We start from the raw sequence: 221,365 nt of genomic DNA on the forward strand, positions 1-221,365 counted from the left end.
GGATGTAGCATAGTTGAGTGAATGTTTGTTTAATATACACAAAACCCTGGATTAAATCCCATTTGGCATGAACTGGAAGTGGAGGGGCACGCCTGGAACCCCGGCACTCAGGAGGATCAGAAGTTAAGTTATTCTAGGGTGCACTGTGTGAGGTCAAACAAACAGACAGAGAAAACAGAAAAAATTCTTTCTCTCTCACCTTCTCTCCTCATTGTATTTATTATATATATGTACATGTGTGTATATATACACACGTATATATTTATTATATATATGTATACATGTGTATATATGTATATATTTGCATATACATACTGATATATATGTATGTATGTGTGGATATGTATGTGTGTGTATATATGTATATATGTATACATGTGTATATATGTATATATTTGCATATACATACTATATATGTATGTATGTGTGGATATATATATGTGTGTGTGTGTGTGTATATGTCATACATATGTTTATCTCTCCACTTCTACCACTATGTCTCCTTTATTAGAGCCCCAGGTTTGTCCTATCTCCTTAAGCCACATGTGCCTTCAGTGACAATTTCAGTCTGCAGTGGGGAGGGCTTTCAAAATGTCCCCCAAGAATCTGTGCTTCCTGCCACTGAACTCTACAAGTTGTGTCCTGTCTCGGTAGAACACGAACCCTATCTGTGATGTGGTCGTGGTGGTGTTCTGGGATTCCCAAGCCAAGGATTAAGAAGGTTAGCCTGTGGCCTTCTGAAAACCCAGAGAAACCCACCTACATCCCAGCCTACCCGGTGTGCAGAACAGGTGACAGGGCTACAGGAAGAGGCACAGGGAGAAGCGTATGACTATACCAAGAGGGTGAGCGACCCATGTGTCTCCCTGTCATCCTTGACCATCTGCCTGCCAGGACTCATCCTCATCGTCAACCTGACTGCACACTTTCCGTGTGTGTGTATGTGTGTGTGTGTGTGTGTGTGTGTGTGTGTGTGTGTGTTCTCAGAGAGGTTTACCGGAGGAGGGAAGGCCCACCCTAGGTGTGGGCAGCTCCATTGTAGAGGCCGGAGTCTCACACTGATAAGAAGGAGAAAGGAACCTCAAGTTCATCTCCCTCTGCTTCCTGACTGCAGCGAGTGCGTGGTGACGCCGTGCCTTGTGCTCAGAGCTGTGGCACCGTCCCACCACGCTGGCCTATATCCCCTCAAATTGTAAGCCAGAACCAAACCCTTAAGTTGCTTTTGTTGAGTATCTCGTCACGTCAAGGAGAAAAACTAATAACCCATGTGTATAACTCTAGCCTAGGCCCCGGCTGAAAAGCCCTCAGGGAGACCAGCTGAGTCCAGTCATGATACCCATAAATACCATGAGACCCAGACAGCTATGAAGAAAAAGGACAGTGGTAATTATTTTAAGCTACTGGTTTTGGCGGTGACTCCTTAACCAGTAGTAGATAACAAAAACAGAAGCCCGGGTTAGTTGCAGACATGAGACAGTTACCTACTTAAAGCCTCTAAGCCGATGGTTCTCAACCAGTGGGTCTCGACCCCCCGGGGGGAGGCGACAATTCTTTCACAGAGGTCGCAAGTCCGCTACCTTGCTTGTCAGATAGTTACATTATGACTCACAACAGTAGCAACATTACGGTTTTGAAGTAGCAGTGAAAATAAACGCATGGTTGGGTGGCCACCACAACATGAGGAACTGAATTAAAGGGTCACAGCACGAGGAACGTTGAGAAGCCGCTGCTCTAGGCCCTGTTTTTTCCAGTCGCCAGGCAAAGATAACAACACCTCTCTCCCAGGACTTGTGTGAAGAAAAAATGGGACTACACATGGAAATCTCTCAGGGTGTCGGGCACGCTAGGCGAGAGCTCTACCACTGGTCTACAGCCCTGGCCCCATTATACTTATTTGCTTAATTATTTGTTTTGTTTTATCTGTTTGTTTTTTGAGACAAGTTGTCTACATGTAGCTGTGGCTGACCCAGAAACTTGGCATGTAGCCCAGGCTGGCCTCAAATTTGAAGAGATGTCTCTCCAATGCTAGTATTAAAAGCAACTGCTCCCATCCCTTGGCTTTATTTACTCATTTTTCTTTTTTTTTTTTTTTTTCCGGAGCTGGGGATCGAACCCAGGGCCTTGCGCTTGCTAGGCAAGTGCTCTACCACTGAGCCAAATCCCCAACCCCTATTTACTCATTTTTAATCGGTTAATTTTTTTTTTTTATTTGTACATATGTCTGCATGAGAGTCTCAGATGACCTGGAGCTGGAGTTGCAGACAGTTGTGAGCTGCCATGTGGATGCTGGGAATTGAACCGGGGTCCTCTGGGAGAGCAGTCAGTGCTCTTAACTGCTGCTGAGCCATCTTTCCTGCCCCCTTGTTTTTTGAGTCAAGGTCTACGTATCCTTTCTGGCTAGCCTAGAATTCATCATGAAGACTAGGCTAGCTGTGAACTTGCAGTGATCCTCCTGCTTCTGCTTGCTTCCTGAGTTCCAGGCTCACAGGCCTATACCACCATGCCCTAGCAAAGCTTTAAAATTGTTTGCTGGGAGCAGTGGCAAACATCTGGAGTACCAGTTACCCAGAGGTCTGAGGAAGAGGAATCCTTTGACCCAGGAACTCAAGGTTAGCCTGGGCAACATATCGAGACCCTCCTCATCTGAAAAATTAATTAATAATAACTTCTTTGAGAACCATGGCACATCTTCAAGCTGTCCCATCCCGTGTAGGGGCTCTCAGTGGTTGAGAGTCATGCCCATGAGTATAATTTCCTTTCCACTAAGCTGTGGAATCACTGTAAGTGATTCGTTGTAACAAGTTCCCTGTACAGCTCATGCACCAGTAAGGAAAAACAAAAAAGAAAAGAAAGACCAGCACAAGACAGGGCGTGCCCTCCAGAGGTGGGAAGACTGGAAATTCCATAGCCCTGGCACCCAGAGGCCTCAATTTACATTCCCTCTGAGTAGCTCCAAACTTCCTGTTTAGAAGCTTTGAATGTGAGCATTGTAGGGAGGCTGTCGGGAGCAGAGAGGGAGGGGTGTCACCTAGGTCCCCAGTTTCCACAAGAGGAATCTGAGGGGACAAGTGAAGGGCATCACAGCCCCCTAAGGATGGATCCAGAATTAGCTGTTCTACTTTGCCATATTTAACTATTTGTTGTTACTCTAATTTTATCCGTGATAGGCTGGGTGGGGGTGGCACAAACCTTTAATCCCAGAAGTCGGGAAGCAGAGGCAAGTGGATCTCAGAGTTGGAGGCTAGCCCGATCTACAGAGTGAGTTCAGGGCTACACAGAGAAACCCTGTCTCAAAAAAAAAAAAAAAAAAAAAAAGAAAAGAAAAGAAAAAAAAAAAGATCTCCATGACTGTCTGGTTTCATTTCTGTTTGCTGTGAAAAAATGCCCTGACAAAAAGCAGCGTGGGGGTGGGGGGTTTACTTCAGTTGGCCACTTCAGTCCTCTATTGTGGGGAAGTCAAGGTAGGAAGTTGAGGCAGCTGGTTACATTATAGCCACACTTAGAGCAGAGAGAGATGAAGGTATGTAACCTTGCTTACTTGCTTGTATTAAGCTCAGCTCAGTTTCTCCACTCTTATACAGTTCAGGACCCCCTTGCCCAGGGAATGGTGCTACCCATGGTGGACTAAGTCTTCCTATATCAATTAACTTAATTAGGACAATCTCCTACAGATATACCCATAGGCAAACCCAACGTAGACAATCCCTCATTGAAACTCTACCCAATTGTTTCTAGGTTGTGTTAGATTGGCAATTAAAGCTAACCTTTATAACGGCTACTTTTTTTCCTTCTTCCAGTTGTTAGTTCCTTCGCTTTGGTTTGAGACAGTGTCTCAAGTAGATCAGGCTAACCTTGAACTCATTCTACAGCTGAGAAGGGCCTTGAATTCCTGATCTTTCTGCTTCTGTCTCTTAAGAACTGGGATTACAGGATCCTAGGTTGAATTCAATGTCTAGCACCAGATCAGGTGACTCGGATTCATCTGCAACTCCTGCCTCAGGGAACCTAACACCTTCTGCTGGTCTCTGAGAGCACCTGCATTCACATGCACCTATATACACAAAGACACACAGACACACAGACTCTCTCTCTCTCTCTCTCTCTCTCTCTCTCAAAATTAAAAAATATACATGTTTCAAAAAGTCTTTTAAAAAAATACAATATTGGGCTGGAGAGATGGCTCAGTGGTTAAGAGCACTGACTGCTCTTCCAGAGGTCCTGAGTTCAATTCCCAGCAACCACATGGTGGCTCACAACCATATAATGGGATCTGATGCCCCCTTCTGGTGTGACTGAAGACAGCTATAGTGTACTCATGTACATAAAACAAATAAATCTTTTCAAATAAATCTTTTCAAAAAAAAAAAAATACAACATTGTTTGGCCAGATGGTGTACTGAGTAAAGGTGCTTGATGCCAAGCCTGACTGACTGAGTTCAACACCCAGATAACGGAGAACCAATTATTTTAAGTTGTCTCTGACCTCTACACCTGTGCTGTGGCATTTATCCCCTCCCTTCCCAAATGAAGGAATGTAATTAAAAATTTCCAGTCAATAAAGACACTGAAAGGTAGTAAACCTCAGTGAGGAGGGGCAGGGGGTTGGCAGTCTGTTAGATTCGATCCAAGTTCCGCTGGGCTATCTTAGGTAAGTTAGCAACCTCTCTGAGTGTCACTTGCCTTATTTGGAAATCATAATCACCAGGACTTTTGCAACCTCGAATACAGAGGATAAGAGAAGATGACATATATTTAAATCGTGGGGAGCTGGCTCAGTTATTAAGATCTGCTCTCGCAGAGGACTCAGGTTCTGTCCCCAGCACCCACATGATGGCTCACAACCATCTGTAACTCAACTTCTAGGAATTGCCATCCTCTTCTGACCTCTTTGGATACTGCAGCGTGTGGTGTACATAACTTTCTAACACAGGCAAGCTCTCATACACACTTAAAACCAAATCAGCTGGGTGTGGTGGCACATGCCATTAGTCCCAACACCGGAAGAGCAGAGGCAGGCAAGTCTCCAAGTTCAAGGTCAGCCTGGTCTACATAGTGTATTCTGTGACTGCCAGGGCTACAAGGAGAAACCACATCTCAAAAACCAATAAACCAACAAACAACAGAGAAATAAATCTTTAAGGCAGGGAGCCTGGCACACTGGAGACTGCAATGTGGGCACCTCCAGTCTCAAAATTATCATTTTCATTGTCAGCGTCTCTGAGATGCATCTCTGATCCTATAGGATCCAAGATTAGGTCACCCTAAGTCTAGTCTACAAAGGTCTATCAAATGCCATCAGAGGATTTTGTATGCAACTAAAGGGATACATTTTCTTCTTTTTTTTCTTTTGTTTATGTTTTTTGAGACAGAGTTTCTCTGTGTAGCCCTGGCTGTCCTGGAATTCCGAATTCCCTCTGTAGAGCCCGTGAACTCAGAGATTCACCAGTATGCACCACAACCACCACCACTCCCAGCAAATTTCCAATTTCTAACTCAAAGTAGAACAGCAAAATTTATGAACCTTATGCGTGTGTGTGTGTGTGTGTGTGTGTGTGTGTGTGTGTGTGTGTATGCTAAAATACTCAACAGGTAGATATACTCTATAGGATGACACTTAATCACACTAGAAAAAAAAAAGGAAAGGAAATGTCTTTCTGCAAGGCAGAGCTCAACACCCTTTCGGACCTGAAAGCCAGAGCTATTTCTACAAATATCACACACCCAGGCGCTGTGCTACATATCTGCAATTGTCTGCCATCCCAGTACTCGGGAGGCAGAAGCAGGAAGATGGAGAAGCCAGCTTGGAAGACATAGCAAGATTCTGTCTGAGAGAAAGAAAGGAAAGGAAAAGAACCCGGTGCTAGAGACCTGAGCTGGAGGTTAAGAGCACACGCTGCTCCTGCAGAGGACCTGCGTTCTGCTCCCTACCCCCACACTGGGTACCTCATAACTGTCTGTAACTCCAGCTCCAGGGCCTCCAACAGCCTCTGGGGCTGCTGTCACATGTACATAGCCACACAGACATACATGCATACATATCAGTAAAAATAAAAGAAAATTCTAGAAAGAAAAAAGGGGGGAAGGGGAGAGAAGAGAGAGAGAGAAAGAAGGAGAGAGAAGAGAGAAGAGAGAGAAGAGAGAGAGGGGAGGGAGGGAGGGAGGGAGAGAGAGAGAGAGAAGAGAGAGAGAAGGAGGAGAGAGAGAGGAGAGGGAGAGAGGAGAGAGAGAGAAAGAGGAGAGAGAGAAGAGAGAAAGAGAGGAGAGAGGGAGAGAGAGAGAAAGAGAGAGAGAGAGAGAGAGAGAGAAAGAGAGAGAGAGAGGAGAGAGAGAGAAGAGAGAAAGAGAGAGAGGGAGGAGAGAGAGAAAGAGAGAGAGAGAGAGAGAGAGAGAGAGAGAGAGAGGAACTGTATACACTTTTCCAATGCGCAGTACAATTTCACGCGAACTCTTGCTGCCTCTGGAAAGCCTTGCTGTTCGTTCAGCACAGGGCACGATATTACTGCCATTGTTAATTTATTAATTGTGCGAGCCAAGCAAATGCCAGTGGATGAATTCTCCCGGGCCAGCCCGCTAGCCAGTGTGCACGCATCGCATGCAGCAGCCTTCAGAAGGAATGGCCTCAGATTTTACTCACCCACCATTGACAACCGGCTTGCCTAAACTTATCCCTTACACTTAGAAAATTCGTGGGTTCCTGTCTGCCCAGGGGACTTTTTTTTTTTTTTACGACTTGTTTATGCAAACAGCAGGTTGCACAAGAGCCTCCCTAGCTTTTTTTTTTTTAAATGATTTCGTAGTTTCCTGGTAACCATTCAGTCATCTCTTTCAACACCCTGACATGACATAAAGCTCAAGGCTGAACCACACGTTCACCACACAGACACTCACTCACTCACTTGCCTTGAGCCTTCGCTAGGTGAGGCGCTCCGGGGCGGGACCGGCCAGATCTCCTCATGAGCAAGCAGAACCACTTTCTGGTGATAAACGGCAAGAACTGCTGTGTGTTCCGAGATGAAAACATCGCCAAGGTCCTGCCGCCGGTGTTGGGGCTGGAGTTCGTGTTCGGACTCCTGGGTAATGGCCTTGCCTTGTGGATCTTCTGTTTCCACCTCAAATCTTGGAAATCCAGCCGGATTTTCTTGTTCAACCTGGCTGTGGCTGACTTTCTCCTGATCATTTGCTTGCCGTTCTTGACGGACAACTATGTCCAGAACTGGGACTGGAGGTTCGGGAGCATCCCCTGCCGCGTGATGCTCTTCATGTTGGCCATGAACCGGCAGGGCAGCATCATCTTCCTCACGGTGGTGGCTGTGGACAGGTACTTCAGGGTGGTCCACCCGCACCACTTCCTGAACAAGATCTCCAACCGGACGGCGGCCATCATCTCCTGCTTCCTGTGGGGCATCACCATCGGCCTGACAGTCCACCTCCTCTACACGGACATGATGACCCGAAACGGCGACGCGAACCTGTGCAGCAGTTTTAGCATCTGCTACACTTTCAGGTGGCACGATGCAATGTTCCTCTTGGAATTCTTCCTGCCCCTGGGCATCATCCTGTTCTGCTCTGGCAGGATCATCTGGAGCCTACGGCAGAGACAGATGGACAGACACGTCAAGATCAAGAGGGCCATCAACTTCATCATGGTGGTTGCAATCGTGTTTGTCATCTGCTTCCTGCCCAGTGTGGCCGTGCGGATCCGCATCTTCTGGCTCCTCTACAGACACAACGTGCGCAACTGTGACATCTACTCCTCCGTGGACCTGGCCTTCTTCACCACCCTTAGCTTTACCTACATGAACAGCATGCTCGACCCGGTGGTCTACTATTTCTCCAGCCCATCTTTCCCCAACTTCTTCTCCACGTGCATCAACCGTTGCCTTCGAAGGAAGACCTTGGGCGAACCAGATAATAACCGGAGCACGAGTGTGGAGCTCACGGGGGACCCCAGCACAATCAGAAGTATTCCAGGGGCATTAATGACTGACCCCAGTGAGCCAGGCAGCCCCCCTTATCTGGCTTCCACATCTCGTTAAGTCCGCTATGCCAGGAAGGGAGATTCGCCACTCAGGTCTATGGCTCTCTGGAGAGACAGTTTGGCTGTCACACAGGGGTAACATCCTCAAACACGGCTTGTGCTTTCTTGGGGCTTCTAGATTCCGGAGAATCGGATTGAGAGAAAACGGCGTGGTGCAGTGAGCGGTTTGGTTGCAAAGTGCGGCCATAGAAATCTCAGAGGACAGAAAGCAAAGTCTCCAGGCAGTGGGAACTCCTCAGCCTCCCAAGGGCTGAAGAAGACAGAGTCCTGCCGAGTTTGCGCCCTCGGCGCGCCCAGACACACCACCCGTACCTATGGCGTTTTAGCTTCCTCCCTCAGTTCTGCTCAAAGACATGGATGGTCCTTCACCGCTAGGGCCCTACCTAGCCTGTCCGTGCGCCCCAGTGGGGACAAGGAGAGCCAAGAAACTGGACAGGATCTCTCCCCGGGTGTCACTGATAAGCCAGTGGGTCACTTGTGTTCTGTGGGACCACTTTACCTTTCAGCCGGACTTTAGCAGAAATGGAAGAGGGGAGAAGATTGGAAAGATTTGATTATTCTCCGAGTCTCTCCCTCCAGTGGTGGTAAGAGGGGGGATAGCCCAGGAGGGACTGCAGTCAGAGCTGGAGGGAATCGATCTGTGAGAAATTCAACTGAGCAGTTAAAAGGCTTTGGGGAAAACTGCGGTTTCCCTCCTCTGCCTGCTTTTCTTATTCAAAGGGATTCAACTGCGCCCGCGGTTAAGGTGGGGGGCGGGCTCGTCACTTGGGTTTCTGTACTTGACAGCTACCATTTCAATAAATTTCGACAGGAGACACGGGCTGCTGTGGCGTTTTGTCTGGGTTAGGGTTCACAGAAACCGTCTTCTTACTTAAGACCAGGGTTATGAACTGTATCCTAGCAGGAAAATCCGGGGTACTGAAGAAACACCGAAGGGTGCAGAGCACTGTCGTGAAACAACCAAGGGGAGATGGGTACCGGTGGGGAATACATAACGTATTATGTTTGGAAGGGCCATACAGAAGAGTTTGCAATGGAGCTTTTCCTTTACAGTTTGGTGAGCGTTGCTATAAATAGCTGTATATTTTAAAAAAAAAAAAAAAAAAAAAAAGGAATCAGACCAGAGTGGGCTTTTTTTTTTTTTTCTCCCCTCCCCTAGGAGAAGGAAGACCGGCTTCCTATGGAATGGTTTCAGTTCCCAGTCCAGAGCCAGAAAGGAGATGTACGGGGGTGCGCCTGCCAGTTGAGAAACAAGAAGTGTCTGTTATACTTTTTTTTTTTTTTTTTTTTGGTTCTTTTTTTTCGGAGCTGGGGACCGAACCCAGGGCCTTGCACTTCCTAGGCAAGCGCTCTACCACTGAGCTAAATCCCCAACCCCTGTTATACTTTCGTTTCCAGTTTCTGTCCCTCCTAGATCCTTTGGCACGATGAGGCTTTTTTTTTTTTTTTTTTTTTTTTCTCTTCCTCCCGAGCTGGATGCAGATTAAGAATCCTGATCCTCGGATTTCTCAGCCTTCGCTGGATGACAAGAAACGAACCAGGGACAAATGGACGGTCTCTAGTTCAAGGGTTCCCGGTTTTCTGTCTCTATTACCCTCAGCTCCTCCAAGAGAGAATTTAAGAGCAGGGCTTGCCTTCTTATGGAAGGCGGCAGGCAAGAAGCTTGGAGCTGAGGAGGGATTTCCCCAGCTCAGATGAGTCACAGGGAACGGGGCGGTGAAACTCCTGGTCCTTGATCATCGGTTGAAGTCAACGATTTACATTCGCTTGTTTGGTGTTTGGAATGTTGAACAGCAACTGTGTGTTAGACACAGTTCTGGGTAGTGGCAATACAGCCAGGAGTAAAGCGGGTAGATGGTCTTCTTCGGGTTGAACTCAAATTCAAGACGGGGAGGCAAGCAGGATTGAAGGAAAAGACATGAATGGAAAGGGACTGGCGTTGTGAAAGCAGTTGTTCACAACTGTGGGAACAGAGAGGATAGCTAGGGTGGGGATGGCTGGGAGGGCCTCCAGGAGGAAGTGACATTGAGTTGAGCCAGGATTAACTAGACAGAGTCAGCCATGAAAAACTCTGGGCTGGGGGCTGTGTGGGAGGGAGATGAGTGCAAAGGTCCTGAGGTGACCAGGAATTTGATGTGTATGAGTTAGTCTCCTAAGGGCTGCCTTAACAAAGAACCACAAACGGAGTGGCTTAAAAGAATAGAAATTTATTGTTAATTTTTGGAGGACAGCTATCCAAAATCAAGGTGTTGGCCCGGATTTGGCTCCTAGCACCAGTTCTGCCAGATCTCGCTCTAACCCCTGTGATTGACAGCAATTCTTCTGCTGCTTGGCTTGGAGAAACGATTCTCCACTCCCTGCCTGCTGAGATTACAAGCATGTTTGTACCATCATGCCCGGTACTGGGGATCAAACTCGGCTCCGTTTGCAGACAAGTGCTTTTGCCCTCCAAGGCACCTGGCTGGCCCCAGTTACCGTGTTATGGTAATATGCCTGTATTTTCTTTCACGCCCGCTAAATCTGTCTTGCAGCTGCTGTCTTTACTTTGGGAACATGACAGTTCTAGGGGCTGCACGTTCCACTTCCTCTGAACTCTGTCTGCAGAGAAGAGACTTTCTCTTTGTTATTCCCAGCAGCCTCTTCCAAATGTGGACAGATCATCTTCCTAGTCTAGAACCAGAAACCAGGGGTTCAAGACCACGTCCATCCCTGATGTCAGGAACTCTCTTCCCTTTCAGATTTATTAGATTATCCCCAACCCAGCTCTGGATTCTTTCTTAGAGTCAGGGATTCTAAACAGCGTCTAGGATTCTAAGGAAAACACACCCTGGCCCTTCAACTGTGGCTCAGTTTAACATTCAAAACACTTCCTGAAATGTGACCTGTGCTGTGTGGGATTCATTGTTGACAAGCATCAGCTGCCCACACAGATGACCTGTCCAGGGCCCTCTGACCCCTCATCCTCCTGTCCCCAACTTTGCATCTGTAATCAATGGCTTAAGAAACCAGTTCTTCAAGGTGCCTCAGACAGAGGCAGTGTTGGCAAAGCCACAGAGTTACCATTTACCAACATCAAGGGATTTGGGTCAGCCCTGGCTGGCCCAGCTTTGCTTCAGATTGGTGATGTCTTCACACTGGAACAAGGCCGTCCCTGCAGAACAGGTCTGTAGTTTACTTGGGAGGCTGAGATAGGAGGGTGGCTTATGCCTGGGAATTTGGGGTCAATCTGATCAATACAGGAAGACCCTGCCTCAAAGCAAACGCAAACACAAAAATCATGGCTGGGAAAATGGCGGAGCTGCGCAAGTGCCGGCCACACAGAGCTTAGGTGTGGTGGCGAGAATCTCGCATCTCCCGCCTTTGGGAAGCTGGATCTCAGGAGTTTGAGGCCAGCCTGGTCAACATAGAGAGTTCCAGGTCAGACAACACTACACATAGTGTGACTCAGCCACAGAACCAAACCAAACAAAACCAAAACAACCCCCCCCCAACCAAATCAAATCGAACCAAACTAAATCAAACAAGCGAGCAAACAAAAGGCTAGACACAGCAGCACACATCTGTACTCCTAGGGCTGAGAAGGCAAAGACTGCGGGGATCCAGGAAGGGAATCGCTGGAGCCTACAGGTCACGTGGCTTAGCAGAACTGGTAGCCCCAGGTTCAATGAAAGATTTTGTGTCAGAAAGAAAGGAAGGGGTTGGGGATTTAGCTCAGTGGTGGCGCTTGCCTAGCAAAAGCGCAAGGCCCTGGGTTCGGTCCCCAGCTCGGGAAAAAAAAAAAAAAAAAAAAAAAAAAAAAAAAAAAAAAAGAAAGAAAGAAAGGAAAGGAAGGCTATTCTTCTATTTATTTATTTATTTATTTATTTATTTATTTTTTTTTTTTGGTTCTTTTTTTCGGAGCTGGGGACCGAACCCAGGGCCTTGCGCTTCCTAGGCAAGCGCTCTACCACTGAGCTAAATCCCCAACCCCCTATTTATTTTTTTGTTGTCGTGATAGGAGAGTAATATCCGTTATAATGAGTTCATGCAAGGGTCCCCGTGAAACAAAGAACTACAATATATTCCTGCTACACATCATGTCCTCCCTCTGGAAACATTACCTTGGGAGGGAAGGGAGGATGCTCAAGGAACTCACAAGAAAATGAGAAGCTCCAGCGGGCGACCCCTGAGGAGATGTCAGTAGCTAAGAGGGGAAGTTCTTCAGTAGGACTGCCTTCAAGATGTCAGTCATGCCGGGGTGGGTTTTCCAGGGATGCTGCTGCCTTTTACTTAGTCATGGTCCTGAGAACAACCTCAAGAAACTCACTGGTTCTCTGGACTTGACATAAGCGGAATCGTTTGGCCCCCTGTTCAAGATAATCTGATCTGGGGCGAACAGACGTCTCTTTACGCGGTCTGTGGAAATTCACGCAACTTCAGATTAGCTTGTGCAAGAAATTAAAAGTGGACTTTAAAAGGGGAACAAGAATACCCTTGGTAGGGAATAGGGAGGCAAAGATTAAAACAGACACAGAAGGAACACCCATTCAGAGCCTGCCCCACATGTGGCCCATGCATATACAGCCATCCAATTAGACAAGATGGATGAAGCAAAGAAGTGCAGGCCGACAGGAGCCAGATGTAGATCTCTCCTGAGAGACACAGCCAGAATACGGCAAATACAGAGGCGAATGCCAGCAGCAAACCACTGAACTGAGAACAGGACCCCCGTTGAAGGAATCAGAGAAAGAACTGGAAGAGCTTGAAGGAGCTCGAGACCCCTTATGAACAACAATGCCAAGCAACCAGAGCTTCCAGGGACTAAGCCACTACCCAAAGACTATACATGGACTGACCCTGGGCTCAAACCTCATAGGTAGCAATGAATAACCTAGTAAGAGCACCAGTGTAGGGGAAGCCCTGGGTCCTGCTAAGACTGAACCCCCAGTGAACTAGATTGTTGGGGGGAGAGCGGCAATGGGGGGGAGGATGGGAGGGGAACACCCATAAAGAAGGGAGGGGAGGATTAGGGGGATGTTTGCCGGGAAACCGGAAAGGGAATAACATTCAAATGTAAATAAGAAATACTCAAGTTAATTAAAAAAAAATAAGAAATTAAAAGTGGAGAGAGGAAGGATATGTCAAAGAAGACGCAGAAAGGTACACCAGGCCAGATGCGAGAGCAGTACATCCGTAGTAGCAGCCCTTAGAAGGTCAGGCCGAAGGATCGTGAGTTCAAGACACGCCTAGACTACACAGTGTATTTAGAGTCCCAAGGTGAATCTCTATTTAAAGGGACATAAACTTAACTTGGGCAACTCCAAGCCAGTACAGGGTCCTTCGCCTCTCGCTTAGCCATGAACGTGACTCAGCCTGTGTACACACCAGCCAAGTCACATTTTTACACGGGAGAACCCACTGATCCCCAAATCACTGCTTAGCAAATGCCTCGAAGGGGCCAGCGAGATGGCTCAGCACAGAAAAGGGCCTGCCGCTACAGCCCGATGACCTGAGTTCAAGCCCGAGAGCCCATATAAAAGAGCTGGAGGTGGTGGTGTGCATGGGTCCTCACAACTCTCCTGCAAAGAGACGAAAGGCAGAGAGGCTCACCGGCCAGTGAGTCTGGAGCAAGAAGCCCGTCAGAAACAAGAAAGTCTTCTTCAACACAGAGGAAGGAGAGAACAGACTCCCTGAGGTTGCCCCTGAGCACGAAAGTGCTCCCTCACATGCACACACACCCACTCTTACGTTATGCACAGCAATAATTAATTCAAAATTAAAAAAAAAAAAAAACCGGGGCTGGAGAGATGGCTCAGCGGTTAAGAGCACCGACAGCTCTTCCAGAGGTCCTGAGTTCAAATCCCAGCAACCACATGGTGCCTCACGACCATCTGTGATGGGATCTGATGCCCTCTTCTGATGTGTCTGAAGACAGCTACAGTGTGCTCACATACATACAATAAATAAATAAATCTTTAAAATAATATCCAAAGAAATAGAACTGGCCATTCAGGAGTACAAGGTAAATGCTCTACCACTGAGCTACAGTGAGGAGATGTTTCCTCCCTGCCAACAGAAGTGATCACAGCTTCAGCTACTCCAAGCTGGGCTCCTGGGTGGTCATGACAGGTTCAAGGTATGTTGGGGAAGGCCCTATAGTCTAGGATGGGCAGTGGCAGTGGCGGATGGGCCTTGTGGCCCCTGAGTGGAGCGGCCAAGTGGTGAGAGAACACAGAGGGCCCCAGACACTGAAGAACACTGTTTTTTTTTTTTTTTTTTTTTTACCCACTGGCCTAGCATTCTTTTTTTTTTTTTTTTAAGATTTATTCATTTATTATATATAAGTACACTGTAGCTGTCTTCAGACACACCAGAAGAGGGTATCGGATCTCTTTACAGATGGTTGTGAGCTACCATGTGGTTGCTGGGATTTCAACTCAGGACCACTGGAAGAGTAGTCGGGCGCTCTTAACCACTGAGCCATCTCTCCAGCCCCTGGCCTAGCATTCTTAGAAGAGTGAAGTGTCTCTAGACCATCTTGGTCTCTCTGCTGCCGCACAAACGGTGTTTTTAAACTAGTGTGCCCAAACACACGCTCTCTGCCAAGTGTTCCTCGGGTAAGGATTCAGGGAAGCCTGCACTTCCCCAGCAAGCCTGGGCTTCTAGCCAAGCCCACCTCAACTCTAGAGAAACTGCGCCATGTTGGCTGTGTTATAAAACCATTTCTAGGGCTGGAGAGATAGCTCGGCGGTTAAGAGCACTGACTGCTTTTTCCAGAGGTCCTGAGTTCAAATCCCAGCAACCACATGGTGGCTCACAACCATCTGTAATGGGATCTGATGCCCTGCTGTACTCATATATAATAAATAAATAAATACATTTTTTTAAAAAAAGCCATTTCTAGGGGTTGGGGATTTGGCTCAGCGGTAGAGCGCTTGCCTAGCACGCGCAAGGCCCTGGGTTCGGTCCCCAGCTCCGGAAAAAAAAAAAAAAGCCATTTCTACCAATTAGGTCTACCAACCTTTGGGAGCAATTTACATCTTGCCAGCCCAAATCCTTTCACCTGTGACCTTTCAAGACACAAGGTCAAGAGCCCAGAGAAGGCCTCTCTGAGGAAAGAAGACGGTCTTGGAAGTGTTATACAAGTTTTACATGGTTGGGACTGAGAAGGGAGAGGAAGCAGCTCAGTTGGTAAAATACTTGCTCCGCAGACATGAGGACACAAGTCTGGTTACCGGAACTCAGCTAAAATGCTCGGCATGGTGGCACTCGCTTGTAGTCACAGTGCTGGGGAGGTGAGGACAGACAGACTCATGGGGCTGGCTGGCTAGCTAGACTTGCCTACTTGTCCAGCTCCAGGCCAAGGGAGAGACCGCGTCTCAGAAAACAAGGTGAGGACTGGTGAGGTGGAACCTTGAGGGTTCTTTGGAAAGTCGGTTGGATGGTGTTTTGCTGGGGCAAACACGGGAAAGATTCTTTGCTAGCAACGCGAATGTATTGGTCCGTCTCACAGTACAGAGTTGAGCTCCATTTGCTGGGACTCCATAGAGAGAAACGCTGTCAAAATCTTCTGGGGTATACTGCAGATTCTTTTCACCTCTGTGGACTGGAGCTGACTGGACGCACATGCTGAGGCGAGAATGGTGCCGAGACAAGGCATATAGAGGACACGTGATGTTCGGAGGGTATAAATAGGACTCCACAGAGTGAGGAGACACGGCGTGGCTTGCAGGTACAGCTGGCTGTGCAATGCTTGTGGGTCTCCAGTCTTTGCTGATCTTCGCTTCCCTGAGAGAAGCACAGCCGAGAACTTGTGTCCCTCCGAGTCCCTCCTGCTGACTCGAGTCATGGCTGAGGCCTGGCTGTCTCTGCTCAGTCGTGTCACTGCTGTGGCTAATCCAACACTATCTAACCGGACTGCCGGGGTATCCGTGAGGTGTTTGCAAGTGGATCGAGCTGCCGCTGCCTGCTAACCTGTGAACCGGACTGCCGATTTCCAGACAACACAGACCAGAGTTCTCCAAAGAACCTTTCTAAACAGGGCCTTCCCCCCTCCCCGCCCCACCTCCCGGATCCTTTCTTTTCCACTACCTCTTGAGGGTGATGGATTCCAAGGAAGGTTAAAGTGTTTAAGAACCATCATTTAAAAATAGGATTGGAGAATAAATAAAGTTACAGACTGGCGAGATGGCTCAGTAGGTTCGGGTGCTTGCCAACCTGGAAGACCTGAGTTCTATCTCTAGACCGTACGTAGAGGAAGGAGAAAGCCAGCCGCTACCAGTTGCCCTCTGACCTGTGCCTGTGCTCAGTGGTATTCCTGTCCACTTCACACAGAGAGAGAGAGAGAGAGAGAGAGAGAGAGAGAGAGAGAGAGAGAGAGAGAGAAAGAGAGAGAGGGAAAGAGAGAGAGAGAGAGAGAGAGAGAGGGAAAGAGAGAGAGAGAGAGAGAGGGGAAAAGAGAGAGAGGGAAAGAGAGAGAGAGAGAGAGAGAGAGAGAGAGAGAGAGAGAGAGAGAGAGAGAGAATAAAACAAGATGGACGGCCTCTGGCTTCCACATGTACATGCACACACATACACCAGCACCCACACATGCATCCACCCGCCTACACACAAAAGACAGACAGACAGACAGACAGAAGTTCTATAGTTCTGTCCTTTGTCTTCGATGACCAAAGGAACACGGCTATTTCATAACCAGTGCTGGTTTCTCCTCAGGCTCCACTGTAACATTTGGCTGCACTCTCTCTCTTCAGGGAAAAGGGGCTGGCGTCCGGCAGGGCAATCATCCAGGCCTGACCTAAGGTCCACAATCCCACGGCCCTGTGTGAGGGGAAAAAAAAAAAAGGCCCTTCAGGCTCTCAACAAATATTGATTTATCCGGAGCCCCGGCCACACCCAGATGAGAATTTACACTGGAAACAGCACCTGACCTCCTCAGCACGGAAGAGAAATCGAACTCTTCTGTAGGAAGCAGCTGGTTTCTTCTCAGCATTTGCAAGACATGTAACACTCGGTCGGTGGCAAAACGGCTCCATGGACAGGCTCCATCGGAGAGGGGAGGGTCTTAGTGTCGGTGGTGGCAGTGTTTGAAACCCCGGGGTTATCTATCGTACCCGAGATCTGCTCTCTGGCATCTGGTGGGTCCCATGCTCAGCTCACAAAGTCACTTCCGTTTCATCCTAGGCCGATGATTCCCTATAACCATGACATCATAGGGAAGATGCTCTTTCATGGAGAAGTCAATGGAGGCACAGAGGGTTTGAGTAGCCTGTTAAGGCCACTCGGTCAATGATACACCAGGAGAGCAAAGGCAAGCATCTTCGCGGTCTGAGCATGTATGAGAGGTAGACAGTGTGACCTGGAACACAGGCTGAAAGCCTTGACCCACATGAGGGGGGTCCAGGATTTTTTAGAACTTCCCAGGCTCCCAACCATTAGAGCCTCAGGCCTTTCCAGTCTGCGTGGCACAGTGCCTAGAACTCAGAGGATGTTCTAGAACAGCTGGCTCCCATCTCCGAAGCTGACTCTTGGATGACCTTGCTCCTCCTTGTGAAAGGTTCTTAGTGCATTCGTTTCTTTTTCCCTTCTTAAATGTGCCTTTGCCCCTCTGGTCTGGAGAACTGGCTCAGAGGTTAGGCGTGCAGACTGCCCTTGTAGAGGGCCTGAGTTGGGGTCCCTAATAGCTTCTGCTGGGTTCCAAGTATGCTGGGATTAGAGGTGTGCTTTACTTCAGCCCTCTCCTGGCCTCCAAGAACACCTACAGTCGTGTGTACATCCACACACAGACTCGCACACTGCTAAAAGTAAGATAAAGCCTTTAAGAAAACTGGAGGTGGAGTCACTCCGTGGTGGAGAGCAGTTCCTGCCCTTCTAGAAGATTCCAGCTTGATTTCCAGCGCCCACACAGTGCTTTCCAACAACTTGCAACTCCAGGTTCAGGGTATCTGACACCCTCTTACGACCGGGCATGCACATGGTACACACACACACACACACACACACACACACACACACACACACACACACACACACACACACACACACACACACACACACACACACACACACACACACACACACACACACACACACACACATATATATATATATATATATATATATATATATATATATATATCCAAAACACTCACACATATAAAGTAAATAAATCTAAAAATTGGTTTGCAGGGCCTGGTGGCACATGCCTTTAATCCCTGCACTAGGAAGCAGAATCACAGGAATCTCTGTGAGTTCAAGGTCAGCCTGGTCTAGAGAGTTCCAGATCAGGCCAGGACGGCCTAGTTAGACTCTATTAAAAAAAACTGTTGGGGTTGGGGATTTAGCTCAGTGGTAGAGCGCTTGCCTAGCGAGCGCAAGGCCCTGGGTTCAGTCCCCAGCTCCAAAAAAAAAAAAAAAAAGAAAAAAAAAAACTGTTCTCTCTCTCTCTCTCTCTCTCTCTCTCTCTCTCTCTCTCTCTCTCTCTCTGTGTGTGTGTGTGTGTGTGTGTGTGTACATGCCACCGCATGTATGTGGAGGTCAGAGGATAATAACTCAATAACTCGAGGGAAGTCAGTTCTCTTCTTCCTCCATGTGAGTTCTAGGAATTGAACTCGGATCCTCAGTCTTGAAAGTGCCTTTACCTGATGAGCCATTCCCTGGGAAAATCCTGTGGAGACCCCAGGAGAGCATGGCCAACCAGAGATCAGGGGACAGGGCTCACCAGCACAACCCTTGTGAGACGAGGTGGGAAAGCCTGAAGTCTCAGCATCGAGGAGATAGAGGAGGGAGGACTGTGATTGAACGTTACCCTTGGTGATGTGGAGAGTATGAGGCTAGCCTGGGCTACATAGAAAGTACGAGGCCAGCCTGGGCTACATGAGACCTATGCAGACACTAGAGTTAACAGTGGTTAACAGCATTTACCACACCCCTGCAGAGGACCTAAGTGTGCACCGGCATCCACATCCAACAGTTTACAGTGCTTCTAATTCTAGGTCCAGAGGATTTAATGCCTCTGACTTCTGCAGGTACTTATACGCATGTGCACACACATACCTAAACATAATTAAAAAGAAGTCTTTGGGCTGGGTATGGGGACACACGTCCTTAATCCTAGCACTCAAGAGACAGAGGTGGGAGGATCTGTGAGTTCAAGGCTAGCCTGGTTGACATATGAAGCTATGGGACAGCCAAGACTGCATAGAGAGACCTTGTCTCGAACACAACAAAAACAAATCAAAAAGTAAATAAGCCTTAAAAAAACAAAACAGGAGACAAGGCTGGGGGTGCAGCTTAGTAGAGCGCATGCTGGGCACACATGCATAATCTGAGGACTCTGGGAGTGAAAGCAGGAGGATCGGGAGTACAAAGGCCATCCTCAGCTACATAGCCGGTTTGAGGATAGCCTGGGCTACGTAAAACTGTTTTTGTTTTTTAAGTTTAAGACAAACAAAAAGACACAATCTCGCATTTACATGGTGGATAGCTAGCTAGAGGTGGACAGGTGGAGCAGCTCTTAAGAGTACTCGCTGCCGGGGTTGGAGATTTAGCTCAGTGATAGAGCGCTTGCCTAGGAAGCACAAGGCCCTGGGTTCGGTCCCCAGCTCCCAAAAAAAAAAAAGAGTACTCGCTGCCCTTGCAGAGGACCTGGGTTCGTTTCCCAGAACCCAGATGACTCACAACCACCCATATCTTCAGCTCCTGTGTGTGTGTGTGTGTGTGTGTGTGTGTGTATGTGTGTGTGTTTGTGTGTGTTTAATCTATCTACCTGCCCATCAACCAATCCATCCATTTGTCTGTCTACTTACTATCTATCTACTCACCTATCTATCTATCTATCTATCTATCTACTCACCCATCTATCTATCTATCTATCTATCTATCTATCTATCATCTGTTCATTCTATCTATCTATCTATCTATCTATCTATCTATCTATCTATCTATCTATCATCTGTTCATTCTATCTATCTATCATCTGTTCATTCTATCTATCTATCTATCTATCTATCTATCTGTAAATCATCTGATCTATCTATCTATCTATCTATCTATCTATCTACTCACCCACCTATCTATCTATCTCTATCTATCTATCTATCTATCTATCTACTCACCCACCCACCTATCTATCTATCTATCTCTATCTATCTATCTATCTACTCACCCATCTAGCTAGCTAGCTAGCTATCTAGCTATCTAGCTAGCTATCTGTCTATCTATCTGCTACAGTCTTGCTATGGAACACAGACCAGCATCAAACTTTCAGCCATCCTCCTGCCTCTGCTCCTGCTTCTGCCTCTAAAATGCTTTCTGGGACTCTAAGTGTGGACCACCATTTAGGTCCCTGCCTTGCTTTCATGTAACCCATATTGACAGAAACAACTCTGGAGAGGAGAACTCGGTCTTGGCTACCGATTTGAAAGCAACAGAACACTTCCATTCACTGAAGTAACTATGGTGGCAGTAGTGGTGAGTGTTTATATTGTGGTGTCAGGAAGCAGAGAGCCAGGCCGGAAGTGGGCAGGCCTAGCATTCCCCCACGCAACTGCCCAACTTCTGACAGATAGGACCCACCTCCTAAATCTGTCACAGCCTCCCAAAATAGTGTCACCAGCCGGGGAACAAGCAGGGAATGCTTGAGCCGTCGGGATCCAGTTCCGATCCAAGCCATCGCACATTAGCAAGAAACTAAATGTCTGTCGCTGATGCTGCCTGGGCTGGAGGACTCTATACAAAAGCCCTGGGTGACAGAGAGGAAATCTGATTACCAGCCTTCCGTGGGGACTGGCCAGTGGCTACAAGACAGAACACCATAGAACACCATATGTGTTTGTTTAAAAAAAACCAAACAATTTATCAGCTATAAATCTGAATAGAATTTGGCTAGGCTGGACAACGGAGAAATTCAACATCAGGAAAAGCAGAATTACATTAGGAACATACTGACTTTTCATAGGCAAGCACACCCCAAGTGCTTCCTCTATCTGCCTGTCTCCCTTGTTTGAGGATAGAAATCTATCACAAAAGTCGACTCAAATGTGACTTAAAAAAAAAAAAAACAAAACAAAAAAACAAAAAAACAAAAAAGCCCTCCACCCAAGAGGGCTCAGTGGACAAAGGTACTTGCCACCAAGCCTGACAACTTGTGTGGAATCCCCAGACACACATGGTGGAAGGAGAAAATGGTTCCCTGCAAGTTGTCACCTGACCTCCACAGACAAACACACGCAAATAATTGTTTAAATTAAATGTAAAAAATGATAGCTAGGGGGTGCTGGTGGCCCACACCTTTCAGCCCAGCACCTGGGAGGCAGATGCAGGCAGATCTGATATTTCAGTCAGGATTTAAAGATTAAAATTAAATAGAATAAAACTGGATGTTGAGGGTTGGAGGGATGGCTCAGTGGTTAAGACCACTGACTGCCCTTCCAGAGGTCCTGAGTTCAAATCCCAGCAACCACGTGGTGGCTCACAACCATCCGTAACGGGATCCAATGCCCTCTTCTGGTGTGTCTGAAGACAGCTACAGTGTACTCATATATAATAAATAAATAAATCTTTAAAAAAAAAAAAAAACTGGATGTTGAAGATGGCCTGGCAGTTAAGAGTGCTTACTTAAGAGTTGGGGATTTAGCTCTGCGGTAGAGCGCTTGCCTAGCACGCGCAAGGCCCTGGGTTCGGTCCCCAGCTCCGGAAAAACTTGCAAAAGACATGAGTTCAGTTCCTATCAACCACATGATGGGTAGGTCACAACTGCACTTTACTTCAGCTCCAGGGATTCAAGACATCTATAATCGTATGTGTGTGTGTATGTGTATATGTGTGTGTATGTGTATATGTGTGTGTATGTGTATGTGTGTGTGTATGTGTGTGTGTATGTGTGTGTGTATGTGTGTGTATGTGTATGTGTGTATGTATATGTGTGTGTGTGTGTGTACGTGTATGTATGTATGTGTGTGTACGTGTGTGTGTGTGTGTGTGTGTGTGTGTGTATAGTATAGAAAGAGAGAGAGAGAGAGATGAAGAAATGACAAAACATGCTAATAATAAAAATTAGGGACAGGTAGCCAAACCTGATGGTCCATTCCTGTGATCACAGCCTGTGGGTGGAGACAGAGACAGGAGGATTACGAGTTGACAAGCCAGGGCCTGGAGAGATGACTCACTGCTTCAGAGTGCTGGTTGTTCAACCGGAGGATCCTGGCTTGAACCCTAGCACCCATATTTCAACTCAGAACCATCTGAAATTTCAGCTCCAGGGGATCTGATGTGCTCTCTGGCCTTCCAGGGCACCAGGCATGCACATGTGCACAGGCACACACATGTGCACAGACACACACATAGGCACAACGTACCCATACGCAAAACTAAACTTAAAAAGGTTTGTTTGGTTTGGGCTTTTTTTTTTTTTTTTTTTTTTTTTTTTTTTTTTGTTTTGTTTTTTTTTGGGACAGGGTTTCTCTGTGTAGCCTTGGCTGCCCTGAAACTCACTCTGTAGACCAGGCTGGCCTCTGCCTCTCAAGTGCTGGGATTAAAGGTGTGAGCCACCACCACCCGATTTTTTTTTTTTCTTTTTCTTTTTAAGTTAGCAAGACCAACCTCATGATGGGCTATCTAAAAAACCGAAAGTAGCCAGTGTGGTGGTGTATACCGCTAGTCCCAACACTCACGAAGCAGATGGAATTAGAGGATAGCCTATGCTACCTATCAAGTTCAGGGAGGTCAGGGCTACATAGATCATGTCTCAAAAAAAAGAAAAAGTCCTTTAGGCTTTTAGGCTTTTTTTTTTTTTTTTTTTTAAGATTTATTTTATTTTTATGTATACGAGTGCTCTATCTGCATGTACACCTGCATTCTAGAAGACAGCATCATATCACAATATTGATGGTTATGAGCTATCATGTGGTTGTTGGGAATCAAACTTGAGACCTCTGGAAGAGCAGCCGGTGCTCTTAACCACTGAGCCATCTCTCCAGATGGCCAGGTTTTTGTTTTGTTTTGCTTTGTTTTGTTTAAAGAAAGAAAATTATGAGGGGAAAATTGAGAGGCGCACTCACACTGAAACCAACCACCTTCTGGGAAGTTTTAATACCCCTGTCACCTAGAGAATCAAGAGGAAGCCAGAAAAGGGTAGCCAAGAATTTAGCTGTATTCCCCAGGGCACCATTTGATGAAAGTACTTGTGAAAAGACTTACCAACCACCCTGAACCAAAAAAGAAAATCCAAGAGGGCCGGGTGTGCTGGAGTCAGGTATCTGTGATCCTAGGCAGCCTGGGCTACACAGGAAGACCTTGTCTCGGGAAACCAAAACAAACATACAAGTGAGGGAGAGAAACAGTGTTTAGGACACATGTGCCCCCAACATTGTAAATCTAAACAGGGCCAGGTGTCACACCTTTAACCCCAGCACTCGGGAGGCAGAGGCAGGTGGATCTCTATGAGTTTGAGGCCAGCCTGGTCTACAGAGCCAGTTCCAGGATAGCCAGGGCTACACAGAGAAACTCCCGCCTTGAGAAAAGAAAAATCTAAGCAGGTTTATACCAGAGGCTTGCAAAAGAGGATTTCAAATCCTTCTGTCAGGGAAACTGTGCGAGAGGCCATTCTCTCAGCCAAGCCCCGGAGAGGAGGGTGGGAAACGGATGTCTCTCACAGCCCATGAGGGAATGTGAGGGAAAAGAAAGAAGAAAAAGAGAGAAGAGAAAGTGCTGAGAAGTTCCCATTTTTATTGGGGTGAAGGAGAAAGGAAGAGAAGACACCATGGGGCATGTACGTTCGCTGGCCACTGGTTCCTGCAGAGCTTATGGCCTTGAGCGTCCTGGGAGACAGGTGGAAGGAGCTGTCTCCTCCTCCTTTGGACCTCAGGTTGTCCCTGCGCCATCTCCCAGCCTCAGCTTCTGCGCGCCACTGTGTGCGCGGAGGACAGTGAACGGCTTGCAGAAGCATCTTCTTTGGTTTTACTATGAGGCCGTCAGTGGAAAAAACCATGCCTGTGAGATGGCATCCCCGTAAAACCCCCAACTGACAGTGCTTGCAGTAATTTCCCGGTCAATGAACACGCTGTAGGGCTGGATGGGGGAAGCCACCCCGGAGCATGCGCACAGAGGTCATGTAAGGTCCGAGCAATTCTCCCCTCCTCAGACGCTGCGCCACAGATCTCTTCCGATTCACAACGCTTGAGTTTTCCTTAATTTTTAATTTAAAAAAATTCTTTTTTGCATCAAAACATGCAATGCCTTTGTGTAAAGATTCTGGAGAAGCAGGCAGGTATAACTGGCATACGGACTACACCATGTTGACCTCTGAGTAACGGTTGCTAAGAACAAACCCATCCAAGAACGCTGGGGGCTCTGAGCACACACACACACACACACACACACCCAGTCTGCATGATTCTTTCTCACCTGGAAACTCTCCTGACCATCTCCAACACCCACGTATCCTAATGTGGATACCTATCCATCTTAAATGTCCTTTAAAAAACCACTTGGGCAACAGGCACACTCGGGAGGAAAAGGCAAGTGGATCTCTGAGTCCCAGGCCAGCCTGGTCTACAGGGTGAGTTCCAGGACAGCTGGGGCGACACAGAGAAACCCTGTCTCAAAAAGGCAAAACAACAACAATATCAAAAAACTCAAACAAACTTTGGATGCCTTTAAAAAAAAAGAAGAAGAAAGAAAACAACAGGAGCCGGAGAGAGTGCTCAGTGGTACTGAGCTGGGGACCTGCTGGGGACCGAACCCAGGGCCTTGCGCTTGCTAGGCAAGTGCTCTACCGCTGAGCTAAATCCCCAACCCCTGGCTGCAAGGTGTTTAAGCACATAGTACACATTTATAAATGCCAGACAAATGCTTACTCATCCATGTAAAATGAGAGAGAGAGACAGAGACAGAGAGACAGAGAGAGACAGAGACAGACAGGTCCAGAGACAGATCCAGACAGAGACCAGAGAGACAAAAAGACAGAGACAGAAAAAAAAAAAAGACAGACAAAGAGACAGACTCATCCAGACAAAATGAGAGAGAGACAGAGAGACAGAGACAGAGAGACAGAGACAGAGAGAAACAAGCAGAAAGGAAGAGAGGGAGGAAAGGAGGAGAGAGGTAGGGAGAGAGGGAAGGAGCAAAGGAGGAAGGCAGGCGGGGAGGGAGGGAGGGAGATTCTGACAGACACTGGAAGATGATCTTCAGGAAAATTAAGGTTCCCAAAGAGCACTTAGTCATGGCTCAGTTGTGTCTGGGTCACCTCCTCAGGGAGCCCCTCTAGCTTTGATTATTAATCCAAGGCACAAATCTAAGAGGTTCACGCCATTTGCACACAGAGCCTCCTTGTCTAGAGTTACCCTCTAGTGATAGGAAAACAGGTTCCCATGCCGACATCTCCGACATGGAGAATGTTTTGCCCTATCTTGGCCTGTTACCCACTGGCACCTGTGGTGTAAGAACTGGTATCAGGTTGGGGATTTAGCTCAGTGGTAGAGCACTTGCCTAGCAAGCGCAAGGCCCTGGGTTCGGTCCTTAGCTCTGGGGGGGGGGGACAGACAAAAAGCAAGTTGTCTCTTGAGTAAAACAAACACAAGCTGGGTTTGCAGCTCAGTTGGCACAGTGCTTGTCTAACGTGCACAAAGCTCTGGGCACTGTCCCCAGCGCTGCATAAAACCAGGTGTGGTTACGTTTGTAATGCTAGCATTTGTGAGGGACTTGGTGTAGGATATCCTTGAGCTGGCAGTGGTGGTGGCTCGAGCCTTTAATCTCAGCACTCGGGAGGCAGAGGCAGGCAGATCGCTGAGTTCCAGGCCAGCTTAGGGTGCAGAGCAAGTTCCAGGAAACCCAGGGCTACACAAAGAAACCGTATCTGGAAAAAAAGCAAAAACAAACAAACAAAAAAAGTTATCCTCGGCTACATAGTGAGTTGGAGGACAGCCTGGGCTACTTGAGAACCTGTCTCAAAACAAGGAACCATGAACAGTAATTGTCCCTGACTCCTGTGGGTTCGTTCTAGTACAGTGGTTCTCAACCATTCATAATGCTCCGACCCTTTGGTGCAGTTTCTCATACGGTTGGGGACCCCCAGCCATACAGTTATTTTCATTGGTACTTCATGACTGTAATTTTGCCACTGTTATGAGTGGTAATGTGAATATTTGTGTCTTCTGATGGTCAGAGGTGACCTCTGTGACAGGGCTGTTTGACCTCCAAAGGGATCAAGACCCATAGGCTGAGAACCACTGTTCTATTAAGTCATGGAACAAGTAAAAAGTGGGGACCGAACCCAGGGATTGTGGAATTTCACTGAGCTCCAACCCTTTTTTTTTTTTTTTAAGATAGGGGCTCTCACTACGTGACCCTTGCCTGGAACTTGCTCTATAAACCAGATTGCCTCACGCTTGCTATGGCGACCTCGAACTCAATGAAAGGGAATTTTCAACTTAAAAAATACGAACGCCAGAAGTACAGGTGGGTTCTAGGATGTTTCGATGAACCCTGAGGGGCAGCATCGTGGGGGCACCGAACCATGCGGACTCATGGGCTTGACACTAACTGTAGGATTTGAACTGGATCCAGGAGGTGCTGATAATATTTCTGTGTGACTGTGACACAATATTTAACAAACTTTAAAAAAAAAAAAAAGATTTATTTACTTTTATTTATGTGATTACACTGTCACTGTCTTCAGCCACACCAGAAGAGGGCGTCAGATCCCATTACAGATGGTTGTGAGCCACCATGCGCTTGCTGGGAATTGAACTCAGGACCTCTGGAAGAGCAGTCAAACCACTGAGCCATCTCTCCAGCCAAAACAATCTTTTAAAAATAAAAAACTTTCTGTTCTTGCGCTGAGGACTACCTGGGAAGGTTAGGGAACCTTTAGGAGGTGGAACCTTGAGGGGTGGGGTCGGAGGAGGGTTTAATGGCCTCACACTGCTTCCTGTTCTTTCTCTCTGCTTCCTGTGTTGGGGTGAAAATGGGCTCAGTTGTTTTTTCTGCTTCAGCCATCGTGCCTTACCTGCTATGATGGTTTCTATCCCGCCCCTTAATCTCCCCCTCCATGACCCCCAACCCTTCCTTCTTTAAGGTTTTGGTCATGGTGTCAGCAACCGAGCAGAAAAGGAGCTGACGCACAAATTAAGGGAGCGCAGATTGATTTGAGTTCAGGGTTTAGCGTGGAGCTGCTGGGTTCACAGCAGCTGGGGGCAGGGAGGTAGGGAGTGGGGTGTGGGGGATGGGAGGGTACACGATGGAGTCTGTTTATGCCACGGTGAACCAGCAGCGTGGCAGGGACCACAAGCTAGGGTCTCACGGCTCTTCCTAAATAGTTCCACCAGCTGGGGATGAAACGTTCAAAACTGGAACCTGTTGGGGACAATTCCCCAACCCCAAGTTTCAAATCATAACAATGTCCAAAGAGAATTGGAGACTCCCTTGGTTTCAAAGCCGGTGCGGGAACCGCCGTGACCATACAGGAAACAGACCGAGGAGGTCAGAGAGAGAGAGAGGTGCGTGCCAGCGTAGGAAATAATCTCATATGCTTATGATTTTCCAAGAGGGAGATTTGTCATGAAGGACATGGGGGGGTGCGGACTTTACTCAAGCCTAGGAACTCTGAGGCTATGAGAGAGAAAATGGATCTATTTGGCTGTGTAAACATTCAACTGTTTTGTGTGACCAAGGACACCATAAATAAAACCAATTCGAATGGTGGAGCTGAAAAAATATTTGCAGTATAAATAACAGCCGCCAACATCTGCTGATTGTTACCGTGTTCCGGGCAACCGCCTGTTTGCTCTACGCCATACTCTCCAGTTACCTCCAGCAATGCTGCCCTGAAGTAGGATCATGGTAATGACCGCAGTGGCTAATCCGCAGATGAAGAAACTGAGGTATGACAGGGATTAAATAAATTGCTGAGGTCACATGGGGAGGCGGGGCAGAATCAAGATGTGACCCTTGGCAGCCCTAGCTGTCACCCCCCCCAAGAAGCAGAAAGCCAAATGCACGCTATTTAAAGAGCTTTTACAGATTGACCTGACCAAGCCAAATGGACTGTTTACAGAAGAGCGAACCCAAATGGCTAACGGACTTAAGAAAAGAAACTCAGATTCAACGGTACTCAGAAAAACACCAAAGGAGAGGCTGGAGAGATGGCTCGGGGGTTAAGAGGACCTAGGTTTGGTTCCCAGCACCCATGTGGGTCACCTTACAACCACCTAACTCCTGAAACGGGATCTGACACCCCATCAGGCACACAAAGGAAAGTAAATTTCACCAGAGGACAAAGGAAAAAGGCAACAACGTATCACCGTGCATCCATCCCACTGACGTGAACTGGAAGGAGATGTGGTGTCAATTGCTGGCAGAAATGTGGAGAAAAGGGCATTCTCATATACTCCGTGGTCACTGGGGAAAGTAATCTGGCAAAGCGTATTAAATTGAAGCCAGACGTCCCCTTTGACATGCTAATCCCATTTCTAGGAAGCTGTCCCAGAGAAACAAAAGGATAGCAATATTCAAGTATTTTTTAAAAGACGTTTATGGGAGATTTCTTTCTTTCTTTACTTTTCTTTGTTTTTTTGTTTTTTTGGGTTTTTTTTGTTTGTTTGTTTTTGTTTTGTTTTGTTTTGTTTGGTGGTGGTGGTGGTAGTGGGAGGGGTCAGAAAACTGGCCACAGAGGGAATGCACCTCCAAAGAATCTGGGAAGTAATGGGATGAGTTACGCTATGTCCTTCCTGTGGTTAACAATGAAGAATAATGAGAGTCTCTGGTTTCTGCCATTTCCAGAAGTTATTGGGAAGTGTGAAAAACACGATGCTTTTTCTTTTTTTTTTTTTCTCTTTTTTGGAGCTGAGGACCGAACCCAGGGCCTTGCGCTCGCTAGGCAAGCGCTCTACCGCTGAGCTAAATCCCCAACCCCTATGCTTTAAAAAACGCATGCTACAGCCGAGTGGTGCACACCTTACATAACCCCAGCACTCGGGAGGCAGAGGCAGGCAGACCTCTGTGAATGTGAGGCCAGCCTGGTCTACAGAGTGGGTTCCAGGGCAGACAGGGCTACCCAGAAAAACCTTGTCTCAAAAAAGGAGGAGGAGGAGGAGGAAGGAAGAAGAAGAAGGAGGAGAAGAATGTCTTCTGTTTTTCTAAAGCAAGGGAAAGAATATCAGTGGAAGACTTCACGTCAACCCAGGGAAGCATAAGGAATACACACCAGTTACTGGGGAGGCTGGGTAACTCCTACGAGTTGAGAAACAAGGGGGCTGAAGAGAGTCAAGTGGTAAACTAGAGCCCACAGGCCAAACCCCCTTGCTGCTGCTTGCTTTTCAATCCATACCATTTTCCTGGCATGTTGCTGTTCACGTGGCCCGGGATGAGGTGAATCTGCCTTATAGTCCGCAGTATAAAAACGCCAACGTGGGCTGGGGATTTAGCTCAGTGGTAGAGCGCTTGCCTAGCAAGCGCAAGGCCCTAGGTTCGGTCCCCAGCTCCGAAAAAAAGAAAAAAGAAAAAGAGAAAAAAAACAAACAAAAAAAACCACCAACGTCCTTACTATTTTCCAGGACTGTTCCTGCCCCAGCGTGACTGGAGAGGGTGTACCTTCCCACAATTTGCAATCATGGGTGTCTCCCCTCCCACCTGTACGTGGGCCATCTTTAGTGCTCTGACTCTATAAGGCCGGGCTGAGTATGAGACGGAGATGGTGTGACCCATACACTTAGTACAGAAAAGGTCCGTACAGCTAGCGGGCAGAGTTGCACACGCTTTTAATCCCAGCATTTGGGAAGCAGAGACAGGCAGATCTCTGAGTTCGAGACCACAGTGGTCTACAGAGCTCCCAGCCAGTCTGGGATACATAGAGAGACCCTGGCTGGAAAAAAACAAAGTTATCTATTACTGGATTGCTGTGGGCCTGCACACATACAGGCCAGGGACAAAAGGGAAATAAGTAACTGTGGTCTTCGAAACCACAGGGGAGGTAGGAACCACAGCCACTGGCCGGAGCCAGGCTCTAAGCAAGCACGAAGGTACGAAGCTTGGAGCCTCGGGCTCGCTGTTTGCCGTGACTCTTGTTCCCACACTCTCTTCAGCCCTACCAATGTTTGTAGAATAAACACACAAATGAACAAAGAGAGCTACATAATCCCCAAAGAGAGGCTGACACACTGATAACCGGGGCTGGAATGCAGATGGCTAAGGATAGTGACAGGAATTGTTGGCACCGAACCCCGGCTGTCGTAGTCATCGCTGCCGCTGTCCCAGCCTTCAAAAATGACCGTCCTCCCAACCACTGTGCTGTTTTGGATTTGGAGGTGACTGGATCCCAACCAAGCTACAGAGTGGGGTGTGATTAGCTTTGGCCGGTTGCCTTGGTAACGCAGTGGACATGGAGATGGGACAGTCAAGGCTGCTTTGCACAGATTTTTTTTTTCCTGATTTTTCTAAAGGGCTTTTGGGAGCCTTTTACATGTAGCTCAGTTCACGAGTGTCTGCCTAGCATGGATGAAGCCATGGTTTCAGTTCCCAGCACTATGACGCAGGCCTATAATCCCAGCATTTGGAAGGTAGAGGTAGGGCAGTTACAAGTTCAAGGCTATCCTCAGCTACATTTGGAGTCAGAGGCCAGCCTGGGCTACATGAGACCCTGTCTCAGGGCTTTGGATATAGCAACTCCTTAGAGAGTGAATGATGGTATTCTCATATGATCCAGCGACTAAGTAAATGACCAAAGCGTTAAAAACAGGTTACCCAAAGCAATACAGGTATGTATATAAGAGCTTTGCATGGTTATTTAGCAATGTTCAAAAGGTGGAAGACGAATGAACAAAGCGTGGTCTCTTGACACAGTGGAATACGATTCAGCCATACAAAGGGAGCGCTGACACACACCGCCATGCAGATGAACTTCAGAAGGATCAAAGGCACGTGCCACCACCGCCAGGCACTCAAGCCCTTCTTGTATCTTGAGGTGACAAGCACAGGGCAAACTAAGGTGCTCAATGATGTAAGAGAAAAACACCAACAAATCTTAAGTTCTAGCCAGGCAGTGGTGACGCACTCCTTTAATCTCAGCACTCGGGAGGCAGAGTCAGGCAGATCTCTGTGAACTCCAGGCCAGCCAAGTCTGCAGAGTGAGTTCCAGGACAGCCAGGGCCACACAGAGAAATCTTGTCTGAAAAACCCAAAACCAACCAACCAAATCTAAGTTCTTACTGCTTGGGGATGGAGTTCAGTGTTGGCATCCTTGAGCAGCATGCATGATGTCCTAGGTTCAAGTCCCAATACTGGGGTGGGGGGAGACAATGGGGGGAGGTGGAGAGATGGCTCAGCAGTCAAGAGCACTGACTGCTCTTCCAAAGGTCCTGAGTTCAATTCCCAGCAACCACATGGTGGCTCAAAACCATCTGTAATGGGATCTGATGCCCTCTTCTGGTGTGTCTGAAGACAGCTACCGTGTACTCATATACATGAAATAAAATAAAATAAAAAAGACAATAGAATGGATTCTTGACTCTTATCACTGGCCTGTCCCAGAACTCTTGATTCTGCACAATCACAGGTGCCCTCTTTCCTTGAAGCCATTTCTAGTTGAATATCTATCTTGTGCAATCAATGTATTAGAGGAAACAAAGTCACCTCCGGGTCAAGAGAATAGGATCCCTGGCCTGGGTGGAGACGTAACATTCCCCTTGGGCCCTGTCATTCACTTAGCCAGAAATCATGCTGGGAAGGAAGGTAGGTTTATCTTATGCCATGCGTAAGACACGCATGCCACGCATAAGACACGGACACTAACTTGTCATTAATGAGATAATACAGTTTTCCCAGGGGAGTAGATCGATTAGGAGCTGCAGTCACCCAGGGTGTGCCCACTTCTCTAAATTATTCAGAATAAAACATGTAACCTCTAAGCATCCTTTCTGAACCCTTTGGGCTTTTTCCACAGACTTTTGGGTTTCCTCACTCTTTCTCTGAAGCTCCCCCCTGCGCCCTGGTCTGCCTTGTGTCTGCCTTGTGTCTGGGTTTCTGAGTTTGAGCCCACTCTTAAAATTCTTTTATATAGAACACCAAGAAGGCGCCCTGATTCCCCCGGTATATTCATTAAACACCTCCCCCAAATTCCACCAATAAAAGACACCCTTTGCAGTACAGGGTACCCTAAAGGGGAGCAAGACCCCGAGGTGAAAGAACTGTGCTCTCGGTTGGGGATTTAGCTCAGTGGTAGAGCACTTGCCTAGCAAGCACAAGGCCCTGGGTTCGGTCCCCAGCTCTGAAAAAAAGAAAAGAAAAAAAAAAAAGAAAGAAAGAAAGAGAAGAGAAAATGAACAGTTCCTCCGACTTAGAAGTGTGAAATGTTCTGGAACATTCTGGGAGAGCTCCCTGGAAGACTCCCGCTTCTCCACATGGAAAGACACTTTAAGAGAAGGGAAACTGGCCCGGCTTCTGAGTAGGGTGTGGAAAGAAGGCTGATCTGGGGGTTAATGCCTGTAAGTGCTGTCGAACCGGATCTCCCTATATTTATCAGCACCAACACCCAAGCCGCCGTGGGACATGCCAACTAGGAAAATCAACGTCCTGAGTCACCCACGGGAAAACCTGCTTGCACGGCCGATGGATTAAGAGAAACAGGTCCTGAGCCGACCCTCACCAAAGTATTCCACTGCGGGTCTCATAACTCAAAACCCCCAGGAAGATTGAGAATCTCCACCCAGGAAAAGAGAAACTGTGGTAACAGCTTCTGGATGGTAGGATCCAGGAAGCTCCTGACCAACGTAGCATCCTTCCACAGACATTTACAGTCTTAACGCTGCAGGGGGACACATCTGCATATGGAACTTCCCACCCTAAAATTCCCTTCTCTGGCCCTAGAGAGCCCCAACCCTCCTCCACCTGGGTGAGAGTCTCCGCTCCCGAGAGAGAACGTGGCCCTTTGCTGTTTCGATTAAAGGGAGATCTGTAGAGGTCTGTCTCCTCTAGGGTTTTCATATCCCCTCAAGCCAATCCCAGTGATTTAGCAATTCCTTTATAAAGGTTTTGAAGTTGTGGGAAATTAACCATGAAGGAGATGCATCAAGATTTCTCCCTCTGATGGGACTGGAGAGATGGCTCAGCGGTTAAGAGCACCGACTGCTCTTCCAGAGGTCCTGAGTTCAATTCCCAGCAACCACATGGTGGCTCACAACCATCTGTAATGGGATCTGATGCCCTCTTCTGGTGTATCTATGTACTTAAATATAATAAATGAATAAATCTTTAAAAAAAAAAAGACTTCTCCCTCTGAGAAGTGTGTGTGTGTGTGTGTGTGTGTGTGTGTGTGTGTGTGTGTGCCACATGTGTGTATGCCTGTGGAGGTCAGAAGAGGGCACTGGATCCCCTGTAACTGGACTTACAGGCAGCTGTGAACTGCTTCCCACCTGAGCTATTGGACCCCTGGTTCTCCAGAACCGGGGTTCTCAACCTTCCTAATGCTGCGACCCTTTAATACAGTTCCTCATGCCGTGGTGACCTCCAACAACAACATTATTTTTGCTGCTGCCTCATAACTGTAATTTTGCTACCGTTACCCACAGACAGAGAATCCCTGCTCTGGAAGGAAACAAGCACGCAGCCCCTCCCCCCTCCATCTCTGCTTAAAGAACTTAGGGAAAGGAATGTTTGTGTCTGCATTTGGGGGTTCTCTCTCTCTTTTTCTTCTTTTTCAGCAGGATTTGTGAGAATTTCTGTGTTCAATGGATCTTGCCTGTGAGGAGGTGAACTGTTTTTATTCAGAGTCTTGAATCGCCTGGAATGCAAGCTATTTCCAAAACAATGAGGGAGAACAAAAAATAAGAGGAAACAAAACCACAGAACCTGCTGCTGTGGGACACCGGGGAACTGCTGGGAGCTGGGCAGATGGATGTGTGTTGGGGATTGGGAGCCAGGAGACTGCTTCCTGGGAGTGACGTAGAGGGAGAAAAATATAGGACTCTTCCCTGGTGTTCAGTTGTAGTCTCAGTGTTTGTGAGGTTGAGGGCAGCCTGGGCTATACAGTAAGTAACAAAATCCTCTCAGCAATCCTCCACAGACTTGGAGCTGGGACACAGTTGGTGTATGAATATGCGGGCCTTGACTAGGTGAAATGTCATTGGATCCCCATCATCCTGTAAACTGGGTGTGGTGACATAGGCCAGCAGGAGGATCAGAAATTCAAGGCCTTTCTCATCCACATAGTGAGTTAAGGTCAGGCAGGGCTACACGAGACCCTACGTCAAAAATGAAAAAAAAAAATAAAAAAATTACAACTGTTTCCGCCTGGTTTCAAACCGGGGACCTTGCGCATGTGAGGGGAACGTGATAACCACTACACTATGGAAACTGGAATGTGTTGAGCCCAACTGCAGATCTAAGAGGGTGCTGGCTATTGAGAGATGTGAGCATTTTGAACTGGGGAGGGGGGGAGTGACAAGAAGAGAAAGGGCCAAGTGATCCAGTTCTAAGCCGATTTTGTTACGTAGACAATAAAATCTTGACCTTTCAGAAAAAAAAAAATGAAAAAACAAAACAAAAACAAAAACCCAAAAAAACCCCAATAGGACTGGACAGTTGTTCAGCAGTTAAGAGCGCGTTGTCTGCCCTTCCGGAGCAACCGGGGTTGATCCCCACCATTCACATGATGGTTTATAACCATCAGGAACCCTAGCTCCAATGCCCTTTCCTGACTTCCTTGGGACTAGAACCCCAGAGCCTTGTGCATGGCCCACTGAGCAGTACTACAAACCCTTACTGACTCCTGTACCTGTGGACTCTGTAGGGTTTCTACAGATTCAACAGGACCATGAAAATCAGGTCCAAGGGCGTCGCCCTGTAAATTCAACTAACCAATGACTGGCTACTCAGGAGGCTAAGGAGGGAAGACTGGAAGATCAAGGTCTGCTTGGGCCGCAGAGTGAATTCAAAACCAGTATGAGCTACTTAAGGAGACCCTGTTTTGACACAATATTTACTTATCTAGCATGAGCCCCCAAATCCAACACCCCACAACCCAAAAATATTCAGAGATGACTCAGTGGTTAAGAGCACTGGCTGTTCTTCCAGACGGCATAGATTCGGTTCCCAGCACCCACAACCATCAGTAATTCCAGCTCCAGGGGCATCAGCGCCCCCTTATGGCCTCCATGGGTACTCCACACGTGTATGTAGAGTCCAGAAACTCAGGCAAAGCCCCCACCCGTACACATAGTAAAAATCTTTCAAATAAATTAAGGATCGGAGAGACAGCTCAGTAGTTAAGAGCACTGGCTGCTCTTGTATGGTCTACTGGGACCCTAAGAACCATCCTGATGTGGGATTGGATCTTCGCACATAATTAAGCATTAAGATGAGCTCACAGGCGGGTGGACCCTCATCCAATGGCACTGTTCTTATGAGAGACAGAAGAAGGGGCTGGAGAGATGGCTCAGCGGTTAAGAGCACTGGCTGCTCTTCCAGAGGTCCTGAGTTCAATTCCCAGCACCCACATGGTGGCTCACAAATATCTGTAATAAGATCTGGTTCGCTTTTTTGGTGTGCAGGCATATATGCAAGGGGAACATTGTGTACCTAATGAATAAGTAATTCTGAGAGAGAGAGGAAGAAGGAAGAAGAAGAAGAGGAAGAAGAAGAAGAAGAAGAAGAAGAAGAAGAAGAAGAAGAAGAAGAAGAAGAAGAAGAAGAAGAAGATGATAATGATGATGATGATGATGGCCAAGGCAGCACAAGAAGAAGAAGAAGAAGAAGAAGAAGAAGAAGAAGAAGAAGAAGAAGAAGAAGAAGAAGAAGAAGAAGAAGAAGAAGAAGAAGAAGAAGAAGAAGAAGAAGAAGAAGATGATGATGATGATGATGGCAAAGGCAGCACAGGGAGACCATGATGACAGAGGCAGAAATGGGGTGACACAGCCCTAAGCCAAGGAGGGCACTAATGAGAAGAGGAAGAGACATTCCCAGACCTCAGACTTCCTGTACGTGTGTGAGTACAAGACACAGCACAAGTGCAAAGTGTGTGCCGGACAGCACTTGACACTGAGTGTCCTCCATTTCCTGTTACCTATTTATTTAATTTTTCAATTTGTGTGGTCTGTGTGTGTGTGTGTGTGCTTGTGCCCATGTGCACACACGTGTGCACTCGCACACACGCTCCCTCACTAGGGATTGAAACTCAGGCCCTCCCGCTTAGTGGCAAACGCTTTATCAACTAAACCGTGCCTCCAGCTCCAGACGCGTTCTTTTAGGACTTAACTGGCGGGTGCAGCATCCTGCAGAAATCAGGGCCTGGATTTGGGAAACGGGATGTATTAGTCACTTTGCGATGCCCAGATCAAATGACTAATTAAAACAACCTGAGGGAGCAAAAATTTAGTCTAAGGTAGGGTTAGTATTGTGATGAAACATGGCTAAAAGCAAGTAGGGAGGAAAAGGCTTTTTAATTTTTATTTTATATTTATGTATCTATCTATCTATTTGTTTATTGCTTATACTTCCACATCACTGCTCATCATCAAAGGAAGTCAGGGCAGGAACCTGGAGCAGCCACTGATGCAGAGGCCACGGAGGGGGGCTGCTTACTGACTTGCTCCTCATGGCTTGCTCAGCCTGCTTTCTTACAGAACCCAGGACCAGCAACCCAGAAGTGGCACCACCCAGAATGGGCTGGTTCCCTCCTCCCTCGATCCCTAATTATGAAAATGTCCTACAGGCTTGCCTGCAGCCTGAACTCGTGGAGAGATTTCCCTCCTATCAGGTGACTCTGGCCTGTGTCAGATTAGCAGAAGAGATTTACCTTGCTCATAGTCTCAGAGGGATCTGAGTCCATTGTACAGGGAAGCCGTGAAGGGAGCCTAGTGAGGCATACAGCAGCATATCGTGACTGACCAGGAAGTCGAGAAAGCACGCTAAGAAAGCTTTCAAACGTCGTTCCCTACTGGCCACGCCCCATTTCCAAAATTCCCTAACCTTCAAAATATCTCCACTAGGCAGGGAGCCCGAAGGTTCAAATGCTATCTTCTGGTCTCCAGAACTGAGAGAGAATGAACTGTCGTTTTTTTATTTGTTCTGTTGAGTTTTTTCGGAGCCAGCGTTTCTCTGTGTAGCCCTGGCTGTCTGAAAATTCGTTCTGTCGACCAGGCTGGCTTCGACCTCACAGATCTGTCTGCCTCTGCCTCCCAAGTGCTGGGACTAAAGGTGTGTGTTACCACAACCAGCTTCTGGGTTCTATCTTTAGAGTGGAAACAAGACGGACGACCCCTCTGTACAGGTCAACAACAAAGCCCCCCAAAACACACAACCACAGCACTCTTCTTTTTCACTTTCTCTCTTTTCTTTTCGTGAGGCAGGTGTATTAGTTACTTTTTGCTGCTGTGATAAAACACCAGGAATACAGGGGGACTGATGTTGGGATGTAAAGTGAATGAATAAATTAATCAATTAAAAAACCACCACGAATAAAAGGAACTTACAAAAGAAAGTTCATTGGCACTTACAGTTCCAGAAGAATAAGAATCCATCATATTAGGGAGGCATAGTGTAGGCACTAGGCATGGTGGCACATGTCAGGCATGTGGCACATGACATGCATGGTGACCCATGTCAGGCATGGTGGCACGTGACATGCATGATGGCACATGTCAGGCATGGTGGCACGTGACATGCATGGTGACACATGTCAGGCCTGGTGGCACATTTCAGGCATGGTGTCATGTGACATGCATGGTGACACGTGTCAGGCATGGTGGCATGTGACATGCATGGTGACACATGTCAGGCATGGTGGCATGTGACATGCATGGTGACACATGTCAGGCATGGTGGCATGTGACATGCATGGTGACACATGTCAGGCATGCATGGTGACACATGTCAGGCATGGTGGCATATGACATGCATGGTGACACATGTCAGGCATGGTGGCATGTGACATGCATGGTGACACATGTCAGGCCTGGTGGCACATTTCAGGCATGGTGTCATGTGGCATGGTGACACGTGTCAGGCATGGTGGCATGTGACATGCATGGTGACACATGTCAGGCATGGTGGCATGTGACATGCATGGTGACACATGTCAGGCATGGTGGCACGTGGCAGCATGGTGGCACATGATAGCCACGTTGGTAGCCATGTTGGCATGCGTGGCTGAGAAAGCGAACCTTCAGTTGCAAACGTAAAGCAGAAAACAGCTCACTGAAGTAGCGCAAGCCTCTAACTATTCAAAGCCCACCTCAGTGAAGTAAGCGGTGAACTCACAGAGATCCTCCTGCCTCTGCCTCCCAGGTGCCGGGACTGAAGGCCTGTGCCACCATGTGCCTGGCCTCTTTCTCATTATCTTACAACCATTGTCATACATGTTTTTATTTACCAGGTACACTCCCTGTTCCCGGCAAGCCCGTGGGTGACACTTAAATCAGAAAGATATCACCACACGAACCTCAATTGAGATACAAGAAAAAGCAGAATTCTTTTGTTATTGGCAGGGCTGGGGACCGAACCCCTGGCCTCACTCCTGCTATGCAAACGGTTACCCCTGAGACACGCCAGCCCAGTGTGTAGCTTGTATTTTTCACAAAGTAAGTTTATAACCACAGAACGGTTATAACTGATGGCCCAGGAGCCACTGCAACAGAGAAAGACAGCACCAGTGCATGGGTTCCCGGGGTTTGATGATGAAAGTTTTCCTAGACACATGGCTCCCACGTGACCGCGGCATCACCAAGAGTAGGCACATGACCTCATGGGACCGAAAGTAGCCAGGAAAATTTTGTAAATGACCACTTCTCTTTTTTTTTTGAGGTATAAAATATAGTATGTGTTATGTGTTATGTAACCATTTTTAGACTTAAAATGCTAATGAAGCCTAGAGCAAGGACGCTGGCGAAAATTAGTCAACAAGCCGTGTTTTTGAAATAATATCACTTCCTTCTCTTTCCTCCCCGCATCATCTCTTCCAATACGAGCGATGTCCGATTGCTTCATACAGAGTGAGTAGTCTCATTATCGCTACATTTTTTAGATCACGTTTATTTACTTAGTGTGTGAGTGTGTGTGTCACACTCACATCTTATGACACACACATGGGGGGTCAGAGGACAGTGTGTGGGAATCGGTTTTCTCTTACCATGTGGGTCTCGGCGTTTGAACTTAGGTTGTCAGTCTTAGCTCTGTTGTCTGCCGAGCACCTCACCAGCCCGAGAGATTTTAATTTAAACTTAAGCACAAGGGTTTGGACTAAGAGAGGCATCAAGAAGAAAGAAGCTTGGGCGTGGCTTCCGGAAGGGAGAGTCATAGAAAATAAGACATACCAAAGTGTGTGTAGCTCCTCATGTGAGAGGGGCCTGATCTCAAATCTTGACAGGCTACAAAACTCTTGTAAACTCCTGGGTGATCATTGTTGTTGTAAAAATATAAAACATAAAAACGCTGTCTTTTATCCCCCACTAGGTCTGCCGCCCCACACTCCCTTACACTTAAATCCCTACATGAAAGAACACACAACACAGTAACCTTTGGCCCAATTGATAAGATACAATTGCCCTCCTAAACATACAAAGCCCAATACACATCCATCCCTTAAAAATATTCATAACGAGCTGGAGAGATGGCTCAGCGGTTAAGAGCACTGACTGCTCTTCCAGAGGTCCTGAGTTCAATTCCCAGCAACCACATGGTGGCTCACGACCATCTGTCATGGGATCTGATGCCCTCTTCTGGTGTGTCTGAAGACAGCTGCAGTGTACTCATATATATGATAAATAAATAAATCTTAAAAAAAAATTCATAACAACCTGTAAAGGTACAGTGAGGAATCTTAACGTCACCCGCCATATTGTCCTGCCACGGCACGGCTTCTCTCTCTCTCTCTCTCTCTCTCCTGTCTCTTCTTCCTTTCCATTCCAGTCTCCTCCTCTTCCTTCAAACTTTTCTCCCGAAGGAGCACACGCAATTTGCACTTTTTTTTTTTTTAAGATTTATTTATTATGTATACAGCGTTGCACCTGCAGGTCAGAAGAGGGTGGTTGCTGGGAATTGAACTCATGACCTCTGGATGAGCAGACAGTGCTCTTAACCTCTGAGCCATCTCTCCAGAGCTGGGGACCTAACCCAGGGCCTTGCGCTTCCTAGGCAAGCGCTCTACCACTGAGCTAAATCCCCAACCCCCATATTATTTCTTATTGCTTGCTAATGCTATTCAACTGACTTATTTGTTTTGTTTTTCTGAGACAGGGTTTCTCTATAGAGCCCTGGCTGTCCTACAACTCACTCTGTAGACCAGGCTGGCCTCAGATTCACAGAGACCTGCCTGCCTCTGCCTCCTGAGTCCTTGGGTTAAAGGCGGGGGCTGCCACCACCAAGTTCAGTTCCATGTTTGAACTATCCTTTACGTGCCTCGATGGAAAAATGCGTGTGCCATTTTTGGTTTGTCCTTGTGATTGTATACAGCTTGAACTCATGAGAACTTAACTCGTGTGATTTCTCTTAAACCTCAGAGTATAAACTGTCAAAGACTTGAATAAACGTACCTGTAGCAGAAGACGTTAAGCCCGCTCATATCTCGGCTCCATCCTCCCAGGTCCCACCTCCGGAACTTTAGTCAGGGGCGTAAGCCGATGTGGTGCTTGGAATAGAACCCAGGTCCTCTGCAAAAGCAACATGTGTTCCTAACCACTGAGCCACCATCTCTCCAGCCCCATGGTAAATTGTTTGAGTAAGAGATGCAGCCTATTTGAGAGTTCACAGAGGGTTGCCTCACTGACCCAAGACACTGATAATCTGTGGGATGATATCACAGGTAAGGCAGGTACAAGATAGAAGGAGGCCTGGAGGCCTGTCATTGGACAAGAAGGAAGGATGCAGTGCCAGTGCGGACCTGGAGCCTCTTTTGTGAAGCGGCAGCCAAGGAGACTCCGGCGCTCACCATGGCCGACGAGAATTCGAGACTGAGAACAACGATCTCAGTCTCGTCGGGACAGGATGGTTCTGTGGCGCGGTGTAAGATTAAGAGGCGCACACCGCTTGGTAAACTCATGAAAGCCTGTCGTGAACGGCAGGGCTTGTCAATGAGGCAGAGCCAATTCCGGTTTGACGGGCAACCAATCCAGGAATCAGACACACGCACGGGCGGAAATGGAGGGTGAAGCTAGGACTGATGTGTTCTGGCAGCAGACAGGAGGTGCCTACTGCAAAGGGAACCTGCTACTTTACTCCAGGATTTCGTTACAGACCAGGAATACATTCTCAATTAGAAAGCCACAAATTGGGGGCTGGAGAGATGGCTCAGCGGTTAAGAGCACTGACTGCTCTTCCAGAGGTCCTGAGTTCAAATCCCAGCAACCACAGGGTGGCTCACAACCATCTGTCATGGGATCTGATGCCCTCTTCTGGTGTGTCTGAAGACAGCTACAGTGTACTTATATATAATAAATAAATCTTAAAAAAGGAAAGCCACAAATTGGGTGGGAAACAACTGAGTTAAGACGCTGCGGAATCTGCCGGCCCTTCGTCAGATTGCCCAGAGAACCCTCAGCACCACTTCATAAAGGCATTTTGAAAACAAAGTTCCAGAGAAACAAAAGCCGTTTCAGGAGGATAACCGGATGCCAGTTCATCTGAAAGGCGGGGCATCTGATGCCCTCCTCTCCAGAGCCACAATGGCTCGAACAGTTATGCCATCTGTATGCCAGCCATGGCTGCATTTCCCAAGAAGCAGAACTGACGTCGTTATCCCAGTCTTCACATGATTCGGTTTCATTCAACGCTCGATGGGCCAGGAACCTGATGAGTAACTGAACTCTTCTTTGGGGATCAATATTTATTGATGTGTATTAACTGCCACCAACAAAGCAGTCCTTAACCATTAAAAAAAAAAGCCACAAATTGGTCCTGCATCCTGACGGCTACAGTATAGTTTCCTTTCTTCTTTCCTCTCCCTGTCCCCATTTCTTTATTGCACATAAGCCATATTGTTCTTTTCTTCTTTTCCTTTTTCTAAACAAAATGGCCGACGTTCTGTTTGGTTGACCTCAGATGGGGACGGTCTGGGGGACAGTACTGGTTCTGTGAAAATATCCCCCTTCTCCGCTAGCGGCACGGCCATTCAGCTCTTACCTTCCTATTCCAGTAAGTTACTTTGCTCTCATTGTTTCAACACAAAATCCTTGCGTACCTTGTTCGACTGGAGAATTTTGATGTTTTTCATTTTTCATTGTAAAACCAAGGACAATTATATATATATATATATATATATATATATATATAATTGATATTTATATCTTAGATAGTTTTCCCTTCAAGTCAAGCATCTTGCTGTTTAAATAAACTTGTTTAAAAAAAAAAAAAAGAGTGCAAATTGCTCTTAACAGATGACGCAAGTTCAGTTCCTAGCAAGTTCAATTGCCGCCTTACAACGTAGGGATCTGACGCCCTCTCCTGGCCTCTATGGACACCTGTATTCACTCACACAAATGCTCATACATAGTCATAAATTAAAAGTAATGGACTGGAGAGATGCCTCGTGGGTTAAGAGCACTTGTGGTTCTTCTTCTTCTTCTTCTTTTTTTTTTTTTGGAGCTGGGGACCGAACCCAGGGCCTTGTGCTTGCTAGGCAAGTGCTCTACCACTGAGCTAAATCCCCAACCCCATGGTTCTTCTTTTTAAAAAAGATTTACTTTATGCATGTGAGGACACTGTAGCTGTCCTCAGACACATCAGAAGAGGGCATCAGATCTCATTACAGACTCTCGTGAGCCACCATCTGGTTGCTGGGATTTGAACCCAGGACCTCTGGGAGAGCAGCCAGTGCCCTTAACCACTGAGCCCTCTCTCCAGCCCGCGTATGCGGTTTTTATAGGAGACCTGGATTCAGTTCCCTCACGAGACCTCACAACTGTGTCTAACTGCGGTTCCAGAGGCTCTGCATCTGATGTCCTCTTCTTGTGTCACTGGACACCACGAGCAGGTGAAATGTAAAATGTACATCAAATGCATTCAAATGCATAAAATAAAAATAAGTAAGTGTTGAAAAATTAAATTAAGGAAAGAAATCAAACAAATGGGGCTGTGGGTCTTACTTGGTATTGTAGAGTATGTTCAATATTTGGGGATTCCATCCCTAGCATCACACACACACATGCACACACACACACACACACACACACACACACACGCACACACACACCACATGCACACACACACATGCACACACACACATGCACACACACACACACACACACACCACATGTGCACACACACATACCACATGTGCACACACATACCACATGTGCACACACACATGCACACACACATACACACACACATACCACATGTGCACACACACACACACACACACACACACACACGCACTGCAGAAGCAGGCCATATCACACGAATACAATTTATGAAGCACAGACAATGGATTCCATTGAAGAAAAACAGTAGTAAGACCTTATTTCTTTATAGGGTCGTGCTTTCTGTCGCTAGGGGAGAAAGAATGCTCCATCAGCCAATGCTCCACTCCAGGTGGTCAAGGGATTAAAACCTGAGGGGCGTCATTCCAATTGACATGTAGAAGGACAAGTCTCAAAAACTCAGCATGTTACCTGAAAGTCAGCCAGTGCTAACTTCCCACTTTCTGTCCCTTGTCATTTGTCCTTGTGACTGTGAACCATCTAAGGACTCATTTTATCCTGAGATTGAGTAGCTGAAAATTCAGTAATTTTGTAAGTGTTTAAACAGACGCTAACTGGTTTGATCTTGTTCAGGCAATCACAGCTTCTGTGAGCTCATGACTGCAGCAGTCCCGGAAGTCCTCTCTGGAAGACACTGCTCTGCTCTGGTCCTCCCCGCCCTCTGCCTCTTACAGTCTTTCCATCCCCTCATCTATAATGGTTTCTGAGCCTTGGCAGAGAGGGTGATATGAATGTCCCATCTGAGGCTGAGCACCCTGCTGACACTTATTTTCTGCATATAGATACAAATTTAGAGGGCAGACTGATACAGTGTCCATTTAGTAGAATAGGTTCTGTGGTGGTTTGAATATGCTTGGCCCGGAGGAGAGTGGCACTATTAGCAGGTGTGGCCTGCTGGAGTGGGTGTGGCCTTGTTGGAGTGGGTGTGGCCTTGTTGGAGGAAGTGTGTCACTGTGGGTGTAGGATTTGTGAGTCTCCTCCTAGCAGCCTGAGAACAGTTTGCTCCTGGCTTCCTTTGGATAAAGATGTGGATCTCTCAACTCCTCCAGCACCAGACCTCCCTGCACAGTGCCATGCTTCCTTCCATGATGATAATGAACTGAACCTCTGAACCTGTAAGCCAGCCCCAGTTAAATGTTGTCCTTAAAAGTGTTGCCTTGGTCATGGCGTCTCTTCACAGCAATGAAACCTTTTTTCTTTTTTCTTTTTTTCGGAGCTGGGGACCGAACCCAGGGCCTTGTGCTTGCTAGGCAAGCGCTCTACCACTGAGCTAAATCCCCAAGCCCTGCAATGAAACCTTAAGACAGGTTCACTCCTGGTGTATTCACCAGCCATGGGTTCCCGGTCAGATGTACAGAACTAGGCCTGCGCTTTCTCTTGTGGATCAGGCCTTCAATCTAAGAATAAGGTGGTGGTTCCCCCCATGACAATCCTGCCACTATGACACACATGGGACTCTCTGGACATACAGGTCATCAGAGTGGCCCATGGTGTTCATTGGGTAAAATTACTGATGACATCTACATACTTAGCAACCTTTCTCGAACCTTCTAGTTCTACGAAGGGTCACCAGCAAGAAAACTTCCTATTTAGCACTAGTTTGATTTCTCCATGTCCCATGGCCTGAGTGTCTGGTGTCTTTAGCAATAGTGTTTTGTCACCAAGCTCTGGTGGACAACCAACAGTGGTGGGAATGTCCTGTGGTATTTGGGTGTGTGTGTGTGTGTGTGTGTGTGTGTGTGTGTGTGTGTGTGTGTGTGTGTTTGTCTCTGAACTATTTGGGTTTTTAAAAGAATAAGTAAATTCTTTTTTATTCTTGACAACAAAAGTGGAAAAACTGACCTTTCATAAGGTCTTTATGTGTTTATATATTGTTATTTAAGGCATATATATATATACACATATATACACATATACATATATATACATATATATATATATAGTGTGTGTGTGCACATGTGCACACACGCACGCGTACACACACATACACACCACATCATAATGTGGAGATCACAACAGTTTACGGAGACTGGTTCTCTCCTCCCACTGAGGATTAAACTCAGGTTGACAGGCTCAGAGGCAAGAACATTCAGTCACAGAGCCACCTTGCCCACTCTTAGTTTTCTGAAATAGAATCTCACTATGCATGCTTGGCTTGTCTGAAACTGGCTACGTAGCTCAGGTTGGCCCTCGACTCAAGTCCTTCTACGCCTGCCGTCTGAGTGTTAGGATGACGGGACGCATCTTTTGTAGTAGCTCTGTGAAACAAAAGGCTTTCTGTAGTTCACCGTCCTGGAAAGAACCCATTTCAGGTTTGAACGGATGCTGCATTCCTCGGCTAGCATCAGTGTTTTATGGTAAGCGAACTGCCCCGAGGCAGGCAGTGACAGCGTCCGGCTTATGTTACAGTAGCCACAGGAAATAGCAGAGCCGTGACTGTATAGGCTACACATGGGTTAACAAAAACAGCCACATACAGTCAGGTCATAATCGATGCAACAATGGAGATTATGGAACTGTGCGTCCGAGTTCTGAAACAGAACTTCTCTGGCAAACCTTCCATTCTATCAGAATTCTACTCTGCCCAAGGGAACCAGAGCGAAGCCTAGAAACCAGATCCCATTGGCTGAGCTTCAAGTTCCACAAAGCCAGCAAATGATTTCCATCTGTGAGGTTCTAGTGCCACCGTGTGATGCCTTGGGGTGTGTGTGCATTTGTAACCAAGTACACAACAGCATGCCTGTGGTTTCAGCCTTGTAGTTGGTTAAAATGCAATTACTAATACATATATAATTTTAATAAAATATTATTTAATGTATATGAATACACAGTAGCTGTCTTCAGACACACCAGAAGAGGGCATCGGATCCCCATTACAGATGGTTGTGAGCCACCATGTGGTTGCTGGGATTTGAACTCAGGACCTCTGGAAGAGCAGTCAGTCAGTGCTCTTAACCACTGAGCCATCTCTCAGGCCCATAAATATATATATTTTAAAATTAAATTCATTCATTTATTTAGGAGAAGGATCACATGTGGAGGTCAGAGGTCAGTTTATAGGGGTTGGTTCTCTCTTTCCACCATGTGTAGGACCTGGGGCTCCAACTCAGGTCATTAGGTTTATGGGTAAGTGCTTTTATCTGCTGAGCCTTCTCTCTCTCTCTCTCTCTCTCTCTCTCTCTGTGTATACACATATTTGAGAAAGGGTCTCATGTAGTCTACACAAACCTCAAACTCTTGAATTCCTGATTCTCCTGCCTCCACTGCCCATGACCTCACTGCATGACCTACCATGCCAGGCTAGCATTTAAAAAACAAACCAGGACAGAACACTATTAGTGCAATCTAAATAGTTGGATGCAGTGGGACAAGTTGGTAAACCCAGGTCTTGGGAGTGCAGGACTGTACTCGGGAATCTTGAACAAACCAGTCTAGTTAATATGCCTACAGTTGGAAGCCACTGTGTAACCTGAGAGTGCCTGGCTCTCAAGCCTGTGGCCTTTTTACAGTCCCAGTGACAGAACAGCCAGCTGCTGAAAACAATACTTGGAACTGGGCACAGTGGCCCCTGCCTGTCATCCCAGCCCTTGAGAATCTAAGGATCATGCCTGGAAACCATAGGGAGTTCAAGACCCTTCCTGCAAATAAGAAAGACTAAGTAGGTCAGGTTCGTTAGTGCGTGCCTCTAATCCCAGCACTCCCGCTGTCTCCTGAGTGCGAGGCTATCCTAGAGAAACTGTCTCAAAACAAAATAATGGTGTATAGTAGGGGTTGGAGAGACGGCTCAGCAGTGAGGAGCACTAGCAGATTCCATTCTCAGCAGCCCATATGGCTCGCAACCACTTTTTTTTTTTTTTTTTCCTTTTCTTTTTTTCGGAGCTGGGGATCGAACCCAGGGCCTTGAGCTTGCTGCGGTTTGTGAAGTGTTAGTGAGCAAAGAGATGAAAAGAAGTGGGAGAAACCCTGGCAACAAAGACTGGACTCTCCCCAACGAACTCGTTGCCTCTCATCAGCAGGAAGCTCTACAGAGGTCTTTGCCCGGTTCCCCCTCTCACCTCCTTCCTTCCTACCTAGTGTTGGGGTTGGAAGTGAGAGTATAGGAATGTAGTAGAACTGCTTTCCATCTAAGTTTTTGGCACAGCCCCTCACTGAGCCTGAAGGACGCCATTTCCTAGAATGGCTGACTAGGGATCCTTCTGTAACAAGCACAAGCCACAGAGCTGGGTGTCTAATGTAGGTGCTGGGGTCTGAATTCAGTCCCTCATGCTTGCATGGTAAGGACTTTACCAAGGGAGCCATCACCCCAAACCAAGGCAGGATTTTGACATATGGAGGAAATAGGCACTGAAATACAGGGTTGTTTTTCAAGAGGGACAGGGAGGTTCTTCATCTTTAACTGCACTAGTGTTTTGCCTGCATATACATATGTACATGAACATGTACATGCCTGGTACCCATGCAGCCAGAAGAGAACACAACCTCGGAACTGGATTTTAAGTTGTGAGCTCCCAGATGGGTGCTGGGGCCTGAGCTAGGTCTCCTGGAAGCCTTCAGTGCTCCCAACTGCTGGAGAGTCCTCTCCGGCCCCTGAAAGTGAACTATTTTTGCATTTTGTTTTCTTCATTTATATTGAAAAAAAAAAACCAAAAAACAAACAAAAAACAAAAAACCTACAAAATACACCAGGGGCCAGGCAGTAGTGGTGCAACCTCCAAAAAACCACATAACCCCGCACCCCACCACCACCCAAAATTCCACAACAAAAGCCGTACAAATCACACAAGAAACCAACACCAAAATATTTATTAACTCACCCTGTGAGATATTCAGGTCAGCCATGTCAATATTGAAGTTTTATTTATTCCTTGCAGGAAAACAAAATACAGATTGCACAATTTGTACACTACAATAAATATGATTAATTAGCAGCAGACTCCGACCTTCCTCTTGGTTTCGAAAACTTGTTTATTTGACTACGATCCAAGGAATGTCTAAGGGGGAAACAGAAGCGTAACTCATGAGCGAGCGTCAGTGCCACTGTCATCATCATCACAGCTACGTTGTGTGTGTGGGTGTGTGGTTCGAGTGCACGTGGGTATGTGTGTGATGTGAGTGTGCGTGCGTGTGTGTGAGTGCATGTGTGTTGTGAGTGTGCGTGTGTGGTGTGTGTGTGGTGTGAGTGTGCATATGTGGTGTATGTGATGTGCATGTGCATATATGTACATGTGTGATGTGATTGTGTGAGTGCATGTGTACGCATGTGTGATGTGAGTGTGCATGTGTGGTGTGAGTGTGCATGTATGGTGTGTGTGTGGTGTGTGAATGTGTGGTATGTGTGCGTGTGTATGAGTGTGGTGAGAGCCTGTGGACAGCTCTCCCCCTCCCCCACCATGGGTTTTGGGGATCAGGCTCCCATAATCCGGCCTGGCAGCAGCTGCTCTTCCCTGCTAAGCCATCTTCCCAGCCCCGCTTCAGTTTTGAAAACAGAGCATGAGGCTCAGCCACAGGGTTAAAATACACCTATAAAAGCACCTAGCATGTGACAGGTACAACTAGAGAGAAACAAACTTTAAGGGTTGCAAAGTTGTCTGGATAGTCTCTTTGTTTTTGTTTTTTGTTTTTTTTTTTTTTTTTTTTTTCTTCGGGGCTGGGGACCGAACCCAGGACCTTGCGCTTCCTAGGTAAGCGCTCTACCACTGAGCCAAATCCCCAACCCCAGTCTCTTTGTTTTAAAGTTAAATCTGTTGTCACGATGTCAGCATGGGTGTCATCGATGTCCACCTGGTGGCACTGCTCAACACTGACTGAAGTCAGTTTGCTGGCACCTCTGGGAGGGGGTGACAGTCAGAGCTGGCCTGGGTTAGAGGGCCTGGCTCGTGGAGGCTGTGCCTTGACAGGTGTTCCCGCCCCTGATGCTCCGGGACTAGAGACCAGCAGCTTGGTGACGTCATGCTCTGTCTTGCCACAGGCTGAGGAGTCAGTAGCCATGGACTGCAATCGGAAGAGGAGCCAAAGCAAACCTTTGCTCCTTTGTGTCTGTCCCACAATGGCTAACCAACACAGTCACAGAGCACGGCTGACCAACACGAACACAGCGAGGTCTTTATGGACGGTAACTAAATACAGTGCACTGTGGCGTGCCAAGAGGCCCTGGGGATCCAGTCACAGTGGGGCCATTAGGCAGCAAATGACTCAGGCAGGTCACTTAGCCTGTGGGCTTCAGTGACATCACGGTGGCTCTAATATCCCGGTACAACCCATGGCTCATGCTTTGGGGGTGCTGGTGTCAGCAGATCAAAAGGAGCACAGAAAACTATGTGCACACAGGAGTTGACAACGACACTGGCTATGGTGGCGCATGCCTTTAATCCCAGTACTCAGGAGGCAGAGGCAGGGGGATCTCTTAGTAAGACCCTGTCTCGGACAAAAACACAAAACCAAAAAACAAAAGGTGATCGTGATCATAAATGATGTTTTTAACCGTGCACGTCACTGACAGCATGGTCACGCTTCTTGTGTCTTTTACCACACTGGGTGACGTATGGGTGACGTATGAAGGCCATGCAGGTGTGTGCAGATGCACTGTGAGGCCGGCAGAGCCCAGTGCCCAGTGAATGTGCATACCTCACACTTACTGCTGCCAAATGAAAGACCAGAAGAGAAATGGCAGGGCTGGCAAGGTGCTCAGCACGGAAAGGTGCTGCCTGACAATCTAACCTGATCCCCAGAACCCACGGTGGGAGGACTGTCCTCTAAATGTGTGCTCTTGTGCGTGTGCCACACACAGAGACATACACACAGACACACACACACAGACACACACACACACAGAGACATACACACATAGACACACACACACACACACACACAAACACATAGAGAAATAAACACACAGACACACATAGAGACACAGGCACACAGACATACACACAGACACAGGCACACACACACAGACACAGACACACACACACACACACACACAGACACCGGCACACAGACACAGACACACAGAGACACAGGCACACAGACATACACAGACACACACACACACACACACGCAGACACACACAGACACACACACACATACACACACACAGAGAGACACAGGCACACAGACATGCACACTCAGACACACACACACAGTGACATACACATACAGACACACACACACAGACATACACACAGACACACACACACACACACACACACACAGACATACACACACACACACACACACACACACAGACACACAGACACACACACACACACACACACACACACACAGACACACATACACACACACACACACAGACACATACACATACAGACACACACACAGAGACATACACACACACACAGAGACACACACACAGACACACACACACAGACACACACACACAGAGACACACACAGAGAGACATACACATACAGACACACAGACACACATTGAGACACAGGCATACACACACAAACACACACACACACACACACACAGACACAGGCACACAGGCACACAGACAGACACACACACACACTTAACTTAAGAGTATGTAAATGGTCTCAGACCCGACCTGAAGCGGTCATCAGCCGGCTTACCTTCAGGATCTCAGAGGGAGCTGTGTCTGCTGGCACAGGCTTCCCACAATGCTTTGAATACTCAGTTATCAGAGACGATGCTTCATCCAAACTGTGGAACCAGAAAGAACGAGGCAGGCATGAGGTGACCCTGCCAGAGATTCCTGGGGCGATGACCTCAGCAGTGCAGACCGATGTCAAAACATACAAGCCGTATTCTTCACATAGATAAAGTCTACTATACGGATCAACTGCAACTAAAATTATCACTCACTCAGAAAGACAATGCACTCATGACTGGGTCTGAGGATGAACAGCTAGAGTCACGGTGTGTGGAGGGGACAGAGCACCCTGGCGTGACCAGCTGGAGGACAGAGCCACGGCACTGCCTCTGACTACACTTCCCTTCCTTGGCTCCGCTGAAGCAGCTTACTGCTTCTTCCCTTGTGGGTGTAGAAAGTCAGCTAACCGGGCTTAGCAAGAACCACGGCTTATGTAACACCAGCAACGTCCCAGGCAAGCACCTAAGGAGTCAGGTTGTAATTAGGGTTCAGAGTGGGACTATGAGACAGCTTCTTCAATGACCGGATGACAGACCCATGCCCCAAGGTTGCAAGCTGAGGAACCTGAACTCCAGGGAATGTAGGAACGCCACGGCTCAATAGACAGCTGCGACCACACAGCTTAATAATGGCCGTCTCTCTCCAGAATGGAGACACATCCTAAGGAAACTCTACAGTAGACCGAGGCTCCTCCCATAGGAACTCACCTCAAGTCATTTGCTAAATAGTTTACCAACTCAGTGACGTTGTCGGTGTTGATCACGTGCTGTTTCAACAACTGAAAATACTTTGTCTTTGCCAAAATCCCAAATTCCTTCTTATTTACAACATGATTCAGAACCAGACTTCTAATCTAAGGAATGACAGTAATCATTATATTAAAAATGTGTTTAATTCTAAATCTTTCACTGAAACACACATTTCTGACTGTCAGAAATTGAACTATTGGAGCTCTGGGATTAAGCCTCTGGGTGGGAGGGTGTGGCCTAGCACAGCACACAGAGAGAAACCTACTGTGTTATGTGCCCGGGTTTTATTTTTAATGAGGAAGAGGATCTAATTACCAGTACTTATGGGTACAATTCTCCAGTGGGCACGACAGCGAACAAGAGAGCGAAGCACCTGGCTCCTACACTCTCCTGTGATGCTGGGACGGAACCCGGGTTCTTGAGTACGTCGGGGGAGTGCTCTACCACTAAGTCCCAAGCCCGGCCAGCCACCTGACTTAAAAAACTAAGCCCTTAACTCAGTTTGGGGGATAAGAATGACCGTCCGTGATCAGACGGGGCAGAGCTGAAGCGGGACTGTCCTGACCTGCTGTGAAAGCCCTGCTAACTGGCCAGCGTTCATGTGCTCCTCCAACTGCTGTAAAATGATCTGAGCATCACATGAATTCAGGAAATTCTAGAAAAAAAAATAACACATAAATCAAAAAGCGTTGAAGTGATTGCTGTGCTGTTAAGTCTGGGAGGCTTATAAAACTTCTGTAAGGTAATCTGGGAGCTGGGCATGAACCCACTTGGTAGAGTGTCTGCCCAACCCAACCCAACCCAACCCAACCCAACCCAAAAACCCTAAACACCCTCCTCCTCTTGCTCAATCTGATTACCAACCCCCTACCTAGGGACCTTCCCCGCAGGCTTTAGCTAGAGGCCTACAACAGCCTCTGTCTTACCACTGTCTGGTCCTATCCAGCCTACAACAATAGGGCTGCTCTGGTTCTTACACCCTGATCACCCCCCTACACACACACACACACACACACACACACACTTCTTTTCTTTTCGGTGAGAAAAGAAAGGCCTAACTATGCAGCCCTGGCATAGTTAGCCTCTGCCTCCTGAGTGCTGTGATGAAAGAGGGCAAAGACGCGGCCGCAGCTGTGGAGGACAGCCCGCTAAAACACCGTTTTTCTCCGTTCGCTTTACTCTGTCAAGAAAGTCCGTTTCTCACAGAAAACAGAATAATGGCCAAACGCACTTTAAGACATCCCGCATGGGGCTGGAGAGATGGCTCAGTGGTTAAGAGCACCCGACTGCTCTTCCAGAGGTCATGAGTTCAATTCCCAGCAACCACATGGTGGCTCACAACCATCTGTAAAGAGATCCGATGCCCTCTTCTGGTGTATCTGAAGACAGCTACAGTGTACTTATATATAATAAATAAATAAATCTTTAAAAAAAAAAAAAAAAAAAGACATCCCGCAGCTGCACTTCGGTCAACATTGTTTCTTCCCCCTCACCTGCCTCACCACTGAGTATCCCTGCATTATGGGTTTGGTGAAACGAAATGCCCTCTTCTGAGGGACAAGCAGTACGTACTGGCAGCCCGAGAGGAACAACCAACAAGGTACCTTGATCTGCTGGTGTCTTTTTTCAGAGTGGGGCATGAGCGTTAGACAGGTCAGTGCAAAAGCGGGAAGCTCTAACTGGACATACTGCTTGGCGACGTCCATCATGTCGAGGTCATCTGAAACTGGACATCTTTGAGAGGGTGGAAGGATTAGTTAATGGCTTGGCAGGTTTACGAGACTACATTAGCCTTTCTCCATTCCCACAGATGTTTCCCGTCCACTGCCAATTACTTTAAGTGCCTATGCGCTGGCACACAGCACATTCTTACTAATCAGGAAGGAGCCTTTGAGAGCATTCCACACAGGAAAAAAAAGACTCTTCCTCTAGGACAGACTGCTGTCTGCCGTGAGCGCTCTGTCTAGACATCTGCGGATGCATTAAGATAAATTTTTAGATGCTCAAGCGGGCATGGTGGCACACTCTTCTAATCCCACACACAGAGGCAAAGGCAGGGAGATTTCTGCGTTTCAGGACAGCCTGGTTTACAGATCAAGTTCTAGGTCAGCCAGGGCTACACAGCGAAACCCTGTCTGGGGGCGGTGCTGGGACAACAAAAACGAGCAAAATTCCTAGACGCCCAGGAGCCACTGACCACACTGTAGGACGTAGCAAGGAGAGGCGCCTTAAACTTACACTCACCTCAGGCGCCCCTGAGGAGATTTAGGAGAGAATGTTCCAGTACATGTGGAAAGTGGGCATTGCAAAAACAATAGGTGCATTTAGTGAAAGTAAATGTTAGCTTAGGTCCCTTAAGAAAAGGCACCACAGTCGCCGCTCTCTTATTTGTGGGGATTCTATGCCGAGACATCCTTCTGCACACCTGTAACTGTGGCTTCTCCTCAAACCCATTTCCTTATGCACACGTTTGCTATAACAAACGGTTTATCCATGTGTGATATCAAAGGTTCACTCTATAAACGAGGCACAGTAAAATATTAGTGACAGTAACTAGAAGGCTTAGTTGGGACACAGGGGCTGTGAGAGCCACCAAGTCACCAATGGGCGGCAGGCAGCACACACAATGTGCTGTGATGGGCAAAGATGGGAGGGCATGCGATTAACTCATGCTACTCAAGAATGGTTTGTAGGACTGGAGGGACGGCTCAGCGGTTAGAGCACTGGCTGCTCACAGCCATCTGTAATGGGATCCGATGCCTCTTCTGGTGTGTCTGAGGACACTGACAGTGTACCCACATAAAATAAATGCAATCTAAAAGAGAAAATGTTACACAGTCTGAGACTTCACAACTGTTTCTGGGACTAGGAATGAGGCTGGGTTGGTCCAGCGCTTGCCTAGAATGCACAAAGCACTACATAGAACTGGGCGTGACAGCACAAACCTGTGATACCAGCATCCGAGAGCTGGAGGCAGGAAGAATTAAAGGTAAAGAATTAAAAGAATTAAAGCGCATAGATTCTGGGGCCTGCCTGTGCTACGTGAGACCTTTTCTTAAAATAAAACCAAGAGTTTCTGAAGCTGTGTGTGAACATCTATAATCCCAGCTCTCCAGAGGTAGAGGCAGGAGGATCAAGAGTCTCAGCACATGGCAGGTTCAAGGCCAGCCAGGGCTAAATGAGACCCTGTGTCAAAACAAAACAGAGAACAACATGAAAAATGGTGGTGGACAGGACGTGACTGGAGCCTAGGAAGTAACCATGGATACACGGCCATCGTGTTCTAAGATGCCCACAGGAAGGGAACGTCAAAGCGACAAGTCTCACTTTCTTGGTAAGAGAGCACAAGTCTACTCACTCAAGGATGGCGACGAGACTCTCACAACAGTCTGCTAACTGACTGGGCCTTAAAGGACAGGAAGCTGAAGAGAAAAGGTAACAAACCCATGAGCACGCAAACATCAGAATGCTATCGTCAGCCAGGCATGGCGGCTCAGCCTATAATCCCAGCCCTTGGGAGGCTGAAGCTGTTTAAAGCTAGCCTGGGCTACCGTGCAAAACCCCGCCTCAACCCCAAAGTGCTATTGTGGGTGTTCAGAGGCTCCAGGCTTACCTGAGAGCAGAGGGATCTGGATCACACGCTGCCAAGCTTTGCTGAAGTAGGGAACCTGTGGGAATATGGCCCCTGAGGAGTCCACGTCTAGGATACTAGAAACTCTACATCCCAGTCACAGAACTGGATGCTAGGACTAAAATCACACGCCTGTATTGAGCATGATTCCTACATGAAGCTGTATGACAACTACTGATACAGCAATACAGGGTTAGGTGTTAAGAGTAACCTAGGGTTGACTTAAAATGCACTGGCGAGCTGGCTCGGTGGGTAACGGTGCCTGCGGCCAAGCGAGCTGAGCCGAGCTGAGTTTGAACCCAGGGACCTGTATGGTAGAAGGTGAGAGCTGACTCCCATAAGTTGTCCGAATGCTATTTTCCCAATGTGGCGCGCGCACACACACACACACACACACACACACACACACACACACACACACACACACACACACTATAATATAAACATGTAATAAAAACGAAATCAATTGATATGTGGCACTCGAGCAGAATGCCTTTTCATATATGGGACTGGAGCAAAAATTATGGGACCTGCAGGGTGCTGGGATCCTAGTGTAGCCCTCATGGAAACCAAGGGTCTATTATTATTACAGGTGACAGAAGGTGACAGAAGAACAAAAACGCCACAGGTAGTGTTAGGTTACAGGAGAGGAGGCAGACGTGGGAGCTCACTATGCGAGCCATTTGATGTGCAATGTCTAAAACAAATAAAGTCATGCAAAGATGAGGAGTCGCTGGGGCTAGAAGGGAAGATGGCTGCCAGACATGGGGACCTTTTTCTTCTTCTGGCAGTTCTGGGGACTGGCCTCACATATGCTACCCCAGGCCCCGGCCCAGCTCCGAGGTTTCTTTCTCAAGTGAGGAACAGTCCAATATTAGCTAATGGTGATGGCATTCAAGTTCCTAAACACAGTAAAGGCCACGTAATGATACACCTTTGACGAGGATGACTGTTTCCTTAGTGAACAATGTAGACCTATGTGTCCTGAGACTGGACAATCACCCAGGCCGTCCTGTCACCTTTAGAGCTAGAGCAGTAACTCAGTGGTTAAGAGTTCTGGTGGCTTAAACACAAACAAGAGCTCAGTGCCCCGCACCCACGTCAGGCGGCTCACACAGCCTTTATCTAGTTCCAGGGGAGCTAATGCCCTTTTCTGGCCTCCTTGGGCACAGCACGCATGTGTACACACCCAGACCCATATACACATAATTGAAGAAAAATGGCACTTTAAAACATTTTGTTTTAAAAACGTAAAATGCACTTTTTTTTTTGTTTTTTTTTTTTTTCGGAGCTGGGGACCGAACCCAGGGCCTTGTGCTTCCCTAGGCAAGCGCTCTACCACTGAGCTAAATCCCCAACCCCAAAATGCACTTTTTGAAAAGATTTATTTATTGATTATATATAAGTACATTGTAGCTGTCTTCAGACACACCAGAAGAGGGCATCAGACCCCATTACAGATGGTTGTGAGCCACCATGTGGTTGCTGGGAATTGAACTCAGGACCTCTGGGAGAGCAGTCAGTGCTCTTAACCACTGAGCCATCTCTCCAGCCCCCCATAAAATGCATTATGTGTACACACGTACGTACGTACGTACACACACACACACACACACACACACACACACACACCAATGTTTGTATAATAGGAAAGCATCTCTAGGAGAAGTAAAGGAGAATCTTTGTTTTAGTTAAAATATTCTTATCCTGTTCTAGTAAACTAAGAATAAATCGCCCACTTCTTTTTAAAAACATGCGTGTGTATGTGTGTGTGCAAGGGAGTGTGTATACACCAGTCCCAGGACAACCTGTGGGAGTTCTTTCTCTCCTTCTACCAAGTGGACCCAGGCTTTGAACTTAAACTGTGAGGCCTGGTGGCAAGTGCCTTTCCCACGGAGTCACCTCAGTGTCCCCTAAATAATCTACTTCTGTACGCTGATTATGAGGTGTGCGGCTCTTGAGACTGAACAAGATGAGAGACAGACCCCAACTTTCAAGATCTGTAAGGTCTGTGGTGGGGCAGTCCAACCAACATGCAAACAGAATAAACGACACCGTGACAAAGGCTGGAGTAGTGCCAAGTGACTCATACAGTCGGGGACCTCAGAAAGCAGAGCCTAGAGAACAGCAGCTGAGGACGCCGGAACGCCATCCTACGCCGGTTCACTCTTTACTAGGAAGAAGCTGATGGCTCAGCGCAGGACGCCAGGAACTACCTAGCACAGAGATTACACTTAAAGGGTAAGCACAAACCTGCCATAAGGAATGGACGCTAGAAATGCAGGACAGGACTTTCCTTAGGTAAGGGATCTGTAAAAGAAAGAAAATCCCAAAATTAAAGACCACCAAAGTACTACATTTCAATCTGCCAACAGAAAATAATAGTTTTTTAAAAACCATTTTAAGATATGGCCTCACCCACGGCCCAGGCACCTTAACTTCTTGGGCCATCCCAGCGGTGGTGGGACGGCAGGGACAGCCACTTCTAACAATTGTGATTTTTTTCTCTCTTTTTTTTTTTTTTTTTCTTTTTTTTTTTTTGTGCTGGGGACCGAACCCAGGGCCTTGCGTTTGCTAGGCAGCGTCCTATCACTGAGCCAAATCCCAACCCCTTCTCCTCTCTTTTGAGACAGGGTCTCATGTAGCACAGGATGGCTTCGAGCTAGATATGCAAATGAACATCACCTCAAATCTCGGATTCTCTTGCCTCTACCACTTGACTGCTGGGATTTCAGACTCAGGACCCCGTGTTCGGTTTTTGTGATGGTGGGTACGGAAGCCAGGGCCTCACGCTGCTGGTCAAGCAGCCACCTCAAGGTCATTCTGAGTTTGACTCTCTAACAGTCCTCAAGTATGGCAATCCCAAGGACAGATGTTTGCACCAATACACGTACACCAATAGCTGGTGTTAGCTTAGTAACGTTAGGATGTTGTGTGTCAGGAAGACCCAAGTCTTACCATGTTGAAGCCCAGAAGCTTCTGCAGGAGCCCATTCCAAAGCTGCAGGTCATAGATTTTGTATTCTAAGCAAAGCTCTGCCACCAACCGCACTGCCTAAAAGCCAAAACACCAAACAGAAAACAGTAAAACCACATCGCTTCGAGACGTCAATCAGTCCAGTCAGCCTTTTGAAAAGGCAGGGTTACCTTCATAAAACACAATAACCTATAAATGTCTAATGCCCTGTCTCCACTCCTAATTAATGATAATAATAATAATAATAATAATAATAATAATAATAATAATAATAAAAGCCTAGCCTGCATGCTGGCCTCAAACCTGCCCCAGCGCTGACGCATCCGTGACTAGTCAGTCTCCCAAAGGCGAAGGCACGAGAGAACGGCCCCTCCCTCTAGGGCGGGCCCTGGAAGGAGGTATGAAAGTGCTTTCCTGCTTACCAGCATGAGTAGCCTATGTACTCTAAGAAGAATGGAAGGACCTTCCATATTGCCTTACTATTCCATTTTGTGGGCTGTGAACCTACGGAAAGGTCTAAGGCACTGGACCTACTGGGGGTAAAGGGTGTCTGGGCACCTGCGGGGTGGTGGATGACTGAGTGACTCACACTGCCTACGTAAAGACAGGAGCACCACGGTCGGTGACTCTACATACCATAGGTTCGTGGCTGTGGTTCTTCCACAAGCCCTTAATCATGCCTTCTTTGGGACTGTTGCAGAATAATTCATATGTGATGGGAATATTCAATGTCTCGAATGATGCCAGGAAAGTTATACATTTCAGATAGGATCTGGAAAGCAGAGGGATCTGTAAGGATCATTCTTGTGGCTCACATTTAAATCTAAAACAAAAACTACTTCGAGGTCCAGAGAGCTGTCTTGCTGCTTCATGTCCATTTAAGTGCAGTTATCCTCACGGCATGCAGCTTAGATACAGATCAATTTGAACAAGAAAACAGCCAGCTTCTAAATGTCGCCAAGATGCTCTCACAGGCCTGATTCACCTTTGCTTAAATATCAACCAACAATCAAGATGCCGGGCCTGAGTTTATATAGCAACCAAGAGGTATTCACGTAATTCACTCAGGCCTCAAAGCTACGGTTCAGATATAAGCAGATAAAATCTGTCTGCTTCCTTCTAAAGCCACAGACCAAGTCCTACTTACTTCATTTCTTCGGTGGGCTTTTTGAAGAGAGATTCTATGGTTTCCTTGTCAGCCAAGTAGAGGAGGCACTGAAGGGCTCGTGCTCTGTGGGCAAACGTTAGCTGCCGTATGCCCAGTGTCTGTAAAAACAAGAGGTTCGGAGGGCCAAGCTGCACACCTGTCGCCTCGGTCAGGCATCGACTTCGACGTAGGTAATAAAACATCCCTCCCCTTGGTTATTTTTCCACTTGAGCTCAGTCATCTCTGTCTGCCCTTAACCAGCACGGAGCAGAGCAGCTCAATGCCACCCCTGGGAGGAACTCCTGAGACCCCTTTGCTCTTTGCCTTTTACACGATGCTGATTTCTGCACTGCTGGTGCTAATGCGGTGGTGGGTGAGGCTGCGCAGAATCAAGGCAGTGACCCCCAGCTGCTCCCAGCCACAGCCAGCACTGGAAACCAAAGAGGGCTTCCCCTTGAAATGTTTTTGATCACACACTAATGTTTAATTTTTTTCTAATTCCTCAACTCCTGTATATATCACGTGAAGGAACTCACCTCTGAACATATCATCGTTAATTGATGATGCATTCATTGGTGTTCTTGACAAAATGGACCGTTCACTTACAGAGTAAGTCAGGAAGAGAGCAGCTCCCTGTGGAGCCTGTGCTAATCGGCCATTGACGTGACATCGGCTGTACTTAATGACTAAAGGACAGACTGCAATCAAGAACCGTGCTGACCTTACATCCAGTGTCTCAGATTTCCCTCTCGTCCTTCTCAGGACCCCGTGGTTCCTCACCCTGTATTGCAACTGCTCTACAGGATAGTTAGTTGGGTGCAATAGCTCACAGTTGCTATCTTAGTACTAAGGAGGCTGAGGCAGGAGGATTGCTAATCTAGGTTACACAGTCTAAGCCAGACTGGGCCTCAAAAACAAACAAACAAACAAACACCCCACCCTTCTCAATACCAAACGACCAACAGATTGCTATAGGAAAATTCCCGAAGACTCAAAAAGAGTTTGTGTGTCCCCTCCTGGAGACGGCAGTTTCCCACGGGTAGAGAAGCTAGTGGGTGATTAGGGCCAGTGCGGGGTCATACAGGGCCATCGAGGCAGGTAGAGCTTCTTCCCAGGGCCGGTTTGTTTAGTCGCTTGGTATCAGGAATGCTGACCGATCAGGGAGTTAATCAGGGACAAGTGCGCCTTTGAGAGCGACCACAGGTGCATCAGGTAGCCTGCCGGGCAGATGCTGAGACTGAGGGCTAACTGGAGCACAGTGCGTGGAGAGGTCCCTGCTTATCGGATAACATAACCCACAAGTGTGTTAGCGAGCGTTATCTGAATTGTGTTCATGAAGCCAAGTGTGAGAAACACGCGGGGGGAAAATGTCAGAGATGGCGGTAGGTTCTGACTGCGTCTCTAGAGCTTACACTTGTAGCTGAAGTGGCGAATACGAACAGCATCCTGGAGCTATAATCGATCGGGCGAGCCTGGAGGAGATACACAACTCTGAGGGAAAAAAAGAAAGACATTTTTAAAACTTAGAGATGGATCCCCAATACAATGGAGCTGTGACTCCGCCCAGAGTAAACAACAACATCCTAGGTGTCAGCCAGGAACACGTGGGCCAATGGCGTTTATGCTTTGCCTGCCGGTGTGTCTATGAACCATGTGTGTGCCTGCCTGTGTGTCTGTGTAGCATGTGTGTGCCTGTCTGTGTAGCATGTGTGTGCCTGCCTGTGTGTCTGTGTAGCATGTGTGTGCCTGTCTGTGTGTCTGTGTAGCATGTGTGTGCCTGCCTGTGTGTCTGTGTAGCATGTGTGTGCCTGCCTGTGTGTCTGTGTAGCATGTGTGTGCCTGCCCTGTGTGTCTGTATAGCATGTGTGTGCCTGCCTGTGTGTCTGTGTAGCATGTGTGTGCCTGCCTGTGTGTCTGTACAGCATGTGTGTGCCTGCCTGTGTGTCTGTGTAGCATGTATGTGTGCCTGCCTGTGTGTCTGTGTAGCATGTGTGTGCCTGCCTGTGTGTCTGTGTAGCATGTGTGCCTGCCTGTGTGTCTGTGTAGCATGTGTGCCTGCCCCCGTGTGTCTGTGTGGCATGTGTGTGCGTGCATGTGTGTATCTGTGGCATGTGTGTGCGTGCCTGTGTGTCTGTGCGTCGTGTGTCTGTGTTTCTGCATGTGTGTCTGTGTTGCATGTGTGTGCCTGCCTGTGTGTCTGTGTAGCATGTGTGCCTGCCTGTGTGTCTGTGTAGCATGTGTGTGCCTGCCCGTGTGTCTGTGTACCATGTGTGTGCCTGCCTGTGTGTCTGTGTAGCATGTGTGCCTGCCCGTGTGTCTGTGTAGCATGTGTGTGCCTGCCCGTGTGTCTGTGTAGCATGTGTGTGCCTGCCTGTGTGTCTGTGAACCATGTGTGTGCCTGCCTGTGTGTCTGTGTACCATGTGTGTGCCTACCCGTGTGTCTGTGTAGCATGTGTGTGCCTGCCCGTGTCTGTGTACCATGTGTGTGCCTGTCTGTGTGTCTGTGTAGCATGTGTGTGTGTGCCAGTGTGTATGTGTGGAATGTGTGCCTGCCTGTGTGTCTGTGTGGCATGTGTGTGCCTACCCGTGTGTCTGTGTGTGGCATGTGTGTGCCTGCCCGTGTGTCTGTGTAGCATGTGTGTGCCTGCCTGTGTGTGTCTGTGTGCATGTGTGTGCCTGCCTGTGTGTCTGTGTGTCATGTGTGTGCCTGCCTGTGTGTCTGTGAACCATGTGTGTGCCTGCCCGTGTGTCTGTGTAGCATGTGTGTGCCTGCCCGTGTGTCTGTGTAGCATGTGTGTGCCTGCCCGTGTGTCTTTGTAGCATGTGTGTGCCTGCCCGTGTGTCTGTGTAGCATGTGTGTGCCTGCCCGTGTGTCTGTGTAGCATGTGTGTGCCTGCCCGTGTGTCTGTGTAGCATGTGTGTGCCTGCCCGTGTGTCTGTGTAGCATGTGTGTGCCTGCCCGTGTGTCTGTGTAGCATGTGTGTGCCTGCCCGTGTGTCTGTGTAGCATGTGTGTGCCTGCCCGTGTGTCTGTGTAGCATGTGTGTGCCTGCCCGTGTGTCTGTGTAGCATGTGTGTGCCTGCCTGTGTGTCTGTGAACCATGTGTGTGCCTGCCCGTGTGTCTGTGTACCATGTGTGTGCCTGCCCGTGTGTCTGTGTACCATGTGTGTGCCTGCTGTCTGCAGAGACCAGAAGAGGACCAGAGATGCCCTGGAACTGGAGTCACACATGGCTGTGAGCTGCTGTCACAGCTAACGAGGAGAATGGTCGGAACACAGGCTGCCTTTCACAGCTCTGCTCTGTACCACAGCCACTCAGCCTTCCGGTATTATCGATGAAACTGACACAAGCCACAATTTACAGCAGTGAGTGTCACACATGGGAAAACCTGTTTTCACAGGACCCAGGAGGACCTAGTTCAGTGACACCTCTTAGATTCTAGCCCTGGGGCTGACAGGCCACTCCTAGGAAGGCCCAGAGGGATTAGATAAACAAGCTGGGGGAGGGAACGTTTCTCAGCCTTTGGAGATTTCTTCTGTCACTGTTTGAACTGCCTGGAAGGCTTTCCCCATCACTGGTTCAGCTCAGTCGGCCCAGCGCCCAGGAGGCACGGGCAGGCGGATCTCTGTCCCAGGACAGCCAGGCCTACAAAGAGAAACCCTGTCTGGGGGTGGTTGGGAGGGAAGACTGGCTTGGTGCTGCATGGCTGTCACCTAAGCCCTGGGGAGGCTGAGGCTGAGATTCCCAAGTTTAAGATCAGTCTAACTTCCTATGTTGAAACAGGGTTTTACAAACAATCATAAGCGGTCTGAAAGTACATCAGAAACAACCAGGCTGATCTTTGATTGACAGTTGCTAGGAAGTAGCTAGGGAGTATCTAGGGCATGGGCCAAAGACAAGCCGTGGGGCCCTTCCTGGTATTTGGGTGCAGCTTGGGTACTGCTGCAGGTCAAGTTTCAGGCTTTTCTTTTAAGATGGAGGCCAGTCCCAAGATAGAGTAGGTTTGGCCTCTCACGTACACAGTTAGATCCTGACTAAAAAAGCAAGTAACAACTTCCCCTCTCAGACATCCACCGTTTCCAAACAACGGCACGAGGTGGGGTCCAGAACGAAGGCAGGCAGAGAGCACGAAGGTGGCCAGCTCTGCTCAAAACTGGAAACAATCAGTTTCTTGTTCTGGGTTTCGCAAGTCTGTCTTCACTATTTGATTTTCAGGGGAGAGGAAGCCATAGGGCCTCCCTCCCAGGCCTCTTGGCTCCTTTGGTCTAGGCCAGGGGTGGTAAGGAGCCGGTTTGCCAGCACGCCCGCTGCCCATGCTGGAGTCAAGTATTGGTAACAGGTTACCACATTCCTTCTGATTCAGACTAGATACAGACTTCCCAAGAGAACGAGCAAGAGCACTGAGACTCCGCACATTTAAAGGCAAGCACACTGCTCTGTAGGCCCGGGTCTCAGACAAAGGATACAGTGTCTTCTTCTACCTGAGCCCTGCCGGTTTCTAGAATCGCAGAGTACACAGTGCCCAGGGGCAATGGTTCTGGCTGACAGAAGAGCTTCCCTTAGCCTGGCACACTCTGCTGTGGAAGTCTGAGAACACTCACAGGGGTTCAAATCCACAGTGTTGGCGATGGACTCCCTCCCCAACCCCGGAGCCCAGCACTGACTCTTCTGAGACACTGAGATCCCTACTGGGTGTCAAGGCCAGCACAAAAGGAAAGCGTACCTATGTAGCACTTCATCCTCTTCAAGCTCAAAGAACTCCGATGCTTTCTTTGAAAACAGAGAAGAATAAAAGTTAAAAGTTGAAGGTTGTGACCACGCAAACTGTCACGTTAGTGTAGTATATCAGACAAAAAAAAAAACCCAAATTAGAAAACTATTTTATGTGGACGCCATACTGTGATTAATTACTTGATGATACTTTCTCTTAGAGGAAGGGTCCGCTCTCACTCACTCACACATAATTAAGTTCTGAGTACCTCTTAGGTTACAAGCACACGCATGGCCTAAGTAAATAAAACAAACATTTGGATGCTCGAGGAGCTTATGCTTGTTGGATAAATTTTAAAAGGAACGGAGCCTGGCACGTGGCGCAGACCTTTAATCCCCGTGCTCAGGAGTGAGGCAGGTGAATCTCTGAGAGTAAAGAAACCCTGGTCTACAGACCAGACTCCCCCCGCCCCCCAAAATCCAGAGATTTATGTGGTTTTGGGTTTTGTTTTTGAGACAGAGTCTTACTACGTAGCCTAGGCTAGCTCAGGCCATGCCTTAGCCTCCCAGGAGCCCAGAGTCTCGGCATGCCAGCCACATGTTCTGTCACTGAGCTACCGCAGTTTAAGTGAGTCGTTGTAAAGTTCATATGTACTCATCGGGACTCGGGGAGCACTGTGCCAGGTTTGATGCGAGGCATAGTTCTTAGGAGCCAGATCCTTTCAGCTGACACTCTGAGCTTAGGTGAAGCTTGGGACACAGAAATGCCGGTGTTAGGTACATGCTCACATTCTGCTCCCACTGAAGCAGTCCCTGCTCCTGGTAGAATGGGAGTAGTGCTGGATCTCAGGCAGGGAGAGTTTGCACAGTAGAATGGACCCCTGGGGTCAGGCCCCAGCACAGCACAGAGCAGGTGAGGTGGCACACCTCTAACCCTGCCTTGGGAGGATTAAGTTCTAGGTCATCCTCAGCTACATGGTGAGCAAGAGTCTGGCCTGGGGCACTCAAAATCTAATGTCAAAACAGTAGCAGCACACTGTGGCGTGAAATGAAAAATTAACATAAAATAAAAGCTCCTAACTAAAATCCAACAGAGCTGCGGAGTGACTCACAGGTGAAGGCACTTGTTGCCAAGCCTGAAGACCCGAGGCCATTGCCCAGGACCTACCCTGTAGGAGAGAGCCGATTCCCTCAGGCAATGTGGATGTAATTGAAAAACAAGTTAGAATAAAAGCCAAGGGCTGGGGATATAATTTAGTGCACAGGCTCAGCATTCAATGAATAGTTTATTCAGCACAAAAATCTATCAATCAGAACAATAAAACGAAACAAATTAAAACTGGCTGCCAACTGCAGCCAACCTCAGCTACTTGGGAGGCTGCAGCAGAATTCCTTTCGACTGAAATTGAAACCAGTTTGGTTAACATTAGCACCCTAAATCGAACAAACTCACTAAATATAAATACTTAATTTCATAGTGGTTATACCACTTTTTTACAGATACATCTCAAGAATGTTATCTTCCTATGTAAGAACAGACTTATAGCCTTTCTTATTAAGTCCTACCTGAAAATTCAGAGAAACTGAAAAATCTGGATTGAGATTGCTAACTCCTTCCACAACTGTGAGATTCGCTATTTCTAAAAACATCGAATTATGTGCTACCTGCTGTGTTCAGCAGAGAAGAGCACATCACCTATACAGCACCTATATATCACCTATATATCACCCACACAGCACCTATACATCACCCAAACATCACCTACACAGCACCTATACATCACCCATATATCACCCACACAGCACCTATATATCACCTATATATCACCCACACAGCACCTATACATCACCTAAATATCACCTACACGGCACCTATATATCACCCAAACATCACCTACACGGCACCTATACATCACCCAAACATCACCTACATAGCACCTATATATCACATATATATCATCTACACAGCACCTATTACTGTGCCACCCGGACTAAAACGTTAAAAAATCATCAGTGGTTGTTAAGTTAACATGTACGGGTGGTAGATAAGATAAAGGATGAATTTGTAGAGAACTTTATGCTGTATTCTCAAAGTATTTCCCCTAGTTAACTACAAAAGAACTGTATATATTAGAAAAAGGGACAACTTAGCCAAGATGTGTATCTAAATTAATATAATCTGAAAAGATAGGAGAACTGATTCTACAGAGTTGTCCCTTGACCTCTGTGCGAGCACACGGGCACGCGCGCACACACACACACACACCCCAAGTAAATTAATATCAATTATAAAGGCCAAACAGAGATCTTATTCTTCCAAATCTCGGTGAGTGCGAGGCCAGCCTGGTCTAGAGTGAGTTCTAGGACAGCCAATGATACACAGAGAAACCCTTTCCAAACAAACAAACAAAACAAGCCCATTGTATGGGCTATAGACTGGAGCATTGTACAACATTTAATTCTCTAATGTTTGTACTTTTAAGACAGGGTCTTCAGTAGGTAGACAAGGCTGCCCTTAAACTTGCAATGACCTAGGGCTGGAGAGATGTCTCAGTGGTTATGAGCACTGACTGCTCTTCCAGAGGTCCTGAGTTCATTTCCCAGCAACCACATGGTGGCTCACAACCATCTGTAATGGGATTTGATGCCCTCTTCTGGTGTGTCTGAGGACAGCTACAGTGTACTCATAAGATAAATAATCTTAAAAGAACAAGCCAAACTTGCAATGATCTTCCCGCCTCTACCTCACAATTGTTGAGATTTTTCTGATTTTTAAAATTAAAATGGTAGCAGTTAAACAAATTCCCACTCTTAGGAAATATGTACTTAAATGTTAATGGGTCAAGAATATGGCATGTGTAATGTATTCTCCAATGGAGGGAAATGAGTAGAAAGTTAGAGATGAAGTAAATATGGAGAGATATTATTAAAAACTAATGAGTCTGGGTAAAAGGTGTACAGGAATTCTGCATTGTTCTTAAACTTTACTGTCTCATTTTAAATGATCTCAAAACAAAAAGGTAATCACATGAATCCACATAAAAAGTCTTCTTATATGAGGATGTGACTGAGGTCAAGGGCTGAAGGGTAGAACAGCTACAGAGTAACAGAGAGGAGACAAACTGCCTCATTAAAAGTCACAGGCAACAGGGTGATCTTAGAGTCTGAGTCAGGCGTGGCGGTGCAGGCCCATGATCTCAGCACCGACAGGATGAGGTACCAGAATAACTGTGCAAGGGCAGGCTGGGGACACTGAGAGATGCTGTCCCGGAGGGAGGGAGGAAGGAGGAAGGGAGAGAGGGAGGGAGAGAGGGAGAGAGGGAGGGGGGGGGAGGGAGGTCTGTTTCCCATTTTGAAGGTTGTATGGTGTAGAACACAGACTCAGCCCCTATCTAAACACAAACCTGAGCTGTGAGCACACACTCACTCACTCACTCACTCACTCATTCACTCACGCACTCCTCCACTCACTCACTCATTCACTGCGCACTCCTCGCTCACTCACTCATTCCTCCTCACTCACTTTCGCTCACTCACTCATTCACTCATTCACTCACTCCCTCCCTCACCACTCACTCACTCACTCACTCATTCCCTCACTCACTCACTCACTCACTCCTCCTTTCGCTCGCTCACTTGCTAACCTTTGCAGGGATGTATCGTGCACTCACTCACTCACTCACACACTCACTCACTCACTCACTCTCACTCACTCGCTCGCTCACCTTTGCAGGGATGTATCGTGCACTCGCTCGCTCGCTCACCTTTGCAGGGATGTATCGTGCACTCACTCACTCACCTCACCGGGCGCCGTTGAGGGACACAACCATTTCTCCAACAGCATGTCCCATATTTTTTCCAAGTTAACCTCATTGACTTCGGCTATCTCTTTAGCTGCTGCGTGAATATCTAAGATAAAGAAGACACAGTGATACGAAAGTGGAACTCAAGCTTTTGGCTGAAGGCAACTGGGAATCAAGACAGCAACTTTGCTGGACCAAAAACTGCCATCTCCTCCTCACCGGGATAATCTTTGCCAGATGTGGTACAAAGTCTTTCGCTTATGCTGGGATGCTCGTAGAGGCTCACAATGAGGTGCGCTGGCTTCCCTACCACTCTTAGATATTCCTGATCATTCAGCTTGTGGGCTATGAGCACAGCCTCCGTTCCCGAGAGCCGGAACTGGAGGTACAGCTTCTTCTGCAAGGCCTTGACCTTTTCACATGTCTCGTCCTTTAAAAGCATTCGAAACAGAAAGGAAGCAGATTGTAAACTTCTCCAGGGAGATAGACTCCACCTTTAGCGACCACAGGCCCTCCCTGATTTATTTACACCTTTAAACACCCATCATATGCAGCCGTGGGCTCTCTTCTCCTTTCTGGGTGCTGGGCTGAGGGGCCAGGCAATCATAGTTTCAGTGAAGCAGCAAGGGGTACCTCAAGTCAGGCTCACCTGAGGTGGGATGTTTTGTAGCCATCTCTCAGCTAAATACAGGCAGAATTTCAAACTAGTCATCTTGAAGGGGCCTGAAAGGACAAAAGTTTGTGAGGAGATATGAATCCTCTGAGACGATACACGTTACCAAAGCAGCAAGAACTTTAAAACTATAAGACACTCAGTAGAAATAAAAGTTGAGGTCAATGGGACAGAAGGATACAACGTGAAATTTTAAGGCCGCAGAGATCCTTCCTCAGCTTCCAGTCCAGACTAGATTCTTATTTCTAGGTATATGGGGACAGAGCATAACACCATCCATATTGCCCTTTTAGGTATCTTTTCAATGAGTTACGGGTGGGCCTGAGCAACCTTGTTGCTCCCAGGGTAAGCTTGGGCAGCTCCTGACAAGCTCTTCAAACCCTGACTTAGACTGGTAGCTCCTGGATGGCACCTAGCAGATGGGCACTGGAAGTGAAAACCAGCACACAGGGCACAACAGTGGCCTAGCAAGTACAAGACCCTGGAGAGATCCCAAGATTGATCTGCAGAAAGGGGATAAAACCCACACCAAAGCTATCCGCGAGTACCCCCCGTCCCGAGAGAGAGCAGAAGTCTGCCCACCTTCTGGGATCTCCTGGGTGAGACTGATGGCAATGGCGACAGCCCACTCGGGGTTGACGATGGACAGGAGGTATGACTCCAGGGTCTGCACGAGCTTATCCACTTCCTTGCTCATCAGGGAGGACCTGGCTTGTGCTGACTTCAGGAGCTTTGGCTTCAGGTTTTTCTCAAAAACGTGTTTGGCGGTAGACACATAGAGAGTATCTAGGGAGAACTTCCGAGAAGGGGAGAGAGAGGTGAGGCAGGAAGTGGCGTAAGACCCCACCCAGGCAGAGGCCCACTGGAGACAGAGCCCTCTCGGGATGCTTCACCCGTTACCTTCATTAGCTTAGAGATTAAGAGCAGGGTTGGAAGCGACTCTTCGCTGAGCTCCGAGGCTGGAAGGGGAAGGACACGGTGAGTGAGAAAAAAAATTAGCTGGCCACCTAGCAAAATTCATAAGAAGTTAATGAACATACAGAGAATTTTCCAGAAGTTCTGTGCTGTGCCAAATAATATTAGGTGAAAGGGCAGTCTAGTCTGGGCGGCTGGTGGCAGCGTTATCAAGTGCTCCAGCATGTACTGGTACTCGAGGTCCACTGGTGGGGACATTCTTCTGTATGACTTCAAGTGTCTCAGAAGATTCAGAGCCTGCGTGGAAATGAGCAAGAGACCTGTAAGGGCCACTGTGTCTGTAACATCGGCGCCGTGCATTTCCCATTCCTCACGGTCTTTGCCAGGGTCAGTGACACTTGCCACCAGGCCTGGTGCCAACCTGAGTTCGATCACAGGGAACCACGTGGTGGATGGAGAAAATTAATCCTGGCCTCCACGTGTTCATGGTAGCATATGTGTGCGCCTGAACACACACACACACACACACACACACACACACACACACACACACACACACACACACAGAGTCAAAACAATGTCCACTTCTAGCTTTCCTTGTATTGCCGTCTCCTAAAGCACGAACACTGGACACATCACATCAGGAGAAATCAAGGGCACCGTCTTGTTCATAGGACAGGACTCGGGCAGTTCCACACAAATTCTTCAGATAGTTTAGGACAGAACTCAAAACCACTTAAATCAGAACATTCCATTGTTAATTATTCATCTTAGTCTGAGTTGGGATTTTACCATTTCTCAGACTGACCCTAAAGCCCTCTACTGCACAATAGACAGAAAGCGGCCAGCCAGGTGTGGGGGCAAATGCTGTGGTCCCAGTACTGGGAAGGTAGAAAGGGAAGATCAAGAAGTTAAGGTTGGAGCTGGAGAGATGGCTCAGCGGTTAAGAGCACTGGCTGCTCTTCCAGAGGTCCTGAGTTCAATTCCCAGCAACCCCATGTGGCTTACACATCTGTAATGGGATCTGATGCCCTCTTCTGGTGTGAGCTACCGTGTACTCATACACATAAAATAAAGAATAAATTCTTAAAAGAAGAAGAAGGTCTTGGCTATACGATGAGTGTGAAAATAGACAGGGTTGTATAAGATTCTGTCTCCAAAAAGCAAAGCCTGTGGCCTTTAACCCCGGCACTTGAGGCAGGCGGGTCTCTGAGTTTGAGGACAGCCAGAGCTACACAGAGAAACCCCATCTCAGAAAAGAAAATAACAACAATGAAGACCGGAAGAAAGAACGATGGCTCAGCAGGTAAAGGTGCTTGCTATAGAACTCTGACAATCTGGGTTTAACCCAGGTAAAGGTGGAAGGAAAGAGGTGACTCCACAAAGTGTCTTTATCTTCCACATGGTGTGCTATTTACTTGTACATCCAGCTCCCCCCAACCCCACCGTGGGACGATGTCACAGGGGAGGCAGGTAACAAGACAGAAGGAGGCCTGTCATTGGATGAGAAGGAAGAAAAGGAGACTGGAACGGAAAGGAGGAAGAGACAGGAGGGACAGGGAGAGAAGCCGTGGCAGGACAATATGACGTTAAGATTCCACGCTGTACCTTTACAGGTTGTTACAAATGTTCTTAAGGAATGGATGGTACTGGGCTTTGTATATTTAGGCGGGCAAGTATATCTTATCAATTGGGCCAAAGGTTACTGTGCTGTGTGTTCTTTCATTTGTAGATTTAAGTGTAATGGAGTGTGGGGCGGCTGGTCTGGGCCACCATGGAGTTGGGATGTGTGTTTCTGGCATGGAGACCTGCTTTGGGAACTAGGTAGACAGAGAGATTGCTTCCGGCTCAGAGAGAGGCCTTTGGCAGTGTGATATGGGATGGAGCAAAGCGGGTGAGAGGCTTTGCTGACTGAGAATTAAGACATCCAGCAGGTATCTTGGGGCACTGAGGTGCCGGACCTAGTGAGGATAAAAGACAACCCCCCCACACACACTTACACAAATTTAATAAGTTTTTAAAAAATGAAAAAAAAAATAAAAAATCATTAAATAAATAAAAATGATAAATAAATTAAAGAAAACTAGGGGTGTATATGAGGGATGAGTTGGGGAAGGAGTAAGGGGGTGAGTATGATGAAAATACATTGTATTCATGTATGAGATTCTTAATGAATCAAAATATTAACATGTTGCCGGGCATGGTGGAACTCGCCTTTAATCCCAGTACTTGGGAGGCAGAGGCAGGCAGATCTCTGTGAGTTTAAGGGCAGCCTGGTCTACATAGTGAGTTCGAGGATGGCTAGGAATTCTTCAGAATCTGAAGGGAGGTCAAAGAACAACCCAGAAAGAACATGCATAATATTGTTAATCCTATATAATTATGACAAACATTATAAATTGTAATATATCATCAAAACGAGCCAAGGTGGAGAGATGAGTTTTCGACCTTTCGCATCCTTCCATACCTGGTTAATGTTCACTGTGGTTATCTTTTCGTTAGCTTGCTCTATAACTTTCAGGACAACTTCAATCATTTCATAATCATATGGGTCCAGCTGTAGAAAAAATAGAAGTGGGTTAAGACACTAGAAGGCGCCGCTATGCTCGCAGACGCTTCCTCTGCCAGGCTAAGCAGCCGCGTCTTGAAATGCACCGTGAAGAGCTGTGCACCGCGATCCTTGAAGACAGATGTCTCTCTGGTGCTAATTACACAGAAAGGAGAAACAGATGGTCAATGTTTCCGTTTTTCAAGAGTTTGAAATTGAAATTCCACTTGTTCTACTTATGAAGGAAATTAAAATAGGAAAATTACCTCAGAAATACATGAACTACAACTTGGCCCTTCATGCCCGAGGCTCTTGGGGGACCCTGTTTTAGCTTCATTATCCTCCTAACACAAGACTTAACTGGATGGTGTCTGTATAGACTTACAAAAAGAGAAGACGTGTTCTCTCTGCATCTTGTTTCTGCCTACGCACCATTACTTTCTTTTTTTTTTAAATGCCAACTAAAAGCACATAATTATCAACTTGGAAGACAGTCCATCATTCCAAGGAAATTAAGCAAGCCTATAATTTCTGGCTGACTTACAGGCAAAATATAAAACTAAAATTTGCCTTGACAGTCTGATGATAACCTTACTTCTGCTATCTACCTCCCAATCCCCGAATCAAACTATCTATTAACTTAAAAATACCAATTTGGGGCTTGAGAGATGGCTCAGCGGTTAAGAGCACTAACTATTCTTCCAGAGGTCCTGAGTTCAAATTCTAGCAACCACATGGTGGCTCACAACCATCTGTAATGGGATCCGATGCCCTCTTCTGGTGTGTCTGAAGACAGATACAGTGTACTCAAATGAATAAAAATAAATAAATAAATCTTTAAAAAAAATACCAATTCGTAAAAAATTTCATACACACACACACACACACACACACACACACACACATGGTGGCTTAAACATCTCTTCATGAAAGTATGGTTAGATGCAGTGTTTGCCTCCAGGAGCAGGGTACTAAATAGGACAGGAACGGCCACGTACTGACTGTGGATTGGCGGTTCACTATGTGTCTGAGTTAGGCCTTCCATTGCTGTGAAGAGACAGCATCACCAAGGCAACTCATAAAAACGAGCATTTGATTGGGGCTACCTTATAGGTGTAGAGGTTCAGTCCGTTCAAGACAGGAAGCGTGGCAGCATTCAGGAAGGCATGGCGCTAGAGAAGGAGCTGAGAGTTCTGTATCTTGTTCCGAAGGGAATCAGAAGACTGGCTAGGAGGGTCGCAGAGCCCATGCCCACAGTGACACACTTCCTCCAACAAGGCCACACCTAATAGTGCCACTTTCCCTGGCCAGGCATATTCAAACCACCACAACGTGCTACTAACATTTATCCCACTCCAAAGAGTAAGACCCACAGGTTAAGTTTCTCTTTGGGATTCATACTTTCTTTCTCATTCGTTTCTTTGACGGAGAATGTTTGCGATTTAAAAACTCCGAGGGCTGCTGAGGCACTCTGGTGGGAGAGCCTCTTGTGCGCACTGTAAAGACTGTCTTTGTATTATCAGATGCTGATTTCTGTAGCAGCAGGATTCTGAGTACTGTCTGAACTTTGGTATTTTAATTTCTATGAAGTGTTACCGTCTTATTCTTCTCCGTCACCTTCTGATTGGTTTAATAAAGAGCCCAGCAGCCTAGAGCAGAGCAGGAGAGGAAAGGGGGACGTGGGAGTGAGTGAGATGGGAGCTCTGGGAAAGAGTCAGAGGTGAGAGATTCCCTAGCCAGACAAGCCGGAAGGAGCGGGTGCAGGGACCGCAGAAGAGGTGACTAAAAAGCCATGCGGTGGTACAGAGCTAGACGGTCAGGCCTACTTAGAGGAGCTGGTGGAGAGTCTGCAGAGCTCTCATGATTATTAACGTCTCATTATTCGGGTGCTGGAGGGCTTGAGACAATTCAGCGTTAGCACTTGCTGCCAAGTCCGACAGCCTGAATTTGCTCCCTAGACCCACACGGTAGGACGGAGCCCTGGGTAACTTGTCCTCCTCATACAGCAGTGAGCAGCCCCACTGATAGAATGTAAAGTGAAAACCAAACCAAACCTGAGAAGCCAAGCACAGCGGCACACACCTCAAATCCCAGCACTTGCAGAGAGGCATTCAGGGGTACCCTTGGCTACACAAGTTCCAGGATAGCCTGGACTACGTGAGACCATTCTCAAAAAGTCATATATTGAGGGAAAGCAAAACCACTCTGGTGGAAAATGCTGCTTTATTTTGAGGGGAGAATAAAAGGTAAGACAAGAGGAAAGAGCTAACTTAAAGGTCGATTGCTGTGTCAAAATAAAGGACTTAAGGCTGGAGCGACTGCTCAGTGGTTAGTGCTGTTGCAAAGGATCCAAGGTTTCCCAGTAACCATGCCAAGCAGCTTGAACCAGTTACTGGTCTCTCTCTCTCTCTCTCTCTCTCTCTCTCTCTCTCTCTCTCTCTCTCTCACACACACACACACACACACACACAGAGGATTTAGCGGTATGGTGGCACGCACCCATAATCCAAGCACTTGAGAGGTAGAACCAGAGGGTTCAGGGGTTTATGACCATCCTTAGCTACAACTGAGCTTGAGTCTAGCCTGGGCTATGTGGGACCCTATCTTAAAATAAAGCTGAAGCTACCAGGCCTTACATCTGCAGTTTCTTAGAATACGTGTCCAGTCAATTAAGGAGGAGGAGAGTGGGGGCCGCAGGGAGGTAGCCACGTTTTCGCTCGCCTACCTTATAAAGGATTTCGGTAAGACTGATCACCAGGTCCTTTGTGCTCTTCAGCAAGGGGACCATCTCTGTGGCCTTCTGCAGGAATTTGGAATGCTGATGCTGTGTGGGTTCCGGGGCGTCTCCTCCCTGGCTCTGGCTGGTAGTGTTACGGAGCAGGGTCTCAATGAACAGCCGAAGGGCGACGTCTGAGTCCAGCTGAAAAGTGCTGAGAGGAACAGTCAGTCAGTCACGGGCTGGTCTCAAATGCGTGCATGTCCTGACAAGGTTCTGACACACGGGTGCATGCGTCTGTCACTCAACTCTATTAACCTTGCTATTGTCCAGCCTCACAAGCAGAAAAAGCAGCAGCATCAAAGCTGATAATGCCTTAGTAAGGGGGAGGGGGCCTTGATAGGAGCTGGCGTTAGAATCAAGCTTGGGGTAATCCTCAGGCCTCAGACAATAGTGGGGCTGTGGAGTGGTATACACAACGTCCAGTTAAATTACTGTCTTTTCAAACCTGGTATCATAGCCTTTGGGAGTTAGAAGGATCGAGAGTTCAAGGGTTATCCTCAGCCACATAGGAGTTCATGGCTAATCTGAACCACGTGAGACTCTATTTCATGTAAAAGTAACTAATAAGTTACATAACTGACAGGAAAAAGGACTCTGGTTGGTATAGACCAAGTGACAACTGAAACACTCCTCAGGCCCTCTGACTGAGAGAGAGCAATCCTTTAGTTTGTCACTCAGGGTCACTGAGATCAAGCATCGCTTTTGGTACCGCCACGGTCAAGTCCTCTGACATTCTAGAAGCCGCCTAGCTGAGCACGATGCCGGGCGGCTCACACCCGTAATCCCCTCGCTTAGGAGGCTGCACAAGGAAGATCACAGGTTCCGAGCCAGCCCGGACCACGAGAAGAGCCAACTGAAAACCTGTTCACACAGACTGCCTCAGGCGAAGCATCTCTACGGATACAACGATGCAGGCCTCCGCTCAACGACTGAAACAAACTCCTGGAGCTGCAGGAAACGGAGCAGTGACGTGAAGCAGCACGCAGACATCCGCTCAGAGTACAACTTCATAATGCTGGACCCCACCAGCGTTTGAAGTTCTCAAACTCGAAGACTGGCAGAGCTGCCCTTCCATGTTCAGCTGGGTCAATGCCACTCAGCGCTCTAGGCAGCTTCGAGTCCTTGACTGCAGTGGCCTCCGGGTGGCGAGAGGCGGGGCCATTACTCTCAGCCCCAAAGGGAGGAGGAGCTGACTAGAAGCTCAGCCGAGGAGAGAACACTCTAAGCAGCTCTCATCAGTGACTTAGGCCCTGGGGACGGGGTGTAGTGCAGCCACTCAGCTTGAGGACATGGATTAAATCCCCAGCACCAACGCAAAAGCAAAACGACTCAGATCTGAACCAGCATAGTGATGGGCATCTGTTATCCCAGCACCTGGAGGTGAGGGCAAGATGATCAAAAGTTCAAGACCAGCCTCAGTTCATAGCAAATTTGAAGTTACTGTGGGATACATGAGATCCTATCTCAAAACAAAAACAAAAACCCAACAACAATAAAGACTCCAGAATCCGGGTTGGGGATTTAGCTCAGTGGTAGAGCACTTGCCTAGCAAGCGCAAGGCCCTAGGTTCGGTCCCCAGCTCTGAAAAAAACAAAAAAAAACAAAACTCCAGAATCCACGCATCCATTACAACTCAGGAGGGAGAGTGCCTTTAATCCCTTAGAAGTGGTCACTTAAGTATCTGACACTGACTGCGATCATATCACACAGCACTCCCCCAACCCCCACATGCCCATCTTCCCCTCCTTGTCTCCTCCCTTTGTCCAGCGTATCCATGCTGTCTATGTGGCTTGCCTGTTGGGTTACTTAGCAATGGTTCCCACAGGTAAGAGGGAATACCCCCCCAACACACACTTTTCTGATCACAGGAATCATCCACATAGAGCCCAAGATACTCAAGATTTCGAGCCTCTCGGTCCAGACCTGCGGAGTCAAGAATGCCAGGGAGAAAGAGCCTAGAAACCTGTATTTTTAATTTTTGATACAGTATTGCACGATGTGACTCAGGCTGGTCTTGAACTTGTGATTCTCCTGCTTGAGTCCTGGGAATATAGGTGTGAGATACAACACGAGAGCTCAGATCAGAGTATCGGTTCTGATTTTTGTTCCAGAGCTTGGATACTTGACAGGGTATAAGTAAACCAAAATCTCTCTCCAGAGAATCTAACACGGTTTTGTCTGCTCAGGCTGACCACAGGAAGAGAAAACAGGCCTCTGGGCAGCGTGACAACCACCGTGACTATGGTCTTCTCGAAGCAAAGGCTATGAGCTAGCTAAACCAACAGCAGAGACGCCATTAAAGATTACCTGCAATACTCCAGAATGAGGCTTGTGTCCATATCTATGTTATTCACGAGAGCTTTAATAAGGTCTTTCTTGGTAGGAAAATTTTGTCTGAAAGCCGGCTGAAAGGAAATCTAGAAAGAAAGAACGCAAATGGAAAAAAAGAAAGAAAAAAGAAAGAAAAACAACTTCTGAACCAAAAAAATGTTACAAAAAGAACATGTCTCTTTACTTATTATTTTTATAAAGAAACATTTTTTACAGCTCCTCCAAATTTTACATTTAGATTTATTTACCTATTGTGCATACGTGTATAGCTGTACACCCATGAGAGAGCTAAGCAGGTAAAGGTATTGGGCTCCTTCTAACATCATGGAAAAGGAAGTAACACAAAAGACTCATTTCTTTATACACCCCGAAGGAGGACAAGGTCTTTGTCTTCTAACTGAAGACTAGATAATCCTCAAGACAGTGTAAATATCAAAGCATTATGACTACTCACACCAAGTTTACCAAGGCGAATTCCCCACTTGGCATCGATACTGAGTTCATGGAACCGAAGTCCTGTTTCAACATCCTGGTAGAGATTTGCCAGCCGAGAGCCTACCAGAGATAATGCCTGAAAAATTTGAACAGATCAAATTGCATTGTAAATAGTATTTTTAATACGGTTTAGATGAAACCCAGAAAGGGAGAAGAAAAAAAAAAATCGAAGTCGGGGCAGCCTGGGCTAGAGAGTCAGGGCAGTCAGAGCTATGCACAAGACCATTTCGGGCCAGAAAATTCATAACCATGGGTTGAGAACATGGTAAAGTACGGCGTGGCACGTTGCAGCCTGAGGTCAGTCCCGAGCTCCCACACTCCCTCAACCCTATAAACCTTTCTGTGAGAGTAGACTCTTACACGTGTTTGTGTGGTCACTGCTTCTTTACATTTGCTTTATGTATTTTAAACTGTGTCTGTGTGTACGTGCACCCATGTGCAGGTGTCCCAGGATGCCACAGGCTTCAGTCTCCCCTGCTGCAGGGGGTACAGGACATTGCTCAGCGTGGGTGCTGGGAACCAAACTCCAGTCCTCTGCCCGAGCAGTATATGCTCTTGACCACCGAACCTCTTCAGTGTCTGCTTTAATTTATGTGTCTGTGTGAGTGTATGCCACATGTGTGCAGGTGCCCTGCACAGGCTACAAGATGGTGTCAGATCTTCTGGAGCTAGAGATAAGGGAGCCATGAGCTGCCTGGTATGGGTGCTAGGAACTGAACTCGAGTCCTCAGGTAAAGCAGCGGCGGCTTTGAACTGCTGAGTCATCTTTCCAACATGACTCCCCTCCCCCCAACACACACACACACACACACACACACACACACACACACACACACACACACACACACACACCACAGACTTCTTTTGAGATAGGGTCTCAGGTAGCCCAGGCTAGCCTCAACTTTACTATGTAGCTGAGGATGACCTTGAACTTCTGATCCTCTGATCTCTGCCTCCCAGGCGCTGGGATTATAGGCACTCACTCATACTTTGTTATGCAATGCCAGGGGTTCAAAACCAAGTCTTCCACATGCTAGGCCAGCACTCTACCAGCTGAGCTACATGCCTCGTGCCCAGTCCTTACTCTACTCATCTGTGTAATTCAGCTTCTTGTACGATACTGTTAAATTTAGGTACTTTTGTTTTTCGAGCCAGGATTTCTCTGTATAGTCCTGGCTGTCCTGGAACTCGCTCTGTAGACCAGGCTGGCCTCTAACTTAGGCTGTGCCTCCTGGGTGCTGGAATTAAAAGCATATGCCACCACACCTGAATACAGTTCTGTCTAGTTCTTTTAAGAGATAAGAGCTATCGTAATTCTTTAAGCAATGCTCATCACCAGTCAAGCACAAGTAGGTAGAGATCATATGACACCATTTCTGCCAGACAGGTGAGACCTGCTAACAAAGTCCTTCACTTTGTCCCTCAAACCTTAACCTGGCAACAGGAACAGGTTTCCAGGCTCAGGGCATACCAGGATTTTGTCGTAATTCTGCCACGCTTTATCTATGAACTTCCAGAGGTTTTCAAACACATCCTTTTGCGGTAAGAGAGTGCAGTAAGCCAAGGCGAGGTCCAGATCCACCAGACGACAGTTAAACACCTACGGGAAGAAAGCATCAGAAACAAAGCCTCTGTGAGCAATCAGAAGAAGATGGGTCCTAGGCTCACTTCAAGACCCCGGGCAGGATGAGCTATTAGGAGGTTATGCAGAGAAAGCGCTCTGAGGAATTTGCTTAGGGAACCTTTAACCAGGAACCTTTAATCAGCAAGCCCTGTGGGGCCCAGACCTCTTCCTTCTCCTTACAGTTTAGCTCAATCTGAAGTCTCCCATCACCCTCCTCTGCCTCCTTGGTCACTGACCCCACATTTTACCAAGCCGAGAAATCAGAAGGAGCCCGGAAGATCTACCAGCAAAGCCATCAGAACCCAAATACAGCTGTGAGTTTGCACTGAAGCCGCAGTCCCAAAAGACTGCAAGGTACCGGGGTCCCATAGAGCGCTGCTGCTGCAGCCATCTCAGTTCATGTAGGAAAGCTCCGTGAGCTCTGCATGGCTCCGCGTCCGCTCACCAGTCACCTACCACCTAAGTGGGTGTCCCTCCCTTCTACACAACCCTGGATCCCAGCTCCAGCTTCCTCGTCTGCCTAAGGCCTTACTCTTTCTCTTGGTGACTCGACAGTCTCTCCTATCTAAAATCAAAACCAAACGAACGGCAGGCTCTGCAGAACTCTAGAGAGAGAGAATGCAGTGCTAGGGTTGCACACCGTTCTGCACCTTAAAGTGGAGACTCACAGATTTAAGCCGGATACACGACGATTACTAAAGCAACACCAGGACTCAGCCCGTAAAAATCTTATATTGTTTTATGTGTTGGATGTTTTGCCTGCACCAATGCTTGTGCACCGTATGTGTGCAGCCCTTGCAGCGGCCAGAAGAGGGTGTTGAGTCGCTGGGACTGGAGTTACAGAGCTGTGTGAGCTGCCATGTAGGTGCTGGGAATCAAACCCAGGTCCTCTAGAAGGGCAGCCGGTGCTCTTAACCACTGGGCTATCTCTCCAGCTCCAAGACTTTTAAAAAATGTCCGAGGAGTAAATACATACTTCGCCCTTGCAGGCGCACCTCTGCAGCAAGAGCTCACTGCTCGTCTAGAGACAGAAAAGCAGCCCCAGCAGCCAGAGACGGCACACGAGTCTGTAAGGGGCACGGCCAACCGCTAGAAAAGTATAAGAGCGAAAAGCTGGTCCCGCAGGCTGTAGTTTGCTGGCTCATTAAGTATAAAAATTAGTCTAGATCTTGTACCAAAAGTACATGATTGATGAAAGAGACAAAATTAAACTAGGATGTGGGCATCAACACAAGTGTTTATAACACTGTTAAATTTAGCAATGAGGGGGGTTGGGGATTTAGCTCAGTGGTAGAGCGTTTGCCTAGCAAGCACAAGGCCCTGGGTTGGGTCCCCAGCTCCAAAAAAATAAAAAAGAAAAGAAGAAAAAAAAAATTTAGCTTAGTAGAAAAGCTTTATGGACATTAGACCAGAGAACTTTTACACAAAGGAGACAAACACTGGATATTCAAGGATAAAGAGCCTTATGTGCTAGGCAGAGTGGTGCCCGCCTTTAATCCCAGGACTTGGGAGGCAGAGGCAGGTCTCTGTAAGTTCAAGACCAGCCTGGTCTGCCTAGTGAGGCTCTAGGACAGTCAATGCTGTGGAGAGAAATTCTACCTTTAAAAATAAAAAGCCTTATGTATGATCAGGAAAAAAAAATTCTAATATAGATAATAGGAAAAAAAAAGAAAGAAAGCTTGATATTAAGTAATGTGCCAATGAAGGGTATACTGCAGTTTGTATTATCAAAATTTTTCTAAAACTCTGAAAGTGTCACCAAATTTGGAATGTGTGCTCATGTACGTGTGTGTGTGTGTGTGTGTGTGTGTGTGTGTGTGTGAAATCACCTTTATCTACCATGCCACCTGCCATCCCTAAGTCTCCTTCTCAAGTAGTGGCTCCCAATGCTGCAGCCCTTGAATACAGTTCCTCCATAAAATACTTTGTTGCTATTTCATAGCTCTCTGATACACAACCCCCACCACCACTACCCAAAGGGGGTCGCGACCCACAGGCTGAGAACCACTGCAAAGCACTCAGTCTGCAGGGTGGAGTGTGTGGCCAGGGATACCGAGGATTTTATCTGGAAAGCAAGGTGGAGTTTTGGCAGTTCGAGTACAGCTTGGGCTAGGCTGACTTTCAACCCTGCCTAGGGGGATTTTACTACTTAATCCGACCAATGTATAAAAACCTAGTGCCCAACACAAGAAATCACAATTGTTCCCCTTTAAAGGTCTCTTAGAAGTTATTAAAAATTAAAGGGTTACCTATGCCTAGGATGCCAGCTCCTAGAGGCAGGAGAATCAGGAGTTTCAAGGTCATTTTTGTCTATACACTAAATTCAAATTTGAGACCAGCTTGTACTACACAGGACCCTGTTTCAAAGGGGGATTTTTTTTTTTTTTAAACAACAACTAATAACTTAGGATTCCTGTAAAGAAATCCTGGAATAGAAATGTAAACTGTAGACATGTATCATTAATAACAGAATCAAGGGGAAGAAATGAAGATTATTACAGTTTCCTCCATGTTCACTAGAACAGCACTTACATACACTAGGAACCAATGCAGAAGCAGCAATGGTGGTCACCCTGGCTCTCGAAGCTTCTCAGTGGTAGAACACTGACCAGCACTGCCTGACTGGCTGGACACGACCAGCCAGGCTTTACTCACTTTATGCAGGAGTGTCGTGGCGCTTCCTCTGATGAATGCGATGGACTTCTCTTTCAGTTCCATAATGATCTGCCTTGAGCTCGCCAGTGTGCTCTTGCCAAGTAACTTTCAGAAAAGAACAGAAAACTCTTTAGGTCTCCTTTGATGTGCCATCTCGGGAGACAGAGGCAGGTGGATCTCTGGGAGTTCAAGGCAAGCCAGGGGCTGCAAGATCCTCTGTCAAAAAGATCCCAAAACAAACAAACAAACAAAAAAACAGCAGCAGTAAAAGCCCTACAACAACCCCGACCAAACAAAACACAAAAATACTGTGCTGTGATTAAAGAATTACCGACCCAGGGGTTGGGGATTTAGCTCAGTGGTAGAGCCCTGGGTTGGGTCCCCAGCTCCGAAAAAAAAAAGAAAAAAAAAAAAAAAAAAAAAGAATTACCGACCCAACCTAAAACCGGGTAACTAACTTCTGCACGCCCCATTCTGACTGTCTACTATTTACGGAGCGGAGATTCTCAGGACATTAACAGTCACGTGTGCAGGGGTCCTGGGATCCTATAGGTGCCCGACAAAGGAACCTGGCACGTGACAACTACTCGCTGACGCCTTTGTCAGCAGGAGATGGACTTGGCAGTCACCCGAGAGTTGAATAATGTATTGTAACAGTCGTACCTTCTCACTTAAACTCATGCTCATGACGTTAGACACAGAGTGCTGCAGGCAGGTACCAAAGGAGGCCACCACGAACCTGAGCGCCAGTTCCCACTGACTGGATTCCTGAAGGTTCCGGAGCAGAGCAGAGATGGAACTGACAAGGGGGAGAATAAGGCTTTCTCCTGAAACGGAAGATGGTTTTCAGTAATTAATTATTTTACCAGTAAAAGTTTTCTCTATGTGCATGTACAGGTGCCTGAGTGTGTGCGGACAATAGTGTGTAGAGGCCTTTGCGGGTCAGAAGAGGATGTCAGAGGAAACTGAAGGTACAGGGAGTTGTAAGTGTTGGTGTGGGTACTGGAAACTGAACCTGGTCCTCTGAAAGGGCAGCCATGTGTTAACCACTGACCTCTGCATGGGCAGCCATGCTGTCAACCACTGAGACACCACCCTGTTTGGTTGGTTTTGGTTTTTTTTTGTTGTTGTTGTTCTTGTTTTTTAAAAAGTGAAAATTGCTTTCAGAAATGGCCTATTTCCTCAAAAGAGGTAACAGTTATGAAATTGATTCCCAAAGTCAGTCAATGAAGAGTTAACATGAGACCAAAGGCCACAAGATAATGAGACAGGTTAGCTATATATCTGTATGTTTGTTTTTAAAATTTAGATGCGTAAGTTATTTGGCAGTTGAAGACAATATATATATTTATACCTGAAATTTATGAATTAAAGTTAATACAACTAGACAAACCAAATAGTTGACTTCTGAAAATATAACAATTAAATTATGAAACAATTACATCAAGGATGTTATGACAAATTCACATTCAAATTTCAATATGCGAGAATTCATGCTTTGAGTTATCCTGGCATTTGTGCATTTGTAAAATTATAATATAATACTATACATTTCTAATTGTAAATACCTTCACTGGTGGAACAGTATGGCAAGCTTATAGAATCCAAAGGGCGTCTTTTGCCTTCTACAAAAGAGAAAAACAAATTAACGAGGACTGAACAAGGTAATTCCAACAAAGCCCAAGCTCAGATGCCATCGAAACTGCTGTTATCAATGTTCCAAGGCTACCACTGCTCTGAGCAAAATGAGTAACAAACGGCAAATCCCAGAATGGTGATGCGTGCCTGACAGCCCAGCACTTTGGTGGCAGATTGCAAGTCCAAGGCAAGTCCTATCTCAAAACAAACCCCTCAAACAAATCCAGCCAACCAAACTAACAGAACGCCTTCGACTACACATGCAAACGCCCAGATGAACGGACAGTCTGTAAGCAGACAAACTGAATACGGCAGCAGCAAGACCAAGAACCGGAACTTTACAGGCAGGCACAGCCCCCCACGCCTTCTACACTCGTGACCCAGGTATGGTGCTTTGAATAAGCAATGTCCCCACAGGCTTGGGTATGTGAATGCTTGGTCCTCAGTTGATGGCACTGTTTGGGGAGTGTCAGCGGGTACAGCCTTGCTAAAGTTAGAGCTAGAACTGCGGGGGCAGCCCTTGGATGGTAAAGCCTCGCACCATTCCTAGTTTGCTCTCTGTGCTTCACTGATGCTTTGGAAGTGAGCTCTTAGCTTCCTTTTCATGGTAGACTCTGGAACTGTAAGCCACAGTAAACTCCTCCTTCTGTAAGTTTGTTTTCGGTCATGATATCTTATTACGGCAACAGAAAAGTGACTTCTCCACCATCCTAAGGGCAACCTCTACCCTGACACCAAATACCATGACTTTTTTTTTTTTTTTCTTTTTTTTTTTTTTTGGAGCTGGGGACCGAACCCAGGGCCTTGCACTTGCTAGGCAAGCGCTCTACCACTGAGCTAAATCCCCAACCCCAATACCATGACTTATTAAGAGCTCATTTTTCTCTTGCATACATGAAATATTATGCAGCATGCATTCCTTTGCGCTTGGGTCCTTAAGGCTCCAAATTGACCTTATGGGATGTAGTCCTGGTTCTAAGCTTCTAGAGCACAAAGCAAAACCATGTAAATAATGATGCAAGTGTCATTTACCTGCCAGGGGCACCACTGATGAGATCAGTTCATAGATGACAGGCAGCACCACCTGTGACTCAAGAACAATTCCGTCTTCACTGAAGAAGTCACTGTAGGACCACTCTTCATAGGGATCCTTGTGCGTCCCGACGGCGGCCTAAACAGCAAAGGCACAGAAAAGACAGCGCTAGGCTCACTGTAACACACACCACCTCACCAAGCTGAATAAGGGCTCAGGCTGAGAGCCCAACAGCTTGCAAAAGCAAAGAAGGTTTTTATTAATTTTAATTATGTGTGGGTCTGAATGTGTACATGTGAGAGAGGTGCTGGATCCCCTGGTGCTGGCGTTTTAGACCACTGGAGCTGCCTGATGTGTGTGCCTGGGACTGAATTCGGATTCTCTGGGAAAAGTGTCAAATGCTCTTAACCCTGAGCAAACACAAGAGCCCAACATCTTTGATGTTCAGATACAACTCTGGAATCAGGGTTGGTTCCCTGAATACACAGATTCTGCAGCTACAGACCTGATCAATTTTGGATCAAACTTATTCAGTAAAAGCTGGAGATGTTGAAAGTGTGACATATGTGTGTAGGTTATAATGTTATCGTTTTGGATAAGGGGTTTTAGCACGCAGAGATCCTGGTATGTCTGAGGGAAGGGGCAGTCTGGAACCAGTTCTTCTGAGCATACCATGGGAAAACTGTATTCTAACGTTCTTCTCTGCGTGGCGACTTGTGAAAATATTACTTTGATTAAACTCTTAACAGAAAGTCAATATCCCAAGAGGCCTTGGTTAAGGCCCTATGCTTCAAAAACACCTCAAATCAAAATGAAAACATTTGCCTGGAAATAGAATTGGCTTCACAGCTTCTTAAAGGATAATTTTACAGAGGAGAACAAGAACAGGTAGGTATGTAGTGACAATTTTGGAACTTTGGTTTCTTTAAAAAAAAAGAAAAAACTACAGAACTATTATAAGAGAGGTTTAGTGTTAAGCCCAGGTGTGGTATATGGGGCTGATTCAGACTGTCGACAGTAGCTGTCTGTGATTTGCCTCGTGCTCTAGGAGGGGTGTGGTTTTGCCAATGGCAGAGACTTTCGATTGTATGGCATTTGGAATTCCAGTAACTTCCCAGAGGCTATAATGAATGCTAGGCCCTGAGAGACCGGCCAGTTGTTGGTTAGCTGCTGTTGGTCTCAGTTTGTCAGGTATTCATTTGCAAAGAAGAAACAACAAACAAAAATTAGATACCCTGTCAGAGCTCAGTGCTCCTAACCAGCAGGAAGTCGGCTAATGATAATGTCACCCCTCCCCCCCCCATCCTTTTTAATCTCCTAGGGCGTTGAAAGGATGGAAAAACAATGCTAGCCACAAAGCAGCAAATGGCTGCTACGGGGTAAGCAGTGAATCCTGTGAACTGCGAGTGACGTGAAGGGCCACACCTTGGGCCAGCAGAGTTGTGTAAGGAAATGAAGCGGAGACGCCTTACCTTCATCAGAATCCCACAGTCATCCATCTGGCACTGTCTGCAAAGCTCCACAGCGGTCAAAGTGTATTTACTCAGTTCTAGAACATCCAGCAGGAAATCTGAGAGCAGAAAGAACCATCAAACTCCTATAAGGACCACTTAAGTTCACCACATAGATGACCACTTAAACACAGTTCATGTCTGTGCTTAAGCAGGCCTCGAAAAAGATCCATGTGGGAAGGCCAGGGACACCGAGATCACACAAAAGCAAATGTCATTGATTTAAGAAATGACAGTTTTTGGTTTTTTTTTTTTTCTTTTTTTCGGAGCTGGGGACCGAACCCAGGGCCTTGCGCTTCCTAGGCAAGCGCTCTACCACTGAGCTAAATCCCCAACCCCAAGAAATGACAGTGTTAATGGATTTATTGACCGACCGGGTGACTGACAAGGTCTAGCTAAGCAGTCCAGGCTAGCCTTGGACTGGTGATTCTCCTGGATCTCAGCCACCGAACCGCAAGCCTTTGAGGGGGCAACCACACTTGGTTGTTGTTTTAAAACCAGAGTGCCCTAGTGTAAGAAGCTGTCTCTTGTGTGGTTTTCGGAACGCAGTCACAGAGATAGCATGTGGAAACATCGATACAATGGACCCGAGAACACGAAAGGTTGCTATATCTTGTCACCTGGACTGCAGATGGTGACAGCGTGGCATGTGAGATCATGGATCTCAGAAGGAAGGTTGAGTCCTACTGGGGCTACCATTGGGACGTCGTCAGCCAGCATGTGACAGAGCTTCTGACACACCACAAACAGCAATCGCCCTGTGTCGGCATTGCAGTAATGCTTAAGTAAATCCCTGTAGAGGAAGAGGTGTGGGAGTCAGGGGTCTCGCCAAAAGCACACGTTTGTCTTTCTTATGTTCATATCTAAGCACTAACAGCAACATATGGAAAGTCTCCAGAATATTTTCATGGTACGAAGTGTAATCCATGTTTGAAGTATGCCCTTAAGGATGAACGTGAACAGGAGCTGGAACTCAGTCATGCCATCCACTGAGTGGGTCTATTTTTCTTCCATGCCCCTATTTTTGGACAGAGGCCACAAAATAGGCTCTTGAGAAACCAACCAATAATCGCTGTCATAGAAACGCAAAGAAATGAACAGAGCAAAAGTCACTTTCACACAAGCTGAACAAGGTAGGAATCCAGGTGTCACCTGCATTTGCTCAGGGCTACTGCCACCTTTCCGTCCTGTAGGGCTCTCAGAGCCATCTCTGCCTCCAGTTCCTGTGCAGACACCTGCAGGACCAGGGCCTGTCTGTGCAGCTTTGGCTTGATGCTCGAGTTTGTCCCCATGGCGGGGGTGGGCTCTGGGGGTACCCTGAGTTTGTGCTCAGCCTGTGCATTCTCCTGTGCCTTAATGTACTGTTCTCGAAGGTCAGCTACCAAGCCAGTGTCGCTGTAATCCTCAAATGGAAGGAAGACCTCGAAGTTCTCCTGCAGTGAAGCAAGACAAGGCCATGTTTACTCAGTGCTAAAACTCTGAAATTAGGATTTCAACACTTTCATGGCTCAAAAGTTATGTTACCAACATTTAAAGTTAGGAAAATAAGAAAGCGTCCTTATGAAAAAGGTCTTCTCAATTTTAACACTTTTTTTTTAAATACACCTTTTTTTTAATTTATTTATTATATATTATGATTACACTGTCACTATCTTCAGACACACCAGAAGAGGGCATCAGATCTCATTTCAGATGGTTGTGAGCCACCATGTGGTTGCTGGGATTTGAACTCAGGACCTCGGGAAGAGCAGTCGGCGCTCTTAACCACCCAGCCATCTCTCCAGCCCAATTTTAACACTCTTGACATCTGGGTCCAGATAATTCTGTGCGGTGTGGACCTTTCAGGAGAGGGAGGCTCACTCCTGGAGGGAGTTCTGCTGCCACAGAGGTCTGGATCTGGGTGAAAATAGCAGAGGAGACAGCTCCATGGCATTGCGAATGTAACTGTTACCACTGCAATGTGGGCAGAGAGCCGGCCAGAATGAATCGTTTTGTTACGTGTATTTCACTCTAATGTTAAGAAACTGGAAATCCAATCTACCAAAAATTATCAATACTGTATGTGATCTATGAATTACACCGGAATAAAGTTGCTGAGAAAAAAGAACCGGTGTGTCACCATCTCTGAAGGCTGAAACCATTTAAGGTCAGGCGCACTGATTATGAGCACAACATCTTTACCTGTAAACTAGCAACCATTTTAAACCGCTTCAGGAATTCTTCAGCTTCATCCTTCTTCTGTAGATTGTCTGTAATCACAATTTAAAAAGTTACAGCAGATGTACTGACTCCCACATGGCCTAACTTGAATTTCCCCCAGACTGTCACAGTAACAGGAAGAGGAGCTCTGAAAGGTGACTTGAGAACTCATCGTGAGCTGGTTGATTCAGTGAGGGGTCACTAGGCTGTTTCAAGAGTGCTTGGTGGCTCTAGCTTAGTACTTCTAAATTCATGGTGCCCTCTGTCACATCATGATGCAGCAAGGCCCCTGGCAGACCCTGAGTAAATGCTGCCACCATGTCTTGGACTTCTCAGTCTCTAGGATTATGACCTCGACAAACCAGTACTCTTATAGATTACTCAGTTAACTTTGGTTTTCTTGTAAGTCTTCTGTGGTGACTTTCAGTTGCTGCTCTAACAGTTTCACTGCCCCGATATGACATAATTGAAGTGCAAAGAAAGATCAAATTTGAAAAAAAAAAAAAAAAAAAAACAAAAAAAACAACAAAAAACCTTCTTCCTGGAGGTAGAAAAGGGAAGGTTAAGGCTTATAATAAAATAGCAGGGAATGGAAAGATGAATGTATAGTTAAGAGCATGCCCTGCTCTTCCACAGGATCAGAGTTCAATTCCCAGCACACACATCAGGCATCTCTCAACCTGTAACACCAGCTCGGGGTCTCCAACCTCTCTGGCCTGTGCAGACACGCGCATATACCCAAAAAACAGACATGCATACACATAACTAAAGATAATAAAATATAAAAGAATGGCAGTCCTTCTGAATTATAATCCCACCCCCAAGAAACTGATTTTCCTAACTGTTTTAAGTTCAAGTTTACATGGGCTTTCTCCCATCATCATAGACGCAGCTACATCGGTATCTAGTCCAACCATGACCAGCTTAATAAAACGTGTAAACAGAAAGTAACTCGGCTTACATGTTCTGGTCTAAGATGACTACCTTAAAAAAAGATCAGATGTTTCTCATGGAACCTTCGTGAATTTTGAGAGGAAAACCAAGTTGAGAAACAGAAACTAGGAAAACTACCTTTCTGAATATCACACAGGATTTTGAGAATATCCACCGATGTCTTCGCCACAGATATTCTCCAGGCCTTGTCCTAAAATATGCACAGTGAAATCTACGTAAGTGATCACCTCAGCTGGACACACGCAAAAACACACATAAGAACCACGGACGTGGGCTGGGGAATAGAGAAGCATTTGCCTAGCACATCTCAGGCACGAGTTCCGTCCTCAGTACCAACCGAAAACCCAAACAAAAGAAGATAAAGGAAGCAAACAAAGAAAAAAACAACCAAAGAATCAGAAAAATAATGTATCGAGTGGTTGAGGCTTATGTGAGGCTGCAGTCCGGCAGCTGTGAGGCTGTAAGAGCGTCACAAAGGCCAGGTATGGAGAACCACCAACACCAACACCAACACCAACACCAACACCAACACCAACAGTGGAGCTGCTGGGAGAGACGCTAACCTACAGCCTTTCAACTACACTGGGGTCCACAGACCTTTCCTTTTCTTGTGGGGTCACAGTAACCAATGCGGACCTCCTCAGGTAAAAAAAAGCTTAGAGAACAGAGCGGAAGGCTCATAAACGGCTTAGATACGCTAGTGAAGACTTAACTATGCTCTCAGCAATTATTTTAAAATATTTAACAAAAGACAAAAGAAAAAATGAAAGAGAAGCATGAATTAAAGGACGTGATGTGGGGTGGGGTGTGATTCACCAGAGACCACACGAGACACTTTATTCAGTCAGCAGTTAAACGTGCACACAGCAGCAGTGGCAACAGCCACGGCGTCTGAGTCGAGGCTCTGCTACTTTCTAACAAACCAAACTGTCACTTAAGAGCTCGTGTTCTGCAGTCATTCTATAATGGGGCTACTTCCCAACTTGATGTCAAAATGAAATAGATTATTTAAAGCTGGGAGGCATTTCTTCAGGCTTAAAAAATCTAACTATTCTGCTAAATTAGATACTTGGTTTATATTTTGTTTCTTCTTTTTAAGTGTGTGTACGCGCGCACGTGAATGTGTGGGTATGTGAGAGAGAGAGGGAGGGAGAGAGAGAGAGAGAAAAAGAGAGAGAGAGAGAGAGAGAGAGAGAGAGAGAGAGAGAGAAGCGGAGACAGAGACAGACAGAAAGAGACAGACAGGAGACAGGGTCTTACTATGTAGCCCTGGCTCGTTTAGAATTCATTAAATTGACTGGTAGGCTGGCCGCTTCTACCTGGTATTAAAGTCAATGCCACCACACCCTGTGACACTAAGTTTCTTATGCCAGAGGAAAGAACTGACTCCACTGAGGGCATCTTTAAGCTCTGATGTTTTGTTTTGTTTTTTGTTTTTCCTGATTTATAAGGGAGCCAGGCTGGCTGGAATGCAAGGTCCTTCCTCCTGCTCCCGCCCCCGCCCCCGCGCCTCACCTCTTCAGAACGGTCAGGCTCTTCTTGCAGTGCCAGTCGAGCCCAGATGATGACTCTTTCTGCGGTTTTCTTGGCTTTGTCGGGAGGCAGAGACCTCAGGAGCAGGAGACAATCTTCCCCCTGTGACCAGTGTTGGAAAGAAAGAAAGGAACAAAATAGCTGGTCCTTACAAGGAATAGTTTGAAAATAGCTCTTTCTTTTCTATTTGGAAGTGAGAAGAAAAAAAACCAACAGTCTCTGACCTACGCTACTTCGTGTGAAGACCATTGGATCAATTAGCAGAATGGGAAAAAAAAAAGATTACAGCTTAGTGTCTTTAAAAATCTCAGGGCAAGAAAGATAGCTCAGCGGTTAAGAGCACTAGATAAGGGGTTGGGGTTTAGCTCAGTGGTAGAGCGCTTGCCTAGCAAGCACAAGGCCCTGGGTTCCATCCTCAGCTCCGGATTAAAAAAAAAAAAAAAAAAAAAATAGAGCACCGGATAAGAATTCTTCCAAGAATTCTGAATTCACTTTCTGGCACCCACGTCGTAGTTTACAATCTCCTATAACTGTAGTCCCATGGAATCTGATATCCCCTTCTTGTGTGCACATGGGTAGGCAGACAAAAAATGCCCATATACACAAATAAAGAAACGTCTAAAAATAAAATATAAATCTGATCACTTGAAGATTAGGTCTGGTGGCACAGCACGCATACAATCTTAGCACTTGGCAGGGCACTGGAAAGCCAGCCTGGGCTACACAGTGCTCCAGGACAGGCTGGGCCATAGAATGAGAGCATCTCATGAGGCCTTCTCAAAACCTCAAACACTGACAATCCTATTTTGAGTGACAGGGGCACATAAGCTAAATTTCCAATCAACCCAGGGCAATGGAGATCACCTTAGCACTTGAGCATACCCATGACTGCTGAATATGAAGCAATAAAGACATTTGAAGTTACAAAACAGGTGACAGTTCAGTGCTGGAACGTATAATTAGCATGCACGAGGCCTTAGTTTCAATTTGTAACACCTAAAATAATCAGGCAGAAAGCCCACAACATCACACACCTCACTTTAGAATTGAGTCCTATGCCATATATAAAAACCTGGGTCTGAGCTGTATAACCATTAGCAAATCACAAGACACTTTCAAAAGTACACAAAAGTAGTTCCTTTATGTTCCCTGCTGAGCTAGCAAGGGCAGTGGTTGTTCGAATGTGTTCACGCTGACACGGCTTGTTTACTTTGTTTTGTGAAGGTAGCTTGGACAGTTTAGTGTCACGAGGTGGAGTCAGCGTAGCAGCCTATGACACGACCTAAAGCCCCACACCTGATCTCGGTCAATCAGATCAATGACCCTTAGACTGTAGATTTCGTCATCGGACAGCCTGTACCCTTGGGCCACCTTCAGAGCGTCTTCTAAAGACGACGGGATGTCTTGCTTGAGAATGTAGCGGACCACTCTCTGGAAGAGATAATACATATATATTAACAGGGCCTCAAGAAGCCTTAAAATGTAGCAAAAAAACCTATGCTGGACCTAAGAGTAAAACATGACTTGTGGGGCCAGTGGATAAAGGTACTTGCTGCCAAGTCAGAGGATGTGCGTTCCCGCCATAAACCTACATGGTAGAAATCGAGACCTGACTCCTGTGTCTTCCTCCTACCTCCCTCTCCCACATAATAAGCCTAGCTCTGATAACTTTTTGAATACGAAGTTTTCCGTGCTGCCTTAAAACATAAGCAAGAGGAAGGAAGCAGTCCGACTCGCGCTTACCATTATTTCCTTGTTCAAGAGATTCACCTCTCTTATCCCATAGCCTCGCAAGAGTTTCTTCATCTCCATGAGTCTGTAGCTTTCCTGTAATAACTTGACTCTAAACAAAAGGTACTGGCATTAGCAAGACCTTAAGGACAGGCAACGGAAAACACAACTGGAGGTTGACTCCAGCATCAAGCCCGTCCATGCAGGGCACCAGCAGCATTCAGTCTCCGGCAGACTCACTTGGGGTGGTCCATTTCCAGATGCTGTCTCACCAGCTGCTCCACAGCGGCACTCCAGGGAACCACGGCCTTGTACATTATCTTCAGCACAGCGTCAAAGATGAGCTACAAAGAGACCACACGGGAACAATGCCCTGCCCTCAGATGCCGCTCACATAAGTGACTGGCACTGCGATCATCAAGGACAGGGAGAGTGAGAGCGTTTCCTCGGTCTGCAGAAGCATGCACTTCTCCTACTGTCAACATAAAGAATGATTTCAAACCAGCTGCCGTGAGAAAAGCCTGTAATTCCAGCCCTTGAGGGAAGAGGGGCAGGAACTCAAGTTCAAGGTCAGCCTAGAGAAATGGTTCAGCAGTTAAGGAACTTGATGCTCCTGCAGAGGACCAGAGTTCGATTCCCAGAACTCAAACCAGGTGGATCACAACCATCTGTTAATTCCAGTTCCAGGAGCTGGGACACCACCTTTGATGGGCACCAGGAATACACACAGTGCACATACATACATGCAAGTAAAACATTAATGCACAAAACAAAAACTAAATCTAAAAAACTTCAAGAGCACCATCTCCTGCTGAGTGAATTTGGGGCTAGCCTGGGATATGTGAGACGCTATCTCTGATATGACACAACAAAACGAAGTTGAGTAATTCCATTATTAAATTCCTAGGATATTGTCAATCAGCAGCTGAAGAGTTCTTCCTACATGCTCAGCTGTCTTCCAACTTAATAGCAGTTTCCCCAGTTTAAAGATACTTTCATAGATTAAATATAATCTTTCAATGTACTTTGTGAGAATTTCATACGTGTATCAATGTTTTTGATCATGTGTACCTGGATTTACCTCCTCCAACTGCCTCCAGACTCACACGGCTCCTCCTCACCTCATGTTCTCTGACTGAGAGAATCCATGAGGCCCTTATATTTTAAATATTTAATTATTTACCTATACTTAATTGGTTTTCCAAGACAAGGCTTCATATACCACTTAAGATTTGTAAATGCGGGCTGGAGAGATGGCTCAGCGGTTAAGAGCACCCAACTGCTCTTCCAGAGGTCATGAGTTCAATTCCCAGCAACCACATGGTGGCTCACAACCATCCGTAAAGAGATCTGATGCCCTCTTCTGGTGTACCTGAAGACACATACAGTGTTCTTATATATAATAAAAAAAAAAATCTTTAAAAAAAAAAAAAAAAAAAAAAGATTTGTAAATGCTGGGACTGTGGACACAGGAGTCCCTGCCTTTATGAGGAAGTGGGAAATCATTTAAAAGCCCCATGCCAACAAAAGCTACGAGTTTCCATTTCCTAGTAACTGCGGATCCGGAGCAGAGAGATCCGTCGGTGGAGCACGTCCATGGCAATTCTTTTGGCAATGGAATGAGAGCATTTTCATCTTATTTCCCATTACCAAAGGAAATAGATTTATGCATGTTTTTATCTTTTTATTCTTTTTACATTCTATGAAAAATTTCCCAAACCAATATATATATCATTTTTACGACCAGAAAATAGCTTTAAGAACCAAGGTCAAAAGGGAACTCCCTACCCAAAATAGAAGAACCCAGCAGTTGGCGTTTGCTTACATCTGTGTCAGACAAGCATCTTATCACGGCCATGGCCTTCGCTTCCCACGCTGTGTCGAACAGTGTCATTGACTTTGAGCTGCACCTCTTTAGTAAGTCCTAAGGAAGAGAACCAGAGATGCTTTTAAACATTAGAAACGCTCAGTCCAGACATGGTGGCGCAGACCTTTAACAGCCAGCACTCAGGAGGCAGAGGCCAGCCTGGTCTACACAGTGAACTCAAGGCCACCAGGATAGCTACAGAGAAACTGTCTTGAAAAACAAACAAACAAAATTAGAAACTCTTACTAAAAAGTGGCAAACAGGCCAGCAAGGTAATCAGCAGGTACAGTCGCCTGCTGGCCCGAGTTTGCTCCCAGGCATTCGCATGTTGGAAGGAAAGAACTGAACCCAGGAAAGGAGTTCTCCAACCTCTACCTGGGTGCTATTGTGGGATGTGCATGTCCAAACTCACACATACAATTAATGCATAACAGACACACACACAGACATGCACAGAGGTGCGCACACACTCTCACATATGGTAAATTTAAAAAAAAAATTAAAGTTGCCAAAAATTTAGCTTACACTTTTATATAGTACAAAACACTTAAAAAGGACGTATTTCTGAAGGGTCTACAAACTATTGGGCCACTTGTAGGACATATGCCTTTAAACCCAGCACTAAGAGGTAAGCTGACCTCTGTGAGTTTGAGGTCAGTCTGGTCTATAGTAAGTTCCAGGACAGCCAGGGTTAGATAGAGATCTTGTCTCAAGAAAAAAACAAAAACAAAAACATCAAAAGTAACAAAGCCAATATTGTACTGTCCATAAAACCTGCCAGGTTGGGATGGAGATTAGATTCTGGAGGCCTGATCTTCATCACCTTCTGTCAAAACCTTTTAAGTATTGAGCACTCCTAATACCTCGCTGGAGGCCCTTGGGAAACACCTCTGTCTGTCTTTATCTTTATCTTGGGATCTCGTTGTGTTGTTAGCTGGTTTAGAACTTATGTGCCTGAGTAACCCTCCCCTCAGCCTCTCTAACAGCTGCGAGGTCCTCTGACGATAACAGATTAGCTCATATTCTGGATCAATTCAAAATGCGTCATAGTTGCTAGTGGTAAAGCCTTACACTCCTTCCAGAGTCAAGCATTTAGCATGAAGAGGCACTGCACAGGCTTCACAGACAGAAGCAGGGGCAGGGGACGGCTCAGTGGGTAAAGCCCCTTGCCCCCAAGCCTGATGACCTGAGTTAGACACCCAGACCCGTGTGGGGGAGGAAAGAACCGAGTCTCCCAACTTTTAGACCTCTACATGTACACCGTGTCTGTGTGCACATATAGTCACATAATAGGAGATGAATACTTTACAATACAGAAAATGTTACCTCTATATAGAGCAAAAGAAGTTCCTCCTCTTGCAAATTCTGTTCCCGAATGTAAACTCTCACGAACTTCTCTAAGACGGAAGGGATCAGCTCTGGGGCCGAGACCCTGTCGAACATGCGGAACACCACAGTGGTGGCATTCTCCTAGATGAGGCACAGGGAGGAGGGCATAAATGATGCAGTGTCTTGCCACAACTGGATACAAAAGCCACACAGTGCTGGGGGCTGCCACTCTCACCTTCTCAAACTCAGAGAGGGCCAGCCTGCAGTTGTATTTCCTATGCAGGATGATCAGCTCCTGCAACTTGCTCACCAGTGTCCGCAACTGTTGGACTTCTTCTGTGTTTTGATAATCCTTCTACAACAAAGACATTAAAATGGTCAAGGAGACAAAAAGTGTGATAGGGAAACACACTCGGACTTATCTCAAAGCCATCAGTAATTTACAAAAAAGGTGAGAACTGTACACGTGAGTGTGTGTGTGTGTGTGTGTGTGTGTGTGTGTGTGTGTGTGTATTATTTGTTTGTTAGTTTGTTTGTTTTGGGCAGGATCTCCAGTAGCCCAGGTCAGCCTTGTACTGGATACAAAGCCAAGGCTGCCCTTGTCCTTGAATTTCTGATCCTTCTGCCTCTACCGCCCACACCCTCAGAGTACAGGTATGCACCAACACACCCAGTTTACGTGGTCCTGAGGACACGTGCAGGGCTTCATGCATGCTCAGCAAGCACTGTGGCAATCATGCTACATGCTAGCCGCCTTAATACACAGCCTGCAAGATCACATTTGTCTGGTACTAAAGTACTGAGTACTTCAAGATAGATTTCATTACATCTTATATATTAATTTATAAACTCAATTTTAGTACTCCCAATAAAATTTTGAAAAATATAAAAGCGCACACTTTTCCTAGTATGACTCATGCCTTTATTGTTTGAGAAAATTCAAAAGAAAGAGAAATTAACTTTAAGAAATTTAGAAGTGCCAGGCGGTGGTAATGCACGTGTTTAATCCAGGCACTCGGAAGGCAGATGCAGTCAGATCTCTTGAGGCTAGCCTGGTCTACAGAGTAAGATCCAGGACAACAGTGGAAGAAAGAAAGGAAGGAAGGGGGGTTGGGGATTTGCTCAGTGGTAGAGCGCTGCTGGTCCCCAAAAAAAAAAAAAAAAAGAAAAAAAGGAAAAAGGGAGGGGAGGGGGGAAAAAGGGGAGAAAAGGGAGGGAGGGAGGAGGGGGGGGGGGGGGGGAGGAAGGGAGGGAGGGAGGGAAGGGGGAAGGGAGGGAGGGAGGGGGGGAGGAAGGGAGGGAGGGAGGGAGGAAGGGAGGGAGGGAGGGAGGGAGGAGGGAGGGAGGGAGGGGAGGAGGGAGGGAGGGAGGAAGGGAGGGGCGGAGGGAGACAGAAAGAAATTTATAGCAAGGAGGCAAATAGAGCTCCCCACAGAACTACACCCTGATCATGACCCCCTGTAGCAGGGTTTCTTTCGGTTTGTGATGCCACACACAGAGCCTGACTCACGCTAGGCAAATGCCGTAGTGTTGAGTCTTGCCCACATCCCACTGCCGCTTCTGCAGACTAACCATTGTAGCAGAGCACGGCTCCCTTCCTGGGTTAAGTAAGTGAAGCAGCTCTGACTCCTGCTGACTGATTCTCATCCATCATTTTTCATCCTTTGAAAGGACTCTGAAATCCCACTAGTGCAGAAAATCCCAATTCTACATTTAAAATGTCTACTGCTTTCATTTTGGCTGGTTCAGTGTAGACAGACTATACTGAAACAGTCGAGGTTATAATAGATACAGCAGAAAAGAAAGGTTTTCCCTTTCAGTGCACTGAGACAAAAGACGCTTTTCTGTATATACACAAACTCTTTGCTGTGATGCTACAATTTCATCATAAAATTCATCTTGACATCATACCAAGGAGATCCAGTGCCAAGAGGACGAGAATCCAAATTTGTCTGTTTTTTCTGCAGTGAAGAAGACCTCTGCCAGTTGAAGTCCATTTTCTGGCCAGTTTGCCTTTTAAAAACACAAAGATTGTTAAAAATCAAGTCTGAGGCTGCTGTAGGAGTGCAAACGTCATTGTCACCTTTGTAGAGGGACCTCACCTTATCCGTTAGCTCTAGGTTCCTTGAGGCTTGTTCCAGCCACTTTGCAAGAATGTTCTGAAACAGAAACACCACTTAAGAATAAAATTCTCATAAAACAGTTTTTCTTTTAAGAATTTTTAAAAAATATGCGTGGGGTTGAGGGGTACAGCAGATCTCCTGGAGCTGGAACTGTAGGTTGTAAGGTGCTGGGAACTGAACCCAGGTCTTTTGGAAGAGGAGAACGTGCCATTAACCACTGAGCTGCCTCTCTAGCCCTCTAACGCTCTCTCAGAAGTTGTTTCTCAATTACATGGCTGGACGCTGAACTCAAGACCTTGAACATGCTAACATTCTGGCGCCATCTCTGCTGGGTGTTTCTCCTGGAGCAGGGACGCACTCAGGAGCTCAGGCTGGCCGGTAAGTTCCTGTGTAGTTCAGACTGGACTCAAATTCCCAGCAATCCTGCGTGCGGAGACTGAAGCGTGCCCCTCTGCATGCAGCTTATCGTCTTAGATAGACGATCTAAGGGCTTCTCCAGGGATCTCATGGGGAGCATTAAACTAAGTCAAATCTGTAAGAGTGGAGAAGGTCGAGGCCACTCACTTGTCCTTCAGGCACAATCCTCCTCACGAAGGGAATCACGTCGTTTTTAAACCAGGAACAGAGTTTTTCCACGGGGATTTGTGTAGATATTGAGTCCAGCAAATTCTCCAGCATTTTCACGTCGAACTTGCTTTCAAAGTCAGCCTGAATCACAGAATCGGAAGACTCGTCTGACAAAATTAAACCCCCAAAACACAAAGACCTACAGGACGCTTGGGAAAAGCAGTGGGGTAAACCAAGTATAACGACAGACTCGGCAAAGTGCCTCGGCAAAACCCCACTACTTTGCACACTAACTGAAGCAAATGATTTTCTTAAAGAAAAATTTTCAAAGAATATATTATTGATTTTTTTTTTTTTTTGAGACAGGTTTCTCTGTGTAGCCCTGGCTGACCTGGAATTCAAGAGATCCACGTGCCTCAGCCGCCCACGTGCTACAAGTGCTGGAATTAAAGGCAGACACCACCACTGCCCAGCAATGTCACTTAACAGTGAATAAGGAAGGTAATTTATTCTATGCAAATAAGTCAAGTGGGGGGAGGTGTGGCACCGCATTAGTTAGTAGTAGGCATCAGTTGAGTAGCAGACAATGAACACACAGACACCAGAAAGTACTGTATCTTAAGGGAAAGGCCACTGGAGGCCATAGCACAGACACTAATGTGTCCATCAGGGCCAATACTTTCTGAACCTAAATGTTCTATGTCAATGACAGCCAACAGAAGGGATCTGGGTAAACACTGTCTCTCTGTCGATGAGTAGGTCTACATTGCCCAATCTGGCCTGAAATTCCAAGACTAAGCAATCCTCCTGCCTCAGCCTCCTGAGGAGCTGACTGAAGGTTATGTGCCACTGCACACAGTAATCAGATAAACACCTTTAATGAGTATCCTTCGCCAAAATCTAAACAGTAGGAACTTTCTCTCCACCACATCAGCAGGAGCATGATATTAATAAATCACTTAATAAAAATGATGCCTACCAGTCAATGGTGGTGCACACTTTTTTTTTTTTGTTTTTTTTTTTTTTTTTTTTTTTTTTTTTTTTTCGGAGCTGGGGACCGAACCCAGGACCTTGCGCTTCCCTAGGCAATGGTGGCTAAATCCCCAACCCAACACTTTTAATCCCAGCACTTGAAAGGCAGAGACAGGAGGCAGATATCTGAGTTCAAGGCCAGCCTGGTCTACAGAGTAAGTTCCAGGACAGAGCTACACACACAGAGAAACCCTGTCTCAAAAAAAAACAAAAAACCAAAACCAAACAAAACCAATGTCTACTGAGGAAAGCCTCCAAAGCTGATCAGCCTCTGAAGATGATGAACTGAGGCACGATCAGTGTGCCACAGCACTTCTTGTGACCTGCTGTCATCTGGGACCATCTCCCCTGGGACAGGTCACATCCTAGCACTCTAGACACACTGCCATCCAGTCACACTTGACAGCCGGGTGGTTTCCAATACTCGGACACCCACTTCAGAAGTTAGAAAGCAACCAGGAAATTAAAACAGAGCTGCAGAGATGGCTCGATGGTTGTGAGCACTGGCTGCTCTTCCAGAGGTCCTGAGTTCAATTCCCAGCAACCACATAGTGGCTCACAACCATCTGTAATGGGACCTGACGCCCTCTACTAGCATTTAAGTGTACACGAAGACACAGCATTCATATAAATATATCTTTAAAGAAGAAAGAAAGGAAGGAAGGAAGGAAGAAAGGAAGGAAGAAAGAAAGAAAAATTAAAATGTACAATATATTACCCGATGTCTAAGCCAAAGATACTGAACACAATCGAAGTTTCCCTCACTTAGCTGAACAAAAATATCCTTGAGGTAATCTTCATTATTCAGGAATTCAACCCAAGCGCTACCACTGAGAAACCAGAGGGAAGAAGAAACGAGTTAAGAGGATAAGAAATACATGGCAAACACGTTCAAAGGGCAACTTGCAGGAACCAGTTCTCTTCCCACCATGTGGTCTAAGGGATCGAACACAGGAGGTTGCACTTGGTGGTTGCACTTGGTGGCCACACTTGGTGGCCACACTTGGTGGCAAGCACCTTGAGCATCTTGTGGAACCTAACTTTTTTCCCTTTATAAATTTTAATTTTATTTCATGTGAATGGGTGCTTTGCCTGCATATATTTACATATACCACTCATGTGCAGGCTGGGCACCCCCTCAGAGGTCAGAGGAAGGAGTATGGTTTCCTCGAACTGAGGTTATGAATTATTAAAAGCCACTACATGGGTGCTGGAAACTGAATGCTAGTCCTCTACAAGAACGAGTATCTTTTTTTTAAAGATAAAGTAAAACACAAAACAGACTGAGAAATCCCATACTGTGAGTAAGTCTCCTTTCTGAAACTGAGAGAACGCCTGTTTAGTGACAGCAGTAACTCTCCATGTGGGAACCAGATCAGAAAGTCACAGCATAAAGAACAATCTGCCGGGATGGCTCAGCGGTAACGAGTGCTGCTTGTTCTTCCAAAAGACCCGGGTTCAATTCCTAGCATCCACATAACAGCTCAGAACTGTCAGTAACTCCAATTCTAGGGGATCTGACACCCTCACACAGATATACATGCTACAGGGCAAGTTTCATGCCAGCCTAGACTATATGAAACCCTGTCTTAAAAATAAAAAAAAAAGGAAAAAGAAAAATTGAGGGGCTGGAGAGATGGCCTAGAGGTTAAGAGCACTGGCTGTTCTTCCAGAGGTCCTGAGTTCAATTCCCAGCATCCACATGGTGGCTCACAACCATCTGTAATAACATTTATAATAATCTTCTGGCCTGCAGGCATACATGTAGACAGAATGTTGTACACAAAATAAATAAATCTTTAAAAATGAAAAGAAAAATGAAAAACCCTACATTACATTTCTTATGTAAAACAAACAAAAATTCCAATATAACGAAACCTGAATAACAAAAGTAATTATTAAAATATACTTAGCAGGGCTGGAGACATGGCTCAGTGGTTAAGAGCACTGACTGCTCTTCCAGAGGTCCTGAGTTCAATTCCCAGCAACCACATGGTGGCTCACAACCATCTGTAATGGGATCCGATGCCCTCTTCTGGTGTGTCTGAAGACAGCCACATTGTACTCATACATATAAAATTAAAAACAAAACAACAACTTAGATAAAATTAGATAAAGGGGTTGGGGATTTAGCTCAGTGGTAGAGCGCTTGCCTAGCAAGCGCAAGGCCCTGGGTTCGGTCCCAAGCTCCGAAAAAAAGAAAAAAAAAAAAAGAAAACACAGGCACTGTCCGAGAGCAAAATGAGAAATGGCAAGGTTCGTAAGCCAGCTCTTGCTGGAAAGATCGAGCTCATCTATCATTTGAACGCAGGCTCCCTCTGCCTCCCTTTGCATACAGATTCACTCAAAGGACTACTATCTTCCTCATGACATCCCAAAATCATATTTCATTCTTAACCTAAAATTAAAAATAGGATGCACACACCTGAATTTCTCTGGTCCAAATGCTCCATAAAATGTAGTTAACTTCGCATGAGCTTTTAGCACCTGAAGAAAAAAATAATTTGATAATTTTGATAATGGATGTGGGCTGGTTAAGAAAACTCATCAGGGAAAAGCACTTGCCATTCAGGCCTGATGTTCAATCCCTGGAATCCACTTAAAGATAAGAAAGAACTGCTTCTAAATCATTGTCCTCTGACCTCTCCACATGCACACCACGGTGCTTGTATCCATACATACACACACACACACACACACACACACACACACACACACACACTGATTTAAAAAGTTTAAAATGATAAAACCAAGGGCCAGAAGCCTTACATACATTCTCATTTTAACTCATAATTTGGCTCAATTCCCATCCATACAAGTTCATTGCTTAACAAACATATCCCACGCAAAATAGTGAAGACATTTCTAGCCATATTTTATTACAAAGACAGATGCATGTGAGGAGTGGTTTTCTTACGTAATCATTTACATTTAAGGCAAAACTTAGCTGGATTATGTCATGTGTAGAGGGGGAGGTGCTTATGCGGACCACAACAAACACACAGAGAGCACAGGACAATCTGCAGGAGTTAGTTGGTTCTGTCCTAGCATGAGGATCTCAAGGTCTGAACTTGGGTCTTCAAGCTTGGCACAAGCCCCCGGCTCCCCCTGAGCCACCTTGCCTGCCCTATTTTGGGAACTTAAATGCACACATTCCTGTAAGCATGTCCGTATCCATCACTGGCGGCCATTTATTGTTTACCAGCTACCCCACACTAGACAGAAATGTTTTGCAGGGATTGGTTGCTTTGACTCCAGAACAACCACAAGGATCCCATGTTGGTGATAAGGAAGCTGACGTATGAAGCAGTCACTTAATATCAATCTGCCTTGAAAAGAAAATCATCAACACCTCCATGCTCAGTCAGCTACGGATAAAATGTCAGTACCTCCAAGAAGTCATCAGAGCAGACAGGTAGAGTTCTGTCTTCTTTCTTCATGAGCTGAGCATGCATGGACAGTGAGAACAAAAAAGGACATGTTAGGACAGGGGCATGCTGGGAACAGATAGAGTCAAAGTACACTGTATATAGGTGCAAAAGAGAGAAAGGAAAGGGACCACAAGGAGACCCCACTGTCAGACTTCATAAGGAGCGTGGACTTTGACTTGACAGAAAACGTTACCTTTGAAAGGAAGCTGTATTTAAGCCCAAATAAGAGGAAGTTGTTATATGCAATGCTATTAAACAATAAAGAGATGATGGGGGGTTCAGAAGTTAAGATCATTATGGCTCTTTCTGAGTACCCCACAACTCAGTTCAGCACCAGGGGACTCTTATACCCTTTTCTTCCTTCAGAGGGAACCTGCATTCGCTTGCACACAGACATACACATAACTAAAAATAATATAATAGCCATTATCCTGACTTCCCGATACTGAGATGCCGAAGCAGTCAGATCTTTGTGAGTTCAAGGTCAGCCCGATCTACATAAGGAGTTCCAGGCTAGCCAGAACTAGAAAATGAGATCCAGTCTCAAAACTAAACAAAATGAGATCCAGGCCCTGGGTCTCAAAAAAAAGAAAAAAAAAAAAAAAAAAAAAAAAAAAAAAAATAAACAAAATAAAAATGTACCTTAAATAGACATTGTATAAAAACGGTACATATAAAAACTGCCCAAGTCACATGGTGGTGGTGGTGGCGGCGCACGCACACCTTTAGTTATGTGCTTGAGGCCAGCCTGGTCTGCAGAGTGAGTTCCAGGACAGCCAGGGCTACACAGAGAAACCTTTCTCAGAAAACCTAAATAAGATAGATAGATAGATAGATAGATAGATAGATAGATAGATAGATAGATAGATAGATAGATAGACAGACAGACATTCAGTCAGACAGACAGACAGATAGATAGATAGAAACATCCTGATTTGAGAGCCTTGAGCTTGAGATGGCTACAGTGTGTCTTATGTCTTCCAGCTCAAAGCTGGAAGGAAAAAGGCTGCTTAAAAATTTTTTTAAAGAAGAAACACAAAAACTAAAGGACAAGAAAAATACGTTTTAGGGGTTAGGATTTAGCTCAGTGGTAGAGCATTTGCCTAGCAAGGACAAGGCCCTGGGTTCAGTCCTCAGCTCCGGAAAAAAAAGAAAAGAAAAGAAAATACATTTTAGCTGATAGAATCATCATGAGTGACTAAAGCAAATTTTTCCTCAAGGAAAATAACTTACCCTGGTTTTGGCATAACTGAGCATTTCCTGGGTGGTTTCATAGGTGACCCATTGGGTCTTGAGGCAGAAATTCACCACGAAGTCATCGTCCTGTTTAAAATACGTCAGATGAAGGTAAGTTAATAATATTGACAGCAACCCCCCAAACTGCAGACTTTCACTGGGAGGACACACCTGGATTTTGCATAGGTTTTCTTTGGCTTCATCTACAAGTTGCTGCCATTCGGACTGCTCGCTCTTGTCTGAGATCAAAGCCAGCTTCTCCAATATATCATTTGATTTGACCTTATAAACAAGCTGCAACACAAACTTGCCACAGTCAGTGCCTTGGAGCATACGTAGTGTCTCAGCACGACACTGTTCCCAGCCAGCTAGGGAGAACAAAGGACTGAGGAATGGTGTTTCTCCCCTGTAATCAGGAATGAAGCTCAAGCAAGGCAGTTCTCACTGGTCACAGTGGCGCACGCCTTTAGTCTCAGCGCTTGGGAGCCAGAGGCAAGGGATCTCTGCAAATTCACCACCAGACTGGTCAATAGAGGGAACGCTAGGCCAGCCATAGTCTGGATAGTAAGACCTTGGCTTAAAAAGAAAGGAAGGAGGGAAGGAAGGGAACAAAAAAACCCATCTAGACAATAAACCCAGATTATTAGGAATTATGAAAAACATTTTTGCTCCTCTCTTGCTCTTGCCTTCCTACCTCCATTCTCTCCCCATCCATCTCCTCCTCTCTCCACGTGCTCATGGCTGGCCTCTACTCTTCTTTTTCCCTACTCTTCTCTCTCTCTTTGCCTTTTTCTGCCTTTTTCTCTTAACTCCTCTCCCCATGCCCTGAATAAACTCTATTCTAAAAAAAAAAAAACAAACCATTTTTATTGAAACCTTAACATGTCAGGAAATGTTCAAAGAATTTAAGCTAAGACATGAATCTAATCAATTGCCCACTGATGGATAAGCAAATCAGTAAAATATGGCCTATATACAGCCGAAGACTAGAGCCTCAGAAAAGAAGCCACTTTGTCACTAACAACATGGGCCAACCTGTAGGATGCCATGCTGAGTGACACAAGCCAGGCCCAGAAAGAAGATGCATGATCTCATAGATGCACAGCCCAAACCAACGGAACGCACAGAAACAAAGCAGAGACCCAGCTTAGAGTGGAGGGCTTGGAGGCAGCACAGGAGGGAGTTTATCAGAGGGAGGAGGCTCTGGTAAACACAGGAGGAAGGAGTTTAGAGACCTATTAAGTCACGTGATGTTTGTGTATATTGCAAATCGCTACAAGCATAGCTATATTATTTTCACTATTTTTTGTTTTGATACAATCTCTCTTCAGTGATCTCTCTCCCTCTGTCTTGCTACACAGACCAGGCTGGACTGAAACTCACAAAGACCCGCCTATGCCTCTCCCAGTGCTGACATTAAAGGCTTGTGCACCAGCACCCCGCAAACTGGGCCTACTCAGATTCCCTAGAATTGAAGTTACATATGATTGTTAGCCACCATGTGGGTATTGGGACTTGAACCCTGGCCCTCTGCAAGAACAAGTTCTCTAAAGTGCTGAGCCATCTCCCTGGCCCCTCGAGCTCTTGTTCTAACTAATTCAGGTAAGAATGTGGTGGCCGCGTCCTGGCGGCACACTAGATCACTTGGTGACCACGTGTCACCCTTCTGCATCTCCAGCCTCCAGTGCACCAAGAGTGACTGCCTGAGAACAAAGGAACAGATGAATGCTTACCTCAACGTCCAGTCCGAACTGAATGGCAAAGCTCTCGGCTTCGGCAAATCTGTGCTTGTGAAGTAGCCGGCTCAGTCTGAAGAGTTGGAGAAGACGCTCATCAGGGACTTTACCTTTCTCATTAAAGGGCAAATGATGCTTTTTTAAAATAAGAGAAGTTACCTGTTTTCTGGTAACACCTCTGTGAGGTACCTAAGTTCTAAGTTAGACACAGAGTCTTCACGTAGGCTGAAAACAAAAATTACACCGTGAGTAGCTCGGCCACGCGGTACTCATGAGCAAACTCTAGTTGAGCCGCTATGTATGAATTATTTGAGAAAACAAAGCATGACCTACTCAGGATCATTTTTGTGAACTCCTTCCAGAAGGTATATGGTGTCCTACAATCAGAACGAGACCATGATTAAAACGCAAATGTAAACGCCACCAAGTACTTTATGATTATTAGAAAACACAAACAGTTCTGGCAAAAATTATCCATCCATTGATTCTTAAAATCACTAGGAGAAAATGCAAACATTAAGGGAAAAGATTTCCCCCTGGTTTAGAAGTCACGCCATATAAAGAACTTGCTAATGATCAGAGGAGGATCTGACCACGGGGGAGACCTGGAGGGGCCCCAAACTTGGGTTATCGGATGTGGCGATGAACAACACCACCCGCTTAGTCATCTTGGTAGGAAGGCTAAAAATGGCCTTCTTCTTTTTCTTCTTAAAAAAATTCCTTATTTACACTTTATTTTATTGTATGTGTCTGTTTGAATGTATGTCTGTGCACCATGTAAATGCACGGGTCTGGACAGAAGATGGCGTCAGATTCTCTGGCCCTGGAGACACAGGGGTTAGGAGGCACCCTTTGAGGGCTGGAAACCAAATTCAAGTCCTCTGCAAGAGCAGCAGGCACGCTTAGCAATGTCTCCAGGCCTCAACAGTGTTTTACATGAATATATAAGAACATGTGTTCTTTATATGAACATATAAATAAAGGCATATATATTCTTTTAAAATTATGTTTTTATGTGCATGGGTATACAGCCTGCACGAATGTCTGTGCACAGCATGTCACTGTCAACGATAGTCCCATAGGGACAAAAAGAGAGCCAAGAAGCTGAGGCAGGGCTGGACAGCTCAGAGGTGGAGAGCGCGTGCTGCTCCTGCAGAGGACCTGAGCTGGAATCCCCCAGCCTCCGCAAGGGCTCACAACTGTCTGTAACTCCAGCTTCAGAGGATCTGACACTTCTCACTCACATGCTCACCCACAGACACACGCAAAATTCAAAACAAGACAGTTTGTAAAAATAAAACAACTGAATAGCAGATGAAGGATTATCTTACTTTGTGTGAAGACTAGGCTGGGTCTCTCCAGTCTGTGTTGGCAATGAACACAGGTATAAGCCAGAGATCAAGCCAAGTATTGCACTAAGTTCCACATATGCTTTTCTTACTCGTAAAAATTAATAAAAAATAATATAGCAAAGTAGTTAAAAATGTGCAAAGACATACCGTGCTAATTCCTGTTTGAACTAAAGAAGAAACACTAGACACTTCTAAAGAATACAGTATTTCCATCGTGGGTAACGAATAAATGATGAGGTTTCTCATCTACGGGAAATGAAAAATATAAGCCTATTAGCACAAGTCAGCACTTTCACGTCAAGACGTCTATTAAAAATCTTGTACAAAGCCAGACGTGACAAACCACAACATTCTCTTACTACGTAAGGAGGCCTGCCACTGTCATTATATAAAGCTACATGGAAAATCGTGTCCTTTAAAGACAGAAAACAAAGAAAACTCTTGCCCACCTACCCTGTTGAATGAAAACGCGCACAGACCCGCCTCCCCCACTCCTGGAGTGCGGCACCTTCACCACAACCAACCCAGTGAACGCTGCGGTTTCTGTCCCCACACTTTCTTTCTATTTGCTTTCCTTTTTCCCTTTCTCTGCCCTTTCCCTTCCTTCTTTTCTCAGCACTGGAGGCTACGTTCAGTGCCTTGCACACACTAAGTAGCTACTCTTTCATCCCCAGCCCTTGCCTTTCTGACATAGGGACTTGCTATACAACCCGGGAGAGCCTTGAACTCATGACCTTGCTGTCTCAGCCTCCTGAATGTTAGAACTACTCATGAGATACCACACCTAGCTCAAATAAGTTCTTAAAATTTTTTTTTCCAGAGACAGGGTTTCTCTGTGTAGCTCTGTAACCCAGGATGATGACTTAAAACTCCCAGAGATCCACCTGCCTCTGCCTCCCGGGTGCCACCACCGCCTGGCTCATTTTTGGTTCCTAAAAACCTTCTGTTTGAAATGAAGAGCCACGATTTCCATCTGTTCTGTGAAAACTGGGCTCTCGTATTAACCCTCGTTTGTCGGGGTCTGTGGGAACTACACTGTAGCAGGCCGGGAGCAATAACCGACCAGTGAACGGGACTGAAATCCCCGGTACCTTCTCCTTCGTGGTAGCTGTCAGCGTGACTAATTTGAGGTTTGTAATCCCTTGCCTAAAAATGAAGAGAAACTCAAGTTAAAAGGCTACGTATGTCCCTAAGGATAAACTTACATAAAGTGATATTCTCACAGAAAGGTCAAAGTGCATTCAGAGAAGACCGTGGACTCTGTTTCACAGCTACACATGCCAGAGTCTGTCTCTACCATAAACACGCGGATGCTCACATTATGTTCTCTATTTGTACCAAATAGAAACTGGCAAAGAATGGATCAGTCCTTCCTCTGCCAGACCGACTCAGATGGGATTTCAAACAGAAGATGTAGTGAATGTCTGAAGGAAGCCAGACAGACCTTGGTGTTACGGAAATCCCTACTAACCAGACCCCCAACCTACCAGGTAACTGAAGAGGGGGAGTCCGCTTCTGTGGTGACGAGAAACTGCTCTATGGGAAGAGAAGGCCAGTTCCACACCGGAGTGAGAGTATAAGCATCCCACAAGCTCAGCACATTCTACGGGAAAGACACTCACTTAGACAGCTATGACTTCAAAGTTAAACGTCAGGCTACATGTCCTGGTGCACACTGAGATGAAGCCCGGCACTCAGATCGTCATCCGCCCCAGCTGACGTCCCTGTCTACTGCTTTTATTAATGAATGTGTTATCGGTGGAAGACTGGCTCAGTGGTAGGCTGGGAGCTGATTCCGTAGCACCAAGGCTCAAAAGAACAAAACAATGGTCGTAGTAAATGAAGCCACTAAAGTATCAGAAACGTACATCAGTATCAAGCACAAAAAGCAGGTTGTCGATCAGCTGAAATGACTTTGCACCTGAAAGAGAAAGGGAGATGTCTAAGGGTTTTATTTCACTCTCACGTAGGACCCTGGTTCAACTATAAATCATGTCAGAACTACATTTAATGATGTCCCCATTTTCAGCTACTCCTGCCTCACTTGTGACTTTTGTCACCGCTGCTCTTGTTTCAAGGTGACCAATAAAACACAAAGTCTCTGCAAAGGTAATGACTGGACACTCACGAGTACGGACAGAAGTCCCCGAATGAATCTGGCTTGCTTCAGTGAGATAACAAAATGACCTGTGCTTGGAAAAGCGGCTTGTACCTGCACTCCCAGCATTATGCAAAGTCAAACAGGAGAAACGCTCAGATTTCAGGCAAGTTGGGCTCCTATAATCAATCAGTCTAGACTATAGTAAGACCTATTTCAAAAACCAACAAAAACAACAAAAACAAAAACAAAAACAGGGCAGGAATAAAAGCGAATAAAAGCGCTCGCCATGTCTGAGAACCTGAGCCCAGTCCTCAGGAGCAACATGAGGGAAGGAGAATACTTCCCAGGGGGCCTCTGATTGCCACATGCACATACATTAAGGTAGCCAAATTTATGCAGGTAATGTACAAACTAAACAAATGTAACTTAAAAAAGAAAGAGAGGGGTTGGGGATTTAGCTCAGTGGTAGAGCGCTTGCCTAGGAAGCGCAAGGCCCTGGGTTCAGTCCCCAGCTCCGAAAAAAAGAACCAAAAAAAAAAAGAACAAGAAATGGGCCAGAGCACCTGCAAGACGGTTCGGTGGAAATGGCTACTGCCACCAAGTCTGACTAGCTGAGATCAATCCTCTGACCTCCACTCACACTCAGACAACATACCCTCCAATCCTACACAGCACGCACTTTATCTACGGTGGCGCCAGCCTATACTACCACTCCACAGGTGCTGGAGGATCAGAAGTTCAAGGTCAGCCTCACTACACAGCAAATCTGAGCCCAGCCCAGGACACTGCAGAGCAGCAACAGAAAGGAGTGTCTGTGGTTTATCGTTACCTCTAATAATGTCCGTGTCCACAAAGTTCTTAAGAGACATGTCTTTCTTGGTAGAATCTGGTTCCCATTTTGAGAACGCACAGCTACCAGTTCCCTGGAAACACGAAACAGTGCATCAGTCGGTAACTTAAACTCAAACCTTCCAGGAATCGCGCGAAGCAGATGCACCTAAACTGTATACACTGAGTTCAGGCACATGTGTGTACGTGTTCACACGAAAGGATACTGGAGAATGAGCCCCCAGGGCTTTGTGAAGCTCAGTGAGCATTCTACCCCTAAGCTACATCCCCGGCCACTTCTATTCCGTTCTCAGGCGCTGTGCTGCTGTTTTCCAGGCTGGCCTCACTAAGATCGTCTTGTGTGAGCCTCCTATCGGGACAAGTCTGAGGCTAGGTTTGCAGGCACGGGCCTTACACCTGGAGCCATCCGTTTCTCTCAGCCTCAGAACTGACTGGAGGACTAACGAGATGGTTCGGCGGTTACGAGAGCTTGCTGTTGTGCCAGAGGACCATCCACTACCAGTGTGTTCCATAACTGCCTGTATCTCAACTCCAAGGGATCTGACAGCCTGTCAGGGCTTCTGCAGCCGCACATACACAAACAAACAAACAAACAAAGACGAGTCTGGGAAGGACGATGAGGTACTCATACTTTGTTGCTATCTCTTGAACGTTTGAGTACACACCCTAAACATCTTACCCTAAAGAGAAAGAAACTCTCCCGACATTATAAGCATAGCCTTTTGCTTACTAAAAAAGGAAAAGAAACAAAGAGACAAAAGCTATGCCTGGTGGTGTGGGTCACTCATCCCAGTGCAGAGAGGGCAGAGGCAGGAGGATGTCCCAGTAGGCCTTTGATGACCACTCTCACTGCATAACGGCAATGATTGAACAGGGGCATAAGAGAGCTAATGATTCTCGATTAGCGTTTAGAGGCATGGCCACGGGTGCCGCTCTCAACATGGAGCCTCTTTTGGTTTCTTTTTCTATAGCTTCTAAGTTGAAAGAGATGCTGAAACGTGGCTGGGCGAAGGAACAAAACTCTGCCTGATCAAATGAAACTGCTGGTACCGTGGCACACACCATTGATCCTAGCATGAGAGAGGCAGAGGCAGGGGGATCTCTGAGTTCAAGGACAGCCAGGGCTACACAGTCAGACCCTGACTCAAGACACAAAAGAAAAGAAGAAAATTTTGGAGACAGACTGATGAAAATCAACACTGATGATCTAACACAGAGAGGGTTACTTAGTTAATTTTATAATCCTGATTTTGTAATCCCCCCATCCATTTTTTTTTTTTTTTGAGACAGGGTATGAGATTAGAGCAGTGTGCCACCATGCCTGGCTTGTTTCTTTTTAAATGTTTTATTTTCCATTTTTATGATTTATGTGAGTGTGTATGTTGCATGTGTGTGCGGGCACCCAGGGGCCACAAGGGGGCAGCAGATCTTCTGGAGCTGAGCAACAGGCATTTGTGACCAGCACAACTTAGATGCTGGGGACCAATCTCTGGTCTTCCTCAAGGGAAGCAAGGACTCTTAACCATCGAGCCTCTAGCCCCTATTTCTATTCCTGTCACGTTACAAACTAATTGTACTTTAACTAAGAAGAAATGTTTCAGACAAGAACAAAAGTTATAGAAAGAATTACCCCAATTATCACAGAAGTTTCATTTGCAAATTTTCCAGATTGAGATGCCAGGAGATTGAGGCAACCAGAACTGTGGTAACTTTCAGTAGAAATAAAACTACATTTGAATTGTCCTTGCAACTGCAAAATAAAAAAAAAATTAGAGTAACACACACGCACACACACACACACACACACACACACACACACACACACGGAAAACCATATGAAGCCATTTAAATCACTCATCTATGTTTTGAACAGAAGAGTTCCTTAGGTGTTACATTATAGCAGATCCTATCCTATCACCCAGCACAACATTCATCACAGAAACAGCCTCTACACTCACAGTAAGTAAGCGTTTTAAAAGGCAATATGATTTTCTTTGCTTACCTTCTTGGCTGAATCCAAGTCTGTGTTCTCAATTGCTTCATTAAAGGAAAAAAAAAAGCCATCTAAACATAGTATCAATCTACAGTTTATAGAGACTAAAAACAAGACTTGTCTCCCTTTGAGTTAGAGTGAAATTAATACACCCTAGCCAAAGGACACAAGCCAGGATCCGCAAGTTACTCTTTCTAATGGAGAATATTCCCCAGGAGTTTATGGTACATCAGGCGTCAGCTAACTGCACAGAGCCCGGTCAAGGGCCTCTACACCACCCCACCACCACATCTACTCAAGCCTGAGGCTCAAATGTAAAGTATTTACCAGTTCCCATCTGAGCCAGATATATCTCTCCTATCTGTCTAGATCCTGTCTTAGCCATAAAATATAGTGTATCTTAAATGTTTTTGTTTGTTTGAGATGAGATCTCTATGTAGCCCTGGCTGTCCTGGAACTATGTAGAGCAGACTGGCTTTGAACTCACCGAGGTACTCTTGCCTCTCAGAATTGGGATTAAAAACATGAGCCATACCCACTCAAAAATAATGTAACTTAAAACACAATCATGAACACAGGCCCTAACATGCACCTAGCAAGCAATAGACGTCAGTAAGGCTTGTGGAGACGCACGCCTCAGTTTTACCTGACTCAGGCAGACTTACGGTCCACACCACGGGTGACTACCGATGGCTACTCCACACTGTGTTTGCTGTGTGTGATGGGTGCATAGTAGTGTAGGGCACGTGCACTGTTGATTGCACGTACGGAGGACGGAACAGGATTATCCACCTCTACTGGTCTCTGCTTTGCCTTTAGACAGAATGGCTCCCTGCACCAGGAGCGCACCGGTGCAGCTGTGCTGGCTGGCGAGCACACACTGAGGGTTCACCTGCATCTACTCTGCACCCCCAGTTAGAGTTACAGGCAGATGCATAGCTCGGACAGCTTTTTATACAGGTACTGGGGATTTGAACTCATGTCCTCATGCTTTCAAACAAAGTGCTCTTACCTACTGAGCCATCTCACCAGGTCACGTTGTGATATTAGGTTAGTCATTTCCATGACTGTTCAGTCACTCCTTCAAAAAGTCACTTAGCGGGCTGGAGAGATGGCTCGGCGGTTAAGAGCACCCGACTACTCTTCCAGAGGTCCTGAGTTCAATTCCCAGAAATCATATGGTGGCTCAGCCATCTGTAAAGAGATCCAATGCCCTCTTCTGGTGTGTCTGAAGACAGCTACAGTGTACTCATATATAATAAATGAATAAATCTTTAAAAAAAAAAAGCCACTTAGCAGCTGACATGGCGTTCAGTGGTGGAGCACTTACCCAGTATGCACAAGACCCTGAGCCTGCCCTTCGGTATCACAAAAAGCTAGTTATTGATGTTGTCTTTTCTTTCCAGTTAAGCTATAAACTGTTAGAAGGCTGGAACCAAATGATATTTTTCATATCCTACCAGATCCAATTACGTGAACTCTGGATATGTCTAAGTATATATACCCCGGATCATAGGATACAACTAAATTAAAATTTTCTCAAAAGGAATATTTGAAGACTTACTCGAAAACTAATAAACCCTGTCACTAATCGATAAGGAAACACTACTTTACCTTGTTCAATTTGTGAAAGCTGGAGGTTTGTAATATAAAAAAATCCGTTGTTCGTTAGAAGCAACATATAATAGGTACCTGGTAAAGTAAAGTAAAAGCAAAACCAGTTTCTATAAAAGGCAGGTGGACAGGAGATCCAAAGCAATACTGGGAACCAGCTCTGAACTCTCTCAACCAGGGCTGGGGCGATGGGTCAGGAGGTAAAGGTACCGGTTACCACGTTGACAACCCGAGACCCTCAGAGTACAAAGAGAGAAGAGAATCAAGTCCCACAAGCTGTCCTTTGACATCTACTACTTTGACCCCCACTAGTGGGTAGGAGGAATGTGGTCCTGGGAACACACACACACACACACACACACACACACACACACAGGCACATGCACAGGCACACACACACACTCACAGGCATGCACGCACACACTGACTAAACCTAACACATATTTTAAAGGACTGGAATGCCATAATGAAGGAGAAAAGCTAAGATTCAGCTCTTCAAGGTGTTATTTCCTCCTAGAAGAGGGATACCTCCTATTCCCCGCAGTGCTCTCTGTTCCCTAACAAACCAGCACTCACTCTGCTCAAAAAAGAAAAAACCCTGTGCCGGGTGTGGAATCCTTAGTCTTTAGCCCCAGCGGGAGGCAGAGGCTGGTAGATCTCTCTGAGGGCAGCCTGGTTGGTGTATTGAGTGAATTTCAGGCCAGCCAGGGCTACATAGTGAGACTCTGTCTCAGAAAGAAAACAAACAAAACAAAAAAAGCAAAGATTTCTTTCTTATATTAATTGTATTTACAGAAATCTACCATGATTTAGGTAACACAGCAATTACTTACAATGCTTATTAAACATAAGTGTGAATGTTTGGTTATCCATCAAAAACCATGCCAAAAAAAAAAAAAAAAAAAAAAAAAATTCAAAGAAACTTACCTTCATTTGAACCATCTTTCTCAATAATGAGACTCCGGTAAGTACGCTCATCCTCGGCTTTCTCCACAAAGGCCTAATTGCAAACGGATTCCAAATAGCAGGAGTAAATCGAGATAGGCAGCTGCTAATGGGAGAGTTTGCTGTCCACACCCTACTCATTGGCTAATGTCAGCCATAACAGACCACATCCTAAATCAGCGGTTCTCTTTCAAAAAGTCTCTCATGCTGTGGTGACATAAAATTATTTCATTGCTACTTCATTCTGTTAGGAATTGTAATGTAAATGTCTGAAACGCAACCCCTGAGGCATCTGAGATCCACGGATTTGAGAACTCTGGTACCTAAACCCCAGCGAGCATGTGCAGTGTCTCCAGCGCGCCGCTTTTCACTTCTGAGTTGACTCCGTATAATTTTACAGTCTGCTTCTTAGATTTAACATAACAGAATTTTTTTTTTTAACTTTTAAATGCAGGCTAAGTGAATGCTTGCTGGACTTGCTGTCTAAGAGGTTAGGCGAGGAGGGAAGCACGGCCCTTACCTTGGTGAACAGAGTTTGCTTCGATGTTACATAGATAAGATGGAAGTTGCCGCTTCTCTCCCCCACAAAGAGAAACTTTCCTTCTTGACACAGGCCAACCACATCCACGTCAGTGTCTGAAAATTTCAAATCCAAGTTACGGGCGATTTTCAACAATCCTTAATTTCGCTTTAAAAAGTGGAAATCTGCATACCAAAAAAGTCAATAATTTATACCAATCTCTGCCGGACATGGCGGTGTATGCCCATAACCCCAACATATGAACAGCAGACAGGATTGAAAGGGCTTCTCTGTGTAGCTCTGGCTATCCTGGAACTCGCTCTGTAGATCAGGCTGGCCTCAAACTCAGAGATCCGCCTGCCTCTGCCTCCCCACTGCTGGGATTAATAGCTTAAGGAAGACCACAAGCTTAAAGGCAGACTGGGTTAAATAAAATGATCGTGTCTAAAACAAAAAAATCACCACCACCGACAAGACAGTAAGACATGAAAATCTTTCAAAATATTTCCACTGAATTTCAGGATAATCACTGACCCGTCACTTAAAACTCATTTAAATTTTTATTTTTAAATTGTGACTCTAGAGCCAGACCTGGGAGCACATGACTTGAATCCCAACACTCTGGGGGCAGAGGCAGGAGGATCTCTGTAAATTTGAGGCCAGCCTGGTCTACAGAGTGAGTTCCTGGACAGCTGGGGCTACACAGAGAAACCCTGTCTCAAGGAGAAAAACTGACTCTTTTTTTTAAAGATGTATTTATTTCTATTTTATGTGTGTTTTGCCTAAACATTGTGTCTGTGTCTGTGGAAGGCATCAGATCCCTGGAACTGAAATTACGAGCCCCCATATTAAGTGATGCAAACCAAACTCAGATCTGCTGCAAGAGTAGTCAGTGGTCTTAACAGACAAGCCTTCTCTCTACCTCTGTAAAGAATGTTTTTAACATACAGTATTACTACATAACCGAGGCTGACCTGGGAACTTGGTATCTAGTCTAGGCTACCCTATAACTCCCATTTCTCCAGATTCAACTTCCAAAGTGCTGGGATTTCACACCATAATCAAATTCATTATTAAATCCATGCTAACTCAAACAATTATTTCACGCGTGAATTCTAAAAGATTATTATACTGTGATCTATCCTAGAACTAATAGGAACTTGGCAACCTACCCTCCTCCCTTGCACAAACCAAAAGCACATACGAGATTAGGAACTTGAGTACACGTGAGTTCAAACATCAGGATTCAGAAATGTAACTAGGAGGACAAGTTGTTTGAATAAATACCACAAAAAAACAACCAAAAAAATTAAGTACTTGCTTACATGTATGCAGCCTCTTAGAAATTCTGAGGCAAGGATTTATGTCGGCATCCTTTGAACATCTTGACAGGGTTTCTCTGTGTAGCCCTGGCTATCCTGGAATTCACTCTGTGGACCATGTTGGTGTCAAACTTAAGAGATCTGCCTGCCTCTGCCTCCTGAGTTCGGGCTTCAATGCGTGCAGGACACGGCCCAATTCTTATAAACAGTGGATGGAAGGAAACGGGGCAACGGAAATCGGCATGGACCCTCGTTGACCCTCGGGCACTACACTGCCAGACTTACCGAATATAAGAAACAGCTGAAGGGATCTGCATGTACTATCCAGCAGTATCACTGACTGGTCTGCCACGATTATGAACCCCTCGCTTAAGCTGCATGCTTGGATCTTCGGACTCAGTGAGGTCTGTGGGAGGGGAGGGCAGGACCACAAGTAAAATGATTTCAGATAAGCGTCACGATACTTAACAGCATCGTCAAAAGCCCACGTGTGGTGGTGGCTTGAGTTTGGTTTCAGATCTCGGGACAAGGGACAGAGACGTGTATTTTACAAACTAAATATGTGACAAAATATTCTGCGACACACGTGATTAAAATCAGATGAATTGGGCTGGAGAGATGGCTCAGCAGTTAAGAGCACGAACTTTTCTTCCAGAGGTCCTGAGTTCAAATCCCAGCAACCACATGGTGGCTCACAACCACCTGTAATGGGATCCGATGCCCTCTTCTGGTGTGTCTGAAGACAGCTACAGTGTACTTATGTATAATAAATAAATAAATAAATAAATCTTTAAAAAAAATCAGATGAGTTATTGAAATGGATAAAAATGATTACACAATCTACTTTGTCACTCGAAATAGAGAACCGCCTATACACCTCTTAGCAACCAAATTCTTCCTCTTGGACCCCATAAAAGGAATTCCCAAACAAGAGGTCTTGAGTTCCCTCCGTCCAGGGGCCCGCTTCTTTCTCGCAGAACATTCTAGTCTTTTTCGCTTTGCTTTGAATAAACTCTCCTTGCTACTTCTGTAAACCTGGGTAAAGTCACTATTTTCAAGTTTGGGAAATAGGCGGAGAACGCAGAAACACAGGTCTCTAACTACCAGTCACAAGAGTACTTAACTCAGTAAAGAAGGGACAGACTGGGTCAGGGACGGTGTTGAAATAATATTTAACTACTAAATCCTGGCAGTATGTCTGCCACCCACCTCAAGGGTTTATACTCCCGAGGGAAAGACCCACACGGCCTTTATATTTTGAAATGCCTTAAACAGCGCAATAGCTGGGCCAACCTCCATGTGGTTTGTCCACCTCTCCTCTGGGCCACACTCTCCCAGCTCCTCCAAATGGAATCTACTCTCCTCCATGGAGGGGATTTCTCTCCTCTCCTCCTCTCAGTCCCAAGCCTGGGAAATTCCAAAGAGTGCTCTGTCTGTCCTTCTAAGCTATTGGCTGTTGGGATTTTTTTTTTTTTTTTTTGGTTTTTTTTTTTCGGAGCTGGGGACTGAACCCAGGGCCTTGCACTTCCTAGGCAAGTGCTCTACCGCTGAGCTAAATCCCCAACCCCAGCTGTTGGGATTTTTATTTACCAATCAGAACCACCTGGGGGGCAGGGTCCCTCCTATGTGCAGGTTCTCTCGGGTAAGCAATTTTTGGGACCCAAATTAACATTTGCATGCCAGCAGTTTTAAGCAGCCTAGTATAGGAGGGAGCCCTAGTGTCCAATTCTACTGGGAATGTCAAGTCCCAAGCAGACAGCAGGTAATTCTTTTTTTTTCTTTGTTTTTTGGGTTTTTTTTTTCTTTTTTTGAGACAAAGCTTAAAGGAGATAATTCTTTATATCAACTTATATACTATTCCTAGATGGTGGTATTTTTGTTTTAGTTTTGAGACAGTGTGGCTGGTCAATGTTGCCTTAATTGGCCTGGACACATTACATGACTCAAGCAGTCACCCTCCAGATACTGGATTACAGACACAAGCCGCCCAGTCCAATTCCGCTCACATCCACCCTTCCCGTGCTAAACATCAAGAGGAGTCAAGAAGGGCTCATCCTTGGACAAACTGCTCCTGAGATGACCCAGGCGAAAAGTGGATGCCAATTCCCTCCAGTCTGACTGAGGCTTGATTCAAAGTCAGCACAGAACCGTTACCTTCTCAGAGGAGATCTTCCCAAGCAAGTCCACCTGGTACAGTGCAGTCACGTTTTCTTTTCGTGAGCCAACACTGAGGAATCCACTTCCCGTGTCATCGCTGGTTAGCAGCTCGAAATTGTTCCACATGTCCCCGAGACTGTCCTTTAGAGGAAGGAAGGCGCCACGATCTCCCTGGAATGACAGACCGCATTATTTCTGTGTGTAGGATTTAGCTCTTTGGGAAATGAAGTCTTACTCAAAGAACAAAACCCAAAGCTTAGGGCTAATAAATTAAAAAAAAAAAAAACAAACTAACTTTGGATTCAATGTTGTATCTGGGGTTGTCACACATTTTGGCTCAGTGAAACGAATGGGCAAGCATTATGATTAGCACCAGAGCATGCTGAACTGCCTTACCCACAGGTCGGGTCTGACCTCACCAACACAGCCTGCAGCTTGTACCCTTTTGTGGCCTAAACATCTAAATTATCCAAAGTTTTCATTTGAAATAGACCGTGAATCAGCATAAATCAGGTTCTAAAGTCAGACCGGGTTATCTCAGGATGAACGCTTAGTCGCTCACTAGAACAAATTATTACCTGGGTGTTACTGGCACATGCCTTTCTTTAATCCCAATACTCAGGAGACAAGGGTGGAGACAAGTGGATCTCTGAGTTTGAGGCCAGCCTGGTCTACAGAGTGAGTTCCAGGACAGTCAGGGCTACACAGAGAAACCTACCAAAACTACAAAAAAAAATATATATATATATATATGTATATATATATATAAATTTATATATAACATATAAGTTTAAAGAAGAATGAAGAGATTAAGAAAAGCTAAGCAAGGGTTGGGGATTTAGCTCAGTGGTAGAGCGCTTGCCTAGGAAGCGCAAGGCCCTGGGTTCGGTCCCCAGCTCCGAAAAAAAGAACCAAAAAAAAAGAAAGAAAGAAAGAAAAGAAAAGCTAAGCAAGAACTGAGAAGAGGAGGCGCTCTAAGAGAGGAACTGCAGTGGTCTTTCAGAAGTCATCACTCTATTTCAAAGCCCATTCATACTGCAATGCTATTCTCTAAGTAAGTAAGTAAATAGTAAGTAAGTTTTTGTCTTTTGGGGAGTATGCAGCTCCGTTGGTAGAGCGAGCGGTTGCCCAGCATGCAGGAACCCTTACCCCCAGCACTGCATAAACCAGTTGTGATGGTACACCGAAGGATCACAAGTTCAAAGGTCATTTTGGGATTGGAATTCAGCCTGGACCCTGGCTTAATGGAGCACACATTTAATCCCTGTGCATAGGAGGCAGAAGAAGTTGTACCTCCGTAAATTTGAGGCCAACTTGGTCTATTTAGTAAGTTCTAAGGCAGAAAGAGTTATAGAGTGAAACTTCATTGCCAAACAAAGGAGGAATTAGGTTTCTGTTCGTATGTGCTGCTGGCTTGGGACACAGGGTTTTGTGCATGGCAGAGGTGCTCTATCCCGGCTCTGGCCTGTCCTGAGTTGGTTTCTGCTGTCATCAAAAGCTACACCTGGAGGTTGGGGATTTAGCTCAGCTGTAGAGCGCTTGCCTAACAAGCGCAAGGCCCTGGGTTCGGTCCCCAGCTTCGGAAAAAAAAAAAAAAAAGCTACACCTGAAACCCAGAAGAGATTGTTGACTACTGTGCACCAGGCACAATCCTAAGAGCTGTTCTAAAAGGATACAATTATCATTGAGACAGAAAAATGTCATTGCAGTTTACCCTTTTTATTTGGGGGGAGACAAGGGCTGGGGGGAGACAGGACAATATCACATAAATATCAAGTAGACCAGACTGGTCTCAAAACGTGGTATGTAGACCAGGATGATCTGGTTTATGTGCTGCTGAAGTTCGAACCCAGGCCCCAAGCTAGACAAGCACTCTACCAGCTGACTTAACATTCCCTGTGCGAAAGCTCAGAGGCTGGAGAGTTTAGGCAGCTATGGAGCCACACCAAAAGTGGAAGATGGTGGGATTAAAGTAAACCCGTTAAGACTAAATCTTCTATCTAGTGCAAGAGAGAAAGCAAACGGGTGATAAGCACAGAGATTCTGGCATCCCTGACTGCGGGAAGAAAGCAGATGAGCCGATATAAGATCATGAATCAGATGAAACACTGTCGATGAAGCTATCCACGAAAGCTCAGAAGGCCTGCCGTCTAGAATCCGCTCCAATTTTCCTCCCGCCGACATGTAGAGAACACTGAACACTGAAAGGGACTGAAACCCCTGCTCTTTCCACCTCATACGCCTCCCGCTCCCCTTGAGCAGCGCGGTTGACTTCTCACCTGCAGCTGAAGAAATTAAAAGAGAATTCTCAAGTGTTTCGCACTTCTTCCTTACTGACACAACCGCCCCTACTCATTTTATGTTCCCTGCCACTGATTTGATTTGGCGGGAGAATACCGCGCCCAACCCCTTTTACGGAGGCCGGAGCAGGCCAAAATTCGCTCAAATTTGAACTAGGAAACCGCCCCGCCCTACACTTAAATTGAATCCTAGCTACCGAGAACCCATTCTGGGACCTATTCTTGGCCCCACCCACTTCATGGCTTAACGCCACGCCCTTTGAAAGACTAACCAATCACCTCCTCGATCTCCGTTGTTATAGAAACTCTTATCACCACCCACTTTTTTCCCAGCAAGCTGCGCGCCCGGTCGGGCCTCATCCCTTTTGTGCCATCCGGGTCTCTCGCGCAAGAGATTTAGTCTGTGGCGAAGCTTCGAGGCGGCCAGTACTGTTGAGTGCGACAAGCAGAGGCGCCGCCTTAGCGGCCTGGACTCAAAAACAATGGCGGTAGGTACTAACTGGAGCTTGAAGTCCAGGCTGTTTTTTTGTTTCTTTACACAGAGTCGGGGAACAGCTATAGGGGCTGTTGTCCGTGCTTGTGTGTGGACAAAATGGCGCCGCGGCCGCTTTCTGCGCTCGCCATCATGGCTTCCTGCAGCAGGGAGGGGGAGGTAAGGCGGTCTGGATGGGGGTGGGGAGTCGCAGGGAATGGCTTTTTTCCCCCAGAACTTTCCTCATCACTTCCCTTACTCAATATTTCTTCAGAAACCCTCCGAACTGTGGGGTTTATCTCATTGACCCAGACTAGTGTTATGCGTTGAGTTTCATAAGGCTTCTGAGTTCATCCTTTACGCTTTATCGCGTTTGGCCGGAAAGGAAAAGAGACCAGACGTATCCTCTGGGACGTACCGGGTCAAAACGGCAATCTCTTTAAAACGCACTGTATGAGGAGACGGTATTTTTTTGATTTTTTTTTGAGCGAACCCTTAGTAATAGGATACTTATAATTTTGTGAACCTTCTTGGTTAGAACTGGGATTCTTTTAAACAGCAAAAATTTGTCTAATTATCCAGTTCCATTCCCTGTTACTTATGCTTTAGAGCGACTTGTGCTAGGTGGGGTTTTTTTTTTTTTTTTTTTGAGACAGTTCTGTCCTGAAACTCGCTCTGTAGACCAGGATGCCGCTCCCCACCATCCCACCCCAATTCCCCCACCCCCCACCCTCCGAACTCTGAAGTCTGAGAACCGCAGCATTGTTTTAAGACCCCTTCCTGACCCATATGGAAGCCGTACCTAAGAAACCTGAACAGGAAGCCTGCCCTGGTTACTACTATGCCCATTTCTTGCTGATTATCAAGTTTTAACTTCATATTGTAAATAAGGCTTACTTTTCCTGATAGATGGAATATTTGAAATTAGAATGGTACCGGTAGTTTTTCTGCATCTCACTGACTACCTTCTGTCTAGTTGAATTTAGAATGATTTTTTTTTTTATGAGTTTTCAAAGAGTAGGAAAGCTTTTTAAAATTGTGGGATTCATTCTTCTCTAAGTAGTGTCTTGGACTTCTTAGTATACTTCAAGAGTATTGTTTTTCTTGTGTTCCATTATTTTAAGTGAAATTCAGTTGATTTCTTCAGTGTCGTCCACTGTAAAGCTAGGTAGTCCTCCAGAGAACTGGCCTAGTTTTAAATTTGCTGCTTACCTTTCTTTCTGAAAAGGGATTTGTATACTGTGCTTCAGCTGTCATCTAGGGTTCTCACGATTTAAATATGGAAAACGGGTGGCTTATAGGCAGTGATTAAGAACAGTGCAGGGGTTGGGGATTTAGCTCAGTGGTAGAGCGCTTGCCTAGGAAGCGCAAGGCCCTGGGTTCGGTTCCCAGCTCCGAAAAAAAAAAGAATCAAAAAAAAAAAAAAAAAAAGAACAGTGCAGTTTGCAGACAGTGTTTATATGGATTTCTCCTAACCTGAAATAAAGCTCAGTAATTGATACTTGGGCTTTCAATTTCCGGGGGAAGGGGGGACACCTATTATTTCATGTGTTTAATGATGAGGTGGGTTTTATTCTGTAGTGTGCTTTGTATGTGAAATGACTGCTAATATCCTGTGTCACACAGTGGTTCCTCTGTTACCAGGCTTCTGAGCTTGCTACAGAAAAAACATCACTGGTCTTTTTCCATAGTTTTCAGTTCTGGTGTTGGTTTTCGGGAAAAGTGAGTGTCTTCAGTGGGATCCTAGCAAGTGAGAGGCGGTAGCTGGAGGTTGAAAAGTTTGAGGGCAGCTTTGGACCGCAGACATCTCAGCTTGGGAGGAGGGGTGTCTGGTTTGTTTGAAGTGCCTTTTTTTTTTTTTTTTTGTTTGTTTGTTTGTTTGAAGTGCTTTTTAAGCTGAGAAATACTCATAGGCCCATCTGAGGTCCTTAAGGATAGAGGGAACAAGAATGGAAATGTTCTTTGCAACATTGTCATCCTTAGTGTAATAGAGCAGCATGTATTACTAGGAAACAGTAAAGACAGGGAGGTTATAGTATTTTAGGAGATTCCAGCTATTGTCTGGAATGCTTTCTTTCTGTATCTTACTGTTCTCTATTGAGCTACAAAGCTACAATTGGTAGCTTATCACATAATTTATACATTTCACCTCCAATCATAAGTTTGTCCTTTTAATTGTGTGTCCTTAGCTGCTGAACCACCTTTCCAGTCCTCAAATCTCCTTATTTTGTATGTTTTATTGTTGTGGATTCTGGTATCTGTTTTGACCCTTTTTGTGCCCCAGTAAAATAATACACTTCCTCTATTTTGGTACTTATCTTCTGAACAAATCTTCCCAAGGGAAAAGTTGGTCGTGTTTCTCCCTGATGAAGACTGTAGTTATTCGCTCTGAAGTCCTAAATGAGAAGTTGGTAACACTTGGTGGAAGGAGCACCTGGGAAATATTCTTGGTTTCATAGGTATTACTGTTTGCTTGCCTTTACCAAGCTTTTTAAATATGAAAAATTATTCTTTAGCTGAGCTCAGCAACACACGTTGAGGCAGGCAGATACCTGGGTTTGAGTGCGGCCTGGTTTGCATAGTGAATTCCAGGCCAGTCAGGGCTACATAAAGAGACCTTGTCTCAAGGGGATTGGGAGGCTGGGGGGATGACTCAAGAATTGTACAGAACAGTAATGTAGTTTGCTAGCTCCTGTCCTGAGTCATCTGCTCTCTGGGTGAACAGATTTATTTTCCTATTATCGTCTCTAGTCAGATACCTTACCACCTCACTACAGACAAGTTCAAAGCTGTTTCCAGTGCCTCTTATCAAAGTTCAACTAAATGCTGGGCTTGGTGACAGGCAATATCTGTGATTTCAGAACTCTGGAAGTAGGAGGGTCAACTTGTCTTGCCTGTATGAGATGCCATCTCAGAATCAAACTCAACTCAAAGGAACTTTTAGATTTTAGTGTATCCTTGAAGATGCTTTCTAATTTTCCAATTTAAATGAGTTTCTTTAGTACTGCTTTTCTTTTTAATTATTTTAACATTTCATACATTGATCGATACTGTTATATATCTTTTCTACCCCTCTTTAGTAATACTATGGTAAAACATTTGGATCACAGAGTTGTCAGAAATAGGGTTGGATAGTGGGGTCCCCACCTCCACCACCGACCCTGGTGATTTAATACTGAGCTTCACGTATAGGTAGCTAGTGCTTCTACCACTGACCTACATCCTCAACCAGAAACAGCTTTAGTGGTGGAGTTACAATTGAAATTCATTTCTTACTCATTTATTCATGAGTTTCTGTGCAGGTTGCTGTTGAGAGTACAGATAGGTGGACTTCCTGTAAGCTAGAAAATGACAACAAATTGAACCTTAGGTAAATTGGGTCTCTGAAAATATGTGTGCTGTTGTGTCTTTTGTCTCAGTCTTGTAAGTGCTGGGGTTTAGCTCAGTGATGGAGAACTTGCCTGACAGGCATGAGACCCTGGGTTTAATCTTTAGCATTGAAAAGAAGTTTATATTGTAATATTGCCTATAAAATGCTTTAACGTGGAAACGGCTTGATGTTTCCATAGCCCAGAGCATAAATACGGAGAGGCAGAACATGTTTTGCTGTACCTCTGTGCCAAGGGGATATTTTCATTAAAGAAGGTTAATTAGGTTCTCAGGTAAGGTAATTTTCTGCTTATTCTTTTATAATCTAGAAATACTCCCTCTGCTGCTTTAATATCCTATAGTTTTAAGTACCTTTCTACTTTTAACAGCTCATTTTAAATAGCTTTTTAATAATAATGAACAACAATTTGATTACTGGCAAGCATCTAAAGTTTTATAGTTTCTTTAAATATTTACTGGAATTACCCACAGTCCAGTCCTTTACATCTGTTACTTTACTACACATACATCCACTTGGAAACCAGCCGTTTGGGTTGTTGTTTTTTTCTGGTAAAATTCAAATGTCTTCATTCCTTGCCCTTTTAAAAACTAGGAGATGACTGGAAATGCAATTATAAACTTTGATGATTTTTGTTTTTTAACTTTTAGGCTATTGATACAGAACGAGATGGATTAGCCCCAGAAAAGACATCGCCAGATAGAGAAAAGAAGAAAGAACAGTCAGATATATCTGTTTCTCCTAGAGCCTCAAAACATCATTATTCAAGGTCGAGGTCAAGGTCAAGAGAAAGAAAACGAAAGTCAGGTAAGGATTTTAATGGGATAAAATGTTGTCTGGATAGTGGTATGTTCTACATTTGTTTAACACTCTAACTCTTTAACTATGAGTTGTAGCACCTGCATGGGGAGTTTTGTTTGTTTTTTCTAACATCACTAAGGCTAGAACCCAGTGCTCTACAGTTAGTCCCTTAACATTTACTTGCCCTGTAATACAGTATGTCTGAAGCAAGTTAGATATTTCCAAATGCTTGGTATTGGTTCGTCCTTTCAAAAAAAAAAAAAGAAACCTGAAACCAGCCGAGCATGGCATACACCTGTGATTCCAGCCCCTAAATACTGAGGCAGAGCCATTATGTAAGGACAAGGACAGCATGAATTATATTGAAGTTCCCAGCCAACCCAGGTGAAACAGTGAACACTGTCTTTATACACCAAAGGAGGGTAACTAGTGTGGAAGGCTATTTAAAGAAAGCAATGACTTCAATTGGTAGACTGCCTAGCTTACGCAAGGATCTAATGTTGTAAAGTTAACAAACAAAAGTGAGAAACAAAAGAATAATTTGTTGGGGTTGGGGATTTAGCTCAGTGGTAAAGCGCTTGCAAGGCCCTGGGTTCGGTCCCCAGCTCCGAAAAAAAGAAAAAAGAAAAAAAAAAAAGAGTAATTTGTTTAAAAGCTATAACTGGAGCTTAGTCATATGTTGGTGTATGTTTAAATTTATTGGACATTGTGATCACTTTTAAATTAAACATTTGCTAGCTTGTTGTGATATTACAGGGGAATCAAAAATTAAGAGTCAAGTCTGGGCTACATATATATAAAACCTTGCCTCAAAACAACAAAAATAAGAAAATGTCTAGCTAACATCCATTTGACTATAGAACAGCCTGGCTGTTAATTTCAAAATGAGTCTCTAATCTAGACTAACCTCCTGTGTGCTCAGCCCAAACTTGGTTTATTTGAGTTTCGTTTATGTGCACATATGTGTGTGGATAGAGCATATTTATTTAGTATGAGAGTGAGAGCAAGTCTGTGAGGGCCAGGACTTGACATCTGGTGAGCTCTTCGTGTGGGTAAGGCACATAAGTGCAATCCTGACAACTACACTAAACCTTCAAAGCCCCATAGAAGTGAAAGAAGGGAACTGATCTGCAGGTGTGGACACACGTTGTAAGAGACTGGCTAGGCTGGGTGCACAGGGAGAAACAGGCCCCAGCCAGCCTTGGTAATTTAGGAAGTAGTTGTTTTGTTTTGCTTTGCCTCCCCCCTACCCCTTTCAATTCAAACCTGGACCTTGTTATGAAAGTCCTGTACTACAGATCTTTTTATTGTTGTATCGTCATGTGTTACATTGTTATTTGTGTATCCTCATGCGATTGGGTTTTGTGTGTGTTCACAGATAATGATGGGAGAAAGCACAGGAGCCGGAGCAGAAGCAAAGAGGTAATTAATACTTTGTAGTGAATAGGTGCTTTACAATTCTTATAAAGTGTCTGGTAGAAATGTTTTTGTGCCTATTTGCCATTGTCAAGGTAAGTACCAAAACTTGAAATTTAAAAGGTTATTTGGGTTTTTAAATAAGCATGATTTGGATTCATCATTTTTTCAAGAAGATAGTTATTTATATGGAAAGTACCTTCAAAAGCTATTAACTTTTACTATATTGTGAAAATATTCACAATAAAAATATATGAAGAATAAACTGGATTTTTAGGCCTGTGATACAGAGCTTCCATTAATCCGAGGTCCCAGGTCTCCTTATCCTTGACAACTGCTCAAGCTTTTTAACTAGTGGTCATCATTAACCGGACCCTATTTGTCAGCTACTTTTTCTTTATTTGAAAGTACTGAGTTTTCTTTCTTTCCTTTAGTGAATAGTTCAGTGAACCTAATACTATTACAGTAAAAATGTAAGGGACAGTTGGAGAGGTGACATTCACAGTAAAGTCTTAGGAAAAACAAAGGCAGCGGCTGCACTGCAGAAGAGCTAACTTGCCTCACTGACCTGAGAAGATGAGCACTGAGCTACCCAGGAAGATAATTAGCAGTGAGAAAGGGAGAAAAGCCTCAGGGGGCTGGGCAAGGGACTCCTAAAACAAATGTGGGCAGGGACTTCACCTCTTCCCCTAATGGAAGCTCTGTTAAGTTTTTAATTTAGGAGAGTTTTTGTGAAAATGACTATTTTGTTTAGCTCACATGATAACATTTCTATAATAAATCATACTCAGCGTGCTAATGCGCGAAGAGACTGAACTGAAGACGCTGCAGACTCAGATAGCAAAATAATAACCTACTCCATGATAAGGTAACTATTAGTCATTCAAACTCCTATTTCCCTTAAATAAATATATCTTAAATCAGTTAAGGGTTATAATGTTTTATAAAATTAATAGTAATGTTATGCTTGTGAACTGATTTAAAATAAACTCTTAAAGTTTCTGGAAATTTTACCATTTAAAGCTTTTCTAGTTTACCACTATATAGCAAACTTGAGAATGTGAATAGAGAGCTGGCCATGAAACTAAGGTTTGGCTTGTGCCTCCAGGTCTCTTATTTTTCTGCAAAATAAGAAGTCACTGTGATCATTTTCAGATGTGTCATGCATGTTCCAAAATGATTGACTCTGCTTTTTTGGTTTGTTTATTTTTTTACTTTGTTTTTAAAGTTAATTAACCTCAAGTCAAAAGGAATATGCTGTGGCCTGTTGTAGACACACCCATGTGGTGTTACGTGAGGTGGTGGCCTCGGTAGCACTCAGGCAAAGAATGGGATCCAGGCCCAATGCAATACTGTGAAGCTTCGTGTTTCAGCTCTTGTTTCTATGAAATAGGAGAAAACCATTTAGAGGATCCGAGTTTCTATTAGATTATTTAAATTTTAAATACCCTGAATTGTATGAGATTTTAAGCTTTAAATAAAAGGTGGGTTTTCCAAGTTTGGGTCGGGAAATTCGACATTTGGGTGGCAGATTTGAGATTCGATCATTCAGTTAACTTCAAAGTATGTGTTTTATGTCATAGGAATTGTTACCCCCGATTTACTTTTGGTTTTTAATTTAAAATGATAAGTTATTTTCCACCCTGGGTTCATAAAATATAGTAGACCTCTAAGCCTGTTGGAACTGGTGCCAGCTAAGTGGTTGCTCCACTTTTTATAGAGATCGAAAGATGAGGTCTTTGGAGAGAATGTGGCTAGTTAAGGGGGGATGTTGCTACTCGGCCTAATTTGAAATAGCAGGAAGTATTAAGCTTTGGTTAAAGTGTACTTTTCTGCTTTGTTTGAAGTGCATTTTTAATACACTTCTTTGTTTTTACCTGTTATGTCCTCTCTTTTTGCTGTTACTGGGAATTGTGCCTAGGACTTTGTACATGCTAGTGAAATGCTCTGCTACTGAGCATTCCATAGTCCTGTTTTTACTTCACTGCTGTTTTGTGGGTTTATGTTATTTTATTTTTTTATTCTTTTAAGATCGGGTTTTTCTGTGTAATGGCCCTGGCTGTCCAGGAACTTGATTTGTAAACCAAGCTGGTCTCACAGATATCCACCTGCCTCTGCATCCTGAGTGCTGGGATTAAAGGTGTGAGTCACCACTCCCAGTTGGTTTTTAACTGTTAAAATTGTTTGAATAGTTTAAATTGGATTTAGAAGTGGGTTTTGGGGTTTTTTGTTTGTTTGTTTGTTTGTTTGTTTACTTAATGGGGAGTCTATTTAAGATTGGCTTTTCATTATCTGTCATCTATTTTTGAAAGCATTGTTTTTAAAATACTAAAAGAACAAACTGCAGTTTTGTGTCTTAAGGAAGTTGTAATTGCTATGCAGCCTTTAGGGATATGAACCTAGATTTTACTTGCCACACGTCCCTAAGGTTACTAATGTTGCATCACAACATTTTTGTTTACTGATGCCCATACTAACTCTTTTTGTTGCACTATTTTCCTGAAAGAACCAACTTCTTGTTAAAACAGGCAAGAAGACATGAATCCAAAGATAAGTCCTCTAAGAGACACAAGTCTGAGGAGCACAATGACAAAGAACATTCTTCTGACAAAGGAAGAGAGCGATTAAATTCATCTGAGAATGGTGAGGACAGACATAAACGCAAAGAAAGGAAGTCGTCACGGGGCAGAAGTCACTCGAGGTCTAGATCTCGTGAAAGGTAACTAGTTTTGCTGTTGTAGTGTTGTGCCTTCCAGTAGCTTTAACTTACAGTTTATACCTAGCCTAGCATTCTATGTGTGTAGTCTTAAACGGAATGTCATTTCTTATCATGATGTGATTCTATTTCACTGATAACTAAAGGCTTTAGTAGACAGCGCTCGTGTCCAAAGCTCTGGGATCAGCATTGAAACAATAATGCTTTGGGGATTTTTCATGAACCTAAAAGTAGCTTCCAAGGGGCTGAGAGATGGTTAACACATTTAATTAGTGGCTAAATGACCTTTAACTGCTTCAGTTATCTTGAAACGGTTATATTATTAAGCTTTATTAAGCCAAGAACTACTATTCTTTAATAGAATTAATACAGAAATTGTTCCCTCTAACATCCGGTTTATATTTTCTTTTGCTGTTGTTGGGGGTTGAGGATAGGGATGAGTTTCTCTGTGTAACTTCCATTCCTGGGTGAATAGACCAATCAGGCTAGCCTCAAACTCAGATCCACGTGCCTTTCACCTTTTAAAGAAACTTACTAATTTTTGAGTCAAGGGTCACTCTAGCACAAGCTGTCGATTGACCTCAAACTTCTGAGCTACTATTACTAGTATATATTACTGTACCCCATCATTAGACAGGCTTCAGAATTCAGTTGTCCCAGTGTTCCTCTAGAGTGCTGGGTTATAGTATTTAGTTAGAGTAAAACAGCTTTGTGAAAATGGAGTCATGATTCAAATATGTAGGCTATTGCTTTAGTGCATATAGGCATTTTGCATTCATGTATGTGTCACATGTGTGACTGGTGTCTATGGAGACCAGAAGAGCATTGGATTCCCTGGAACTGGAGTTAGGTGCAGTGGGCATTCAAAACCCTCTGGAAAAACACTGAGCCATCTCTCCCGCCTGCTCTGTTGTGTTTCTAATGATGTCAGAATCAGCTAGATCAGTGACGACCAATGTGTATTCTCTGGAGTGTTTTTCATGTGCCTGGTTCAGTATTATTACCATTGCAGTGAGAGACACCAATTTTAGCCAGCAGAGCATATTTCAAATTAGATCAGAGCTGATAAGTTTACAAGAATGACGATTCGTGGGCTGGAACGATGGCTCAGCAGTACTGACTGCTCTCCCAGAGGTCCAGAACTCAATTTCGAGCAACGGCGTGGTGGCTCACAACATCTGTAATGGGATCTGATGCCCTCTTCTGGTGTGTCTGAAGATGGTGACAGTGTGCTCAGATACAATAAATAAAATCTTTTTTTTTTTTTTTAATGACCATTAGCACTCCAGAATCTGAGTCTACTTGTTTTTATCTTTTTTTTTTTTTTTTTTTTTTTTTTTTTCTGGAGCTGGGGACTGAACCCAGGGCCTTGAGCTTACTAGGCAAGTGCTCTACCACTGAGCTAAATCCCCAACCCCCTGAGTCTACTTGTTAACCTAGCATGTAATTCACACTTTTAATAACAAGTCAGGATTTAAAGTGAATCCTACTGCAGAGTTCGTTTTGTTTTGAGTAGGGATTGTTTGTTTTTTCCCCCAATTTATTTTTTGGTCCTCTTTGACGCCATCTTCCTGCCTTAGGTGCAAGGAAGAGCCCAACCAACAATATCTATTGAGGTGGCTGGAGGTGAAGAAAACTCCCTTTCCTATCCTGTTATATAAAGAATCTCCTGTCTTGATAGCATATTTTGGGGTTTTGGTTACCATCCTTATATGGTATAGAATGGATTTTTCAGGAATTATGTATGTCTCTGCCTGGGATATGTAGTAAGAACCTGCACTTAAAAGGGGAGCGATCCGTGAGTGATCACAAGTTTGTGCACTTGAATTTCAGGCGCCATCGCAGTAGAAGCAGGGAAAGGAAGAAGTCTCGGTCAAGGAGTAGGGATCGGAAAAAATCTCGATCCAGAAGCAGAGACAGGAAGAAGTCAAGATCCAGAAGCAGGGATAGAAAACGGAGGATCAGAACACGTTCCCGGTCAAGATCCAGACACAGGCATAGGACTAGAAGCAGGAGCAGATCAAGGAGTCGAAGTCGGTAAGTGTTCGTTATCCTGAGGAAAGTATGGCAGACTCCTTGCTGCTCAGCTTTTCTCAGAATTCGTGTGCAACACAATTGTATTTGCTAATTGATCTAAAATACTTTAATAATTCATTACATATCTGTACACATTCATATGAAGGTTCAAGTAATCTAAATTCATTATCATTCGTCCTTAATCACAAGAGCTAATTTTGATGACTGCTGCTTGCTATATATATGTACTGTAAGCACTATACATCAGACCTTTTGAATTTTTCTAATTTGCTTATTTGTTTTTTTAATATTTTTGAGTGGTTTTGCTTGAATGTATGTGTGTTGCATGCACATACATAGTATCTGAGGTCAGAAGAGGACTGTCAAATCCCTTGGAACTAAATTTATAGGTGGTTATGAGCCTCTGTGTGGATAGAGAATTGAATCCAGGTTCTCTTATCCACTGAGTCATCTCTAGCCACTGTGGAGGGTGTCTGCGCATAGACATGCATGCACAAGCTCTTCTATTGGTAAAAGCCTGAAGCTTGCCATGTCGGCTAGGCTGGCTGGCGGTCCCAATCTTGGATACCCAACTGCTAGGGTTACAGCCATTTCCAGCATTTTACATAGGTTATGGGAATTTAAAATCAGCTCCTCTGCTTTTACATACAGCAAGTATTGTTTCACCCAGACCTGGCCTTTCCCTCCCCCCCCCTTTTTAAAGTCTCACTGTGGCCTTTGGCTGGCCAAAAATACCAAGCTATTCCCTACTTCCCCATGATTGCTAGGATTAAAATTTGGGGGGGGTTTTGGATAAAGGCTCTCTATGTAGTTCTTAGTCCAGCAACCATCTGTAATGGAATCCAACACCCTCTTCTGGTGTGTCTGAAGAGAGCAACAGTGTACTCACAGACATAAATGAATAAATCTTTTTTTTAAAAAGAACAGCAAGTACTCTTTTTAATTCCAGAGCTGGGACCGAACCCAGGGCCTTGCGCTTGCTAGGCAAGTGCTCTACCACTGAGCTAAATCCCCAACCTGCAAATACTCTTAACATCGAAGCCCAACTCTGAACCCATTGGATGAGGGTTTTTTTTTTCTGTTGCACTTTTCTAATATGGTGATTAATAGTTATGAGATAATAACTCCACTTAAGAATAGGAATATTTGAATTCTCATTGTGTACATACAAACATTCAGGATGAACAACGTTTGAAACTAATCTTTGCCTGATTGAGTATACAGGCAGAAAGTTGGAAGTAGCCAATATGATTCCAGCTATAACATGGTGTTAACTGGCCATATATATGAAAAGTATAATATTACTTTAAAGGATGTATTGATTGTTGAGTTTGGAGAGGTGACTCAGAGGTTATGAGCACTGGCTGCTTTTAAAAAGGTCACAGCACTCGTGGCTTCTTACAACAACTGTACTTGAGTCCATGAAGCCTGATGCCGCCTTTTGGCCTTAATCCAGACATGTAAATAGTGTCCCGACATAAGTTGATTTTAACTGTAAACCATGTACTGTTTTGATATTTGTTGAACTGTGTAAAGAAAATTGGCTTTTATTGAAGATACATATTGGGTGGCCCTAATGAACACAAAATACTGTTTATTATAGAGATAGAAAGAAGAGAATCGAAAAACCAAGAAGATTTAGCAGAAGCCTAAGCCGGACACCTAGTCCGCCTCCCTTCAGAGGCAGAAACACAGCAATGGATGCCCAAGAAGCATTAGCTAGGAGGTATGTATATTTTCCCATATAATTTATATTTTTTCCTTTTCAACTTTTAAGTAGCTGGTCAACTGTATAGACAAGCTTTTAACTCAGAATAATCTTCCCTCCCTCAATCCTAACCGTTATGCTTGTGTGCATTTGTGTACAGACCTGTCTGAGGAGATATTTAGTTGGCGATTTCATTGGTTTTTAATTTGCACGTTCAGGAAGACTGAGAAGCTTTTGCCTTTGGAATTAACTGATTTTTTTTCTCACACATTTAGACTTTTAATGTCTTTGGTTTGCATTTGAGGACTTTGAGTTATAAATATGCCTCAAGGACCTCTTAGTTGTCTTTTCCCTTTTTTTCTTAAGACAAAACACCTGAACACTGAGATTTTTGTCACCAGTTTTTATATTTAGTAGGTACACATCATAAGCCAGTTTATCTTGTACTGTAGAAAGAATGTCGCATTTCCAAAGTCTGAGTGCTGGGCGGTTGTTTGGCCACATTAGAGGAGGTCTGTAACTGAAATACGCAGGAGCCAAGGAGCTGCCTCAAGAAGAACATGTGTGCAATCTTTTTGCATATTCTGAAAATTATACTTTTTGGATTTGGGGTTTTTCTTTTTCTTTTTTTCTTTTTTCTTACAAAATTGAGTTTGTATTTTTTTTTCATTATGAAAATACAGTTATCACAGTGTAACCTGATGTGCTGCTGCCCTGTGAAGCCAGCCTGGCAGAAACTCCACTGAACAGCAGCAAAGGTGTGAGCTCACCCCTCCTTCACCCGTTCACCTTAGTGAATGGAGTTGGTTCCGACCTGCAATGGCCCTACACATGCAACCAGTAGTTGTCTCGTTTAGAGCAACGGAGTTACAGAAGTCTGATTTATAATGATTTGTTTATTAACTAACAGTATTTTCGAGCTTTGAAGTTTGCTGTTTCTTAATCTGTTGTATTTTCTCTTTTTAACTGTTACTAAGGTAAAATTACAGGCTGTATATCTTTAATTCTTGCATCGAGAGGCAGGAGGATCAATTCAGAGGCATTCTTGACTATGTAATACTTTGAGGACAGTGTCGGGCCTATGTAAGACCAAAAAGAAAAACTACAGAGTTGTTACTACTGTCAAGATTTCTATTATATAGATCTATTGTATAGATTATCAGTGATGTTAATATTACAAGTAGACAGAAAACCACTCTAAAAGAAATGTGCGAAGTGTGTTGGTCCATGTCTTCAATCCTAGTACTTAAGAGGTAGAGGTACACAGAGCTCTTGAGTTTGAATCCAGCCTGTGCCACATAGAGTCTAGAACATCAGGGGCTATCTGCTGACAGACTCTTGACTCCAAAACAAAACAAACATGAAAGCATATTTTTGGTTGGTTGGTTGGTTGGTTTGAAGTGTCAGAATTTAAAACAGTTTTGGAAATAAAGATCTGTGGCCTAATTTACTGATTAACATAATTATAAACTTATTCTCAAGGATTATCTTATGTGCTTAAAAAAAGAAAAGGGGGATTATAGGTTATGGCGTCTTTTCTGTAATTTAAATTAAGTTCTTGTTAAAGCAAGTATCTGCTGAGAATGTAGCTCAGTTTGCTGCGTCACAGATCTCTAATCATAGCATTTGGGTGATAGAGGGCAGGAACTGACATAAATTTAAGGTCATTCTCACTACCTTGAGTTTGAGGCCATGCAAAACTACATGAGATACCCTTTGGAAAAGAGAAAAATTGGAAATACTTGTTAACTGTCACCATAATGCACTTGTATCTCAAAACAAACAAAAAATAACCTTTTCCTCATTCCTACCTGGTTTGGACCACATCAATGAAACAACATTTGAAAGGGGTTTCTTATTTAAGAACTTGAGGGACTAATCTGATGTATGTATAAGAAATGACTCTGAACATACATGATAATTTAGTGTAAAGTATAATTCCTTTTGTTTTATATTGAAATGTATATTCTGTGTTACTAGTTATTTCCTAGTCATAGTGTTCCTAATTTAGTTTGTTCACTTTATTAGATTGTGATGAAGGGGTTTTGCATATCATCTTCTAAATTAAAGTTTATCGTGATCCCTTCTTTAAATATAAAAGTTTTTTTAGCCAGGGTCATTCTTTCCCAAGCGGTATTTTTTTTATAAACATTGTTTTGCCGCTTCGATATACACGATAATTTACATAACACCAGTATGAGGTTTTATCTTTGCTTTCATAGCCAGTACTGACAGAAATTGGAGACTATTTGGATTATTAATTTTATTTGCTGGTTTTTAAAGCAGGGTGGCCTTGGCTGTTCTGTAGCCCAGAGTGGCCTTGAACTCATTAAGATCATCCTGTGTCTCCCAACTTCTGAGGTAAAAGCATATTCCTCCTGTCTGTTTTGATTTTTCTAGACAGGGTTTTACCAAGTAATTCTGCTTTAATCTTCTCAGTGATGGAATTTCATGTATGTGTTGACTTGGCTGTCTAGAGATTTTTACATTTTATACTGTTTAAGTGGGCGTGGGAGGTGTCCACTTATAACCCTTTGTTTTTGAGTCAGGAGGTGGTGTGCAAACCTTTAGTTCCAGCATTTTAAGGTAAGGGAGGCAAAGGTAGGAAGGTCTCAATTGAGGTAACCTAGGCTACAAAGCTAATTCGAGGACAACCAAAGCTACACAGAGAGTGGCTTTGGGCAGGTGAGGGAGTAGCCAACACCTGTAATCCCGCTGTGTCAGGAGTCTGACAAAGCTGTTGAGACTCTGTCACAAGAATTCTTTGAGTCAATAAAGCAAGGTCTGCCTCCCTGGTGGTAGCCTACCATAGCCCTGCACAGACAACACGAGCCAACCCCCAACTTTTTAAAAAGAGTCTGAGAATGTATTGAAATATTCATTAACTGACTGGTACCTGATCTATATAGGAAGAACATGGTATTCACTAAAGCTGTATGTATAGAATGTTGTGTGTGTGTATACCATGATGGTTCATACTTGGTTTTACATCAAATTGTTTTGCATTGTCTTTGATAGATTAGAAAGGGCAAAGAAATTACAAGAACAACGAGAAAAGGAAATGGTTGAAAAACAAAAACAACAAGAAATGGCTGCAGGTAATTTACTATGAACTGTGTGGTTATAAAAATATAAATGTAGGGGTTGGGGATTTAGCTCAGTGGTAGAGCGCTTGCCTAGGAAGCGCAAGGCCCTGGGTTCGGTCCCCAGCTCCGAAAAAAAGAACCAAAAAAAATATATATATATGTATATATATATATATATGTATATGTATAAGCTTGAAAGATACAAAAGTTTAATAGGAAAGAAATCACCTTTATCAAGGTGCTGCATAAACATTTTGCATGCTTTCATCTTCTCAAGAACCTCTTTGTGTCCCTGAATCACCAGTGACACTTGCCTTTAATCCCAGCACTTAGGAGGCAGAACAGGCGGCTCTCAACAGGTGAGGCCCTGTTTCAAACAAAAAGAAAGCCCAAAAAGTTTGGTATAGATGTATATGACTAGAGAGAGAGCCTGGGGTGTTCCTCCTACCAAACAGGCCTCTGCTACTGAACTGTCTTCCAAACCCCTGTGGACGTTTGTTTTTATTGTGCTAAGATTTTATCTTGGGGCCAGTTGGTGGGAGTGCATGCCTTAAGCCACGCACTCAGGAAGCAAGGGTCTACACAGTAAGTTCCAAGACAGCCAGGGCTGCACAGAGAAACTCCTCTTGAAAAAAAACCAATGTGTATATATTGGATTAGGGAGAGTATGTTTTCTTTGTTTTTAATCATATTGGGAAGGTGCGTGCCTGCACATGCATGCTTATTTACCTACCTGCCTGTGCCACAGTGTACATACATGTGGAAGTCAGAGGACAAATTTGGGGGAGCATTCCCCCATTCTTGGAAACTTTTTGTGTACATGAATACACTGCAGCTGTCTTCAGACACACCAGAAGAGGGCATCAGATCCCATTACAGATGGTTGTGAGCCACCATGTGGTTGCTGGGAATTGAACTCAGGACCTCAAGTGCTCTTAACACATTGAGCTATCTCTCAAGTCCAGTCTTTGGATTTTTGAGACAGTCTCCTGTACCTCAGCAGGCCTTAAATATGTGATCTTCGTATGACAACCTCCTGGGTGCTCCTTATTAGCAGGTGTGTGCCACTACACCCAGCTGTATTAGTTGGAAGTTTTGTGTCTATGTATAGGCACTCACATGACCTTGTAAATATACATGTATGAGTCAGGACAACTTGTAGAATCATGCCCCTTCCTTCAGATTCTGGGGCCTATGCTTGCTTTTTGCCCAAGCTGGATTGTATCCTGGCAGGGGATGGTGCCTCAGGGCAGTTTCTGAGGGGGAGGGGGAGAGGAGGGAGGAGGTGGTGGTTGTTTAACAGCACAGACTACATAGCCAGTACCAAGCCAGACTCCTTGTCTTAACAGCATTGCTGATTGCAGTGGTCCGGGGTTTGAGTCCTAGCACCCACATTGCAGTTCATGACCACCTGTAACTAATTCCAGGAGCTCCACTGCTCTCTTGTTCTCTTTGGCACCAGACATGCGCTGCTGCTTTAGTTCATTTCTACTGGAATCATATTTTCTTATTGGGTACATTTCTTTGGGGATAATAAGCAAATATCTATTGGTGAACACACAAACATGTTAGTTCATTGTGAGCTAACATTATATTTAGTGAAAAATATCCTGCCATTGGACAAGTTGTAAGGCTTTGTGTACGAACACTTTTGTGGGAACTAGATTGCTTATGTCTTAAAAATCCATTGTGCTTTTTCAGCAGCTGCAGCCACTGGAGGTTCTGTTCTTAATGTTGCTGCACTGTTGGCATCGGGAACGCAAGTTACTCCTCAGATAGCTATGGCAGCTCAAATGGCAGCCCTGCAAGCTAAGGCCTTGGCAGAGACCGGCATAGCTGTGCCCAGCTACTATAACCCAGCAGCTGTGAATCCCATGAAATTTGCTGAGCAAGAGAAAAAGAGGAAAATGCTCTGGCAAGGCAAGAAAGAAGGCGTAAGTTCTTGTCTCCTTGTCATGTCAACACTACTGTTAATTTCTTAAAAACAAGCTGAAATGAAAGCTATGGTTTCCAAGAACAACTTTTATAATAGTCAAGTTTGCAGTGGTTACTTAAAATTGAAAATGTGGGGGTTGGGGATTTAGCTCAGTGGTAGAGCACTTGTCTAGCAAGCGCAAGGCCCTGGGTTCGGTGCCCAGCTCCAGAAAAAAAGAAAAAAAAAAATTGAAAATGTGTCTATTTGTCCAACTTAGGAAAAAGTACTTTAAATGCTATCACTTTATTTTGACTGTATTGTGGACTTTATAACAAAAAACTATTACATTTTATAAATTCTAAAATTCAGTGCTTCTTAACAGGACAAATCTCAGTCTGCTGAAATATGGGAAAAATTGAATTTTGGAAACAAGGACCAAAATGTCAAATTTAGGAAGTTAATGGGCATTAAGGTGAGTTATGCTTTAGGGTTGATCCTACCTTCTATTTTCATAGCAACATTGATTTCCAACCTCAGGTATTTCAGTAGTGTGTCAGTACTTAAGAACATCTCTGTTCTCCAGGTTAATCTCATAGACGTGGCTGTGCCGTGTCCTAACTATTAATTAGATAACGATTGTGTCTGCTAAGGCTGCTGTATTAAAACTCTAAATCAGGCCTGGCAGGGTGGCTCAAGACTTTTTAATCCCAGCACTCTAGGAGGCAGAGGCAGGTGGATCTCTGAAGCTAGCCTAATGTACAAATGCACAGAGAGTCTAGGAAACCCAGGTCTCTGTTACACAGAGAAACCCTGCCTCATGGGGAAAGAATATCCAAAAGAGGCTTGGGAATGTAGCTAGTTGGTAGAGTCTTATTTTTTACTTTTGAGACAAGCTACTGGGATTAAAGGCTTGTTCCTCCTAGCTGGATTCTAAGCAGTCTTGAGTCTTGTGGCTGGAGCCTCTGATCCTAATACTTGAGCAGTAAGAAGGAGCAGGAAGGGCTCATCCTAAACCACATAAAAGAGTTGACAACCTGGGCTAGTTGGAAACCTGAGATTTTGTTTCTGTTTCTTTTTATCTTTTGGGGAAAGTTAAACAGGATAAATGAATTTGCTGGGGAAATACTGATTGTTTTACAGATTATTTGGTGGGGCCTTTAACAAAGAGTAATCTCCATGTGCCTGTAGCTGGCCCCACCACCATTGTTCTTCCCAGGGTGCCTACAATCTTTTCTTGTTAAACCCAATTTTAAAACAGAAAGCTCTCCTTTTGTCCCTGAAACAGGCCTATTCCTACTTCTCTTTATTTATGGCGGTTACATGCCAGTGCACTCCTCTTTACCACGATACTTAAAATAAGTTCTTGTGTTATGTTCCCATAACGTTTTTTACTTACAAGTATTTTAATAACTATGATCTTTAATCGTTTATATCTGGTACTGGAGAGGTGGCTCAGTGTTAGAAGCAGTTTTCTCCTGGAGGCCCCAGGTTCGATTCTCAGCATCCACATGGAAGTTCAGAACTGTCCCATGTCCAGGCCCAAGGGCACCACAGCTCAGACATCACACCTGTGCTTCTGGTAATAACGATTTAAGAGTTAAAGTGTTTTATATCTGATAATTTAGAGTGAAGATGAAGCCGGCTGTAGCTCTGTTGATGAAGAAAGTTACAAGACTTTGAAACAACAAGAAGAAGTTTTTCGAAATCTTGATGCTCAGTATGAAATGGCAAGATCACAGACCCACACACAGCGAGGGATGGGTTTGGGTTTCACATCTTCAATGCGTGGAATGGATACAGTTTGAAAAATATCAATTTGGGACTTTATAGACTTGTTCTGATGTCGGGTCCTTGTTCACCAAACAGCTAGTGTTCTAGCTTGCATGGGTGTTGCATTGACTTTAATTTATTGAAAAATACGATTTTTTTTGTAAATATCAGATCAGTGATACTGGTGTTAGTGTTGTAATCAGGTTAAACCCACTTCCATTAAACTTGACAGGACTATAGAAGGACAATATTTTTTAGTTCATGAATTCTACTTTTCAAATATATTAAAGCTTCGGGTGGGATAAAATCTCATACATAGATTTTCTCGTGTCCGCTGTCTTGTGTACTTTTGTACTTAACCTTGTACAGTTATTTTCATCTCTTGAAACATGAAAGAAATGTTATGTAGATGTTCTTTAGAAGATCTGGCCATTTGGTACATAATCCTGCACACAAGCTGGGCAGTGATAATAAAAATGGTTTTCTCAAAACTGGTGTTAATCTAAGTTATCTGGTGTTCTTTTTTTGAGTTTGTTTTCTGTAGACTTGATTTTATAATTAAAAAACTGGATATTAATGGTTTTTTTTCCCCCCTTCAGACCTGAGGTCCTAACCCAGGATACACGCCTTTTTCCAGCAACTATAATAGGGTGTGGTCAATACCACAGCGAGCAAAAATGTAAAGGGAGTGGGGTGAGTGGAGCTCATTAAGGTAGCACTGTCTGTTTTGTTTTGTTTTTTTTTTTTCTTTTCTATTTTTCAGAGCTGGGGACCGAACCCACGGCCTTGCGCTTGCTAGGCAGACGCTCTACCACTGAGCTAAATCCCCAACCCCAGTACTGTCTTTTTTTTTTTTTTTTTTTTTTTTTTTTCGGAGCTGGGGACCGAACCAGGGCCTTGCGCTTCCTAGGTAAGCGCCTACCACTGAGCTAAATCCCCAGCCCCAGTACTGTCTTTTTAATACAACACAGAATTGGTGTGCAGTATTTGTTAATCCATGTTAGTCAAGAAATTAAAGTTTTAAAGATAAGAACACTTTTATTTTAATAAAGTGCCTTATAACAAGTCCATTGTATGCTATTTGCTCATTATCCCTTTGAGGTCTTGTTCAGCAGGGGCTAAGACAGCTCAGGCCTTTAATCCCAGCACTTAGGAGACAGGCAGGTTTATGTCAGTTATAGGCCAGTCTCAAAAAAAAAAAAAGACCCTGAAAACACCTTGGTGAAGCTGAGACTTGAGCGATCTCTCTAGCCTGTTAGCTAGAGCTCTGCTTTGTGGTGGGTGTTTATGTAAGGGACACCCAGCTACAGTGATGGTGAATCACACAGATCTACATAACTACCAGATGCTGAAAGACACTTGGTGTAATACTTAGAAATGAAATAGAAGTCTGCGATGATGTGGCTGTTAAAATTCCCTCTTGAAAGGTGCACTCTGACAGAGGCAGGCAGATCTCTGAGTTTGCCGCCAACCTGGCCTAGAGTGACTGCCAGGATATACACAGAAACCCTGTCTGCAAGAACCAGTCAATACCCTTGGAGAAAGGGCGAAAGGGCTCAGATGCTGGCATCCCATCTATCCCTAAAGAGGCAAAGACAAAAAGATTGCCTCAGGCCAGCTTAGGCTACAGGTAAGCCTTGGAAGAGGCCTTTGGGATGTGGTTAAATGTCCACTCTTGCCTACCGGTGGATTTGATCTCCAGCACCACATAAACAGGAATGCATGAGATCTCAAATGTCTTGGAAGACCATTTTAGACAACCATTCCCACAGATACTTAATGCTTGAGGCACCAAAGAAGGCAATCACTTAACTACCCCCCCCGCCCTCCCCCCACACACAGTCCATTGATGGCATGATGTCACACATGGCCAAGTCTTCGACTACTATGGTCTGATCTGGAAGTACAGACAGCCACTGAAAGAACATAGGCTTTCCTTCATTTAATTGGATTAGGTGACAACACACACACACACCCAATGACATTTTTTTTTTTTTTTTTAAAGATTTATTTGTTTATTATATATAAGTACACCATAGCTGTCTTCAGACACACCAGAAGAGGGCATCGGATCTCTTTACAGATGGTTGTGAGCCACCATGTGGTTGCTGGGATTTGAACTCGGGACCTCTAGAAGAGCAGTCAGTGCTCTTAACCACTGAGCCATCTCTCCAGCCCGACATTTCTTTTTTAAAGATTTATTATTAGCTTTTTGTTGTTGCTTTTGGTTTTTTCAATGATTTTTAAAATTTTTTAGAATTATATTTATGAGTACACTGTAACTGACTTCAGACACACCAGAAGAGGGCATCAGATCTCATTACAAATGGTTGTGAGCCGGGCTTGGGGATTTAACTCAGTGGTAGAGCACTTGCCTAGCAAGCGCAAGGCCCTGGGTTCGGTCCCCAGCTCCGGAAAAAAAGAAACAAATGGTCGTGAGCCACCTTAAGGGTTAATAACTAAAAAGGAGCCACAGGTGGCCTGAGGAACTTGCTGGGGTTAACTGGATAATATCAAGAGTAGGGACAGTCCTGGGGTCAACATGTCAGTAGTCCCTCCTTTGAGAGCTGATAATGATAAGGACCCCCATCAAAAGGTTATTTTGGTTTTTTGGTAGTTTTGTTTTGAAAGCAAAACAGACTGAAATCTTCCCATCAAATGATCCCTTTTCTGTCCTATAAAACCCCAAACCCCAATCGCAGTTTCCCACTCTGAAAACTGCTATATGTTTTTCTGATCAGACAGTATGCCTCTGTAGAGATCAGTCTCTATCTATGAATCTTGCCCCCATTATAAAGGTATCTTTTATTCTCCTGTGGTGTCTGTAAGCCTTACTATCTTTGCTATCCTAGGTCTAGTCCTGGAAGCTTCTAGCTTCCATACAATCTAACCTAGGCCTAGAGTATTTTCAACCTCTGAGACCCAATACTGACTAAGTTCACCTTTTCTAGTTCTTTCCAAACTCTGGTCCCAAGCTAATTCATTCAAAATGGACTTCTGTGACTGAATTTGATCTGCTTGCCCTCAGCTAACTAGGACAATCTGTTCTAATCTTGTGTCTAGCCTGTTCTTTCTCTGCAATCTATACAACTATCTCAAAACTGCCTCCTTCCTCCGTCCCTCTCCCCCTCCCCCTCACCTTTCTGCTCTCCTCTTGAGAGTTGGGAGTATCCTATCCTGTCAAATCTTTCTCCGATTTGTCACTTGGCCTTTCAATCTCTGGGGTCACTGTGTGATCAAATACCCAGCAACACTCCATCAATCTCCATCTGTCAGGTCCAAAAGGCAGTCCAAAAATCCAGAAATGAGCTCAACTGGGACAAGAGGATTTCTGGCAGTTAGATAAAAGCCAACATTCCTCTGGACCAAAAGGAATCATTTTCCTTCTGGCATAAGGGGCAGACAGCTACCTGTAGTGCTTCTCACCCCATCAAAGCACATGCTAGAATCACAAGTACCTGTACCTGTTACACATTTCAAAATCCAGTCTAGCTAGTGTCCTATCCTTTACCACCTCTCCCTTCTCTCTAGCTCATTGACTTCCCTCCCTCCAGCTACTCAGAATAACTGCTCTTCATTCATTCATTCATTCATTCATTCATTCATTCATTCATTCGGGCTGTTCGCTCCATCCTCCACTCGTGCTCTTTCAATGCTTTCTCTATTCTTCATCTCCTGCTATTCTCCCCGCACTTGCAAGACATCCCTGGTCATGTCTAGCCTGCTGGCCATGTTCTTCCTGTTCAGCATACTTTTCTCTCTGCTCTGGCCTCTTCTGGAACGGACACAGGATATTTGATCACACTAGGCACCCTGAGATTGTGCTATTTATTTGAAAAACTGGCTTTTAGTTGTGTGGTTCAGCCTTAGCTCACACCTTTAATCCAGGAGCTTTCTGCTTGAATATTGTAAAATGGATTAAATAAAGTCACCCTAAGGTCAAGAGGAAGAGCAAGCAACCAGTTGACCGGAAGTGAACACAAGATTATTAAAGAAAAAAAAAAAAACATAGATAGTAAGGGGGAGTCAGGAGGTCAGACAGACGCGCAGAAAGTAGAAGGGAGGGGCATTCAGTTTGAAGGGAGTTTTTGAAATGGCTGAGGAGGAAGGACAGCTGGGTTCTCTCTCTGCCTCCCTGAGCTAGCAGGCTTTCACCCCATCATCTGGCTCCAGAGTCTTCATTGGTAATATCAAATAATTGAGATTTTGTTTAAAAACAACACATGCTGTTCTCTCCTTCATATTCCCAATTAAAAACCTTCCTCTTAACCATACCACAGATCTGTCATGTCATTTTAGACACTGACAAGACTGAGGTGGGGGTGGGGGGGAACATGGGAAGTGAAACGGTGTTGGAGCAACTGCCAGTCACCCATATTCCTTTTTTTTTTTTTAAAGATTTATTTATTTTATGTATATGAGTACACTGTAGCTGTTCTTAGACACACCAGAAGAGGGCAACCATGTGGTTGCTGGGAATTGAACTCAGGACCTCTGGAAGAGCAGTGGTCGGTGCTCTTAACCACTGAGCCATCTCTCCAATCCCCATGTTCCTTTAAGTAATTCCCCTTGCTCCCCTTTTAGCCAAGCTGGACTTAATTTTTTTTAGTCTTGTAGCCCCTTGCCTATTAGGAGTAAACAGACATTGACTTCCTCTCCCCTGGGAATGTGCCAGAGTGTCTAACTAAAATGCCTCAAAATATGTTCATTGTGCTAACGGTATTTTTTTTCTTTTTTTACTTTTCTACCATTTTTTTTTTCATTTTCTTTTCTTTTTTTAAGGGGGAAAGATAGACAGGGTGTTTCTCCTAGCTCAGGCTCATCTCAAACACGGTCTCTGAAGATAGCCTTGATTCCTGTTTCTAAATATGCCACCGGTTGGGGGTGGGACGCAAGAGGAACAGCAGGAGGGCATTAGAACTAACCCATGGAATTTGGCCCACCGGTTAGCACACCGGCCACGTGTGCTGAGGACCACATGTCCTGAGAACTTCCTGGTGGTGTGGGTTTCACTCTGCCCTCAGGGTCATCTCATCCCTCATCATGGGGGTGGGGATTGTAGGGAAACTCTGAGGGGGTTTCCGGTCCCTCGCTGGGCAGTGTCTTTGGCACATAAAACAGTAGGAACTGATGTTTTTCAAGCATTGCTGCGGGAGCAGACTAATGATTCAACCACCACCCTCAGAATGGACTTAGAGACGTAGATTGTTAGCAGTGACCACCACCCTTAGAAAGAAGTTGAAGGGGTTGGGGATTTAGCTCAGTGGTAGAGCGCTTGCCCTAGCAACCTCAAGGACCTGGGTTGGTCCACAGCTCGGAAAAAAAAAAAAAAAAAAAGTTGAAGATGTACCTTGTTAGTAAAAGCTAAGTTAACTAGCGGCTTTGATGTAGAAAATTTGGGGGGACGATTTAAAATCCAGAAAGGCACACTTTCGGGGAACAAGAACAATGGAAGCCCAGCTAGTACTTGGCTTAGGTGGCTTTCTTGCTAAAAAGCTGGGTTGGTGATCAGGTGTTGATTAATTTTTTTTTTTTTTTTTTTTTTTTTTTTTTTTTTGGGAGTTGGGGACCGAACCCAGAGCTTTGCGCTTGCTAGGCAAGTGCTTTACCACTTAGCTAAATCCCCAACCCCGATTAATTTCTTGTACCTATTTTTACCCTCATCTTCCTGATAGGATTTAATAAATAATTGTTGGCGAGTGGGTGCACACCCTGAGGATTTAAAGTAGCAAGGACTGATTGTGGGGAGGTGGTGGTAGCCTAGGCCTTTAACCCCAGTACCTGGGAGGCTGAGGTAGGTAGATCTTGTGGGTGAGTTTGAGGCCAGCCTGGTCTACAGTTAGTTCCAGGACAGCCAGGCTACACAGAGAAACCCTGTCTATACACACACACACACACACACACACACACACACACACACACACACACACACAAGTTTAGATTTCTGATTTTTTTTTAAAGATTTATTTAGGGGGCTAGAGAGATGGCTCAGAGGTTAAGAGCACTGACTGCTCTTCCAGAGGTCCTGAGTTCAATTCCCAGCAACCACATGGTGGCTCACAACCATCTATAATGGGACTGATGCCCTCTTCCGGTGTGTCTGAAGATAGCTACAGTGTACGCATATACATTAAATAATAAATAGGGGTTGGGGATTTAGCTCAGCGGTAGAGCACTTGCCTAGCAAGCGCAAGGCCCTGGGTTCAGTCCCCAGCTCTGAAAAAAAAAAAATAAATCTTAAAATTATTTTTAAAAAGATGTATTTATTTTACATGTATGAGAATACTATAGCTATCTCCAGACACCAGAAGAGGGCATTAGATCCCATTATAGATGGTTGTGAGCCACCATGTGGTTGCTGGGATTTGAACTCAGGACCTCTGGAAGAGTAGAGTCAGTGCTCTTAACCGCTGAGCCATCTCTCCAGCCCCCTCTGACTTTTTTATTAATCATTTTATCCGTTTACTTTTCAAATGATATCCCCCTTTCCGCTTATCCCTCCACAAATCCCTCCTCCCCTTTGCCTCTATGAAGGCGCTCCTCCACCTACTCACCTACTCCTGCCTTACTGTTCTAGCATCCCCCTACGCTAGGGCATCAAGTCTCCACAGGACCAAGGACCTCCCTTCTCTTTGATGTCAGATAAGGCCATCCTCTGCTACATGGAACCTTGGATCCCTCCATGTGTATTCTTTGGTTGGTCATTTAGGTCTTGGAAGTTTTGGATGGTCCGGTTAGTTGATTTTGTTCTTTGTATGGGGCTTCCCTTCAGGTTTCTTCTGTCCTTCCCCTAGCTCTTCCATTGGGGTCCCCAGGCTCAGTCTCCGATGGTTGTAGATTTCTTTTTTTTTTTTTAAAGATTTATTTATTATGTATACAGCGTTGCACCTGCATGTACACATGCAGGCCAGAAGAGGGCACCAAATCTCATTATAGATGGTTGTGAGCCACCATGTGGTTGCTGGGAATTGAACTCATGACCTCTGGATGAGCAGACAGTGCTCTTAACCGCTGAGCCATCTCTCCAGCCCCGGTTGTAGATTTCTAATTCTTTTTTTTCCACTCCCACTCTCTAGATTTCTAATTCTTAAGATTTTTTTAAGATAAATAAAATAATTGATCCTTTTATTATAACTGCAAATTGCAACCTGGTAGTACCGAGATCTGGCTGAGAAAAAATAGCTTGCTTCACTTTGTTTATCTATAACAATTTACTTAATTTGCCCCCCCCATAACGCCTAAGACTTTTAAAGGTATTGGGGGGGAACATGCTGCATTTTTTTTTGTTCTTTTACTTATTATAATCATTCACTTAAAAAAATGTAGTCACATTGTAATTTTTGTACTACTTTTGGGAGATTTTGCTGGAAGATATTGAAAGAATAAAGATTTTAAACTATCCCCCACTGACCCTGCTGTGAGGACAAGTGCACCTCACAGCAAAGAATAACATAACATGTTTTGGGGATGTAGCCTGGCTATAGGCACCACAAACCATCTGGCCTCGATAAGGCCTGACTCAACAATCCTGAGAAAAACGAGAATTAGGGTCAGCTTGCCCCAGAAGCAGGGTGGCCTAGAGTTGAACTAAGCCCAAGTTACAAACCAATGAAATTGCTTTGTGTGACTGTTGCTAACTGCCTATGTAATTTTCCCTATAAATCCCTTCCCCTAATTGGGCTCTGGGTTGACTCCTCTGTCTCCTGTGTGAGATACGTGTCCTCCCCAGAGCTCTGGTTCCTCAAGTACACCTCTTGTTTATTACATCAAGACCGGTTTCTCGTGAGTTCTTGGGGGTTGCATTGTCTCGAGATTTGAGTGGGGAGCTTCCCCACCCTGGTGGTCTTTTTTTTTTTTTTTTTTTTTTTTTTCTTTTTCTTTTTTTCGGAGCTGGGGACCCAGGGCCTTGCGCTTGCTAGGCAAGCGCTCTACCACTGAACTAAATCCCCAACCCCTACCTGGTGGTCTTTCAATATAAGCTACTAGAGAAATAATAAAGTTGTTGAAGCTTTTTAAAGCCTTGCCTCCCCACGTGGTGTGTGTGTGTGTGTGTGTGTGTGTGTGTGTGTGTGTGTGTACGCGTGCTTGCTTGCTTGCTTGCTCAACATTAATCACCAACCCCTCCTTGGATCACTGACTACACTGCAGGAACTGGCCTCTGACAGAGACCACAACCATCCTGACATTATTATTCGTTACAGGTTATAATTTCTTGTGATTTTAACATGTGATGACGAATATCCATCCAAACCCAACTGGATATGAAAGCAGAAACATAATAAAAGGTTTTCTGATTTGCTTTTTCTTTCCTGTCCCTGATTGGCGTTCATGAGGATACATATATTACTTTGCCCTAGCGACGTGCCCCACGCATTAAATGTAGTCAATATATGGTGAGTGAATGAATGATGAACCTATAAGAAACCTATAGATTTCTCCTTAGAGAAATCTAAGACAGTGTAATAACCTAATCTTTCATTCATTTACAAATGAAACAAGCAAAATAAAGTGTGTCTAAGAGTACATATGTCATCTGCGGCAAAAGTAGAATTCCTGTTTTCTCTTTTCGACATTGGGCAAACGCACCACAACTTGTCAAAGCCATATATCCGGCTTTGATTCTTCAGCTTTGGACGCCTAACGGAGACAATCCATATTGTTTTAACTCATTCGGAACCGTTTTAAAAAGGTTCAATCCCAGTGTGCAATGCAAACAATGAGACCAGTCGCTTAGAAACCACATATCCCAGAATGCCACGCTCCGGGACCCAGTCCGAAGGAGGCATGAGGGAGGCCTTGGCATTCTGGGAGTTGTAGTCTCCGGCCAGGTCCCGCCCCTAGACCGCTTTGGAGGCCTGTGTGTGGAGAAAAGCCTCTAGGGAGAGCGGTGCTGCCCTACAACCTTCGCCCCCTGCCCTCGAATCTTTCCCACAATCCAAAATGGCGGCCGGTGTGGATTTTGGCGACCTAGAGCTATTCGAGGCGTTTGATCCTCAAGAGGAGTCGACCCCGAAGCCCGTTCACACCCGCTTCAAGGACGACGAGGAGGAAGAAGACGACGACGATGAGAATGGGGTGGGCGACGCGGAGCTGCAGGAGCAGCTTCGGCGCTGTGAGGAAACCATCGAGCAACTCCGCGCCGAGAATATCCTTCCGGCTTCTTGGGCCCTATCACCTGGCACTTGGGGTCTGTGCGGCGGCGGGCGGGGCCGCGGCGGAAATTCCAAGAGAATCCGCATTCTAAGTCATTTCTCCCGCGGCCCTGCCGGCTGGCGGGCGGGAAGTCTCGGTCCGGTTGCAACCGCGGCCTGCGCGCAAACCCTTCCTTGTGAGAATCTTCCTGTGCAGACCAACCTGGCCCCACAGCTCAAAGCTGCTCTTTTGGGTGACTCCAGAACTATAACTGTTAGATTGGAAACACTTCTCTCCCAGTCTTTGAGGTCACCGTGTTTTCTGTCTTTGCGTGCCAAGCTCAAGCAGAGACTAGTAGTGTAGATGTGTGTTTGAAGATGCGGGTATCGCAGCCGCGGAATGGGATATTTGTGGAGGGGCAAAAGCTAAGAGTGCCCACTCTGATGCAGAATCGGGGGCCTTAAAGAGTTAGCATGCAAAGAGACTTGGTTAATTGTCGAGATTAGTTTTACATTTCTTGAGCTAACTCGCATCGCAGTGCTCTGGGAAAAACGCGCCAAAGTTCCCTTCCACTTTCTTAACATGATTATAACGTATGTGGATTTGCTGGTATGCTAATTTCAGTTCTCAGGTTGATTTGGTTCAGGTAACTTTCCTTTTAAAACGTATCCTGAACCCTGAGCATGTTTGACGTGTCAACTTTCAAAGTTAAAGTCTGATTTTTTTTTTCATGATACTATTTTCCCGTGACACTTTGAAAACTTTTTTTTTTTCTTTTTTCTTTTCTTTTCTTTTTTTTTTTTTCGGAGCTGGGGACCAAACGCAGGGCTCTACCACTGAGCTAAATCCCTAACCCCTGAAAACTTTCACAATGCTAGAGAGTTGGAAAGATTGTGCATTTCCTATCCATAAGTGTACTCTCACATTCTTGTTAACATTTTGCTATATTGCCTTTATAATTTACCATTTTGCTTTGACAATGGAAATTTTACTTAAGTGACTTGCTTTAGCTTGTTCCCAGAACACCACGATCTAACTGAAATTTTTGGTTGATCTCTTAGACTGTTTCTGAACTTCGGGGATCATGTCTTACATGTGCAAAGGGATGAATATCGTTTTAATGTTTAGGTCCAGTTGTCCTGTCCTCGGCGAAACATGTACCCAGTGTGTCTCCCCTCAAAATGCTTACAGGTCCTTCTTTACATTTATAACATTTGGATATCAAAAGTGAACGTTTTAGTGGCTGGATTTTATGACCTGCCTAATTGTACATCCTGAGGACTGATATTCCTTAACCAGTAATAACATCAAGAACTTAAAAGAAAGTTGAACATTCTGACAAGACCCAGGTATGAGATCTTGAAATGACACTTGAGATGCCCCTTTGCTGTTCATCTCTTTAGTGACAGCATCTTTGTAAAAAGTGTTTGTGGGATTTTGGTATCATTAATTCAGAATACCATGAAGAACTCAGTAAGGGTTCTTTATTGTTGACTTCTGAGTATAAAGGAATTCTGGTAAGTGGGTTAAGTAGACTTAATGGAGGTGGTTGGTTGACTTTGGTTTTTTTTGCCCAGGGGTGTGTTTACTGAGACAGTGTTTCTCACCTAGTATCCCAGACTAGCCTGGAATTCACCGTTTCTTAACCTTATTGGTCCCTGTTTGTCTTCCTTGAAAGTGCTGGGATTACAGATATGGGTAACCACACTAGCATTAAATATTTTTATTACATATTTGCAAAAATATTCAATAATTAAATATTTTACAATTACAGACAGTGCAAGGCATAGCATTTTTCTGTTTGGCTGAGACAGTCTCTTTGTAGCCTAAACTGGTCTCAGGTTACAGTATAGGTCAGGAGGATCCTCCTGCCTCCCCTTCACTGGTCCACCTTGGGGCCAAGTCTGGGAAGGTACAGACAGCACTTTAGAAGGAAAGGTAATGTGCTTTTGAGAAAGTACAGAATGTAGACCTGTATTCAGATATCTGGTCATAACAATTACACTAATGTTGATGTCTCTTGGAATTTTAACAAGTCACTAAATTAATTTTTTTATTTATTTTATTTTTTTAGTCAGGATTTTACTTTGTAGCCTTGAACTCCAGTCTTTGCATGAAACTCACTTTATAGATAGCAGGCTGCTCTCAAACCCAGCTGCCTCTTCTGAGTGCTGGGATTAAAGCACGTGCCCCCACCACAGGCCTGCAGTACTGTACTGATTTACCTAGAGCACTTGGTTCTTTCTTTTTCCCCCTTTCTTTCCACATCGTTTCCTTCCTCCCTTTTTTCTTTCTTTCAGCGGGGCCTGTGTAGTCCAGCCAGCTCTCACACTCCTGGCATGCCTTCTGCCATAACTTCCCAGGTGCTGGTGTTCCAGATAGGGGTTATATCCAGTTGAAATATTTTCAGGCTTTGGAACTGGGCAGTTTTGTTGTTCATCCGTGTACTGGTTAGGCTGTGACCATAATTCCAGGTAGGGTCTCAGGGAGCCCTAGAATGCTGGAACTCATTGTGTGGCTCTGAGGATCTGAACTTTTGATCCTTGTAAGTCTTGGTAATGACAGGAAGCTGACTCTCACCTGAGCCACTGTGTCAGCTGAGCTCAGGCTTACCTAGAACTCACTCTGGCCTGTACTGGCCTTGAACTGGGAGCAGTGCTGCTTGTAACTGCCACCTTTTGTGACTCTTGATGGTAATAGTTAAAGCAGCTTGCTTTGGCCCCCAGGAGTCTAAAATAAAATAAAATAAAAGTTCATTTATTTATGAAGTGTTTAGTTTTCTTTTATACATCCAAGCCAAACATACTTGAAAATGTTTAGACATATATCCGTGTAACCTGCATGTCTGTTCTCTTCCCTAGTCTCCTAATTTGTAAGGAAACTAGACACTAGTTAGAGAAACTAAAAGATTAACTTGTGGGGTGTGTGTGTAAATGTATGAAAAAATTTTTTTAATGTTGAGGTGATTTCTGGACCAGATGTGGTGCGGGCTGTTAATGACCACTGGAGAAACAGAGGCAGTAAGATCCCTGTGACTTCAAAGCCAAGCCTTGTGTACATTGTGAATGTCAGGGCTACATGGTGAAACCCTGTTTCAGAAAGAAAGGAACAGAGACAGAGACACAGACAGACAGTTTGTAGGGCTTGAGGAGATAGCTGACTGGTTGAAGTGTTTGCTGTAAAGCCAGAGTTTCTAATCCCTAGCACCCAAGGAAAACGGTGCCAAATTGATCCTGCATTCCCAGTCCTGCAGAGGTGGAGGGAAATCCTGGAGCTAAGGGATCTAGCCAATCAGCAAGCTCCAAGCTACTGGTCTAGCCAATCAGCAAGCATGAGATTGGGTGAGAAGCCCTATCTTAGAAAACAGAAAGGTAAAGAGCAATAGAGAAAGATGCCCTGAAGTCCCTTCTGACCTCCACATGTCCATATGTCCTTCCACAGACACTGAACAAGGGTTCCAGGGAAGACAGCAGAACGGGTGGGACTGGAGCTCCTGTGATAAGCAAGCTCTGCACCGCGGGCGGGATCTTCAGCCATCCTGGGCTAATTTGCAGAATAGTATATGATCTTTAGTGCTGAGGAGCTACAAACGTTAGGTTTGTGTGGTGGTCTAACCTGTGACCCCAGGACTGGGAGGCTGAAGTAGAAGAGTGAGGCAGGCAGAGGCGATTAAGAGTTTGTCTCAGGGGTTGGGGATTTAGCCCAGGGGTAAAGCGCTTGCCTAGGAAGCGCAAGGCCCTGGGTTCAAACACCAGCTCCAAAAAAAAAAAAAACCAAAAAAAAAAAAAAAAAAAGAGTTTGTCTCAGCAAAGAATAATTGCAGCCACATTCAAGTGCTTGTAAGAGCGAGCGATGCGTGTACTTTAACATCTTCTAAGATCTTGTTTAACTTCTGTTCTAGTGGCATACTGGTGAGCAATACTAAGATAGATGGACCGTTATTACAAATTCTCTTTATGAACAATGCTATTTCAAAGTAAGTGGTTTTTCTGTTTCTTAAATATGAGTTCGTGTGTTTTCTGAAACTGAATTCTGTAAATACACTGCTCGTGCCATCTTTATTCCTCCAGTTTTTAATGTATATGGTCGCTTCGCCTGCAAATATTTACGTGCATTGTATGTATGCCTGGTGCCTGTGGAAGCCAAAAAAGGCATCAGATCCCCAGAAGCTGGCATTACAAATACTTGTACAATGCTTTTTGTGTGTTGGGAATTGAACCCCGATCCTCTGGAAGAGCAACCAATGCTCTTAACCATGGAACCATCTCTCCAGCCCCTATTTCTTCTTTTCCTTTTTACATTTATTGTGTGTTTTTATGTGAGTAGTGTGCACATGCCATGGCGCAGGTAGGTGGTCAAAGGTCAGCTTGTGGGAGTCAGTTCTTTGCTTCCCTGTGGGTTCAGGGGCTTGAACCCAGGAGTCAGACTTGGCCACAGGCACCTTAACCTGCTAAGCCCTCTCAAGGACTCGCCCTCATCTTTATTATTTAAGTTGGTTTTTTGAGTTCAGGTATGAGAGAGAGTAGTTTCGATCTGAGTTTGAGTCTGGACTCCGACATTTGTGAACTGGTTAAACTTACCATATCTTAATTTTCTCACTGAAAGACAGTGTGTGCTAATGGTATTTACCTCTCAGGTCCTTAAATGGCACCGATGAGAGGCCAGGAAGTAGCATCTCAGAAGAATACTAATACCGGGGTTGGGGATTTAGCTCAGTGGTAGAGCGCTTGCCTAACAAGCGCAAGGCCCTGGGTTTGGTCCTCAGCTCTGGGGGGAAAAATTATAATAAAAAAAAAAGAATACTAATACCATCATAATAGCAAGGTTTAGTTGTCCCTGCTCTCACATGTGCATAAATTTTCCATACTGGCTGTCATGTGGTGACTGTGGGTCTATAGCAGAACTTGACTACTGCAAGCCCATGGCATGACTGAGTGCAGGGCTCAGTGTACTTCTGCAGTGGCCTGCCCTCCTGAGTCACTTGTTCCTCTCATTGGCTGTGGACAAGAAGATAAAGGAGTAGGGTCCAGGCCTGTCGCCTGCTTCAGTCCAGGAGGAGAATCCAAGGCTTTGGAGCTAGGAATACTGGATGGTGAGTGCAGCAGCAGTGATGCTAGGCACCCCTGGACCCGTGGTCCCCTAGGTTAGAAAGGTGTTAATGGTTTTAGTTACCTTTTCATTAATTAGCTTTGAATGGTCTGACTTCGGTACCATTCGTCTGTTACTTAGCTTGCAGAACCTCAGAATGCTACAGCTAGAAAACACCTGAGAGGCCAAGTCCGTCTGAGGTAGTACCCTGGCTGTCTCGTTCCAACACAGCAAAACCAGGGCTCTGTTTGCACCTCTCAAAGGGAGCACTCCAGAATATCTGTCCGATCAGTGTGATTCTTGACCTGGACAGCTAGACAGAGTAGACATTTTTCATTTTTCTTCTTTTTTTTCTTTGTTTGCTAATGTATTTTGGTTGGGCCTTTTCTAGTTTTGAAGTGAAATGTGAATTTTCTTATATGTGCATTGAAAGTCTAGAAGTTGTCCCTATATGACAGAAATAATGAGGAGAAAGTAGGAAGGAGGCTTTTTATCATGTAACTCTTTGGGTGGTTTTTGTTGTTTGTCTTTTGTTTTCTGAACAGGACTTCTGGTAGCCCCTGCCAGCCTGAAATCTGTAGCCGTCCTCACACCTCTGCTTGCTGGAGGCTGGGATTGCAGGCGCAGACAACCGTGCCAGGCCTTTCCTTTGGTTTTTGAGTCATTTGCATCCAGTGCCTGTCAAGAATTAAGGACATGATAGCCAGAGCTACACAGAGAAACTCTGTCTGGAAAAACCAACCCAGCCTAACAAAAGTACAGGAAATTTATAAATAAAGTCTTCTTACTCTCAGAACTGTTTGACTAAGGTTCTATGCCAGACACCAGTAGATTATCAGAATCACGCTGTTAATGCAGCAGTGGTTGTGTTTCTAAAGAGTAGCATTCCGAGTTACAAAGTCATGTTAGGAAATGTGACAAACATGAAAAACTGAAGTTGAGATGTGACTTCTTACAGTAATGCACAGGACCTGAGTCTGCTGATGTCTCGCTCTATCCAGGTTCTAATCATCTGTCCATCTGCCCTACAGGCAATACCACCAAGAAATAGAGGAGTTTGTATCAAACTTAGTAAAACGATTTGAGGAACAGCAAAAAAATGACGTGGAAAAGACTTCCTTCAGCCTTTTACCCCAGGTATTTTAAGCCTGAGGCTCAGTGCCTGTGCTCTTTGCTGTCAGCTGCTGTTACACTAGAAATTTCCTTGAGTCAAAACCAAAATAGTGAAGGTTGTGCATTGGCTTCTTTCTCAGAAGTCTTTTTTTTTTTTTTAGAGTTTCTTTTTTTTTTTTTTTTTTCTGGGGCTGGGGACTGAACCCAGGCAAGTGCTCTACTACTGAGCTAAATCCCCAACCTTTTCTCAGAAGTCTTAACCAGTGCCGCCACTGGCTGGGATTGGTTCTGGTGTGCTGCCTTGCCTGGATTTAATGTTATTTTTGATTTAATGAACATGTTTTAAAGATTCGAAGTCTATGAGGTTATCGGTATTGACTAGTATTTGTTTCAAGTCTGCCTTGATTTGATTGAAGGATTGATAGTTCACAGTATCCTTCCTTCTGACACTCAGGATGTCTGATTTATGTATGTTAGTAGGTGGAGGAAAAGGGTTGGGATTTCTAAAGTTTGAAAGTCAAAAAGTATTCCTCTTGTGACACTTGGTAATGCCTGTTTCTTGGTCTTAGCCATCCAGTGTTACGTTGGAAGAGGACCATAAAGTGGAAGAATCATGTGCCATTAAAAACAACAAGGAAGCTTTTAGTGTAAGTTTGCGCTCGCTCTGTGTGTTTTCAGTTGGGTGGCGTAACAATAGGCGTGCCATCGCCTCTCTGTAAAGCAGGAGGGTCACTGTCCTCTAATGTCACCTTCTCTTGAGTGACTGCTGCACTCTGTCCTGAGGACACAGGACGCTTTATTCACAAGAGTTTGTGTTGGTCCTGATGGCCTCTTCATGTTTGCCTTGAAAATGTTGACTGAGCTTGGAAAGCGTTCATCCAGAGGAAGCGGAGAGGAGGAGCTGGTGTAACATTGCATGTTAGAAGTTGAGGACATCAGTAAGCCTGGTTATGGTCAAAGGAGAGCTTAACAAGGAGAGCCTGTATTTAGGCCGTCCAGTTCCTTTGCAAAGTTCATTAGTATCAAACTATTTTTGCAGCATATTCTCAAAAGGGTGACTAGTTCTGCTTATGAAGTATGCCCTCTGATAACGTACCCCAGTTTTAGAGATAATGAAGAGCCACAAGTCTCAGGACAAAACCTGAGAGGGATGTTGCCTCTCTGCAGATTTGATTGTAGTTGTTATATGTCCTGCTTCTTAGCGTCCCTGGCAGAATAGGTTTAGTGGTGGAATTGAATACAAGAAGGTACTTTTTAGCTCTGAGTCAGAAAGCTGGGCTGGGAGCTGGCCTTGGTGACTTCTACTTGTAATCTTAGAACCCAGAGGCAAAGGCAGAAAGGAAAGGGGAAAAGCTAGGCTGGACATAGAGCTTAGTGGCAGGGTACTTCCCTAGCACGTGTGAGTTGCTAGCTCTGTCATCATCACCATCACCGTCATCACCATCATCATCATCACCATCATCACCATCATCGTCGTCCTGTTTCCCCTGCTCTTCCCCCTTCCTCCTCCAGAGAGAGTGTAGCCATTGAGCATGTGCCACTGGTGTAGAAGATCTGAGTTTGATTCCCTGCGCTTACACTAGGCGCCTTACAACCACATAAAGCTCTGGCTTCAACACCTTAGGCGTACCCAATGACAGGCACGTAGGCCACATCCCCACAGATGCTCACACACATAATCCAAAGCAGAATGAATCTTTAAAAAGTCAGAAATTCCCACCAGGCAGTGGTGGTGCACATCTTTAGTGCAGGCCCTGGGAGGCAGGGACAGCCAGACCACGTGTCTGCTTGTCTAGAAAACAACAGCAACAAAATCAGAAACTTGCATCAGACAAGACGAAGGTTCATGTTATTTGAAGGAGATAAAAATTAGGGATGCTATCAAGAATATTTTTAAGGTTTCTATCTCTTGTTCTGGTGAGTGATGTTGGTTTTCTTTTTCTTTTTAAATGTATTTGTGTGCATGTGACGGGCAGAGGGAGGGCTGTTGGCTGGAGTTGGTGCTGCTTCTCCTTCCCCATGGGTCCCCAGCCTCTGTGTGAGCCACCTCAGCAGTGCAGTGTCTGTTTCATGGGACAAGGACTCACTCTGTAGTCCAGTGCTGAATCTGCCACCTTGAGTTTTAAGAATTTTTTTTTTTTTTTGAGACAGGGTTTCTGTGTAGCCTTGGCTATACTAGAACTCATTTTGTACACCATGCTTCTCCGGAACCCACAGAGATCCACCCGCCTCTGCCTCTTGAGTGCTACCACTGCCCAGCTTAAGGATTTTTTTTTTTTTTTAAGATTTATTTATTAATTTATTTTATTTATATGAGTACACTGTTGCTGTCTTCAGACACACCAGAAGTGGGCATCAGATCCCATTACAGATGGTTGTGAGCCACTGTGTGGTTGCTGGGAATTGAACTCTTTTTTTTTTTGGTTCTTTTTTTCGGGGCTGGGGACCAAACCCAGGGCCTTGCGCTTCCTAGGCAAGCGCTCTACCACTGAGCTAAATCCCCAACCCCGGAATTGAACTCTTAACCACTGAGCCATCTCTCAGCCTAGGTTTTTGGTTTTTTTTTGTTGTTGTTGTTTGTTTGTTTGTTTGTTTAATTCTCTTCCATCTCAAAGGCTATGAGATTAAAGTACTACTTGTTTTAAACAAGAGTTTTACAGTTATCTCTTTAGGCTTTAGACATTCTGGTGTTTTCTGAGTGCTGCTTTGTGCCAGGAACAGAGAGGTTTAAGAGACAGCAATGAAAAGAAAGGGTCAGGGCCGACTCTTGTTCAGTGAAGCAGGTCAGTGGGTGAAGGTTGAAATCCTAAGAAAAGTAAGGTTAGGGGATTGGGGATTTAGCTTAGTGGTAGAGCACTTGCCTAGCAAGCGCAAGGCCCTGGGTTCGGTCCTCAGCTCTGAAAAAAAAGAAAGGAAAAAAAAAAAAAAGAAAAATAAGGTTAGGATATAGGCCATTATGTGCTTGCTTATCACATGAGGCTCTGGGTTCAATTCTTGAGTAGAGACAGAAGAGGGAGAAAGTGAGGTGCTAGCTGCATGGGAGTCTGGGACAGGAAGGTTGAAAGTTTAAGGCTGCAGAGTGATTCACGGTAACCTGGGCAGTTTAGTGAAGTTCTGTCTCAGAATAAGGAAAGAAGCAAGTTCCCTGCTGGCGCACTCAATTGCCCTGAATTAGAAAGACATTCTAATTTAGACAGCCCTAAATTCAATATCCAGAGCAGTCAGGGTGGTGGGAGAGTTGTGTAGTGACTTGTTAGTGACTGTCTGTGTGGACCATGGTCTCCATGAACTGAGGGAGAATGTGAGGGTGTATTCTGAGCAAAGAGGGCTCAAGAAGTAGGAAAGGGAAATCGATACCAGCAGCCAGGATTCAGCCAAGTACTGAGAGATCACTTGGTCAGGTCCTACTCAGAGAGGTGCTATTGCCATCTTACTAAGAAGGAAACACATTGAAAGCTCCGAGACTCACCAGTAGGTGACAGAACAATTGATCTACATCTTGATGAAAACTTCAGGTTATAGTCTAAAAGCCATTTAAGGGTCATAAGTAAAAACGTGACATGCTATGTCTTTATTGAAAGAACCAGGTTCTTTTATGGAAAGTAGTTGTCCCCTGGGAGGGTCTGTAGTCAGTTAGAAAGCTGGTGTCAGCCTCAGACAAGAGAAAACAGTAGCAGACCATTGTGGTAGGGATGGTGATGTGTGCTGAGACCTGGATGTATTTGCAATAAGGCCAGTCTAATGTGTCCATGAATTAGCTGTAGAATAAAGAACCCAGGAAGAACAATCAGAAGAGCTCAGGCCCTGGCCAAGGAGAATGGGGGAGGGGCAGGTTTAGAGGGGGCTAGGAATTGTTGGTTTTGTTTGTTTTTTTAATTTACTTATCTATTTGGGTTTTGTTGTTGTTGTTTTAAAGACAGAGTTTTGCAGTGTATCCCAAGCTGGCTTTGAACTGTGGTCCTCCTGTCTCAGCCTCTCAAGTGTTGGGATTGCAGGCAGGTGTCACTATACCCAGCTTCCAGTGCCATTTTAAATAGGTGAGTTTGAGACACCTTACATATCTAGAAAGAGGTATCATGTTGGCCTTAGAATATCCAAAACTGGAGCTCAGGGATCAGAACTTTACTTTGTGGGGTCATCAGCATAGAAATTATATCTCATAGCCTAGGTGTGAGTGAATCGGGTACGATGGGAGACTTGGGAGGAGGCTAACTGACCAACCAAATGGCCTGCTAATCCATAGAAGATGGAGAGATGAGGGAACCTAGGCAGCAACAAAAGGTTCCGTCTGTAAAGCGGACCTGAGCGTAGCATCCTGCAGGCCTTATTAGAATGGAAGATGGTTCTGAAAAAGGGAAGAATCAGTTGTGCAGTACCTGCAGTACCCGCTGCTAGGGCGAGAGGTGAAGATTGGCAGATGCCCAAAGGATCCAGCCGTAGTCTCCCTTAGCAGCTTCTTCAAGCAGCTAGCGTGGTGGTAGGAATGAAGCACCACTGGAAATGTTCCAGAGAGACTGGCAGTGGCATTTAAGGATGGGAGACGTGTGTTCTAGATAGTAGAGACAAAAATAAACTTCCAAATACAACATCCGAACCTTAATCAAATCCTGCCTCGGGGCTAACACTAACAGGCATTTTGGAGGTAAAGAAGCCTGAATGTGCAGTTGACACGAGAGACTGGGGAGTTGTTCACAGGAAAATGTCTCTGTGCTGAAGTGTTCAGCCTGAGTGTCACTCTGTCTGCATCTGACTTGTGTGTGCATGTGCGTGTGTACATTTATTCAGTCAGGTACAGGGAGCATGACTATTCCTTGTATTGTGTTCCTAACCCGTCTGTATGAAACGACTATAAAAACTTGGTGGTAGACCAAGTACATGGGAATCAAGGGACTTGAAACAGCAGACACAGGCTGTGACAGTCTTGCTGCAGACATAGGAGGTGCTGGAGGGACCTGTGTCACACTTCGGTGTGAGCAGCGTGGTCTGTGTGCTGATGGTTCTGCGGCAGCTCAGGTGTCACTTTATTTGCATATGGAGTCCAGCTAATGATTAGGGCTCATTTCTCACAGCCTCGTGTAGAATCAAACTTAATGGGTAATCATAAACGTACGTTATCGTAGACTTACGTTACTTAATGTCTTTTTTTTCTACTTAAATAGCGATATTTTTTGACTTGTTTTCTGCAGGTTGTAGGAAGTGTCCTGTATTTTACTAATTTTTGCCTTGATAAATTGGGGCAACCGCTACTAAATGAAAACCCTCAGCTTACGGAAGGATGGGAAATCCCCAAGTATCCTACATAGTGAATGAAGATCCTTTATGCATCTTGCCACTAAGTTCACCTTTAAAAAAAAGCTTACCAAAGTTTGCAGACTATGATAACTATTCCTTAATAAAATTCACTAAAGGTACCAGCAAGTCTTCAGCCACATTGTTTCTCTAGAAGGGCAAGAAATGCAAGTAAAGGCGAAAAGGTTCGTGTGGGGGCGTTGTCTTGTTTTATTCTTTGTTTTCTAATACCAGAACCATAATCTCTTTATCAACTCTTAAAAGTTAATATGCTCTATTGCTGGTTTGATATGAATTTTACATTGACCTAGAATCCTGATATCTGGAGACATGTGTTAAATGTTTAAATTGATCATCCAGTTCTTGGAATTCAGGCCCAGTGCCTGGGAGGGTGGAAGGAAGTCATTATTGCTGTCAGTGTGGTTACGGTCTTAGAACCATCTGCCTTCTTCCCGTTAACTGAAGGACAGGATGCTCTGTTTGCTTTGGTTCTTCTGTTACTGATCACTGAGCAAAGTTGAGAGGTCACATACTGAGCAGGCTGGTTCTTGGCTAAAAGACTACACGTGCTGCTTATGTGACTGGGAACAGGACACTGGGCTGTGCTTGGCAGTTGCCGATGCCGCGCGTCTCGCCTTCTGCTTCCCTGGCACTCCACTGGCATCTAGGGTGTACTGATTTGCTTTTCTCTTGTCACTGACATTATGAGAATCTTTGGATTTCTGTTCTGTTTTGTGTTCTGACCTAATAGGCCGAAGCCTCACTGTTTCAACTGTGGTTCTGAAGAGCATCAGATGAAGGAGTGCCCAATGGTAAACATTCATAAGCAGAAGTCACTGAGCAAAAGCTGGCTGGTGGCCATTTTGTGTGCATGTGTGGCTCTGGGTAATGTGCATGCACTTCCTGTGCTACACTCGTTTGTGCTTCGTCTTTCCAAACTCGTGTTTATATTTTAAGACACTGGGTGTTTTAAAGAAAATAACATTCTGTGTTTGAGGTGAAGAATGAGTTAATTTTTAGACATATTTTAAAAAGTTAAAATGTAGGTTCTGATAACACTAAAATAATAAAAATTAAAGTGACTGTTTCTTCTTGCTTGCTTTTCAAGAATGTCTGCCCACCTTTGTGTGTATAGTATACATTAAAACTAAAGCAATATTTTGTGTTTATATTTTTAAAAGTGAGCATTCTTAGTAAGTTTCTGAGATATTTCTAAATTGCTTGATACCATTCTTTTCAAACATTATTGTGATTTAGCCTCGGAATGCTGCTGATAAGTGAGAAAAGAAAGGAGTACATGGACGCCTGTGGGCAGGTGACAGTCAGAGTTTCCAGCAGCGCTATCATGCGGAAGAAGTAGAAGAGAGATTTGGGAGATTCAAGCCAGGAGTTATTAGGTACACTCTTGACACCATGGGGTGTCATTTTTATTTTCTTAGTGTTTGGAACATTCCGATTCTTCTGGGAATTACAAGGATGGAAGCATGCTATAACATGTATAACATGTCTGACAGAAAGCACCCCTTCATTCTAAGCCACCTGTCAAAGGTTTGTCGTGTGCTTGGTTTGTATCATACTTCATGCTATGTAATATGGGACAGAAATGCTTTAGCCAGACATGGTGGCTCTTCTCATGCCTGTGATCCCAGGGCCTGAGAGTTGAGGCAGGACAGACCCCATGACTTCTAAATGAGCCTGGGCTACAGAGCGAAAGCCCTGTCCTAAGGAAAATACGGGGCAGGCTTGAGAGCATGCTTGGAGGCCGAGAGCACTGGCTGCTCTGCCCGAGGACCCAGGTTGGCTTCCTAGCGTCCAGGATGACTCAGAACCCTGTCTGTAAGCCAGCTCCCATGGATCCGATGGCCTCTCCTGCCCTCTGTGGGCACCAGGCATACATGTGCTGGACGGACATACATGCAAGCACAAATACTCATACACATTAAAAATGATAGTAAGTCTTTAGAAAATGAAAGATGCCAAAATGCTTTCACACAAATAGAAATCCCTCATCTTTCCTCCTCTTTATTTTTACTTAGTGAGGAACTTCAAGATGCACTGGGTGTGACAGACAAGAGTCTTCCCCCTTTCATCTACCGGATGCGCCAGCTGGGCTACCCACCAGGCTGGCTCAAGGAGGCTGAATTGGAGACTTCAGGACTTGCACTCTATGATGGAAATGGTATAGTATGTTAGGACAGAGAAGGCAGCTTACAGGGGCTTGTCTCCCACTCCCCCAACCCCCAGTTAACTAAGATTATTAGCCAGGCCTTTCAGCCATCATCCAGGAGGGGGAAGCAGATTGATCTCACTGAGTTTGAAGCCAGCTTAGTCTCTAGCAAATCCCTGTCTAATGACAGGAGTGGCTGGCCTGTTTGATGACATTTTGTGTCTGACAGGGAAGGAACTAAAGTATGGAATTACCAGGTAGCTGAGCTGGATGTGGTGGTACACATGTGTTATCCTAGCACTCAGGAGGCTGAGGTCGGAGGGTACCAGGCCAGCCTGCCTAAGCTACACAGCAAGACCCTATGTTTAGAAAAAAGAAAAGAAGAAATAGTATCAGGTAGGGATAGGGAGGTGGCTCAGCGGGGAAGGGTGATTGCTGTGCGCACTTGGCATCGAGAAGGAAAGAAGGTTCTCGACACAGTTGTCCTTTGACCTCCAGTTACGTCTCGTAGCACACCCACAGTATGCACTTGCAGTAATAATTTTTTGTTAATTAAAAAGAAATATCAGGGGGCTAGAGAAATGGCTCAGCGGTTAAGAACACTGACTGCTCTTCCAGAGGTCCTGAGTTCAACTCACATTAACCACATGGGGACTCACAACCGTCTGTAATGGGATCTGATGCCCTCTGCTGGTGTGTCTGAAGACAGCTGCAGTGTACTCACATATATAAAATAATAAGTCTTTACCGAAAAAGAAAGAAAGGAGGAAAGGAAGGACGATCAATCAGGCCTCAGGCCTCAGGCCAGAAAGTATTGGCTTACACCTTTCATGGCTTTACACCTCCAGCACTCAGGAGGCAGAGGCAGACAAATCTCTGAGTTCGAGGCTAGCAGCCTGGTCTACAAAGTGAATTCCAGGAGAGCCAGGGCTACATAGAGAAACTCTGGCTCGAAAAATGAGAGGAGAGGCAGGGAGAAAAAGAAATATTGAATTGCTATTTCAGCTTGGTCTATGACCACCGCAGCCAGAGCAGGAGCCCTTCTATTGGGAACATAGTCCTGTCAATGGCCAGAGACAGACAGCACTCCCACAGTGATGGGAGGCAGGGACAGAACTGACTGGGTATAGCTACTTGGCACAGATAACATACAAGACCATGCCTGCCTCAAAAGCAAAGGGGCCAGAGAAGTGGCTCAGTGGGAGCAGGCACTTCCTGCTGTGCCTAATGACCTGAGCTTTGCTTCTCAGGATCTACATGGTGGATGGAGAGAGCTAACTTAGCAGATTACACACACACACACACACACACACACACACACACACACACACACACACACACACACACACACATATACACACACACACACACTCATACACACACACACACACACATACACACACACACACACACACACACACACACACACACACACACACACACACACACACACACACACACACACACACACACACACCATGGCACAAACATTTACCAGCGGCTGACCAAAATGAATGCAGACACTTATGGTCAACTGTTTGATTAGGATCGGGAACTTGGAGGGGATTACAACCCCATAGGAACAACAGTGTCAACTAACCCAGCACTCTCAGAGCTCCCAGACACTGAGCCACCAGCCAAGGAGCATACACGGGCCAGTTGATGCCCCCTGGGCACATTGAGTAGAGAGGCCTGCCTTATCTGGCCTCAGTGGGAGAGGAAGGGCTTAATCCTGTTGAAACTGGATGCCCCGGGGAAGAGGGATGCTGGTGGGAAAGAGGTGGAGGTGGGTGGGGGAGCATTCTCTGGAGTGAGGGGCACAGGGGGAATGGGCTGATAAATTCAGGGAGGGGGGACAGGAAGGGGCAACTTGTGGGATGTAAATAAGTAAAATAATTACAAAGAACCAGGAGGTCTAAGGGAGGGTGTGTGGTGAGGCCGCCATACTGCCCTGCAACAGCCCTCTGTGGTGGCCGGGCGCTCCTACAAAGCTCTTTCCAAGGCTGAGTATGACTGAAGTTTAAAATTTTTCATAATAAAAAAAATTTTTTTTGTTTTGTTTTAGTTAGTTAGTTTGGTTTTCAAGACAGAGTTTCTCTTTGTAGTCTTGGCTGTCCAGGAACTTACAACATAAATCAGGCTGGACTCCATCTTACCTGTCTCTCTGCCTTCCGTGCTGGGATTAAAAGCACCACCACCCAGCTGAATCTTTTTTATTCTTTTTTTTTTTTTTTTTTTTTATAAATAATTTATTTATTATAAATAGAGTACACTATAGCTGTCTTCAGACACACCAGAAGAGGGCATCAGATCCCATTACAGATGGTTGTGAGCCACCATGTGGTTGCTGGGAATTGAACTCAGGACCTCTGGAAGAGCAGTCAGTGCTCTTAACCATTGGGCCATCTCTCCAGCCCTTTTTTATTCTTTTGAGACAATCTGTATTCCAGGCTGGCCTGGAACTTGTGAGTTAAAACTGGCCTTCAACACCTGCCTCAGCCCCCTAAATATTGGGGTCATAGATTGTGATACTCAGAGCCTATTTAAAGTTATAATGGTTCAGGAAAATGACAATTAGTTGTTTCCATACTAATTCTGATACAGTATTGCCCTATGTGGGATGAGTAGGGAGGGACATGTTTAGTGTCTAACCGTGTTCAAATTTTCTCTGACTTCTAATAGATGATGCTGATGGGGAAACAGAAACTGGAGAAATACAGAATAAAAATGTCACTTATGATCTCTCAAAATTGGTAAACTATCCAGGTTTTAACATATCTACTCCCAGAGGTATTCCAGATGTAAGTATACATTTTAAATTTTTTCTTTTGAAGTGTGATAATTACATTAAAGATTGTTACACAGGGCTAGAGAGAGATGGCTCAGCGGTTAAGAGCACTGACTGCTCTTCCCGAGGTCCTGAGTTCAATTCCCAGCAACCACATGGTGGCTCACAACCATCTGTAATGGGATCTGATGCCCTCTTCTGGTGTGTCTGAAGAAAGTGACAGAGTATTCAAATAAATAAATCTTTAAAAAAAATAAATAAAAAACCACTATGAAATTTCGAGACTGTGAAATTGTCTGGAGCAGTCTTGTAGGTAGTCTTGTAAGTTTTACAGGTATTTCTTTAACTAAAAGTCTCTGCTTAACCTGACCAGGTAGGTGTTGTAGGGCTCCTCCATCTGTTTCCTTGGTTTTCTCTGTGGTAGATTTCTCTGAGAGGAGCTGTTTCACACTCAGTGTGGTGTGCCGCCCAGCTTCCGTCCGTGTTTCAGAGTTAAACAGTGGTGCTTTGGTGGTGGTGCAAGTTTGGGCTTTGTTTGAGCTGTTTTTAATGCACTGGTGTTCCGTTGGACTCTTCCAAGCTCTGGGACCCAAGAGTGTGCCAGAGAGTCCAGTTTCCTTTACTGTTTCCTAGCTTGCATCCAGACAGTGGGGGTCACTGTGATGCTTCTGTTTGGGGGTGGGGTGTTACTGGTATTTTGTTTTGAGTTGGAGACTTTTACTATAGCATAGAAAAACCTTGAAGTCACTGTGTAGCCCAATCTGGCCTGGGATTTGCAGCAACTTCTATGCCTCATCTTCCTGAGGGCTAGGAGCAGAAATCTCAGAGACGATGTTCCCAGATCCCACTCATCCTTGTTTCTTCCACATCAGGAATGGAGAATGTTCGGTTCCATACCAATGCAGGCGTGTCAACAGAAGGACGTGTTTGCCAGTTACCTTAATTCTAACATCCAGTCGGTAAATTGACGTGTGTGTGTGTGTGTGTGTGTGTGTGTGTGTGTGTGTGTGTGTGTGTGTGTGTGTGTGTATGATGTTGGGAATTGAACCTAAGACTTAGATGTGCTAGGCAAGCAAGCACTTACCACTGAACTGCACATTCCCAGCCTCTGAACACAGGTTTTAAGGGTGTCGCTGGTAAACATTGTAATGGTGAGGTTTTATGGATCATTGCTGTTCCTTTTGGTTTATATCATAAGCACTGATTTCTGATTAATCAAGAGGCCAATAGCAATTGTGTGGCTGTAGACTGGTTTAAGTATGGGTAGAGGTTCTCTGTCCACCCTGTGTAACTGGCGTCCTTACTGGCTACCCCACTAGCCGAGCGTGAGGTCGAGCAGCAAGCGGTCTTCCTCGCAGTCCAGCCCTAACAGTCCAAAGAAGCAGCGGAAGGAGGGCAGCGCAGCAGCCTCCCCTGCTGACATGGAGCTTGACTCGGGTAAGTCTGTGGGTCTGCTCTGAGAAGGCAAGGCTAGCCTGTATCCTCCTGGGTCTCTAAGGAGGATGAGGCTCCCCCATGCTTAGCTCCCCAACCCCTAGCCATTAGAGCATCTCCACTGCGGCTGGTGAAGCCTAAATTGGAAGCTGCACTCAGTAGGAGAGGCAGAGGAAGCAGCCAGCCAAGTTCCTGAATTTGGCAGGCTCAGGCACCCACCGTGTCACATTCATCTGGCTCCTCTGGTGGGGCACCACTCTGGACAAGCAGCAACTGGGCATGCACACTTCTAGGAGCTCCAGTTTGAAGACCAGTAGAGCCTCTGGGCAGGTATTTTTGTAGGCATATTGGTCCTAGAACTCAGTTCCTCCCAGAGGCTGTGTACTCCTGAAAACTTAAAATTGGGCAAATTCTTGCCCTCTGACACACTGTTTTATCCCTTTATCCCTCCATGTCCCCCCATGGAACCTGTGTTCAACCAGCATCATTGTGGTCCTCACAGGAGAATCTACTGTCCACCTCTTGGAGCCCAGTGTCTAGGATTAGGGCAAAAGAAAGGACTCTGCAGTTAAGAGCAGGCTTCCTCTTTTCTGCAGCCTCCCTAGGACTCCTTATCTCCATGACTCATGTCTCCTCCATCTGAAACCACAGAGAGTACAGGGTAGCTTTCCAAGGGTTTGATGCACATTCCTTAGCCCCAAGATCCAGGCATGGTCATGGGGTCTGAAAGTCTGCTGTTTTTCCCTTTTCCTGGACTTTGAGACGGTAGCCCAGGCTGGCCATCTGAGTCCTGGCACTTACAGGCATTGGCTGCCACATCCAACCCTTTTCTGCCTTTTCAAAGATGGGTGTTATGGCCATTCTACCTCTGGGTACCCTTAAGTTCCAATAATAAGTTTGTATGAAATGCTGTGACTTCTAAAGTGTCTTTCCTGTTTCAGATATAGAGATTCCACCTGGTTCTCAGAGCAGCAAAGCATTTCAGTTTCAACCACCATTGCCTCCTGGCACACCTCCTCCTCTGCCACAGGGAACACCTCCACCTCTCTTCACTCCTCCACTCCCTAAGGGAACCCCGCCACTGACTCCCAGTGACTCTCCCCAGCCTCGACCCACGGCCTCAGGCGTGGATGAGGATGCCCTGACACTGGAGGAGCTTGAAGAGCAGCAGAGGCAGATCTGGGCAGCCCTCCAGCAGGCCGAGGGAGCGAACAGTGACTCGGATGTTCCCATGGACACACCTTTAACTGGAAATTCAGTGGCCTCCTCCCCTTGTCCAAACGAGTTTGACCTCCCTGTCCCAGAAGGAAGGGCCCTGGAAAAGCCAGTGCTGGCTGAGCCCCAGGGGCCAGCTGCTTCTGTGGACACAGCTGGACCTGAGCCTTCCTGCAGCCCAGCAGCCGAGGCAGCAGTGCTCTCTCAGAAAGAAGAGGGGGTCTCCGCAGAGGGGGACCCTGGAGATGCTCTTCTTGACAATGGCGGTGTGTTGAACATTAGCAACGGAGGCAACCATTTGGACACCCGGCCTCCGACAGCCTCAAAAACCCATAGCCCAGTACCTGACATGAGCAAGTTTGCTCATGGAATAACACCCTTTGAGTTTGAGAACATGGCTGAATCCACTGGAATGTACCTCAGGATAAGAAACCTGTTAAAGAATTCACCTCGAAATCAGCAGAAAAACAAGAAGACTTCTGAGTGAGCCCCTGCCGTAGCACTGGCTGCCAAGTGATCTGCAGCCCTGCCTGTCCCACCAGACTGAGACCAGGTGACCCATTTGTCCTCCCCTTTCAGAATCTGCCCACGGTGTAACTGTGATCTCAGCTCAAGCCTGTTTTACGTAATGAAAGACTGGGCGTGTGAGTTTGCTGTTTTGTTCTCACTGACAACAACCGGGGTGTGTGCGGGAGCTGGGTTACAGATGCTTGGTCTGATCGTGAGTGTCTGTCAAGAGTGAGGTTTTTTTTAATGTCTTTTTGTAAATTGTTTCTACATTTTGCTATTATCCTGTATATATAAGCTTAATATATCACTTTTTAAAAGAAAATCCTAACAATTTTAAATTCACATTTCAATTTCCACAACCAAATGAGAATAATCAGGGCTGAGCAGCTTTATCCTGCTTGGGGTATTTTTGTAAGATTTTCATGCATGAATTTTAATAACACTTTTACTTTTTGTAATTTAATTATTCAAATATGCTTCCAATAAAGGTGTGCTCACCTTTGCGTACAGAGGTTTAATAAATTAGTTTTCTTACACATGAACCAAGACTTTGGGTAGCTATGACTCACAGTTAAAATTGTTCTTCTAAACTTGGCTGAAAATTATGTGGTTGCAGTGAAACTGCATGTTTGGCTGCTGTAAGTGGATTCCAGCCTTACATATAATAATATAGAAACAGAATTGTCTAATTACTTTGGGGGAAAAAATGGAGGTCAGCTAGCCTTCGTACACGGTAATATTGTGGATTCCAGCTCGAAAATAGACCAGACCCGTACTGAGTGTGACTGTCCTACGGAAGCTGGAACCTGGTCCGGGCGCTCTGAGTCTCTGCCAGGTCAAGTTCTGGAACACAGGGAGATCATGAGTTACAACTCAGGCAGAGTAAGCTGCTCCCAGGCCAACAGAGGGCGCAAAAGGGAAGGATAAGACCACGCCAAGATACAGTGTTAAGGGCTGGCAGCTTCTTTGTCATCTGAGTTTTCAGTGCATTCCTCACAGGGTTTCCATGATGCTGTAACTGTGGGAAAGCAGCAGTCTTCCTAGCAGGCCCGAGACAAGGAAGGGAGGGCATGGAGACACAGGTAGGGGATCCTATCAACATTAAACACGCTTTCTTATCTCTCAGTGTTTTTCCAGTGAGATAGGACATTGCTGTGTAGCCTAGGCTGGCCTCATTCACACTCTTCCTGATGCTACCTACTGCTGAGGTTGCAGGCAAGATGACATGGTTCTTTTTCAAAAACATTTATGGGGGTGGAGGGCATTCCTTGGCATGGGTATGGGTGTTAGAAGACAATGCGTGGGGGGTCCATGTTATGTTCTCTTGTCAATGTGTGTCCTCATCAAGCACCTTTACCCAGTGGGCCAGCCTGAAGGTGACATTGAACTTGTTCGTCTTCCTAATTCCTGGTGATGGGTGTGCACTACCCTTCCCAGTAGCTCAGGAGCCACCCAGAGCATTGTACGTGTGCTAGGCAAATACCACCAACCACACCACTTCCCCACCCGGCGACGGGACTCCGGAAGGGTCAAACTTCCACTAGAGACTTTAGATTTCTAAATCAGGAATTATTGTTTAGCCCTGTCTGGTGGCTTATGCCTGGAATCCTAGCCCTTGGGAGGCAGGCTGGTGGATCAGGACCAGCGTTGGTGACATAGCAGATTCAGTTAGCCTGAGCTACGTGAGGTACTGCTAAAGGAAAGGGGGAAAAAAATGTTTCTTTTAATACTGTATTGCCGGTATCTGCTGAATATTGAAACAGTCATTTCCAGCACATACATACTCTGTTAAGGTATAGATTATACCATTTTTTCTTTATCGACTAGGTATTGCCTCTTCTTTTTGTTTTTGTTGTTTTTAAATGAATGTCTAAGACATAGATGCCTAGCTGTAAATAAATTCAGCTCTCTTGCCTCTGTATCCAAGTTCCTTTTTTTAGTATCTATTTTCATGCTTTTAATTATGTGTATATATGTATAAGTTCAGGTTCCCTTGCAGCCCAGAAGAAGGCACTGGATCCTCCTTGAAAGCTGCAAACAGTTCAGCCATCTCTCGAGCCCTGAATCCAGAAGTTTATCCACTGCCCTGTTTCCCCGTGAGAAACTCTACAAAAACATTGGTTTCTCAAGAACTGGGATCCTTTTTTTTTTTTTTTAATTACTTAGGGCCTGGAATTGTACCTGACGTGTACGAGGTCCTAGGTTTGATCCCCAGGACCAGGAAGAAAAGTAGTTGACATGAACCACGGGGCACACTTTCGGTAAAGAGAAGGAAGGAAGGAGCCGGGAGTGGCGGTCCCTGCTTGTGATCTCAGCACTGGAAGACCGAGGCGAGAAGACAAGTTGTAGGCTAAGACCCTGTCTCGGGAAGAAAGATGTTAGAAGTCACTGTGCTTCGTGGGTCCCCGCCCAAAGCAGCATATAGCAATGGGAGAGCACAGAAACCAGTTGGCTTAACTACTGATGGGAGGCCAGAGCTGGCTAGCAAGAGAAAATTCCAGAACCAGTCCTCAAAGCATCAGGGAGGAGGACACTGCAGACCAAATACACAGTGAAAAAAGGAGGGGCCAGCAAGATGGCTCAGGGGATAAAGGCGTGTGCCGCCGCTGCTGAAACTTGAGTTTGGTCCCCGGCCTTCACACGGTGGGAAGAAAGAAAGCCAAGTGGAGCTCTGACCTTCCCATGCACACTGTGCTGCTTGTACACACGGTAAAATAAAGCATGTTTGAAGGAATGGAGGTTGCTGGGTGAGGAGGAGGGATTGTTCGGACTTGTCAGTGCTGTGACAGGTCTCCAGGTGTGGGCAAGTGAGGTCATACCGAGACACTCCCCGGTAGACACGGAGCAGGGTGGGGATGTTTGTCATGTGAAACGTACCACGGGTTGCTACAAGGCCCGCTCTCATTTTCTTGAGCAAGTAAGTGGGAAGAAGGCGCTGCCTGGACTTTAAATCTGCCTTTGCTGTCTTCGAACAGCCTGTGTCTCGGTACCACAGGTTCCCTCCTACATAACTGGATTTTCAAGCTCTTTGCTAGAGCTTGTGGATCCTGGCTGTTGAACCTGAAAGTTCTCCACTTTGCTTTGGGGTTTTTCCTGAGTTCTTTTAAATTCACATTTTTAGTGTGTGTGTGTGTGTGTGTGTGTGTGTGTGTGTGTGCGCGCGCGCGCGCGCGCGCGCTCGCACACGCCCGAGAGTATATGCAAATATCAAAGTCTGGAAGTCAGGACAAGCGGGAGTCGTTTCTCTCCTACCATGTGGGACCTGGGGATGGGACCTGGGTAATTGTTTTTGGCAGCAAGCGCTTTTACCCAGGGAATCGTGTCACTGGCTCTCATTTGATTTTTACCCCTTGTCTTGCAGTTTAAAGATCACCATGAGCGGGGTTGGGGATATAGCTCAGCAGTAGAGCACTTGCCTAGGGAGCGCAAGACCCTGGGTTCAGTCCCCAGCTCCGAAAAAAAGAACCAAAAAAAAAAAAAAAAAAAAAAAGATCACCATGAGCAGACAAAACCAACAAGGGTGTCGTAACAATTTTTAGTGCCCAAGTAGGTTCTAAGGCGTGATTCATTCTCTCAGAATGCCTTCAGACAGTTTTGTTTTCAAGACTTAGGAAAATTCCTAATCGTTCAAACTTACAGGCCCATTTTATGTCATAATGCAGATCACTTCGGACTGTTTAGGAATATGTGGTTTTTGGTAAAGGAAAGTGGTTCACTTAATCATCCCGGCCTGGGGTGTAGAGAGACAGACACAGAGGATACATATGTCCGTGGATTACTAATAACATTTTGTAATTCTGTAGAAATACCTTCAGATCTGGGAATGGAACTCAGGTGGCAGAGAGCTTACCCATCATGCACAGAGCCCAAGCCCAGTACCTTAACCAGCATGGCGGTGTGTGCCGTCATCCCAGCACTTAGAGGTAGAGACTGGAGAATTAGAAGACCGAAGTCATCCTCAGCTACATAGCAACCTTTAAAGCCAGCCTAGAATACGCAAGGCTCTGTCTCAAGAATAAATTTATCAACCCGTTTAAGAAAAGAGGGCCAGAGAGATGGCGCAGTGGTTGAACATGCTTGCCGCCAAGCCTGACAACCTGAGTTCTATCCTCAGACCCCACATGCTAGAAAAAGAGAACCCGTTGAGGATGATAGCTCGCCTTTGACCCCAGCACTGAGGGGTGGGGGTGGGGGGTGGAAGGCCAGGTGATCTAAGTGAGTTGAAAGGCAGCTTGGTTTACATAGCAAGTTCCAGGCTAGTCAGAGCTACATAGCGAGACTGTCTCTCAGACGACCAGTATGTGTGTCAACATATAACATGTATGTGCAGTCTCAATTCTTTTACTGGATCTTTTCTTTTTAAAGATTTATTTATTTATTTTATGTGAGTACACTGTCGCTGTCTTCAGACACACCAGAAGAGAGAATTGGATCCATTACAGGTGGTTGTGAGCCACCATGTGGCTGCTGGGATTTGAACTCAGGACCTCTGGAAGAGCAGTCAGCACTCTTAACCACTGAGCCATCTCTCCAGCCCCCTTTTACTGGATCTTATGCCACGGGAAATGTACTTTTAAAACAAAACTGGGAAATGCAGTTTTAAAACAAAACTGCCAACGATGTGTATATTTGGAATGTTGTAACCCAAGGAGGGGCTGCCAAGAGCGGGAGCCTTTATCAAGCTCGCTGACGGGGCGCTCAGCTGACACCAGTCTCCTGCAGGGTGACCTCAGAACACAATGACTTCTCCGTTTCAGAGGCTTGGGCATTAGTCATAAGTGAGAATGACAAATGAAACTGGATCCAGACAGGCTGTGGGACTCGACCCAAGGCAAACTTCTCACGGGCTCAGGAGTTCCCTCCTCCTCCACACTGGGCCTTTAAAACGATCACAGTTCTTGTCACTGGACCAGGCAGACCAGGTGATTCTATAGCGTTGGGGACGAATGAACCCGGTCTATTAGGATAGTTGCAAATGGTTTCATGACGGTAAGAGGTCAGGTTTCCGGGGTTGGGGATTTAGCTCAGTGGTAGAGTGCTTGCCTAGCAAGCGCAAGGCCTTGGGTTCAGTCCCCAGCTCCGGAAAAAAAAGAAAAAAGAAAAAGAAGAAAAGAAGAGAAAAGAAGAAAAAAAAGGAAGAAGTCAGGTTTCCTAGGTAGGTAACAGAAGAGGGTGCTACTTAGCTGGCATGGTAACACACACCTATAATCCCAGCTCTAGGAAGCCCAAGCAGGAGCATGGTGATTAATTACTATGCAAGCCAGGGCCACCCAGCAAGACCTTGTCTTACTGTTTTAGTTTGGCTTTTCTGTTTTGCATTTTTAAAATTATATTTCTGTGTATGTGTGCATGTGTGCAAGTGCATACCAGGTCACACAGGCAGAGGTCATGGTACCACTTCTAGGAGTTAGTTTTCTCCTATCATGTAAGTCTTGGGGACTGAACTTGGGGTCTCAAGCTTGGCACCAGGGGCCATCTTGTTTGTCTCCCTAAGCTCTTTGGTACTCGAACAAAATATTTGTCACAGACAGCTTGAGAGGGTAGGGTTTCTTTGAGCACATAGTTTCATCGCACGGTCCTTGGTTTAGACCCATGGTGAGGCAGAGCGTCACCATGACAGGAGTGTATCTCGATAACTCAGGCTGGTCTTGGTGGCTCGTGCCTTTAATCCCAGGAAGATCTCTGTGAGTTCAAGGCTAGCCAGAGTGACATAGTGAGACCCTGTCTTAAAACAAAGCAAAGAGGTTGGAGATTTAGCTCAGAGGTAGAGTGCTTGCCTAGCAAGCTCAGCGCCCTGGGTTTGGTTCTTAGCTCTGGGGGTGGGGTGGGGGGAACAAAACAAAATGAACCAAAAAAAGCTACTTAGCTCATGTTGGCCAGCTGCTGGGAGGAACTGTCAGTAATATACACAAATCTATCTTGATTGAGTGCACTGAATTTTTGAACACTCTAGTCTTAGCCACACAGCCTCCAAAAATAGACTGTTCTCAGGAGTTGTCTGTCTTAGGACTGGCCTGAAATATCATGTTTAAAGTTCAGATTGTATGTGCTTGTATCACCTGACTGGTGACCACTGATTGACATGTGTTTAGTACACATTCCCTTTTATGCAGAAGGGACCTGGCCAGGCGGTGATAAACACGCACCACGCAGAACTCTCAGCAGACTGAGAGAATGCAGCCACCCGCTAGGTGCTTCACGGTAGGTCAACAAAGGGAAGAAACTTCCGAAGAAGTCAGGCCTAGCTTCTCATGTGCAATGTCCATACTCTGGCGACAGAGTCAGGAGGCTCACAGCAAGTTTAAGGCTAACCTGGTCTACATAGTAACTCCCAGGCCTACCTGGGCTATACAAGACCTTACTTTTTTTTTTTTAAATGGGGGGGGCGGGGACTGGAGAAATGGCTCAGCAAATAAGAGCACCGACTGCTCTTCCAGAGGTCCTGAGTTCAAATCCTTGGCCAGCAACCATATGGTGACTCACAACTGATCCAGTCTGGATTCCAGACCTAGAGGATCCAGGGCCCTCCTCTGACCTCTGCAGACAAAACACTCATATACATACAAATGAACCTAAACCCCACAAGACAGAAGGAGAAAGGAAGAACTTTAAAAAAGGTTGACTTTGGAGAAACATTAAATCTAAAGCTTTCTTTCCCCCTTTGGTTTTGTTTTTTGTTTTACATATAGTTTCTCTGTGTTGCTGGTCTAGGACAGACTGTGTAGACCAGGTTGACCTCAAACTAACATAGAGGCCTGTCTTCCTCTGCCTTCCGAGTTCTGAAAGTAAATAAAATACCTGCGCTACCCCGGATCGTTGTTTCCTTCCTTTATTTGAACAACTATTCATTTACTTCTTTAATGTGTTTTATTTATTATTCTCTGATATATTGCGTCCCTCCAAGTTTTTTTCAAGAAAGTAAAAATAGGGCTAGGATTAGGCATGGCGGCATACACCTGTGCTTCCAGAACTTTGGAGGTGGAGAAAGGGGATCAAAACTTCAGGGTCACTGGGCATGGTGGTCCACACCTTTAATCCCAGCAGAGGCCAGTGTAATCTACACAGCAACTTCTAGTAAATGGAAAAACACCTGAATTGGGCTGGAGCGATGGCTCAGTGGTTAAGAGCACTGACTGCTCTTCCAGAGGTCCTGAGTTCAATTCCCAGCAACCACATGGTGGCTCACAACCATCTGTAATGGGATCTGATGCCCTCTTCTGGTGTGTTTGACAGTGATAAGTGTACTCACATAGATGAAATAAATAAAAAGTCTTTAAAAACAAAACAAAACAAAACAAAACACCTGTCTCAAAAAACAAGAAAACTTCAAGACGAGCCTAGGTCTTCATGAGGACTTACAGACTTAGCTCTTTCTTAATTTTATTTTCTTTATTTGTTTTTGTTTTTTTGAGACAGGGTCTTCTCTGTGTAGCTCTAGCTGTCTTGGAACTTGCTCTGTAGACCAGGCTGGCCTCAACTCAGAGAGATCTGCCTGCCTCTCTCTGCCTCCTAAGTGCTGGGATAAAAGGCTTGTACCACCTCCTCTCTTTAGTGTTTAGAGTGTGACTGACTACCCAGGTGGCAGCTCATCGGTAGGGTGAGTTACAGGATGGCTAGGATTGTCACACAGCGAAACCCTGTCTCAAAACAATAAGAACAATAAAAAGTTCTAATAAGCAAACAAGTGATAAGTTAAATCAGGAGTTTGGGGGATTGATGTTGTTAACATTTACTTTATTAATTTGTGTGTGTGTGTGTGTATATGTGTGTGTGTGTTATATGTGAGTACATGTGCGTGTGCACATGTTCGTGTAAGGAGAGGGATATGTAGGTGCCTGGGGATAAGCAACAAGTGCACATGTGGAAGTCAAAGGACAACTTTTGGAAGTTGGGGCTCTCTCTTCTATAGGCTGACAGTATAGACCTCAAGTAATCAGGCTTCCTGTAAGGCCACTTTCCACACTGCTGATGACTCCACCAGGGCTGCAGGACAACTTAAACGCCTCCTGCCCCTGCCTCCCAAGGGCTATTTTCCAGACAGATGCTCTCATGACCTTTAGTTTTTTGTTGTTGTTGCTTTTGTTTTTTTTTTTTTAATGATTTAAAAAAAAATCTAGAATTATTTATGTATATAAGGACATTGTAGCTGTAGTCAGATACCAGAAGAGGGCACCAGATCCCATTACAGATGGTTGTGAGCCACCATGTGGTTGCTGGGAATTGAACTCAGGACCTCTGGAAGAACAGTCAGTGCTCTAACCACTGAGCCATCTCTCCAGCCCCAGATTTTTTTTTTTTTTGGTTCTTTTTTTCGGAGCTGGGGACCGAACCCAGGGCCTTGCACTTCCTAGGCAAGTGCTCTACCCCAACCCCCCAGCCCCAGATTTTAAGATTTTTTTTTTAAAGATTTATTTTATTTATTATATATAAGTACACTGTAGCTGTCTTCAGATACACCAGAAGAGGGCATCAGATCTCATTACAGATGGTTGTGAGCCACCATGTGGTTGCTGGGGATTGAACTCAGGACCTCTTGAAGAGCAGTCAGTACTCTTAACCACTGAGCCATCTCTCCAGCCCGATTTTAAGATTTTTAATTGTATGTGCAACGGTGTTTTCCCCGAGTGTATATCTGTGTGGAGATATCGGGTTCTCTAGAATGGGAGTTACAGATGGCTGTGAACTGCCATGTGGTTGCTGGGATTTGAACCAGGACCTCTGGAAGAGCAGCCAGTGCTCTTAACCACAGAGCCGACTCTCCAGCTTGCCTGTTAGTTTTCTTATATTTTCATGCAGTCAGCGAGCTTGTATGTTGGCACCAGACATGGTGATAACTGATATGCTCGAGTGTCTGAGCTTCACAGAGCCCTGGAGATGTTTTGGCTTGGGTGTGCGATCATCTTAATGTGTGTGAATTAAGTTCCCGGCAGAAGCCGAGTTGACAGCAGATGTGCTGTGGGATGCTTGCTTGACCTCCAATGAACATGGAGGGAAGATACGCTGCAGATCAAGAGCCATGTTATCTTGGGTTATTAGTAGCCATTTACTATCTATCACCTTCTGAATCTAAACTAACATACTCATGACTGCTAGATCCTGAGTTCAAATCCCAGCAACCACCTGGTGGCTCACAACCATCTGTAATGGGTTCTGGTACCCTCTTCTGGTGTGTCTGAAGACAGCGACAGTGTACTCCTGTACATAATAAATAATTATTTAAAAAAAAAAAAGAGTAAGAGGCTGTTTGGAAGATATTCTAAACCTTAGTTTCCAAAGACCCCAAAGCTAACTATGAACCTTGAAGTATCTATTTCCTACCCCGATGTGTAGTGCTCCCTGGGGCCCTCCCCCTGCTATCTTCTGTCAGTATATTTTGTAAACACAGTGATTCATAACTTGCTTCTGTCCTATAACATAAAAGCCCATATAACCTCTTCCACAGGGATTCCTGGTCTATGGCAGAGTATGCTTATAGTTTCGGTCACTAAGCTATAGACTGAGTCATTAATAGTATGTGGGGAGATGGCTCAGTGGTTAGACATTTTTATTGCTCTCAGAGAGAAGGAACCCACATATCAGATCACAGCCTTCTATAACCAGTAATGGGGGTGGTGTCTTTTTTTTTTTTTTTTTTTTGGATCTTTTTTTTTTTTCGGAGCTGGGGACCCGAACCCAGGGCCTTGCGCTTCCTAGGCAAGTGCTCTACCACTGAGCTAAATCCCCAACCCCTGGGGGTGGTGTCTTATGCCTTCTCTTGGCTTTTGCAGGCTTCTTCCTCAACGTAGTGCATATAAATACGTGGAGGCAAAGCACTCATACATCTTTGTGGGCACTGGAACCCATATGCATACATACAAACATATATAAACAAACAAACAAACAAACAAACAAACACCCCAGGGGGCTATGGCTCAGTATATGATAAACTCACAAGGGAATCTGAAGAGACTGCAGTGCAGGTAAAAGCATTGCACTGTTCTTCCAGGGGACCCACGTTTGATTCTTGACACCTATAGGGTGGCCGATAACAGTCTCTAACTCTTCTTTTTTTTTTTTTTTAAGAATTATTTATTTTATGCATATGAGTACACTGTTGCTGTCTTCAGACACCAGAAGAGGACATCGGATCTCATTACAGATGGCTGTGAGCCACCATGTGGTTGCTGGGAATTGAACTCAGGACCTCTGGAAGAGCGGCCAGTGCTCTTTTTTTTTTTTTTTTTTTTTTTCCGGAGCTGGGGACTGAACCCAGGCCTTCGCGCTTGCTAGGCAAGCGCTCTACCACTGAGCTAAATCCCCCAACCCCTCGGGGCCAGTGCTCTTAACCACTGAGCCATCTCTCCAGCCCTGAATACCAGATTGTTAAATGACTTTCATGTGAATAAACCGACTTTAGGCTGCTTTAGGATTCACTAGATTCTTCCCCACATTAAATGAAAATGAGTAACCGATTTGCAAAAGGGAGCTTGAAGCCATTCTGGCCTGCATAGGGAAGTCCAGCAAACCAAGGCTGCACAGGGAAACCCTGTCTGAAAGCACAACGAGTAGCACCCATAGGGACTTGGTTGTATACATGGTTTTGTTTCGATCGTTTTTCATTTAATTTATTTCAGTATGCCTGCACGTATGTATTCCCCCACACGTATGTATGTGCGTGTACCGCATGGGTACCTGGTGCCCATACAGGTCAGAAGAGGGTATTTGATCTCTTGGAATTGGAGTTACAGATATTTGTGAGCAAGGCCACTCAGGTGTCGGAAATCGAATCTAGGTCCTGTGCAAGAGCAACAAATGCTCTACACTCCCGAGATATCTCTCCAACCCCCATGTTTGCTTTCTGTTTTGCAGACAGGGTCTCTCACTTGGCAGCCCTGGATAGAACTCCGTAGGTAGACTAGGCTGGCCTGGAACTCACAGAGACCCACCTGCCTCTGGTACATGCTGCACATGCCCAGATGGATTTGTTACCTTTTTGGGAAAGCAGTCAGTGCTGGTGGTGTGGCTCAGTGCGTAGAGCACTTGTCAAGCACATACAAAAGACTGGGGTCGATCCCCTGCACCACATACACTGGAGTTGGTAGGACAGGCCTGCAATCCCAGCCGAGGTCAGAGGATGAGAGGTTCAAGGGCGTTCTCAACTACGTGAGTTTGAAGACAACTACGATTACCTGAGACACTGCTTTTTTAATAAAATAAATAAATAAATAAATAAATAAGCAAGCAAGCACGCATATGTTGGGCTGCGAAATGGTTCAGCAGGTCAGCAAAAGGCCCTTGCTGCCAAGCGGGATGGTCTGATTTGATCCATTGAACCCTCATGGGTTCTTAAGGGGCTGGAGAGATGGCTCAGTGGTTAAGAGCACCGACTGCTCTTCCAGAGATCCTGAGTTCCATTCCCACATGGTGGCTCACAACCATCTGTCATGGGATCTGATGCCCTCTTCTGTCGTGTCTGAAGACAGCGACAGTGTACTCACATTCCACAAGTTGCCCTCTGGCCTCTACGTATTGCCGTGGGTCATGCATGCTCAAGCACACACTAAGTCAAGCATGCACTAAATCAATTAATCAGTCAATATATATACTAACATACCAATAAGTGCATTAAAAATAGCTGAATGTCGTGCGGTTTAGCTTAGTAGTTGCCCAGACAGTTCGTGCACAGACGCATACGCGTGCATTTTATGGAAAGATGCATGAGCTACGATTTTGAATCCTCTGTGATGCTCATTCCTGCGAGCGTCTCATTTACCTGGCCTTGCTTCTTGAATCCGTGAAGTGGGGGTAATAGCACTTTGCATCTTCTTCTCCCAAAGACACAGGGTAACAATTAGTCTCCGACATTCAGGAGCAGAGATGGGAAGCTGTGCGCCGTGGCTTTTTATTCTGGATGTGTTTGGAGCTTGAGTCCATGGGAAACGTGACTGCTTTTCCTCTCAGTTCTTGTTGTGTTTGTTTTTATAACAGTAAGTGTCAAACTAAGGAATGGTATACGTGAGGCGAGAGGTCTACCACTAACCAACATCTGAGGATCTACGTATAGATCTAAAGCATATGTGTTTATACATTTGTATGTGTCTGTATATGTGAAAATACTGTGTGTGTGTTTTGTTGTTGTTGTTGGAGACAATCTCACTATGTAGCCCAGGCTAGTACTACTAGCCCAGGCTAGTACTTTCTCCACTGAGACTCCACGCTCTCAGATGACCCAAGCCTGGGTCAGGTTAGCACAAAACCAGTCAGTACAACTGATCCCTAGTTAGCTTGACACACACACACACACAAAAAAACCAGATCACCGTGAAGCCACCGCCTTTCCTTTATTCTTGTCGAACTCAGAGATCTGCTGGCCTCTGCCTCCCTAGTGCTGGGATTAAAGGCAGGAGCCGCCACACCCGGCCTCCTGTTGTGATTTTAATGCCATCAAAAAATGTGACGTGAAGACTGTGATGAAAGCTTTGTGGTATGAACGTGGTAGGACACGTGGCTGTGCTGGGAATTACAGGCACGCAATTCCACCCCCAGTGCTGTGGGGCTGGGGATCAACCTAGGGCTTCATGGGAACTAGACAGGCACTACCCACTGAGCTATGTCGCTTTCTTTCCCTGCAAAAAGAAAAAATTCAGCCAGGCGTGGGAGGCAGAGGCAAGTGGATCTCTGTTTGAGTTGGAGGCCAGCCTGATCTACGTAGCTAGCTACCTTGTTGTTGGTAACACACACGCATTCATATGGGTCCACTTTTCTGCTAGTAATGCCCTGGGTTCAGCATCCAACGGCACAGAAGAAGATGAAAATAGAAACTAATTTTCCTTTAGATCTAAACTCCTTAAAACAGAGACAGGAGTGTTATACTTCAGCAGGCTGAAAGTACACTCTACGATAGCGAAAGGAGCTCGTGAAGCTAAAATTAACCTCCTCACTAAAGGTGCTAGTTTGTGCTTTGACACTTCGCCTGCAGTTACGCAGTGAGAAAGCGTGGGGTGAGGGTGGAGATGCTCATTGAGATGCCAAGGGAATTCATGGGCCCTGAGGTCTGGTGGGCTAAGTGAGGTGTAGGATAGGAAGGACATCATCACTTACAGCATGCTTTTCCATAGGGTGATAATATTTTTTCTTTTCTTTTTTTTTTATTCTTTTTTTCCAGACAGGATTTCTGTGTGTAGCTCTGACTTTCCTGTAACTCTCTTTGTAGACCAGGCTGACCTTGAACTCAGACATCTGCTGCCTCTGCCTCCTAGGTGCTGGGAGTAAAATTGTGTGCCACTGCCACCCACTGATTTAAGAGGAAATACAGGACCTGCATTGATGGCAAAATGCTTACCATGAAAATGTGAGGACTTCCGCTCCATCCCAGCACCCATGTAAAAAGTCTCCATTGCTAAGTTAGCACCTGAGGCATGACCCTGGAGGTTGCTTTCTGGCCTACACATATGTACATGCCCACACATGTGCACATGCCCACACCTGTGTACATGCCCAGACATATGTACATGCCTACATATATGTATACACATGTACATGCCTACACATGTGTACATGCCTACACAGGTTACATGCCTAATACACGTACATGCCTGCACATATGAACACATGTGTGTACATACCTACACATGTGTACATGACTACACATATGTACATGACTACACATGTGCAATCTACACATAGTCATGCACATAGACAAACACACGAGTTTTTTCTAAATGAAAGTAAGCAGGGAGGTGATGGTGTACGCTTCTAACCCTAGCACTCAGGAGGTAGAGGCTGGCAGATCTCTGAGTTCGAGGCCACCTTGGTCTACAAAGTGAGTTCCAGGACAGCCAGGGCTACAAAGAGAAACCCTGACAGAAAAACAAAAACAAACAAATGAACAAATAAAGAAATACAAAAGTAAAAAATAAAGCAGGCCTGAGAGTACATAGCTATAATCTTAGCCTTTGGAAGGGAAAAGCAGGAGAATCAGAGGTTCAAGGTCTTCTTTGGCGACATAATGAGAACCGAGCTACCCTAGGCGAAATGAAAGTCTATTTCAAGTTAACAAATAAACAAACCTGCAGTTGGCCAGATATCACTTCTTGTGTCCCTGAAGTCAAATGCCTTCTAACCCGGAGAATCTTGGGCTAGGTTCTGTGACCCTTTCCTGATATGGAGCCCAAGAGTCTGCATGGCTCCTTGTCTTGAACTTTTGTCCTCCTTGGAGAGGTGCTGGATCTCGGCCAGGCTTCTTGTACAGCACGGTGGAGACTTTGACCTTCAGTGAATAATATAAAGGTCCAAACCACTTTTAAAAATTACATTCACTGAGGCTGCAGCAGAGACAGTCTAAAAAGTGACAGCGCTTGGTGCCATCGTCCCAGGGGAAGGTAGATGATAAACGGTCACAAAAGGAAAACATTTCAGCCCTTAGTCCAAAACAGCCTAGATCTCTCTTTCCTCCCGATGTTCGTTCCTTTCAACTTTCTTCACAAATTTTTGAAAATAAAATGTATGAACTTATTTGCATGTATGAAGCCGTACACGCCACAGCGTTTTAATTGAGGTGAGAGGACACTTCGTAGGAGCCCATACTCCCCTTCCACTACGTGGGACCCCTGCGATCGAACTCAAGGCCATCAAGCTTGGCTACAGTCACCTTTTTAACTGCTCAGCCATCTCACTGGCCCTGTTTCTTTCACCTTTTTATTTCAAAATAAGAGATTCGTTGGAAGTAAAAACCAGTGTGCAAGGGTGTCTGTTCACCTTCCATTGGGTCTTTGCAATGTTCACCAACCCTATACGACTACAGCCAGGAGACACTGCTGACACTGTTACATTCTCTGCTCGTCCGTTCTTTACCAGATTTCTCCAGTTTTGCCCATACTCATTTAAACAGGAGGGTACCTTTAGAGAAAAATTTAAATACTTTTTTTTTTCCTTTTTCTTTTTTTCGGAGCTGGGGACCGAACCCAGGGCCTTGCGTTTGCTAGGCAAGCGCTCTATCACTGAGCTAAATCCCCAACCCCTAAATACTTTTTAACATGTGGATATATATCCCATTTTCGTATTTTGCCTTCCCACCCACCAGTTGAAAAACATTTCTGTTTCTGTGTGTGTGTGTGTATATAAACATTAAAAAAAAAAAAAAAAAAGACATTGTTTTATTTTCCCTAGCAGGCGTGGGCTGCGTGTGTGGTAGGTGTGGCGGGCTCAGTGCAGGTGTGGATGGGGGAGGTGGGTGGAGGAGATGATGACTTGGTGGCTGGAAGGGAATGGAGAGGGTTAGACACGCTTCCGGATCTCCCGAGGAAGGACTCACGGCGCGCTATAGCTAAGCCGCCAATAAGGTTGAGAAACTCCTGGAAGTCTAGCCGCCCAGCCCATCGCTGTTGAGGTCCAGCTGCTTCATCCGGCGGTCAAGGACACCGGGGTCCTTCTGGTTCTTCGTGAAGGGGGCCAGCTCCGTGTTCATGAAGGGGAGGAACTCAGTTTTGGAGAGTTGACGGCTATTTCCACCCTTCCCACAGTGCATTTGGAAAACAGCCAGCAGGGACTCGATGCATCTCTCAGTCTCTGTGGGCATTTTTGCCAAGTTGAGGAGCGAGGCCGGGCTGCGGCTGCGGCTGACGGTGTCTGGGACAGGAGTCTCTGTTTGTGCTCTTATGAGTAATGCTGCCATGAATGTTTACTTTGCTTAGTTCGAGATGGGTTATCACTAATGAGCCAGCCTATCCTAAATTTAGAAGTTGCTATGTAGCCCAGGCTAGTCTAGGATGAGTACTTCTCCTGCTTCCACCTTCAGAGGGCTGGACTTACAGGCACTTGCCCTCACTACCGGCTCACCAAGATGTTTGTTTGTCTGTTGTTTTTGTTTTATTTTATTTTACACATTTTATATATATATATATATATATATTTTTTTTTTTTTTTGAGTCAGGTTTCTCTGTGTAGCTTGGGCTGTTCTGGAACTCAATCTATAGCCGAGGCTGGCCTTGTGAGCACTGAGATCCACCTGCCTCTGCCTTTTGAAGATTAAACCTGTTCACTACCACCTACTACCAGGCACACTCTGACAGGTGTATATAATTTTTTTGCATCATGTGTTTTCTTTTTATATACATGTGCATATATATAATGTATGTATGCATATATATACATATGTATATGTGTATGTATATATACATGTGTATGTATAATTTTTTGCTTTTTTGATTTATTTATTTTATTTATATGAGTATACTTTCGCTGTCTTCAGACACACACACCAGAGGAGGGACTAGGATCTCATTACAGATGGTTGTGAGCCACCATGTGGTGGATTTGAACTCAGGACCTCTGGAAGAGCAGTCAGTGCTCTGAACCGCTGAGCCATCTCTCCAGCCCGTGGATATATAATTTAAAAATTTTTTTGTTTCTTGCTGTTTTGCCCGCATGCATGTGTGTGTGAGGGTGCCAGAGCCCTGGAGCTGGAGTTAGCAGGTGTAAGCTGGTGATTGAGCCTGGGTCCTCTGGAGGGGTAGCCTGTGCTCTTAACCTCTCAGCCATTTCTCAAGCCCTGCAACATGTGTTTTCATTTCTCTTGGGGCTAAACCTCTGAGTACCGTTGCTGGATCGCATGGGAATTCTGTTTAACATTTTGAGGAACTGCACTGTGAATGCACTGAGTGTTAAAAACTTGTATATTGGGTTGGGGATTTAGCTCAGTGGTAGAGCGCTTGCCTAGCAAGCGCAAGGCCCTGGGTTCGGTCCCCAGCTCTGAAAAAAAGAAAAAAGAGAAAAAAAAAACTTGAATATTTACTCATTTGTTATGCCACAGGGTCTCATCTGGTGTGGCACTCACTGGGTAGACCTACGTGGATCTCAGAGATCCACTTGCCCCCGACTTCCCAGTACTGTGGTGCTGGGCTAACAGTCTCAGTCCATTCTTGATTCTTTTTTAAACACATCCCACTTTTCTTTTTAAGATTTATTTATTTCATGTATATGAGCATGCTGTCCTTGACACACCAGAAAAAGGCATCAGATCCCATTACAGATGGTTGTGAGCCACCATGTGGTGGCTGGGATTTGAACTCATGATCTTTGGAAGAGCAGTCAGTGCTCTTAACCATTGAACCGTCTCTCCAGCCCCCTACTCTTGATTTTTGACTATTTCAAATACTTCTGCTGTAAAACAAAACAAAATGAACAAACGAGCAAACAAAAAACTCCTGGTGTGAATGCCGTGCACTTGAGTGTGTTTGATTTTGTGGATCGAGGTCTTAACCTCTTTTGTGTGTGCCCTCAAAAAGACAAGTGTTGATCAGAACTACTGTGTTGAGCACCGATTTCACAGATATCTTGACTTATTGGATCTTTTTTTTTTTTTTTTTTTTTTTTTTCGGAGCTGGGGACCGAACCCAGGGCCTTGCGCGTGCTAGTCAAGCGCTCTACCGCTGAGCTAAATCCCCAACCCGACTTATTGGATCTTTAAAAAGGCACAGAATCTTTTTTTTAAAGATTTATTTATTTATTTTATGTACATGAGTACACTATATCTGTCTTCAGACACACCAGAAGAGGGCATCAGATTTCACTACAGATGGTTGTGAGCCACCATGTGGTTGCTGGGATTTGAACTCAGAACCTTTGGAAGAGCTCATTGCTCTTAACCACTGAGCCAGCTCTCCAGCCCAAAGGCACAGAATCTTAAAAATGTGGCAGCCACTGTATAAGTGATTTTGGTCAACCTCCACATTGTAAAGCAGCCTGTACATACTCGGAGCCCTGGTTTCTTCAGAAGGCCAGAGTGTAGTTTACAGGATGAAGTACCTGATGCTGTTCTCCGTTAGCTGAATGCCGCGTTTGTGGTCGTCCGCTGGTTCTCTTTGAGAGCTGATCTTGGGACTCTAAACAGCAGTTGGTTGTCCTTTCATCATCTCTACTCTGTGTTTTCTTCTTCGTTTTTTCGGGACGGTGTTTCTCTGTGTACCCTGGCTGTCCTGGAATTTGTTCTGGAGACCGGCTGGTCTTGCATTCAGAGCTCTGTCTGCCTCTGCCTCTGCCTCCTGAGTGCTGTGATTAAAGGCGTGCGCCACCCCCCCCCCAATACATTTTCACTTTTTGAGAAAATTCTGTAAAACCAGCAATAGCAGCATTGCTTATAGAAATAGCATTCTCATCTGGTTTTAGTGATGAAAATTAGTTGTTGGTTCAAACTAGTCAATCTGTGCTGTCTTTGCTTGTTCTCTTGTTTGTATCGTAAGACTCTCTGCCCAGCCCAGTGGTGAATTCGGGTGATGTCAAAGGTTAGGAGGCAGAGGCAGGAGGGACGCTAGTTCTAGCTCGTGTTACAGAGTTAAAACTTGAGTCAAGACAATCCAACGACTTGGGTATGCTGGTGCATAGCTTTGGTTACAGTGCTGGGGTGGGGAGGCAGAGGCAGGTGGATCTCTGTGAGTTTGAAGCCAGTCTGGTTTGCTTAGGTAAGTTCCAGGACAGTTAGCCCATCTAAACCAATGTAAAGGTGTTTTTCTTCTGATGACCCGAATTTGATCACTAGAATACACATGGTAAAAGGAGAGAAAGTGTTCCCTCAGGTTGTCCTCTGAAACGTGCACACACACACACACACACACACACACACACACACACAAGATCAAAATCATCCAGGCAGTGGTGGCACTGAACACCTTTAATCCCAGCACCCTGGAGGCAGAGGCAGCCTAATCTCTTGAGTTTGAGGCCAACCTGGTCTATAGAGTTGCAGGCCACATCCAAAGCATTTTCAAAATTTTAAGCTTGGTTCTCACCGGCATGGAAAGAACTTTGTAGACCAGGCTAGCCTAGACTGGGCTAGCCTTGAATTCAGGGTGATTGCCTTGCGCCAGTCTCCTCGGTGACTCAGTTACACAGTCTGAATCTTGATTTCTGGTTTAAGAATATCTCTCACCCTCATTGTACTGGGGGTTGAAATCAGAGCTTTACACAGGTTAGGTCTCTACCGAGCTGGAGTCCCAAACCAAGAATACTTTTTAATTAAATATAATTTTCTTTCTCTTTCTCTCTTTCCGCTTTTTGACCTTATTCTGCCCCCCCCCCCGAGCTGAGGACAGAACCCAGGGCCTTGTGCTTGCTAGGCAAGCGCTCTACCACTGAGCTAAATCCCCAACCCCTTGACCTTATTCTGTAGCTCAGGTAGGCTTTGGCCCTCCTGCCTCAGTTTCCTAAGCAGCTGGTAATTACAGGTCTCTGCTTTCTGTGATATATAAGCATGAGTTAATTAAAAAAATTTTTTTTATATAGGGAACCATGTAGCCCAGGCTAGTTTTAGACTCCACCTCCTGAGTGCTGGGATTACAGACATACATCACCACACCTAGTTTTAGGGGACCTGAACCCAGGGCTTTGTGCTTGGTAGGGAATCACTCTCCCAACTGCGGAACTTTTCAGCTCCCAACAAAAACCAGTTTCCTCCAGATGTATGGCACTACTGCTGTTCTCTTCTTTTTATAACAGTTTATTATCTGTGAGTATGTGTGTGATTGTCTGTGTGAGTCTACATACATGTGTGAGTGGGGTTCATATGGAGATCGGACGACAACCATTGGAAGTCAGTTTTCTCACTCTGCTGTGGGTCTGGGGGTCACTCTGCTGTGGGTCTGGGGTCTAAATCTAGATCTCCAGGTCTGTGCAGCAATCATGTTTACCCATGTCACTTGGCCCTGTTCTGTTTTGGTTTTGAGACACGGTCTCAGTATATAGCTCTGTCTGGTATGAAAAGCAGGCTAGGGCTGGAGAGATGGCTCAGTGGTTAAGAGCACTGACTGGGGGTTGGGGATTTGGCTCAGCGGTAGAGCGCTTGCCTAGCAACCGCAAGGCCCTGGGTTCGGTCCCCAGCTCCGGAAAAAAAAAAAAAGAGCACTGACTGCTCTTCCAGAGGTCCTGAGTTCAAATCTTCTGGTGTGTCAGAAGAGAGCAACAGTGTGTTTAAAAAAAAGCAAGCTAGCCTCAACCTCAGAGATTCACTTTCTCTGCCTCCTAAAGGCATTATTATTATTATTATTATTATTATTATTATTATTATTATATTTTAGGACAGGATTTCTTTGTGTACTCTGTGTAGCCCTGGCTGTCCTGGAATTCAGGAGGCAGAGGCAGGGGAATCTCTATGTGTTCAAGGCCAGCCTGGTCTACAAAGCCAGTTCCAGGTTAGCCAGGGCTATTACACACAGAAATCCTGTCTGGGAAAACTAAGGGAGGAAAAGCAGACTTGAATTGTATTCAGATGAGCGGGTAAGTATTGCTGTCTAAGTAGGAATGAATTCTCGGTTCCAAGGGTATTATCACCTCTTGACCTTGGAGCTCACATAACCAGGCTCAGGTGGAATAACAGATTATTTTTGTGTGTGTGATTTAAGGCTTAAGTGGACAGGAGGGTCTGCAGATAAATTTACTTTGTTCATAACTTCGTGCATTTCCAGTGAGTTCCCTTCTTGGGCTCTCTGCGTGCCTGTTTGTCCAGACACAATGATGTTTTGAATAAAGGTCAACGAGGGAAGTCACCCTTCAGAATATTTACTCCTACTGGGAAGGAGGAGGAAGCCTGTGGCTCCTTCTACATCAATGAGTCACTTGCAGAAACCTGGGCTTCCAACAGCTGCAGATTTCTGCTGGGAGCTGCAAAACTTCTGGGGTTGCCATGGTCCATGGGAGCGAAATGCTGGCCGCCCTCTGCTACCGCAGCCCTGAGCCGGCTGTTGCAGCGTCCTCTCCAGTCCCTTTCAAAAGCTTTTCAAGGGGATCCCTACTTGGGGAGGAGCTCGGACAGGACATTAACCTGGGCTTCCGTCCAAACGACTGGGGTGAATAAAAGAGGCTTTTCTTACCAACGGGCTGCAACCCTGGGCTTGTCTCAAAGGATTTTTTTTTTTAACCCCTCAGTGTTTTCCTGGAGAGCAGAGACCGTTTATCCCAAGCATAGCTTGCATATGGGCATCTCCCTTCCAATCTGTGCCCAAGGATTTATCACCCTGCTCTAGGCGGGAAGGGGAGGTCAATGAAATTAATCAGCTCCCCCCTTCTCCAACCGCACCCTACCCCATCCCAGCGCCAGGCTGCGGTCCGGTTGACGGGGTAGCCATCCGGGGTGACTTGCAAATTCTGGGCACACTTTGCTAGGAAACAGGGGAAAGCCTGAAATGCCAAAGCACCCGCGGCTGCAGGCCCCTCGGTCGGTCCCGGGCATCTTGTTCCTTATCGCGGTGGACTCGGGAGGATTTAGGGGCTCGCAGGGGGGCACGCAAGACAAAGGGGCGGCGGGGAGCTCGCGGGCGGCAGCGGCCCGGGCGCGGGGAGGGGCGGCGCGGCGTCTTCTCCCGGCCCCGCGGCGGCGGCGCGTCACGTTCTCTTCCCCGCCCCGAGCCGAAGAGCCGGGGAGGCGGGAGGCGGCGGCCGCGGCGGCTGCTGCTGCTGCTGCTGGTGCTACTGGGAGGCAGGTGACGGCGACCGACGGCGTCCCAGGCGGTGAGCGAAGCGCGGGCCTGATCTCCCCTTCCTCGCCGTCCCACCCTTCCTCTCCCTCCGCTCCTTCCCGTCGCCGGGGTCCGGGGGACGCTGGGAGGGGAGGCTCGTCTCGAGCTCCCGCCACGCACCGGGTCCGCGGCTGAGGAGACGCGGACGCACCCGTGAGGGTGGCGGGCACGAGGAGAGCGCGGCTGTGAGGAAGGCTGGCTGCGAGCCGCGCGCGTCCGGCCCTGCTAGCCGCGGCCCGGGCCTTGCCTTCCTCCCGCCGCCTCAAGATGGAGCGTGGACTCCTTGCCCCTGCGCCGCCTCGGGAGCGGCTCTCTGAGGAGCCCGCGTCCCCTCCTCAGCTCTGGAGGGGAGGTTCCGGGGACCGCTCTGTCGCTCGTGGAGGCCGCGGGTCTGGTTCGACCTGTTGCCCTGGACGTCGCCCGCCACTCGCTACCTGAGCCTTCCTCGGGCAGGCCCGGGACGCCGGGTGTCCGCGAGCCGGCATGGAGGGCGCCCTTGCCCCGGGTCGCTCGGCCTCGGCCGGGCCCGGCTTGGCCCCATCCCTGCCTGCTCGAGCCCCGGGCTTTTGTTTTCCTTCAGACCCCCTGGATTCTCTGAGAAGGTGGAAGGGCGACCCGGGGTGCCAGATCTCTGAAATCACCGCCGCCCGGTAACCCGAACCTGCCAGCGCGGTCGGGGGTTGGCGCGGAAGACAGATGACACTTGTTCGGGGTGGGGGGTTGGGGGACGACTATTTTAAAGGCAGAGCCTTGTGGCGTGTCTCGAATCTGGAGGTCTTGGCGTTGTTAGAGGAAAACAGCAGAATATCGGATTTTGTGTCTGGAGTCCTGCCCTGAAATCCCGTAGTCTCCCCACTTCGTGTGGCTTTTCCATCTGGCAGAAACCGTGCACCACCCCCTTTCCTCCCTGCCCAGCCCCACCTCTCGGGTATGAAGAAATGACACGTTAAGTCTGTAATCCATGTGGACACCCGTTTTTTGTTTTTTTGTTTTTGTTTTTGTTTTTTTTTTTGCAAAAACTTGCGTGCCAATGACTTTCTTCTTATTTATTTAATTTATTTATAAAGACAGTGGATATGATTCTGTAATTTCCTTTTTTTTCTTTTTTTCTTTTGTGGTGTGTGTGTGTGTGTGTGTGTGTGTGTGTGTGTGTGTGTGTGTGTGTGTGTGTTTCAGCAGTCTAGCCTCTTCCTCTTCTAGGCCAGGACAGTGCATGGGGCTCTGTTAATATTTATGTTGTGGCTCTTTGATGATTCTGATTCTAGGATTTTATGGTTATTATTCCTAACAGTGGCTCCCAGTCAGGAGATCAGTATTTCTGGCTTCTAGGTTTAATGATAATCTTTTGCAAGAACCCTCAGGTATGTTGTTCCTCAGCCTTGGGGCCTTTCTTCCTCTTGAAATAATAACCATTAAGGTTTATTGAGGGCTTCTTATAGCCAGGCTCTGGGCAAGTGTGGGTTTGGTTTTTTGTTTTTTTTTGTTTTTATCTCGAGTAATTCATCCAACCTAGGGAGGTTGCTGTCAACCTCATTTTACAGGGAGGGCATTGAAAGGTCAGAGTCAGCCAATAAGTGTTGTTGTCAGTTGTAGTACTTTAGTCTGCTTAGTTATTTTGTTAGGACAGTGAATCAATGGTAAGAGGCGAGGCTGGACCTTATGAAGGCGGAGGAAGTGGGTGATTGCTCACCTGAGGGCTTAGGACCCTTGCTGAGGTTCAGAGAAAGCCGTTAGGCTTCCTACTAGGCCTGAATTAAAGAGGTAAACATTGAAACTGGGTGGGAACTTTTGTAGAATCTCTGAACATGAGGATTTTGCCATTTTGGTTTTTTTTTTTTTTTCAGTCATTTGTTGAATAGGAAAATAAGCCAACATGGTTCTTGTCTTTGAGGAATTTAATACTTTTTTTTTTTCAAAGATTTTATTTATTTAATGTATTAGGAGTACACTGTCGCCGTCTTCAGACACACCAGAAGAGGGCATCGGATCCCATTACAGATGGCTGTGAGCCACCATGTGGTTGCTGGGAATTGAACTCAGGACCTCTGGAAGAGCAGTCAGTGCTCTTAGCCACTGAGCCACCTCTCCAGCTCAATTTAATCCTTTTTAAAAATTAGTATTTTTAATTTTTTTTCTTAGTTTTGGTTTTTCAAGACCGGACCTCTTTGAACGGCTTTAGTTGTCCTGGAATTTACTCTGTAGACCAGGCTGGCTTCAAACTCAGGGAGATCCGCTTGCTTCCGTCTCCTAAGTGCTGGGATTAAAGACACATGGCATCACTGCCTGGCTTAGGGTTTTTCTTTGACATGAAAAAAAAAAACAAAAAAAACCCAAAAAAACCCAAACACAAGAGACAGTGTTATTAGTCATGGCACGCCTGTATTTCTTTCAGTATCGTTGAAGTGTTATGGTTCTGCCAAAGGCTGTTTATGGAGCTATGGTACATCTGTCTGTCTGTGTAATGAGGTCTATACACACACCACAGATACTTATGGAGCCATCTCCTGTGCCCCATGCCCTTCTGGATGCTAGTGACACAGCCCTGAATAGAGTGACCAATCTTTGTCCTCTTGGTGCTTTTCTTCTACTTGAAAGACAGGCGATAAGCATATTAAATATGTTATGTTGTATGTTAGAATGTCATCGATGGTAAAGAAAAAAATGTATAAGCCAGAGAAGGAATATGAAGTCTTGTAAATCATGGTTAAAGTTATGGGAATTTCAGATAGCGTTTCAAGAGACCCCACAGAGAACGTCATTTGAGTATAGATGAAAAGGAAGTTGGAGAGTGTTGGTCCCTAAAGGGAACGGGAATCCTATGGAAGAGAGACTAGAGAGCTCAAAGGTCTCAATATTGGAAGCTTGGAGAGCAGATAATTTAAAACCTTACAGGCTGTTATCCTGAAAATATTTGTTAAAACACTGGAAGACTCAGAATAATCTTTTTTTTGTTTTGTTTTGTTTGTTTTTTTTGTTTTTTCTTTTTTGGTTCTTTTTTTCGGAGCTGGGGACTGAACCCAGGACCTTGCGCTTCCTAGGCAAGCGCTCTACCACTGAGCTAAATCCCCAACCCCGAGAATAATCTTAACATGTCATCCATTCATCTATCCATTCATCCATCCTGCAGATGAGGTTGAACCCAGGCTTCTCCCATATACCAGGCAGCTCTATGCACATCCCCCCACCCCCTCCCTTGCTCCACTCCCATTTATCTGTTTTTGAGCTAGGATTTCCTTGTGCTAACCTGAACTCAGTCCTCCTGACTTATCCTCCTGAGCGTTGGGATTCCAGGTGGCAGCCATCATTCCTGGCTTTTGGGGGTGGGTGGGGTCTTGTGTGTTGTCCCTGCTCAGCTCCCACCTCAGTCTCTGCAGTAGTTGGGGTTATAAACATTGACCTCCATGCCCGGACTTCTGCTGTGATCAGGTTTGCTTTAAAAATAGGGGAGAATTAAAGTTCAAATAACTTTACTATCTAGTTAAAAGTCTCATTGCTAGTGAATGCAAAGAACTGAGGCCTAGTTTGTTAGTTGATAAATGTGCAGAACACGAGGTCAGTGGCTGGTCAAGTCAGTTGGCTAGCCCAAGATATGGACTTGACCCCTTCCATGCACACACCTATGAGAGAGTAAGCCTAGAGTTTCCTCTATGTTCCCAACACCATCTTGCTGTCGAATATATACTTTTATTTATTTTTTTTAAAGATTTATTCATTTATTATATATAAGTACACTGTAGCTATCTTCAGACACACCAGAAGAGGGGATTGGATCTCCTTACAGATGGTTGTGAGCCACCATGTGGTTGCTGGGAATTGAACTCAGGACCTCTGGAAGAGTAGTCGGGTGCTCTTAACCGCTGAGCCATCTCTCCAGCCCGAGTATATACTTTTACACTTTGCTATTAAAATTATTTTATGTATATGGATTTTTTGCCTGCATGTAATCTGTGGACCATGTGCATGCTGTGCACATGTGGAGGCCAGAAGAGACATATAGATCCCCTGGGATTGGAGCTAGATGGTTGTAAGCTGGATGCTGGGAATTGAACCAGTATCCTCTGGAAGAACAGCCATTGCTTTTAACCATTGAGCAATCTCCAACCGATACTTTCCTATGTTTGTACATCAACCCAAGTCTTTGTTTAGCTCAAGGAGTCTATGTCATGTTATCTTCATAAGTGTTTCTCTCCCAGATGCACTTTTTAGTGTCAAAAGTTTCATGGTTCAATCTTAGTTCCTTCCTATCTCCCAAGACAGAGTTTCTCTGTATAGACCTGTCTGCCCTGAAACTCACTCTGTAGACTAGGCTGGCTTAGAACTCAGAGATCTGCCTGCCTCGGCCTCCCCAGCCCTGGGATTAAAGGTGTGTGCCACCGCTGCCCTGCTGGTTTAAACCCAGTTTAACATAAACTTTTATATAAGTATTCTCATCTTAAGTGAAAAACAGTGTCTGTAATACTGTGTATGTGAATTATTTTAGATAGCTGTTTAGGGAAGATTTGTTATGGCATCTTATGTATTTTAAACACTAGGGTATGTTTCTAATATAGATGGAACGCAATAATCTGTACATTTTAAAGCGGCATTTTTATTACAGTTCTCTCTAAAGGAATCATTGACGATGGTAATGTACAGGAATTTTAGGGAAGAATGACCTCTTCAGATTGCGATCAGGGTACAGAAGGAGGCCCCCCCCCCCGCTTTTTTAATAAGTTGGCAGATTGTACTTAACCAGCCTTGAACTTGGCTAGGACATCTGGGTTAATATCCTGGACCTGGCATGAAATACCAAGGAATCTTGGCCACAATTTGGAAAGAGCTTTCCCCCCTTAAGTCTCCATCTGGCACTTCTAGGACAGATTCCATTAGCAGTAACTCAAGGGGTGGGTCTGTTTTTTGATTGTCTGTTAATTGTGGTCCAGCAACAACATCTTAAAAGTATTTTTTGCAAAGTCCTTGAAAAGAGGAAATAGTCCGGTTACAAAATCCCTGTTGGGAAGCCTGTGTTCTCATCTGTCTCTCGTGTCTCTTCTCAGGAATCTCCACGAGGCTGAGACAAGGCATTTTGCTTCCTTAAGTTTTATGTAATCGTATGGCTCTTGTGCTTCCAACTTGAATTAGGTAGTTTGGTGTTTTTATTCTCCTTTGCTTACTTATTTCTAAGCTTGGATTAAATCCCAGTTGAAGAGGCTGCCCATTTTTGACACTTGGAAGGGACCAGTCCTTGATTTACAATGTTATTTTTGAAGCCAAGGGCTCAAGGATCCAGATGTTCAAGGGTGTTCAAATCATCTGGAATTAGGGTTTAATGTATAGCAGAAAGGCAACTCTGATTGGCTTTTTTCCTTCCCAACTGTACAGATTACTTTTATTTTGTTTCACTTTACCTTTGTGTGTATGTTCGTGTGCGTGTGCAAGTGCGCATGTGCGTGTGCGTGCATGTGTGTGCGCTCACGCTCTCTCTCTCAACGCACGCATGTGCATGCCACAGCATGAATGTGGAGGTCAAGGACTTGTTAGTTATGTTATTGTTGCTGTGGTAAAAGAGCAGGAGCAAGTCAACTTATAGAAAGAAGAGCTTGGGCTTCTGCTTCCAGAGGGAGAGCCTATAGTGGCAGAGGAGGCACGGCAGCAGGGGGCAGAAGCAGAACAAGCTGAGAGATCACATCTTCACTGGCAGACGTGAAGCAAACTGGAAGTGGGCTGAGGCTGTATCTCTCAAAGCTCACCCCTAGTGATGCGGCACCACTTCCCCAGACAGCATCACCTGAGGACCAAGTGTTCAAATACCCGAGCCTATGGGAGACACCGTCATTCAAACCACTAGAGAGGAGAAGGCTTTCCTCTTTCACCATGTGGTTTCCAGGGACAAGAAGGACTAGGCCAATCACTAGAGTGACTAGGCTTGGTCCATAGAGCCTTATCCACTGAGCTATCTTTCTGGCCTTACACATTCTTTAGTTCACAAAGAATCTTGAAATATTTGCCTCCTTTTTCAGGAAAAAATAATTGATAGTAGGGCTATTAGAAATCTTTTTTTTGGGGGAAAGAAACCAATCTGAAAGCTGGACATGGTATTGTAATCTTTTAATCCCAGCGCCCAGGAGGCAGAGGCAGGCAGATCTCTGTGAGTTCTAGACCAGTTTAGTTGACATAGTGAGAACCTGTCTTTTAAAAAAGGGAGAGGGAAAAGAAAAAGAAAAGGCTGATGAATGGTGGCGCACACCTTTAATCCTAACACTTGGGAGGCAGAGGCAGGCAGATCTCTGAGCTTGAGGTCAGCCTGGTCTACAAAGCACATTCTAGGACAGCCAGGACTATACAGAGAAACCCTGTTTTGAAAAACCAAAATCAAAACCAGACGAAACAAACAAACAAAAAATGTGAACAGCCTTTATTTGGTTACAGCAGTCAACTCAAGAGTCCTGTCTACAGATCCAGTTAAAGCCTGAAAGTGTGTTTGTGTGTGTGCACGGCTGGAGATTGAATTCAGAACCTTGTATGCTAGGCAGGTGCTGGAGTGCTGAGCTTCATGCCGGGCACCTTGAAGACTTTTTTGTTTAAGACTTAAAGACATATGTGTGTGTGGGCGCACATGTGTGTCCAAGTGTGAATTTGTGCATGTAAGAGCAGTGCCTGCAGAGGCCAGAGGAGGATATTGGATCTGGTCAAGCTACAGTTTTAGGTGGTGGTGGTGTCACTCTGGTTTTTGGAACCAAACTCAGCTCTTTCTGCACGCGCAGAGAGCACTCTTGACTTCTGAACCATCTCTCCAGCCTCAAACAGCTTATTTCTGTTGTTGTTTTGTATTTTATTTAGTAAAAGATGTGTTTTTATTACGTGTCTGAGTGTGTTTGTATATGTGCACCATGTACATTCTTGGTGACGTAGAGGCCAGAAAGTACGGGTCAGATCCCCTGTAACTGTAACTGAGTTTCCAGATGCGAATGAATCAAGTCTAGGTCCTCTGAAGAGCAGCAAGTGCTCTTAACCACTGAGCCATCCCTCTAGCCCTCCCCTGTTTAAAACAACTACTTACTTAGAGGGGTGAGTGTGTGTGTGTGTGTGTGTGTGTGTGTGTGTGTAGGTCAGAGGTCAATCTTGGTGTTGTCCAGATGTCACTCTTCTTCCCCATTTTTTTTGGGGGGGGGGGAAATAGGGGCTCTCACTAGCCTTGAGCTTACCAAGTGTTCTCGGCTGTCTAGTCAAGGAGACTTGAGGATCTACCTCTCTGAGATTGCAAGTGTGGGTCATTGGACCACAATGCCATGCTTCCTTTTTTATTTGTTTTAAATATTGATTCCGGGGACTGAACTCAGGCCCTTGTGCTTAGGTAGCAGAAGTTTTACCGAGATATCCCCTAAGCTTCACTGAGATATCCCCTCAGCCTGAAGTTTGGCTTGTTTCGTTTTGTTTGAAACAGACTCTTACTTTGTAGCCTAAGCTGCCCTGGAACTTGGTGTGTAAGCCAGACTGTCTCTGCCACTTTAGTGCTGGAATTACAGGCATGTGCCATCATCTTCGGCTTGTCCCCTACTGTTTTATTCATATAGCCATCAGGCATTCATCGAGCATCTGCTATGGGAGGGACTAGCCCAGATAAGTGGAGAGAAAAACAGGTTCAAACCCTGCTCCAGAGAAACCTGCCTGTTCATAGAAGGCAGGTTAAGAACAAGAATTTAGTTATTTTCCTTCCTCCCAACCCCCTAGGAGGATAGGTCTTCCTATGTAGGCTTGGCTGGCCTACTACTTACTGTGTTGACCTGGCTGGCCTCAAACTTGCAGTGGTTGCCTCTTGAGAGCTGAGATTATAGGTGTGCTCCATTATACCCATCAATAGCTCTTTTTTCTCTTATTTATTTTTTGAGTCCAGGTCTCACTTGGCTGGCTTGAACCTTGCTATATAGTCTAAACTAGTCTTGAAGTCACAGAGATCCCCCTGCCTCTGCCTCCTGAGTGTTGGGATTAAAGGTGTGCACCACCACACTTGGCTTATTTAGTTTTTCATTTAGGTGTATGTTTTTGTGAGTGTCCTTGTGTCTGTGTGTGAGGTGTGTGTGTGTGTGTGTGTGTGTGTGTGTGTGTGTGTGTGTGTGCCGGCCCTACGTCACCTAAAGAGGCCAGAAGAGGGTGTTATTGTAGCTGGAATTAAGGTGGTTTGTGAGCTGTCTGCTGAGGGTGCTGGGAACCAATCTTGGGGCTTCTAGAAGAGCAATAATGCTCTTAAGTGCTCGAGCCACTTACTCAGCACTCCCACCCCCTTAGGGTAGATTCTCAGAATAAAGCCAAGGGTATCTTTGAACTTGTGATCTGCTGAGGTCTGGAGTCCTAGGTGTGTGCCACCATGCCCAGCTCCATTCTTTTCCTAGCCGAAAACTCCAGCTCTGTTATTCCGGGGAAGACTTTGTTCTCTCATCTATAAAGTCTGTATTACAGTTGCTTCACAGTTGCCGGGTAGAGTAAATGGAGACTGGGTGTTAACTCCGTAAATGCCAGAGCTCCTCTCTTCCTTTCATGCCTTTCAACTAGCAGTGTTCTTCTGTCATTTAGGTGGCACCAGGAGACCATGATGCACCCTGGTTTGAGAAATTAAGCCTTTTTCCTGCCATGTTTACAGAGTTAGTTTTGAGTAGGAGTGACTTTCGTGATTGAAAGGGCACGTTTTAATGAGCAGTTGTCTGTCAGTGGGGAATTTGGGGTTTACAAGGACTTAAATGTTCCGCATGGAACAGCAACTTGTGCTCCTCCTGTCAGAACTTGTGCCTTGCCAACTTTCAGGTTCTTTTGTATACGCTCCCCGCTCCCCGGGTTTCCTTCTCACAGTTTAATTAAAGGTGGAGTTTTCTTCCTAAGGTCTGGTGAACTTGATGTGTGTCTACAGTGAAGGTTAGCTACATCTGTGGCTGACTAAAACTGAACTTGGGGCTTATAATCCAAATAAAACCAACTCGTAGTCTCCCCTGACAGCATCTGGGCTGACTGCTCAGTGCATTCAGTAGACCGATGGCGTCTTTCGAAGTCTGCATTCTTCAATATTAACAACATGGAAATGTTATTTTTTTTTTCCATTGGCCATTGGCTCTCAGGACCCACAGCAAGTATTATAGTTGAGGTAAAAACAAGAACACCTTTAAAAGAGTGGATCACACACCCAAAGTGAGGAAGTTCTTGATTCTTCTGAGTTGTCTGGGCCCCTTTCTTGTTCTGAGCAGGTGGCGCACTCTTGCTCTGAGGACGGGTGGGCCATGCGCTCCATGAAGGAGGAGCAGTGTGCCTTCTTTACTGCTCTGTGAAGATCGGAAAGTAAGACAATTTTAATGCACCCAAAATGACTCCTCTCACCTCCCTGCTCTATATGACAGATCAGAGATGTGTTCGCCAGCAAGCTTCAGGGTCAGGAGTCTAACTAGAGACGAGTTTAGTCACAGACTGATAGTAACGAGCGATCACATGTTTAGAGTCGGTCTCGTCAGTGGTAAAGTGAGTGAGGTGAACTAGATCACTCAGGTCTCTTCTGAGGGAGGCTCAAATTTTATGTTGCTATATTAAGCATATTGTTCCCCTTTACACATTAGTATAGTTGACTGCTGCTGACCTATTAAGTTCTTCTGGGAGATACCCACCGGAGCTGGTAATTTGGTCTCCTTAAAGATGTTTCTGAGCAGTGAATTATAAAACCACGTGAATTTTGTGGAGTTCTGTGTAAATGAGTGAAGCAGCTCCAGTCATGTAGCTTTCTGTGTCTGGGAGGCTGTTTCATGTATGTAAGTCATAAGAACAGACGTCCGAGTTCCACTGAGCCCAGCAGATACTCAGAATCTCGGGCAGTTGCATCAGAGCTCACTCAGAATTCCTCTTTAAATAAACACTGGCTAGTGACGCAGCCCTCGGCCCGGGTTGGCTGCACTCTCTCTGTCTCTGTCTCTCTCTTCCCCTCCCTTTAAAAAAAACACTCTGGGTACAATTTGTACTTTGTCCTGTGTCATACATGCTAAACTTTCAAACCATATAATTTTCAAGCATGACTTAATTTTTCAGAGGATTATGTCAACTTCCGGCTTTTCCGAAAAGATGCTGTAAACCTTTCAATTCACTGTTGGCGTGTTATTGTATGATACTGTCAAACCGACACTTAATGCTGACAGGTTGGTTTTACAGATTGCTCCGTAAAGGCTTGGTCGGTTAGAAACCGGAAGTAAGTCTCCCTTGTAACACCTTTTGAATTAAGGAGCCAGTTAATTTTCCGATTCTCACTGGCCTACTTTGGTCCCCGAGTGTGTAAGCTGGCTTCTCCCGGTTGATCATTTGAATAGTGACTGCTGTGTTTGCTGTTATCTTGCTAGAGAGAAGTGGCTTGCCTTTTCAACTTGTTAACTTTAAGACTGCTTGAGTCTATCCCTTTCATTCTTCCGCTTTTCTTTTTCCAACACTGGAGATGGAACCCAGGGTGTTGCTCATTCTAGGCAAGCACTCCAGCTACCACTGGGCTACCTCCCTGACTGAGTGTGGACTTCTGAAAAAGGTTCAGAGGGGCACGTGTGGTGGTATAAGCCTTTAATCCCGGGACTCGGGAAGCAGAGGCAGGCAGATCTCTATGAGTTCCAGCTAGGGTTAGAGAGACCTTGCCTTTGAGACTGTGTTTAAAATATTCCTAAATACTTAAGTAGAGAAGAGTCAACAGGAGCAGGTCTAGCAGTCCTGTGTCAGTGTCGTGGTTGGTTTTGTGTCAAGTTGACACAGGCTAGGGTCATTCGGGAAGAGGAACCTCAGTGGAGAAAATGCCTCCATCACATTGTCTGAGGCAAGTCTGTAGGGTGTTTTCTTATTTATTTATTTATTTATTTAAAGATTTATTCATTTATTATATATAAGTACACTGTAGCTGTCTTCAGACACACCAGAAGAGGGCATCAGATCTCATTGTGAGCCACCATGTGGTTGCTGGGAATTGAACTCAGGACCTCTGGAAGAGCAGTTGGTGCTCTTAACCACTGAGCCATCTCTCCAGCCCTGGTATTCTCTTTCTTAATGATTGATGTAGACGGGCTCAGCCGGCTGAGTAGTGCCATCCCTGGGCAAGAGGTGATGTTGTATAAGGAAGCAAGCCCCGAGGAGCAAGCGGGTGAGCAGCACTCCTCCATGGCCTCTGCTTCAGTCCCTGCTTTGGCTTATCCTGGGATGGATGGGAAGCCGTGAGTTAATAAGCCCTTTCTCCCCACGTCGCTTTTGGTTATGGTTTATCACAGCAGTAGACAGCAAGCTGCGTTAGGTAACAGAAGACAGCACGGAGAGAGGTTCCTGACCTTATGGGGTATTTTATTGACTAAGGCACTTATGTGAGTTCCTTGCTCATGAATCCAGGGTGAGGACAGCAGTCGGTGCCCTTCAGAGGTGACAGGATGCTGTTTGGCTTTCATAGGGGATGTAGGTGGTTAAGGAAGTATCGGTGTCTGTCCATAACAATGGCCTGCATGGCCTTACTAGTCACTAAGTGTTTTGTAACCTCTCTGATACTCATGACACACTGCTCCCAGATTAGCAGGACTGTTCAGCTTTCAAATGAAGACAGTAAGGGAACATGCTTTTACATACAGTTACGGGTCCTTTTCCTCTGACTCCTGGCTCTCTCGCTAGGGTGACTTAAGTAAGACATTGAAGGAAACATGGAAAGATATAGAACTAAATGGAGATATGGACAGTGGACATGCTGCCCCATGGCTAAAGTTGTTGTTGTTGTGTGTGTGTATTTGTGGTGTGTCCACTTGCATGTGTGTGTGCATATGTGTACATGTGTACATGCACACACTCGCCAGATCAGAGAATTACCCTGGGTATTAGTGTGTGTGTGTGTGTGTGTGTGTGTGTGTGTGTGTGTCCCCGTTGTTTGAGAAAAGGGTCTCTGTTTTCCTACACTATGAATGCCAAACTCCAGTGAGCTGCCAGGGACTCTGTTTGTGCCTCCATCTCCTTGTAGTAGCCGTGGGACCCCTGGCTTTACGTACTTTCTGGTGGATTGAACTCAGGTCACTGTGCTCGTGGCAAACACTTTTACCTGCTGAGGCATCTTAGCTCCTTAGCCCAAAAGTCGCTGTTGTGTTTGAGTAGGGCGTGATGGCGCATGGCTGTGATCTAAACGCTCGGTGATGGAGGCGGGAGAAGCAGACGTTTAGGTGGCTCCGTGTCTGCTTGGGCTCCATAAGACTCTGTCTCAGCAGAGCGAGCTGGGGAGCTGCTCAGTGGGTGAGAGCACTTGTGCAGACGTGAAGCCCTCAGCTCAAATACAAAAAGCTCGACATCGCTGCACGGGCCCGCGACTCCAACACTGGGGGTGAAGACAGCTGGATCCCACGAGCTAGCTGGCAGCCAGCCTACCTGAAACAGCAAACTTCTAGTTTTGTGAGAGACAGCGTCCAAGGCAGTTAGATCAGAGAGCAAAAGACAAAACCCTTAGATAACCTGATTTGGCCTCTCTGCACACTCATGTGTAGGTACGTGTACTCACACACTTATGTGCATGCACTCACAAAGGCACACCACAGGCACTCAACTCTCTGTCTGTCTGTCTCTGTGTCTGTCTCTCTCTCACATACACACACACACACAGACACACAGACACACACACACACACACACACACACACACACACACACACACACACACACACACACTAATCTTTTTAAAGCTGGCTCCCAGGCTATTTAGATGGTTCAGCCAATGATGAGTTTGCATAAGCATGTTGATCTGAACTTGGGCTCGGATACCCAGGATCTATGTGAAAATCTAGGTATAAGGTTAGGAGTGATAGGTAGATCTCTGTGGGTTTGAGGCCATCCTGGTCTAAAGAATGAGTTATAAGATAGCCAAGGCTATAGAGAGAGATACCCTGCCTCAAAAAAATTAAACAAACAAATAAGTAAATCCAGGCATGGTGGTACCCACCTGCAATCCTGGTGATAGGGGCCTGGAGAAAAGAGAATCCCTGGGGATTACTGGCTAGCTAGTCTAGCCAAATCAGTGAGCTCTAGGTAGAGTGAGAGATCCTGTCTTGGATCTGGGAGAGACCTTTGAGGTCTTATCTACTCCTGAGGATTAATAGTGACTGGGGAAGGGGAAATCTCATGAGAGACATTTTCTTCAGTGCTAAAGCCACTGGTAAGGTGCCCATGTCTCTTAACTCTTAACCTTTTAACCCATAATACTTAATCCCTGGCCAATACTCCTGTAAGCAACCCTGGTGAAACCCATTGAAACACACATACATACACACACACACACACACACACACACACACACACACACACACACACGCACGCACCATGAGAGGAGAAGGTAGACTAGTTGTAGGGGTGGAGGGGGACAAGGGAGGGTATTGGAGATCCATGACTGTGATCAAAGTACATTCTATGGGGTTTGGCAAGATGGCTTAAAGGGTGAAAACATTTATTGCCAAACCTAACAACCTGAGCTCAGTCCCCAGATCCATATTGTAGGTGGAGGAAAGAACCAGTTCCTGAAAGTTGTCCTCTCATTTAGACATTTCCACCTACCCCAATAGGTAAGAAAATAAAAGAAATAAATGTTAAGAACTATTATATGTATGTATAAATCACTATGAACCCATTATTATATATAAAACCAATATATCCCCATGTCTTAGGTACTCTTTCTATTCCTGCGATAAGACACCATGTCCAAGGCAACTTATAAAAGAAAGCATTTGATCTGGGACTTATGGTTTCAGAGGGTTAGGATTCACGATGGATGAGCAAAGGCATGTGGTAGGAGCAGCTAAGAGCCACTTGATCCACATCTCCATCCACAAATAGGAGTCAAAGAGAGAAAAGCTAGGAATGGCCCAAGTCTTTTGAAATTTCAAAGCCTGCCATCAAGTGACACACCTCCTTCAACAAGGCCACACCTCCTCATCCTTCTCAAACAGTTCCACTGACTGGGGACCAAATATTCAAGTATATGAGCCTATGGGGCCATTCTTATTCAAACCATTGCAGCTAATAAAAACAATTTTCAAGTTCATAATCCTTCTACCCCTGCTTCCTAAGTGCTGGGACTGTCAGTGTGTACATCATGCCCAGCTTAATCTTTTTTAACTCCCGAGTTTGGAATGCTCTGCTAGAACTAGAGAGTCAAACTATGATGGCTGGAGAGATGGCCGCATGGTTCTTCACTTGCTGTTCTTGCAGAGGATCCAGGTTCAGTTCCCAGTACTCACATGATAGCTTACAACCATCCATAAATCCAGTTTCAGGGGCTCCAATACCTTCTTCTGACTTCTGCCAGCACCAGGCTTACATTTAGGATACATAAATTCATTCAGGAGAAACACTACATATAAAGCAAAGTAAATAAATCTTTAAAGTTTTTTTCTTTTTTAAAGGGAACAGAAATTTGTGATCTCTCTGTATCCTCTCAAGACCACCCTACCCACATTTAAGATTTTATTCTGTGGTCCTCAGCACCCCTAAGTTGCTGCTGAAACCCAGGCTGTAGTACCCAGCATTACTTTCTCCTTGGTCAATGTCACTGGTTATTACACTGGTTTCAAACAGTGGCTCTTTTATGGCCTGCGCTCTAATTGTGGTGAGTGATACCACACATTTTCTCTTGTTCAAGGAGCAAGCTTCGGAGAGATCAGAGTAGATGGTGGCTTAAGGTGGCTTGTTGTCTGTCACTCATTATGGTTCTCAATGGCCGAAATCCAGATACTTTATCTCTTGTAGACTCTGCTCTCTCTGTATCTTGTGGTTTTGCTTTCTGGGCCACAAAAATGTGGTTGTGACAAACAGTGGCCTGTCACACTGTTATGTTATTTGCTTCTCTGCCTAAGTGTGCACAGGGAGGATCATTCTGTCTCCATTTGGAAGTCCAGGAGTCTCTAGAGCAGTGGTTCTCAACCTGTGGTTGGCGATTCCCTTGAGGGGTGGTGGTTGAATGACCCTTTCACAGGGGTCACCTAAGACTAGCAAGAAATAGATATTTACATTATGGTTCTTAACAGTGGCAAAATTATAGTTATGAAGTCAAAAGCAATCTGTGAGAGTCAGGGGTAGTGAGGGAGCAGATTAAAAAGACACGAATAATGGATACTTTGGCCATGCTCTTTTACCTTTATCTTCTATGTTCCTTTCTTCTTTCTCTCTTGTTTGCTTTTGTTGAGACAGGGTTTCTCTATATAGCCCTGGCTGTCTCCGAACTCCCAGGTAGAGCAGGCTGGCCTTGAACCTGAACCTCTGCCTGTCTTTGCCTCTCAAGTGCTGGGATTATGCCCAGCTCCTCTATGGTTTCTTCTGCAGCAGCCAAGTCTCTTTCCTTTGAGACTGTCTCATACTTGTAGACAAGGCAGGCCTCACGTTGGATCTAACTACCTCAGCGTTTCAAGGACTGGGAAAACAGATGTGAGCCACCACCCTGGGCACATGTCATAGCACAGTCCTGGCTGCATGGTGTCCTGATTAGAAAGATAGGAAAGCTGACCTAATAGTGCTTCCAGGGCTTGTGCTCACTCCTCTCTCTGAACTGAAGTGCTGCCTCTCACCCTCTCACCCACTCACTCGCTCACTCGCTCACGGGGTTCATCCTTGTATCTTGAGACATACTCAATAAATTTTTTATTTGTAATTCACTCTGTCTTTTGCTTTGAGTTTTTGTGGGTGCATTTTCAAACTCTCAGTGCTGAGCTGACAGTTTTACTGGGCAGTGCCTTGTGCTTCCATCAGGGCTCCTCATGCATTATGTATGTATCACCTGTCGAATAGATAGTTCCAAGTTCCTCTTACAGTGAGCATCGGGTTTTCTTTTTCCTTTTTTTTTTTTTTGTCTTAAAAACAATTAAATTAGTCAATTTTGCATATGTGTGTATGTGTGTGTGTTTTTTTAAAAAGATGAAGTCTTGCTGTATTGAACTTAAGCGCTTAATTTAAGTAATCCTCTTGCCTCAGCTTCCCGCATGCCTGTGATTACAGGTGTGTATCTGGGCATGGCTAGCAGAGTCTTTTGAGCAATTGAAACGTAGCAGATTGGAATGTGTTGTCAACAGAAGTATACAGTTGATTTCAAGGTAGTGTGAGAAAAATGTTAATTGTACATCGTGCACTTTTTTTTTTTTTTTTTTTTTTTTTTTTTTTTCTTTTTTTTTTTTTTTTCGGAGCTGGGGACCAACCAGGGCCTTGCGCTTGCTAGGCAAGCGCTCTACCACTGAGCTAAATCCCCAACCCCCACTTTTTCTTCACGTGCACTTTTTTCTTCACGTGCTCATGCACATGCTAGGCACATGTTTGGAGCTGAGAAGTCAACCTGTAGAAGTCTGTTTTTTTCTCCTTCTATCATGTGAGTTTTGGGGATCCAGTTCAAGTGGGGTCTTAGGGTTGCTGGCAAGTTTTTGTTTTTGTTTTTGTTTTTTTTTGTTTTTGTTTTTTCTTTTCCGGAGCTGTGGACCGAACCCAGGGCCTTGCGCTTGCTAGGCAAGCGCTCTACCACTGAGCCAAATCCCCAACCCCAGCAAGTGATTTTATTCATTAATCCCATCTTGTTGGTCCTTGATTATGTTTTGAAATGATAGCTTAGATTTATTGGGCTAAAACATGACATTTATGTGTTTCTTTTTAACATTTCTGCAGTCTTGGCTTTCCTGGAACTTACTAGGTAGACCAAGCTGGCCTTGAACCTAGCCTGTCTCTGCCTGGATTGACGTGTAAATCACCTTGCCTGGACATGTTTCTTTTTAACAAATGATCTGGTTACTAGAGAATCCAGAATTACTTATTTGTCTTGCTTTTGGACAGTGATAGTCTATAAAGTACAGCAGTGTCAACAGGTGTAATTATCTGATTTAAGACGTACAGGCAGTTCAAATACCACTCACAGGAGGTAGTAATTGAATCGTTTGTTCATAGCTTCATTGGCCTAGTTTTTTGTTTTTGTTTTTTTTTTTTTCTTTTTTTTTTTTCCGGAGCTGAGGACCGAACCCAGGGCCTTGCGCTTTCTAGGCAAGAGCTCTACCACTGACTAAATCCCCAACCCCTTGGCCTAGTTTTAAGAAGAGGCTTCAGAAACCCAGGTCACCAGCTGCCTCAGTGGCTTATAAGGCAAGATACTATTCTGCTTGATGCTTTAGTTTGAAAATCTTTTGTGGACCAGATGATCTTACACATTTGTCAGGAAGCAGGACAGGCCATGAGCAACTGAAAGAAATGCAAACAAGACTGGGACTGTGGTTTGTCCCTGAGCAGGCAGAGCATTGCCCAGTGGCCCCAGCAGCTCAGAAAAGGAAAGAATTCTGGGCTGGAGAATACTCTGGAGAGACAATTACTGTTGGCCTGTCACACCTTGTACTTTTACTTTGTTTTTTTATTGTTCTGAGGTAGGATCTCTCGGAGCTCTGCCGGTCCTGGAACTCATTACATAGGCTGGGCTGGCCTTGAACTCACAGATCTCTGTGTCTGCCTTTGCCTTTGTGCTGGGATTAGAGGCGTGTGCTACCACACCCAGCCCTTTTTGTTTCTATTTAAAAAATTTTCTTTGTACTGAGTGCGGGTGCTTTTCGAGGCTGAAGGACATTGGGCCTCCTGGAGCTAGAGTTCTAGGCAGTTGGTTGCCTGACTTGAACTCAAGTCCTCTGCGAGCAGTAAGTACTCTTTAACCCTTCAACTCCTCAGCCATCTCTCAGTCCCCACTTCTGTTCTTTGAGAGCCAATACTCGACCCTCCACCTCCCAGACTTTGTATGGCAGTAGAGGGTGGATGGGGTATGTAAAGGATCCCGTACGGGAGACAGGCCTGAGCCTGAATTTCTCACTCATGGGATCAGGCTCTGTTCAGCTAGGAAGTGAAATAGTTAAGTTGACCCCAAGCCGACCTATGCCCTTGTAGATTGGGTTTTGACAGTCTGCCATGAAACGGAAATACTTGACCTTTGTCAATCACTCAGGAGCTAAAGAAACCATACCAATGCCTTCCAGTCCTGTCTTTCCAATATGAGTGAACAAAACGGAAAGAAGAGAAACAGATGGAGTAAACTGCCTTTCTTCTGTGGGATGCAGGGCATTTGGAAAGCAACCCAGTGTTGTCTCAGTGTTTTCAGTGGCCATGGCCTAGCAGCTCAGGTTACATTGCCTCTTCTGTATTGGGGGCGGGGGACAGCAAGTGACACAGCATAACCGTGTAGCCACACTTACATAACCGTGACTTGGGGGACAGGACTAAGCGGTGAGTGGACTGCCGCGGACCAGGGAGATGGCACTAGAACAGAGTGTGACTTCTGTCGAGCCTGTGGTGAGATCATCAGCCGGCCTCTCTCCGGCTAGACTCACTCCGGCACTCCCAAGCCTCGGTTCATAGGCAGTGTCCTCATTTAGGACAGACTCTTCCAGTGCAGCTGTCTCCAGGTAAGGGGCTGAGCCCTGTGTTTGCCCACAGCTGGACTCAGGTGTGAGACTCCCGCTTCTACCCCAGCCTGGTTCCAGATGCTACGTTTTAAATTCCCTTTCCTGGCAGGTAAAATTCATTGTGAACTCTTGAACTGCCCTCTGTCTCCCACCAGACACCTGTCGTTTAGAGTGAAGAGAAGTTTTCAGTTTACAGACAGAGTGAGCTGAACTGTGGAGTGGTTTGCTGAGGGTGGTCCACGCTGCACGCACGGGCAGTGCCAGGAACTACAGCAGGACAGAAGTGATCTTATGCCAGTGCCAGAGTTTTACTTTGGCAAAGACAGAGCCGAAGTCACTTTCCTTTTACTTTTGAATCCTTTCCCTTTCCGGTATCTGAAACCATTAGTAGAACCCCAAAAGGGAGGAATTAGAAATGACTATTGATCAGCAGCCTCAGGTTATAAATGACAGTGCTGCGATCTGGTAAGGTTAGATAAATTATTCTGGGTCGGTTAGCTGAGACAGAACCCACGTGTCTCATTTCTTAGTCCGGCTGGTTATGTTTTATTTTTTTTTTTTTTGAGTCAAGACTTTGGGTTTTTTGTTTTGTTTCTAGGATAGGCCTTCCAGTAGCCCGGGCTGGCCTTGAATTTAATATTCAACTAAGTCTGGCCTTGAACTCTTGAGCCTCCTGTGTGCTGGGATTACAGGTGTGAGACACCCATGCCTAGTTTGAGACATGGCATTTTGCAAAGAAGAGTTTGAGGCTAGGGCTGTGGTCTGATTGGCAGAGGGCTTGCCTAGCACGCTCAGAGCCTTGTCTGGTCTCAGCTCGGGTGTGGCGGTGGATATCTACCTTCCCAGCACTCTGGATTGCTGAGAAAGCAAGGCTAGCCTGAACTACATAGGAAGGTTCTGTTTCAAAAGGAAGATTATTCTTTTGGGGAGAGCTGGAGTGATGGCCTTGAGGTCTTAACCTTGTTGCTCTTGCAGAGGACCTGGGTTCAGTTCCCAGCACCCACTTGGTGACTTGTGACTGTGTATGACTCTAGTCCCAGGGAGTCTGACACCCTCTTTTGACTTTCTCAGGTATCAAGATGCACAAGGTGTACACACAGACATGCCGGCGAAACACCAAACATAAAGAAAATTAGAAATCTGGAAAAAATTCAAAACAGGATTTTTTTTTTTTAAATTTGAGCATAAGTTACTTCATTCTTCTTTGGGGAACTGTTTTGATGAATTGTAAATTTCTTAGCTTCTTTTTTATGTTATCAAGTCACAGAGAATGGGGGAGGTTGATTTTTCTAAAATAGGTATATCTTATATAATAAAACCTTTTAATCATGAAAAATTTCGGGCAGGAAAATAGAGGGAATAGTACCATTTCCCAATCTGAACAGAGAGCAGCCCGTTATTCATGTTGGCAATCCAGGTTGCATGGCTTCTTTTACATATATCTTGCTCTCGACAGTAGATGCCTTTTTTGCTGTATTGAAAATAGAATACTTTCATAGTTTTGTGCTTTTCAAATCATTTTTCCCCTTCCTTTCTCTTTGTGTTTACTCATGTAGACAGGGTCTCACTATGTATCCCAGCCTTGTCTTGAACATGCTGTGTAGCTGAGGGATGACCTAAACTGATTTCCCTGCCTGTCCCTCCTCTTCCCATCAGGTGCTGGAATTATAGGCGCGTGCTACCACACCCAGTTTATGTGCTGCTTCACGTATATGGGGACACTCTATGAACCGAGCTATGTCCCCGATTCAGGATAGATACACTGAGAGCAGGGTGGAGAGCAGTGATTCAAAGTGCCGGTCTCTCCTATGCCACTGTTCTGCCGTTACCACCCAGTGCTTCCAGGGGTGCTGGGCTCATCTCTTTGAAGCCATCAGAGGGACAGAGATGGTGGCATTGTATGTGGTCCAGGCCTAGAAGTGGCACACTGCTCCCTTGCGTCTTTAATTCTGTTGGCTAGAATTTAGTCAGGGTTGCCTAAACTGCTAAGGAAGCTGGGAAAGGTGGTCCGAGTGCAGGGGGGCGGAGGAGGAGGAGGAGGAGGAGGAGGTAGGAGGAGGAGGAGGAGGAGGAGGAGGAGGAGGAGGGAGGGGAGGGGGGACGAGGACGACGACGACTAGGCCTGTGAATGGCCAGGCCAGGTGCTGGCTCAGGACGTGCCCGTTGATCTTGCTTTGTCTTCAGGCCTGTCCTGGGCTCGGCTCACCCGAGTCTTGAGCAGTTGAAACATAGCAGATTGGTATGTGTTGTAAACAGAGGTATGCAGTTGATTTCAAAGAAATATGAGGGCAATGTTAATTGTATTTTTCTATGTTAATTGAATATCGACTGCACTTTTTTTTTTTTTTACGTGCTCATGCACATGCTAGGCACATGTTTGGAGGTGAGAAGTCAACTTGAAGTCTGTTTTTTAGTTCCAGGGAATCCGACATCCTCCTCCTACCTCCTCAGGCACCCGGCAGGAGGTGCATGTGGAGCACACACATACATGCAGGCAAATGCACATAAAATAAGTCTAGAAGGAGACAGTAAATGGGTCGTGGTGGTGGCGGTGCGCATGTACAGTTGTGGCACTCAGGCAGGGAGGTGAAAGGACCGGAAGTTTACCGTCATCCCTGGTTACACGGAAGTTTGAGCCAGCCTTGACCTCTTAAAAGACTCATTTGTTTTTATTTTAATTAGTGTTTTCCCTGCACATAGATGCCTGTGCACCACATCTGTGCAGTGAATGCAGAGGCCAGAAGATGTTATCGGATCCCATGCGCCTGGAGTTAAAGATGGCTGAGAGTTGCCGTGGTTGCTGGGAATTGAACCTGGGTGCTCTGGGAGAGCTGCCAGTGCTGTCAACTATTAGAGCCGTCTTTCCAGCCCTGCTACACGAGTTCTTAGGGAGAAAGAGAGAGGGCAAGAGGGAAAAACTAAAATGAAAATTTCAGAACTGGGGGTTTATTAGTTCGGTGGTTGTGTTTGCCTCTTACACATGAGTCCTAGGTCGCTCTGTGCCGAAAGAATTAAAAAAAATGCAGTGTGCATGGGGTGCAGGGGCTCACACCTATAATCCCCGGAGTCTGGAAGGAGGGTGTGAGTTTGAGGATAGCCTGTGTTACAAAGTATAGAGAATTCCAGATGAAACCCTTAGGGAAAAAAAATCATAAGATAAAACAAAAAGGGAGACATATGTATTACCTTTATACTTCTAAAAGTAGAAGAAGGGAACACAGCAAGCGGCTGGCCGCTTTGCCCTCTTCCCCGAGATCTGATATCCAGAGCCGCAGCGAGGCCGCAGGAACTCGTGGCATTTTAAAAATGAACTCCTTCCACATTTTAACCTTCACTCCACTTGCTTGGTAAACAGGGAATATTAGGGCTGGTGGCTTCTCAGTGTGCCAGAGTGGCAGCGAAAGGGCAGCAGTTACTCTAAGCTCGAGATTTACTTCCTACTCAATTTTCAGAATTCTTCATGGTAGCCTAAGTTTTCAGGCCACAAAAGAAAACTCTGTCTGTAGCTGAACCAAAATAACAATGTGCAGACTGGAAGGATGCGTCCTTGCGTTGTTGCTGGTGTTGAGCTCTTGGCGCGCGCGCGCGTGTGTGTGTGTGTGGTGTCTCTCTCTCTCTGTGTGCACATGTGTATGTGTGTGTGCACGCTCACCTGTGTTGCTTCTGCCCCTGTGTGTGTGGTGTCTCTCTCTCTCTGTGTGCACATGTGTATGTGTGTGTGCACGCTCACCTGTGTTGCTTCTGCCCCTGGGCAGTGGAAGGCACTGCTGTCCCGTGGGAAGAGGATATATCCCTCTGGCATCAGCTCTGCATTCAGGAGTATGGAACCCTCTCTGTTTCCATCTTTAAAGTCGTGAGGCTGGAGAGGCTTACCAACAGTCAGAATTCCCACTTGTGAGGTCACCTGTGACCTCACAGCCAGATGGTTCAAATGTTGCTTAGCTTCTGGGAAGATGTAAGCTGAGGCCTGGCCTGATTCCATAGACACCATGAGGTACCCGTTTGTCCTCCATTAGCTGATTTGAGTTGACTTTTCTACAGTTCTATAGATAAAATGTAGACACCGGTCTCTCTGATTTTATCTGTGTGTATTTAAATTGCACAGTTGGAAGAATTATATAATAGTAAGGGAATCATTGCGGCTATCCTTGGCAGGAGAGTGAAAAGTGGACCGCTCAGAAGAGGGGCAACAGTGTATTTTTCGCTCCGAGTGGCTGTGCGGGTAGTCAGTGCTGTTACGTAATTTGCTGTCAAATTCCTTCACAAACACACATAACATTTTCAGTTCTGTGAAAATGTGTCTGGAGCACCAGACAATGATTTGGAATGGTTAGATCTAATCATCGGGAGTATAAATAATTTATGATCCACACTTAAGTTCAGGTCCCAGTTGAGTTGTCAGCATTCGGTTTCGCTTTACAGCCGGAGCCAGGAGAGCCTGTGTGAGCTCATGCAGAAGGAAGTCCCTGAACATTAACATCGGATTTTCTTAGTCTTACTCTGGCTGCCTTGCAACCCCATAGGCAGTTCAGGGTGGTCTCAAACTCGAGCCATTCCTTCTCCAGTGCTGGGATTACAGGCACCCACCTTTTCCCTTGTTCTGTCAGCAAACAAAAATCTCGTGAGGTTTGAGCAAGTGTGTCATCGCTAGAATGCCTACCCTTCGTGCTCAAGTATCTAGGTGTGGTCACTAGCACTATATAAAAACGTTATGTTCCTGGATGCCAGAAACCAGCCCTCGAGACATTGTCACTCCTATATTTTATTTAAGTAAAGTAGGGGCCGAATGTGGCAGTGCATGCCTTAAATTCCATCGCCTGGAAGGCAGAGTCAGGTGGATCTCTGATCTATGTAGCAAGAACCATAACAGCCAGAACTACACAACTGAAAGACACTGTCTCAGCAAACAAACAAACCAGAGGTGAAGGAGGAAGTAAGTCTGGGGATCTTGAGTGTTTGACTCTAAGGAAATTAAGGGCCTATCCCTAAGTAATTCTATTTTTGGTTTTGAGACAGGGTCTCATAGTCATGGCTGACTTTTTTTTCCCAAAGATTTATTTATTTACTTACTTATTTATTTATTTATTATATATAAATACACTATAGCTGTCTTCAGACACACCAGAAGAGGGCATCAGATCCCATTACAGATGGTTGTGAGCCACCATGTGGTTGCTGGGACTTGAACTCAGGACCTCTGGAAGAGCAGTCAGTGCTCTTAACCACTGAGCCATCTCTCCAGCCCCCCATGGCTGACTTTGAATTTGATATATTTCCCAGGCTGACCTTGAACTCATGATTTTCCTGTTTTTGTTCCCTAAGTGTTTGTATTATAGGCTTGTGACACTATGCTTTGCGTGTGTGTGCGTGTGTGTGCATGTGCATGCGTGCATGCATGGCTACGTGTGTGAATGAGTGTATGTATGTGTGTATGTGATGGTGTGTGTGTTTCTGTGTAGCCCTGGATGGTGCTTTTGTGTTTTGAAATGGGAACTGGGGGCTGGAGAGATGGCTCAGTGGTTAAGAGCCCTGACTGCTCTTCCAGAGGTCCTGAGTTCAAATCCCAGCAAACACATCTGTAATGGGATCCAATGCTGTCTTTTGGTGTGTCTGAAGACAGTGATAGTGTACTCACATACATAAAATAAATCTTAAAAAAAAAAAAAAAAAGAAATGGGAACTGTATGTCAGTGTCCTCAGTGCTGGGCGTATGAGCATGTGTCACCGTGTCTGGTGGACCGTTTTCACAGCACTGTCCTACATGCTCCCTTATTTTTCTCAGTCACGTGTTCCTGTTTTCTTAAACATGCAGATTTTAGGAATGAGCTAACATACACACAGATTGGAGAAATTTGAAATCACATGAGGAAATTTGAATCAGATGAGGAAGATGGGGAGTTCCAACCAGCTTTCACTACATACCAAGTGCAGGGTCATGTGAGACTTAAAAACAGGAAGCAAGCAGAGACCCTGAAATTACCAAGTGGGGGTGAATTTTTACCGCAATATTTAGAATATTATTTTAAAAGAATATTTTAAAATGTGTGCCCCATGCCCATGGAAGTCAGAAGAAAAGGTCTTGCCTGGAACTAGAGTTACGACCATGGGAGTCCTTGGAACTGAACCCAGTCCCTCTGCAAGAGCAGCCAGTGTCCTGCTGCCATCATTCCAGCCCTAGATCAACTTTTTTTTTTCCCATGAAAGGTATCTCTGTATCTTGCAGATATTTTTTTTTTAAGATTTTATTCATTTATTATATATAAGTACACTGTAGCTGTCTTCAGATACACCAGAAGAGGGCATCAGATCTCTTTACAGATGGTTGTGAGCCACCATGTGGTTGCTGGGACTTGAACTCATGACCTCTGGAAGAGCAGACGGGTGCTCTTAACCGCTGAGCCATCTCTCCAGCCCCCAGCCACCTCTCTAGCCCCCCAGATATTTTTAAGTAGGGAGAATAGAGCTGGCTTTTGGTTTTGAATGTCCCTTTAGAAGATCTCCTTGAGTGGTGTTAAGATGGTTACATGGTGACAAGTCTGAGCGAAGGGAGCAGCCCCGGAAGTGCCTTGAAATGGGGGTTTCTTGGCTGCTAGACCAGTGACAGCTTTTTGTGCTTTGCATAAAATGTTGGGTGACACTAACCTCTCCTCTAGACTTTGAGATGTAGTAGTTACTGGGGTTCCATAGGTTTTGCTTTTGTTTTTTGTTTTTAAGGTCTAAATATTTGGGCTGGGGATGTAGCCATAACACTTGCCTAGCATGGCTATAGCTCTAAAAATAAAACACCCTACTAACTCACCCATTATTTTCTGCTACTACGAGAAAAGTTTTCCTTATCTGCGTGTCTTGAATACTCTCCATTAAACGTTTTTTATGTATGCGTGTGTGCATAAGCCCTCAGTGAGTATATGCACACCACGCACATGCAGGTAAGTAGGAAGGGGTGGGATTCTTTGGAGCTGGAGTTACAAACCACCATATGGGCTCTGAGAACCAAATCCAGGTCTCCTGCTAAAGCAGTTGAATGCTTTTAACTGCTGAGCCATCTCTCCACCCCCAGTATTCCTACTTTGACTTTTATGAGGCGTGTTTTAGGTGACTGCTTGTTAAAAGGCTTACACAGTAAGCTTAGGCCCTCTATTTTGAGAGGGTTGGGGTGTTGAACTGAGTGCTGAAGCTCTTAAGTTTGTTTGGAGCAGAAGACCATTTTTCTGCGATTTCCTGTTCAATGTTTAGTGAGAGAGGTTGTATCTAAGGGAAATGGAGACCTTGAATTCTTGAAACTGGTGGCACTTGCTGAACACAGGCACTGTTCTCATGGTTGGAGGTATCCTCCAGATGTTGTTGTTGTCTAGATATTGAAGCTGTAACTCTATATCCGATACTGTGTACACCAAAGCTGGGGGTGGTTGTCTGTACCTGGGATCCCAGCACCTGCCTTTGGGAGGTTGAGGCAGGAAGATGGCCAGAAGTCCCAGGGTGGCTTAGGCCATAGCATGCACACCTTGTCTCAGTGATGGCTCAGCAGGTAAAGGCGCCTTCTGCCAAAGTTGACGACCTGAGTTAGATCCCCTGGAACCCCTGCGGTGGCAAGAGTGAACCAACTTTGGCAAATAATTCTCTGACTTCCAAACATGAACATGCGCCCCTGTGAATTATTGGGCTATGTCTATCTCCATTAGCCTCCGAGTGAATGAGACTCAGGCTAGGATTTATTTATTTAGCTTTAGCGCAATTACTGGGCAAATTGCCCCTAGTCTAATTCCCTAATGCTAGACTGGTTACTTTCCCTACTCGCTCCCCAACTTTGCTCCCCAAATACTTGCTGTTTGTGTTTCTCCCGGGCTATTTCTGCTCCACCAGCCCATCCTCAGGATCCGTTTCGCTTGAGCATGTGCTCCTGGCCAATATCCAATAGAGACCTCTGTTCTCTCTTCCTTCTTCTTTCTCCTCTCCTTGTGGTCCCTACCTGCTACTCCCAGCCTGGTAACTCGTTCTCTGCCTCCTTCTATTCTCCCCAGTAACTGGCTGACGCCGCTTTTACTTAACCGATAGTTTTAAGTTGGGGAGTAAGGGTTACACAACAAAAGTATGAGGGATCACTCGTCTCCCAGGAACTACATCTTGGGGGCCAGCATTTAGCATTTGAATGCATAGTAACTCCAGGCTGACCCCCAACATACCCCCAATAAATGAATGTAATGATTTTCTTCTCAGAGCAAACAGGGACTATAGAGACAGCTTCTGGTTAAGACCTATTAGGGTATAGTGGCACACTTCTTGGTACTGCTCTTACAAGGGGTCTGAGTCAGGCCCCCACTCATAACTGCCTGGAATGCCAGTTGATCTCTGAAGGCACCTACACTCATGTCCACACACAGCACACACACGCGTGTGCGTGCATGCACACACATACTTACAAAATAATAAAAAATATTTAAAACCAAGCAAACAAAGAAATTGAAATAACCACCCCCTGCCCCCAAATACACATACACAGAAAACAAAACTGTGGACCAAACCTTGACTTCATACAGGATGAACCCTTTTTGGACTAGAAGAACATCTTACTTTCTGGAATCATAACTTGGAGCTAAGCTGACACCTTTTTTTTTTTTTCTTTTCTTTTTTTTCGGAGCTGGGGACCGAACCTAGGGCCTTGCCAGGGCCTTGCTCTTGCTAGGCAAGCGCTCTACCACTGAGCTAAATCCCCAACCCCTTAGAGGATAGGTCCTCTAAGGTTGTCTGCTTCTTCGAAATAAATATCTTGCTCCTTTGCCCTTAGGTTCTAGATCAGATCTGAATTACATTTCAAGTTTAGGATATTAATCTAGCTTAAAAAGTTTCAGGCCGGGGTTGGGAATTTAGCTCAGTGGTAGAGAGCTTGCCTAGCAAGCGCAAAGCCCTGGGTTCGGTCCCCAGCTCCTAAAAAAAAGAAAAAAGAAAGAAAAAAAAGTTTCAGGCCTACCCTCGTCTCTCCAGATAGGTCAGAGGTCACACAGGATAGCAACACAGTTTCTTTAGTGTTGAAGTTGAGCAATACACTTTCCTGTCTGCGGGAGGAAGTGCGAACCCTTTTAAGAGAAGGAGGGATCAGGAAGGGACTGTGTAACTCAACAGCCTCCTGTGTTCTGCTCCTGCTGCCTGGCGCTTGGGACTAGATGATCTTCCTGCTTCTCCCTTTTAAGAGTACAAGCAACACAGTAGCTATTTTTAACTTTTCAGAGCTGATGTAAGTTCTAAAGATAAACACTTTACAAATAGTTCTTGGCTTGAGAAAAATTCAGTGTCATAAATGCAAAACTCTGCTTGTGCGCACGCACATATAATATACATATGTACACACAGACACATGACACACATACATATTCATATTCACGCAGACACACACAACACAGGCAGACAGCAGCACACACTGGTATTGCTGTTTGGAAAGCAAGGTTATAAAGCAGTGTGACCTTTGTCTTGGAAAGGGTGTTCACTCACCTCCTATGGGCTTTTTGTGTAGCCCTGGCTGGCCTAGAACTTATGTCTGTCCTCTTACTTTCCTCTCTCAATTTCAGGCATCACATGTCTGAGCCACTTCCTTGGATGTGACTAATGGAAAGTATATTTAGAAGTAGATACACATCCACACAAGATCTCCCGTGTGGGGAGGCGTCGTTTATTATGGTGACATAGCCATTAATTTTTGGAACTGTTGGACTTTCTCTGCAGGCCTTGGATACGTTTTGCGTTGTTTAGCTACACATCCATGTAACTTTGAGATATTTCGATCCAAGGTTTGGAAACCAAACCAAGGTTTGGTTGTAGAGCCATGTCACAACTACCTCGGACCACCAGCAGGGTTACTTTCACTCTTGCTTCTTTGTTTATTTGCTTGTTTGCTTATGGTTTTTTTGAGATGGGGTTGCTCTGTGTAGCCCTGGCTGTCCTGGAAAGCTGCTTAGGTTTTTTTTTTTGTTTGTTTGTTTGTTTTTTAAATTTATTTTATGTTGCTCCCTTCAGACACACCAGAAGAGGACATCAGATCCCATTACAGATGGTTGTGAGCCACCATGTGGTCTCTGGGAATTGAACTCAGGACCTCTGGAAGAGCAGTCAGTGCTCTTAACCACTGAGCCATCTCTCCAGCGCCGCCACCCTCCCCCCCCCTTTTTTTTTTAAGTAGGGTCAGGTCAGGCTGATTTCGAACTTGTATTCCTCTTGCCTCAGCCTCATCAAAGCTCTAGGATAAATTCCCTCTGAAAATGGAGTTTAAAGTATTTTGAAAGTTGGATGTAGCTCAGTTACTAGAGTGCTCGCACAGTGTGCGTGACGTCCTGGGCTCCGTCCTGGGCTCCGTCCTCAGCAGCAGTGAAGCAGCATGGCAGTGCATGCTTGCAATCCCAGCACTGGGGAGGTAGAGCCCACAGGACCCAAGTTCAAGGTCATCTTTGGCTACACATCAAGTTTTAGGCTAGCCTCGGGTACTTAAGATTTAGTCTCAAAAAAAAAAAAAAAAAAAGGTTGAAGCATTATTTGTCAAGTACTTAACGTTTCCTCGGGCAGGCACTCACTTTTTTGTTTGGTTTTCTGAGACAGGGTTTCTCTGTGTAGCCCTGGCTGTCCAGGAACTCATTCTGTAGACCAGGCTGGCCTCAAACTCAGAGAGCTACCTGCCATTGCCTCCTCAGTGCCAGGACTGAGTCACCTTTAAACGTTTTTATTCTCTTTTATGTATATAAGCATTGTGCACGTATGTATGTCAGGCGGTCAGAAGAGGGTGAGGCTCCTGCAACTGGAGCTGCCAGTAGTCATGGCTGCCTAACCTGGGTGCAGGGAACCAAACTGGGTCCCCTGAGAGCAGTAGGTGCTTGTAATTGCCGAGCTGTCTCTCCTGCCACTTGGGCGGTCACTTTAAATGAGGCCGATTCTTTGGCAAGAAGAGTACCCTTGGGTGGAGGAAGTGTGGAGTGGTGTTGTCCAATAGGACTATGTGTAATGATGGAAATTGTTGTGTCTGGCGCTGTTGCCAGTTAATTGTACATTTGAATGTGACTGAAGCACTAAATTTAACATGGAGTGTCTAGAGACAGAGTTCCAAGGTTGAGAACGTTTGTTACTCATGTGGGGCTGGAGTTTGGTTTCCGGCATCGAAGCTGTGCAGCTCATACCACGTGTGGGGCGTGTTCTGCTCTCTTCTGGTTTCCACACGCACCTGCACACTTGTATACAGAGAGGGGATGGCAAAGCTGAAAAAGAAAAAGAGAAAAGGTAGCTCAGGTGTGGCTGAGGCAGGCAGGTCTGTATGAATTCTAGGTCAGTCTGATGTGCACGGTGAGTCCCAGGCCATCTAAGGCTTCACCGTGAGACCCCATCTCAACAAAACACAACACAGTCAAAAACCACATGTGGCTGGAGGCTACCATACTTGAAAACACAGAGGCCACAATGGAGCTTTTAGTCTCACAGACTGGAGGGAGCACTTAAGATACAAAAATGTATCAAATAAAGGTAAGCTGTAGGATAGCCATCCTGGTCCACTCCCTGGGACTAGAAAGGCTGGACGCGGTCTCCTGTGCTCTGGGATAGCGAGTCTCCACAGCTCTGCTCGTCCTTGCCAGAGTGTCTCAAGAGTTCTAGATGATATCTTCCCTGAAGTGACCTCTCGAGCACCGTCACTGATATTCAGGACTCTTGTCCCCTGAACTAGCCTGATGCCAGCAGCCCCAGCTCTTACCTGTACCTAACTATCACAATGAGTGAGGATTTCAAAGGGTGCATGGGAAAGCTGCCAACACTCGGGTTCAGATTTGCTTGTTAACGGTAGCGAGACTAAGGTAATCGAAAGGAACACGTGAAGTAAGTACAGGGTCTGAGATGCTGTAGGCGGCCTTCATTGTAGATGCCTGAGATAAAGGCCTTGCATCTGAGGTGAAAGGTTCATAAAGTTGAGTAGTTTCTTAATTGATCCGAGGCCCTTGAGCCTCTCCTGCAGTTTACCGTTAGACTTGATTTCTTACCAGAATCTTCTGATGCTCATCCAGCTGACTCAATGTCCATTTCACAGGCCTTGTCCATTCTGTCTTCCTTTGTCTCCAGACTGTGTAACGTTTGTTTCCTTCCAGCTCACATGTTTGCCTTGCTCTCAAAGCCTTTTCCTTCCTTTCTAGTTCACTCTTTTGGTCTAGGACATTTCTGTGGTAATCACAGGGTTTGTTATTCCTTATATGTCACATTGTATGCTTGGTTACTTTTTTGTGGATGTGAGTCTTCTCCCCAGCTACGTTGTAAGTTCCATATGTTTGTATCTGTTATATATTCTTCTGTCCTCTGTAGTGAGCAGGAAGTACAATTTAAAAACATATTGGGTACATCCCAGCCAGTTAGAGTAAAAATTTAGAGTGCTGTCATTTAGTTAGTGGATGTTTATTATATGTTGTAAGAAAGATAAAGACGGGTCTGGAGAGATGGCTCAGTGGTTAAGAACACCAACTGCTCTTCCAGAGG

The 221,365-nt window shown here is 45.4% G+C and overlaps 4 protein-coding genes, 1 non-coding gene and 2 pseudogenes across 9 annotated transcripts; 4 read left to right on the forward strand and 3 right to left on the reverse strand.

The window, feature by feature from the left end:
- The first annotated feature begins 6,953 nt into the window (after positions 1 to 6,953).
- Hcar2 (hydroxycarboxylic acid receptor 2) lies at positions 6,954 to 8,858 on the forward strand. The gene has a single exon (XM_032886774.1). It carries the CDS (start codon positions 6,954 to 6,956, stop codon positions 8,034 to 8,036), a length of 1,083 nt encoding a protein of 360 aa, XP_032742665.1. The 3' UTR covers positions 8,037 to 8,858.
- Positions 8,859 to 34,288: 25,430 nt separating this feature from the next.
- Trnav-cac lies at positions 34,289 to 34,361 on the reverse strand. Its single transcript has one exon. It is a non-coding gene; the product is annotated as a tRNA-Val (tRNA).
- A 6,568-nt stretch (positions 34,362 to 40,929) lies between these two features.
- Positions 40,930 to 41,726, forward strand: LOC116885260 (annotated as a pseudogene).
- Positions 41,727 to 47,985: 6,259 nt separating this feature from the next.
- On the reverse strand, positions 47,986 to 121,048 carry Kntc1 (kinetochore associated 1). Its single transcript, XM_032886927.1, has 64 exons — positions 120,923 to 121,048; positions 118,641 to 118,814; positions 116,772 to 116,892; positions 115,165 to 115,280; positions 114,627 to 114,699; positions 113,700 to 113,777; positions 112,095 to 112,129; positions 111,723 to 111,842; positions 110,073 to 110,166; positions 109,011 to 109,063; positions 108,630 to 108,745; positions 108,234 to 108,288; positions 107,290 to 107,388; positions 106,124 to 106,167; positions 105,950 to 106,015; positions 105,788 to 105,863; positions 104,226 to 104,348; positions 104,052 to 104,141; positions 102,777 to 102,830; positions 101,813 to 101,874; positions 100,106 to 100,217; positions 98,353 to 98,496; positions 97,768 to 97,824; positions 97,577 to 97,678; positions 95,901 to 96,020; positions 95,663 to 95,806; positions 94,295 to 94,393; positions 92,710 to 92,813; positions 92,482 to 92,581; positions 92,035 to 92,169; positions 90,721 to 90,840; positions 89,323 to 89,395; positions 88,234 to 88,301; positions 87,205 to 87,485; positions 86,673 to 86,845; positions 86,014 to 86,111; positions 84,541 to 84,679; positions 83,439 to 83,495; positions 82,534 to 82,697; positions 81,871 to 81,975; positions 79,063 to 79,191; positions 77,551 to 77,667; positions 77,073 to 77,182; positions 74,712 to 74,916; positions 71,906 to 71,995; positions 69,564 to 69,735; positions 69,424 to 69,482; positions 69,106 to 69,319; positions 68,500 to 68,573; positions 68,070 to 68,280; positions 67,847 to 67,956; positions 64,061 to 64,107; positions 60,750 to 60,828; positions 59,338 to 59,456; positions 58,827 to 58,962; positions 58,173 to 58,268; positions 57,468 to 57,524; positions 55,197 to 55,251; positions 54,942 to 55,005; positions 53,188 to 53,317; positions 52,149 to 52,238; positions 51,542 to 51,687; positions 50,794 to 50,884; positions 47,986 to 48,188 (listed from the first exon to the last, which is right to left on the reverse strand). Exons 2-64 carry the CDS (start codon positions 118,767 to 118,769, stop codon positions 48,171 to 48,173), a joined length of 6,618 nt encoding a protein of 2,205 aa, XP_032742818.1. The 5' UTR covers positions 118,770 to 118,814; positions 120,923 to 121,048; the 3' UTR covers positions 47,986 to 48,170.
- Positions 121,049 to 121,271: 223 nt separating this feature from the next.
- Positions 121,272 to 140,758, forward strand: Rsrc2 (arginine and serine rich coiled-coil 2). Of its 5 annotated transcripts, none has more exons than XM_032886523.1 (12): positions 121,285 to 121,431; positions 124,985 to 125,077; positions 125,454 to 125,610; positions 126,983 to 127,026; positions 127,812 to 127,888; positions 129,527 to 129,739; positions 131,570 to 131,773; positions 133,377 to 133,499; positions 136,500 to 136,579; positions 138,269 to 138,501; positions 138,865 to 138,954; positions 140,108 to 140,758. In XM_032886523.1, exons 5-12 carry the CDS (start codon positions 127,881 to 127,883, stop codon positions 140,285 to 140,287), a joined length of 1,131 nt encoding a protein of 376 aa, XP_032742414.1. In that variant the 5' UTR covers positions 121,285 to 121,431; positions 124,985 to 125,077; positions 125,454 to 125,610; positions 126,983 to 127,026; positions 127,812 to 127,880; the 3' UTR covers positions 140,288 to 140,758. The 5 variants fall into 5 exon arrangements, with proteins under 5 accessions (XP_032742412.1, XP_032742413.1, XP_032742414.1 ...); XM_032886526.1 differs by having other exon boundaries at positions 138,272 to 138,501; XM_032886524.1 differs by lacking the exon at positions 124,985 to 125,077.
- An 8,335-nt stretch (positions 140,759 to 149,093) lies between these two features.
- Zcchc8 (zinc finger CCHC-type containing 8) lies at positions 149,094 to 170,909 on the forward strand. The gene is given in 16 exon segments (XM_032886620.1): positions 149,094 to 149,397; positions 150,691 to 150,733; positions 153,286 to 153,360; positions 155,504 to 155,609; positions 156,155 to 156,232; positions 160,772 to 160,875; positions 160,994 to 161,059; positions 161,626 to 161,686; positions 162,132 to 162,145; positions 162,147 to 162,187; positions 162,190 to 162,271; positions 162,911 to 163,053; positions 165,724 to 165,842; positions 166,702 to 166,788; positions 167,149 to 167,266; positions 168,205 to 170,909. Coding segments are annotated over 16 exon segments (2,103 nt in total). The 5' UTR covers positions 149,094 to 149,192; the 3' UTR covers positions 168,966 to 170,909.
- A 13,222-nt stretch (positions 170,910 to 184,131) lies between these two features.
- On the reverse strand, positions 184,132 to 184,544 carry LOC116885261 (annotated as a pseudogene).
- Between the last annotated feature and the right edge of the window lie 36,821 nt (positions 184,545 to 221,365).

The sequence above is a fragment of the Rattus rattus genome, chromosome 16 (genome assembly GCF_011064425.1).
Source record: "Rattus rattus isolate New Zealand chromosome 16, Rrattus_CSIRO_v1, whole genome shotgun sequence".
Classification (NCBI taxonomy): domain Eukaryota; kingdom Metazoa; phylum Chordata; class Mammalia; order Rodentia; family Muridae; genus Rattus; species Rattus rattus.

Bases quoted from the DNA above. Each gene is read 5' to 3' on its own strand.
- Hcar2 (XM_032886774.1), top strand. From the start codon at position 6,954: ATGAGCAAGCAGAACCACTTTCTGGTGATAAACGGCAAGAACTGCTGT.
- Kntc1 (XM_032886927.1), bottom strand. From the start codon at position 118,769: ATGTGGAACAATTTCGAGCTGCTAACCAGCGATGACACGGGAAGTGGA. The intron at 69,736-71,905 runs GTATGGAAGGAT...ATTTCCACGCAG, and splicing joins CCACAGTGAACATTAACCAG to GCTCTGAATCTTCTGAGACA. The intron at 50,885-51,541 runs GTGAGTTCCTAT...CTGGTTCCACAG, and splicing joins TATTTAGCAAATGACTTGAG to TTTGGATGAAGCATCGTCTC.
- Rsrc2 (XM_032886521.1), top strand. The intron at 125,611-126,982 runs GTAAGGATTTTA...GTGTGTTCACAG, and splicing joins AGAAAGAAAACGAAAGTCAG to ATAATGATGGGAGAAAGCAC. The intron at 136,580-138,268 runs GTAATTTACTAT...GTGCTTTTTCAG, and splicing joins ACAACAAGAAATGGCTGCAG to CAGCTGCAGCCACTGGAGGT.